This window comes from Microcebus murinus, chromosome 9 (genome assembly GCF_040939455.1).
Source record: "Microcebus murinus isolate Inina chromosome 9, M.murinus_Inina_mat1.0, whole genome shotgun sequence".
Classification (NCBI taxonomy): domain Eukaryota; kingdom Metazoa; phylum Chordata; class Mammalia; order Primates; family Cheirogaleidae; genus Microcebus; species Microcebus murinus.
Window position 1 is genome coordinate 71,711,915 of NC_134112.1, and position 244,922 is coordinate 71,956,836.

Sequence of the window (244,922 nt, forward strand, 5' to 3'; positions counted from 1 at the left end):
GGCCACACCTGTCTGTCTAAATGTACTCAGTCAATAAATGTTATGGATTATTGAGTACAGCCAGGCACAGCTAGGTTTGAGACAACATCAAATACCAGCCAAGCTGCCTCATGGAGCTCATATTTAATGAGGAGAGATAGACAACATGCAAGGAAACAAACACGACTACTGCAGATTGTAAGTGCCTCAAAAGAAATAAACGAGTGTGTTCAGTTTCTGGAATCAAACCAGTTAGATTGTTTCCTGGAGGAATCACTTGCTAACTGCAGCTGTGAGCCCTTGGGCATTTTACTTAGTTTCTCCCTCTGCATCAGTTACCTATGAAATGGAGATAATGATAGTGCCCACCAAGTAGAGTTGTTATGAAGATTAAATGAAGTAATGGGCTTGGAATAGGTCCTATATCAATATAAGAGGTAAATAAATCCTAGTTGTTACTATTTTAGATAGGGTAGTTAGACAAGGGCAGAGTCCTGAATGACAAACCATAAGAGTGGGAGAATAGAGCTTTCCTGGCAGAAGGAGAAATGGATAGTACCAAGGCCCTAAGGCAGTGAAAACCTGGGACCCAGGACCCAGACCAGGGTGGGACAAGTGAGGCCACTAAGAGGTATCCACTCTCAGTGTCCTACCAATGCAGTAAGTGCCTCCTTAAATTTTGCACTTGGGGCGCCTCACTTAACTTGTGTAGTCCTTGCCCTGCTCAGAGCAGAAAGGAGTTCTGAGGTTGGAGCTTCAAGAGGATAGGGATGTGTGATGAGACGGCCTTGTAGGCTTTAAGTAAGGAGTTTGGATTTTACTCCAAGAGCAATTGAATATCGAAATGTTTTTAAGCTACTGTAAGACGTGTTCTACTGGGTGTATTTATAAAGACATTCTAGGTCTTTTGTAGAGATTTTTGGTTTGAACAGTTAAGTAGTGGTTCTGTTTACTGAGCTGGGGAAGACCAAAGGATAAACTTGAAGATTTAATGAGCATCTCAGGATTAACATATTCAAAACCAATAGCCAAGTATAGCTGTCAAGTAGGAAGTTAGATGTTCAAGTATGGAGCTCAGAAGAGCCTGGTCTCGGAGATGTAAGTTTGGAAGTTATCCACATACAATTGCTTTATAAAACCTTAAGGTTTACTGAACAAAATATTTTATAAATAGATAAGATTATTCTAAAATTTATACAGAAAAGCAAAGGAACTACAACAGCTACAATAATTCTGAAAAAGAGGAATAAAGTAGGAGGAATTACTCTCCTTGATTTAAAGACTTATGTGTAGGCTTGATTTTAGGACTTTGTGATAGAGAGCAACAGAAAAGAATGGAGAACCTAGAAGTAACATCACACAAGTACAATATGACCAACTGATTTTTTTTTTTTTTTTGAGACAGGGTCTCTCTCTGTTGCTCGGGCTAGAGTGCAGTGGCATCATCATAGCTCACTGCAACTTCAAACTCCTGGGCTCAAGTGATCCTTCTGCCTCAGCCTCCATAGTAGCTGGAACTACAGGTGTATGCCACCATGCCTGGCTATTTTTCTATTTTTGGTAGAGATGGGGTCTCAGTCTTGCTCAGACTGGTCTTGAACTCCTGGCCTCAAGCAATCTCCCTGCCTCAGCCTCCCAGAGTGCTAGGATTATAGACATGAGCCACCACACCCAGCCCCAGCTGATTTTTGGCAAAGGTGCAAGATCGGTTCAATGGAGGAAGGGTAGTCTTTTTTAAAAAAATGAACCTTAACCTAACCCTCATACCTTTTACAAAATTAGTTCAAAATAGATCATAAATGTACATGAATGTTCAAACTAGTATTATTCATAATAGCTAAAAGTGGAAACAATCTAAATGTCCATTAACTGATGAATGGATAAACAAAGCTAGTACATACCATCTGTACTAGTTTCACTGAAACAAATTATCACAAACTGGGTGGCTTATGACAACAGAAGATTTTTTCTCTCACAGTTCTGGAGAATAGAAGTCTAAAATCAAGGTGTCAGCAAGGCCATGCTTCCTTTGGAGACCCTAGGGGAAGATCCTTTTTGTCTCTTTCTAGCTTCTCTTGGTTGCTGGCAGTCCTTGGTTTATAGATTCATCACTTTAATTTCTGTCTCTGTCTTTACCTAGCATTCTCTCCTGTGTGTCTGTGTCTCTGATTCTCTTTGTATCCAAATTTTCTTCTTATTATATGGATGCCAGTCATAGTGGGTTTAGGGCCCACCCTAATCCAGTATGACCTCATCTTAAATTGATTACATCTGCAAAGACCCTTTTTCAAATTAAGGTCACATTCACAGGTTCTGGGTGGACATGAACTTGTGCGGAAACTGTTCAACTCAGTATATCAAGTATATCTCTTAGCATAATGTTTTCAAGATGTATGTAGTAGCAGGTATCCATACTTCTTTCTTTTTTATGCTGAGTAATGTGTGATATTGATTTCAGGAAGTAGCATGACCCATTAGAAGGCTACTGTAATTGTGGACTAGAGAAGTGGCAGGAAAAATTCAAAATTTATTGTGAATTAGAATCAATAGTATTTGGTGATTAGATATGAAGGATGAGGGGGAGAGAGGAGTCAAACCTGATAAGACAAGGACCAGGAGGAAAAGGTTTTGGGGGATACATAAGTTTTGTTCTGTACAGTCTGAAAAGCCTAAGGAACATCTGTGTCCAGATAAGATCTGGTGTTTCGCAGACAGACCTAAGCTATTAATTCAGCTTTAGAAGTTATCTTCCTAAGAGATGATAAGGGACATATTAAAGTGATATTACCAAAGGAGAAGGGGTAAATGAGATTAGAGGGTCAGGAATATGAATCATTAGAAATTGACTAAATAGGCTTTAGGAAGCCACCAAAAGACAGGGATCAATTAAGGGATTTAAGAAATAGTGATCAAAGAAGCAGGATATTTGAAAGAAATCAATGATTCTGAAATCTTGCACTGAATTGTAATCCAAGATAATAATAATCATGCAATAATAATGATAATAAATTTATAGTGCTTCCTGTATGCCAATCACTACTCTAAGAGCTTTACTTGTATTAAGTCACTTAATAGTTACACAATCATGTTGGGGTAAATGCTATCTAGTTTTACAGAAAGGGAAAAATGGAGGCATAGAGAAGTTACCTGCCCAAGGTCACCTACCTGAAAGGGCAGGAAACAGTTGGCTCTGCAGTTCATGCCTTTAGTCAGTACTAACACTTCCGTGTGCCTTGACACTTCTCAAACACTTTACATCCATTAATGAGTATAACTCTCACTATAGCTTTTTAAGGTAAGTGTGATTATTATCTCCATTTTACAGATGAAGAAACTGAAATATGGGAAGGTTATGTAAACTGCCCAAGATCAGACAAGTGGGACAGTCCAAATTCACACCAGGCTCTCTGACTCTGGAGTGGTTCTCAGGTTTAATTAGGAACGTGTAATGCCTACAAACTCCCTCTCTCTATAGGGGGATACTTGTTTCTACCATTTGTTTCATTCCCACCCTATAAAGGGAAACACTCCTTTCCAAAGGAAATTTCATCTTCTGGAGGGGTAAACCATACTCAGAGCTATGATTCACTTACAAGTAAATCATAAGCTTTATTCCTGGCCAGATAAGAAATCAGTAATTTGGTTTTGTCTGAAGAGATTTAGGAATTCCCCAAGGGTGACTTCCTGGAGTGGGTCAGAAAGCCACCTACCCACTGGGTTAATGACTACAGTGTTCTGTTTGGTTCACTGATGACAGGAGACTGGTAAAACAAATAGAACTGTTTCACAGAAATAAATATTACTCAAATTTAGGCTCTTCCTAGTGCCTGGTATTTTTTTTTAACTTTCAAGCTTTGACTCAGACATGACTGATACTTAGGTAATACAGATTATTTTACCATTACAAATGGTGATGCTACATTTAGGGGGAACTTGTTTTAAAGTTAATGTTTTCCACATTTTTATAATTCTTGTTTATTTTCTATAGTAATATGTGCGGTATTACATTCAATAATTTGAAAAAATTCTGTTGAGATCCTGAATTCTTGATCCTGTCTGAGATCTAGTTGGGTTAACTATCTCTTTTTGAGATAATTTTATAGGCATAAAATTGGTAAAAAGATTTTTTTCGATTATTAGAATTCATCTGTAAGAGGTAGGCAAGGGGAAAGATAAGCAACTACTTTTTATTTTGTAGCACTAATTGATTCCACAAATACTTACTGTGCTGCTACTATATTTTCTAGGCATCTGGGATGAAGTGAGGAAGACAGGCAAGATCTTTGATCTCAAAATATTTATAGTTTAGCAAAAGAAACAAATGAATAAATATATAATTAAATATTAGGTAATGATAAATTCTATAAAGGAAAATTAACCAGGCAAAGAGGATAGAGAGCAATGGAGGCAAATGGGAATTTAAAATAGGAATTTCAGGGAAAGCCTCTTGGAGATTTTATTCTTAGTGTGATAAGTTTCAAGGATCTGATTTACCATTTTAAAAGGTGACTCTGGCTACGAGGAGAAAAGACCATATGTATGGGAGCAAGTATAGAATCAGAAACACCAGTTAAGAGTCTATTGTAATAGTCTAGATTCTCAACCTTGCTTGATCATATAACAGGATCTTCTGGAGATGATTCTAGCCAGCCCCAGTCTAAGCCAATTACTGAATATCAAAATCTCTGGGAGTAGGGTCCAGGAGTTGATATTTATGAAGGCTTTTCTGGTGATTTTTATTAAATAATACATAGAGTTGGAAAAGGTTGTAGAAGAAAGATATTGGAGGCTAGGTTTAGGGAGGTTATCTATGTCCAGTGGGAAGATATTATTTTTCTGAAATAATTTTCTTGATTGATTGATTTTATATGTATTTCTTGTTTAAATTAACTAGGAAACTTAGTTATTTGCCTCACTTGTAAAGGCAGCCTTCCTAGATTTTTATTTATTGCCCATGTAATTTTATTTTATTTATTTTTTCTTCCTAGATTTTGAATGTATACCGTCCTGCACTGAAAATAGGCATGATAGAAGAGAATGCCTTAAGTATGCTAACCTTTATTGCAACAAAACATTGTAGTTGTAGACAGCTGGGAAAGAGTAATAGCTCATATACACATGGACATTTTTGTGTTAAAAACATTGCAAAAAATATGTTTTAAAAATGGATCAAAAGGTAACTAGTGATGAAATTTCAGCACACCATCTCCAAAACTTTCTTGACTATAAATACTTTATAATTTGTAATACATTGATGAGCACCAATATCAGCAGATATAATGGGCTCTTGAATTAAAGTAGGTAGCAAATATTGGGCTTTTAGGTAGATTAATTGCTATAAGAAATGATCAAATTTATCATGTATTTAAAATACAATGAATTTTGAATATTAAAATTCTATGTTGAAATTATAAGATACATAAATTAGACAAATATATATCATAGATTCAAATTCAATTTGAATATCAAATTGATGACATACAACATGTCATTAACTGAAAATAATACTTATAGCTAAAATCTATTGAGCATTTTTACAATGGCTAAGATCTATTATAAGTATTTATATGTTATTTATATTAATATATATAATACATATTATATATTAAATCTATCAATTAGGAATGCTTTTAGCTGTAAGCAATAATATTCAATATCAGTAACTGGAAAACATGATTCATTTTTTTCTTGTTAAAGAAGTCTGGCAGCTATTATGTATATTAATATGTATAATACTTATTATATATATTAACTCTGTATCAGGAATGCTTTTAGCTGCAAGTGATAATATTAAATATCAGTAGCTTAAAAACATATGATTCATTTTTTTCTTGCTAAGGGAAGTCTGGCAGCTGGTATTGGTTTTATGGCACGATGATTTCTGGCAGCATCTACCCCATTCTCTTGGCCTTGTCTTCTAGTTGCAAGATGTCTCTTCCAGCTCCAGCAGCATGTTTGTTTTGAAGGCAAAAAAAAGAAGAAAGGATGGTCCCAGGTACATTTGTCTCTTTATGTTAGGGAAGCCAAAACTTTCCTAGAAACACCAACATATTTCTGCTTATATCACTTTACTGGCACTGTTATCTAGCACCTCTAGTGGCAAGGGGGATTGGGAAATCGAGTATAAAACTTTTTCAGCCTTTATAGTGGAACAGGAGAAGAGAAAAGAAGATTGAGAGTAGGTCTTGAATTAGGCAGCCAACAATGACTGCCACAAATCCATGTAATCCTAATGAAAACACTATCAAATTGGTACTTTTATTTGTCACCATTTTATAAGTGAGGAACTAAGACACAGAGAGGTTAAGAAATTTGGACAAGATCACACAACTAAATAATATAGAAACAGAAGTTAAATCAGGTGGTCATTTTCCAGAATCCACTCTCAGTCACTGTACTACAGCATGGAAATAAACCATAGACAGATTTAACATTGCACATTCTTGTGTGAATGATCTTCCATACAACTTCCTAACATTCTCTTGAATGACACATTGTTTATAATAGGCAATGTATTACCTAATGATAAAATCAAATAAATATGTGCTATTGCTCTTATGCTTCCAAGTTAACCAATAATAATAAGCAACATAGTTAAATCTGTAAAGGTACTCTTTCAAATAATTCTAAGTATCTTCATGCATATTTTCATACTTGTGATTTCTTCAAAAATCTTATGAGAAATAGAGATGTAGATGTGATCATTTGCATTTGCTAATTGGGAATACTAGATCCAGGTTGTATCATAGAGTTCTGGGACTTAAACCCAGATTTACATAGAGCCAGGCCATTCTTCATTAGATATCTGACAGTACAGATGTCTTTACTTATAATAAATTTTCATTAAATTTGCAGAATAATTGAAACCAATGTTACATTGCAAATTTGCTCACCTAGGCAAAGTTTTAAAACTTCAAAATTGAGCATTTTAATGTTCATAATTTCTTAACAGTGGTCTCTGAGATACTATATGAAAGCTAATTCTCTTGGCTACTTGAAATTTTGACACATTTTTACAGCTCTATTTGTAAAATGTATTACCTTTAGTAATTATAAATTCTATGCAAGAAATAAATTTTACATTTATTGTTATTACTTGAAAGAAATTAAAAACTTATTGATATTCATGTCAAATATTTTTTCTACTGGAGTTATTTGGTTTTTTCAATAAAATTAAATAGTTTTTGTATTAATTTTTTATTTTATAATAAGCAACATTGATTTTTTCATTACTACAATGTTTTTTAAATAAACAGAATTGAGATGATTCTTTTCCTTTAATTGACTTTTCTTGTTTGTAAACTACTATCTTAAAATAGTTTTCATTTTTCAGTGTCGTAAAGTTGTAAATGTCAACCCTAGAAAATGGATTTATGCAGTTATTGCTGCCATGGAATGCTCATAAAACAGTTTACATGAACCTGAAGAAAATAGTCCCTTACACATATCATTTTTATTTAGAAAAGTTTATGTTTATTTTTATATTTACAGTCATTTAAGCTAATTATAACATGTACATATTTGGCTTAAGGCCATGTTTGGAATTGCCACATTAAAATAGAGCAGTGGTCTTGATGGGATGTTTTTGACCTCCAAGAAAAATTTTAGAAACATGTCTCTCATGATTTGTTATTTGGAGAACAAACAAATCTTCAAAAAGGGACTGTTTGGATGGCATTTATTATAGTTTGGGAGAGAGGAGCAGCAGTCTCCTTGCTCTGACCTGGCTTTATCACTAACACTTTTCTTATGTTCTTATAGTAGTTATTAAATTGCAATAAGCTAAAGAATAGATTTTCTAAAGCTTCATAGGTATGTGCTGAGTATTATGAGCAAGGTAAACTGAAAGCAGCAACACAATTTGGAAAACATTTAAGGTGAAAATAGAATTATCATTAAGCACCTACAAAACATGAGGCCTTTTTTCATGCTATTTTATTAAGTCTGAAAACCACCCTGAGAATTATGTGTCAGCTTTATTTTACAGTTGAGAAAACTGAGGTTCAGGAATTTTAATTGCCATGCTCAGAATCACTAAGTTTGAGCTTGGATTTGAAACTCGGTCTCTTTTGTTCCATAGCTGTCCAACAAATATTGCCTGACACCAATTGCTTTGAGAAAGACAAAGAAGGAATATTATGTTGTAAATATATTTACTTTACTACGCTTTAAATATCACCAGTCAGAATATAGTCATTCCATCAAAGTCTCCATTTTTTTTAGAAAGCAAAGGTGAATTCTTATTTGCTGGTTGAAGGCACCTTTAAGAAACATAAAAGCCCTGTTAAATGTACTTGTTTTAATGAGAATGGCCTCAAGAGTTAGACTACTGGTTCCACTCAGCAGCATGGGGATACATACAATAAAGGAAGGCTTGTTTGTTTTCCAAATAACAAATCATGAGAGACATGTTTCTAAAATTTTTCTTGGAGGTCAAAAACATCCCATCAAGACCACTGCTCTATTTTAATGTGGCAATTCCAAACATGTCCTTAAGCCAAATATGTGCAGGTTATAATTGGACCAGGGGAAGGGGGTGATGATGGTAGTAGTGGTATCAGTAGTAGTAGTGGTAGGGAGAGTGGTGGTGGAAAGGCTGAGAAGAAAAATATCCTAGCTGTAGGAAAATCCTAAGAATGCCACAAAATTGAGTAGCACCAAGGAATGGGGAAGAGGGTGGTTAGTTTAATCCAGTAGGCAAAGTACAAAGAAAAGTAACTGCAGGTAGCAGATGATACTCAACAAGTGAATAGTGGGTGCTTCTAATCTGGCAGGTGTGGGGAGCAGGAGCCAGGCCACAAAGGAAAGGATCAGAAGCACCATGCAAAGTGTCCCTCCACATTTAATCCCCTTTCTACTTCTTGTTACCCTTGTGACATCATTTCATACCACACTCCACTTTCCTCATTCTTCTTGCTTTTCCTTAAACAGGCTAGATTCTCTCCTCTCTTAAGTCCTTTGCTGCAGCTATTGCATCTGTCTGAAATGCTTTCCCATGATATCCAACAGACTAATTCTTTCACTCCTTCCTGTCTCTGCTCAAATCTTACCCACTCAATAAGGCCTATCGTGCCCTCCCTATTTAATACTTAAATCAGCTCTCTCACCCTCTAGTATGCTTTACCCTATTCTATATTTTTTCTATTTCATAGCAGTTACCACATTCTAATATGCTATAGTATATTATTTGCTTATTTTGTTTATTCCTTACTAAAGTATAAGTTCCTATAGCAGGCATTTGTTTTTTATTCCCTGATATATTTTAAAACCCTAAAATAGTGTTCCAGGCAAGCCAACTGTGATGCCAATCACAAATGTTACTCTGAGCCTGTACCTTTAAACTAGTCTAGCATACATAACATCAATAAAAATGACAAAGAAATAGTCTTTAGGAACCTATTGATATTCTTGTTTATCTTATTCTCCCAGCCACCTTCTTTATTATTATAGGATCTGAATCTTGTTCAGCAACCTACCATCCCCTTCCTAAACACCACCACAAAGTGTCACCTGTCCTTATAAACAAGTTTGGTTAGCTACTACATGGGTTCAACCAATTTCTCTTTCTTCCTATACTAGTTCCCTTCTGCTGAGTGGTGTGACTTCTACTGATTCTTCCATATCTTCTGGGCAAGACTGCTGCTTTTGTGAGAGTAATGATACTCACCCCACCCCTTGGGCTTTTTCACTGCATACCACCACTGAGTTGCTGGAGACTTGCTGATTGTACAGACATTTGTAAAAATGTGTGAGAATGTCTTTATGGGATAATATGTTCCTAGAAGGGGACCCCAAAAATATTTCCTTACTTGTGGGGCTTTGCCAAGCACAATGTATTATTGAAAGAAACAATGCCAATTCTTTAAATCATTTCTGCCTTCTAGTCATTTAGCACTTTTTAAAGCATCTATTTACTAGGCACTTTTATCAGCACCAGCCCAAGTGCTATATATGCATTTTTAAAAATTCTTAAAACAACCTTGAGAGATGAGGGTATTCTTCCCATTTTATAGAAAAGGAACCCAAGGGAAGAGAGTTTCAATATTTGCCAGGTGTTACATAGCTCATAGCTGTGCGGTGGGATTCAAAACCAGAACAATTGAGACCTGTAGTAGAGTGAGATGTGTTACTAGATTCTCTCTACCCTGTTGGAGATTCATTCCTTCAGCCCATATGACTGTGGGCTGATAACTCAGAGAATTACTCTCCCCTGAGAGACTATGGTACCTCATATCCCTGCCAGTAGATCTTAACCAATGACTTAATGATAGGGTGTTACAAAGCACTGACCACTTGCCTCCAAGCAGGGCTAATTCTGTGGTATAATTTGTGCTCCAGATCTTTTCTGTGGGATCAAACTGAAATTAGTCTCTAATACATTCCTGCTTCTCCTGATCTATCCTACTTCATTCACATGTGTTCTTGTGAGAATAGAGCCCAATAAATCACTTGGACAAGAACACTCATGTCAGGCTTTCCTAGGGAACCTGACCTAAGACAGAACCCTGATCCTGTTTTTCAACCAATACAATATGCTGCCTTCTTTTTTTATTGGACCAATAGGGTTTACTTCTCTCTATCTCCTTAGTATAAGATTCCTCAATTGCTCCTGTAAATGGATAGTACAATAGAGTGACCACCCATGATAAATGCATCTTGTCATCTCTTTCAGTTGCTCTTACACTATGTTCTTTTTACCAGGAATATTTGAAATCTTAACATAGATAAATTTTTGTAATCAGTTATGTGAACTGCTAGCCCAAGGATAGCCAATGAAAATTTAAGAATATATTCCTATGGGTAGAAGTAAGTTTAATATTTCACATTTTTTTTCTGACAGTAAAAATTATATTACTAGAAACAAAATTTGAATACTTTCTGGTAACAGAAAACTAGATTTGACAGAAAAGCATATATTTTTCCTATTCCAGAGCATTAGGGGTTTTGCCTCTAGTTTTTTAGGTAGTCTTTAAGTACTGAAAGTAATATGCAGTTTTGTGAAGCAAATTGCATGTACATCCAGGATGTAAAAAGTATGTGTGTGTGTGTATATATATATATATTTTTTTTTTTTTACACACACACTGTAGTAATAAGAATATACTATTAAATGTCTGGCTAGGAATTGAAAATACTAAAGAAGATTAAGAAACAAAATGATTTGGCTAGGTAGTGTTCACAAAGGACTTTATTTTTCCAAGCACATATTAATATACTACCATTGGTTGACTAAAATGTACATCTTATCATTACAAATGACTTCTGTGTAATCGATCCACACAAAACACTCCAGGGGAGGTCCTTGTTGATTATAGATTGCTCATTTTTACTTCAGGGTCAGGGAAGCAGATAGAATGTGTAATGAATGGTATAATTGTTGAACTTTTAAATAATCTATTTGGGGACGAACAGTATGATTTACGTAATATGAAATCATGCCAACCAATCAGGTTTAGTTCAATGAAATGATAAATAGCTATCTGAAAAAAAAGAGGAACAAATACATGTAACTTATTAACATTAGGGAAAAAAGGGAGTGACTTTACAAAGTATCACTTCTCCCTGCTGTGCCCCACCATCCCCACACACATCCCCACACACATTCACACACACACCATACACACCCTAGAGACTGTATCTTAAAAAGATAAACTATAAGATTGGAAAGAAAGTTTGTTTTGTTTAGGAAGGGACTTAAAAACTAGTAATAAAGAGTTGGGACAGTTACTTACTTAAAAAGAAAAGATTGATGGTTAGTTCCCTCAGTAAGAAGTGCTGATGTTAACCTAAAATTTTTATAGATCAGGCACTTATATTAAATCTCTGAGTTCACAATCATATTAAATAAATGATTTTTGGATGGGAAAAAATTAACAAAGCGGTTTTTAGTCTGAGATGCTGGGAGAGTTGAACTTGGGTATGGCTAAGTATAACACAAGGTATATGGCTAGAAAGAATCCAAATTATAGTAGTAGGGATGTAATCTTATGAGTGTCACTATAGACCTTCCCCACAGCTTTCAGGAAGTTCAAAATGATTAAAAGAATTTAAAATTTTTTAAATTTATTTTTTATTGTGATAAAATAGACATAACATAAAATTTACTATTTTAAACATTTTAATGGTATTAAATACATTACAGTGGCACTAAATATATTCACAATATTGTGCAACCATCACCATCATCCATTTCCTGAAACTTTTTTTCATCACTAACAAAAACTCTGTATCCATTAAATAGTAACTCCCCACTCCTTTCTACCTCTATCCTCTGGTGACCTCTACTCTGCTTTCTATTGCTAGAATTTGCCTATTCTAGATACCTCCTATAAATGGGGTCATACAATATTTGTCCTTTCATGTGTGACTTATTTCGCTTAATGTAATGTTTTCAAGGTTTATACATGTTATAGCATGTATCAGAACTTCATTCCTTTTTATGGCTGAATAATATTCCATTGCATATACATTTTCTTTTAAAAAAAGAAAGTATATACTACCAGCCATGCACTATTTTATGGGAAATATGTAATTTAATCCTCACAACAATTAATAGAATAGATAATATTATCTCCAATTTATAGATGAAAACACTAGGGCCTAGAAAGTTTAAGTAATATGCTCTAGAAAGTGGCGCGATTTGAACAATGCAGATGCGATTTGAACAAAGTCTATCTCTATGATCTAATTGCATAAACAGTACAGTATATTGCCACCTTAGTAGTATATCTTCTCTTTAAATATTCCTGTAGTTTTGATAACTGAACTTCAAGAAATACTGAAGCTATATGAGAATGTGTAGAGAATGGCATTTTGAATAAACAAAGAATTGAAGGATTCTGATGTTGCCACATTATCAACTAACAAATAGAGAATTTTTCTTCTGAATAGATGAAGTTACAAAGGGTAAAGGATTGGAGTTAAATCCTGAAGGCTATGTTTAGGATAAATAGAATCTTATTTGAAAAATCTTAGAATATTAGAACTATAGATTTTTCCTTAAACTCTCAAAAGGGGAATTTAAGATGTAGAGAATTACCATGTTACTTAAAAAGTAGAGGTCATAGAGACTGAAAATACAGATAGTTGTAAATAAGAGTTTATACAAATTAATATATTCTATTGAGAGAAAAATAAGGATAGTATAGGAGTTTAACCCTAACTTCTGTAAGTTGATGGCATATACAGCAAATATACTGTCCCACATCACATGCTATGGCTGTGATGGCTGTGATTTAATGGCTTTAAATCTATTATAATTTCCATCTCCAACAAACTGTCCATCAATTTGTACTTCAACACTTCCAGTAATAGGGATAACACACAATCTTATTTCATCACAGGGCTATTCAGACATAAAATTTTATATTGAGACTAGATCTTCCTCCTTTTACTTTCTAGCCTAAGATGTTATTCCTTTCACAAAACTATGTAGAACAAATCTAATATTTTTATTCCTATGACAGCATTTCAAATATTTGAAGATGATGTTATGTATCTCCTATACACTTCCTACCCTGCTTAAGATGATTAGTGGCCAGGACTTGAGATGCCAAGATGCTTAGAGAAATAAGCTCAGATTTTTGCCCATAAGATATTTGTGGATTTTCAACAAGCTACAATACCACTTAACTATAAAAAAAAGATTAATAAATTGGATTTTATTAAAATTAAGAACTTCTTTTCATCAAATGATGTCATGAATAGAATGAAAAGTCAACCCACAGGGGGGGAAGAAGATATTTGTAATATTTTACATCCGATAAAGGACTTTTATCTATATGAAGAACTCCTAAAAATCAATGAGAGAGATAACACACAACATAATGGACAAATAAGCAGATGAGTTGAACAAGTACTTCACAAATGAACACATTCAATTGGCCAATAAACATATAAAACTGTACTCAAAATCATTAATCATCAGAAAATGCAATTGAAAACCATGAGATACTACTACTTACTACAATGGCTAAAATTAAAACAAAACAAAACAGAACTCCTGATAATGCCAAGTATTGTCTTGGATGTGGAACAATTAGAGCTCCCATATGCTCTTGGTGAAATATAAATTATGAATTGGTAATGATACTTCAGAAAACTATGGCAATATTTACTAAAGATGAACATATGCAAATCCTATGACCCAGATTTTCTATTTCTAGATATACCTAAAAAATGCAAAAACTGGTCCGGGCGCAGTGGCTCACGCCTGTAATCCTAGCACTCTGGGAGGCCGAGGCGGGCGGATTGCTCGAGGTCAGGAGTTCGAAACCAGCCTGAGCAAGAGCGAGACCCCGTCTCTACTATAAATAGAAAGAAATTAATTGGCCAACTAATATATATAGAAAAAATCAGCCGGGCATGGTGGCGAATGCCTGTAGTCCCAGCTACTCGGGAGGCTGAGGCAGGAGGATTGCTTGAGCCCCGGAGTTTGAGGTTGCTGTGAGCTAGGCTGACGCCACGGCACTCACTCTAGCCTGGGCAACAAAGCGAGACTCTGTCTCAAAAAAAAAAAAAATGCAAAAACTATGAACAATCCAAATATTCATTAATAGTAGAGTAGATAAGTTTATGAAGTTTGTATTAGGGTATTAAGTATGAAATGTCCTATTTCCTTAAGTACTAAGTTTGACAATTGATATCTCTGATATTTCACTTTGATACTTCTTTTTTTTATTGTGAAGATACATCCTCATTCTTTCAAATGCATGGTTTGTCTTGTGATTGTCTTTCAAGTTTTTTTAGGGCGATTTTTGTGAAACCATAGATAAGTCAAAAATTCATATTATTTTTGAATATGAATTTCATCATGAAACCAATCCAGCGCAGACAGCTCAAAACATCAATAGAGTGTTTGGGAAGGGTGTGGCTAATAAATACACAGTACATCGATGGTTTGAGAAGTTCCATTGTGGTGATTTTAATCTTGAAAATGAGCCATGTGGCTCAAGGTGAGACCAAGGTGGATAATGATGAGCTGAAAGCTGTAGTGGAAGAGAATCCATCTCAAACTAAGAGCAAATTAGCAGCAAGGTTTGATGTTATTATTTCAACAATATTGGACCATTTGAAACAAATGAGCAAGGTAAAGAAGCTGGATAGATAGGTTCCTCATGAATTACACAAGCATCACAAGAAAAATCATCTTGAAGCTTGCCTTTCTTTGCTGTCACAACATACAGGTGAACCATTTCTATACCATATTGTGATGTATGATGGAAAATGGATTCTTTTGACAATCACAGGCATTTGGCACAATGGTTGGATAAAGATGAAGTGCTGAAACACAGTCCAAAACTGAATTCATCAAAAAAGCTAATGGTGTCTGGTGGTCCAGCGCTCCATAAGCTACATAAACACTACAGCTTCATGGAACCTGGCCAATCCATTTCAGCAGCTGTCTACTGCAACCAAATGGATGAAATGATGAGGATGCTTACGATGAAGCGGCCGAGAGTGATCAAGAGAGACAGGCCAATCCTCTTGTAAGACCACGCATCGTGAAAAACAGCACTGCTCAAACTACAGAAGCTGGACTTGGAAGCTCTCTGTCATCCACCGCATTCACCAGACTGACTACATTGCACCAACTGACTACCACTTCTTCTTTGGACTACTTCTTGCAAGGAAAAATACTCAATTCTCAACAAATTGTGGAAAACGCCTTTGTCAATTTCATTGCCATTTGCTCTCCAGGCTTCTTTGCTGGAGAAGAAGCTACCATTGGTAAACAAGCTGTCATTAAGATGGCAAAACTGTGTAGATACTTTAGGTACATACTTTGATTAATTGTACTGCTTCTTGTGTGAGATATAATAAACTAAACCTTTGATTCAAAATTGGACATTTCATATTTAATGACCTATACAGACAATGGAGTACAGCAATGAAATGACTACTTTTACATATAACATGGATGAATCCCACAAAAACAAATTGAGATCAAGAAGCCAAACACTAAAGAGTACATACTATAATTCAACTTACCTAAAATTCAAAACCAGGCAAAACAGATTTCTAGTGATCAAAGTTGGAATAGTTTCTTTTGGGGGGAAGTAATGATGGAAATGTGACTGGAGGGAGGATTCTGTTTTGCTGGTATACTCTATTCCTTGATCTGGTGACAGTTACTTGAGTATATTCACTTTGTAAATCTTCATTGAGCTGTATACACATGAATTGTGCACTTTTCTGTATGTATATTAAATTCCCTTTTAACTTTAAAAAGAAACAAAATGGCGTAAGTGGGTCTAAAAATTCCAGTTATCTAAAATGTAGGGCTGACATATTGTGCAATAAATGAGTTTGTATTTTCATAATAAGTGCATGATGTAGATATTGAAATTATGCTGCCCTTAACATATTAGCTTTTCTGTTTAGACAGTGTGAAAATATGAAAAGAGTGTCATTTACTACTCTTCCTCCTCCAGTAAAAGAATTCTAGCTCATCCCTTTTGGAGAATGAGAGCTGGGCAATAAATGAACCAACCACTGATTCAAATTTGTATTATTTTAGAGTTTTATAACATGCAAAGTGCTCGAAGTAGATTTGGCACATGCAAAGCACTCAAGGAAGACAGCTACTGTAGACTTATTTTGACTTATTTTAGACTTAGTTTGCTAATAACCAGAACATTGCATTCCCTTTCACAAATAGTACCACTATGACTCTCATGCTTGTGCAAATTTTAACCTGTATAGTAATACCTGTTTTATTTCAGCAGGGTAGAATTTGTTCAATGTCCCCTTTGTTGAGATCTTTATAGATTGGGATTCACTCATCTTCATTCTCAACATTGGTGAAAATGTTGTTCAGGGAGCACTAAAAATAAAGCCCCGAACACCATCCTTATTAACTTCTATCTTGACTCATGGTGATCCAGTAATGAGACCCTTTTGGATATGGTCATTCAATCAATTATGAATACTGCTAACAGAACTTACATCTAGTATGTGCTTATTTTATTAATAAGGATGTAAAGATAGAAATGGCACAGAACAATGCTCATTATGACATTTTTTAAATGTTTGTATTCTTATTTTAACATGGTAATTTACCTGAACTATATTAAATAGTGAAATATTTCCAAATCCCAAACATTTTTTTACTCTAATCCTAACTCACAGGCAATATACTTAATGTATGAACGTTGCTTCCAATATGAGTGGTCAGATAATATCATGGCAAGTTAATCTGGTCTAATGAAGAATTTTATAACACTAAATATTTCTTGTTTAAAAATGTACTTTTATCAACTATGAAGTCTGAGGGCAAAAATAAAATAATAAAAATGTGCTTTTTCAATATATTGTGTTTGAGGCTTTTTTACTTTTCACTTTTCTCTTTTTGCCAGCAGAGGGCGGGTAAGGAAGAGAGAAGAAAATACTGTAAAAGCATCTCTTGCTGGCATTGATGCAAACTATTGAAACACTTCTGTGAAATATTTGCAAAGTGGATTATTTTGTTTTTCTCCTTTATTATTTTATTTAAAAAATAATTGATGTAAGTATAACTTTTAACTTCTTACATATATACTTAATCTACAATGAAATTAGTACTTTAAATTTTTAATTAAGTTTATGTTAATAAATCAATTATTATATTGAAAAATTTGAATATTTTTTATATTTTGAAGTGATATATCTAAAATTTTCTGTCTTATTTTGGTAACTGTTGATTAAATTGTCTCTTTTATGTTTTTCTATTATGGATAAATTTATGTGAATATTTCATATACATGAATATTTATATCTTAATATAGTCATTTGGTCATTTACTTCAATATGCAGAGATGTTAAGCATGGTTTTCAGTTTTATTAATCAAGTAATGTATCTTTTAAGCATAATTGAAGGAAACTCAAATAGAAAATGGGTTGTAATAGATTTTTGTTTCTATTTTGTAATAGTGTACCCCACAGGAATGCTTAAATACTGTTTGAGTAGATATATTAAGATGTTTTCTCTTGCATCTTTAAATTTGTTTAATCAATAATAAAACATCCTTTTAAAAACATTAGATAGTATGATAAACTATGTAATTCAGCAGCTCAGGACAACTCTCACATAACCTTTGTTAAATCAAAAGTCAAATGGCAATTTGGATTTTTGCCTTTTCAGCTTGAATATAGCCATTGTTCTGGAAACATGGGAGTGGAGAGAAATTGAATAGGTTCTCTCACTGGAAAGATAAATATCCATACTACATATTCCAGGTATTAGGAATTTCTTCTTTCCTCTGCTTATTGAGAACCTCATCTTTAAGAATCTTCTTAACTGACAAGCACAGTTATATGTAGTGCTTAGAACACTACCAGCACATAATAAGTGCTTTATAAATTATAGCTATTTTTACAAGGTCATATACTTATTTTAAGTTTGGTTCATTTATTGAGCTAGCCTGGAGGATCATATAAAGTTGAAAAAATTGATTCTTCAATAAAAATAAAAACTAGGAAATATAATAATCTCATTCTCAGAAGTACTAATTCTATTCTTCATTTATTCAATAGAAAAAATACCCCTTGAATCTTAAATTCAGCTGATTAAAAAAGAAACAAGAAAAAACTCTTGACTTGGATGACTGTTAACAATTGACTTTATTGAGCAATGGGATAAATAATGGTTGTTACTTAATTGTCTTAGACTAAATGTTTCCTGGTATTATAAATTTGTGCTGAATTTCCTGACTATGTGTAATTAATATGTGATAGGATAAGATCTGGTTCTTTTAAAGGAATCAAGCTGGATGAGGAAGAAAAGTTTTACTTTTTATTGAGTAATTCCCTTGGTCATAATAAAGAATGTTTCAAAATACTGAACAAAATAGAACTTCCTCTGAACACCCTCTGAAGACAAGCATATAGCTTAGGTTAGAGCATAGGTTGGGGGAGAACACAAGGAAGGGATCTTCAGGACTAAGCAAAAAGGAAATTTTTCCAATCAGGCAGAGTAATGAAGCTTCAGGCCTAGGGTTACTGTGACAGCCCCTTTACTGATTTTCCGTATGGTCTCTTCCTGCTCCACTAGGCCACTGTGTATATTTACTCCAGTTTTATCTTATTAAAGTGTTACATGAAAATGTGAGCTTCCTTACTCAAAAAGCCTGTACTGACTTCCTTTTGTCAATATTAGGTGTGGAACTCCTTACCCTGCCATTTGGGACTCTGAACAATGTGGCTCCAATCTGATTTTCCACGTTTACTTCCTCCACCTTTTCACAAATCACACAAACAGTGCTATTCCTAAAGTGTGCCCCTCTCTGCTCATATTTTCCTTACTCATCTCTGCCCATCAATGGCCTCTTGTCTTTCAAGATCCATGGTCAATGACCTTTCCTCTTAAAGACCTTCTCATTCTTAACTGGAAATGATCTTTGGAGTCATTAAGTCTCATGGCTATCTGCATCTTTAGAATGGCCCTCATCTTAGTCTATCATCTATTATATAGGTATTTGTATATATATACTTTTTTGTGTTGACTATAAACTCCTGAAGAGAGGGAACCATGTTGTGTCTTATCCCCAGTGATTAGCATGGTGACCTGTAGTTGGCAGAGTGATTCAGAGATGCCAGGGGTATTTGCATTTTTCCAGGCCTTCAGTATACACACACACACACACACACACACACACACACACACACACACACACACACATATATATTTAATTCAGGATATTATGGAGATACAAACATTTTACATGTAATGTGTTTGCCTAGCCCCACCCAGGGCTACAAGGGCATCCTTCCCCCATACAGTGTGCTCTACTTCCATTAGTTATGAGTTTACCCCTCTCTCCACCCCAAGCCTACAGTATATTGAAAAGTGAATAAATGCCAGGGCTACAAAAGTGTGATATATTTTAAATGTCACATTGAACATGTGATGAAAACACATACATGCCCACAGTAATCCCCAATATAATTGTGCTGTTCATAAGATAATCATAGATATTTAAAAAAATTTAACTCACAGTACCCTTCAGTTGGTGTAGTCTGGTAACCGGACACAAGTTTAGCATTATATGTTGACTGTCTTCTTTCTGTCTTTTCATTTTTTGTAGAACCATAAATAATCTGAGGCCTAGGCCAGAGCACCCTATAAATTCTACATGAGAGACCCTCAACATGTAGATACCTGACAAATATTCACTGAAGTGAGTTAAATTTAAATACACACCAAAAGATGCTGTATACAAATATCATATATTAATTCCTGTTTTTTATTTGATCATAATGTTATTCAGAAATAAGATTGAAAGTTAATATTAATAGCTAATTTAATGTCTAACTTTTAGTTATTTTGCATTTAGCAGGTCAGAGAACTAGATATTAGAGAAAAGAAAAATTACTCATTTTTACTATGTATATATTTCCGTGTACTTTGAGGAGCATGAAGAGTCTAATTGTGTCCTCTGTGACTCTCCTGAGTTAGTAACAAAGATGAAAGCTTCATGAAAATTGGCATAATTTATTTCTTGAAACTAGCTTAGGGATAAAGAATAATGAACAATTCCATCTCTTTAAAATATTTGGAAATCATTACCATAAGGGTTAAAACTGTTATCAATACTCAATTATTCTTTGCTGTTGGATAATATAGCTTAAATTTGCCTAGAGGTATCCCTATTCTGAGGAGCATAAATACCTGAGTTATGTATCTCTGTGATTCTTCTTCTATCATAGGTCATAGAAATCAGGCACACCTGGAAGCAAAGACTCATCATTAGAATTACTACTGTTTAATTTTTGAAATGTGTGTATTTAGATCTTCTTTGATATAATCTGATTTTCTTAGACTAATTAATAGAATGATATGTTTCAAGCCCAACTCTGCTAAATTAACATGAACTCAGCCTTTCCTGTAAAATTATTTTATAATGAAGAGGAGAAGAAATAATGAAGAGGACCTAGTTACTTGTTTTAATTCAGCAGTAAGAAAAAAATTTGGTTATTTAAACATTAACTGTCAACCTTTTCTCCTACCCCCATACACATAAGAGATATGATTTTCAGGGAACAGGGGTCGTTTAAGGAGCAAGGGTAGAGATGGATGGGAAATAAAGAGTGGTGAAGTCTGAGTTAATTAACTCAGACACAAAATGCAGGTGATTTGGAAATGTCCTCTGCAAGAATCACTTCTAAGAAACACAATTAAATATATAAAAACTTGAAAGATAAGGTTTTTTGTCAAGTTTATTGATTAATTCATTTTAAATCTATTTATTTATTTACACTTATTTAAAATTTATTACACATTAAAAACATTTAAAAATCCATAATAGTACTAAAGGTTTTTCTGTGACTGGAAGTAAATTGTAATATGAATAACCCTTGCCCACACTTCTCTCATATTCTCATTGCCTTATTTACAAACTTTTTGATTTATGAAAGTAAAAAGTATTTTGTTAACCTGTAATTTGTTTCTAAGTAAAGCACATAAAAACATTTTAAATAAAGTACAATATAACTTAAACTTAGAAAAACTAAGTATCAATATGCAAATGTTATCATGTAGGATTTTATGGAAAAAATGAGGACAGTTTTATAAAACCCAAGGACAAATGTCAAGGGGACAGTTTGAACATACAAAAATATGCCTGAAAAGATAGTTCTCATACTGCCCAGTACTTTCTAGTTGAATAGGCATATATATGGCCAACCAGCATCTGAAAGTACACATTTATTTATGGATAAATCATATTGATTATATAGTGAAACATGTAACATACTCCCAACCATATCAAAGGCTCCAACATAAACTTAAAACTTATCTTAAAAGACTATAAATTTTAACATTTCTGTGCAATGTTACAAAACCAAACCCAGTATGATTCCTTATTTATATATAACCACATGAAATTCTGTACTCAAGCTGAACAAAACTTTCATTCCCCTCCACACTCATACTTTAATCTTCTTCCACCCATATGTGCTGGACAATGGTTTGAGCTCTGGCCTGAACTTTTGAGTGAGAGGTGCACCATCAACTGGGCTTCTCTCGAGTGCGGCAAGGGTAAGAAGAGGATGTTGCTCCTTAATTCCCTCCTCCCTTACCCTTTGCTGTGTGAAATGGACCTCTTGGGACTCAAAGGAACCAGTCATACAGTCTCCTGTGCTAAATGCCAAAAATCTGTATGATGTTAGGAAGCCAGTTGAATTTTCCAGTTCAAATTGTTTTATAGGTGTTACACAGTAAAAAGCTTTTCCCCCCTCAGTGTAAGGTCTCTAGTTAAACATTTAAAGGAAATTAATTCTAAAATTTCTTATTCTTAATGATTTTTGTTTACTGAATGACATTTTGCTTTAACACAATAAAATGGAAAAGAATGGTCTTGAAATCAATTAAACCTAATCCAGAGCTACCTGTACTAGATGTAAGGCTATACATAAGTATGTTAAAGATTCTTTGGAATTTTATTTTCCCCAAGAGTAAAATGGTATAGTAATAATGATTATTTTGTAAGGATATTGAGAGAATTAAATGGGGCATAACAATCACATTACAGATTTAATACATTAGAGACTTAATACAAATTAATTTCCTGTGTTTAGTTTATCCTGAATGAGCAGTGGGTTTGCTTCAGATTGGAAACAAGACAGGAAAAAAGATGCATGTTTTGTGCTTCAGTGACTTAAAATATTAGTTGTTCTACAAAGAAAAATATTTTATTTTTAAAACATGTTTTATTAATACTAAATGTTTTTAATAGGGGTATAAAAACTATTATTGGACAATTTCACCTACTTCCAAAATGTTTTTGAGTGAAATATAACACCTCTTTGTGTTTCATATCAATCCTACCTAAATACTTAAAGCTGAAAGTTAGTGATGGTAAATATAGAAGAGAATGAGTGAAGAGATGGAAAGGGAATCACACAGAAGATAATTATATAAGTAAAATATTTTCAAGAGAAAATAGACAGTAGAGCTTTGAAGTTGAATCTCTTTTTTTTTTTTTTTTTGAGACAGAGTCTCGCTTTGTTATCCAGGCTAGAGTGAGTGCCGTGGCGTCAGCCTAGCTCACAGCAACCTCAAACTCCTGGGCTCAAGCAATCCTCCTGCCTCAGCCTCCCACGTAGCTGGGACTACAGGCATGTGCCACCATGCCCGGCTAATTTTTTTTTTTTATATATATATATCAGTTGGCCAATTAATTTCTATTTATAGTAGAGACGGGGTCTCTTGCTCAGGCTGGTTTTGAACTCCTGACCTTGAGCAATCCGCCCGCCTCGGCCTCCCAAGAGCTAGGATTACAGGCGTGAGCCACAGCGCCCGGCCTGAATCTCTTTTAATAGAATATTTTTCTAGAATCCAAATATCCAAATGCTTTTTACATAATACAGTGGGAATATAAATTTGTCACCACTCTGTGGCCAAACTCACTTTTTATTTTTAAGTCATAAAACTCTCATGGCGAGTAGTTAATATTACCTTGGAATTTTGGCATGGTTGATGAATTCCATCTTCTTAATAATGGCCACAGATCTTTGAATAATTGCAGACCAGTTTGATTGTCCTGAGTTGACAAGGAAATGTGAAGATTTTATGTTTCCTGTGAGCTTTCTTGGGATCAAGAAGTTTATTGTGGTTTTTGTTTGTTTGTTTGTTTTATTTCTAAGAAATATTCATTAACTATTGTTTTTTACATGATTTATTTCCCACTGGGGATAGAAAGTTTTTTTAAGGTCACAGAGTAACCCAATTTGAAGCCAGTTTTCTAGACTTACGCAGTTCCTGCTCTAAGCCCTAGATCCTATGGTCACCTTGCAAAAGAAATAATTAATTGATAAAAATAAATAGGAAGAGAATCTTAAAAATGCTAAAATGACAAAAAAAGATCTCACTGGGCTTGAGATATTATTATTAATTATTAATGATTGTTAAAGATTTATACTATTAAATATTAATAATTTGCTGTTCCACAGAAAATGATCCAAAGTTCAGTAAAAATATTTTCCTTTATTTTTTAAATAAAAATTTTATTTTAGAATAGTTGTAGGCTTACAGAAAAATTGTGATACTAAACAAAGGTCCTATACACCCCACACCCGGTTTCTTCTATTATTAATATATTACATTGTTATGCTACACTTGTCACAATTAATGAACCAATATCGATACATTAGTATTAACGAAAATTGTAGTTCCTCTTTTTAGAGAATGGTGATAGAAACCAAGACCTTGGGCACTATGGTGTGCTCATTGCTATTGAGGTGTCATTGCTTTTAGTCCCTCTCAGCTGACAGAATAAGGAATTGTGTGTATACTATCCTATGTATTCTGTATTTCTATATGTAACCATCTGTATCTTTATTAAGCTAAACATGAATTCATATGGTGTCTTCAATTCCAATCTATTACACCATGGATCATTCTAACCTCTTTTTGCTTATCTGTAATTTCTCATTTTAACATTGAAAAACCTGGCTTCCACCATCTACTATCTACTTACTTAAATTTTTATTTCCAGTATAAGTGTATGGTGGTTTCAGAATGATTACATGTACCCTTGTGGGATACAACATTTTCAACTATACTAGTGCTTATGTGGGTAGGATTTTTTAACCTTTATTTTTACAGATTCTACTCACTTCCAGAGTTACTTAAGCCAGAACATTTCACCCATACTTACCCAACCTTTCAGTGAGGTTGTTTCATATATCAGTAAAGTGAGGTTGTTTCATATATCAGTAACACATATTCTTGTGTTGCATTCTGAATTCCATCCTGGAGTCCCCCCTCTCTCCAATCTCCTAAATGATTTTTTTTAAAACTCAAATACATGAAGGTTCATTCTTTGTGTTGTAAAGTTCTATGGATTTTGACAAATGCATAGCGTCAGGTACCTAGCATTAAAGTATTGTACAGAATAGTTTCACTGCCCTAAAAATATTCTTTGTCCTTTACCTATTAAACCTTTCCCCTCCCCACCCCAAACTCCCAACAAGCACTGATCTGTTTCCCACCTCTGTGGAGTTGCTCCTTTTATAGAATGCATGATTGAAACATATTGTATGTAGACTTTTCACACTGGCTTCTTTCATGAATAATATGCATTTAAGATTCATCCTTTTTTTTGTGTGTGTGTGACTGGATAGTTCATTTCTTTTTATTGCCAACTAGTGTTCCCTCATATAAATGTGCCATGGTTTGTTTATCCATTCACTGATTAAAGTATATCTTGTTTACTTCTAGCTTTTGGCAATTATGAATAAAGCTACTGTAAACACTTTGCATGCAGATTATTGTATGGACATATGTTTTCAAATGAGTTGAGTAAATACCTAGGAACGTGATTGCTAGATTGAAAGTAAGACTATCTTTAGCTTTGTAAGAAATTGCCAAACTGTATTCCAAAGTGGCTGTAACATTTTGCATTCTAACCAGCAACCCAGCTATCAATTTGGTATTGTCAGTTTTTTTAATTTTAGCCATTTTAAAAGGTAAGTAATGCTATGTCATTGTTTTAATTTGCAATTCCCCTATGACAAATGATGATGAGTGTCTTTTCATATGCTTATTTGCCATCTGTATATATTCTTTGGTGTGGTGTCTGTTCAAATGTTTTGCTTATTTTTTAATTGAGCTGTTTGATGATTTATTGTTGAGTTTTATTTTCCCTTATTTTTGAAGGAAGTAAATAAACAGAAAATAAAACTGGTTGAGAACATATGAATTTAAAAAATCATAAAGAATTATAACATGCATTTCATTCTTTCAAGTAAAAAATCGTGGAAGAGTCAGTTCAGCATTTAGCAAATCTTTAATATGAGGATATGATATTTGAAACACAAACAGAATTTATGGAACACTTATCCTATGTATTTGATAAATTATTTACTTTTATATCAACTCATTTAATTCTGACTACAATCCAATGCAATAGAAGCTCTTGTTTTCCCCTATTTTACAAATGGGGAAGCCTCAGATCCCACTCAGTGGAAGAGTTCTGAACTCATAGACCATACTGTCTGATAGACAATATATTTTTAAATGAGTTGGTCTACAGTTTGTATACTTATACAGCTAAAGGAAAATATATTTTAAATTTAATTATGAGTGAATATAGAAACAGATTACAGAAAATATTCCATTTTTCTTGAATTATCCAAATTGTTAAAAGCCTCAAATTCATTTGGGTTTGTGTAAGAGCAGATTTAGGTGATGGAGTAGAGGTTTATAGTTTTTCTCTGATATTTAAATTTCTTTCACATGAATTTTTTTTCATCTTCACTTTCTTGAAAGCAAGCAGGATAGAATGTAGTAATCAAATAGGTTGTTTTTTCCCACGCCATTTTAGACCAGACAAATAATTTCTAAGAGTCATTTGCTTTGTTATTCGATAGGTAATTAACAAAAAGAATTCCTAAAGACAATTAGAATCATGATCACACTGGGTCTTGAAAAACAGCTGATGGCTGGCTCTGTGGCTGGCAATGAGCCTGCAGCATGGGACTGGGTGTTCCACCATGGCTTGACTTGGCTTTCCTCCAAGGAGCTGTCAGTCGCTAGGTTCCCACAGCGCCAAGCATGAGGCAGGTGCAGAAAGGTTCAAGGTTTCTGTTCCCCATTAGTGTTGGGGGCATGCAGGTCATCTGACATGAGGGGCATGAGGAGTTCCTGCTTTGCTTTGGGCAAGGAATCTGCGCTGATGGGGGCTGGAGAACCTGCTCTTATACCTCACATGCCTTAGCCTGGCCTCTGAGATGAGTAGGGAGTTTGCAGAGTCCTTTTAGAGAAACAGGAATGAGACACTTCCATTTTTGAGGCTCCTGGTATCTTTTTATGGGGATAAAAAAGCCAAAATAGAGTTCTAAAAATTTTATTTTATATTTTTACATTTAAAAAATTAATGCTCTTACATTTAAAAAATTAATGCTCTTAACATGTAAAGAATGAAATGCAGTGGAACTGTGGCACTTAACACAAGATACATAAAACTCATAGAATTTATAAAATATTAACTTCTAATGAACCAGTGGTGGAGGAATCTGGCTATGGGTTAAATGTTCAATTTACCTGACAGATGTATTTTTTTTATACTTTCAAAAGGGCATCTTTGTGCCTATATTTAATGGCTCCAGAGAAGATATTGTTTTTAGTCTTAAAATAGGAATGGGATAAGAATGCAGGCCTGGGGTGGATACAAAAGAAAGGAAGCTGACAAAGACTTAGGGAGTTACTGTAGATTAGAGAGTCAGAATAAGTAAAAGAGACATTGATGGCACAGTCATTGAAGCATAATTTTCTTCGCGCTCAGACAGCTCATGTTTTGCTTTGTCACAGTTTTAGTAAAATTTCAATCTAAGAAGCTTCTGAGAAGTTGTAGCAGAATTCTGTTTTGTTTGCTGTGTCCCCTGCCAGGCACAGAGCTGAAACACTATACGTTTTCTAAAAACATTTGTGGAACCAAGTCGAAAAATCACTTTACTTTCCAAGATGCATTTCTTTAAAAATTTCTTCAATAAAAAAATATTTTAAAAGTTTGGAAACTTATGGTATATGATGATTATGAAGGACTAATATCCTTCCAGGCTTTCTTTAATGCTTATGCAAATGTCTGTATGAAACCTGTATGTCTCTTTTTACCTTCTTTTTGGGGGTGCAAATAAGGTCACATCTCTTTTGAACTTTAAATATTGAAGTTATCAAAAAATCCCTAAACTTTTTCTTAAGAACTTTCTCCATCCCCAATTGCCCAAGAACCCCAGTGTTTTCTTGGTTCAAAAGGGTGATTTCTGTTTCCAAACACCAGAGAAAGAGAGAATATGGAGAATCTGACCAGTCTAACGTCATGTGCCCCACCTTGTTTTCTGTTACAGGAGTCCCTGTCACCACAGCATTGTGTCACTGATGAAAATAGGTCCTCCCACAGAGTCAGATGCATCCCAGTCCACTACTATCATTATCACCCTGTTGGAACAGATCCCTGTACGGTTCACAGCAGTTTGTGGAGGAAGATGAAGCTTATTCTCCCAGCCTTAGTCTCAGCCAATACTATCTTATACTTGGACATCCAAAGTTGTTACAGTAGCTTCCAAAGCCCACCCAGCACTTATGGATAGCTAAGTAAAGGCAAGCTCCCAGTTTCAGCTGCAAGAACCTATCTCCCAACATGTGGTAGGCATTGGCATTAAACCCTTTCTCTCATGGTGTGGTGTATTCCCCCTGGGGATCCTTGGTATCTGTAGTTGAATACTCCAGTTGGGATTATCTCAATGCATCAAATAGATTCTAACTACATTGAACCTCAAAAGAAACAGAAGTAGTCTTTGTCAGCTATAGAAAAGATCTTGTCCTTCTTTCCCCTCCTCTTGGACACCTACCTACTTTGCATTCCTCTAATGAAAAGTGTCCACTCAATGACCTCAGAAGAAATGAAGAAAAAAAAACACAAGAAAAATCTTTTGCGATAAGTCCTTGTTTTCACCTAAACAGAGAAGCAAGAGTACAAATTGTAAAAGGCACCTTCTCTTAGTTAAACAAACAAAACAGTCTACGTGGTCTAATTACAAGCAAAGCACAGTGTTTAAGTGCCCAGCTGTGGAAGCAGACCATTGGGTCTGCTCAAATTCTAGTGCTCTTTCTTGAATTTGGGCATAGTATTTATCCTCTGTACCTCAGTTTCATCATTTGTAAAATGGGGTGTTGATAATAAAATATCCCAACCTTATAGGGTTTTTTTCTGAGCCATATAATGCAATTTATACAGCAAACAAGTATACACAACACACAATTTTTTTTTCTTACAAAGACAGGATTATGCTAAACTTAATTTGCTTTTATTAAAAAAATTAAATCTATATTTTTAGATGAAACTTTGTAAAAATTCAAATTTGTTTAGATAAAAAACATGATACGAATTTATCAATTTGATTTTACTTCATTAGCATGATATGCTTTGTTCCAGAGAGGATTTAGGCAATTTTCATACATCTTTAAATATAATTTTTACACATGTAAATAAGAGTTCCAAAGTGTTTTGTCATCATTTCATCATTGTTGCCTCTCAACAGCCTTTGACATGAGGAGATTCCAGTCACTCTGTCAGACACAGGGATGCAGGCTGTGGAGACTGATAAGCCACAGTCACTGAACCAGGAATTGGTTATCCTTTTGACCACATGGATTAATCACCATAGTTTCACCAATCACATTGAACTTGAAGACCAATAAATGGCCAACACAGTACCCTAACACAACAAGATGTCATAGACTCTGTCTATACTGCGTAAGTTAAAGCAAATCAGAAAGGAGACCCTAAAACTGTGAACTCTCAGATTCTACTTTCCCAGGCCAAAAAGCCTTCCTTGAGTAAGTGATTTCATATCCTGTCCTTGTTTGTTTGTTTGTTTATCATAGATTGGTATAAAAAATAACCATAAATAAGTGTTTTTGAAAAAATTATATTGAAACTACTGTCCACAATGTTATTCAGTGACATAAATCTCTGAATGGCAAACTCTTCCATGAATGGGGTGCAGGGAGGGTGGTTTTTCTTTTCGTGAACTTGCATATTGACTTTTATCAGATATCAAACTATGAGAATAATACAATGTCCTGGGCTTTGATAGCCAAGACTTTCAGAATTACTTTCAGTGCCCACATGCAACAAAAATATTCTCTTTTCTTATTCTGTATTTCAAATGCCTTGCTTTACCTGTTTTATTTGCTGATTACTTGTTTGGAGGGAAATAGTTATAAATTAGTAAATAAACCACTGTTTTATTTACTGCGCTCCATTGCCTTTCTAAATGTAATTCTTCCATGTAGCATGTAAAGTACCACAGTACTCATCTGAGAAAAACATTACTACTTTTCCTCTTAGAATCCAAATTTATAAAGCAGTTGTTTTAATTTTATAGATAGCATCTGGCTTTCAGCATGATATTACCAATAAAAATTTAATCTGGTGTTGTGAATTCTCTTGTTTCTAAAAAAGCTGCAGTAGGAAAATGAGAAGAGAACCAGTATACATAATGAAACACTTCATGAACAGCAGCTTTAGCAAATCCTAGAAGATTTGTCATATATAGCTTTTATATTCATGACAAAGTTGTATTTTGAATATTGTTTCTAACTGTTTCAGTGCATAAGTAGCATTAATAAGATCCCATTTTGTACAGCTTGAGGAGCTTTAAAATTTCTTTTATCAGGAACTACCTCTAAGTTACAGAAGACCCATCAGGGTGCCAAATCCATCTGAACACAGTTGTTACAAATATACCACTGCTGATGAGCTAAAAATGAGAGCAACCAAAAAAGAGAGGTTTCAAATGTTATTTCAATAAAAAAGAGACTAAGGACATTTTCACCATATAAAAATAGAATTTTACCTCTAAATGAAAATTATATTACATTTGTAAGGGTACTTGATTTGCCCTCTTTCATCTAGTTCAAATATAAACAAATAATTTCAGAGGGAATGAGAGATTCCAGTGTTTCTGAGAATTCTGACAACCTTTAGGGAGTTCAGTTTTCTGTAGCATTCTTTATAACCAGAGATATTTAATGATATTTTTTCTTTTTTTTATTTCAGCATATTATGGGGGTACAAATGTTTAGGTTATATATGTTGCCTTGCCCCCCCCTTCACTGGAGTCAGAGCTTCAAGCGTGTCCATGATATTTTCTAACATTTATTAATATTTATATGGTTCTAAGCGTTTTATGTTTGTTACATATATCACATTTAATTAATTTTATCCAGTGGTTCTCAACTGGGGATAATTTTGCTCTCCCCCCAAGATATTTAGCAAACTCTGGAGACAGTCATGATTGTCATAACTTGGGATGTATGTGGTTCTTTCAGCACCCAGTGGGTAGAAACTAGAGTTCCTGCTAAACATCCTACAATACACAGGACAGCCCCTCACATCAAAGAATTATCCACCTCCAAATGTCAATAGTATCATGGTAGAGAGATCCTGACTTAATCTACTCAACAATCTTAGGAGGTGGTTATCTTTAACCTCATTTGCAGAAAAGGAAACTGAGACACAGAAAGGTTAAGTGACTTACCCAAGATTACACAGCTAAGTACATGGTGGTGCCAGGATTGAAAAACTAGCTCTTTATTGCTTTGAAGCCCAAGCTCTTTTTATTATACTCTGCTACCAAGTTCAGAGAACTTTGATGACCATCAGTAGATTCTGAATTTTGAAAGGTGGAGATACTGCCTTCTTCTGTACATCTGCCTTAGTGCCAAGCTCTTGCATACTGAAAGATTAATGGTATAATGAGCATCTTCAGATTTCCCCTTTAGGATGACATTTCAACTATTAGGTCAGTTACCCCAAGAGAAAATGGTCATTTGATTGTATATACTGTATTACTAAATAAGGGGTAAATTCAAAGGAAAATAGAAGACACAATTCCTGTCTCCAAGGAGGTTGTGGGGAAGAAGGGTTATGTATGTATATAAATAGAAGTTTGTGTGCATGTATGTTTATAAACAGAATTGTCAGACCAAACATAATGTTGGAAGCAGTAAAAGTAAACGACAATCTGGCTTAATCGTGTAGCAGGAAGCCTCTTTCCAGTCCTGAAATGTCTTTGTAAGATTGCAATATGTATTTGTATCCTAGGTTATCACTGTGGCACACTGTGGAAGAGCCATAGCTGTTTTGGCTCTTCTATAATAGCTTAGATAAATTTATAAGCAACCAATAAGTGACCAGAACTTGCCTTCTTTTTTTTTGGCTAAGCTTTTCTTCCCTAATGGGAGTGACTTTTTCTTTCCTCCTTCTACTTTTCCAGGTTTCAGTACACTCATGATTGCTTACCCACTTAACACTATTAAAGCCCACTCAGGGAAGAATCTGATGAACACACTTGAACTAAGTTGAACTGATGGATAAGTAAAGTATTGTGAAAGTTCACTCTCATGATACTTGGCCATCGCCTGGCAGGGTGAGTAATGTTTGACAGGACGGTTTTCTCTTATAATCTTTCATATATTGAGATCATTTGTAAGAAGCAGCTGGCACATTGCTGAACACATAGTAGGTACTAAATAAATATTGGCTTTCTCTTATCTTCCTCCTCTTCTTACTTCTTTTCAATGTACATGTAAAATGATGCCACACAAATGGCCACTCATTCTATACTTAAGTTGAGTTCTGTTTAAAATATTAGGAAATTCTGTAGGGGAACTATGTGTAGTCATTAAATGCTTGGGCTCAGACAATATTCTGTTTAAGTTCAAATCCCAGTTTCCTCTGTCATTATTACTTGTGCAACTTGTTTGGGAAAATTGCTAACCTTTTTGTACCTCAAGTTCTTCATCTATAATATATAGCTAAAGAAGGAGTTACTTATCCCACAAAGAAGTTTTAAAGATAAAAAAGGCAAATCTTGCTGTGTACTTGTCATTTTATCTTGCATATATGGTATGTGCTCAACAAATGTAAGCTCTTATAGTATTGTTATAAAATGATATGAGATGGCATTTGAGCACCTTGGAGAGAAGAGCCTCACTGTTTCTTACTACCACCTTCCACTCTTACCCTGGTCCATTGTCTCTTTCCTATTTCTGACATCTCAAAGCCACATTTAGGATTTCAGTCATGACTTTCAGCTATATTTGAATACTTTTCTGGTGTATAAGTCTGCATGCCCACATTAGGTGTGTATCTAGATGCAAATCCTAAATATCGTATCTCAGTTTGTTTAGACATTTTTTGCTAACAGTGTTAAAGTTCTGAATAATGGTAAAGTTTTATTTCTACCAAAAAAATTTGGGATATAATCTTTTTTAAAAAAATTGTTTTATTGAGGTAAAATATACGTATATAATTTACCATCTTTACCATTTAGGGCTGTAATCTTTATGACAAAAACCTAAGGTTTTCTTAAGCACATGTGTATGAACACTTAAAATAGAATATTATGGTTAAATGTCATTTATTAAAAATATATAACCCCAGTGAGTACTTTCTTTGTAAATTTCTGCTTTCCTATCTCTAGAATTTATGATTTCATAAAACTAATATGAGGAGTAAGACTGGGTTGGTATGTAAGTGACTGCATATATTGAGGGATGAGTTGATTAGAAGCAATATTACAATCGATAGGAGTGATGGTTTGGAATTAGTCTGGGTTTGAATCTTAGCTCTATCATTACAGGCATTTACTTAATTTCCCTTGTCTTTTTCTTCAACTGAAAAATGAGGATAATAACACTTATTTATATGGTGGTTGTAAGGTTTATATTAATGATGCCTGGCAAATAGTAGGAGCTCAAGTTACTATTTTATTTATTCTTTCCAGAGGAAGGAGATTGATTAACAAATATTTGTGATCTCCTGGAGTCATATCCCTTGGTCAGCTTCTATGATCTTTGGAATTTAATTCTTAATCCCTTTATTGTCACTGGCTTGTTGATAACAAAAAGGAACTGATTACCAATTTATTCATTCAAAATGTGTGTATTGTATTTGATGGGTCACACTGACAGTTATAAAGCAAACAACACAGAGGAGGTCCGGAAGTAGATGGAATGAGTTTAATCACACACCTGGAAAAAGTCAATGGCAAAGACAGAGTCTCAATTTTTGTCATACTGGAGAGAGGAAAATACAGGTGCAGGATTTGAAGCAACAGATTATGAGTTAGAAATGTGGAAATTCTTTCCTAATGTCTAAGTTTATGCAATTTGGTTTATCCCTTTGCTCTACTTTTCTCTACTATTCAAATTTAAGATAATAAAATTTAAATGTTTCTAAAACCTACTTTAAGATATCAGGAAGAAAGAGTGACATTGAAATGCAAAACAGAGCTGTAAACACCCTGCTGAACACATTCGTTAATTTAAATACATGTTTTTGTCTTTCTATCATTATGAAATGCACATTTTATGTGTACTGTACTTGAGTGACCACTAGTCAACAATAAGATAATTTACAGGTAAACACCCTTGCCTTAGATGTGGAGGAAATAAAATAATCAGGCCAAAATTTTTACTTTCGTTTGAATTTTTCAATTCAAACTCAATGTGCACTTGCTTTTACACAATAGAGTTCGGGAATTTAAGGCTTGCCCCTTTAAAAACCGTCAGACAGGCGCACAATCCTCACACCAAAAACTCGGAAGGAAGGCGCCCACGCCTGGGAAAGCCTAAATGCCCTCAGAGAGTTCAAGATGGCATTTCTCTGAGTCAGATCAAAATTAACACGCTACGTTCGCTTCAAAGACTGAATTCCTTTCAGTGGATTAGTCAAGATGTTTTGCTGACTGAGACTAAGAAATCTAAAGGAGGGCGGGGTAGTTTACACACTGTCCACTTGTCACTCTCGCTAAGACACACAGAAGCCTTCCTTAAAAACGCAAACCGGACTAAAAAACTTGGACAATCAACAAATCCTGGGCAGGTAATAATGGGCGAAGCAATTATCTTCTCTTACCCCCTCCATAAGGGGGATTCCCTCCCCCCCTTTATGGTGTTTCTTCATGTGTCTATGCCATACTTGGAGCTCACCTAAGCCTGAAACTAACGAAGATTGGTTCTTCCCTCTGACACGCAAACCAAGTGCTAAGGTGACAGGCAGACGCTACCGCGAAACTTTCCGGATCTCTAAGGCTGTTCTTTGATACATGAAAGACATATTTTCGTTCTCTTTTCAAAATGCACCTTGCAAACGTAACAGGAACCCGGCTGGCTAGGATCTCAGGGGTCAAAGGAGGCAGAGGAGGAAGGCTCTAGGAAGCTGGCGGCAGCGGTCGTGGGTCCGGCGGAACCTGGAGCGTAGGAGGGTCCAGGAGGCTCCCCGGGGGCTGGTTCTGCTCCTGTCCTTGGCTCCTTGTGTCCTCGAGCGTCGCAGACTGGACCTGGAGAGCGCTTGCGACTGCCGTCCACCTGCTGGCTGGGCTGGTGCTAGACGGTAAGGACGCGGACCTGCAAGGAGCGCGCGCGAGGGAGGGAAGCTGGGAGTGAGAATCCGGAGAGGGAGGCGCGGGGCGGCGAGGGAGGGAAGGAGGCGAGAAGGAAGGAGCGGTCCGGGTGCGGGCGGGGGTGCGGAGGGGTGGAGAAAGCCGCTGGAGCAAATTGGGGCCGGACCAGGCAGCGCTCGGCTTTTAACCTGGGCAGTGGAGGCGGGGGAAGGAGCCAAAGAAAGGGGAGGTGTGTGGGGTAGGGGGTGGGTGGGGGGAGTTGGAAGCAAATGACATCACAGCAGGTCAGAGAAAAAGGGGTGAGCGGCAAGCACGGGGAGGAGTAGGGCGTTTGTTATTAGAAGCTCCAGCCCAGTCTGCCCCAGCAGGGACCCCAGCGCGGAGTGACCATGCAGAGGTCGCCTCTGGAAAAGGCCAGCGTCCTCTCCAAACTTTTTTTCAGGTGAGAGGGTGTGCAGTCCAGCTTTGGAACGACACGTGCCCACGAATGAGGAGGGCGTGTGTATGGGCTGGGTTTGGGGGAAAGAGGAATAGTTTTGAAAAAGATGCTCTATCATTCATTGTTCGGAAAGAAAACATGGATTTTGTGGAATAAAATAGCATTAACAAGAAAAGAATGAAATGAAGGCGATTGTTTGGACAGAGAGCCAAGCCTACTTTTGCAACTGAAAAGTCAGATTCTCAAGACAAAAGTAGGCTACTGTGCAATTGTTTGCTTTGATTTTTCTAAGAAACTTATAAATTATACACTTGTTAATAATAAATACTTAAGTTTGGTTCTTTGGTTTCCCCACTTCATGCCTCAGAAACTTGGATGACTTCTTGGTACATACAGGTGCCATGCCTGCATATAGTTGGTGCTCAAAAAACATTTGTTGACTGAATTATGGGGAAAAAATTTGGTGGGGAAAGGTGGAAATATGAGCTTAAATAGAGTTTTTATTGTTATGATACTGAATAAATCTAATAAGTATTTGCCACAATTCCAATATTCTTCTTTTATGGATAAAAGCAAATTCGTTAAACTATTTATTTTAAAAAGCTAGTTCTACAAGCTATAAATTTTAAAAGCCGTTGCAATAGATACTGAAGTTATATCCGACTGACATTTAATAAATCGTACTCTTATCCTAATGTGATGAGCCATAGTAGCTTGCAAACTTCATCTAATGAGATTTTTAAAAATAGAGTCTAAGTTCAGAGTCTTAGGCAAAGTGTAATTAGATGTAGAGCTTAATATTTGAAGTGTTCTTTGGATGTTGCATCTACTTTGTTCCTGTTATTATACTTGTGTGAATGAATAATAGGTACAACTCTCTCATGGGACATTACTTGACTCATAATTCTCTAATGAATCAGCATGCTGAGGTGTCAGAAAAGTCAAATATATTATAAATATGCTCATATACATGTGTGCAGGGAAGCGATTCAGCTCTCACATCTCTCTAATGTCTAGTTCTCTGCATGTGCAGTAAGCCTGGAACTCAGGTGCTAAGGAGAGAACATTGGCCATTGAAGGAGAGCTCCTCCCTGTGGATGGGAGAGAAGGACTTTACTCTTTGGAATTACCTTTTGTGTTGTTTATTGATGTTTCCAGCACCTTTGGTTACTCTGTTTATAAAATTGGCTTATCTGTTGATCCATTTTCCTGCTTCTTATAAAATCAGGATGCTAATTGACATAAACTAGACTTTTTAGTAGAGTACTTTGAGGAACCTAAATGTAAATTTTCAGGAGAATGAATATCCCATGGCAACTTATAAGTACTAAGGAACTTTAAAATAGCTCATTGTTCATCTATTAAAATGGGCTTTTATAAATTTTCTTTTTACAGACCACCTGATAAATTTTAGTATAGTTTAAAAAATGATCTCAGATTGATTTGCAAAGAAAATGTATTATAATGACTACTAGGTTTGTTAAGAGCATACTCATTCCTGTTCTCCAAATTATTTCATAATACGTTGCTCTAAGAATAGGTGTGTTTTTAAAAGTTAAGTTCCTACTATTTATAGGAACTGACAATCACCTAAAGTACCCGTGATTATAAACTTCCTTCTGGGCTATAATTCTAAAAGTGTAAAAGACTTATTTTCTTCATGGGGCTAGGCAGTATTGCTTAATGGTTAAGGGTGATAGGCTTTGGATTCAGATTATTTTGATTCAAATCCCAGATCTACTGTTCAGTAGCTGTGTGACCTGAGGAAAGTCTCTTAACATCTCTGTGTTTGTGTGAGTTGACCTTTAAAGTTTAGGGACTAACAAGGCCTATGGCATAGGAGTTAATCTGTTGAAGAGTTACCTGTGAAGTGTTTAGCCCAGTAAATGTTAGTTGCTATTATTATTACTATATTTTTACATTCCTTATAGTACCATGTACCATGTTTATATAAGATGCTCATCTTTGTTGAGGATAATTGTCTTCAGTCTGTATATGCAGTCAGTGGTCCTTTATGAGAATTTAATACAGGAAAACATCTTGTTTAACATGGCCTTACCAGATATATAAGAAAAAGGTCATATGTTTATAGCATATGTTGTTCAATGTCTTAGAATTTAACTTTCCAAATATGATCCCTTTAGTTTTAGAGCCATAAAAGAGTAAAACTCTTATAGTATAGGTTATGGATTATACACATGTCTTTCATTGTCTAGGTTTTGTCATTAGAAAACCAAAAAAGTTTGGAAAAACATCTAAGTAATTTCTTATTTTCTTAATTTTGCAAGAGTTTCCATCAAGCACAAAATTTGAAAGACATATGAACTGTCATAATGCATATATATGTACAAAATAAATATAATCCATAAGAGAATTTCACCACCAAAAATTCAAATAGCTTATGAATTTCATGGTAAACAAGTATATTAAATTGAAGTTTTTATGAAAACAACATTTTTGAAATAGGAAGATGTTTTTAGACTAGAAGTGATATATTTGCATATAATTTATGATTCATATACAGGTGGGATTGATTTATAAATGTATACCAACAGAGATTGTACTTTTTGATTTTGGACAAATTTTCAAGTTTGCATTTTCTCACAACGTTTAAAGTATTAATAGTTATCCAATTTGTTCTTCTCCATCTTTTCTCTCATGCCCTGAGTTTCCCATATTTTGTTTAGTTGTAAGATTATGTGTATCAAACCATGTTATCAGATGATATAACTTGAATTTTGGTCATGGTATCTAGTTCATATCTGTGCTTGAGGAATTGTGAAAACCCCATAGAATCCACTTGTACTACACCATAGATCTCTTATAAGACTGGATATAGGAGCCTCCTGTAAACTCCATAGATAAGTGTCAAGTGAGACCAAAGATTAAAAAAATGTTAGAATCTAAGGTGGAAATTCAGCAAATAATTACATATTTTAAGTCTCAGGTTAATAGTGAGATAATTTAAGACACTTTTGTAATTATTAAACACAAAGTAATGAGAGATTTTTAAACAAATATACTGGAGTCCATCCATCAGAATAAGTGTGGTGGTTCAAAATAGCTACCAATGAAAACCACACTCCTAAACATTCTGCCTTTGATCATAATATTTTTCGAATCTCTTATTGTGGACTTACCTTTATAAATAGTATATAAATTTCTTCTCATAAGTATATATTATCTTCATTACTTTAGCTTGATTTTGATTAGAAATCATATTAAACAGACTGGTCACTTGGACTTGCTTCTAAGCAGCATTTGACTATATTTCAAAATCAAATCCATCCTGACAATATAAAGGTTTTTCATTATAATTTGCTTCATTAACAGCCAACTGCTAAGTTAAGGTATTATTCTTTAAAAAATGTGTTGCAAACTTTAAAGACAATTCTTAATGAAGAGAAATATAAGTGCTTTGAGCAATAAAACCATAATTACAGTAAGTATACAATGAAAGATCCTATAAAGATCTTTTGAAGTGGACCACACTTACTTGGTTATATAACCAAGCAGACCACACTTACTTGGATACATGCTTGCAATGAGGAAAACTAAAATTGTGGCTGAACCATAAATATTTTTGCAGTTTGTTGGGGGTGTTCATTAAAATGTTGTCAAGGGAGACCAGTTGGCTACTCAAACAAGGGTCTAGTCTGGTCCTGATCAATACACATGTACTATTTCAGATTTGTCCCTCAGACAAGGTTTAGGCTGTCCACATCAAAAGAAACAGATACATAGAACAAAGGCCAATATGGGTTGAACAATAATATTGTGATGTACAACTGCCAAAGTTTCCTGAATACCACAAGTCCATTTAATCAGACCATGGACAAATGCCATCCAGTGAGGACAGCCCAGGGTTTCCATACTCTCTTTTGGCTTTATCTCCTGTGGGAATTGGAGGAGCCCACCTCTGGGATAGGAGTCCCTCTGTTTTGAACAATGTTGCCTGAACATTGGCAAATGTTGACTTTCCACACCAGGCCCTCAATATTTCTTTCTATCCATCTTCCTTTTGCTGACCAGGTGTTGTTATTACATAGTTCAGGTTTTTCAACTTGGGATCTGTGTTAGTTTTGTGTCAATTTTGATTTTTTTAACTCTCAGAATTCTAAAGTACCTCTTCTATATGATATGTGACTAAAATTGTAATTATATATGTATATATATAATATCTGTATATGTATAATTATATAATTAAGTTTATTAGTTAATTTTGTAAGTTTTAAAAATTTCTTCTTGGTTTTGAACATATTCCAATAGTTTTTATATGCTAGTTCAAATTATTACCCACTTGACTCTCCAGGAATATTTTTATAAAATAGCTTATTATGTAGTATAGTTTTAATATTCAATTCCTCACTAAAGAGAAAAGTAGAATCTATTTTTGTTAGCTGCTTCATCAATATTTTATGTTTTATGTGACAATCAAAATGTCCCTCAGAGCCAACTGGTACACTAGGGAAATCATGGTTTTCCAGTTGTTCATTTATGTTTTATGGGAGGAAGTCTCACTTCTTCCCATAAAACAAATACTAATAATATTCAGTAGTCAATACATAAATGTTAAAAATTATTTAAAGGTCCTTGAATGAGCACCACTATAAAATGTATTGTTATTGTTAGTGTCATTTCACAAGAACCTGTAATTTCAGTGTGATAGAGCCACAATATAAGTATAGGATTACAAAACCATGAGGGAAGGGTGTTAACCATTTAGCATGCAGTTATATGTTGTTTGTCAAAACTTTAAAAACACCTCTGACTCAACAGCAATTTTGATTCTACTGATTCCTGATGCATCTGTGTAGGGCATTTCCCTGGAGGAAAATCCCTGTGATACAATGAGGTCAAGAGGGGAAAACAAAACTATGATAAAGGTCCAGTTGTTTGGGGACCCTGACAGAAAGATTAATTTATAAATATGGGCTGGGTGTGGTGGCTCACGCCTGTAAACCTAGCACTTTGGGAGGCTGAGGCAGGAGGATTGCTTGAGGCCAGGAGTTTGAGATGAGCCTGGGCAACATAATGAGATCCCATCTCTACAAAAAAATTATAAAAAGTAGCTGGGCATGGGAGCACATGCCTGTAGTTCCAGCTACTGAGGAGGCTGAGGCAGGAGCAGGAGGATTGATTCACTTAAGCGTAGGAGTTGGGGGCTGCAGTGAGCTATGATCATGCCACTGTACTTCAACCTAAGTGACAGAACAAGACCTTGTCTTAAAAAACAAACAAAAAAAAATCTAAAAATATGCCAAGTGCATTATCACAGAGCAAAACATTACTATTTCAGTTGCTTCTCTTCCGCTCCCAAGAATCAATTTACCATGTAGTTGTTTCAGTGTGCAATTAGCATTACAAAGTAGCTTTACTGTAGAGTTTTGTATCAGCAAAGAGCCTTTAGCAAAAAGACTGTAAAAATTCAATTTAGTATTAGGTTGCTTGCTGTAGAGATTACATTCCTACAGAGCTTTGAAAGATCTTTTTTTCACAGCTGTATTCAAGTTGTAAGGCTTGTCAAGTTTGCTATTTTCCGTGCAGCTCTCGTAACTTATTACTATCTTTTGATATCAATGACTATATCAACTTGTAAACTCCTGTATGTCAGGGCCTCCTCTAACTTGTTTGGGACAATATTTAGACCATTTCAAGACTCCTGCATGGAATGGTTTAATAAAGATCTTTTTGTGGTGATGACGATTCCATGGTGATCACCCCTAGAGACCTATGTTGGTAGACTGATGATACTCAACAGTCCTGCAATGATGGCATCATTCTGATTTTTAAAAAGGGTCAAAGCAAGGAGGCCTATGGGCAGAGATTTTTAATATTTAGAGCAATTATTGCATCAAATTTTCCTTATGTCCCTTGTGGTGTTTCCTTTGTGGAAGAGCTTGCTTGCTCATTCCTTGCTCATTGGGTAAGAAAATGATTTGAAGATTTCTGCTAGGTCCTTAGGATTGTTAGTCCTAAAGCTATTCTCTGATATAGTCAGAAAATTCACCCCTGGGTTGCTTCAAGGAGCTTGGTCAGAGCAGTACTTCCTTCGTGGATCATGATTCTGGGCAGCTTGGAGGATGTCTTCATTCATTTATTTACCACCTTCTGTATTCCACGTAAGGCGTTAAGAAGGTAAAGGTGGACAACAAATAAAATGCTGCTGCCTTCATGGAAAGAATTCTCTGAAACCCAGGTTCTCAAAGTATTAATAGAAGCACTCGAAGGGGCACTTAATCCAGTCTAAGGCTGGTCAAGGAAGGCTTGCTGGAGGAGGTATCTTTTGCATTCACACCTAAAGGAGTTAGAAATTATCTGGACAAAGAGAGTAGGGATGGGTAAAGAAAAACTTAAAACACAGAAGCAACAGATTGTGTGGAGGACTGGCAGGAAGAGTAGGTATGGCACTGTCAAAGAATTCAGAGATGTTCTCTGTGACTAGAACATACAATGCATGACAGTGATTTGTGGGAGATGGGTCTGGAAATGCTAGCAAGGGCCAGATCACAAGAGGCTTTGTAAGCTTAGTTTGGGGTATATCATACTAGATATGAAAAGTAGGGATGACATGACCATTTTAGAGACTTGCAGTTTTGTGAAAGAAATGAACTGAAGGAGTGGCAGTAGGGAAAGAGAGACAGAAATGGATTTGAAAGATATGTAGGAGGTAGAATCAACAGGTTTGGTAATTGATTAAAGGTGGAAGGTGAAGGAGCGAGAAGAATCAAGGTTACCATCTAGATCTGCTGATTTGGTTAACAGGGTGGATGGTGGTGCTGCTACTGAGTAAGGAAATTCAATTGCAGAGTAAAGCCTGGGGTAGGGATAGAGCTCTATGCAGACTCTCTGCTTCTCTTTAAAATGATAGAGGAAATTATGCATATGGCTCAAGGCCAGGTAATATGATTATTTGAGAATATATTAAAGTGATTTAGAGCTTAGTCTTAGGTAAGAGATATTAAGATGTCTAAGATGACAATACTTCACATTGTTCCAGTAAAGACCGGGGTGGCATCTATAGAACCATTTAAAATACCCACTTGTTATTGTGGTCAGTGTGACAGAGTATACTACAAATAAGCAGCTATATTCTAGGGATAGCATTGGTTAAATTCAACTTAGAAATTCTACTCAGAATCCTCCTATAAATCCATGTCTCCAATCTGCCAACTGATGTCTGAACCTCTCCCCTTCTGCCTAGCCCCAATAACTTCACTCCTTTAAACAATGGTTTTCACATGATGGGACACAACACATCTGAGAGATCATAGAAATTCAAGGAGGTCCAAAGATCTGCTCAGGGCTTCAGATATTGTCTTCAGCAATAGAATAAATAAAAGCAAACCTCCTATTGTGGAATTTTTGTATGGGTTTAAAAAAAGGTTCTCATTACTTTTGAAAAGGTTATGTATCATTGTTTTATGATAAAACTTCTAGGCTTCTTCAACACACAAAGCTCTCTTTCTTAGCACTGCCTACAGAGGTGCAACTACCTCCTACCTGACTTTACACTTATCCCCAGATGCCTAGAGAAGACTAAGAACAGCAAAAAGGGACCATAGAATGTCATCTTTTACCAACCATACAAATAGGTGAAAATTAAAGCATAATAGCAGAATCCTAGAGGTGTTGACAGCTGTGTTTAGAGGAGACTGAAAGGCCAGGCCTTGGAGTCCAGCATTGGTTATGGACACAACAAGAAAATGAAGCCTATGTTGGCCAGGATTAGCAACCACAGTTCTAGAGGAAGCAGAGTGAAGGAACTATATAGGAAGCTCTCTTTGCACATTCTATTTATTTTAAACATCTATATGAACTCTGAAAAATAAAACATCAAGAACAAGACAAAAGCCCATTCTACTAAGTGTATCACAAGAATGGAAAAACAAGCACCACATCTACTCATCATCAAATTGGTATTAACTCATCAACACTTAAGTGCACATATAGTAGTAACATTTATCGGGTGTCAGGCAGGTGGGGGTGGGGAGGAGATGGGTATATTCACACTTAATGGTTGTGGTGTGCACCGTGTGGGGGATGGACACTCCTGTAGCTCTGACTCTGGTGGGGCAAAGGCAATATATGTAACCTAAACATTTGTACCCCTGTGATATCCTGGAAAAAGAAAAAAGAACAACACAAAAGAACTACTTTTTCTTTTCTTTCTTTTTCTTTTGAGACAAAGTCTTGCCCTGCCACCCAGGCTAGAATGCAGTGGTGTCATCATGTCATCATAGCACACTGCAACCTCAAACTCCTGGGGTGAAGCTATCCTCCTGCCTCTGCCTCCCAGAGTGCTAGGATTACAGGTGTGAGCTGCTGCACCCAGTCAAAAGAATTGCTTTTTCAATCAAAATCCATTGCTATCCTTTTTTCCATAAAGGACCAGATAATAAAAATTTTCAACTTTATGGGCCACATGGTTTCTGCCATTGTCATGGGAAAGCAGCCATAGGCAATATGCAAACAAATGGGCATGGCTTTGATCTAATAAAACTTTATTTATGGCTACTAAAATTTGAATTTCATACAACTTTCACATGTTATAAAGTATTCTTCTTTGTTTAAATTCTACTGCAATAAGTTTCAAAATGATAGTTTTTAGGATTTCTTAGTTTAAAATAAAGATCTAGAAAAAAAATTTAAGGGTTATATATGCTTAACATCATTTTATTTTGTAATTGAATAATTTTAAAAGGAAATGAAAGATTTAGACATGCAAAATGTACTTTTCAGAAGAAGAAGAAAATGGTTTAACAGATAATTTTGCAGAATTATTTTTGACTTATAGTGATCTGTTGACCATTTCTTTTTTACCTCTTTTTTTGCATATGCATCTTTTGGTTTGTCCTTCAAGGTTGAGGCTCTATTTTATCTGTCTTTTGGTATCGAGCATCTGTCAGAGTCCCTGGCCAGGGACCTTAAAATATACTTGTTGAATTGAATAAAACTTGACTAATTCAGTTTATGGCCAGGCTTCTGGAATTTAATTTTTTTGTGGAAATGTAAAAATTTACTTATAAATATGGCTTTAAAAATACCTGTTAGGCTTTTATATGTCTTCTTTGGACAAATGTCTATTCAGGTCCTTTGCCTGTTTTTTAATTGGGTTATTTGAGTTTTTTGCTATTGAGTTCCTTATATATTTTAGATATTAAGCCCTTATCAGATATATGCCAGACACAGATAGGAAAATACTGCATGATCTCACATATACAGGGAATGAAAAAAAAGTCAAATATATCCAAATAGAGAGTAGAATGGTGGTTACCAGCAGTGGAGGGTTGGGACACAAGGGGAGATGTATGTCAAAGGGTACAAAGGTGCAGTTATGTAGGATGAATAAGTCTAGAGATCTAATGTACTGCATGAGAACTATATTAATAATATTGAATTATATAATGGAAGTTTGTCAAGAGAATAGAGTTTAGGTGTTCTAAACTCTATATTCCATTTGTGTGTATATGATATACATGCACAAAAGGTAACTATGTGAGGTAATGGATTTGTAATTAAATGAAGTAATCATTTCACTATTTATATATATATATCAAAACATCATGTTGTATACCTTAAAACACACAGGAAAAAATATGGAGTTTAAAAAAATTCCCATTTAGTATTATGAAGATAAAATGTCTAATTTTAAAATAAAAAAATTGTTTACCAAAGCCATGTGTCCTAAAGTATAACATAAACTAGGAATATTTGTTTCTTTTGCTTTTATGTGTAGTTCATGTGGCTTTCTAGGAAAATTACAGCTCAAGTTAGCATCCTATTATTTCTCTTCAGAAGATCAATAATAGCTAACTTTGTTGTAGATAAGCTTTCCCCCTGAAATAATTGTCTTCAAATCTCATGTGAGTTTGCAGTTTAATTTTAAACCAAATTATTATAATCATCATTACCAAAATTTCTTCCTAAATGTATGTACCACAATTTACTGGTTTTTTTTTAATGGTCCCTCAATTAATTCATTTTGGTCTTGGACCTCTGAATATATTTTTTCAATAAAATGATAAGGAAGCTGATCAAATACTTGTTAACAAAAGAACTTCTACCTTTCAGCTCAAAGCAGATTTTGCATTAAAAAATTCAAACTTTGCTTTTTTTCTGCCCCTTTTCACCTGATACCTAATAGGTTTACTCTCTTCTATCCATAAAAATCAATATATGGCTTGTATATATGCACTGTGAACAAAAGTGCACAAAACAAATAAATCCTCCATGCATTAATTTGCTTATAGAGCCAGCTTGGACCAACATCAGTAATATGGTTAGACATTAGGAATTTATATAAATTAGTTAATTTAGTGCATAAAATATATAACTACAATGAGATTCAAATTTATATTCTCTGTATTAACAGTTTCTAAAACTGATGAAATTAAAGTTCAGAGGTAATATCAGAGCTAAGTTTTTATGCAATGAGATTTTATTAGCCAGAAAGACAACCATTATAAAATGAACTCACTAATGTAAAAGTAATAACTTTGAAATACAAGTATGGTTTTATTCATTCACTCATTTTGTGCATACATACATACCTGCATGCATTTATTCAACATAAATATTGATACCATGATACTTATACATGCATGCTGCATATAAGAAATATATGGTTTAGAAAGGTTAAGAGTTTATACAAGGTCACCCAGCTACTATAATTACTGTGAACTCAGGATATGAACTTTTTTCTGGTCTAAATTCAGAGCTCTATTAACCAGGACACTGTATAACTCACAAACCTAGAATGAGATTGGTAAATTATATAATTTTACTTAATTTTGTGTATAGATTTTCTTCGTTTCCTTGTCTCTGAAATTTTTTTAGTTTTATTTATTTATTTATTTTTTGGCTGGGGGTTGGAGGGGATAAGTCACTTTGTTGAGCGGAACTGGGGACAGGGAACAAAAAAAGGACACAGAACCATGAGATCTGACGTCTTCGGCCCCGCCGGGACTTCCCAGCCTTTGCAGACGCAGAACTGAAATGTATTGGTTTTTAGTGCAAACATTATAGTATGATAAATAACACTATTTAAATAAATGATCAGATTTAGTTCTTCCTAGAAGGGCCAGAGGCATGCTCTCTTGTTGTTGCTTTGTATGGGTCTGTCTGACAAGCTACTTCATGGATATGGGAAGGTTTTGTTTCAGAATAATGAGGTCTTTAAAACTCACGACATATAGTTAAAGAGTGAAAGATGTGACCAGCCAAAACCATGCCAGTCGCCAAACATTTTTACACAGAAATAGCTAAGTTGCAAGAAACTTGACTCAGACTGTACTTCTTGTCCTGATTTGTTCCATCCGGGTACTCACCATCACCTTTCATTTTTTTTAATTTTCCAAATCCAGCTTCCTATCATTTCTCATTCCTTCAAACCTATTGAGCCAGCCTTTCTGTTGAATTTTTGCATCTGTTTTACTAATCTTACCAACTTTGCCCCATTGGCTGCGTTTCAGGTTCAATCGTTTAAATGTTCTCTCACCACCACCCAGCCCTTTTGGAATCCTGCTGTGATTACTGGTCCCTACTTCTTCATCATTCACACCATATGTTTCTCCATATTTACTCTTGTTTTATTTCTCAGGGCTGAAGAGGCAGAGCCACTCAGTTCAATTAGATGCTTGACACTTTGTATAGACAAATCTTGGATTTTCCTAGTGCAGTTCTTTTCAGGACTTTTTAAAAAACAATGCTTTTATAAATTTTCAAATGAAATATTCCATGGAACTACAGTATATACAAATAGAAATGACAATAAAAGACAATAACACTTATATAAATACAAAGATATAGTTAACCCGTGCTCCAAAATAAAGGCTAAAATGATTAAAATGATAACATTTACGGGCCCCTTTTTTGGTCCTACATGCTTGTATTTTTCACAATGTTATGTTTCTGAAATTGAGAGGCTTTTTATACTTGATGTCAAAAGACACTTGTTAGCCATCAGACCCAGGAGAAAATTCTAACATGGGAACTTATATATTCCTGTGACCTCAGTTGAATGGTTTGCATTGGTTGCACCCCACAGTTGATTTTAAACTTAAATTTAGTTTGTTGCTTGAAATTTCTGGAAGATTACTCTGTGATCTAGTTTTGAAAAAACAGGTAATATTTAGTATGAAGTTTGTTTGGCATACCAGGTGGTATAATTAAAGTAGAAGTTTCCCAAGCTCAGCACTTCACTATGCCTTGAAATTATACTGCCTGTCCTACAGGTGAAGGTATTATGAGTGCAGCTTGTCACTGTAACCCTATTCATAGCTATGAAAGGCTAAGAATGATTCAAAAGAATATTTTTGACCAGAATGTGAAGAAGTCTTAGACTATAATACTTTACGATACTGGAGAAGAAAGTGATAGGTGATTGCATGAATTAAGTATATAAGATTGTTAATTTCTAAAAATTGTGTATAGTTAATGCAGTGTTTCTTTTTGGAAAGGCTATTGTTAAATTGATGGTGAGTCTTATAATCAATGTTAGAGCAAGTAAGCATGATAAAGTATTATAAAACCATGATAATATCAAATGTGACTTGTTATCATTCCTGGATGTTGTACAACTCTCTCTTACACTATGACGAGACCTTGTGCAAATGGGTATGCCAAAGATATGATGAGCTGTTAACTGGGCTTGGCCCACGTGTGCTGTAGTGATATGCTCACTTATGCTTGGCTCACGTGTGCTGCAGTAACATGCTCACTTATGCTTGGCCCATGTGAGCTGTAGTGACATGCTCACTTATGCAGTGCAGAGATCACCAATAACAGATCATAATAGGTTTAAATATGTGCAAAGAGATGTCAGTGGAAGCTTTCCTACATAGTGGATGCTAAAAATGTTAGCCTGGCCACCCAGGATAATGTTTGGATGAATCTAGCATGTTAAAATTGGCATGCAACACATTTGAGAATGTGTGATTTTTTAATTCCTATTTTTAAAATAATAAAATATATTTAAAAATTGAAATTGACATTTGAAATTGAATTTAAATTCAATTTGAAATTGACATTTCAAATCAAAAGTTGGTGGATTCTATCTCCAGGAACACTAGGTGTTTGGGCTCAGAGTGTGAAAATATCTGACGTAGTTTTTTCCCCAATATTGGTTGTTCCTGACCTTCCGTTGAGTCTCATTTCACCCATTTGCACCCTTAGAAAATAATCTCACATTCTGCTTCATCTCTATCCTTATTGTCAACTCTCAGGCAGCAATATATGGTGGAGGAAGCATGTACTTTGGAATCAGACAGATTCCAATCAGACAGACTTGGCTAGAATCCTCACTCTGTGACTTATTAACAATGTGATCTTAGACAATTTACTTAATCCCTCTGAACCTCAGTTATTCTCATCAGTACAATGAGTTATCTTCATCTTAACATGGCACAGCAAGTAATATTCAACAGCATATGTAACATTCATTGAATGCTTTCTTTGTGTATTAGGGTTCTCCAGAGAAACAGAACCAATAGTAAATAAAGAAATAAAAATGTGTGAATATGTATGTATCTATATTTATTTATATATGATTTATTAGAAGGAATTGGCTCACATGAGTATGAAGGCGGAAAGTCTGAAATTTTCAGGGTGGGCTGTTAGGTTGGGGACCCAGGAGAGCGAGTATTCCAGTTTGAGTCTGAAGGCAGTCTGCTGGAGAATTTTCTCTTGCTTGGGAAGACTGATCTTTTTGTTCTATTCAGGCCTTCATTCAATAGGATGAAGCCCATCTTTATCAGGTAGGGCAATCTGCTTTACCCAAGGTTTCACTGATTTAAATGCTAATCTCATCCAAAAACACACTCCCAATTGACACCTAAAATTAAACAGCACCCTCTGTAAGCACTTACTATGCATTAAATAAGGGCAGATAATGCCAGACACAGAGTATCTCTTTAATACATGGTAAACACTATTATCAGCAACAGAAGCAGTATTATAGTTAAAACTTTATCTTTCTGTCTAGGTTCCAAGAAAGTACCTCTCTTCTCTAAATTTAACCTTCCCTCCTGTGAATTAGACTCACTGCCTTCTCTGAATTATGGAGATCACACTCCTACAAATGCCTGTGTTCAATTCCACGTCTGTAGCCTTTGCTTTGACATTTACTTTCACCCCTAACTTTTAAACTTGTAGTCATGTGTCAGCAATGGGGATGTGTTCTGAAAAATATGTCCTTAAGCAATTTTGTTGTTATGAACATATTGAAGTGTACATACATAAACCTAGATGTGGTATAGCCTACTACATGCCTAGGCTATATGGCATATCCTTTTGCTCCTAGGCTACATGCTCCTGTATAGCATGTTACTGTACTGAATATTGCAGGCAATTGTAACACAATGATAAATATTTGTGATCTGAACATATCTAAACATATAAAAGGTACAGGGAAAATATGGTATAATAATATCATGAGACCACCTGCATATATGTGGTCTGCCATTAACCAAAGCATCATTATGACTGTATCTTAAATAGACTATCACCTGTGTGCATTGTCCTAACATGGAATTTCTCTTTGCTTAGGGCTAGTATATATTAGTTTGCTAGGGCTTCCATAACAAACTACCACAAACTGGGTAGCTTAAACAACAGAAATTTATTGTCTTACAGTTTTGGAGACTAGAAGCCTGAGATCAAGGTGCTGGCAGGGTTGGGTTCTTCTGAGAGTTGTAAGGAAGAATCTGCTCCATGCCCTTCCCTTAGCTCCTGGTGGTTGGCTGGCAATCCTTGGCATTCTTTGACTTGCAGAGACATTACCCTGATCTCTGCCTTCATCTTCACATGACATTCTCCCTGTGAGTCTTTCTCTGTGCCCATATTTTCCCTTTTTATAAGGGTACCAGTCATATTGAGTAGGATACACTCTAATGACTTCACTTTAACCTAATTACTTCTGCAAAAATGTTAGCTCCAAATAAGGTCGCATTCTGAGGTACTGAAGATTAGGACTCAAACATATCTTTTTTGGGGTTGACACAATTCAATCTATAACAATCGATAGTCTTTAGGAGCAGAATGAGATATGGATATAATTTGAAACTGTAAAGTATAATACATTAGGGGGTTACAGTAACTTATGAAACGTTTTAATAGCTATGTATATGTCATCTATAATGGCCCATAAATAACATGGAGGCAATGCCGAGAATGTCAAATGACATGATACAGGAACTATCTTGGAGGGTCAAAATAAAAGGGACCTTTTGCTCTTGAAAGGACTGAAGAATGACTTTCCATTTAGGAAATTTTGGTACATCTCTGCTAAGAATAGGATAAAGGCCAAACATTAGTAAGAATGTTTTGGTAATAGAGAATGTTGCATATGAAAACATTTTATTGAGGAAAGTTAAATAATCAGGGCTGGAAGTTTTAAGATTATAGGCTTTAAATTAAGACTCAGAAAAAAGGAAGAAATGTTATTAAGAGTGGTCCCTGAACAAGTACAGACTCCTTCACATTTTCTTGCATTTACTATAGACTTAAAATGTTATGACCTTATTTTTTTTTTTTTTTGCTTTTAATATAATATATTTGACCAGGAGTAATGGCTAAGCAACACCTATTTGCAATTACTGTCCTCACATGGGCTATTAACATATATTATGCTTGTGTAATTAATTAATTAACACATGAATCTGTTGACTTTATATTCTTTTCCAAGCACTGAACAAGACAATGGAAATAGAAAGATAAATATTACACCTACATTGTCCTCAAGAAGTTAGTCTTATGAGGGAAATAAATTAGGAAACATATTGTTATGTGGTAACTCTAATTCAACAATTAAAAAATGAAATGTCAAGTATGTGCCATGCTTTATGGTAAGTGTAGGAGATAAAGCAATAAAAAAAAAAATCCATAAGGTGTTTCCCTTTAAAGACCTTACGGTCTAATGTGCTTGGGGATATAGAGGATTGGCAGACAAGTATATAGACAATTTTTGGTAAAGTCTCAGGTGGAGGAAGTACAGGATAGAATGGAGCACATGGGAGGGAAAATGAACCTAGATAGGCTCACACATACACAATTTTTATGAAACTATTTCAATGCATTTGGAGTTTCTGGGAAATAGAGGTCAATGCATTTTAAGGAAGTTATTAATTTTTCTTCATTGTGACCTGGCTAAACCAAATAATGCCATGCCTGGTGATGATAATAGTAGAATCCTTTTAAAAATTAAAAGCTACTTTATTATGAATGGTTTCATCCAGTGGGAGCTCCTGCAGAGTTCAAAAGGAAGAGAATCTGGCTTAAGGTTTCCTTTTAAGTTCATTTTCCTGAAGCATGGATGGAAGCAAGAAATCATAACATTTGAAGTAAAAAAATTTTTTTAATGCCTATAAAAATGATTTTCATTAAACTGTCATGATTTGTATTATTTTTGCTTTTAAGATGTGATTGTAAAGGTGAGCATTTTGAACTCTTAAATTGATTATTAGGATTGGAATGACTCAATCACCCCTTATTGTGTGCTTTGCTGTTGGAGAAAAACAGCAATTTAAGGTTTTTTGAAGATCTTTACTTACCTATATGTTGCTTATAGGGAAAAAAAAAGATGTAAACGTTAAGTGAAGGGGATTCAAAGCAAGGCTCTTGCAGTAGAGTCTTGTTTCCTTGGTTAACCTTGAACAAATTGCTGTCTCCATTCCTTGTTTGTCTTGCTCCTTTTTTAATGGGATTCCTGTGGGGATAGGTGAGGGTTAATGTTCTGCTGATCTCCTGCGGGCACCTCCTGGGATCTTTACTATTGGTGTCCCTCCTGGTGATAACAAGGCATCAAGAAAATGAAAATAGCATTAGCATTGCTCCTCAAACTCAGGAACAGGATGAAACTTAAGTCCTGCATCATATAGTGTATCTACATACACATTCTTTCTCCAAAAGAGGAAGAATAAATAAGATGATAAATTTACCTTTTAATTGGCAATACTTGGCAATTTGTTTTCTAGAAGATAAGTAGTGACATTGGAAGATAAAAAGGGTTAAAATTCCACCAATAACCAAATTCCATATTTAGTTTGAAGATTGGAAATCAGCTGTAGCTGGAAAGTCTCAATCCAATGCCATGATGCTCTTTGAATCCTTCTGAGAAAGAATCATGTGGAACAGTAGTATAACAGTGTAACAGCAGAGAGCATAAAGAAGTTAGGGTGATAAAGAGATTGGGACAAATGAGAAAAATTCCAGAACTGACTGATCATTCCTTTAGTTAGATGATTCCAAGCATAATCCTAGAGACCAATTTAATCACAACCAAATTTTAAAAATCGTCACCTTTGTCTTCCTGATGCAGCATCCGTTTCAGTGTTATCCTTGGAGTGTTAGTTCTTAATCACTTTCATCTTAAAATACTTCTGAGGTTGCTTCCAGCCTCCATTGTACCACTCCAGTTATTAAGCAAAGTAAACAAACAAATATAAATTCTCAAACAAAATATGTCAGGTGGAATTATACTATATATTTTTTTCTTTTCTAATTATGGGAAAAGTCAATTCAAGGCAGTAACTTGCAAGCAAGTGTCAGGAAGGATTTAATAAATAATGAGGGGTCATGAAATTATTTGGATGTTGAAGGTAATGAAAAAGTCTAGCATGTCCTTTGCCTGTAGCAGCTCATGCCAAAAGATCCCTGACCCCATAGCCCAGAGCTTCTCGGAGGATCTGTCCCTAAAAGAGGAGAGTCATCTCTACCTTGTAAAAAACACTTTAGCAGAGAACAGTTAAGTACCTTTGATTCCAGATTTTGAGTTAATTCCAGAATGACACCCATGGTTCAGATAGAACATGACTATTTCTCTGCCAAAGGACAGAGAAACCCATTACAGAGTGTTTACTTTGAGTCCCAGTGATGGTGTCTGAACAAGTGAGATGAACAAAGAGCCTTAATAAGGGATTTGGAGTTCTAGAAAAATGAAGGAAATGCCAAATAAATGGAATAATTATAAAACAAATATCAGCAAAGTTAAATCAATATGTCGTGTGGGAGATATCCTTATGTCACTCATATGAAGTATATTTTGTTCCTACATTAGACAGAAGAAAGATGGAACTCGTTTTCTTTCTTTTCCTCTCAACTATCAATGGGCGAGCTTGAAACTTACTTCTCTGCTTCTGTTCTCTAGAATGTGATTGTCTAATACCACAACCCGTGATGAGGTTCTGACAGCTATACAGTTTCTCTGTGTGAGCTTTTGTGAGCTTTTAAAAATGCCAGCCAGTAATCCAGTGGCATTTCTACCGTAAAATTTTAAGGCCAATCCATTTCCCTGCTTCCTTATTTTCTTGGTTTCAAATATATTTTTTATTGCCAATGGAAATAAAAATCAGAAATTAGAGAGCAATGGTATCACTTGTCTTTCTTGGTTAGTAAAGAGCTTCTACAAGTGACTCATACAGGATGCAAAAATTTTATAGGGTAATCATCCTGTCTTTCTAGCCAGTCGTTCCAGCTACAATCAGTTTTGTGGCCCTCGTTAGTGGCATTGTGCCCAGGTAGAATAAAAATCGAACCAAAATCATGGAAAGACACTCTGAAGCTGCTTCTCCAAAGTAGATAAGTCGATGGGCACTGAGTATAAATCACAATACTTTGTTTCTTATGTTATCTTTCAAAATAGATGTTTTTGGTGGGGTTTTTTTTTGTTATTGTTTTTTGTTTTTGTTTTTTGTAGCATTGCTTATTATTGCCTCTCAAATGCTGAGTCTCTGAAATCCAAGTCACAATCCAAGTGAATTTGGTATAGCCATTAGAAGAGGCCTTTCAATGCCAGTAGTACACATTATTTGGTTTCTTTACAGTACCATCACTATTACCACTTTTTTTCCTGATTTCATAGTAGTTCTAGAAGTTAAGTTTCTTGCTTCTGGGGGACAGGAAATAAACAATTCATACAACTCTTTTGCCTATCACCAATCTTAGATCTTCTCATGAGATATGCACATAGTTTTAAATTACTTGCAGCAGCCGCCCAGGCATTAACATCTTTGAAAGGACTTAGAATGTCAAAGTCACTATAATGAGACTTTTTATTTCACCAGTTCTAGGAGTGAAAAATCAAATGCTTAGTAAAACTTTCTGAAATCAACACTGACAGCTGATTTCTGTTATGATGTTGTTCTTAAAAATGGCTTTATTAAGATATAGTTCACATTCCAATTTATCCATTTAATGTATACAATTCAACGATTTTTTAGTATATTCATAGAGTTGGGTAACTATCACCATAATCAATTTTAGAACCCTTTCATCATTCCAAAAAGAAACTCCATATAGCAGTCATTCCTTGTTCCATCTTCCTCCCTCATCCTAGACGAACTACTAATCTACTTTCTGTCTTTACAGATTTGCTTATTCTGGAAATTTTATATAAATAGAGCAATGTGCTGTTTTCTGATTGGCTTCTTTGACTTAGCATAATGTTTTCAAGACGTATCTCTGTTGTAGCATGTATCAGTGCATCATTCTTTTGTTGAATAATATTCCATATATATTTTTAAAAAGAGATTGAGGAGATTAATTTCATGAAAATGCCTTTTGGTTTCATTTTGAGAGTGAAATTCTGCTCATTTTAAAATTCGGTGTCATATTTTAATAATTTCAAATCAAAACCACAATGAGGTATCACTTAACTCCAGTGAGAATGGCCTTTATCAAAATGTCTCCAAACAATAGATGCTGGTGTGGATGCGGAGAGAGGGGAACACTCCTACACTGCTGGTGGGACTGCAAACTAGTTCAACCTCTGTGGAAAGCAATATGGAGATACCTTAAAGTGATACAAGTGAATCTACCATTTGATCCAGCAATCCCATTGCTGGGCATCTACCCAAAAGATCCAATGACACTCTACAAAAAAGACACCTGCACTCGAATGTTTATAGCAGCACAATTCATAATTGCAAGGCTGTGGAAACAGCCCAAGTGCCCATCAATCGAAGAGTGGATTAATAAAATGTGGTATATGTATACCATGGAGTACTATTCAGCTCTAAGAAACAACGATGATATAGCACATCTTATATTTTCCTGGTTAGAGCTGGAACCCATACTACTAAGTGAAGTATCCCAAGAATGGAAAAACAAGCACCACATATACTCACCAGCAAACTGGTATTAACTGAGTAGCACCTAAGTGGACACATAGGTACTACAGTAATAGGGTATTGGGCAGGTGGGAGGGGGGAGTGGGGCGGGTATATACATACATAACGAGTGAGATGTGCACCATCTGGGGGATGGTCATGCTGGAGACTCAGACTTGTAGGGGAAGGGGGGAAAAGGGCATTTATTGAAACCTTAAAATCTGTACCTCCATAATATGCTGAAATAAAAAAAAATTTCAAACATATTGAAAATGTAAAGTTTATTAATAAGTGGAGCACTTTTCCCTTTTTACTAAATCTTCTATAGGTCTCTTTCTTTCCATCCAAGGTGCCTTAACCCTTATTCTAAGCCATTCAAACATCTGGAAGTTAGAAATCTATTGTGGTTGACTCTTTCCAGCTGAGCTGATTGTTAAATTTTCAGGAAATTTATGAGCTGGATGTTAAACATAGCCATTATTAAAAATTAAATTATTTACAGTTGTGATGAAATAAATTATAATGAAAAAAGGTAATAAGAACTCAAAAGTTATCACTTCTTATTTTACATTTTAATATTATTTATACTATAATATTAAGGTTATTTGTGTTTATTATATCTGAAAGATGGATATACTATAATATGCAATTGTGTATCTTTTCCCAACTCTGTGTTCAATGACTTCATATTTGGTAACTTGAAAATGGTCATGATGGCTGGGCACGGTGGCTTACTCCTGTAATCCTAGCACTCTGGGAGGCTGGGAGGTGGGAGGATCGCTCAAGGTCAGGAGTTCAAAACCAGCCTGAGCAAGAGCAAGACCCCATCTCTACTAAAAATAGAAAGAAATTAATTGGCCAACTAAAAATATATAGAAAAAATTAGCCAGGCATGGTGGCACATGCCTGTAGTCCCAGCTACTAGGGAGGCTGAGGCAGGAGGATTGCTTGAGCCCAGGAGTTTGAGGTTTCTGTGAGCTAGGCTGACGCCACGGCACTCTAGTCCAGGCAACAGAGTGAGACGGTCTCAAAAAAAAAAGAAAAGAAAAGAAAACCAGAAGATAGTCATGGTGAGAGTACTTACACCACAGAAATTGACAAACGTCATAAATCAGGTTTTGTTTTTGTTTTCTGGAGAGGGGATTATTAAATATTTGCCTGCACACCACACCAACACCTGCAGTCTGCTGTCTTTTGTTCTCCCTGCTTTCAGGCTCTCCTCCTAGCTATCTGTCTAGCAGAACCTACCATGCCTAATTAGCTTAAATAGGGAAATCTGAACATGGCAGAGGAAAGAATGAAGTCAGAATAATGTGGAAAAATGTAGGCTTTGCTATTTAGTAATTCAGATAAGTTTAGCATATTTGAGCTTCCATTTCTTAAATGGAAAGCTGCCCTATTCTTAAAACAGGACAATGGTAATTTTTTGTTTTACTTACTTAACAAGATGTTCAAATTAAAATCATACATACTCGTGTTTGTGAAAGCTCTTTGGAAAATACTAAATATACACAATTTTTTTTAGAGATAGGGATGTTGCTATGTTGCCCAGGCTGGACTCAAACTCCTGGGCTCAAGCAATCCTCCTGCCTTAGCCTCCTGAATAGCTGACACTACAGGTGTGTGCCACCACATCCGACCACTTTATTGGTTTACCTTTTCACTTGCTTTACCTTTTTACTTCTTGGGTTAAGTTTGCAAAGGCTCATAACCTAAATTATATCCTAAATTGCTGTCCCGGATTTCTCACCGTCAAACCGCCACCTATATTTCCAACTTTACCTTCTAGTCTTTATGACAGAGACTAGAATAGTGTGTGCCAGGTGGGTGTGCCATCACTTTCTCAGATGATGCCCACTGCAGACACTGCATGATCACATCACTTTTTTTCCTGCTGAGTTCAGACTGGACTCAACTATTTTCATTATTGTTCTCTGGGGAAAAGTGCCAAAGGATCAGACTGGCAGTGAAGACTAAACTAATTATCATCTTTTGTTAAAGAGGCTCCTGTTAAAATGCAAATATTGTAAGTTAATGGGAAAATGTGACATATTAAACCATAGTCACTCATTAATATCTTAGTAAGAAATGATTGAAGTTACTTAGCCTTAGATCTGGGCCCTAATTCAGTTACATCTTAATGAAGGCCAAGCCGTAGAGACATCAGGAAGATAGAACAGGGGCCTACTGAAGAAGCTGAAGACCAAGGAAGTAGAAAGAAGAATCTGGACCTTTAGGGTGGGAGCCCTGAGGAGGAGCCTGACTGCCATCTGCAAAGCTTTGCCCTGGAACAGTCAAAATGTTTGCCTTTGGCATAGCACTTCTTTTATTCAGAATGGCTCTGCTAGAATATTTTTCCAATTGTTAGTTTATCTTGCCTCTCAGATATTGCCAAAATACTCTTTTTTGAGTGTTGGTGGTTTGATTCATTACCAAAGAAAGTCTCAATGACACCAAATTTTAGAATTCTCTGTAGAAAAGAAAGATGCTAAGGGAAAAAGCATGGGTTTGGGAATCACTAAATCCGACTTCAATTCCTTTCTTCAATAAACACAAGAAATTTTACATGACAACGGCCTCATTCTCTCAAATTTCATTTAGAAATTTCAGTTTGTACGTGATTTATGTATTTATTTCACAATTCTTCTCCCGCTACCTCTTCCTCCTCCTTGTTTTTAGGTTTTCTTATTTTTATGAAGATTATTCTGCCTTATCCATGATAGTTAGAAATATTATATTTGAAAATAACTGGGGTATCCTGCCTAGTGATTTCCCATGCCAGCATCACTAATTTCCATTATAGATTATTGTTTATTGATGCCTAGAGGGCAGATGAGTGTAGCTGCTGTGGAGGGAGGAGACAAAACTTAAAGTTATGATCCCCACCATCAAGCAATGACTCAGACATGATAATTAAGTCAAATTCATATAAACTACTCACTAACCCTCTAGCCATATATTTGTTTCCTTCAACAAAGAGTTTATTGCTAAGTACTCTGTGCTATGAAAACAAAATTGTGTAAGGCTGTTGGTTAAGTGTCTGCATTCTTTTCATTCACAGTTCATTTTATATTTGAAGTGGTAGAGACTGGACTTTAGCAATTGGCTATAAATACCTAGTATATGGTTATTTTGGGGCAGTGTTTTTTAAAGAATAATTTACATATAGAATGTTTAGCAGTTTGTTTTTTTCTCCCGGGAAGGATCGTACCATCATTTTCAATCCTTCTGACAAAGCAACAATTGTATTAGTTCAGAAGTGTTGATGTTTTGTTGTGCCCTGTGAGCTATGAAGCCTGGTATTTATATAAGTTGACTTGTTTTATTCTCATATTTATGCATTACACCATTTTTCACATAACAGAAAATTTGAATGGATATCATTTTTCATGTCCGTATTGGAGACCAAATCAAGTGAATATTTATATCTGTTCTTCCTCTCTTTATTTTAGCTGGACTAGACCAATTTTGAGGAAAGGGTACAGACAGCGCCTGGAATTGTCAGACATTTACCAAATCCCTTCTGCTGATTCTGCTGACAATCTATCTGAAAAATTGGAAAGGTATGTTCATGCATGTTGTTTATTAGTTGAGGAGAGAAATTCATATTGTTAATTACTTAGAAAATAGAAAACTAACATGTTTGAAGGCTTAGCTCTTAAAATAGCATATTTAAAGTAGGATCATCTTGTTTTCTTGCTGACATCTTGATGAAGTAAAGAACTAAATCATAAAATCATGAAAGAAAAATAATTATTTTCCTGAGAAATGACTTTTTTTTCCCTGAAAAATACATATTTAAGTTCTGTCTTTAAAAGACATGAAGTTGATTCTGCGAAAACTAAAATAACATCATTATGAAGCAAATTATGTATATTTGCTTTTGGAATCTTAATATGTAAATACAAGTGCACTTCCAGGGAAACCTTAAGGTAATGGGCTCTCAAAGAAATGCAAAATTTCATATTTATGAGTACCTATTACATGCCAGGTAGACTTTCTCCCAGCCATTCTGGGAGGAAAGCATCATTACCTCCATCCTGCAGAAGAGCAAACTGAGGCTCTGAGAGATGATGTAATACTCCTAGCTAATGAGTGATGGGGCCATGATTCCAACCCAGGTCTATACTGCCTGCATCTCTGGGAACAGTATTCCCCACTGTAAAGAATTTCTCAGAGTCCCCTTTCCTAAGAGTATTCGTTAGAACCCTTTTGAATGCCAGTGACAGAAACCCAGTTAAGTAGTTTAAGTAAATAAAAAGAGGGAATTTATGGGCTTATGAAGCCTAAACTGGATGAATGCCTAGGTAGAAAACTGACCCTAGGGACTTATTGGGACCAGGGACTCAAATGCCACCTGCTGGCATTTGGCTTGTGCTGGTTTTATTCTATCAGACCAGCCTTCTCCATGCAGTGGGCCCTCAGTTAGAACTCTTGGCTCCTATCTCTATGAACCATGGAGGAAAGAGCCCTTTGTCTTTGGGCAAACCTGAAAAATCCGAGATTCTTGAGTCATGTGCTTGCCCCTTGAGCCACTCAGTCTAGAATCGGCTAGTTTGGGTCTTGTGCCAGCAGCACAGGGTCTGATACTAAATGAAAGGGAAAGGGAGTAGAGAAAAATAAAAAAATGAAAACAGAATATTAATTATTGCTCCAAAATGAAAAAAATTGAATAGACTTGCAGTTTGTTTACATTATGTTAATTAAATTCGTTTTCTTTTTTTGACATTTTCAAAGCAAAGTAAGATATTACTTCAAAGCAAAGTAAGATATCACTTCAAAGAATTTAGGCTAGTGAGACTAGCGGATTCATACTTCCAAGATTAAGGGCCAACTCCTATTATTGAGCACTTGGTATGTGTAAGGGCCATGAAGCAGAGATATTTTGGTTGGTCTTGTTTGTTTGTTTGTTTGTTTGTTTTTACTGGGTTTGATTTGTTTTGTTTATGATATATACCTAAGTGCCTAGAATAGGTCCTGGCATTTAGTATGTACTCAATAAATATTTGTTGAATGAATGAATGAATGAATATGAGATGGCTAGCATTACGTAGAAACCTATAGCATTGCTGTAGAGATGAAATATATAAACATAATTTATTGTAGGTATATCAGCAAGTTCAAAATAATCGATATTGAATATCTAAGTTTTAGTGGGATGCTAAGGGAAAGATTAATCAGAGCAAGGCTGGTTAATTGAAAAATGTGTACTATAGATATGATATTACTTATGACTAAATAGAGGACATATACCTGAATTTGCAGAATTACAAATTTCTAACATTTTTTTTCTCAGTTTTTGTTGTGTCCTCATTTTGATTCATTTTTAAATATATACCTATTTTGTTTGTATTTAACAATTCTGTACCAGCATAAGTCCATAAATTCTCTTCTTCACCTTGTTATTCACTTATTTTCTTATGAAATTAGCATTTGGAATTTATTGAGACATTTTGAAAGAGTGGCATACCATTTATATTACTCTGTACCTGTGTACCCTTGGGAAGTGACCCTGACCTCACATTTCATAACTGCCTTGTAACCAAGGACCTCAGTGGTTGCCACATGATTGAGGCATATTGGCCCATCTGGCTCAATTTTGAGCCTGTGGGGTTGAGTTCTCCACAAAACTGCAGGGTGCACGCCATACATCCATTTCATGATTAAAGGTAATATGTGGACTTTACATGTATAGAACTTTGTCCTTCCTGATTTGGGCCTGTTATGGTGCTATTAGAACCACACTACATACTCTTGTTCTCTCAGGCTATGAATTGTTCAAGTCTCACCTATTAAAAGAAAAATTCTCCAACTTTGCCTTCCCCTCTGGTCACTACCCCATTCTTTTTTTTCATAGTTAACATTTCTCTGCCCTCCTGGTCTCTTCTCTTCTTCACCTTTCATTTACATCTCAGTTCCCTGAAGTATAGTTTCCACTTCTACCATGTTCCTAAAACTACATTGACCAGGCTCACCAGAGGCCTCTTATTTATCAAATATGACACCTCGTATATTACTTCAGTGTTGACCACTGCTTCTTCACCATGGAGCCATTTCTTTGGTTTCCTTTCCCCTCCCTCTTCCTGGCTTTCCATCTGATCAATCTCTCCTTTGATAGAGAGGGTGAATCTACTCCCATATTTGGCTTCTTACCCTTTTGTGAGTCACCAAGTATTATGGATGGTAGACAAGCTCTGTGTGTGTGAGTGAAAGGTGGGGAAGAGTCCGGGGAGATAGATAGATGGGAAAGGGTGATTTAGCTTTATAGATGGGCTCTAGTTAGCAAGCTTCTGGGGGAAACCAAGGTCCATGCACAGAAACTACAAAGCTTGTATTCAAATCTCAGTTGTGTGTTCTTCCTTTGGATTAATTGAGGATGATGTTTAGTTATGGTAACTTGATAGCAATGGGAATAGCCATTGATGAAATGCAAAGCCTTTATTTAATTCTTTATCTAGTTCTTGCTTGGGGGTTATGAAATTTTTCATTTCTGCACAGTGTAAAAATTAAGATGAGGATAACATTTAGAGATATTTTATTTCCTTGTGAATAGAAAAAGGGCTTCTATTAAGAGATATCAGTGGCAAAAACTTAATTTAATCAGCCAATAGTCCTATATATTTAAAAGAAAAAAAAGTTTATTAGATTTCAGCCACTGTTCAGACTATTATCTATTCTTACCAGAAAATATACAATTTGATTCTCTTCTCATTTTTCCAAGACTGTTATGATAGTAAATGATTTCAGTAGTTGAAAATTAAGTTTGTTAATATTTATTTCATGCCTATGCTTTTAAAAACAATGTCTAACAGGTTTCTCTCATGTTAAATCACAGAAAAAGGCATCTGACATTTTAACTTGTTTTTGGTTTGACAGTTAAATATTGTAAAATCTGCCACAGTTGTGTACAGATAAAGATCAAGAAATGAGAGGAAAAATTAGGATATTTATGTTTACTTTTTCCACCTTGTTCTAAGCACAACACTGTGTATCCATGAGAGTCTGATTTTATGTGTCCACCCTTTTCATTGCTCCTAAGAAGCTCAACACTTTTTAAAAAACACATACAATGTGGCCTTTTCATGAAATCAACTCCTTGCAGGGTGATATATTGGGGGAGCATGGAATTCTGCCAAATATTTGGCTGGGCAGTTGGTGTTGGAGGGTCTCCATGAGACTTTGTCTCTGTAATCTCTTGGGTCAATCTCCTTGGATATACTTGAGTTCATCCAGCTATGTTAAGGGAATTAGGACAACTCAAATATTTGCACATGCAACTTATTGGTCCCACTTTTTATTCTTTTGCAGAGAATGGGATAGAGAGCTGGCTTCAAAGAAAAATCCCAAACTCATTAATGCCCTTCGGCGATGCTTTTTCTGGAGATTTATGTTCTATGGAATCTTATTATATTTAGGGGTAAGGATCTCACTTATAAATTCCTTATGTATAAAATAATTATATTCATTTTTGTCATTATAGAAGGACTAGGGTAATCTGGTGACCAGGTATAAAGATATAAAGTACTAATCTAACCCCAATCACTAAGAAACCCCTAAAACTCTAGTAAGGACAAGTATAAATCTTTGGGAACTAAGATGTCTTAGAATGAGGGTGGCAATTTACAATTTAAGATGAGTTTAGCAAAATAAATTGCTTATTTTTGAAAAATTATTTTCTCTTATGACTCCAAATCACATTATCTTACTAGCATTTGAAATTATTGGTACCTTTATTTTCCTATATTCAATAGGAGAATGTTAGGAGATAATGTTGGGAGAAGGTTAGGTCAAATTTAGCCAATTACATATATGAATGTTTGTAATATTTGGAAATCATACCTGCATGCTGAATTGTTACAAGGAAAAACAGCAAAATTTTAAAATTTGCCAGTGAGGTACTCTTGCAATATAATTTCAGTATTCTCCATCTTCATCAGTATGAAGAGAGGGCTTTATGGTATTTAAATGCCTTGGGTGTTCCCCAGCTGCTATCAAACGTGACTCTGATTTAATATTTTCTATATCATCAGAGCATGATTTGAATCTTTGGTTGAAACCTGTAAAAGGAGGTGACAAGTTGAAAATTTATTTTGTCTTCAAGTAAAGCTGTGCACAATATTTGCTTTGAGATGTTACTGACTTGTATTGTATTAACATTTGTCTTTGTGCCTCGAGGAATTAGCAGTGCCACAGTGTCTCCTGAAGAAACACCATCTGTGTTGCATAGCTTTAAGAATTTTAGTTCATACATGCCAAGAAAAATGCATTTAAAATTTTATCTTGACAAAGGTGACTATAATTAGGTCCAGAATGTTCCCAATGTTCTTGATAATCTCCAAGAAGAAATTTTTCTGGCTTTTGAAATAATCAATCCATATGTATATGGAATATATATATTCTATTTTTTTTTGAGACAGAGTTTTGCTTGGTTGCCCAGGATAGAGTGCCATGGCATCAGCCTAGCTCACAGCAACCTCAAACTCTGACTACAGATATGCACTACAACACCTGGCTAATTTTTTTTTTTTTCTATTTTTAGTTGCCTGGCTAATATCTTTGTATTTTTAGTAGAGACAGGGCCTCACTCTTGCTCAGGCTGGTCTCAAACTCCTGACTTCTGTATGTATGTATATATATATATATATATATATATATATATATACACACACACATTCTACAGAAACCTGTAGCAGTTTGGGGGTGAAAAATATTTTGTTAGTAAATATAAATAAGATAGCTAAAGAATCATGTGTTAAGGTATCTTTTACATGATTTTTCTCAATGTGAGCATCCCGAACTTTGGGAAACAATTTATTCATAGCTTCTGGCTCTATTTGACGTAATTTTTAGAAAATATTTTTCACCCATTGCTTTGAATCAGGGTATAGAAGAAGTACAGTTCATTCTGGTCATATAAGAATGTAAAATTCTCAATAAATAATTGTTGGATTGACATGAATAATATTTCAAACAATTGTTATCTCATGGCTACGATTTCAGTGAAACTCAAAATTTCTCCTGGTCGTCTTCTATGTCACATGCTGCTTCTATTAATTAACATAAGCACTACTGAGTAGAAACTAGAAGAGAGGTCTAATTATTAGGCCCCTTTCTTTTTTTTTTTGATTAGATAATAATTTATTTTTATTTTACTCTTTTATTTCAAAATATTAAGGCGGTACAAATGTTTTTGTTACATGGTTTGAGTCAGGGCTATAAATGTGCCCATTACCCAAATAGTGTTCATTGTACCTGTTAGGTTGATTTTTGCCCCTCCCTTCTTTTCCCTTACCCCTGCTTGACTTCCAGTGGCTTTTACTTCCCTCTGTGCACTTGTGTGCTCATCGGTTAGTTCCAGTTTATTACAGAGTACATATATAGTTTGTTTTCTCATTCTTGAGATACTTTGCTTAGGATAATGGTCTCGAATTCCTTTCAAACTGCTGCAAAAGGCATTAATTCATCCTTTTATGGCTGAGTAGTATTCCACAAATATATATATATATATATATATATATATATATATATATCACATTTTGTTAATCTACTCATGAATTGATGGGCACTTGGGTTGATTCCACATCTTTGCGATTGTGAATTATGCTGCAATAAACATTTCAGTGCAGGTGTCTTTTTGATAAAATGATTTCTTTTCCTTTGGGTAGATACCCAGTAGTGGATTGCTGGATGGAATGATAGGTCTACTTTTAGTTCTTTGAGAAATCTCCATTCTGTTTTCCATAGGGGTTGTACTAATTTGAAGTCCCACCAATAGTGTATAAGCATTTCTTTCTCTTTGCACCTTTGCCAGCATCTGTTGTTTTTGGACTTTTTAGTGAAAAGAATTCTAATAGGAGTAAGGTGATATCTCATTGTGGTTTTAATTTGCATTTCCCTAATGATTAATGATGTTGAGCATTTTTTTATGTTTGTTGGCCATTTGTCTGTCTTCTTTTGAAAAACTTATGTTCATGTCTTTTGCCCACTTTTTAATGGGGTTGTTTGTTTTTTTCTTGCTATTTTGTTTGAGTTTTATAGGTTCTGGATATTAGCCCTTTATCAGATGTGTAGATTGTGAATATTTCTTCCATTCTGTAATTATTAAGCCCTTTCTATGCTCTGCCTGTCTTGTAAAATAATTTATTCCTCTAGATTCTACCAACATAGAAGTTTAATGTGAGCAACAGCACCCACCTAAGTGTGAAAGTTTGTAGATATACGGACATATTTATAGGATTTATATTTTGTTCTAGTTTACACCAAAAAATAAACATGATATAGAACAGTTTAATATTTATCGAGTACCTAATCTCAATTCCAGTTCAGTATTATGCGCTTTATGTAGATCATTTAATTTTCCTGGTAACTCCATGGAGCAGAAGTTATTAGTGCTAGTAATAATACCACACATATGGTAAAGTTGAGTGATACTCAGTCTCTTTAGTTCCAAAGCCAATGAGCACCCTTCCAGCATAACAGATTATGATTGAATAATTATATTTATAATGATTATATTTAGGTATTAACAGAGTGGTGTCTCTAGTAACCAGCCTTGATTCTGCTGAGCTTCTTGGCATCTTCTCAGGAGACACAGGCTACAGAAGTTTGAAAGTTGAGGATTCTTCCAGGATTACTTTAGGGGCACATCTTAAGAAAGTTCACAGCAGGTTGCAGGACAGGGGAACCAACCAAAATCTTCTCACTTATACCTAGGGAAGGAACTGTGGGAAATCCACCCAAGAACCAGTTGTGCTAAGGGTCAAACCTATAGACATAATTAAGGGATAGGAGAATGGAGTAGGTATAAAGAAGGACTAAAGTGTTCCTCAGTTTGTCAAGATTAAAAATATCTCAGCAATAGAAGTCTTTTAAAGTCTTTCATGGTATATTAATTATCCACGGATGGGGTGAGGGTAGAAGTGCTTCTAAGCTAATCTGAGCCCTAGGCTACAGCTCTGGAACCAGGAACATGTTTGAAGGGCAAGATCTGTTGCTACCAGCTCAGCTCCAACCTGTAACCAACAGCATATTGGTGAGGAAAAGATCCTGACGGGGAAAACCAGCCGAAATGTGTATGGTGAGAAGGCACAGGGAAGAAAATTTATACTGAAAATGGCACAAGTGTGGTGAGGTTGTAGGTTTTTCACCCTTGTCACAGAGAAAGGGCTTTACTAAGGTTTGCAGTTTTAAGTATTGAAAATGTTGAAAACTGTGTCTCAAAGAATTTAGATAACCATAGTGGCCATTTAGCTGAATGTGGTTTTTCAGGTCATCGGATCTCTTGGCTTCATTCTTTTTGTCCCTTATAAAAAGAAAAGAGGGAGGGAAAACTTAACTATTATAGTATATAAACAATAAGACCTCTATCCTTTTAAATAACTATACCAATACCTTACTGTTTATTGTATTCTTTCTGGGCATTCCTTCTTTCCATTAAATAAGCAGGGATAAATGAGAAGTGATTCTTGAAATTGCTATAACTCTAAGAGATAGATGGATATACTTTCAGAATGTCTATACATTCTTAGTCCCTCTACGTCATGATAATTGTAGTGTAAAAAACATTTGGTTGGTTTTAGGCCTGATAGAAAAAAGTACCATAAAATTTGCTATTAACTGAGAAAGGTTAAGAGAAAGGAAATGCCATCAGAAAGGAGCTTATCTCTCTGCAATACCACTGTAATTTTAAATCATGTTAGCTATGGCTTCTCAGCATTAACTATGCACTTGGTTTTTTTTTTTTTTTCACCTGACTCAGCAGCCAGATACAACATTGTCTTTTAACATTTAAGATGCCCAGCATGGAAGAGAAACTGGCTGTTGAAAAACTGAGTGTGGGTCAATTAAGGCTAGTCTGAGGGAAGCTAAGTAGAGGGAGTTCTGTAAGCAGGTTACTGAGAGAATATGATTATCACAATACACTAATTATGGTAACAAATGCTTGTGGATTTGTTTCCACACTCAAAAATATTCTTTTTTTTTTTTTTTTTTTTTTTTGAGACAGAGTCTCGCTTTGTTGCCCAGGCTAGAGTGAGTGCCGTGGCATCAGCCTGGCTCACAGCAACCTCAATCTCCGGGGCTCAGCGATCCTACTGCCTCAGCCTCCCGAGTAGCTGGGACTACAGGCATGCGCCACCATGCCCGGCTAATTTTTTATATATATATCAGTTGGCCAATTAGTTTCTTTCTATTTATAGTAGAGACGGGGTCTCGCTCTTGCTCAGGCTGGTTTTGAACTCCTGACCTTGAGCAATCCGCCCGCCTCGGCCTCCCAGAGAGCTAGGATTACAGGCGTGAGCCACCGCGCCTGGCCACAAAAATATTCTTGATTCCTAGGCAGCTCTGAGCATATTTCTACAAATAAATTGAGATACCTGTTAGTGCACCTTGGGTCAGACTACCTTTATTCATTAAATCCCAAGAAGTTTGAATACATAAAAGAGAAGTCCTAGTTCTCATGTTGCCAGAGTGCTCAAGACCCAGAGTCTATAGTGCAAAGGAGGATCTTTGTCCCTTATGTTTGGATAAAATCATTAAGTAGCCATTCGAATACAAACCTACTGCTAAAAAAGAGAGGGAGTTTTGGGAATTCTGCATACAGATAGTCCATGCCTTAGGCACTTACACTTATGTGTATTCCTGCCACGTGATTGGCTACATAAGGACTGCCATCTCCAGAAAATCTTCTGGATGCTTGTCATGTAGGATTCCTTTCTCATCTTTCTCTCTCATCCCCACATTCCTGCCATATCTAACTGCTTCTCTAATCCCAGCAGTGACTTGCATGCTGCATTTCTCATCCTGCCCTATATCCTGAATATTTGTACTCCTTTCTAAAACTTCCATCTCTAGCACACAGCTACACTTCTTTGCCGTTGCTCACTGCATTTTACATCTTTCCCCAGTTCCTGGGGCAAGAACACTTAAAAGTTCATGGCATTTAGATTTCCTCTTTGAAATGTAAGGCATTTTTACTTTAATCTTTAGAGAAACTATTAGCCCTTCCCCCCAGATAATGTGATTTAATTGGTCTGGGATGGGACTTGGGACAATATTATTCTTTTATTTTTTATTTCTTTTAAAACAGAGTCTTGCTCTGTTGTATGAGCTAGAGTGTATGGCATCATCGTAGCTCACTGAAACTTGAAGTCCCTGGGCTCAAGTGATCTTCCCGCCTCAGCCTACCAAGTAGCTAGGACTACAGGTGTACCACCATGCCTGGCTAATTTTAAAAATATTTTTGTAGAAATAGGATCTCACTATGTTGCTCAGGCTGGTCTTGAACCCCTGACCTTAAGCTATCCTCCCACGTAAGGCTCCTAAAATGCTAGAATTACAGGCATGAGCCACTGTGCCCAATATTATGCTTGTAATGTTCCCCAGGTGATTCTAATTGTATAGCCAGGTTGAGAACCACTGGTAAAACAAGTGTCAGCATGATCACTGAAGTGACTTTTGTTAGACTTAAAGTGAGGGGATTGGAAAGTGGTATACATAGAACTTTTTAATTTGACATTTTTCTTAATGTTAATACAGGAAAATTTTAAAACAAAGAAAAAAATAATATTAACTCTTTTAATGACAGGCAGTGTTTCTCAAACTTTTGTATGCATATTAATTACACAGGGATCTAGTTAAGGTGAGATTCTGATTCAGGTTTAGGATAGGACCTGAGAGTCTGTTCTAAGAGCTCCCAGGTGGTGATGCTGTTTGCCCTAGGGCCATACTGAAAGTAGCAAGGCCTTGGAGTATCTTGGAAGCTGATAAATCTTAGAAAGAACTGTGGCTATGAGAAGAGAAATAGACTAATCAGGGCAAAGGAGCCCCTGAACAAAAGTGATAGGAATCCCACTGAGACTAAAATGTACCAAAAGACATGGGAGCGTCTCAAGTTAACTATTAGCTTTCTGCTCTTCCAGCACCCCTCCTAAGACTCTTCTGGAGAGGGGCAGATGATGGGGCATGGGGAGGGCAGAGCTATAGTTAAGAAAGACTCTTGTTTCTCTTTCGAGACCACAACAGGAGGAGATATTCCATCTTTTCCTGTAGAAGCATTGCTATACAGATTGGTTAGGTTTTTACAGGTACTGTTGGAACAGAAAGGTGCTCCAAGAACATTTCCCATTATACAGATATTTGAAGGCTATCCTAGGAATCCAACAACATGCTTAGTAGAATATTATCTCTAAGGCATTATATCTCCTATTCTTATGTGTGAAATTGATCTTTGGAACAAGATCAATTTGTAAGTTGGGAATTACCTGTGATCATGTTTTTACAATTTAAACTGGATATGAGGGCATGAGATATGAGTTCTGTCATTCCTTTTTAGGAACATTGTGCATCTTTCGTTCTTATAGCTAAGTAGTATCCTGCAGTGACTAATGAATGCAATGTGGTAAAATAAAGTAAAATATATATGATGCAGTCAAGTATTTTTTCCAAAGGTGAAGCATTTTTTTTCTTAACACTCCTGGGGATATGCACATGCCCTGATGCCACCAACCTGTTTTATGATCTTGGGCAAATCAAAGAGCTTGGTTGGACCTCAATTCCTGTAACTATGCAATTGAAGGAACTACAGTACAGTGTACCATCTCTATCATCCCTTCCATCTTTTCAATTATGTGTCTATGATATGGGGCCCAGAGAAATGTTAAATTACAATAATATTAACTTATAACTTGATTTGCTAGGTTGTGTTGAACTGATCATGATGTATGAATTGATGAGCAACTGAGAGAGAACCAGGTTATATTATAACATTTGCATTTTGATTTAGGGTTATGAATAAGGGAGGGGCCTTTGGAGTCAAACTGTCTAGTTCAAATCCTGGTGTTTCTAGTTACTAGCTGTATGACTTTGAGCAAGTAATTTAAACTCTCTTTGTCTCAGTTTCTTTATTATAAAATGGAGATAATGACAGTAAGTATTTCATAGAGTTGTGAAAATTAAATGAGTTAAGCACATAGAATCGTCTCTGGTACATAGCAAAGTGCTTCATATTAGTTAGCTTTTACTATATTTTAAAAATAGACACTCTACTTAAGTATACAAATACTCAAATTATTTGCATTAACTTCTTTCTCTATATATGCTATAAGCAAGTCTTGAAGCACCTATTTGATTTTTTTAGGGCACAGGAAAATATTTTGCTAATGCTTAACAATGATAGCTGGATTCTAGCATTATTGCAGATATTAAAATTAATATTTTAACACATCTTCCATTATTATTATTGCTGCTATCTCAGCAAATTCAGGAACTTTTTCTTACAAAACAGGAAGAATAGAGTTTAGATTTTTTGTGAAGATGTTACCAGTAATAACTAATAAAATCAGTAAGCACTAAAAGGAAAACACCAAAATTGAATTAGGCATTGAATCTAAAAACATGATTCAAAGGTAGATTTTTTTAAGACTCTGTTCTTAGTGTGGTGTATGTATATTTTTGCAATAACTCAAACAATTGTGGCAAAATGAAGGAAATATTTAAAAATACACTTCTTGAACAATTCTTCAGTGGGTTAAGCATTAATAGGTTTTTATTTTTTGTGCTAAATATGGGAAAATTCTTTTTTAGCCATTAGTATAAAGCCAAAAATTACCATCAGACTTTAGTGTATCAATATAAACAAAACTTTGACACTCATGTTTACCCTGTCAAAAGTAGAATTTTAAGCCTTTGCTTCAGTATATAAGCCAGTGCTCTTGTTCTGGGTATATGTATGTTTACTTGCTGCCAAATCTATGCATCTTTTTCTTTGTTTTCTGCTTTGGCATTACCCTTTTATAAAGGCCTACACCACCCAAATGTTATGCAAGCATATATCAATATCTATGTTATTTCATCTTTTACTTTCAAATGTTTAATCTATTTGGAATTTAATCTAATTTGTAAAGGATGAGTATCCAGTTTTTTCATTATTTATTGTATAACCTACCCTTCTCCACTGAATTAAAATGCCATATTTTATTATATATTAAATTATTACTTGTGCTTGGAACTCTTCCTAGATTTTCCAGATAAATCATCATATTTCTTTGTCATGCTGCATATTATTATAGCTTCATTATTTATTATCCAGTAATATAAACCCTCTCACACATTATTCTTATTCCTCAAATGTTTTTGATTAATGTCTCATTTTTTCCCAAATGAAATTTAGAATCATTTTATCCATCAGTTCAACAACTATTTGTTGAATGGACACTCTGTGCTAGGTAGTATGTATGGTGTTGAGATTATTGCAAAAATTAAGAGAGAAGGTCTCTGCTTTTACCAGGCTAAAAATTCACTTCCAAAAAATCCACTTAGAACTTCGATGAAGACTTCATTAATCTTATAAAATAACTTGGGGGAGAAGGTAATCTTTGCAATATTAAGTTTTTCATTCTAGAAAGTTTTAAGTCTCTCCATTTATTTTATTGAGAATAATTTATTTAAAAATATGTTCAAATAATATTTTTTTAAATGTATATTTTAAGGGTGGGCATAGTGGTTCATGACTGTAATTCTAGCACTTTGGGAGGAGGCCAAGGTGGGAGGATCACTTGAGCCCTGAAGTTCAAGACCAGCTTGCGTAGCATTGCGAGACCTTGTCTCTGCGAAAAATTAGCCACATGGTGGCATGCATGCCTGTAGTCCCAGATACTCGGGAGGCTGAGGTGGGAGGATCTCTTGAGCCCAGGAGTTTGAGGTTACAGTGAGCTGTGATAATGCCACTGCACTTTAGCCTGGTCAAAAGAATGAGACCCTGTCTCAAAAAAAAGTACATATGTATCTACATCTATATATCTTATTGGCATTACAATGTATCATTTATTATACTGTTACTATGAATAGGATACTTATTAATTTAATTATCATGTTTGGTATATAGAGGTCTATTTTCTAAGCATAGTTATTTTTTAAACCTCTACCTATTAAACTCTTTATTCACTTTGTTATATAGATATATATATATATAACTTTGTTATATAGACAACCATATTCTATCTTGATAAAGATATTTTTTGTTTTTTGTTTCCAATATTTGTACCTCAATCGTTTTTCTCTTTGAGTTGCATTAGCTAGAAGTTTCAGAAAAATGCTGAATGGTAGTAATAGCCAGTATTCTTTTTTTTTTTTTTTTTTTTTTTTTTTTTGAAACAGAGTCTCACTTTGTTGCCTAGGCCAGAGTGAGTGCCATGGCGTCAGCCTAGCTCACAGCAACCTCAAACTCCTGGGCTCAAGCGATCCTTCTGTCTCAGCCTCCCAAGTAGCTGGGACTACAGGCATGAGCCACCATGCCCGGCTAATTTTTTCTATATATATTAGTTGGCCAATTAGTTTGTATTTATAGTAGAGACTGGGTCTCGCTCTTGCTCAGGCTGGTTTCGAACTCCCGACCTCGAGCAATCCGCCCGCCTCGGCCTCCCAGAGAGCTAGGATTACAGGCGTGAGCCACCGCGCCCGGCCTATAGCCAGTATTCTTATTGTTTTTCCTGACTATAAAGGTAATGCTTCTGAAGTTTTGTTAATTATGGAACTGATTGTTGTTTGAGGAAGAAATCCTTTTTCAGGTTAACAAAGTATCTTTATATTTAAGTTAATTAAGAACGTTTATTAGAAACAGATACTATTTCTAATAAATGAAGTTTTATAAGATTCCTTTTTAGGTGTTTTTGTTTTTTTATTTTTTTTTATTTTTTTTTTAATTTTTTTCATAACAGACGATGTGCCAGACCTTTTTAGGTGTTTTTGACATAATAGGTTCTTATATAGTCTATTGGTATTTTATTAATTAATTTCTCAATATTAAACTGTCCTAGTATTTCTGGGTTAAAGACATATAAAGTACTGTATATTTAAAACAAGTAAAGATGGTAATGATTAGTGACTACACAGTAGAAAAAAATGTAGGCTTAGAAGTATTTTTAACCAATCATTTTACTTATCTTAGTAAAACTATGCTTTTGGCTTAGAACTCTAATTTTTTTTTTTTTTTTTTTTTTGAGACAGAGTCTCGCTTGTTGCCCAGGCTAGAGTGAGTGCCGTGGCGTCAGCCTAGCTCACAGCAACCTCAAACTCCTGGGCTCAAGCAATCCTGCTGCCTCAGCCTCCCGAGTAGCTGGGACTACAGGCATGCGCCACCATGCCCGGCTAATTTTATATATATAAGTTGGCCAATTAATTTCTTTCTATTTATAGTAGAGACGGGGTCTCGCTCTTGCTCAGGCTGGTTTCGAACTCCTGACCTCGAGCAATCCGCCCGCCTCAGCCTCCCAGAGTGCTAGGATTACAGGCGTGAGCCACCACGCCCGGCAGAACTCTAATTTTTAAAGTAAAATTATCCTGATATTATTTCATTTAACTTAATTGCAAGCTTGTGTCCAGTTTTCTATTTTCACCCAAAATTACCTTCATGGTCTGATTATCCAGAAAAAGCAAACTTCCTTATCTCTAGAAACATCTGACCTGCACACCCTGAGTGTGCAGGCAGAAAAAGGTGGTTAAAGGATTTAGACTCCTCTTCAGTAGCGTTGAACTCTGGTCTGGAAGATCCTGTGAAAAACTAGATATGTCTACTAAGAGGCATTTTTAGGCTTTCAAATTTTTCCTAGGAGGATGATGTAAATTAAGATCCAAGATTATTCCCATCAGGAATGCAATCTGTGTAGATTCCCTCTACCCAGATAGTTTTCTGAACTCATGCTGCTTAGCCCTGCAACCCTCTGAGTAGAAAACATTCATAGTTATGGAAGGATATGGGCCAGGAGAATTACCCAAGGGATTCTTGGCTTCTTCCATGGGATTCTGCAGATTCAGATCATATAATTGGAGATGTTAGCACTGGAAGGGACCATCAACATTAGCTTGCTCCAACTCTTAGCTTAACAGTGAGAAAAACTGTCTAGAAAAGGGAAATGGCTAAGGTGACACAGAGAATGTAGGTAACATGCTGGGATAAGACCTCGGGTTTTATGCCTTTCGATTCAGTATTAATTTCACTGTCATGATGGCTTACTCATTGGTATTAGGTTTCTGTTATCTAAGTGAACCATTAAGTGAATTCCATCTTGATTTGTGTCTGAAAAAATTAATAACCTATTTTATTAAATATACAAATTCAACATTTCTCCTCCTTACATGCAAGCCTCTATTTGTTTGTACTATTTCATGTGGTAGCAAATTAGGACATTTCTTGTGTCCCTGAAAATAGTCTGAGTGACAGAGTACAGGCAACTTTCATGTACCAAGAATATAGGACTATGTTTCTCCCAGGTGTTACAGGGTAATTTTTTGTAAAGGAACACACTTCATAGATTAAGCTAGGTATCAGTTATCATTGTTTTCTTTTCCAAATAAAAGAAATCAGGTGATATCTGTAAATGGTTCCATAGTAAATATTAGAGGACATGCTGCTTAAAATAGATTAGGGAAAACTATAGAAGGAGCAGGGGATTTTTAGTGCGATTTTGTCCTTGAATGGTAATGGCTCTATGTGGTGGTGAGGTTTATGTTGGTTTGCTGCTTGCAGATGTTCTTATTATTGGAATTTTCTCTACCAAAAATAAACTGCATTGCATTCTATGAACGTGTGCCCTTCCAGAATGACACTAACAGTGTCTTTGTGAAATAGCCACTGTTGTTCAAAGGATGAGTATGTCCTTTATTGGTTGAGGAGAGATGGCAGCTAACTCAATCATGATGATATGTAAAATTGGCATTCCAAGTCAGGAGTGGCGATGTGAGCCTACAGTCCCAGATCTTGGTGAGGCTGAGGCAGGAGGATGGCTTGAGCTTGGGAGTTTGAGGCTATAGTGTGCTGTGATTGTGCCTATGTACAGCCCCTGCAGTCCAGCCTGGGCAACATAGCAAGACCCCATCTCTTAGGAAAAAAAGGCATTCTGTTTGGATTAATACAAATTTCAATTATTTTGTTAAAAACTTCAACTGAATAACAATTAAACAAATAAATCCATTGTGATAGGGAAAACAGGTTATGGAAAATATAATGGAGATACAATGGCAGGGTGTTTAGTTCAAATTATTCAACAGAAAATAAGACATATGCAAGCCTGTACATTTCTAACTCTAAAAATTCTGTGCTATAGCTCAATTGCTAAGATACTCATCTTTTTTTCTCCAGAATGCTCTTTGCCCCTTTTGGCATTCTATAGATAGGAGTTATTCCTTAGATTTATTTATGTAAATTTTTGCAGCGCGGTATTTATCAGTGGCTCTTTTATTATATTGTTTGATATAGTCTCTATCAGGAGCTCTCTCTTTCACTCTCACCCTTTCTCTCTCTCTCCTATATACATATATATGTTAGGAGAGGAATAGGTTCTGAAAAAGGAGAAAGGTGTTTATGCTAATAATAATATAAACAACTGACTTCATTAGAAGCAGTCACAGGTCATATCCTTCTAGTCATTGTCTTACAAAGAACAAGAAATGATGCTTTATCTGGCATGCATGGTAAACAATGCCCCATGCTCTCTCGTTCATGGCCACATACGATACTTCCAACATGGGTAGCACATACAAATCTAATGCCCCTGACTACAACTCAAGAGAATATTTTATCCAAGTGTAAACTCACTAGTTATGAAAAAAATAAATCAAAGTAAATGTGATATTGATATTTGTCAATGAAAAATAATATAATATAGAAAAATGGGGGATAAAATATTAATCGAAAAATAATTTTAAGGATGAAATATTGCCACTGTAAACAGATCATGAAAAATTATATTTGTAGTGCAGATATATTTATGACATATTTATCATATAATTTTAAATCCAAGATTTATCTTAACTGTATGCTTTCCTAATTTAAGGAGTTATTTTGAAATAGTTATTTACTCCAGAGAAAGTTTGACATGTGCATATGGAACTTTATAAAAACGGACAGGGCAGCACCTGCACTGATTGCAATAGCCTAAGAGTAGAAACAATGCAACTGTCCCAATGCAGGGCAATGGGCAGATAACGGGATTTATTCACAGGATGGCATGTTAGACAACACTTAGAATAAATGAGTTGCCTATATAAGAATCAATAGAGATATATGTCAAAAACACAGTATTAAGGAAAAAAAGTTGCAAAAAGTACAGTATGATGCCATTTACATAAAATTTAAAACCTCAAAAACAATTCTATATATAGTCTAAAGATGCATACTGATGTAATAAGAGTACAAAGCATGGATAAAATGATACACTCTAAGAAGTAATTTATGCACTTACTTTTTTTAAAAATAAGCCCTCTTCAGTGGATATGGCAAACTATTAACACATTATACCTGAGTAGGAGGTTAGCAATTTTCTTTTCAGCATCTGCCTGTCTGCTATAATTCAAACTCACATTTAAAATATGGTTATATGAGATGAGAGAACTGTAATATTCTAGGTTCATGATTAGTTTGGAGACTTTTTAAAAGTTTGAATGTTTTCTTACACTCAGAGCCTTGGTCTACACAGTTAATTTGAAGTAAAGTATTATAAAACAAGCACAGCATGAGCTGCTGTACAACGCCAGCAGTCAACCAATGACAGCTGTATATAGGTTAGGAGTCTTTGTGGGGATGAAGTTAATGTAGAAAATGAGGTCATCTGTTGAGTATGAGGGGGATGGTGGTAGTGGACACCTGAGGTTTAGAAAAAGTAAAATCACTGTAGAAAATGGAAAAAAAAAGCAAAGTAAGGGTTGAGGCAGAGTGATGCTGAGCAGTACTGGGGGGTGGCGGTGGTGGCAGTCAGGCTTGGAAATACACATTTGAAATGAAACCATGCCTACTCTGACTCTAAAAGTTGTTATGAAACCAAATGGGAAATATTTTAGAAACTGTTAAGTGCTTTGTAGTTGTTACTAATTAACAAACCATTTCAGAAACTATACTTTTACTTTATGACAACTATTCACCTTTTAGTTAAAAATGCTTTATACATAAACTTGTCTCCAAATGCCTTTTGCTATAACCAAATACCAAATCTTACTTCAAAGTATCAAGATAGTAAAAATAGTGTCAGGAGTTTCATATATGGTATGGACCTCCATGTAAGCCCATTTTAAGTCCTCTAAAGATGAAACTTCTTGTGTTCAAATTGTGAAGGTATTTTATGAGAGGGAAGTGAAATTTAATTTTTCTGGTTTTTTTCCTTCTGCAGGAAGTCACCAAAGCAGTGCAGCCTCTCTTACTGGGAAGAATCATAGCTTCCTATGATCCAGATAACAAGGTGGAACGTTCCATAGCGATTTACCTAGGCATAGGCTTATGCCTTCTCTTCATCGTGAGGATGCTACTCCTACACCCAGCCATTTTTGGCCTTCATCACATTGGAATGCAGATGAGAATAGCTATGTTTAGTTTGATTTATAAGAAGGTAATACTTCCTTGCACGTGGTACATGTATCCTTTATGGTACATATTTTAAATGCCATGAATTAGGTAGTGTGCCCTGGTGCAAATAAAGAATAAATGCTGAAATTAATTTTGTATGCCTGTGAAATAAATGGTAGGAATAAATGTTTTTAATTGTCCTTGATAATTTAATTCACTTCAGCTGATAATTATTGAGCACCTTCTGTAAACAGCCTATATTATAGGTTTCATTTTTGTTTTTTTCACTAGTCATATCATTTTTTTGGAATCCATGATTCCCTGTTAAAATGACTCCCACCGTCTGCATGAAAGTCATTGATAAAATATTATTTTATGGTATCTTTATGTTCAATGATAACAGTATAATAGATAATTGTTAATGATAGATTACCCAAGCAATAAATGTTTTCACCTTAACTAGTTGTGACAAGTGGTAGTATCCACTGCCTTGTTTTGTCATTCTGTGAGTGAGTCCTACAAATTTAAAGTTTTTGGAACAGTCCATGCATTGAAACTATAAGAACCTATTCTGCTTTTCTGTATGTGTTGTTCAGACAAGAGCCCAATTTGCTAAAGCATGATATAGGTGAATTGAAATTAACATTTAGCTAACTTACAAACACAATTTAACATCCTTTCAATGGCATATGCTTTCACCAACCTGATGTGTGTGACTACTTGGATCTACCAAGTCATTACCAAAAGCTGTTTTTGATTGACTCATTTGGATACTGCTTTACCCTTCTTCTCTTTTTTTCTTCCCCCAATATAAAAAAATATTTACTTGGTTTATGAGAAGCATGGATCTGAAATTCACCTCTAGCAAATACTCCCTAACACTTCCATAATACACATACAAGGTCAATTGTGTTATAAAACCACAAAAACCATACTTTGTTGTTTGGAAAAGCCTTTTATGGAGGCAGAGGGGGGAAAAATGGAGTTCACAGTTTAATGAAATCACCTGAGCTGCAAGCTCAGTAGTTTATAATTACTGGGAAAACACGGATGACAAATCAACAAAAATTTAATTTTGATCCAGACATTTTACATAAGTGAAGAAATTATTAGGTATTATTTGGATTTTAGACTCTATACAGCTTGCATATCAAAGAAAGTTGAATTCAGTATAACAAATATTTATAAAAAGTGATAACTAATAGCTAAGAATGTGCATGACAAGCTTCTAGTGATTTAGGTATACTATCTCAGTGATTCTCCCCATGACTGTGTATGATAGGTACAATTAGCCTATCTGAAGGATAAGGAAATGAAGACCTAAAAAGTATAGAACACTGGGCAAAAACTGCTTCAAATTTTCTACAATAGGTAAATCACAATCTGCAAAGCGGAGAGTTTTCCACCTACTAGGGAAAATGAAATAAGTACTGAAATACAGTGAGGCAGAGAGTGTTACATGGGAAGAGAGAGGCATGGGCTAATAAGGAGGTGAGATCAAATAAGGAGCAGGTTAGTTTGTAAACGAGACTATATGTAACATTTGGCACAAATACAGCAATGTGTGTCTGGTTTGCATTAATGAAAAGTTAGATGCTATGGTATCTGTCTTTCTTTCTCAACATAGAATATCTGTTCTTACCTGGTTTGCTTTCTTTCTCCAGACTACATTGTCATCATCACCAAATAATGTGATTATCTCTCCATGTGGCTCAGGTTTGGTGCCTAAATTGAGCCTTTGTTGGCTCTTCCCAGATCTTCTCCTTTCCGATATCTAACCCGTTTCATCTTTGTGGCAGTGATATGTAGGACTCTTCCTATAACGTTCCAAATTTTGTTTTGCTTTGTTCCAAATCCTGCAACATTATACTTTAAATAATGAATTTAAATACAAACAAAATTGAGCTTTGCCTATGGATTTCAAGTGCAGAAATAACTAAATTGACAAATATTCACTGAGGGCCTGTTGTTTACATAGCTTTGTGTTAAACTCTGTACAGAACTCAGAGTCACCTGAGGCTGAGTCTGTTACTAAGTCATGTGTAATCCAGCTCAATGGATCTCCTCCCTTCATGTTGCTTGGATAATGTTTTGAAATAAACTGCTTTGATTCCTTCTCATCTCTGCTTATCTGTATACTGTTCATTATTCCAAGTTCTCAAGTTCTAACTCCTCGATACAATCTTTCTAGATTTTTCTAACCAGAGTGTGAACTTTCTCTTAACCACCCTATTATTTTCTACTTCTCTTAACTCATTTTTCGTAGCATGTTTAGGTATTTATGTACTAGGTTGCCTTAAAGCAAGAATTATGTTCAATTAAACCTTAATAATCCCTGAGGCATCAAATATAGTGATTTTCATCTACTAAATTCTCACCAAATATGTGAGGGATTCAGTTGAAACAAATATTAGATGGGTACTTTCCAATCAAAGCCTCTAATCAAGCAGCAAATCAATTCTTCAATTCTATGGCAAATTATGACTGTGATATTTCATCATTAATTTACCTTAATAATTTTAATTAAAATTAATTTGTAGATAAATAAGTAGATAAGTTAATTTTGCACATACTGTTATTTTTTTGTAAAGTTTAAGGGTTTTCTATTGTTAATATAATTTTTTGCAAAATAATTAATGATTCAGTTATTCATAATATACTTCTATTGACTTGAACAGTAATTTTATTCAAAAGAGTACTAAGGATGGATGAAAAACTAAGATGAAGGTTTAATCTCACATTTTACTGCCTTTGGCTCCATGTTTTAAAACAAAAGCAGAAGAAACCTCTCATATAATATAAATGGATATTTAAGTACAATATCATTTTCACTGTAGAGGAGAAAAAATAATTATTCCTGTCTAGATGCTGCAAAATAAAACAACTAGAGTCATACCAGTATAATATTTAATGTAAAGAGAAATATTTATAAATCTGAGAAAATACTAAGCTAGATGAACATAAAATAGTTCATCAAAAAGAAAAACGATTTACTACCTTTACTTCACGCATTCATGGTAACAAAATTCCTCAGCTGTATTATAATGTTATTTATAAATATATTTGTCTTTTGTCTGTTGACATCATCTAATGTCCCATTTTTCTTTTAGATTTTAAAGCTGTCAAGCCGTGTTCTAGATAAAATAAGTATTGGACAACTTGTAAGTCTCCTTTCCAACAACCTGAACAAATTTGATGAAGTATGTACCTACTGATTTAATCTCTGTTATTGTTCTAAATCTTACAACCTGCACGATGGAGTTTTCCTGGGTCAGATGATAGCAATAAGTGTTTACATCATACTTATCTCCACCTTCCCTATTCTGGAAACTGAGAAAGCTAAATTGTGTAGCCAAGTGTCATTCTGAGATCTGGTGGAACCACCTAACTCAAAGGCACCTTAGCTTACTGTTAATAGGATTTTTCAAAACTTAATCCTTATCAGACCTTGTTTCTTTTTAATACTTTATATTTTTTCTTTCTTTTTTTTTTTACTGACCACTCATTCATCAGTCACCTGTTAATACTTTAAATTAGTATTTAGTTTGGCTGAATTTGATACTCTGAGCAATTATTATTCAGTGGTATCTTATGTGACAGATAAACCCAAGGTCCTTGAGGAGAGATAATGTGTTTTATTTATCTTGGCATTTGCCATACTTAATGTAGCATCAAACCCACAGTAGGTACTAAATTAATTACTCTTGAAGTGAGCACATATTTATTATGAATATCTCTGTCAGATGATAGAGTTGTGCAGTTTTATAGATTGAGTCTCTGGGGAGAGTCCTTTATTCTCTCATGTTCTATACTATGGCTCTTGTATCTAAAAACAAACAAGTTATATAAAATAAATTCTAGAGATGATACTTAAGATATCCAATCTCAATTCCACTGAAAAAATATATTTACAAATGCAATGACTTCAATTTGCTCCTTAGGAAAACCTAGTCTATGTATAGAATGTTTACCCACATTGCTATGTGCTCCATGTAATGAATATCTAGATTTTAAATGCTCAGAACCATGAAGTGTTTGTGTTATAAGCTCCCTGTGTTTGCTTTCTTTCCCATATGATTGTTTGTTTCTGGGGATGGAGGTTAAAACGCCACTTGTTTTTTTGCTTGTATTTTCCAGGGACTTGCATTGGCTCATTTCGTGTGGATTGCCCCATTGCAAGTGATGCTTCTGATGGGGCTGCTCTGGGAGTTGCTGCAGGCCTCTGCCTTCTGTGGACTTGGGTTCCTGATAGTCCTTGCCCTTTTTCAATCTGGGTTAGGGAGAATGATGATGAAGTACAGGTAGAGTCTATTTTTGTAGCTTGAAATGGTTTAAATTCGGTTTTCAAAAAGCCCACTCTACTAAAACCAGAACTGCTTTATGCACTGAAATGTGATCTATAGGGTGTCACTAAAAAGAAATTATTTTAAATGGTGTAAATAATTCTTTGTATATTAATGGGATATTTTTTTGATTGTTGGACTATAGAATGCATTTGTAAATATGATAAAATTCAATTCACTTTTATAGATCATAAAAATGGTAAAACATTTGTGTGAATTAGAGGGAATGCATAAATTTTGTGTAGAGTTTATTGGCTTTTACTACTCTAATTTATAGATCATCACACCAGAGTCTCACTTTGTATCACAAAATGAATCAGCGATACTTGTCACTGCTTATGATAGTGGACTTCTCAAGTTTGTCAGCTAGACTATGACAAAAAGTATACAAATTTGGGGATCAGATAGCTCTTATTGAATCCCAGATCACACACTTACTAGTTATGGGACCTTAGTCAAGCTATTTCACTTCACTGAGTCTCTGGTTTTTCATGTTTAAAATGGAGATAACAACCTTTCATAGACTGTCACAAGGATTAGGGATAGTGTATGGAATGTATCCAATAGAGGATCTGGCACATAGGAAGCATTTACTAAATGGTAGCTATCATTTTTATTACCAACTATTTGATAATAAAATAAATACCCATCTGATAAAAGAAATGTCACTTTTCTTAATAGCTTGAGCAGTTCTTAGTAGATTATTTTGACTTATTTTTACTATTACTGATTGATTGATTTACAGAGATCAAAGAGCAGGAAAGATCAATGAAAGACTTGTGATCACCTCAGAAATGATTGAAAATATCCAATCTGTTAAGGCATACTGCTGGGAGGAAGCAATGGAAAAAATGATTGAAAACCTAAGACAGTAAGTTATTCAGTAATTTCAATATTATTAGCATTTTTATCTTAATATTTTAAAAAATGAGTCTGTCATAGTGAACTTCCAGCTCATATTTGAAGTTTTTGACAGTCAAAAATTTGTATTAAATTATTTTAATATTCATGCCTTATATAAAGTAATTTTCATGGACTATAATTTTATGTAGTTGATCTAGTGTGTTATTTTGTATTACAAGGATATTTATACTTTTTGAAAGACTCTCTTACATGTCTTCATAGCTGCTTAATATTAATATATTTATCTGATTAAAATAATGATCATGATGCTGGAGGCTGATTGATACCTCAGATGGAATTGCTACCATGTACAATTCTGAACCAAATAATTCATCCTCTGTTTACATTTTACTTAATTTATGTTATGGTGCATGAAAAATGGAAAAAAAACCTTTGTCTGGTTAAAATAGGTTTGTTCTTAACTTAGGAGTTATAGCACAGGGTAATATTCATAAACCATGTTCTTACAAACCCTCCACTTCAAGTGAAGTCAGTTCAAGTCATAAAAGCCACTTCCTGAGATAGGATCAGTACTTGGCACCTCTCTCTAGTGTTCTTTTGCCTCATATAACCTTTCACTGATTAGCGAAGATTATATCCAGTAAAAAAAATACAGCATAGATTGAGATATGATTACTGAGATAATTTTGGGCCAAATATAAACTAGAGCATTTTCTGTAGCCGTGAGACCATTTTTCTTTAGTAGAGTTCCATGTTCTACAAACTTCAATCAAAAAAGAGTCTAGGAGGCTCAGTGAAGTTTGATATACTGTTCAAGGGACAAATAATTTCAGCACATGAGAGTTTCACAAGGAGAAATATGCTAAAAAGAAGAGTGTCATTTTGGATGGTGTGAATATGAGTTATAAGGAATTCAGGCTGTTGAGTCCGGTCGACAATGGTAACTGAGCTGCAGGTGTGTGATTGGAACAACAAAAGAAATACTGAAATGCTAAGTCCTTTGCCATGTAAATAGAAGGAGTAAAAGAGTATTTATTTCCCAAACATTATTGGTCACCTGTTTTTGTTATGCCTTTCAAGACAAATCCAGGAAAGGAATTGCATTTTCCTTCCAGAAACATCCTTGAAGATCTTGGGGAATTGTTCAGTTGGTAGAAGTTTTTTTCTCATTAACAAGTGGATGCTGCATCCTCTTGTTCCCTGCATCATGCTTAGGCTTGTAAATACAGCCATGGCAAGGACAACCAGGAGGGTATCAGAAGATCCGGTTTTCTCAAGCCTTATGATAAACTCATGACCAGATTACTCTTGGTGCTGACTTTTCTTGACTTTGGTTTTTATTTTTCCCTCTTCCTCAAAAGATGAAATCCATCTTCCCTACTCTGTATTTCAGTTGAAGCAATTCTCATAGCAAATGTTTGGTTCTGACTGTATAAGCTGGCGTGAAATTGTTACCTGAAAAGGCTGGGAAGTGCTGACGTAGATATGGGAAACCAAGAATTGCTCCTACTCAAGAGAGCAAATATAATGTTCTGGAAGAGATTGGCAGGATGTGCTTCAAAAGAGTGATTATCTCAGCCTGGGCCACTGTTGTATGGGTCAAAGGCTGTGCAAAGCTCCCTGAAAATTTATACTTTTATTTCTCTTTGGTTATAAAGTCATTTTCACTTTTTTATAAGAAACTAGTAAAATATTTTATGACTCCTAAAGTGTTAGTGATTTTATTATGAAGAATATTACATTCTGGGTGATTATTACAAATGTTCTTACACCTATTATGCCTTTATTGTAGTACCTCTTATTTTTCTCAATGGTTTCAACAATAATTTGACAAATTTGTTAACATTTTATAAACAGGATTTTCTATCATTTTGTTAATACCAATCTAGTCAAATTTTTCTTTTTCTGTTAAGGAGAAAGGATACACATTGTAGATTATAGTGTTGTAAGTATTAGATCTTTTGCCATGCTCTCATTTAATCTTGACAACAACTCTGCAAGGGACTTGTTATGCTTCCCTTCTATAGATGTTGATTCTGTAATATAAAATCAGAGAGAAGAATGACTTGCTTAAAATGGCATAGCTATAACTGGCAAAGCCAGGATTCAAATCCAGGTGAGGTTCCAAAATCAATGCCAAATTACTGAAATAGGTAAACATTAGACCTGTTTAGACTGTGAATCACAATCTAGATTGGGCACATTGAACTCCAATATCTTCATTAGTATGCTCAGATTACATTTTTTTTTTCAGACTAGGAAGAACAAAATCCCCTCTGAGTTCTGCACTTGAGAATGAAAATTGCTTTTCTGAACTACAAAGCGAGTGGAACTAGAGCCCAAATGCCAGGTGCCCCCCTGCACTATGCCATGGCACAGCTGTTGCCCCTCCCATCAGAACCTCTATTTGTCTGTGTACTCATTGCCCTTTCCCTGTGTAAGAGCTGGATGGGGAGGATCACAAGTGACTCTAGTTTTTATGGATCCTGGAGTGGGACTTGTTTGAAAGCAGCATTGTCCTCTGCATTCCCTGTTTTCTTTTGCTGAAGTAGTTAAGCCTCACATATGTGTGAAAAAAGAATTCCCATTTGCAGTTCAGACTAGCAGATTGAAAGTATAGTATAATGTGATTGCAATAATTATACTGAAATGAGATAGACAGAGGATGTGGTATCTACTTGCAACAGGACCAGGTTGTTTTGTTTTTTTTAAAATGCAGATTCTGGAAACCTACTGACACTCATTCACTCAATCAGTATCTCTGAGAGGTGGGCCTGAGACTGCATTTTAATAAGTAGCTCAGATGATTTTTCCACATGCTAAGGTTTGAGAACCACTCCTTTGTGGTTTACTTGTTATTTTCAATGTTCCAAGCTAGAATTTGTAAAGTGTTAAGAATCCATTAGGTATTAACAGAATTGTCTTTTTCCTTTATAAATCTTGCAACATTGTTTTCATTTCCACACTTAATTACTTAAAACACCAACCGACCAACAAGTTGATAATGAATAAAGGTAAAAAATAATGTTATAATAATAATAACAATTGAAATCATTAATTATAATTTAAAAATAATATTTCCAAGTATTATGTGCAAAACACTGGTGCATTCATTACTATCCCCCTTCCAGATAAAGTAACTGAGGCCCAGAGAGGTTAAATGACATGCCCAAGGTCATGCAACTCATACAGATAGGTTGAGGTCGGGATCAGAACACAGGTAGAAACACTCTAGAGATCATGTTCAGATTTTACATTCCAAGATGCCTGATATTTGAAAAGTAAAATAACATGCAGAATATTATTATTATTTTTTTTATAGAACAGAACTAAAACTGACCCGGAAGGCAGCCTATGTGAGATACTTCAATAGCTCAGCCTTCTTCTTCTCAGGGTTCTTTGTGGTGTTTTTATCAGTGCTTCCTTATGCACTGATCAAAGGAATCATCCTTCGAAAAATATTCACAACCATCTCATTTTGCATTGTTCTGCGCATGGCGGTCACTCGGCAATTTCCCTGGGCTGTACAAACATGGTATGACTCTCTTGGAGCAATAAACAAAATACAGGTAATGTACCATAATTGTGCATCATATACTATGATTTTGAAACATTTTAGAATTTTTCTAGCAGGCAAACTGTCTAGAGATGAATTCTTAGTCTCGGGCTTATTTAATGCATAAGATTTCCACTCTTGATGTGTATATGTGGTCTAATGAGCCCTTGTAATGAATGCCTAGTGAAGTGAAATGAAAGCCTGTGAGCTTCTCTTAAGTCAAAGAAATTGAGGAAAATTGTTTCTGTACTTTGGAGGATTTCGTTCAAGTAATCAGTCAATAGATTGGTTCAAATGAACTGTGCAAATATGCAAAAAGATCTAAAAAGAAAATTCCTTCACTAGAAAGTTTTAAAACTTTCCAGGTAATACTAGGAATGTTCAGCTTAAACTTTCCTAGCATTTCCCTAGACACTATGATGGATGCAAATGGCATTTTATGCCAAATTACCTTAAAATCCCAGTGATGAGATTGATGTAGCTGGCAGCTTTGAGGTGAAGTTCTAAAGTCTTAAGGTGACGAGGCTCAATTTATGCAAAGCTAATTGAATGAACTTGTGTGTGGTTAATAAACATAAAAATGTTTTATTGTGCTTTTTTGATATTTAAATATTTAACCCAGAAAATAAGTCACTGTGACAGCAATAAAAATGAGGGGTAAAGAGCTAGAGAACAGAGAAGAAAAGGAAGAAGCAAGGCAAGATCAGGCTTTTTTCATTGCTTCATGTGGCCAAGACTTAATCCTTCCTTTTGCTCTCACCCTCCCTAGAAAAAGTGATTCGGAGTCTCTGAAGCACCCTTCTCTTAGATTCACTGTTTGATGCCTTAAAACTAGTTATATAACTTCATACCTTTACTTAACCAGCAGAAGTGATGCTGAATATGCCTCTTAGTAAGAGGGTGCTGTAAAGATGCAGACATTCTTTTTCTTTGTCCTAATGTTGAATTGAGGCACATTCATCACTAAGGTTAATGTGTACAGGAAGACTCAGTTGTATGTTACAATTTAATGTGTGAAACACAGCTTTATACAATATCACATGTTTAAAGAGTATATTTCAAATATAATGAATCCTAGTGCTTGACAAATTAATTTCAGAACAGTTATAAAATTATTTTATTAAGAAATAATTTCTATTTAATTAAAACCATATATAATATGTAGCACCATTAGAGTTGTAAAATGGATGTATTAAATAATAATACTTTAATAATATTCTGATTCTACAATATCTTTGCTATCTTTTTTAAAATAGGATTTCTTACAAAAGCAAGAATATAAGACCTTGGAATATAACTTAACAACTACAGAAGTAGTGATGGAGAATGTAACAGCATTCTGGGAGGAGGTCAGAGTTTTTTTGTTTTCTGTTTTTAATTGTTTGCTCTAAACACTTAGGCGTTTTCATCTTTGTGAATCTAGATTTTATCCTGATAGAAAATAAAGTTAGGATGATGATATAATTGGTAGAACTGAAAGGAGGACTTCTCCACATGTTTTGTAGATTAAGAAGTAGAGGCCCAGGAATATTAAATGCAGTATAAAAGCCTCTTTATTTCTAAATCATGTAATTTGTTTTACACAACAGATCAGGAAATAATACAGAGATCATAGGTTCTGGAGCTGGGTTTCAATTTTGGCTCTGTCATTTATTTTCTGTGTAATCTAAATCAAGTTACTCAACTTGGTGGGGCTTCTGGCTTTCCATCTGTGAACTGGAGAATATTAATGTTTACCTTACAAATTTGTTGTGAAGACTAACTGAGATCATTTATGTCAAGTGTATCAGAGTACCATACACATAGTGGTTCTGCAATAAACATAACCTTCTCTGATGTCAAGATCCAGTCCAATGTACTTTGTATACACCAGTCAACAAAAAGATATATGAGAGATATACCAATATGTTGTTTTCTACTATTTTTTGCCTATATCCTTTTACTATTAAAATTCTCTCATATTGCTCAATGTCAGAAAAAATATTATCAATGATTTTCAGCCTCTAAAGAAGCAATATTTGATTATTGAGAACACATGTATTCCCATTTCCTTATCTCTTGTATCAGTTGAGTAAAGGTAGGAGTTACAAATCCAATGTCCTATTTTTAAATTTTCTTAGTATCTTAAATTGGATTTATTTATATAAGTAACTTGACCACGAGGGCTTCCTTTTACTTCATTTTTAAAGATATAGGTAAGAAAATAATTCTTTTAGCTGCCTAGCAAAATTGTTTTGTGGAAAAATATGTGGATCAGATTCATTTCACTACTTCATTTTTAGGAATTTCAAATGTCCTTCCAGGCATGAAAGAAAAATATGTAGCTTGACATTTTTCACTACTACTCTTAGGTCATTGTTTTCCTACTCTGGTGCAAAAATCCTTCATTCCTTTCTTACTCCATCTGATAAAATAGGTAGCATGCTTGAGCCCTTACTATGTGCCAGGCACTAGGATAAGCACTCTTTGTGTTTTGTTTCACTTAGTCCTTTGGCCTAAATAAGATTAATATTTCCATCTTACTGATAAGAAAATGGAGGCTTCAAAAAGTTAAGGGACTTGGTTCAGTTAACACAACTGGCAAGAACTGAAGCTGATTTTTGGACCCAAATGTCACCCAGTCTAGAGCCTTTTCACTGCACTGTTGCCTTCCATCTGGCTGTGTCCTCCTCATCCAGTCTTTGTCATCTAAACTCGGGGCACTCCTTGATGGTATTTACTCATGATGGTGATGTTTTTGAACTCCTGTTTGACACTACAGTGTCCACATGAGCGATTCTTCCAATACTGTCCTTAGAACTTATATTTTCCAGTGACTTCTTCAGAAGCTTTCTCTTTTATTCATAACTTAAGCTTTGATAGCACCCAGACTTACTCCACTTTGGAAATGTCACACTCTGAAATCTCATTCTCAGCCCAGAATTTCCTAATTCTCCAGCTCTCTAAGTCTCTTAATTCTACCTTTTGTGCCTTTCGATTTCATCAAGATTTCTAGTTTCATTAATTTTTCCTTTTGGACCCCTCCTGGTTTAATCTTCTAAGGCCAATAATTTCAACTTCTCTCAGCTACACTCTAAATTCCCTTTTCCTTTTGCTATTTTTTTTTTCCTACAAAGCTTTTGCTTTATCTGCTTTGGAGAAGGAAGTGCTATTTGGAAAAATCATACACTGTAATAAATTGTAAGTTATATACATTTATTGTTGCAACCTCAACTAGGTCTGTAATCTTTCTCGGGAAATCTTTTTATTTGTCTTTAGTTAATTTTTGTTACTACTTCCTTGTAAACTATTCCAGATTTTTACCACTTTCCTGTAACTCACAACCTCTCCCAGGATCTGCTCACCTTCGGTAAATGGGCTTGCCTTCCACAATACATCAAGAAAATAGAGGCCATCATCATGTATGAATGCTTCCAACTTTTCTCTTCACCCCTGGAATTATCTTTTCCTCCTTTCTTCCTAAGAGAAGATATATGCTTCTTCCTGCCGTTGTCCGAACTATTCTGGCTTGCTTCATCTTCTCAGAACATGGGGCAAGCAATTATTCTCTCTCTAGAAGCTTCAACATCTTTTCTCCACTGAATCCTTCTGACACTTAAATATTGTGGAGTTAAAAAATGCTTTCCCTGACTTTTGCCCACCCAGCCTCATCCCCTAAACCTTATCAATCTTCCCTTCATTGTTAAGCCTGTTCTCACTTCCTCACCTTTTGTGGACTTTGTAATCTGAATTCTGCTTTAATCAATCTATTAAAACTGTTCTTTTTTCCCTGGAATTTATCAATTAATTTAGTCTTAGTGAACTTCCCAGATTATTCTGGCCTCAGGCCACCACTTCCAAGTCTGCCCCACCTGCCACTTCAGTGCCAGGCCTCCTTCTGGCATTTCATGCTCTCTGGGGCTGACCTCTCCAGGCTTAGCTGATGTCAATGTGCTGAAGACTCGCAAATGCAAATCGATAGCCCCAGTTTCTTTCCTGAACTTCATCCACGTGTTTCCAAACTTCCTGCATGTTCCTCAAGCACTACACATTCATCACTCCCCAAGCTTCTTAAACCTGCTTGTTCCAGTATATTCTCCATTTCCTTTGATGGCATCACCCAGGAGGGAAGTCCCTGAATAGTTATATATGACTCCTCTCTGGTTTCAAACCTGTGAGTAGGTAAAATTCTCTTTATGTATAAGGAAGCTGAGGTGTACACAGTTTAATTAACTAGAATGAGGTTACACAACTAGCTAGGGCTGGGCTAAAATATCAGCTAGGTTTCTGTAACTCCAAGTCCCTTTCCCACTCACCATTTTGTCACTTATCAAAAAAAAAAAAACAACCCAAAAAACTATTGCTTTACGGTATAAAAATGCTTTCACATATATTACCTCATTTAGTATCCTTAACAACTCAGGAAACTGAAGCTGAGAATGTTGTAACCTGTCAACCATCACCCAGCTAGTTGGGAAGATGAGACAAAGACTGGGACAAAGTATATCATTACTGTTCTCCTGCCAACTGCAGGGAGCCCATAAACATAGGAAATAGCCTTTCTAGGGATCAAATAATTATAAGTAAGATCGATAATGAGATTCTATTTCACCTATAAAACTACAAAAAAAAAAAAAAAAGCCCAAACCAAACCCCAAAAAACAGCAGTGTTGATAAGGGTTGCTGAAAACTAGCACTCATACATTTCTGGAGGAAACATGGAACACCTTTTCAAAAGACTTGGAATTTTACATACCTTTTGCTCAGGAAATTCTACTTGAGGGAATTTATGCCCCCCTCAAAAAAAGGATGTGCCCAAGATTTACAGCAAAGTATGTGCATTCACAGAATTATTGACTAAATATTTTTAAAAAGGAAACCATCTAACAGAGAACTGTTTAAAGTTTATCCATAGCCTATGATACTGTCCCGCAATTGAAAATTATAATAAGAAGAGTGTTTAATGATATGTGAAGATTCTTATGGTTTACTATATGTCAGACAAAACAGGTCACAAACCTTGTTATTTATATATTTATATATGTAAAAGAGTGAAGGGGTATAAATTGAAATGTCAAACGTGGTTACTTCTCAGTTTTATGACTACAAGTGATTTCTGTTTTCCTTTTTCTGCTTTCCTGTGTTTTTCAAATTTTGTAAAATTTGTGTCTTCTTTAATCAAAATGAAAATTTTTAGTAACAACCTTCTGTTGGTCCAAGCGCTCATTGGATAGAAGTCCCACTTCTAAGCATGGCACTGAAATTTTTGATTTAATAGCTTTTGTCATCTTGCTGTGTATATCTGACCCAGCCACTTACCAGTCCTGAGATATATTTTGTTTTTTTAAGCCTAATCATTGTGCATGTAGATCCATCTTTCTGAAACACCTATAACCATGGCTTGGTCTTGTGAAATACCACTTACTTCCCTTATAGCCTAGCATGTATGTCACTTACTTGGTCATGGTTGAATCAGCTGCTCTCTTGAATGTACTCCCATAGGACTTGATGTGATTTTTAGTTGTAGCACCAAGAACATTGCAATATTAATACTATTCATGTGTCATTCTCCTATGTGGGATTTTTAAAGTAGTCTATAATACAGAGGGGGTGCGTAATAAATATCCGTTAGATAAATAAATGAATAGGGGAATAACAAGTGCCTTTGTCTCACTTTTTACGATTTTTCATTGCCCACCCCTTACAAACTCCACTTTTAGTTGTCTGATGTCTGATTTTATCTGCTATGTGATAAGAACTCAAAGCAGTGGTCTTCAAGATTAATTGTTTATGTATGCCCAAAAAGAATTGTGAAAGCTTATACACCCCTGACACATTTTTAACTTAACTCATAAATTTTTCAATATAAGGTTTTTAGTGGTGGCTAAGGATGCAATTTTCTGTTTATTTTATGTTGTCTAAGTATGTTAAACAGATTTTTGTCAAAACCTTAAAGCTGCAGTTTTAGTGCATTCAATTTATGGAAAAGAAATGAATTTGTGAAGTCAGTTGTCATTGTGAAGACAATCAGCTAAATGCAAATGGCTTTATGTCAAAAAATGTATAAAAATGCAGATAATAATCTATATAATTAATTTTTTAATTATTAAGAATTAAATGATTAATCAGTTAATTAATTGACCAATGGAAATACTCAACGCACTTCTGAAAATTGATTCAAACATGTACTTACCAGCAAATTGGTTTCACTGACCAACACCTAAGTGGACATATAGGAATAACATTTATCGGGTCTTGGGCAGGTGGGAGCGGGGAGCAGGGGATGGGTATATACATACATAATGAGTGCAGTGGACACCATCTGGGGATGGACAGGCTTGAAGCTCTGACTTGGGGGGGGAGAGGGGCAAGGGCAATATATGTCACCTTAACAATTGTACCCCCATAATATGCTGAAATTAAAAAAAGATAGTTATAAGATGCATAAATTGCTTTAAGTTTGAAATCTGGATGAAATAAGATCCTGCCTCCTTCAGTATTTCTGTGTTTTCTTTTATGGGAGGATTTTTCAGGAGAAAATCATTCCCTCATCTTACCCTTGTTTTGAGTCCCAGAGAAATTTTTATACTCCAGAAAGTACAACAGTTAGACTAGTATAGTACTCACTGATATGATAGGCTGTCTCTTCTGTGTAAAATAAGAAAAACTGTGAGAGTGGGTCAGGAGAAATAACAACATGCAAATTCTTGGGCAGGTTAATTTTGAGAAAGAGTGTATTTAGGTGTTGAGAATGTGGAAATAGAGCCCTTCATAGGTGCACCAGCTTCCCCCTGATCAATCTTCAGGGCTGTTTACATTGATTTTAAGACCACTACATAAAGCTTCCCATGGGGGCAATAGAGAGGCAAGTAATTTTCAAAAGGTATTTATTTATTTACTTCTCCCCAGCTACCCTTGTATAAATGAATTCATTTGAGTCATCTGGCAAACTCTTCACATTTATATTCAACAGTAATTACTCAAAGAAATGCTGTGAGCTTCTCAGAGGAAGGTGCTACCAGCGTGATAGAGTAGAAGTCAGATTTGGGTTGCAATTCTGCTTTGTGACCTACTTGTTATGTGATGTTAATCATTTAATCTCTCTGAGTCATAGTCTATAGTTTTGAAGGAGGAGAATTATAAAATTTACCTCATATATTATGCTTAAGATTAAATAATAATGTTTATGTACCCAGCCCATAAGCAAGGTGTGTGTGTGTGTATTCAGTCTTTACCTAAATAAATTTTTAATTAAATTTGATAATGGGAAAGATCTGAGAAAGGGTAATTATGTTTTCATTGAATATTATAATTTTAAAATTGTTTTGGATCATGGGTTCTAGAAACCATGTGTTATAATTATATAATATAAAGTCATAATGTATACAGCATAATGGATCATGTGCCATGTGCTTTTCAAACTAATCATATGTAGAACAGGTGTATCTATTGAAAATATCTGATCTATCTTTTATTTTTGATTTTTTTAACAGGGATTTGGGGAATTATTTGAGAAAGCAAAACAAAACAGTGACAACAGAAAAATTTCCAATGGTGATAACAGCCTCTTCTTCAGTAATTTAGCACTTCTTGGTACTCCTGTCCTGAAAGATATAAGTTTCAAGATAGAAAGAGGACAGTTGTTGGCAGTTGCTGGATCTACTGGAGCAGGCAAGGTAGTCCCTTTAATTGCTCACTGTTAAGAACTTAATGTGGCATACATTTCTCCTTTATTTCTAATTTGTCTGCAGTGTAAGAAGGTATTTTGGTGAAATTCTTATACAGGTATTAGGAGAATGCTTCAGTATAGTGTCCCATATAATACAAATTGTTCTCCTGATAATTTTCTCTAGTTTTTTATTTCCTTGTATTTCCAGTGACTTTTTCCTTCTACAACTGTATTTTGCATACCATTTAACACAGTGTCTTGCACATGGTGGCAATTCAATAATTTTATTGAAATAAGCCATCTATTTTAACCAATATTTAGCATGGGCATTTTTTCAGAGCTAGTCCAGGAAAATCATGGATTACATTTTATCCTCATAGCCAATGAGCAAAAGGTCCTCAGTTTCTTGACATTAGAATTTTGGAGAAGGGACTTAGACTGGCTTATAATATATTATGAGGTAAAATTATTGAGTGGGATGGTTTTTTGAGGAAATACATAAGAATGTTAATTTATTCAGTGCTAAACCTCCCCTCCACACCTCAACCTAAGAACAACTTATAATAAATGTGAGATATTTGGAGATACATCTGACAAAAACTAGTAGGTTAGAAAGAAAAACAGCTAAAGGATCAAACTTTATTGTCAGGAGAAGAGAAGACTTTATAGTGATATTCAAGAATATGAATTATGCAGATAGTGATCAACACTTGTTCTCTTTTAACTATTGAGGAAATTCATTTAAAGGACAGGAAGGAATCAAATTAGAGATAAGAAAGTGCTTTCTAGTACTGGAATGGGCTAAAGGACAACAGATACGTGCTTTGGAAGTCTATAAAAGTAGGTCCTTCTTCCCATTTGACTGTCATTTTAGGTGTAGTACTTTCTAGAAATACAGGAAAAAGTTTAGGGGCCTCTTGAAGTTTTCAAAATGCTTTCTAGAACTATACCCAAGGATGTAAGAAAAAGAAAAAAAGAATCAAAGAGAGAAGGAAGAAAGGAAGAAATGAAGGAAGGAAGGAAAGAAAGAAAAGAAGGAAGAGGGAAGCAATACTTCTAGAGGTAAAAATGTAAATAGAAAATAGAAATGATGAAAGACTTGTGAAAGGCAACTGTTTATTAATATCTGAGATGGAGAGAACCACATTTTAAAGAATTTAGTCTGAGACCTGGGAAACAAAATGCCACAGAAAATATCTAGTCAATAAATTTCGTGCCCACAATGCAAGTAATACAATTTGCTCATTTCTCTCTTCAATTGTTTTCCTGCAGGTGAAACAGGCTTTTATATAAGGTAGCTAGAGTTGTGCATTTATTCTTTACAAAAACATTTTCCTTTTAAGAGTATCATTATTTTTCTTCTATTTCATGTATGCTATTACTAGCAATTTTCACCGTTAAAGGAAAATTATACTATAGGAGAAGATGATACTAAAGAAGTTACAGCTGATCTAAACATGGATCTTTGCTTATGAGAAGATAGTAATTGTGTTTCATAGAATTTTAAAAATTAATTCCATTTATGTATTTAAGATCAGTTCTATGAAAGATGTGCAAAAATAGCATTGGAATTACAAAATACAAGACTTACTGGCAATTAAATTTCAGGCAGTTTTATTAAAAATTGATGAGCAGATAATTACTGGCAGGTGTTGCAATTGCATCTTATGGGAAGCAGCTAAGAAGACAGAGTCAGGTGAAGGCAGTGGTCAGTTAGGAATATTTAAACACTTTAGAAGTAGAGTTTGCCATCTTAATCTAGGAGGCTGCATTTTTGTAGTATTATAGGAATGGAATATTAAGAGATCTAGCTAAAATATATGATTGAAGAATTGAAAATATTAACACTTTTAAATTAAATCTCACCCCACTCAATTTGTATCAAAAGCCTTAAAGATAATTTAATAATTCTTCCAACTTGTATGACTTACCCTAATATGTTTACAGAGATTTTATGTAAAGATCTTCATTATGACATTGCTTCAATAGCCAAAAGTTGGGGGAGAAGACCTCATAAATATTTAATAATAGGAGATTGATTAGATAAATCTTGGTGTAGCTATAAAAGGGATGTTAAAGAACGATGTTTAAAGATATGTATGGTATATTAAGTGATGAAAGACAACAGGTTATAAAATGGTATGCACATTAGGATTCCTATTTTATAAAAGCATATATATGTGTATGTATATATATGTGTAGAAAGATAAATGTATCAAATTGTTATCTTTGAGATTTTGAGTGTATTTTACATCTCTGGATTTTCCAAAGTTTTGACAATTAATATATATTATTTTACTGATAATAATGCCATGTTTAATTTTATCACTCTCCCTTGTTATAATTGAGTAGACTGTAAAGGTACTATGTCTTCTTCATTTTTATATCTCGAAGACTATCATAGTGACTTTATGCAAATTTAACTGAACATTTTTAGGAAAATGCTTTGAGTTTTTTGGTTCTAATCTATGCTAACTATCTCTCACACTTATGAAACTTCCTTTGATTATTTTAATGAAGCAATATTGGTGTAAGAGTCCACACCACTGGGTGGCCTTGACTGAAAGCAAGCTATGGCATCTCACCAGGTGTGGGGATTTTGAGTCCTTCTGTTGTCTCCATCACAAATGAAGCAGTTCTGTGGAGTTGTTTACAATACCTGATACCATCTTGTCTCTCATCTATCCTTGTCTCACTCTGGTACTGAGTGTTAGCTTGGTTTTATAATAAACAGGCATCAGATGTATGGAGTAAGCTATTAGCTCATAAATTTTCTTACTTTGTATACAGAATAAAAATGTCTGCAGAGTTTTATCAACATTTTGGAATTTGGGGAGAAATGAAATTAAATAAAAACATCATTGAATTTTTTTATATCTATTGATAGATATATAAATTTTGTAACCTTGATAATCAAATCAGATCTATTTCATGTTCGGGTTTATAAAGCCGTACTACATGAAAGTGTCACTTTTAGCTCTATTTTATACAAAAAGATTTTACATAAAAATAAGGTAATTCAGACTTTTTCCCTCCATATAAAAAGAATTATAAAATTTACTGAAACAGATATCACAAACATATCTGACCTTTCTTTCTTCCTAATATATTTTAGGTGCCTATATATGTATATATTTAGAAATAGTATCTTCTTTTTTTAATTTCAGCAAATTATAGGGGTGCAAATAAAAATAGTCCAAGATGATTTCAATTAAAAAATTTAAAAATAAAATATATAAAAAGTAGAAAATTCTCCCTCTCCTTTCTGTCTCTCATCTGCCCATTTTCCATTCTCTACTGTTCCCTCCCCAAACACACGTAGCCAATCTTGGTAATTTTTAAAAGATCTTTCCAGAGATATTTTTATACATATACAATCAATATATATTTTTTATTGTTATCCACCTCTCTTCTTTAAAAAGTAGCATACAATAAACAGAGTTTTGTTCCTTGCTTTTCTCACTTAAGTATATATCTTCAAGAACTTTCCATATTCAAAGCATAGAGAGCTTCCATATACATATGTACTGCTATGATGATCTGAATGTTTGTGTCCACCACCAATTCATATGTTGAAATTGTAACCTCCAAGGTGATGGTATTGTGTATGTTGGGGGGTGGCCTTTGGGAAGTGCTTAGGACTGCTATAAAAGGGACCCCAGAGAGCTTTCCTGCCCTCTTTTTGCCTTGTGAGGATATACGATGAGAAGTTGCCAGTTTGTAGTTCAGAAGAGGGCCCTCACCAGAACCTGACCTTGCTGGTACACTGATATTAGACTTGTTTATAGGCCACCTGGTTTATGGTATTTTGTTATAGCAGCCTGAACAAAGACACACACACACACACACACACACACTTAAATAGCTACATAGTATTCTATTATATGGATGGATATTCTATAATATGATGAGTGACTATTGATTGCCATTGGGTTGTTTTTAATATTTTTCTAACACAAAGAAAGACATTATAAATAACCTGTGTACATATTCTTTAGCACATCTGCAGGTATATCAGTAAGATAACTCCCAGGCTCAAGCAATCCTCTACCTCGGCCATTAAGTATATTGTTCTGTACTATTAAGTATATTCACATAGGTATGCAACCACCACCTTTTTTGATTTTAATTTACTGATTTTGTAGACATGTTTCATCTGAGTTCTATACTATTATTTGATGTTTCGTTTTATGTTTTTATTTCTTTTTTTTACAAAGTCACTGTATTGGCTCTTCGCCATATGTGAATATGTGTGCATTATGATTTATAAGACAGTCTATATTTTCATCCTAGTGGTTATATTTATAACTTTATGTTAAATTTTTCATTCTCTGTATCTTTAGTTCACTTACATGAGCTCTGATAAAACAGTGTTTTTTCTTCCTCTGCTATCTCCTTTTCTTCTACTCAATGTGAGTCAGTAGCATTATCTTTCTTAATGTTTATCTTTGTATTGTTACATATGCTTATGCTTCTGTCACTTGGTTTATCAGTTTTAAATATCCTTTGAATTCCAACTTTTCTTGATAAGGCAATAGGCAAATTTCCTCTATACTCCATATCTACACTTGTTTCCTTTGTTTTGTTTATTTGGTTTTTACTTCTTTTTTTTTGAGACACAGTCTGGCTCAGTAGCCCCAGCTATAGCTAGCTCACTGCAGCCTCAAACTCCTGGGCTCAGCCTCAGCCTCCCGAGTGGCCAGGACTACAGGTATGCACCACCACGCCCGACTATTTTTTTCTATTTTTTGTAGAAACAGAGTCTCACTTTTGCTCAGGCTGGTCTCAGAGCACCAGATTCTCAAGCAATCCTCCTGCCTCAGCCTCCTGGAGTGTTAGGATTATAGGCGTGAGCCACTGTGCCAGGCCTAACTTTTCTTATCATCAGGGCATATAACATTTGAATTTCGTCCTTCAACTCTAATTCTCCCATTAGTTTTAACTATAGTTCACAGTTACATAAATCTTTGCTCACTGATATTCCTTATGGAGTTTCATCTTGTGGATGATTTTACATATCAAGAAAGACTCATGGCAACAATATTACCTGAATATACCTCTTTTTTATATCTCCTCCCTCCTTTATAAGATGAAGATAGTAATGAATCTACCTTGTAGAATTATTGTGAAGATTAAATAAATCAATATAATTAAAGTCTGTACAACAGCATTCAGCATGGGGTAAGCACTCAATAAATGTTAGCTGTTACTAATCTTTCCCTGTATCTTCTCCAAACCTGTCCCAGTAACTTGAATCAGGTGCTTCTTCTCTGTGAGCCTCTATCATAGCACTTGCCACACTATATTGTAATTGTCTCTTTTATTCCCCTTGTATCTTTTGTGCATAGCAGAGTACCTGGAACTTAAAAAATTTGGAATCAAATGAGTTAATAGAATCTTTTAAAATCAGAATAGATACCTCTGCTTAGGATGATAATTGGGGGCACATGAATCCTGAAAGTGATTTGATCAAATGACTTAAAAATGTTTTTCTTTCCAGACTTCACTTCTAATGATGATTATGGGAGAACTAGAGCCTTCAGAGGGCAAAATTAAGCACAGTGGAAGAATTTCATTCTGCTCTCAGTTTTCCTGGATCATGCCTGGCACCATTAAAGAAAATATCATCTTTGGCGTTTCCTATGATGAATATAGATACAGGAGTGTCATCAAAGCATGCCAACTAGAAGAGGTAAGCAATTACATGCAAAATTTCTTATTATGCATATGAAACCTTCAAACTACCCAAGTTGTACATTTAGCTCTTTATTTAGTTGGTCAGCCTACATATATTCAAGTTTCCTCTATGGATCAGTTACTGTGGCTAGATCAGTTAATAAAACACATGACCTCTTTTTTAAGAAGCTTGCAAACACATAAAATAGATGCAATTTATTTTTTTAAATCATGGGCTTATTTTATCACAATAAAAACTCTTCATGAAGTGGTGAAAATTTTATTCACCCATTAGTGAGACAAATGTCCTCAATGGACATTTATGTGGCATGCATTTTTAAAAATATATGCCAAAAACTACATAAGAGGATTTTAATCATTAATAGCACAGCCTAATGGAATGACCATTGAGCTGCCAGTAAAGAATCAGAGAGATAAAATTGTGATATATCTTATCCTTGGCTTTGAGCATATGACCATATCACCTCTAGTGACAGCAATTCTATGATACAGAGACAAATTGAAGATTATTCTGTTGACTCATTCCATAACAATATTGAGGAATTAGCTGATTATCTTGAAATTATATAAAGTACTCCAAGTGAAGCCAGTATGTGGATCTTGTGCTGTTCAATACGTAAATTATATGATAGTGGGTTTAATAATTATTGATGTAAATGTTAGGGCAAAGAATGTATCACTATGAGGTTTATTGGCAGTATTGTCTGAATAGTACTGTCAAAATCAGTATCTTTGATAGTTGGAACTGGTCACTAATGGATTCCTTTATGTCACCTTTTATGAAAAAATTGCAATGGAAATAAAATGAAGCTTAAAATACAGTATACAAAAAAAATGGAAAAGGGCTAATGAAAGTTCTTACAAAAAAGGGCTGCATGCTATACAATGGCTTTCCATGTGTATACTGACTCATATAGCAGTTTTGTAAAGCCCCATTCTCTTATTTTCTGTACACTCTGAGATCATAATGAAAAGAAAAGATATCCTGTAAAAGTTTTGAATTTACCTTAAGAACACATTCTAAATTCCTCAAAAGCTCTTCTTCCAGGAATAGTATTTCACAACCTGGAGGTTGGAACAATCTGGATGTGTGACCCCAAAAAGCCTGAATGTCTCTAGAGAATACAGATTTTTGTCTAGGAGGAGATTGAGATGTAGGAGTGGTAGCATCTTGCAAGATAAATCACGGGCTTTATTTATTTATGAGTGGAAAGGTTTTGGACGATTTTTTATAGACTTTATTTTTTTGGCCAGGATATACCTTTTCCCATATAAATTTTTATAAATGGTAGTTTGATTTCCCCAAGTTAAGCCTATAAAAGCATATTTAACCCAAATATAGCTTAGGTATATTACTAGTAATAAATTTAGGGCTGTGGGTCCATCATTCATGGAATGGGTATTTACTAACTTTTGAACACTGTGCTAAGTCCTGGGGTTACCAAGTCAAATAAGCCATAATTCATTTCTGAAGGGTTCATAGTATAGTACCCTGTGTCAATAATGAAGGATTTTATGGTATGCAAATTATATCTTAGTAAAGCTATTAAAAATAATGAAAGAAGGAGGAGGAGAAAAAGAACACCATATTCTTCCTTTTTTTCTGATTGCTTGGTCAGCCTTGCAATTATTTTTAAAGTGTATAATTCAGTGTTGTTTAGATTATTCACAGGACTATACTACAATCACCACATTTTTAGCTTCTTAAAAAGGAAACTCTGTACCCATTAGCATTCAATTCACATTCCATTGTACCTAATGCTTCCCACTGTCAGCCATAAGCAATCACTAAATCCACTTTCTGTCTCCATAAATTTGGCTATTATGGACATTTCACATAAATGGTATTTTGATATAATACAATACAATAGGTATTTTGAGCCTAAATCTTTACAGTAGAAAACAATAAGGAGTTGTCATTTAGCAAATACTTATTAAGACTTGCTATATTTTATAAAGTGTACTACCAGGAGCTGGGTATGAAAATAAGAATAGGACATGATAGGAGGTATACTTTGGGGATTCATGTACTAGTGGGAGAGAGAAACACATCAATAACAAATCTAGTTGTTGCTCTAAAAGAAGATTAAAGAGGAATTTTTGTAGCAGTAAAAGGCGGAAGGATAGACTCCATCTGGGTCTGCCTATGGTAAGGAGTAACCTCCTTATCCAAAGAGGCACCAGACTTCTGAGGGACTGATTCAATGTGGTATTCCAAGGGTGACAAGATTGAAACTTATGGTTTTGGAGGAATTTTTAAATTAAGAACATTAGAGCTGTTAAAACAGTAGAGAGAAGCTTAGGTTGATTTGAATAAGTGGGAGATTGATGAGTAAATGGTCACTGGATTATTGATAAGATTAAATGAGGCGTATATATAAGGTGCCTATTACAGCATCTGGTACAAAGTAGCCATTCAGTAAATATTAGCTTGTTTCCACTTCCCTTTGAGGTAGAGAATACTATTAGAGAGCATGACATTGGAGAAATGCCTCTCTGAGAGTCAGTTCTTATTAGTGAGTGACTACTGTGGAGAAAACACAGAGGTTGATATAATCAAGGAGGAGAACCATGAAGCCAAAGAATTATGAAAAGTCATCAATATAAATTTTGATAGTGACAAAAGTGACTATAAAAAAATTATAAAGATGATCATTATAAATATGGTGGTTGATCTGTGTGAGACAACCAACAAAAGTTGGGCTAGTCCATGGAAGAAAACAGCGTGAGATCCTAAGGTTGAGAGGGGACCCCACTTTGTGTCCCTTTCAGACCTAAAGACTTGTGTGATTCCTGATACCAGAAATTGTTCACTGTGGTGAGAGTATGGTGGGTACAAAGTGAAAGCTTTATCATCTTTTCTATCAAATAACTTGTAGGCTGGTTGGGGGAAAACATACATAAAGAGACTATTTCAATATGATATGGCAAGTGTGGGCTAGAAGTACTCTTAGGGAACTATAGAAACCCAGCTGATCTGGGCAGTTCAGGGAAGCTATCTCTAAAAGCAGACACCTTGAAGGATAAGTTAAAGATAGAAAATGTATTCTGGACAGAGGGAATTGTATGAACAGAAACATAGGGCATGAACCACTTGGTTGGTACAGGGAATCACCAGTGTCTTGATAGAACCAGAGTGTAATTCCCAGACAGTTAGTGGGGAGGAATGAAGGTGGAGAACTATGTCATGGAGGCCTTGATTATTAGTCTTAGTCTTAGGAATTTGGTCTTGGAGAGCTTTAATCAGGAGAATGATATAATTGGCTTTAAAGTTTACATATGTCACTTTGGCTGTGATAGTGAGGAGCAGAGTTAAGGTGATTAGAAGCTTTTTGGAATAGCAGAAATTGAAATCTGACAGAGCTTGCTTACTAAAGAAAGTTATTTAACCTTGTTATATACCAAGTTTTATCCTCTAAAATATGGGAATAATGTTACCTATTTTGTAGAGTTTTGTGGATTCTTCTGGCTCATAGAAAGTACTTAATAAATAAAATGCTATTATTATTGATAGTACTATTTGATATTCTGATTAGAAGAATGGAAACTAATAGGAAGCTATTTCATTACTAAAATATGGTCATGACAGTCAAAAGGAGACAAAAGCAGAGGAATTGTGAAGACAGAAAATGTAATGTTCATGTACTATTTGCATCCATAGGAAAGGGCATCAAGGAATATGGCCCTTCAGGAAAAAGGTGAAGTACTTTTTTCCAAGAAATTAGAAGAGGAGAGAAATTGGTTTAAGGTTAAGGATTTCCTGCATGACAGAAGTTGGAAAGGGGAACAGGTAGAAATGTTATGGGCTTAGGAAGGAAGGACATGGAGGTGAACTGCATAGAACTGAGATATCTGATCACAGATTTTACTAACGAAGTATTAATAGATAATGCCACTAGGTGGGATTTAATAAATAATTGTTATTAATGATAACAACCTCCATCTAGTTTTTTGAATGTACGATTTACTCTTCTTCCTGTTTGCCTAAAGTGTCAAATGAAACATTCAGCTTTTTATTTCAAAGAATCCCTGAATCCCTGTTTCTTTCTGTCCTGCTGACTTTTGCAACTGATGTAGATCTTCCTAGTCTTCATAGATAGATAAAATCACCCCAGCATTTCCTAAATTCCTTGTGCTTTAAACTGGCAATCGTGGTGAGTACAATGAGTAAACTGGTATAGAATTAGTATATATCTTCATTATGCTGAATGTTTCATATATGTTGCTCTTATCTATCCAACTACATGGTAAATTCCTTGAGAACAGCAACTCCAGAACTGTATGCTCTGCCTGGCACATTGATAGAGTAGTAAATTCTTGTTGGATGACTATTTCAGAAATGTTTTGAAGTAGGCATGTCACTTGTAAGGATTTTGCTCAGCAAATATTCTTCTGCCTCACAGTCTCAGAGTTTAAGAAGATAATTACATGGTAGCACATGATTGCTGGAAGTAACAAAGGATAGTGACTGAAAGTGCTAATCTCTCTAGACATTCAAAATCAAAAGTTTCTCCTAATCTCAGTGACTTAAGAGTTTCTTTTCTTTCTTTTTTTTAAAGATATTCACAGAAACCGTGAAGGGTTTCCGTTTTTATGTCTTTGCTCTTGTTATTAAATAAGTGTTCTCACCATTGAGAAAGGCCCATGAGAACTCAACACAGTATAATGCCTATGTGTGAAATGAATGTTTGTTTGTTTTAAGTGTGGAGGAGTTTTGATCATAGATACCTACATGAAATATGTACAGAATCCTTGATGGTTAAGCAGCTGGTGCCAGCATAAGAATACCTCAGTGTATTCTCTATGTGGCCCCTAACACCAACTGCAAACATTCATGATTCAGTATGTTTTCATTTTGACTGCCAATGTTGATCTGTTTCTTAATGTGTTACATCTAGAATTGGGCCGGGAGATGAGAATGGAATATTCTCTTCCTCATTTTTGTGTTTTTGTTCAGCTCTAATATCTGCAAAGCACTTGCGTATGTAATCATGCTTGGTATCATCAGAGTAGGAAGATAGGTGTAACTTTGGCTGGATAGGAAAAAGCATGCACAACATATTTCACATAGTTTTCTGATTCCAGTTTGCTTTTGGAAATTATTCACTCTGTGGGATAGCTTAAAGACGTTATCACAGGGAAGAGCATGGAGATAGTTCTGTGTTGATAGAATAATTTGTAATGTGCAGCCATGAGTTAGCAAGTCAGGTGCAGAATCTTCACCTGCAGTTCTCCTCTTCCAGGAACATCTCCATGTCCCTCTTTGTATACCCTACTTTGAATCTACAGTAGGAGGAATTCCTAGGCGAAAGGATAGTTATTTTAAAAATACCATTATGCATCCCTGTGCCCACTAACTTATCCTTGCATTTTTTCTCCCATGTACTGTAGAGTCCTCCTAAATATTTGTAGCTATTGTAACTGGCATTAGAGATGTTGCTAGCTTAAAAAGAGGAATCAATATAATTGAGCCCTAGTTAACTTACTCATCCTTTATGAAATTATAATCATATTTTGTTATTAAAACAGGGACAGACTATACTGTTGTCTTGCCTTTTTTATTTCCAGAACACCACTTCCTCTGCACTTCACCAATACTCATAGTCTACCATACAGCCCCATGGCTGATAGGAAGAGAATTCTAGTCAGGCCAGTGTTTGCGTAATGAGTAATTTGACTGTCTTTATTCAGTGACTCACTTTCTTGTAAAAAGTACCTGGGTTTGGTGAAGTAAATGTGGGCTTTTATAATAGTGCAGAGTGTGGGGTAGGAATGGGGAGAGTGAGAAGGAAGTGTGGGGTTTAGGATATGTAATTGGTTTCGGCAAAGTTGTTGCCACAATTTGGGAAGTGTAAATTGTCCTCATTATGTATCTGCCATTACATATACATTGTAATAAAAATATTTACTGTTGGCCGGGCGCTGTGGCTCACGCCTGTAATCCTAGCTCTTGGGAGGCCGAGGCGGGCGGATTGCTCAAGGTCAGGAGTTCAAAACCAGCCTGAGCAAGAGCGAGACCCCGTCTCTACTATAAATAGAAAGAAATTAATTGGCCAACTGATATATATATAAAAAATTAGCTGGGCATGGTGGCGCATGCCTGTAGTCCCAGCTACTCGGGAGGCTGAGGCAGGAGGATCACTCGAGCCCAGGAGTTTGAGGTTGCTGTGAGCTAGGCTGACGCCACGGCACTCACTCTAGCCTGGACAACAAAGCGAGACTCTGTCTCAAAAAAAAAAAAAAAAAAAAATTTACTGTTTAAGTAGAAGGAAGTAAGATCTGCATGTGTTTTCTATTTCATTACTGTTTGTCAGTTTTCATATTTAAGTCACTAGAAGAAAAAATAGGGAGGAAGTTGGCAAGAATTTACTAATAGAAAAAAAAACTTGGGAGGGAAATTGGCAAGAAGTAAGAAAAAACTTGGGAGGAAAATAAGCAAAGAAATGAGTTAACAACTGTTCTGGAGACTAAGTTCCATCATACAGATACCATATGACTAATTAAGTTTGAATTTGACCTCCTGATCTCTAGGTCTGATCAAAACTAATCTGGAAGAATTTGAAGCTTAATCTTTGGATGTTCAATCCACCACTGAATTCATGAATGTTTGGTTGGGAGAACTAAAAATAAAAAGGTGCCATAAGAACTAACATTTATATTCAGTAGTAGCAAAGATATAATGGGCATCTAAAAGAGATATATGGAACATATTGAACTATGTCCCCTAAACCAGAAAATCACACTAAATAACTGTACCTTCAACTATTTGCAATTTCTACTGATGGTAATTAAATTTGAAAGCACGGACACTTATTTACTGTAGTATGAAGCAAGAACTTTTTTTTCCCTTAAATAAAACTATTGAACCAGAACCAAATAGGAATGCCATAGCATTTTGTGAACTAAATTTCTATTTTATTTCATTTGAGCCCTGGAACTTAAAAATAAATACTAGCTAGCATCTGCGGACAGAGAATACCTGAATTGGTCATTGAATCTTCACTTTCTACTTAATTAGCGTCAATTTTGTCCAGAGTTTGCAGTCAAAGGGAAAATGTGCTGAATTCCAAAAGTGTAAGCTAGGTCTTAGGAGATAAGATCACAATCTGGAACTAATTATTATCATGACAAATGAGTGTTTTTATGTCGCTAAAACCAAAAAAGCCCTAAGCCTGCCCCCCCTCCCCCACCCTGTAAAATTTGGGTAAGTCAATGGGATAGTAGTATATGAATGTAATAATAACTGTCTGGGACCAAGCTATTCCATGAATAATAAAATTAAGACATTTTAGCCAGGCCTTCATATTTAAAATACAAAATAAAAAAATCATTAAGTTTTCCAAAGGTAAAAGCCAAATTATATCATATGTATACCTAATGTTTCAACCCTCTTGAAGAATTAGGATTCTGGACTCTGTGCTCTTACAGTTTTCCTTATTGAAGAGATGTCTAATTTGTGATCAAGAAAAGATCTTAAGCTTATTTTTAATAGAACCTTAGACACAGAAGAGACCTCAGAAATCTCTAACTAAATGTTAACATCTGTACATGGTTCTGGGCATCTCACCAGATTTCTGACTATAGACATAGGGAAATGTTTGTGAAGACCTTCAAAGGAAGGAAACCCTAGTATTTCTAAAAATTGAGTGTAAGTATTCTCCAAATAAAACTTTCCTTGAAATGACAGATTGTATTACCATTATTGTCTTTCACAATCAAGTCTATAATACCTACTTTTCATTTATAAGGTTTAGTTACCCTTGATTCAGATTTGACAAATTAAAAGAATTGATTTCAATAAATATTTGTTGAGCTCCTACTATGAACACAGCACTATGTTAGGCACTTAATACACTTGCTGCCTGCAAGTATATCAAGAGTCTCTGCCTGTAATGAGTTTATGACTTACAGCCATTTTAGGGGAGAAGATATATGCATTTATTAATTTAGTAAATATTAATGAGTATAGACATTGAACTAGGAACTGCTTCAAACTCTTGAAATATGTTGATGACCAACACATAATCCCAGTCCTCAAAGGGCTTTCATTACAGTGAAGGAGTTGAACAAGTAAAAACCAGTGCAGTTTTATAAGTTCTATGACATTGATTAATAGATTGTTCTTACATAAGTATAGACAAGTAGCACTTACTTGGGTTTTAGAAGGTCAGGGAAGGTTTCCCTAGAGGAATTGACATTTAAGCTGAGAGATGATGGATAAATAGGAGTCATCTGAGTGAAGAACACAGAGAACATTCCAGAAAGAGAACAGAATGTACAGGCATGGAGCCAAGAGAGGATATCGTGTCAGGAAGATATAGTCAGTTCTATGTGGCTGGGGTGTAGAATGAAATGAGCCTGGACCCAAGACAGCACTTGGTACTTTTGGGGAACTATAGGTAGAACAGTAAGGTTGAGGCCTGGAAAGGAAGAGGTATATAGTGAATGGGGAGAGGACGGTTACATCAAGAAGAACCTTATATGATACATTAAGGAAATTGAACTTTACTTTGAGGGCCATAGGACTCACTGAAGAGTTTTAAATTCTGATGTGGTTAGATTTGCATTTTGCAAAGATGTCTCTGACTGCAACATGCTGTATGGATTATTGGAAGAATGGCAAGGCTGGTGGCAGAGAGATTGTTTAGGAGGCTATTGCTATGACTTATATGATGATGCCCTGCTGGGTAGGAGGTAGTAGGGAAAGAGAGGTAAATCAGTTCCTGGGATAAGTAGAATATTGAATGGGTGGACTTAGTTTAGTATTCAGTGTAGGAAATGAGGAAAAGAGAGAAGTCAAAGATAATGCCAAGTTTTAAAAAAATTTAATTAATTTATTTTTAAAGAAAAATTTCCAGCTTTATTGAAGTATAATTAACAAATAAAAATTGCATATATATGCTATTTAGAATGTGATGTTTTGATATATGTATATATTGCAGAATGATTACCATAATCAAGCTAATTAACAGCCATCACTCCGTAGTTATCATTTTGTGTATATGTGGTGAGAACATTAAGATCTATTTTCTTAGCCATTTTCAAGTGTAGAATACATTATTATTTTTTTTCTTTTTTTTTAAATTTATTTTTTCCAGCAAATTATTGGGGTACAAATGTTAAGGTTACGTATATTTCTGTGGCCCCCCTACCCCCTCGAGTCAGAGCTTTAAGCGTGTCCATCCCCCAGTTGGTGCGCATCTGACTCATTATGTATGTATATACCCACTCCTTCCCCAACCCTTCTGCCTGACACCCGATAGATGTTATTCCTATATGTCCGCTTATGTGTTAATCAGTTAATACCAATTTGTTGGTGAGTACATGTGGTGCTTGTTTTTCCATTCTTGGGATACTTCACTTAGTAGAATGGGTTCCAGCTCTAGCCAGGAAAATACAAGAGGTGCTATATCACCGTTGTTTCTTGTAGCTGAGTAGAACTCCATGGTATACATATACCACATTTTATTAATCCATTCATGTATTGATGGGCACTTTGGTTGTTTCCACATCTTTGCACTTGTGAATTGTGCTGCTATAAACATTCGAGTGCAGGTGTCTTTTTCATAGAGTGACTTTTGTTCTTTTGGGTAGATGCCCAGTAATGGGATTGCTGGATCATTATTATTAACTCACCATGCTGTACAATAGATCTCCAGAACTTATTCATACTGTCTGAGACTTTGTACCCTTTGACCAACATCTCCCCATTCTGCTTCCCTCTCCATGCCATGTTTCTTTCTTAGGCAGTTGGGTGGATAGTTGGTACCACTTGCAGAGGCAGGTTGGTAGGGTGAAAACAATATGCTGGATTTTGGAAGGGAACTTTTGAGGGGAACTGTCTGGGTCTAGAGCTTGAGAGAGATGTTTGGGCTGGAGTTGGACATGCGGGAGTCCTCAGCCTGGGGACTGAAGTCACAGGAGTGGATGATCTCACTGAAGGAGAGTGTAGTGCAAAAAGATTGAACTTAGGACAGATATGCAGGAATATCAGTACTTGGGAGGTATGCAGAAAAAAGGGTGGCTGTGAAGTACACCAAGGTGGAGACTCAGGGCCAAGAGGGAACAAATCCAGGAGAGTGTGATGTCATAGAGGGGAAGAAAAGAGTATGGTTCAAGTGATAGAAAATGCTCAATAATGGCATCTGCTTTGGAGAGGTCAAGTAAGATTTATAAGTGCCCACTGGATCAATTTCCTTAATTTTACAAAAACATGTACAAATGAATAGGAAAGAGATATCTAATAGTAAAAAGTGGGCAAAATATATGAGCAAACAATTAATTAAAAATATTCAAAGCCATTTAACATATGAAAAAGTGCTCAATCTGATTCATAGTTAAAGAAAAATAAATTAAAACCACAATGAGCATGCCTAGATAATAATAGAAGGGAACCTGAGGAGGAGAAGCAATTGAAGACTCAGTACAGAAGAGAAAAGGGATGTCTTATAGCACAAGGAGACAGAAACCATAGAGCATGTTTGGACGATGAGGCTCAGACAGGTGAAATGCACCCTCTTCTGATGAAATGCACCCTCTTCTGATGAGGAGGAATAAAGAGACCTTGTAGTTGCAAATGTGAATTAGAGTGTGATAGGAACTTGAGGGAGTTCATATTCAGTCATTCATTCAAAATTGTTTATTGAGCTTCTACATGTCAAGCATCATTCTGGAAACCAAGCAAATGGTGATAAACCAGACAGTTCCTACCTTCAGCTTTCATTCTACTTAGAGAAGACAGATTATAAATAGGTAAGAAAAAAAGTCAATAATACTTTTTTCAGTGTTCAGTACAGTAAAAACAATAAAAAGAGGGTGATGTATAGCGTACCAGAAAGACTGCTTTCCTGGACCTCTTTATTCTCTCCTCTCCTGGTGCCCTAACTGCGCCTTCATCTGTGCTACCATTTCTCTTTATGTTTCCCATGTAGTACTCATCACATTTTTATTATAGAGTCGTCTCCCTAATGAAGAGGATGGTGTCTGTCTTCCTATTTCCCAGAAAAAAAAACAAGAAACAAAACCAAAAAAGAGGCAGAAAGACAGAAGGTCCTCCCTTTTACTTTTGTGTTTCCCGTAACTGGTGAAATCCAGTTCTCATACTGCACTTCAGTTGCAGAGGAATTTGGGAAGCCTGATGTTGAGTGTTCTAGCCTTGGGAGCACAGTAAAGTACCCTGAGAAGAAAGTAATGAGGTCTACAGTGTTCTGCACAGTTGCTTTTCTCTCTTGGGGAAGTGTCATAACCAAAACAATATTTTAGAAAGATTCATGTAGTGTCAATATGCAAGCTGGAGGGGAATAATGAAGATGTTCTGGTCAGAAGTGTTATTCCCACTTTAAAGAAAAATGGGGGAAAATTTAAGACTTGTTTAAGATCACATCTCATAATTGGTGGGACCAGCAATAGCATTCAAATCTTATGCATTTATCTTTTTGCTGTGCCCTGTTAGTATTGCATATTAGAAAAGAAACTCTTATCTCATACTCTAATGACTTGTCCTTCGAACATCGCTGACTTTGTTAGAACTTTATGCTAGTTAATTTCACTATGGTTATATTGGTATTATTAAACCATGAAGCCTATAAATTTACCATTTGTAAAGGAGATTATGATAACAAAGATCAGTGAACTAATGATATTGAGAATTCTATGACATAGTTTTGAAAGATATTTGCAGGATATTTATTTTTCATGTAAATTATGCTTTCAAGCTACCATAATCCTAAATAGTTGTATCTTGGGAATACTGCCATTCTAAAACACTTGAAATTTAAATAAGTCAGGAAATTTCTTTCCAGATCTTGTCTCAAATTATCTTCTCCTTTTTCCTCTACCCTTGAGGCAAAATCTCTTCTTCATGCCTCATAACCTCAAATTTAAACTATGAAAGTCCAGGTAGATGGGCAGTCAGTGCAGAGTAGGAAGTCTGTTCAGAGGAAGTTGCATAGCTCATGTTCCAAAGTCAGCTCTTGAGAGAATAAGGATCATAGTAGGAACTTCAGAGGTAGAGCGTGGCTAACTATGAAGCCCATTTCCTAAGGTACTAAATGACAGAGCAGGAGATTTAGTTGCAAGGGACCTGGAAAACATGTTAGGAAATGAAGAGCAGGAACAAGTTCAAGATGACACAGTAATGTACCAGTGAAATGAGGTATTGAGAAGAGTTCTTTTTCAGGGATTGGATCTTTCCCAGCATTTTGGGAGATAGTTAGGAATTATCTATCTAGAGGAGATAGTTACGGAATTAGCAGCTCCTAAATGCCAATTTCTTAGACCAATTGAATCAAAATCATCTAGAGAGCTTTCAGAAACTAGATTTTTTAAGGGTCATTTGAGAGATTTTTAAATGTGGAGTCCAGAAATCTATAGTTGACTGAGTCTAAGGTAGGGCCAGAATAAGATAAATAAGATTCTTCATTTGTTTCAAGTATCTTTTCTAACTTTATTTCCATGGGGACACTTACTAAAAACACCTTAAATCACTGCATTGTACAGCTGTTCTTTTAAAATGCTTGAGTCATGAGTTTTCCATTACAAATATAGACCTATACACATACAGAAATAAAACCTAAAGAGCCAGAGAGTTATCAACAGAGTTACATATATACTCATAAGTTCATATACATATATAAAACTGAATATTTAACAAAAATTTAATATTAGTGACAAAAAAACTATAACATCTATTATAGTAGTGCTTTTTATACTCTTGTTGGTTGAGTCCAGTAAAAGTTACATTGCAATTTGAGTTTTCTGCTACAAATTTGATCAGTATCTATCAGTGAAGGAAAATCTTTTTCATTTTTTAAGTTGACTAAAAGTTCTTCTCATGCTTTCTAAGCAGGGATTGACCTTTAACCAATATTTCTATTAATATATACTGCTATTTGTAATCATGTTTGGCTTAGGTCAACAAATAATGTTTTCAAATAAACAAAATCTCAGTTTCAATGTATGGATTCATTAGTGTCTAGTTTCTGCTATGGAAGTTTTACCTCTGTTGATATATATCACATGGAGCTACACAGCACTCTCAGATACATGCTCACATGTACAATAGCTATGTGCAAAAATGTTTAATTCATCCGTTCTCTCTCTCTCCAGCACTTTCTTAGCTTTCTTACATTCTCTCACATTCCCTACTCTTCCCTTCCTCTTTTCTCCCTACCCATTCCCTCTCCCCCCCACTGATTTTCTCCCCATTCCTTCTTGCCCATTTTATTTGTGCATAAAGCACAATCCGAGTGCATGGTAATTATTAAATATTAATAACAGTGGCATTAACCACCCAATGATTCACTGTTAAAGACATGCTTTATTGAATGGCATTACCTCTGAAGCTCATGTTTCATTAACCCAAGCTTCTCACCCTCCTCCCTTACCACAAGCATCTATATTGTCAAGGTTGTTCTAAAGAGTGATAAGCCAACCATAAAACAAGGTTTATGGTATTTTCCTATCTAGAAAGTCACAGGAAGCTCAAATGTACTCAGTAAATATTGCAAAATTACACAGAGCCATTAAATATGACACTCCACCCTTTCTTCAAAAAGTTTTTTCTCTCCCTCTAACACCCTATATCATTAACCTGTTGTATGTGCTAGTCAGAATTAATGAGCTTATATTAGCAATTCCTCCTCAATTCCTCTGTTTGGTCCAGTTGAATAATGTTAGGGTACTGAAGTTTAGTTACTTTAAAAAAATTGTAAACATTTATGTGAAAAGGGCACACATCACATTGGGTATGTTATACACTGCTTAATGATAAAACAAGCTAATCTTTATTGCACACTTATTATAATTTTACTTTGACCCTCTCCAGTACTCTTTATCTAAGTATTTTTCAAGTGCTTTACAACCTCAAACAGGCCCAATGTGTTGTATGCACAGAATCCTTTGAAGTTGACAATTGCCTTTCTGACCAGCATGTTGTAAAGGAAGTCAGGCAGAAGAACAAGTATCTGGATGCGCAGCTCAGACACTAGTAGGCATAATAATCACAGGTTAAACTGCCAATAGATAGATTCCTGGACCCTGTCCGAAGTCTTCTGAGTTAGAGAGGAGGTCCAGCATTGTTTTAACAAGCTCCCCAGGTGATTCTGTTAATTGTTCCAAGGAACACATGTGAAGAGCTAATGCTACATCGGTATTTGAATTTATCTGTAGATAAACCATGCTGAGAAAATCATTAAAAATTGAAATTGAAATAGCAATGGAGAATGGTTTGAAAGAAAAGTTTTCCAGGCTCTTTTTCAGAGCACTAATTGAACCCAATATTAAAAAGTTTATATTTTATTTAAGACTAAGGTTGTTTTTTAAAAAAGAAGTCTATAGTTAATTTTTATGTAAGAGGTCAAATCATACCCAGTGTCTTAATTCCAATTAATGATTGTCCCCAACAATTTTGTGGCTAACTCCATGAGACTTTAAGGGAAGTTGCAGTGCAAGCAAAGAGAAATGGAATTTGTCTCTGTGTATAAGGCTTCTCTAAGCAGTACATGCTCTCATGCTGCTTTTTAAAAACTCACGATAGCACCAAGTAGCATAACTCTTTTTTTGGATTAAACTTTCACAGAGGGAAAATCTGTGAAGGCTGAAAACCAACACCCTTAAGATAAATATATTGCCAGATTTGAGTGCCCTTAGTAATCAGCAAAGATAAATGTTTAACAGTGCATATATAACAAAGTGTTTTATGTTAAATCAAATAGAAAGCCAAACACTGATAAAGAAATCTACAAATGAACAATAAACTATGTAATCAGAACAGGTACTCACATTAATAGCAGGATATTGGTATTACTAATGTATTTGGTTTTAAAATAATGGGCTTAATCACGATTCTCCTCAACTTACCTCCACTATTTTGTTTCATTTCAGTCTCAGCAACTTCATATTAATTATGGTCACTGAGATATTTATTAAATTAAAGTTATCTGAATGTGCATATTTCCCTTCATAAATGATTGCAGTCCAGAAAAGGAGGCAAAATATACTGGCTCAGAACATCAAGATTTTCAGATGTGGGAATCTTTGATTTTCATACTTTTTAAAGATAATCTCTATCACTAGTGTCCATTCTAGACAGGAAACTTTCATGTAACAACATCCCTATTTCCTTAACTGCATTGGTAGGTGCTTAGAAAAATTCTAAATGGGACTTTTCACACCATCGTTCTCACCATCATTCTTCCACAAAACCTCAAGCTTCAGGCAATCACTACTATGAATGTGACATGTACTTTTCCAATCCATTTAGATGAATTTATACCCATGTGTACATATGGTTATAGATGAACAATGTTTAGTTGTTTTGTGTGTGTGGCTTTAAAATTTATATAAATGGTATAATTTGTGCATATCATTCTTCAACTTGCTTTCTTCATTTTGAGATCTAGCTATGCTGGGCTGATATGTAGAAATCTACTTCATTTCTTTGTTAGCCACTGTGTTGTACTATTAATTTGTCACATTTCATTTATTCTATCTGCTACTGATGAACATTTAGATTGTTCCAGGATTTTACGCAATACTGCAATGAAAATCTTTGAATATTTCTCCTTTGTATATAGGCAAGAGTTTTTCTGGTATATATATCTAACAGTTGAATTGCAAAGCCAGAGGATATATATGCACATTTAAAATTTTACTAGATTCAGCCAAATTACACTTTACAGTAGTTGTAGCCATCCCAATTTACAGTCCCACCAGCCATTTATGAGAGTTCCCACTTCCTCATGTATTTGAATGCTCTTGTTATCAGCAGACACTTTCATTTTTGCCATTGTGATTTGTAAATCAGAATCTCTGTTATTCTATCTCTATTGTTCTGATTTGCAGTCCCCAATTACTTGTGTGATGATACATATTTTCATGTTCGTTAACCATTCTGATTTTGTATCCTTTGCCAATTTTTAAAATTTTGCTTTTGGTAAGTTATTGTGGTGGCCATGAGATATGCCATACAGATCATTGCTATCGGGAATGGTCTGAATGAGGGACTCAGTTGCTACATTTTAAAATCCTTCACTGAGTTTGTCTTTAGACTTCTCTGAGTTTGTCTTTGGACTTCTCTTTCCACAGGAATGGATGGGTATAGCAGGGACACTAAAGCAGATCTGTATTTGGGAGACATGAGATTTCTTTATTGGCTGATTTTTGGCTCTCAAATGATTTTGCCAAACCTTCCTTAGACTGCACAGTGGTCTAACATCTTCCATCCAACCTTTTATCCTTCTCTCTTTCACTTGGGGGTTGGATTTGCATTGAAGTCTCATAGCCTTCCCTGCCTCCCTCCCTATTTCCTTTCATACAGGTACTTCTCTGAATAAAATCCTTGCACATTTAATACCATTTTGGCATCTGAAACTTGGAGAACATGAACTAACATAGTTATAGATACTGCATTACCATCCTTTAGTGTGGTGTCTTTTGTTGTAGAGAGACTTTTAATTTTCATGTAATTAATTTTATCCCCATTTTCCTTTAGACCTTGTACTTTTGTGTCTTTAAGACATCCTTCCTAATACAAAGCATAAATATATTCTATATTCTCAATAGTTTGAAAGTTTCATTTTTTAAGACTACAAGTAATTAGAATTAATTTTTATATATGATGAGAGTTAGGAATATAATTTGTTTTTCATATGGAAAGCCATTAGTTTCAAGATAATTTTTTGAGTAGTCTCTCTTTTTTCTACAAATTGTCATTCTAACACCATTATTCTAGGTTCCAACCTATGCATGGATTTGTTTATGGAATATAGTTGGCCCTTTGTATCCAAGAGTTTCATATCCATGGATTCAACTAACCATGGATTGAAAATATTTAAGGAAAAAAAGCATCTGTACTGAACATATACATACTATGTTTTTGGTCATTATTTTCTAAATAATATAGTTAACAACTATTTACATAGCTTTTACATTGTATTAGGTATTACAGCAATCTAGACTTGAGCATCCATGGATATTGGTATCTGCAAGGAGTCCTGGAATGAGTCCCCAACAGATACTGAGGCACAACTATATTTATTCTATTATCTGATTATTTTTATATCTGTACCTAGTTTTAAAATGATAATAGCTTTATTATTTAGCTTTATTTATTACTTAGGGTTAGAGAGTTTCCTCTGGTGAGGCATCATAGTATCTCAGCTGGCCATAAAGACAAGTGAGGGCCAGGATCAGGAAGGTTGGACAGAGGAAGACACATCGATCTCCTATGCATGAAGCAAAAGCTTAGCTCAAAAGCAAGTTCCTTCATTAAGTTGTCCTCTATATCCCCACTAGAATGTAGGCTCTTGAAATCAGAGGCTATCTCTTAACCATCTCTATATTATCTAAAATACTTCACTCACTGCTTGGAACATATACAATAATTTAAGCTGGTCCTGGCTCCCAAAGCATAGAATAAATCAAATTCTCCCCTTGCCTTTGAGAACCTCACAGTCTTTGAGGGTAGAGATATGTGAACAGACAAGAAGAACATGGATGGCACATAGGAACAGAAAGGCATGAGTGTTAGGGAAGCCACAGGAGACTTTTCCAGAGGAAATTAAATTTTTATTGATCTTGAAGAAATTTGCCAGATGAAGAAGTAGAGGATAGGCATTTTAGATAGAGGGAACAGGAGATACAAAAACATAGGATGATGAAAGGCATGGTAAATTAGGAGAACTATAAAACTCAGTTTGGCTAGAGGGTAAGGTGTGGGTAAAGAGGAGTGCTGGGATGTGAGCCTGATGAAGTAAGTTGAGACACGTCTTGTATGCCAAAGTTTGGACTTTATTCTGCAGTTTACCATGGCTCCAATATTTTTTGTTTTATGATGTTTTATTTTAAGCAGGGTGTGACATGATCAGCATGAACAAATGAACAACTTATATTTTTTAAAGTGGATCATAGAGTTTACTGTCTTTAAAGTTTTTCTTCAACTAAGCTATGCTTTATCCACTAAGAAAAAAATGGCCTTCCTATATTTTAGGGTCATGGGACATGATAAGCATTATCAATGAGTCAAGTGTTATTATGTTATGTAACACAATTGAAGACAATAAATCATGGAGTACTACTCAGCCATAAAAAGGGGAACTAATACCTCTTGTATTAACCTGGATAGAGCTGAAGCCCATTCTTCTAAATGAAGTATCACAAGAATGGAAAAACAAACACCACATGTATTCAGCATTAAATTGTTACTAATTGATCAACACTTATGTGCACATATGGAATTAACATTCATCAGGGATCAGACAGGTGGGAGGGGGAAGGAGAGGATGGGTAAATTCATACCTAATAGGTGTGGTGCATACTGTGCACACTTGTAACTTTGACTTGGATGGTACAAAAGGCAATTTATGTGACCAAAGTGTTTGTACTCCCATAATATTCTGAAATTTCAAAAAAGTGGTAACCTAGTTTAACTAGTTACCACCTTGTTCAGAAAGAAAATAATCATCCCCTTTTACTTATGCAAGATACTCTGTTTATATTAGCACTGTAATAGTGGATAATGAGGACCAAGCTCTATGAATACATGCATATGTATGTATGTATAGCATCCACATGTATATATACATATATACATGTGCATATATATGTCGATTCATATATATGCACACATATATGTTCAAATGTGTATACAAGTGTATACAGCCATATAGTTAACCTTTCAACAATACAGGTTTGAACTGTGAGGGTCCGCTTATATGTGGGTTTTCTTCCACCTCTGCCATCCCTGAGACAGCAAGAACAACCCCTCCCCTTCTCCTTCTCAGTCTACTCAGGGTGAAGATGAAGATAAAGAAAGACCTTTATGATGACTCACAAAGACCTTTATGATGATATACTTCCACTTAATGAATAGTAAATGTATTTTCTCGTCCTTATGATTTTCTTAATAACATTTCCTTTTCTCCATGTTCCTTTTTTATAAGAATATAATATAATATATTATGTATATAATACATATACAAAATATGTACTAATTGACTATGTTATCAGTACAGTTTCCAGTCAATGGTTAAGTTATTAGTGTTTAAGTTTCGGGAAGTCAAAAGTTATATGTAGATTTTTGACTGCACAGGGGTTGGCCCTTAACCCCCGTGTTTGTTGATTGGTCTTTTGGATAGCAGCTATGGTAAACTCTGTCTAGATATATTGTATCTGTAAATGAAAGTAACATTTTATAGATCATTAAATATTATTGAGGAAGGCATTGCTAAGGGTAAATTCTTGTCTAATGCTTGAAACATCTTCAATTTCCTATCAGTTTAGATCTCTTTTAAGTAACTCTGAAATTTCTCTTCTTAAGCTGAACTCGACACAATCAGATAACCAAATTAAGTTCCACTAATGAAGATAGCTAAGATTCTGTTAAAAATTTCAAGCTATATGTATCAACCCTTCTAATGTCATTCTTCCTTCTCCCATGCAAACATTTTTTTTTGTTTTACATTTTCTTAGCTTCTTAAGATGCTATAGTTCATCAAAGTTGCTATTGAAAATGTCTCATTAAGCATGTTAGCTATATGATTAGATGGCTGGATATTATATAAACATACATGAGTTTTCAGAAACTCCCGCCATATTGCAAATGCCAATTGCTATCACATAGACCCCAGATAAAGAAGAATTGACAACTGAAACCTGACCACTATTATGCAACTTCTGTTTTCCTGAAATGTACCTCAACCTTTAAAAATTCTTGCTTGTAAGCCATTGGGGAATTTGAGTGTTAAGTATTAGCTGCCTGTTCTCCTTCTTGCTTGGTGCCATGCAATAAATGCCCTTTTGTTCTCCTGGTGGGAAAAAAAAAGATAAAAATACAAAAATAGTTAGCTTTTATCTATACTAGCAAGAACCATTTAGAAATTAAAATGGAAAAGTAATAACTATTCAATTCGCAATAGTAGTAAAACAAAATAATTAGGGATAAATCTAATAAGAAATTTATAAGACACATGTGATGGAAATCATAAACTCTTATTGAATAAAAATAACTTTTATTAATTAAAAAATAATTCAGGGCTGAATTCAGATCTGAATTAATGGAAAGATTATGATTTTGATAAAATTTAGCACCTTAAAAATGTGAATTCTATCCAGATATGTGTACATTTAATAAAATTACAAATATATCTCAATGAGGTTGTTTTGGGAATTTCATTAAACTTAAATTTCATATAGGGAGGAAATATACAAAATAGTTAAGAGTGTATGCTTTGTAGACAGATTGCCTTGGTTGAAATCCTGGCTCCATCATCCATCTATTAGCTGTGTATCTGTGGAATGACATTCATCTTTTCTTAAACATGTGCTAAAAGTATTACCCAATAGGTAGTAAGCACTCAGTATACATTAGCTATTATTATTGATATTATATGGAAGACTATATGGAAGACTAAATGACCAAAGAGAGCCAAGAAATTTATGACTAAGTCAATTATGCTTTGTCAGATATTAAGTCATACTTAGAGCTATTAAAAAACCAAAGCACCAAAAATCCCAACAGGGTATTAGTATAAGAATGGAAAGGATCAGAGGAGCCAAACAGAGATTCTGAAGATAGATCTTAGTAAATATGAGAATGTGATAGATGATAGATGATATATAAATTCAGTAGAGAAATTATTCATTTAACAAATCATGTGTGCTATCCAGTTGTAAGAAAATGAGTTTAGATTCATATCTCATACCACATATAAATATGTGGTGTTTATATTTTGAATATATTTTTAATTAAACTTATTAAATATATGTTTTAATTGAAAAGAGAAATATTTGAAAAGAAAATTTAGGATACTATATGTATAACCCGAAGATTAGCTGGTGCTTTTCAACAAATATGGGAATTTGTTAGTTGGAGTACTATTTGGGAAAAAAAGCCCAAACATAGGAATTCTAATTTCAGATAGGTATAATGATTTCATGAAAAATGAATATTTTTATATGATGGATGATCTATGGATAGTGAAAAGAGAAAAGGAAAAATATTTTTAACATATGCAGCAGAAAATGTTAATATCTATTACATACAAAGAAAAATGAATTGGTAAGAAAAAGACAAAATCCAATAAAAGTCATTTCACAGGAGAACAGATTCTCATGGCCAGTAAATATTTAAACTTTCATCAATATTAAGGAAAATGCAAATTAAAATGGCAAATTAGCAAAAATTAAAGTGTGATCACATCTATTGATGGTGGTAATTGTGAGGAAAAGAGTACTCTCAAACCTTGGTGGTGGAAATATAACACTTTTCAGTTGTTTTGTAAAGGAATCTGTTGGTATCTTTTAAAAATATAGAAAACATATACCTTTGACCTAGCCATCCCATTTATGAGAATATATCCCTTAAAAATAAAATCAGAAAAGCATAGAAATTTATGTGCAATGATATTATTGCTAGGTTTTTTTCTTTTTTCTTTTGAGGAAGGGATAGCAAATACTCAGGAAGATTATATAGCATATCATAGAAGAATATGTGAAATATAAAATCTTACACTTCCTGTCTAATCTAGTCCAGACTACAAATAAAAGTGAGCAACTAAATTCAAGCACAGAATTGCCTGAAGGTAGTTTGTATCAATCTTACTTTCCTGTTATAATACTCTGACGTTGACTCATCAATAAATTTACTGTGGTGTTGAATACTAAAATATTTATGTCTTTAGGTATTTTTTATTCAGTGGCATGTCAGTCAATTAGCAGAAAGTGTGGGGATTAAAATATTCTTGTTTGTTGTTACTGTTAAAATATTCTAGTAGAAATTTCAAATCAACTATTATGTAGTCATCCTAAAAGCAAGATAAAATTTCAGAAAAAAGAAGGTAAAGAGCTTGCATCTTTTCCCTTGATTCTTTTGTAATAAGGTAATAAGATGAGTAAAAATATCATAGCACAATTTAGCACTGTTATATAAAATTAATGGGCCATCTTCACAGTGGCAGTGCTTGGAAGGTGAGAAAAGAAGTCAAGATCCTGTTTGGGAACATCAAGTATCTTTACCTCACTCTTAGGAATCTTGAGTTTTAGTTTGAAAGCACATGGCCGCATACATAGCAATTTCAACAACAGCAAGGTCATGCAAACCTGGAAGTTGGGCTTCTGGTTCTAAGTCCAGTACTTTTTCCATATTTTATCCCTTATACAGTCCTTATAATAATATGCTAATAGAGGCTATGTGATTATGTCATAAGAATCTGCTTTTCCTCTAATGGTAGAATGGAGTATAATATTGAATTGGGTTGACATTCTACTCAAGGCCAAAGAGAAATGAATGACATATACAGATCATTGTTAAATGTCTCATTATAAAATTCCAAGAGTCACCAGTGTTTGCATGTCTATTATGGACTAATCCCTTTATATTAAGTTACTTCAAATTTTTACAACTGTTAAAAGAAGATACTATTATCACCATTTTACACATGGTGAAGTAAGGCCTACAAGAGACTTGCCCAAAGCTATTTGTCCAGTAGTAGAGACAGGGCTAGAAAACAGGTCATTTTTACTATTCGGTCAATGTTGCTACTCATGTTTTCCATTTTGTTTAAAGTTTTATTTTGGAACAAAAAATATTCCACTTGGATTGTCACATTTTATTTGATTGTTTTGTATTTAGTGAATTGCTTTATAAATACAATTTCCTTAGTTTTCATAGTTAGCACCCTTTATGAAATGCAAACTATTATTTGACCCAGGTTTTGGTTAGAGGAATTGAGTCACAGAGCTGTTAAGTAACTGAGATTTCACAATAAGCCTGACAGACCAGGGTTTAAATTCTGGATCTCATGTTATCCAATTCAATATTCGAGTTTTGTTACTTATTGAGCAACCACTACGAGCACAGTTTACATAACATCTGATAGCTCTCAAATTGAGCTTCACAAATATATTTCAAATTTCAACTCATCAGTGACTCAGGATCAAGGACACTTAGATGCAGTTTTTTTGTGGCATTTCCCAGGGTGTACACAACCTGGAAGCTCTTCCAAGTGTGAGGAAAGGTTTCACACTGACAGATCCCAGTGTCTCTAAACTGGGCCACTGGGACACTCCTGGGACACTGCTGGGATTCAGGCCATGGTTTACTGACTGTGAGAATGCTGAAAAGACCAGGCACTAGGGCATGGTATGCTATCATAGGCACTCAAGATGAATATTGCCCTGGAAATAAGGAATCAGAGTAGCTTGTGGTTATAATTAACCAGAGTTACATGGTACCAAGAAACCATCTAGCAATTCCTTCCCCGAATCCCTCATTTTCTTAAGCATTTTTCTTTTTCCTCAACTAGCTTCCACTTAGGATTTGAAGATGGACAGAACCAAAGGGTCCTACTCTAATGCTGTTTCTGGTCTTCTTTGGAGGAATTTGATGCTGTTCTGTTAGATCTGAACATGCAAAGGCTGAGCTCACTTGATGATCTTATGATTCTCTAATATTTTGTTTCACTGTATTCATATGGGAAAGAAGGAAGAGAATGTTTTCCTTCTCTCTCCCCTTATTTCCTTGATTTTTTAAAAATATAAATATTATAGACTTCTAAGAGAGAAATGTGGCTGAAACAACCTGTTATTTATTGTCTTGAGAAAATTGATGTAACTTGTAGTCTTTGGACATTTATATTTAGTAGGAATATTTATTTAAGTGCATACTGTAGTTCCTTATCTTGCTCTTGACTTTTCTTGTCTCTTTTACTTTCCCATCCAAGTACTAACCAGGACCAATCCTGCTTAGCTTCTGAGATCAGATGAGATCGAGTGTGTTCAGGATGATATGGCTGTAGATGTTGTTTCTTTTAGTCTGCCAATATTTTCATGCTTTTTTTTCTTTTTTACAGGTATCTACTTCTCCTGACAATTATTCCTTTTCCATTTTTTTCTCTCTTCTGTATACCTTTCTTCATTTCTTTTCTTATATGTACCTCTTTCTTTGTAACTTAATATTTGATTGAATTCCCTTCTCCCTATCTCTCTTCCTTCATTCTATAAACCTTTTTATTAAATGCTTGCCTTGGACTAGGACTCTACACCCTGTACATCAATAATCCATGCCCTAAAGTTAGCTGTGTCATAATCATAATATCTAGATAACTACTGATATTTTTAAATTTAAAAAAATTTTAAAATTTTAACTGATTTAAATACAATGTTCAATTCAAATTTGAAAAAAAAAGGAAAACTAGTACTTTCAGCAACCTCTAGCTTTCTAATAATATATTAGAAAATTTTTCTCTTTTACAAAAGCCTGTACCTCAGTCTATTCATATAAGGCAAATCATTCTTTCTCTTTTTTTCTCCAAAAGATTTAGTTTTTAAAAGGGAAATGGAATTGAAAGAAAGAAAATATGGGGCAGGAGAGAAAAAATAAACTTGTGAGTTGTGTTGCTAATTACTAGGAGACAGGTACAGAGGATGGATATAAAAACACTGCAGTAAAGGCTTGAAAATGAAAGTACTCCTGGGAATCAAGGACTATTTCTCATAAATTCTAATGTTCTTTTGCAATGCCTAGAATGGTTGTGGCCACAGAGATATTCATTAGCTGGGAAAAAAGATGACAGGAGAGGCAGAGTGGATGGGACTGTTAGCAACCTCTGAGTGGAGGTTTTTCCAGGTTTTTGGTGATTGTTGGGAGAAAAGAATTTCAGGATGTACCATGTAAGCCAAGCAAGTGACAGCTTTTTTCATTGAAAGTAATGGCCGGGCATGGTGGCTCGCGCCTGTAATCCTAGTACTCTGGGAGGCCCAGGTGGGAGGATTGCTTGAGGTCAGGAGTTTGAGACCACCCTGAGCAAGAGTGAGATCCCCATCTCTACTAAAATTAGAAAAATTAGCTGGGCATGGTGGTGCACACCTGCAGTCCTAGCTACTCAGGAGGCTGAGGCAGGAGGATTGTTTGAGCCCAGGAGTTTGAAGTTGCCATGAGCTAGGCTAATGCCATGGCAGTCTAGCCAGGGTGATGGGTGACAAAAGAGAAAACAAGAAAGCAAAAGTACGCACTTGAAAAAGAGAGCAGCCAGGCTCAAAAAGGACAGCTTTTTGAAATCTTACTAATTAAGAGGAGGAATTTGCAAAGCTAAAGTATTGGCTTTTACAAAGAATTTGGTTAGTAATTTCTAGAATTGGGTTCCCTCCCATTTTTATACTTTATATGGTTGTCTCAGAACTGTCATGGTGATTTCAACAGTGGAGAAATTTTAAAACCACAATGTAAATGATGTTGTAATTAGCCAAAGTTCACGTAAGGTGATAGAGATAGCTGACCAGCTGGTTGAAGCCAGTTTTTGTCTGCAGTTATCAGCCCCTCTAGTTAGCTTCTGCCTGAGGATTATTTACTTTAACACCTGCATCCAATCTTCAAGCCCCTGCATCCAGTCTCAGCCCTGTCTCCTAGTCTCCTACTCTAACAAGAAAAGGATGCAGGTATGAGGATGGATGAGGAAGAAAGCCGTGCTGGTTAGGAGGAGGGGCAAGAGAAGTATGGAAAAGAGCTGCCTTGTACCCAGGCAGTCCAATGAAGATGCTTAAATATTTCAGGGGTGTGAATAGTGTTCTTTTATTTATTTATTGGCTAAGATATTATGTGATGTTATTAGGATATTATGGGGGCACAAACAGTTACATGAAATGCATTTGCCTTGCTCAAGCCAGGGCTGCAAGCATGTCCTTCCCTCATATAGTGAATAGTGTTCTTTTAGTTTCTCTTATTACCATGTTCGGAAATTTCATTTTGGGAAATTTCCTTTTAAAAGGGAGAATTTAATTGGAGGGAAGTACATTTTAGTATGTCGATAGCATTTGGGTTTGTGAAATGGGCCTATGGATGACCTGTACACATTTATATACCCATAAATATATTTTACTTTTTGATATGTTATAATTCTTACTTAATGATCATGGATGACATTTTAAAAACTAAAGAAAAATTTACATCTGAAATTTTAGCAATGTTGCTTTGACTAACTAAGTAAATTACATTTGAAATAATTGAGATGCAATGTTCAAAATTTTACCTGTGGTTAAAGCAATAGTGTGATACATTATTACATTTGAAGGAAGATGTACCTTTTGAATTCAGATTCAACATAATAAAAGTTCCTCTCTAATTTTCTATTTTTGACAATAGGATATCGCCAAGTTTGCAGAGAAAGACAATATAGTTCTTGGAGAAGGTGGAATCACACTGAGTGGAGGTCAACGAGCAAGAATTTCTTTAGCAAGGTGAATAATGGATTATTGGTCCAGTGAGCATTTGCTGTAAATATCATTCATGTAAAAAATTATAGGTATTTCTCTATTGCTTTATACTGTGTTTCTGGAATTGAAAAATTCCTGGGGTTTTATTGCTAGTGAGTTAAAAAATCACCTTTAAGAACTATATAGATAACAATATAGTATTCAGACTTGATGATGGCTTTTTCAAAGTTCCTGCCACCATTTTGGTGTGTGTATACTTGTTTGCTTTATGATGTGGTTTACTACAAAATGGGAAACTTGGGGGTTCTGCATAGTACAAGGAAAGAGAATATGTAAATTTCTACTCATTACATCATATATCTCCTCTTCCCTCAATGTACACACCTGCTTTAGGCTTCTGTTTATTAGATAAACATACCTTCCAACTTTTTCAGAAAAATAATTTTTGTAACAAAAATACGAATGCAAATGTGGTCATGTGGCTGAAATCTTTAAAGTAGAATAAATAGGACAAAAGCATCTAACATTGGGGGGGTGGGTAGGAGGTGACTGGGTAGAGGCATTCTTGGCCCAAACATTTAGAAGCTGTCAAATAGAAGTGCATATGGTTAAGTTACATAAAAAAAGAGAATTCTATGGTTAAACTTTAACTTTCAGTTTTAAAAATTATTGGTGACGTGGGGTGTCAAATGTCCCTCAAATTTTATTTGAACAAAATTCTTCTCACTTTGTTGCCAAAGTTGTTAATAAGGGATAATATTCTCCTACTAACATTTCTCCTGCTTCCAAAAGCTAAAACAGAAAAACATGAGCTGAGCACCTGCAACTGCCTGTTCTGGGTGTGTGTGTGTGTAATGTCAATCCCCACACAACGCTGCAAAGTAAGAATTGTTCCCCCTCACTTTACAGAAGAGATCATAAGCTAATTAAGGCTGTTAAATGTTAACTTGCCAAAAGCTACACAAGGAAATGGTAGAGTTAAAATTTGAACCAGGTCCTTTTTACTCTTTATACTAAACCATGCCTTGATCTTGCGGATCACTCTGTGAAGTAATAATTCAATAGATGTGGATAATTTGCAGATAAGGTAATGACTTCTAAATAAATGGAAGTTGGTTATTTTATCTGTGAGCCAAAGTAAGACTTATCTTAAGTATTCCATTTCATATTTCGATAAGACATAGCGTATGGCTTGTAGACATCAGGTGTAGAATTGAGCTTGTATTTACCAGTTTAAGATTTGGTTTTAGCTGAAGGTACCTACTGAAAATAATTGTCTATTCTTATTCTCATCAGATTGTGTAGTGTGTTGTCCAGTTTGGGATGATGAATATATTATTCCTAATTTCATAAGAAACTAGTCTTAGATGTTAGGAAGGGAGATAAGTAAGAACTAAGTATTGGGGAAGAAAGATCTTGAGGGTATATTTTGATGGGGTTCTGTATTTAGCTCTTGCATGTTGTCTTCAAAAATAATTCATACCATAAGCGATCTTTTAGACTTGACTTTGACTTTTTGCCATTCTTTTTTTTAAATTACTTCTCTTAATTATGGGTTAATTGATTATAAGTTTTTTCCCTACAAAAGTACTAAGAATTACATACATAAACACAGAATTCTATTTAGTTGGGATTGGAGTAGGGTTGCTAACAATCATACCTGAAACATTTAAATGTCGTGAAGAAATTATCTCATATCCGTTAATATGGAAACTATAGCTTCATCATATTACTGTTACAAGATCAACTTAATATAGATTTTATTTGCTTATAAAATTTTATTTTTTAACTAAAAAAGTAAAATAATATGGCTATAAATTTTATTGTGAATTATTAATACTTCCCTTGTTTGTAACTTTTATGAATATAGTACAGAGACAAACTATAAGAAGCAAAATGGAATATCAATTGTAGAGTAGTGGCATTTGTTGTTAACATTTAAAAATACTTTCACATAAATGCTGCAATTTATTAGCTGTCTCTGACATTTCACAGTTTGAAATAGTCTATTTCCTTCTTGTTTCCTCACCAAATGCAAGATCTTTGAGGGCAGAGACTGTGTAATTTTTGCTATTGTGTTGCCAGCACATAGCATGGTGCTTGGCTCTAAATAGAGACTATTGTTAAAACATTTTCTTTTTTTTTAATGTAATATTTTAAAGTATATGATATGGTGCATTTCAATTTGCAATTTTTGCTAGCTTATGCCACTTACAATTAGCAAAAGCACTTCAGCAGTTCTTGAAGTACTGTGGAACTCACAGAAATCATCCACAACTTATGTCTTTATTTCCCATTTAAAATCATCTACACTATAAAAGACACATGTATATAAGAAGTTTCTAATGGTACTACTTCTGCACTATGTTACGAATAGGGTTATGGATACAGTATGGATGTGGTGGCCATACTATAATGCGTGTAGTGGGTTGTTTAAAAAACAATAGTGAGGAAATCTAATTTAATTTCCATTTTCCTTTTAGAGCAGTATATAAAGATGCTGATTTGTACCTCTTAGACTCTCCCTTTGGATACTTAGATGTTTTAACAGAAAAAGAGATATTTGAAAGGTATGTTCTTTGAATAACTTATAATGCATATGCTAAAAGACAAGATAGAAAGACTATACCTTCACAGACTGCACATTACCTCTTGAGAAGTATTTCCACTATTTTAGTGACTCAGTATAGCAGAATATAATGCAGTATTTATTCAAATTGGACCTGCCTTTCAAGGCCAAGATTTAAGATCTCTTCCATTGAAACCTTTTCTGGCTACCTCATGCTAGACCAATTTCTTCCATTGCTATCCTGTTAAAACAATCACTATCTATGTAGTTTTACAGCCTGGTTGCCTTACGACATGTATTATTTTCATTGGTTATACTTAAATTTTTGAAACTTTTTTTGTGTTAGTATTTTATTCTATCTCCTCCTTAGATAATAAACTTCTTAAGGAACTAAACATGCTAACCGTTTTCATGGTTTAATGTAGGTGAATGCTGAGACGACCCATCTCCCTCAGTAACTCTGTGGAATCCTCCTCAGTCATACACAGCTCAGGAGTCACATTTTCTTGGAGCTTCCATTAGGGCTCAATGCCTGTGAAGTTCCTAAGAGAAAAAGTTAATTATTATGATTTGATGTCAAAGTTTCAAAATTATGTCTTGGACTATAAAGTAGTTCACTAGAAGAATAGTCATTATACTCCCCTGGAAATTAAGATTTCAAAAACAAGAATATAAACATATATATATATGTATAAAATGGCTACATTGTTCCTAGAAACACCTTTCCTAGAATTTAGTTACATCTAATACCCAAGATGCTATTTTTATAAACCTGTGACTGTGATAAGTAACTTCTTAGCAATATAAACTTTGCTGTGCTTACATGGTTGTGTTTAGTATGTTACAGCTGGGGTCCCCAACCCTTGGGCAGAGGACCAGTACTGGTCCGAGGCCTATTAGGAGCTGGGTCGCACAGCAGGAGGTGACTGTGGGGAAGGGAGCGAAGCTTCATCTGTATTTACAGTCACTTGTCATTGCTCAAATCACTGCAGAAGCTCTGCCTCCTGTCAGATCAGCAGCGGCATTAGATTCTCATAGCAGCTCCAACCCTACCGTAAATTGCGCATATGAGGGATCTAGGTTGCACATCCCTTATCAGAATCTAATGCCTGATAATCTGAGGTGAAGCTGAGGCAGTGATGCTAGCTCTGGGGAGTGGCTGCAAATACAGATTATCATTAGCAGAGAGATTTGACTGCACAATAAATTTAATTGCTTGAATTACCCCAAAACCATTCCCCTATCCCTTGTGGAAAAATTGTCTTCCATGAAACTGGTCCCTGGTGCCAAAAAGGTTGGAGACCACTGTGAGTATAATCTAGAATAGTGCCTCTTTCTATACAATATATGTTTTAATGCCTAAAAAAACCTAATCTCCCTTACATGGTTCTAGTCATGATTTACTTCTAGACTAGAGGAAAATTTTATTAAAGGAGGGTCAAATTTATTATCCAGTTCTCAGTTGTAGTCTTTTTGTTTTCTGTTTTAACAAATCAGATTAATCTTAATATAAGCTTTTGAAAACTAAATTGGTAGTCAACCTAAAGTGTAAAAGGAAATTAATGGAAAATTTAAGAACAAGAAAACTCTGACATTTAAAAACATGTGGAAACATAGACCTCTAGAGACCTTAAATATCATCTAACAGTTCCCTAATTATCTAGATGAATAAACCAGGACCCAGAGGGTAAACAATTTGCTCAAAGTCAAAAATCTACTTAACATCAGAAATTTAATTTCATTCTAGGTCTGTTAACATTCAGCTTTACAACATAGCATGCTATTTCATGCTGTAATAATTCACGAGATACCAAATTAATTACTATATTTACTTGTAGAATCATTTTAAGTATAATAATAAAATTATATAATAGAGATTTTATACAATAAAATATTAATACAGTGTTAAAATATTAATACATGTTAATGTAGCACATAATAAAGTATTAATAAAATTAATATTTTATTTATATCTTTTTATATTCTTAAAGCTGTGTCTGTAAACTGATGGCTAACAAAACTCGGATTTTGGTCACTTCTAAAATGGAACATTTAAAGAAAGCTGACAAAATATTAATTTTACATGAAGGTAGCAGCTATTTTTATGGGACATTTTCTGAACTACAAAATCTACGACCAGACTTTAGCTCAAAGCTCATGGGATATGATTCTTTTGACCAGTTTAGTGCAGAAAGAAGAAATTCAATCCTAACTGAGACCTTACGCCGTTTCTCATTGGAAGGAGATGCTGCTGTCTCTTGGAATGAAACAAAAAAACAATCCTTTAAACAGACTGGAGAGATTGGAGAAAAAAGGAAAAATTCTATTCTCAATTCAATCAACTCTTTAAGAAAATTTTCCGTTGTACAAAAGACTCCATTACAAATGAGTGGTATTGAGGAGGATCCAGACGAGCCTTCAGAGAGAAGGCTGTCCTTAGTTCCAGATTCTGAGCAGGGGGAGGCAATCCTGCCACGAAGCAATGTGATCAACACTGGCCCCACGTTTCAGGGACGAAGGAGGCAGTCTGTTCTGAACCTGATGACACATTCAGTTAACCAAGGTCAAAACATTCACCGAATAAACGCAGCATCCACACGAAAAATGTCCATTGCCCCTCCGGCAAATCTGACTGAAATGGATATCTATTCAAGACGGTTATCTCAAGAAAGTAGCTTGGAAATAAGTGAAGAAATTAATGAAGAAGATTTAAAGGTATGTATAAATTATTTGGTTTTTTTTTCCTTCCACAGAGTATAATTGAATAGAATGCAATATGTAATATGTAACAAACTTATACAAACTATGGTATTGGATGGGGTTTAAGATTTAGAAAGTAAAAAAATCCATAAATTATGCAAGCAGCTTCAGAATGTAAAATAATCAACTATTTGCTTTTGCAATGAACATATCTCTTCCCATAAAATGTATTGTAAGCCAAAGCAAGGGCTTAGTATTGGGTCTTTTCATAGGCCAGTGATAATCATTTCTATAAATTAGAAAGCATCTGGTTTTTACTACCATGAGCCCTCTGTGGGATGAGGTAGAGTATAAATAAATATATAGACAAATAGTAGCCTCAGTTATTTAGAGACCAAGAAATATTTCTGTATGGAAGTAGCCATTAAATATATAAGGTATATAAGCATCTGGTCTCTTAATTGGACTAACTCAGATACTTGTTTATACATCAGTCTTTCCTGAATTTAGTTAGTTTGGGCTTTTTTATCTTTCAAATTTGCTTTATGCATTAGGTTTCTGAAAAAGTTACTTTTAAAGAAGATATGTGAAGCTCAACATATACTAGTCCCAATTTTCAGACAGAAAGTCTGTTATCTTACATTTTAAGAATAAAATGCTTTAAAATTTTTTTTAAATAGGAAGCAATATAAAAAGAAGAGAGTTTTTGTTGTTTTTTACTAGAAAACTTACACACCTTGGATGAAGTGAACCATAGGCAGAGTTGTAGTGAATTGATATGTTTAAGAGCATAAATCATTTAAGAGTGGTGTGAACTTTGGCAAGTCACAAGTCATTTAACTTCTCTAGGCCAAAGTTTCCTCCTTTGTGAAATGATGGAATAGAATAGGTGATCCTCAAAACCATAATTTCAGTATTTTTATAACTTTAAAAAGGTTTCCTAAAGGATAATTCATCTACATGGCTTACTATCAATCTAAATGAATATCTCAAAACTGAACCTATAAATTTAGTTTTAAAAATGATCCCCTTGACTAATAATAGTTACTATTTATTGATTGCCTCTAGTGCAAGTAAGCATATATTTAGTCACCTCAACTACCCTGGAAGGTATGCATCATTATTTCAAATTTACAGATAAGGAAACTGAAGTTCAGAGAAGTTCCGCAACATGCCCAAATCCAAGCAGCTCCTAACATGTCAGTGGTGGAGCCTGATTCAAATCTAGATCTATCTGACTCCAAAAATTTGTACTCCTTACTATTGACCAATAGTCTGATTCCATAGGACCCTGTCCTTTGATTCTAGTACTTCCTGTATGAATTTTGTTGACTTTGTGAGAAACAAAACTATATTTTCCCTTTGGACTATCTGGAACCTATTTCAAATTTTTGAAATGTATCTGCCAAAAGACAAAGACTCCCAGGGGAATACACCCAGGATTAGAAATATTTAATTTAAGTCATAGCTGGAAAGAGAGAGAATCCTAGGCTAATGAGGAATGTACAAGCATAAATTGGCTTTCAATCTATTGGAAGACCTTTATTTATAGCTAGCAAAATACCAAACTGTACTTGTCCATGGACTTCTGAAGAAACAGGTTAAGTGAAGGAGAGTTCTTGGAAGCTTCATTTTGATGATACCATTCATTTGATGAAAGGTGTGAGACAGTTAAGGATTTAAATGATAATATTGGCCAGTGTGGTGGTCCCAGCTACTCTACTCAGGACACTGAAGTGGGAGGATGCCTTGAGCCCAGGAGTTTGAATCCAGCCTGGGAAACATGGGGAGACCCCATCTCTGAAAAAAAAACAAAAAACAAAACACAAAACACAAAAACAAAACCACCAAACACAAATAAATGGTAAAATTATCTAACAATAAACACATTTATATAATGGCTTTTAGAATTTTGAAAAATTACGGTGTTTCTCATTTTTCAAAAAGCTATATTGTCCCAGTGGACATTATTCTGGCCATGGAGTGATATGATATGTGACATTTATAATGATTTGTATTTTTTAAAGTTCATTGAGCTCCAAGTAATTATTAATACATTCGTTTATGTCAACGCATTCAAAATAAAATGTCATTGTAGCATGAAACTGTATTGTCTCATGTAATAACCATGATTCTTTTTGACAGGAGTGCTTTTTTGATGATGCAGAGAACATACCAGCAGTGACTACCTGGAACACTTACCTTCGATACATTACTGTCCACAAAAGCTTAATTTTTGTACTAATTTGGTGTTTAGTTATTTTTCTGGCTGAGGTAAGAATATTCTGTTATAAAATATCTCTTTGAGTTAATGTTAAAATCAAAATAGTTTGGAAGGATGTATACACATTAGTATACATATGTATGCATATCATTTTACAGTGTATAATAATAGAGTTCATATAGTTTTAGCATCTAAAAATCAATAATTGAAATCACTGTTATTTTATTACTTCATACATAGCACATAAAATATACTTTTATTTTTATTTCTAGTTATTTAAAGGGAGCAACTTTTAAAAAATATGAAGAGTATTTTGATAAATTTTAATAATTTTAAGAGATTAAAAAACTTAGAGTAGAAGACCTTTATTTAGATTGAAATCAAACACTGAAAATAATTCTGTACTTAATTTAAATTCATTTGACTATAGATATTTAATTATTAAATATATAAGTTATGACTATTTAAATATTTCCTTATAAAATGAGATAAATGTATATCAGTGGCTTAGGAATCATTTTAGATAAACCTTTCAGAAATTCAAGTCACCTATTTGCTTATAGAAATTTTGTTGTCTTCAATGTCACCACTGTGGTTTCTCTGCCACACTTCTGCTGTCCTTTACATCACCAAGTTAAAGAAAAGGGTGGCTGCAAATAGCACAGTGGGCTACAAGTTCAGTTCCTGATCAGCACAGGTGGTTCCTGAAGCTGGGCAGTGGGTGAGGCTTTCCTCTGGATCAGGAGCAGCCACATCCATGCCTACAGGGCCTGGCAGGGAGCATCGCTGGGTGCAGTGGCCAGCAGGCTGAATGGAGAGCATTTGCTCTCTAGTTGTCTAAAGGTGGCACCTGTCACTCAGCACCAGCCAGGGCCTTGGTATGAAGGAATTGGGATCATTCTGGCCAAATCTTTGTATTTATCAAGATAAGATAGAGATCCAGATTTTTCTGTAAATTTTTCTCATTTTAAAATATAGGTAATTAAGTAAAAATAAATGAACAAAAACTATGTGGGCACAACAAAACACATCTGTGGGTTGGATTCAGCCTGTGAATGATTACTGCATGTATTTATTCCAGAGGACACCCCAGTTATGTCCTAATATAAAACCAAATCTAACCTGAAGGCCCATGCTGCCTTCAGGGAAGAAATGACCCAGGCGAAGAACTGCCTGTCCTACGGAAGTATAAAGTGAAACCCAATAACTATACATTTTTCCTATTGTAAACTATTTCTAACCTCAATTAAGAAGGCTTTATAGGCCGGGTGCAGTGGCTCACGCCTGTAATCCTAGCACTCTGGGAGGCTGAGGCGGATGGATTGCTCGAGGTCAGGAGTTTGAAACCAGCCTGAGCAAGAGCGAGACCCCATCTCTACTATAAATAGAAAGAAATTAATTGGCCAACTAATATATATAGAAAAAATTGCCGGGCATGGTGGCGCATGCCTGTAGTCCCAGCTACTTGGAAGGCTGAGGCAGTAGGATTGCTTCCCAGGAGTTTGAGGTTGCTGTGAGCTAGGCTGACGCCACAGCACTCACTCTAGCCTGGGCAACAAAGTGAGACTCTGTCTCAAAAAAAAAAAAAAAAGGCTTTATAAAGTACCATCATTCTTCTGTGATCAAGAAATATAGTGTTAAATATCTAAAGGTATGTACCAAAAAGTTGTACATACTACTTCAATAAACTATTGTATTGGTTTCCATTTGATCTTTGAGTTTTAGTAGTATCTATTATTTGCCCTGATGCTATAAATTAACAAACCAAATGGAAGCCTGGTGCAAGATGCAGTATGTAGCATAGTGTCAACTCTGGAATCAGACTTCACTGGATGTGAGCTCTAACTCCGTGTTAATACTATTAAACTTAGCAAGTTTGTTAACCTCTCTACGTACTGGCTTCATGGGCATTTTGTGGTTAAAGAGCCATTGTGATTACAAAGCACTTAATGTAGGGCTTGGTGCATGGTGAGCAATGCTAATTGCTGTTATTAATATCTTTAATATCATGTCATTATTACAAAGCTTAAGATAGTTTGAGGTGAACGAGTCCATAACAGTGATATAGTGGAAAATTCAATGATTCCTTTTACTCTTTAACGAAAATGTGAGGTTGGGTAATTTGACACCCTTACATGAGTAATAAATATTGAATCGAAATGCATTTCAATTTTACCTCATTAATCTCTGCCAGTCTTGCCAAATAACCAACATTATTGTACATGAAGCCCAGCCTGTGCCTCATTTAATCTCACCCAGCCCTTTACAATTGTTAATAATTTGAATCTCATTGAAAGATTACATTACTTGATTGTCTTCAACTTATGTAAGAAAAAAGGGTCCTATCTGATTGTGGTAGTGATTTCTGTTAATTTATAGGATCTTTGTCTCATGCAGCTCCATAGAGTTGAACTTTTCTACCTTTCAAAAGGGTATATAATAAATAATTAACTGTTGAGCTGCTATACATGTGTACAATATTATTGACTCACTTAAGAGGAAGACAATAGTTCTTTAGGGCAAGAAACTAAATTACAGCAGAGGATGTAAATGCTGTATATTTACCCATTATTAGTTGAACTCTCACACACATTCCCCCAAAAATCATCTTTTTAAAGGATAAAATAGTTGATAATGCCATTTTCTGGGCAAGAAATAATAAAATAAATGATGAGCCTTTTGGGCCAATATCCTGTAGGCCTTGCCAATTAATTGACTCTTAAAATTATGAATAACAAAACTTGGTAATAGTAGAAAATAGTAATTTTTTAAATTATGTGCACAAATATGCAACTAAACAATTCATTCACTAGTGTTCACAATTCTATTGCTTTCTTTGAATCCAAATTTATTTAGTTTTTCTTTTAGACTAAGCTCCTCTTTTAATACCAGTGTGCCCATTTTTCATTACCATTAAAATATCTCATTGCTACTTCATATCATGGTACAGGTGTTAATCCAGGATGATGGTTTAGTTCTTTTAAGCCCTGTTTAGAACCTCATACTCATGATCAGAGAACCTAAAGAAAGATTAAGATTCATATATTTCTTGTGAAAATGATTTATTTATTTTTAGTTTTCATAAGGGTTGTATTTCAATTTAGATTTATATTTTTTATAGAGTAGGTTCAATATGCTTCCCTTTTGCAATATGAAATACTTAGTCATTTTAAAATTTCTTTAAAGTTGGTAAAAACTGAGTAAATTAGCTTATCTATTCACTTCATTAGCATTTACCATTAATATATCATTTTGAAAAGGGAGTCAGTCTACCTTTGTATTTTTGTACCATTTCTCATCACCCCATAGGGCATTATCTTCTGTAAGTTCTTGGATATTAGCACCAAGAAAATAAGAATAACGTTTCTGTGTTAGTTTCTAGTACTCCTGCTTGTCAGTGCACCATTGGTTAGATAGAGAAGAAATGCAAATAATAAAATTAGGAGGCAGTTTCCTGGTTCCTTTTAAAATAACCAGAGAGTATTATTGTTGATGGAGTATCCAAAGATCCTGTTTAATGCTTTCATTCTATGATTTTTAAGAATGTTTCAGAGAACTGTTGTATCCTATTTCTTTATGACTTCCATTCTGTTTGCTCATGAGGAATCCCTGAGTGGCTTTATATTATTAGTACACTGGAGATGTATATTCCGTAATACCACTACTGCTATTGACTGATAGTAATCCTTTTAGGACAGGTTTACTTAGCATGCAGAGGTCTATGTTTTAGGGCATGATTTGACTTGTGAAGCATTGAAATCTGTGTATTAAGTATGCTGTCTTCTATGTGCTATGGAATAGTGTTTAAAACCCCCAGAAAATGGAAAATAAAGATCTTTTAGTTTTCTCCCTTAATCATCTAGAACTGTTACTCTCCAATAAATTACATAAATTTTGTAACCTCAAAACATTCTGGAAACAAAATGCTGGAACTTGCTTACTCAATTGTTCCTATATGTTTCAAATATTTTTAGTGAAGTCATTACATCAAGTCCTTGAAAATGTTTTTGTTTTAGTCAACAAACCATGTGGATTGAGCCAGGAAATAACTTTATGTTTAAATGACTAGACCAGTTCTTTAGAAAACTGCTTTGGTTCCATTAGTGAATAGAAAAATAGAAAATAGAAAATATTCCACAGAAAAATATTTATTCCTGAGAATTACATTCAAAGAATGTCGACAATGTGAGCATTATTGACATTTGTTTAATTGGAGCAAAGGGGAAATATAATAACAAATAATGATAACCAAATAATCAGAGTGACTCAGAACATATACTCTTATCTAGGATCTTGAGTAATTTGATTAGTCTTAAGAAATAGTAAGACATTTATACTGTAAAGAAGACTTTTGAAATAGCTAGATTACTGCTTACTTTGTCATTTTGAATTTACTTGAATTTCTTTGAATTTCAAGAAAACAAGGATAAATTTTCTCTTCATTGATAACGTGTGTAGGGACTATGTGTATAATGAAGAAAAATAGTAAAGTGAGAATAATGCCATTAAATTTTTTATCATTATACTTCTATCTGATATATGAATTTAAAACTTAAACAGCTCTTTAAAGTATAGCACTTCCTAATGTAATTTCTTTATGAATCTTAATGCTCCCTGTAAGTTTTTATATAGTACTCTTAAATATGTAAGGTAAATTCAAGTATGGAATAAGACTTGTAGATATCTTATTCCAAGTATATTTGTTTCTCCTCTATGTACTTTTATTCTGTGTTCATTTCCAAAATCATTTTACTTGCAATTGCTTGTTTTTTCTATTTCATTTTCTGGTAAAGTCATAAATGGGCTAATTATATAATTTCAGAGTCATTTCTAATATTATAATCATGAGGGCATCAATTCAAGATTAAATTTCTCCTAAGGAGGATGGAATGCCAAATTGAAATAGAACAGAGCACAGAAGATTTAAATATTAAAAGGACTATAAAAATCACAGTTAAATTTTTTTCATTTAGTTATGGTATAGAATATTTCTCCCTTAGCCAAATATTTCCACCTTGAGAAAGCTCAAAGTCCTAAGTAATTCTGGTACCAGTGATGTCTGTTTTAACATAAATGTACCTTATATTTATTCGTAAACTGTGAGTTTTTATACTGTCGAAACTTTTAATTCATTTTAAAAATATTAATCTTACCTTTTTCAATAATTAATTGTCCTCAGAAGTGTTAGTCGCTCATAATCATTGAACAACAAATGAAATTATTTATAGCAACTAAATAGACTTGTTGTCTGCCAGAATGCTGAAATTAGTCCTTTTATAAAAGACACAGTTTATTATTTAATACATTTAGCTATAATCTCAGCTCTCCTGAGGCCCAGTGAATACTTCCTGTTGAACTAAGGAGAGAAATGGCAAAGTATTTACTTCAGTGAAATTTGAATTCCACTTACTTAATATGTTCTCACCACCAATAATGGTGCTTAGTACAATTATTATAGCTGCTAGACCTAGGAAAGCAAAGAGAAGGAAATAAAAATGTATGCACTTTGATGTTGGTCATGGTGAATTTAGAGGTGGATGTGGGAGAAATAGGTAAAGATGTTAGAGAAAAACCAACTGTGTGTTGTCCCATTCCAGGTGGCTGTTTCTTTGGTCCTGCTGTGGCTACTTGGAAAGTGAGTATTCTATGTTCTATTATGGATTATGTTTTCTTTCCACTGATTATTATTAAATATCATATCCACTGTGTTACATTTTACCATAGTGTTACAGTAGTGGAAAAACAAGTTATTTTGTTTAGGTAATGTGCATATGTAATTCCTGCATCTCTTTGTCAATTTCTAAACGATTTAGTTGCATTCAGTTTCCATGAAATACAATAAAAACATTTGAAACAACATTATATATTTAGTATTTTCTGTGTTTTAATCTAATAGAGGTCAATTTTATCTATTTCAATGGTGAGAAAATGAATACTTAATTTACTTTCTTGCAGTAGTAAGCTTTTGAGATTAAGGGCACAAACTCTGTTAATGTAATATATTGTGTTTCTTTTGACTCAAATTTAATTTCATTTACATATATTGGAAATTCAGTAGCCAAGTTGGGTTGCCAAATAACAATTTCCTTTTTGTTTTACAGCGCTCCTGCTTACAACAAAGGGAATAGTACTATAAGTGCAAATAGCAGCTATGCAGTGATTATCACCAGCACCAGCGCCTATTATGTGTTTTACATTTACGTGGGAGTAGCCGACACTTTGCTTGCTCTGGGCTTCTTCAGGGGTCTACCACTCGTGCATACTCTCATCACAGTGTCAAAAATTTTACACCACAAAATGTTACATTCTGTTCTTCAAGCACCTATGTCAACCCTCAACGCATTAAAAGCAGGTACTTGACTAGGTATACAAAATGAAACTGCTGATACACCATCAATAGGGCCTGTGGTTTAAAAGGTTTTCTAGCAGAGGTGCTGGCTTTTGCACAGAGGCATCTGCCTTCTTTTGAGCCTTCTTATGACTGGCATGTACCTCCCTCAGATATTATAGCTTATTATTATTATTGTTGCTCCTGATATTTCTATATTACCTAATTAGAGTAGCTCCATTTGTAAGAATATGATGTTGGTGGGACTGAAGCAGCGCAAACAGGCCCTTGTGGCTTATTTGTACTTCCCTTTTCAGATATTTGGTCTAGCCTTCTTGTAGGCATCTTGTTGCCAATGTGTAATATTGTTCAAAAGAGAAGGAGATCTGAAGTGATCAAGGAAAATATAAAATTCATCTAAAGCCGTTTTATGGGGTAGAATAATTTAGTTTAATGTTAACTGTTCAAAGTTACATTGGGGGGATCCCAAATGTATTTTAAAACTAATTTTGATGCCATTTTATTTGAAGTCACAGAAAGTAACAATAGTGGAGTTGCTAAAATATTTTTAAAGTAAGACTAATGAGGTACTTTGAAATTAATCAATTCCATTGATTCTATGTTGGAGAAATTAACCTTTGACTCTGAGGTTATGAGGTTAATAAGGATTCCCCCAAGGTTTTTTGGTTTTTTTTTACAGCAATCCATTGAGCGCTTACTCTGTGAGGGAGAGGTATATAAAGATGAATAAGGCAGAGTTTTTGCCCTTGAGGAGAGGAAGTGAACAGAGAAATGTTTGATTATAAAGCAAAGAATAAGTTCCAAGATTGAGATTTTTAGAGTAATTTGTATCTTAAAAGTATCTCAAAATAAGAAATACCCATCATTTTTTCTGGGTAATAAATTTATTCTGATGCCCTTATGTGTTGCTAAAGTCTTGCCTCATTTAAGTATACTCATCGCTATTCTCTGTTTTACAGTTTTATTTTTATTTGTTTTTACTTTTAAAAATATTTTGTAGAGATGGGGGTCTCACTGTGTTGTTCAGGCTTGTCTGTAACTTCTGGCCTCAAGTGATCCTCCCACCTCGGTCTGCCTAGTGCTGGGATTACAGGTGTGAGCCACTGCACCTGGCCTACCCTCTGTATTAAATAAGAATTTTACATATAAGGTGATGTCCAATTAACCTGATTCAATGATTTCAGTTTTTATGGAAATCTGAGACCCAGAAAAGGCAGGGGATTTGTCTGAGTTTCTGGCGGAGTCAGAAATGGGCCATGAGATACAGTGGAAAGAATTTGAGCGTTGCTTGAAAACTGGTTTGGCTTCATAAGAGCAGTGATCTCGGGCAAGTGACTCTTCTGAGCTTTGGCCTCCTCACTTGTAAAGTAGGGAAAAGCAAAATTATCTCAGAGGACCTTTGTGGGAATGAAGCAAGGCAATTTACTGGCTTGTTACATAGCCAGCATGAAGTAAATATTAGTCCCCCACTGTCATTCCAATCTGTGGGGTGTTGCTACCACAGGGGGTGCACTTGCCATTCCACCCGTGTACTTTTCTGAGCTCCTCATTTCCTTAAACCCTGGTCATGGTTGGTTCTGAACCAAACCTTCTTTCTTTCATGTTTAAATGATCACTGTTCATTTCATTTTTTTACTTTGTTTTACATGCCAAATGTTCATCCACTTTGTAGGATGATTCTTAGACATCTCTATGTTTTTGTATTCTTCCTTATTTATGTTCCTGTGAACTCAAATAGTGAGATAATCTTATCACATCTGTATGTTCTTTCCCCCCCCACCATCATTTCTATATGCAAGGATTATGCTTTCTTTTCGAAACTGTTACCAATTCATAGTTCATTTATTCTCACTGTTTCCTAGATAGTCTCTGCTATATTTGGCAGCAGCTGATGCTTCCTTGCCTTCTATGTGCACTTGTAACCTGTCCCAGGTGTGCCATTCTGCAATTGTACATTGACCTTGATTTTTTCTATTTGTCTGAGTTTACTATGTCACTTTAAAATGATCTTCAAGTGACACAGACACATAATAGGTGCTCAGCAAAGTATATTGGATGGATAAAAGTGTAAACGTGTATTTTGACAGAACACTACCATTGGAAATAAGCACCACAATGATTTTTTCCCACCAAAGCAAACTCTCATTTTCTAAACACTATTTATAAATACCATATGCTAATTTTTTTGATTTAGGAAAACACATAAAAATATGTTTAATTAACTATGCTAAAGAACATTTTATCAATAAATGATTTCCTACATATTAGGCTTTTTGCTTGGGGCTATAGGTGAAACAAAGCAAACGTGGCATGATCTCATTAACCTCTAGCAATTTACAATACAGAAAAAGAGATAGGACATGTGGATAAGTGACTACAATATAAGACATGCATGTAGTCATTATAACACAGAGGTACAAACAAGATGTATTAAATGTGTCCAGAGGAGGAAGAGATTAATTCCAGCTGGAGCAAACACTGATGCTTCCTTGCATGAGGGGGATTTGAGTTGGGAAAGGAAGGACACATAGATTTTGACAGCATAGATGAGGGAAAAGGGTTTTCAGTAAATGGGAACCACATGGGGAAGGCAGGGAGGTAGGAAAGTGCAGAATGTGTTTAAAAAATAGAGGGGATGGCTGAAATAGGATATTTGAGTTGAGGGAGCTTGTACTAGCTAGGTGGTTTAAGGCCACATTATGGAAGGCATTAAATATTAAACTAGGAATTTTGGACTTTATCCTGAAGTTAGTAGGGGGTGAATGATAAGATTCAATATCACTTTGTACAGAATTATGTTACATTTTATCTAATTGTATGTTTAACTCCTCTCTAGACAATGAATTCCTATGGGCAAGGAGCATGGCTTATTCACCCCTGCTATCTCAGTGCCTAGCATTGTGCCTGGCACATAGTAGACATTCTGTATATAACTTTTTCATTGAAGCAACAAACTATCAGACTTATAAATGTGAGTCTGGAATTTAGAGGATAGGCTTTAGATTGTAAGTGAAGAAGATAGAAAGAGAATATGGTAAAGGAAGTCTACGTAGTGGGCAGGCAGGCATTCTGCAGAGGTAGTAGTAGGATGAGTATTCATTCTTGACACAATTTATAATAAGGGCTCTATTGTGGATATTAGTTTTTTGTTTGAATCTTATGGGAATCTGTATTTTATAAAAGTTTAAAGGTAGGAGACAATAAATTAAACATATAGTTACTCAATCTTTAGACAGAACTAAAATATTCTAAATCCTTATTTATCTGATTGTATGCTAATTCTTATTTGAATTCTGAATGCTTCTTTGATCCAAATTTAGTATTGAATATATTGATAAGACTTTTTAAAATTACTAGGTCTTGAGAAATGTATCTTCTTTTATATTATAGGTGGGATTCTTAATAGATTCTCCAAAGATATAGCAATCTTGGATGATCTTCTGCCTCTTACCATATTTGACTTCATCCAGGTTTGTAAAAATAACTATTATTAAGTATCTTTGCATTTTTATATATTTTTAAATAATTACAAAAAGAAGGAGATGAGGTTTTTTTTCATTTTTCCTTTGATTGAGAGTTCAGGTCCTGTCTATTATATAAATTTTGTCAATATCCAAAGTTTTCAAAATAGGCATAGATTTAGTAAATTTAGTAATAAGTCAGAAACTGTTTATATCCCCCAAACCTGAGGCAATCCCACATTTAAATATAATAACAAGTATCTACTTGGGAGTTATTTGAGAGGCACTAAACACCATCTTCCCCCAACTCACTGGCCAAAAACTGATATCGGCATCACTATTTGATGGAAACCTACTTACCTCCAAAAGGTCCACATTAAAATGAAGATGGATTCCCTGGGCGGGTTACACTTGAAACCAGCCTCACCCATGAAGACTCTGGCACAGATTAGTTAGCCAGTTCCCCCACAGTAAGGCCCATAATGAAGGGACACAAGTAAAGACATCTTTTTGCATAGGTGAGAGGGGAAAGAAAAATTCAGGGTTATATGAGAGCTACCCCTGAGTGATGGATGTGAATAAGCCTGTAGGGCAGCCTGGCTGTGAGGTGACTCTCTGCAGTAGGGTGACTGACTGGTGGTGACAGACAGTGGGGAAGGAAAATGGTGGGGGAGCGGAGGGTGGGGATGAAAGTGACCTTCAGGATAGGCATTAGGATTCCATGAATGACAGGACTTAAGGAGTGTTATGAGTTGCTAACCTTGACTGTTGGACTACGTTTAAGCACAGCTTCCTGAGCTTCCTGTCTGGTTCAGGTTGACCTCCAGAGAGCAAATGCCACAGTCTTAATGATCTTTTTGGAGAAACAGTTGAAATGAGTCATTCTCCCCTCATGTTCTTTCCCTACTCCTGCAAGATAATAATAATGTATTTCATAGACCTTACAAAGCAAAATGAGGACTACCACATGTGTGTATACACAACTAACATTGGCAGGTGCAGAAAAACCAGACTGTCAGTTTGTCCCTTCTGAAATGATTGACACAATCAAATATATTTATTGTTCCAAGTGAACTTTAGCATTTTGGGTTTTCTTCAGTTGTTCTGTTTAAAGATATAATTTAGCAACAGCTGCTGGAATTTTTTAATTCATGGTTTGAGTTCATGCATTCAAAGGAGCATTTCCTATGTTGTTATTTAAATGCTAGACATTTGTTTCTCATTCTAGGAGTGTAAATGACCAATCCCAAAGATAATATTAAATTAGGTAAAAAAAAAAAAAAAAAACTGGACCATGGACATCCTGACCTGCCATAAATGGTGCCCCTTGATAATTATTTTTCTACTTTTGTGGTCTGCTGAGTATCTTCTGAAGTTTGAGGCTTACTTCAGAAATTCTCTGGAAGAGTTAATTTTTAAATATGTATTTTATAAATTAAAATTTTTTGACATGTGCTGGTTGTCAAATCTTTTATGCCAATTTGAATCATTTCTGCTCAACTTTTAATGCTTTTAAGGTTCATTTGCAGTTGCTTCATGAGTGATTTGGCAGAGCTCTTTTATCTATTTTATTTGTGATATAAGAGGGTCTCACATTAAGGAAGCATAATATATGACAATCCAAACACGGTAAAAAAAATCTGATTAGTTTTGACTCTGCTAAGTAATTCATCATAGAGGTCCTTGAAATTGTGAGCTCCTCTGGTTATATATTTAATTATGTTTAGACAAATAAAATTACATTTATTCACAATGTTTCAGGAATCTATTGACCAAAATGAAGCATACCTATAAATTTTCTGTTTTTTTAAAAAAAACTTAATTTCTCTTTATTTTATAACTTTATTAATGCTCTGACAAATTTACTTTCTGGATTGGAACCTCATATACTGAAAATGGAAGATCTGGGTTCTGTTATGCATATCCCACTATTTTCCCTTGAGCAGACATTTAATCCCAAAGGGTGTCAGGTTTGTCACTTGTAGTAAGGGGAAGATAAACCTGATAATGGTCCCTTTCAGTTCTAAAGTTATATGGTTCAGATTGGCACACTAGAATTGGACCGGCCATACACGACAAATTTGTACTTGAAGGCAAACAGAGAAAAACTATATCCTAGCATCTTTCTTATCTTTATGGCTGGGTGAATGATTTTTTTCTTATGAAACAGAAGTGTACATATTCTAAAATACGAAAACCTCAAGGCCTTTTTTTATTTCTTCTTTCTTATCCCAGTAAATAGTTACATACTGAATCTTCCTACTTTGATCTCTACAATGTGTCTTTTATACCTTCCCCCCTCCACTGCCCCTATTCATCCTATTAATCTCATTAATCTCTTGCTTAAACCTTTGTAAGAGATTGCAATTTATAAATTAAATTCCAACTCTGGTGCTCACTACATGGCTTTAAATAGGCTTTTTTTTTTAAACCTATTTCAAAGTGACCCTTCATTATTATCAGTTGTTCCTGTTTGACAGGTAGCTCTGTGTGACCTTCGGTGTCAGGAATGCTTCTGAACTGCTTTGTGGGGTAAAAATCTGCTTCCCACTTCCTAGAAGCATGAGTGTGTGGTACTTTGCAAGTTTTCATATTTTGTTGATTTTTTTTTTCTGAGGAAATTTAGGATTTGGGTAAGGGTGAATAGGAATTAGAAATCTATGTTCATATTTCATCTTGTCTTGAAGTTCCTCTAGTTAGTTAGTTAGTTAGTTGTCCTTTTAGCAATATACCTGATCTGAAATGACTTCTGTCTAATCCTTTGTGAATTAAAAAGTAGGATAGAATTTAAGGTTTCTTCATATACAAATATTTGAAAGTGTGCCTTTAATTTTGCACATAGTGCTAAATTATTAGGCTGTGACCTCAGTCACTAAAGAAGGCCTCTTGTGAAGCAAAGGGAGTTATCTTTCCCAAGGCTGAGGCTTATTTTTCACTTATTTTTCGGGTTGGACTATACTCCAGGTGATGGTAGATGTTGGAAATCTGACTACCTTGTGAATGATCTATCACTTTCAAATGTATCCATCTTCTTTATTCTTCTCTAACCCTTTGTTGTATCTTGGTCAGGTGACTACCCAATCCAACTTATTTTATCAGAGTATAGTTACAGTTTCATTACTAAGATTCTCTACCATATGAGCAATCATTTAAAAAGAAACAATGTTTTTAATAGAAAATGAGTTAAAGACTAGAGTGTGTTTTATACCTACATGGTCAACTTTCCCACCTAACTTTTAATGAAAACAGCACTAAATTGGAATTATATGGTAAAATAGTACAAGTTAAAATCAATGCAGTGCCATTTACAATGGTCAAAGCAAATAAAAGGCCCTGATCCTAATGGAGTAGATGAATGTTTCTAAATTACCAGTGCCATGGCAGTTGTCTTTCGGGCATACTAGTATTTCATGTGATAGCCCATTTAAATTAAATTATATTCCCTAGTTAATCACACATGGAACTTATTTTTTCTTTCTTTTTTTCCCCCAAGAGATCATATTTCTAAGAAATAATAATAATTGACCTAGGTTAAAAAAACACATAGTTGCCATCAATGAAGCATCTTGTCATGTAGTAACTAAAGCACTTGGGGCTTTCTCGTTATACTGGTGGCACTTGTAGGACAAGAATGGAATAGGGAAGACTTTTCTTAGATTATTAAGCCATCATGTACCTAGTCTAATATCTGGCACAGTACAGATTCATCCCAATGCTTGTTGAATGAGGGACTGGTATTCCAGAATTTGATGATTGGAGACATAGAGGCATTTTGTCTTAGAAAAGTGTTCCTGAGGTAGGATCATCTGAAGTTTTAGATGGAAATAATAAGCCAAAGATTTACACACACCTGAGCTACATGCCCATCCCCACCTCCATCTACGAAAATATTATGTGTTCCACCTCATCAATTGAAAATGTGTATGTCACCCATGGAAACTGGTAAAGAAATGGCTCACTGTGTAATATATGGATGTTATAAAATGTTTATATTTTTACCCTTTCTGCTGATGGTTACTTTATTTATACTTTATTCAAATGAGCTAATATGAAGTAAATGTTAGCAGATTTCTTAACTTTTTAAAATGTATGTACTGGTGTCATGTAAAAATATAAAATTTAAGCCTTTCACTTGGTCCTGAAGAACACCAATCTGAGCTTATTTCTGAGACTGCCGACAGGGGTCTACATGTGGTGGATGATGTGAAGAGATATCTGTAGGATGAGCTTTGATTGAAGTACAAATTCATTCTGAGAATATATGAGATAAAAAAAATTTCTCTCATTTCAAATTAAATTGTCTATCCCCATAAATCATTTTTTGAGCCTGTAGGAAATCTCCAGTATTTCAAAGAACAAGAACAGAAGAGTTAGAGAGGGAATTAAAATTAAGTATAATTTCTTTCAATCTTAAGCATGAGAAAACTAGGCTCAGAGGGATTATTAGATAGCTTGCCTAATGATGAAGCCAATATTTAACCCAGATCTTTCTGACTCAGAAGAATCCACGATGAATGCCTGATTTTCAAAAATTGTCTAAACATAATAAATCCTAAAATTCACATTTACACTAAAATTATTTTAAAATAGCTTATTTTTAAATTCATATTCTTTTAAAAATTATTTATTATACAATAGTTTAAAGTGTCTGGGAAATGAGAATATCTTGAGATCAAAGAACACCATGTTTGCAAAAGTTCAAAAATGTTATTACAGATGACCTAAACAATTTTCCGAGTTTTTTCTATGAAAAATGTACCTTGGAATGACTGCCTTCTCAATAGGAAGGCAACTGTTCCTTACTAACAACAGAACAGAGCGGGAAGAGCTTATTTAGAAACAAATCAATGACACACTTTGTCTATTTTGCAGTGGGAAAGCATTTGCTCACCAACGTGTTTTCTTTGATCCTACAGTTGTTATTAATTGTGATTGGAGCTGTAGCAGTTGTCTCAGTTTTACAGCCCTACATCTTCCTTGCAACAGTGCCAGTGATAGTGACTTTTATTATATTGAGGGCATACTTCCTCCATACCTCACAGCAACTCAAACAACTGGAATCTGAAGGTATGGTATTGCATGTGCAATAGCCGCCTTGGAATAAAAGCCACAAGAGCTATTTAGGATTCTCTATTGTTAATCTAGTTTTCCAAATATTCTTTCACCCTGCTTTTAAACCCTCACATCATATACCAATAATTTTTTAAAATGTATATGTATATAAAAGGAAAACTACATTGTAAAGTACACATGGATTGTTTTTCTTAATTAATGACCAGATGACTTCATTTTGGTTTTAAAATATGTGTATAGAGTCTTACCTGGGTTGGTGTATAGGACATTCATTCATAATTTACTTATATCAATCAAATTAAAAAATGATAGTGCTGCTATTACTAAATGTTTCTCTGGCTTCCAAAATGATACTAGACAAAATGATTCCCTTTGGCTTGTTGTCTTCAGACACCCAAACTCTATGTGAGCTGTTTGGGAAGTATATTTTCCAGCAATAGCCTTGGTATGGACATGTTTTCAGAGGATATGTTTCTAGTCCATTTCTACTTTAGAAGTTATTAGCTAAATTAAGTCACATAAACTTTCTTAATTGAGACACTTGAAAAACTTGTCTTAAAAGAAAATTTTTTTTCAGCATCGATTAATTTAAGATTAGCCAGAAAAAAGATTCTCAGTTGTAGCAAAGAAATATAAGCAAATAATGGTAGTGATTTTATAAGTTCCCATCCATGATAGTCAAGTAAAAAAGGAGGGTAACTTATTTTAAATATATATATACATATATATCATATCACGTCTATTCAAAGTATGGTACCAGAGTGAAAAAACCTTTTTAACCAATGACATTTGTGGTCAAAAAAACCTTTTGACCAATGATTATGTTAGTCTTTTTCAGGTACATCTTAGTATGAAAATATATTCTGTGTTTGTGTGATTTGCATTGTTTTCTATGGGATTATTTCACAGGCAGGAGTCCAATTTTTACTCATCTTGTTACAAGTTTAAAAGGACTATGGACACTTCGTGCCTTTGGACGGCAGCCTTACTTTGAAACTCTTTTCCACAAAGCTCTAAATTTACATACTGCCAACTGGTTCTTGTACCTATCAACACTGCGCTGGTTCCAAATGAGAATAGAAATGGTTTTTGTCATCTTCTTCATTGTTGTTACCTTCATTTCCATTTTAACAACAGGTACTATGCTCATTAACTATTTAGCTAAGCATTTAAGTCAAAACATTGTTAATGGATGTGAGCGTTTATTGCTGTTAGTTTTCCTTTCAGATATGCTTTTGCTATATCCCACAGGTTTTGGTAAGATGTGGCTCCATTGTTGTTTTGTTCGAAGAAATTCTTGATTTCCTTCTGAATTTTTTCCTTGACCCAATAGTTATTCAACAGTAGATTGTTTAGTTTCCATGACTTAGTGATATGGTGTGTATTTCTGTTAGAATTAAACTCTAATTTGGGGGCTCTGGATAAATCTTACCTATTTAAAGTAAAATATTTAATACTAAAAGCAGATATGTTCTGTGTATGGTATGCCTTCTGTTAGAAGAATTATAGAAAAAAAAATTTCAATTAATATTAAGATGAATTATTTCTCCTAAGTTTAGAACTTTATGATAATTTTATAATGCCTTATATGTATAAGAACTCTCAATTGAGACTTGATAACCTAAATTTATAATAATTTAAGTTAAAAATATTCCTCTGAGAATATTTTTATGGTGGGGTAAAATAGAAAAAAATTGTTATGGCCATAATACTGAATATTTATAATTTTTAATTAATGGCCCTCTCTACTCCTAAAAAACCATTTACTCTAATTAAACACTTAGATATTGTTCTTCTCAGGTGAACTAATCTTTTTCTTTCCAACATAATAGGCAGTCTTTCCTCTTTCCAAATGGCAGACCCATTAGTTTTCTGACTATCCCATGAAGCTTTAAGCCCACTTTCTTCCCAAACAACATCTGATTAGCAGAGAAAGTCCTCTTTGCAAAAGCATGAAGCACATCTAAATATCTTGCAGATACTATTCAAACACACCCTTTCCCTGGTCCCCCTGGTCATGACTTCTTTGTAGATGAGCTCATCTGGAAACAAGACTATTTCTTTCCATTGCCCATTCTAGTGTCTGTTACTCTTATTACTTGCAGCATAGTAGTAGAAGAGACAAACATGGTATCTACCCAATACCAACAACCACTCAAATACCTGTGACATTTTTAAAAAGGGCAAGTCTTTCCTAATACTCAATCACTTTTTGATTTAAAACATTGATTGAATGCTTACTGTATGCTTGGCATTATTGCTACTTAGTAGATGCTGTGGTGAACTGAGATTTGAAAAAAATGGCTAAAATAAGCATAAAATTGAAATGTAAATTTAATGCTCTATGTGCCATAGGAGAGGTATGAATAAAGTAGTTGACAGAAGAGAGAAATAACAGTAGGTTTGTTTATATCTTTTTTGTACCTATAGGTGAAGGAGAAGGACAAGTTGGTATTATTCTAACTTTAGCCATGAATATCATGGGCACATTGCAGTGGGCTGTAAACTCCAGCATAGATGTGGATAGTTTGGTAAGTCATTATCATTTTTTAAATGTTTATGAAAAAATTCAGACAAACCAAAAAGCATAGGTAATAACATAAGGAATAACTATTAATATATATCCAATACTGAGCTTAAAAAAGTAAAACCTTATAGGGAAATTGAGGGCCACTATGTATCTCTCATTAAACTCTTATCTCTTCTTTCTTCCATATGGATAGCCACTATGAAGATCTAATGCTGCAGTGTACATTCTTGCATCTGTTTCCTTGTTCAGGATTTTTCTAGGATAGATACTTAGAAATGGTGTTGCTGGGTCATAGAATTCACCTCGGCTTACCTTTACTAGATGGTGCCAAATTGCTCTCAAATCTGTTGTACCAATGTGTACTCCCATCGAAAAGAGTATGAGAGTTCTTACAGCTGTGTAACTCCAGCAACACTTGGCATTGTCAGGCTTTTAAATTTTGGCAATCTGATGGATGTGAAGTGGTTATTTAAAATGTAGGGCAGCTTACTACATATTTATTGGCCATTTGGATTTTTTTCTTATGTTAATTTCCTGTTCATGCCACTTGCTCATTTTTCAATGAGACTCTTTTTTTTCCCCATAATTGATTTGCAGGATTTTATGAATTCTGGATCAATAGTAAGTTCTGTACATTCAAACATAATTTCTCAGTCAGTGGCTTGGCTTATACAGTCTTTTGATGAAGAGAAACTTTTAGGTTTAATAAAGTTAAATTTATTAATCTTTTTCTTTATATTTTGTGCATTTGGTATCTTAAGAAATCCTTCCCTATCTTGGGTCTTCAAATTTAGCAGCATAATACTTTTCATTATATTCTTTTCTTATTTTTTAAATTTCCAGTCTTTAGTGATAGCTCCTTTCTTATTCCTAAGGTGTTTGTCATTGCCTTCTCTCTTTTTGTTTAATCAATGTTACCACCATTTGTATACTTTATTAATGTGTACAAGAACCATATTTTAGTTATATTGTTTCTCTTGTCATGGGTCCCTAGAATGCAGATCCTGTAGTCATGTTTATGTGCTAACACTGCAGCAAGGGCACAAATCCTATTGCTGCAAGAGTGAAAGATAAAAGAAAGTGATGCAGATTTTCTCATTTTCATTAAAAAAAATCAGAAGCATAATTTTCAATCAGACTTTTAGGTTGGTCTGAAGAGCTTTGTAATTGACTTCTTATATTCTTTTTAGAGTACTGTGTTTAAAATCATTCATTCATCACTGCATTTGTGGAGAGCCTAGCAACCTAATTTAAGAATGACTATACAACACTATTATTATTACACTTTTTGCTTAGGTTATTTTCCTCATTCTCTGACAGATCACGTGTTCTCAAACCACACATGTTCATAAATAACATATGAAATATGCTATAAAATAACATAAAATAAAATATGTATAAAATATACATATTTTATAATGTATATTTAAAATATACATTATAAAATATGTATAATCAATTCCTGTCAGAACAAATTACTATTAAAATGTCTCTGGGAAAATAAAACCTTTTCATGCCCACTCTTGCCCATGTGTCTTAATATTTTTTAAGGCATTTTAATAATCCATTGAATTGCAGTTCAACCTGACCATAATTTATGGCAAATTCGGTTTCTTTCCTTTGACATTATTAGTATTTTAGTTTGACCAACTGTGTTTAGATTTTTCCATCTTCTCCTCACCTAGTCTATTCCAGTATACTTTTGGAGTTGAGTTTCATAAATGTCTATAAAAATGTTTCTGTTGAAAGTAGCAGGAAAATATTAAATAAATATTATGCTTGTATTTATTTAATTGTTTGCTCAACTTTCTACAACTTTGACTTTACATTTAAAATCCTTAGGTACTTTACCCATTTCTTTACCTAAAAATATCTCTTTACCTTGGATTTGGATATGTACAATTTCTTTCCCTTTGCTGTATTATTTTTCTTGGTTTATATAATAGCCTCTGCACATTGGTGTTAAAATCTTTGTTTGGTGCATTTCTATTCTGCATGTTTAATCTCCATAAAAATTTCTGTATTTTATTTTCATTTATCTGGTTTTTTACGTGCACATCCTGGGCTTTGTGACCTGTGCTTTGACATTGTGTCTTTCATCTCATGGAGTAAAATGATCTTTGCAAGGACCTATTATGTTATAATACAGTCTATGAAAAGTATCAATATTTGTACTTGATCACATTTTAAAAAGTCATATTCTTTTGTTTAAATATCAAAGTGAATATGTGAGTTTTCATTTCCCTGCCAACTAGCACCAGTGGCCTTTCCTGGGTATTTGTGGACATTTATCTAGTTATTAATTCTCATCATTCTGCTGTCACCCATGCAGTTGCTAAAGTTATGCAATAACCTGTTTATTTTCACTTTGGCATATGTTGAGAGTAGGAGGGGAGATAGATATAGCTATGCCCTCAAGTTTTATGTTTATATGATGTTAACTCTGACGGTCCTTGTGACCTCTGAAGTAAAGACTCGATGTACTATCATTTTACTTTACTGAGTTGTTAGCTGAATTTAGAACTGAGTTTATAATGGTGTAAAGAGGGTATTTTATTTGACACACACTTTTAGTTTTACAGTACAGGGCTCCTCAGAAAAAAGATCTTTAGACTTGGAAAGACTATTTTATTTACTTGTCTTGCCTAGTTTAGACAAGGACACAGAGGCAAAGGTCTAAAGAACTCTGAAATTATAGAAGTGGCAGGGTGGCTATTCCTCTTTACCTTCCGCCTCTTGCTTACAACTGTGTGCCTAGCTTTCTTTAGCTTTCAACTAATAAAGGTAACATTTGGATGATAAAACTTAAATGCTACCTTGAGTTACTTTGTATTTCTGATCACACATCTCAAATATCAGCACTCAAAACTGTCCAACAAGCCTTTTATAATACTTTCCTAATAAAATCTGTATTTTATTCCCTAAAATAGCTCTTTCTCACTTTCTCATTTCTTCTTAGATACTCCAATAATCCCACCCCCTGCACTTTGAGCCAGTGACCTTGCTATATATTTCATTAAAAAAAAATTGATGCGACTAGAAAGAATCCCATCATTTCTCTCTACTAGTTGCACCAATCTACTTCACCTCTCCTCATATGCTCCTCCTTCCCCTATGTGTCCTTGCTACCATATTTAGGCCAGTAATATGCAGTTACCTTCCTCTTTGTGGGAACTTTCTCAGTAGCATGAGAATAACCTCTTGATCATCCCCAGCTACCACCTCGTTTCTTTGACCTATTTACAGCAAAACTTTCTGAGAGAGTATCACTTTTCCTCCTCCCATTCTTTCCATAGCCTACTTCATTTCATTTCCATCACCCCCCTAAGACTCATGACCAACATCTTGCCAAAGCCAGTGTCCTTGTCTTCTTCAACTACTTAGCAGTTTTATGTGATAGACAAATCCTTCTTCTTGTGATACTTTCCATCTTGTGATCCTACACTACTCCCATCTCATTTTTCTGCTACCTCTCTGGATCATTTTTAGTCCTCTTTTTTGCCACCTCCTCTCTTGCAGATCTCTAAACACCAGCTATATTACAGCCCTCTTCTATCAACACTCTTGAGCAGCTGTTATCTAACCCCAGGCTTTAGGAACCATGTCGTGATGAATCATAAATTCATATCTCTAGTTTCGATGTCCTGCTATCTAAATACATAGCCAACTACCATCTTGACAGTTGCTATGTTTATGAAACACAGTGATAGAATGTCCTGCAGTAGACTTGACATTTTAGGGCATAAGTTCCTATTCAGTATTGCCTCAAAATACTCCTGGGATCTCAAGAGACCATTAAAATAGGACAAACCTATTCTACATACTGATATGCCTGGCCTTCTGTAGCACTTTGGGAAAAAAGTCATCTGAACATTGTCACCTTACAAATAATATAGTTAACAGGTTATGAATCACCCCAGAGACTTAAAAAATAGTAAAATTATCAGAGTCTAATTTAATAATTCCCATTGGAAAACACTATGTTAGGGGGGTTCCAAGTATTTTAATTGATATCTCAATGTTTTAAAAACTGTTATTTCTAATTCACTCTTTATTTTAACATAAATTGTGTCTCTCTATTCCTTTCAATTATATTTCTCATGCCATTCTATACACGGGGTGAAAAGAGAGGTGTTAATTTCTTTTAACTCCATACTTCAAGTACCACATGCATTTATCGTTGTTATTGCTAAAGGTATTATCTGATATTTTTTGCCTCCTTAATTAACAAAGCTATGTATTCGTTTATTTTGTTTGGAGTCACAAGATGCCTTCCATTTTTAGTACCATGAAGCTCCCGTTTCTCCTATTCTCAGCTACTTAAGCATTATGTAACTTAAATGGGCAATGGACACCTAGGTATCTGCCTCTATGAACAAGAGTAATTAAATAAACAAGCTAGAAAGGATGACAAAATGATGCTTCAAACTATATCAAGCCATCTGGGGACAGATAAACTGCTCCCATTCACATTGTTTTGTATATTTGAATGAGGCAGTTGACAATTCATGTCTTCAGGACTATCTACCACATAGTGAGCATAACTAAAAGATGCATGTGAATACTATCCTGCTTCTTTAAAGCTCCAAGTGAAGCAGCAGATACACCATCCCTGTTTCCATTAGATGTCTACCCTGTTGAACCGTGTGCTCCTAATAACATAAAAGGAAGGAAGCCACCAGGGTGAGTGGGGAAGGCAATGAACCTGCAGGGCTCACATTTAGATCCCTGTTAATGAGGCTCCAGAAAGTTCTTGCAAGATTGATGCAATCTGAGAAGAGTTTTCTGTCAATAGAAACTCCCTCTGTTTTTCCTTTGTCCTTTTATTGCCTGTGTTTATTTTGGGTTCCAGTAAAGATCAAATGACTGATTGTACAGTGACCAACAAGAAACCTCATAGGAAGAGAAAAGAGGAATCTGGCTTTTTTTCATTGCTCCTGATGCCTCATTTTCTTGAATTGGATGTAGGTTCTGCTGTAAGAATCTGAGGGTAGGAGTCATTTCTTCAATTTCTTTTTTGCCTCCTTTTAAAGGTCTCTTGATCATGTCTTTATTTTTCTGTTCTCATAAATCTTTGTGGTATATTTTCCTTTCATGACTTCTGTCTCAAAACTTCTTTCCATCCAACCCTTCTCTTTCCATCCTGCAGAGCGACTATGGTGAGAAGAGTTCTGCATTCCACACTGACCTTGTGACCAGGAAGTTGTGTGGCCTTTGGCAAATAGTAACCTCCTCGAAGACCTTATTTTTCTCATTTGTAAAATGAAACTGTTCAGTTAGAAATTCTCTAAGGTTCCTGCCAACTCTGACATTCTCTTTCTTTTGGGTCATTTTTGTGTGCAAGATTGCAACTCTCAATTAGCATGTATGCAGGCATCATTCCAGGTCCCTATAGGAATCACATACCTGCCACCATCCATTGATTAAGTTATTTATTGCTGCAGTTATCAGAGTTGATCAAAGAACTCTGAACCAGTGTATTACTAGAACCAACAAAGAAAATGCCATCATGATGTTCTGGAGCCTTGAATTTGTAGAATAGGCATAATGAGACCCCTAAGGGATTGCTGAAGTATAAAAAATGTTTGAAAAGTTTAGAAAATGTACTGGGTTTTATGTGTCGCCTTAACTTCCTAGGTTTAGAATTTCTCATTTATACAATGAAGATGTGAATTAGATCACAAGTTGTCAAGCTGGTAGCACATGAGGAACCTTTATGAAAATACAAATTATTCAGGGTCCACTAAGACCAATGAAGTCAGTTCTCTTAGTGGGGGCAGGGAGACTGAGCATGATATCCATGTTTTTAACAGTGCTCCAAGGGGTTCTTATGTGTATCAAGGCTTGTAAATCACTGAATTAGATGCTCTCTGAGATTCATTTTAGCTCTGATTTTCTGAGTCATGGCAGAGGGCTCAGCCAACTTTTTCTATAAAGGGTGAAATAGTAAATATTTTCAACTTTGTGGGCTATGTGGTTTCTATGGCAATTCAGCTCAGCCTGCATAGGGCAAAGCAGCCGTAGCCAATATGTAAACAAATGGACATGGCTGGATATGGCCTGTAGGCCATAGTTTTGCTGACCTCTGGTCTATGTGATAGAATGTACTTTTGAATTGATGGACAGCTAGCAAATCATTTTTATCTTGTATCAATCAACAGTACATATATAAATCACAAATAACTACAAGACATATAAAGGTTGATGCTTAATGACAAAGTACTTTAGTAAAGCTATAATATTTCAAAATTAATATGCTTTGACCTGGTGCAGTGGCTTATGCCTGTATTCTAGTGTTTTAGGAGGCTGAGGTGGAAGGGTCACTTGAGGCTAAAAGTTCCAGACCAACTCAGGCAACATAGTGAGACTCTGTCTCTAAAAATAAATAAATAAATAAAAAATAAATAAATAAATAAATAAATAAATAAATAAATAAATAATCTGGTTATAATACCTGTAATACCCAGCTACTAGGGAGGCTGAAGCAGGAGGATGACGTGAGCCCAGGAGTTTGAGGCTGCTATGAACTATGCTGATACCATGGCAGTCTACTCAGGGCAACAGAGCAAGACTCTGTCTAGAAATAAATAAATAAATAAAATAACTCATTTTTGCTGTTAATAATTTATAGCAACATGATACTTGACTGACCTTTTCATGTACTCCAGGAAGATAAGTAATAGAAGAAGAAACATAGACCAGAGTTTCAAGAATATATTTTGGCCAGAGAGTCTCTTTTCTTAATAGCCATTAGCTCTTAAATTTATGTGCATGTACTAAAGATTATGCTAATGGATTTAATTTGGCCTTGGGTCTCTGGTCTCTGTTAATATTGAAAAGCATGTAGTTTCAGCCTACTGGGAAGGATCTATGATTTAAAACATGTTAATATCCTCTTTTATATACTTCACAGTTTGAATATTTCTCCTGTAAAATGTGATGTTTTTCACAATTGTGCCAGTTTTTCAGATGATTTTCTTCACATTTATTTCTTGCAATCCTCCTATAACAACCAGTTATGAAGTCTCTTTACAGTGTTGCCAGCCAGATCTCAGGTGTATGAAGATTATTTTTTATTCTCATGGCTTTTGGGGGTACTATGGCATGTAGTTTGGGTGTTAATGTATAACTTTGATGCATTGGTTTCTAAACAACCAAAAGGACGAAAGGAAATAGAGCAAATATTTTTGTGAGGGAGAGGAGTCTGGCTTCCTGACTTGTGCTAGAAGAGATCTTTAAGCCTTCTCTTTCCTATTTGTCAACAAAAAATGAAAAGGAAAATCAGAAATTATTTTCTTCTTGGCTTAAATGCATCCTTTATAAAGTAAGGTTGAGATGAGGCTGTGGAGCTGTCTTTGTTAAGACTGTCATACTCCCAAAGACACTGTTCTTCTGTTGCTTAGATTAGTCACTTTAGATATTCCTATAAAAATGAGGAGATTCAGTTTTAAGGATTGACTCTTGAGGTGCTCAGAGAATTTGGGCAGCATAATAAAATGATAAAACCAGAATTTAAAGCAGAAGATTTTCAAGCAAAAAAAAAAAAAATCCACCTTGTTTTGGCCAAACTGTCATTTTACAAAAGTCTCCATAAATTATTTCAAGTTTTCTTTCTGCCAAATGAAGAATAGGTTCATTGTGTCAGTACCTGGGTCTCATTTTGGCTTCATCTTTTATTTCTCAAAAGCTATATGAAAGGTGCTCCTACCAAAGCTGGTGGTGACCACAGTGAGACTTCACTGCTGGTGGAGCAGACCTGCTGCTCTAGACAGAGCTGCCCCCTCCTTCCTCCTCAGGCCACTCTTTTCTGTTCAGGAACCAGCAGCCTGAGGTTAATGAGTTTGCCAATCCACAGTCACTCTGACAATTGCCAAATCTGAATTTCCATCCAGTACAATCTATTCGACTGGACAATGGCATAGTAGTTTTTAGGTATCACGTGGAAATGTTTAGTAGGCACTCTAAAAGAATGAAAGGATTAAATGAGGTTAAATGGCTCAATGAAAGCAAACAGATGAGACTAAAAATAGTTTGGTAGGTCCTAACTTCTGTCTAATCCAAATAGCAGCCTATATTTTGAGAGGTAAAATTGCAGCCTGAATCACTTCCTAATGTTATTCTTACTGCATAGACACTGCTTTCTGCATGGGAGATAGAATAATGAATTCATTCATTATTAACAAAGATTTATTTATTTATTAAGTGATTGCATATTGCTAAGCCCTAGATGGGGAGGAATGTTTGCACAGTCTATTGTTTGAATACAAGGAATGCTTTGAACAAAGTTACTGTAATAGGCAGAATGGGTTTAACAGAAAGGCCATGAGACATGAGCTTCAGGTCCTCTCACTTACATGAACCCTTTTGCAGGCCTTATATTTAATTTTATATGCATAATTTTGATTCTTAAGAAGAATCCCCTAAATTATTTAAGCTTCAGGCTGCACAAAATCTGGATCCATCCCTGGTAGCAGCTATGAATCTTTGTCTATAAAAACAAGAATGCAAGAAATATGACTTTACTTTTGCTATAGTTGAACTTATTTTCAATTTGAACACACATTCCACTTGGTGAAAGAAAACAGTATCAGTGAATTCAGGGATCTTGCTGGGTTCTGAGTAGAGTTTACAAAATGCCAAGATATTGGGGATGAGGGAGTATCTGGCTCTATGTTGTCCCTTGTCCATGCTTGCTGGTTTTGAGGCACCAATGCTCCTCTCTGACCTAATGGTGTATGGTCCAGGTAAATGGAGTCTTTGTCCTTCTTGTCTTCATTGTGAGCTCTCCTTTGATGAGCTTTCTCTCTGCTTCTTCCATGTCCCCGATGAGTCAAAATACTTAAATTATTTGGCTTCCCCTCAGCACTACTCTGGAAAAACAGGGCAAGCTGAAGATATATCAATCTATGCCTAGACATCTATGCCTAGATATCCAAAGCAACCATGTCTGCTCTACTGCTCCCTTATCCTGCCAGGAACTGGAAGCTTCTCTGCAGCATGCCTCTTTCCTGAGATTCACCTTGAAATTGAGGCACAGCCCTCCTGTGTTCTAAAATCACTCAATTCTACTTGAGGATAGAACCAGGATTTGGTTGCAAGACAGAGCTCCTTCCTAGAAGAACTGATGTCTAAGCCTTTTTTTTTTAACCCCCATTCGTGTGCTACCTTTGTTGAGTCAGATTGTGGAGTAAGGAGAGTGGCTGCTTCTCATCTGTCATGAGTTCATCTGTAGCTACTGTTTTTACAAAAACGCTATGCTTTGAGTCCTTCAGGCTTTGGTTTTGAAGCATAAAAGCCAATATTCATGTGGCTTGAAATTTTCAAACTATCAATAGCAGAGTTGAGTTTTAAAAGCCCATTTCTGAAACTTGAAAGACCAGAATTGATTTTTCTCTGCTCTGATTCTGTTGTGGCTTCTCCTTCCAGAGGAAGTGGAGGTAGAATCTCTAAGCTGGAAAGTCTGTGAGGTACAAGGAATTGGTTAGTAATTCATAATATTATCTGGCCACATCATCTATTCAGTAATGGCATTTTAGTGGCTACAAAACTGGCCATGATGCAAATGTCTGCACTTGCCACTTTTTCTTCCTGTTAGAAAATGTTCTCACCCATTGAATTGAATGAATGTCTGCTCATATACTGTGGATGAATGCCCATTGTTAAGATGAAATATCGTGTTCTTGGTCAGGGATATTTGACCACACTGTGGATAACAACAATAGTGTGTCCTGGGGTCACTTTAAGCAGTTAGATCATATGAAAGAGTATGAGTTGGGAAGTTTCATTTTCTAAATTTGGTAGGCACATTCCATTGGTTAAATTTAACCTTGCAAGTCCTGAATTCACCTTCAGTGGTGAGCATCACTAAAAGAGAATGTAATTTGCAGAGGTCAAACGCAAGTGCTCAGACAAAAAAAAAAAAAATTGTATACTGCATTCATTCCAGTGCTGCCAAAGTAGTAGTTTTGAAAGTCTTTATTTTCAAATAACACTACATACAATTTTGAGTAGTTTAGATAGCACTATTTAAATGTTTTATTGAGTCCTTGGGAGTATTAAAATGTGAAGGATTTTTGTTATGTAGTGTCTTTCCTGTCTTTTGCTTGACAAAAGATGAGTTTAGACTTCTTCACAGAATTGACATGTGAAAATGTCAACTTTGTAAATGTCCATTTTGTAAAGTTAAGCTACATTTGTATATTTCCTTCAATGATTTCAAGAGAGAGAAGATATTCTCAGGCAGGATAAATACAATAAGATAACTTTAAATGCATTTGAGCTATGTCTCTTGTAGCTTCATCTCAATGATAGTTACAATTCTAATTTGTCTTCCAGATCTTATTTAGATTAGCAGCTCTCTACGAAAATGAAAGACAGTGAAAATTCATGAATATGCTTTAATTCAAAATTCATCGAGAATAACTGAAAAAGGATTTAAGCACCCCTGAAAGTCACTCATAATTCAGAATTTAAAATATTACATGTGGGAACAATAGTAACCGTATGCCTTTTGCTTCCTCTGGAGCTATTTTTGATGGTTGTGGGCTTTGGACCCCTTTCACTTCCATTAGTAGTGGGTTTGACTTCCAAAGATTCTTTCCTTGAATCTTGAATAAGTATGAAGATAATTTGAAGATGTTTTCAAGATGAAGGAAACTGAAGCACAGAATCACTAGAAAGAAGAAAGAACTTCTCAAAGGCAGCAGGCTTGATCAATGGCATGTGAAAACAGGCAATACAATTAGAATTGCTAAGATGGAACTCTTAATGTTCAATTCAGGAGCAATATCTAAACTCCTCTGCTTTTCTATCAATCATTTCATACTAAAGATAAAGAATTTTTCTCATTTCACCTGTTGTTTTCACTCCTTTATTCATTTATTAATTATTCAAATATATATTGGATAACTATTACATTAAATATATGCCAGGCTATTTAAAAAATCATATTCTGATTCCAAAATTCTAAATTCAAAAAATCATATTCCAAATAAATCATAATTGTTCAGAGAAATATGTTCTTTTTAAATAATTTAAACACCTTTAAAAATATTTGATCCCTTTTATGTCTGTGCACATTAAAGATACAACTTATTAAATGTTACGTGAATAGATTTATAAAGCAGATACATATTTAATTTTAAATATAACTCTTACATATCGTCACATTTTGTTTAGCACTAGAAATTGATTTTAAGTAATTTAGATAAAAAGTGTAATTATTTAACTATAAATATATGCCAATGACTTAAATTTGTTTGAAGATTGTGTGGTGAAGTTATTGAAAATTAACTAAGCATTATGAGTCCCCTCACCACATGGCTGACATATAGAATTATAGTTAGTTATTAATGTAGTTTGAGAGAAAAGCAAGAATCTTTAGTAGTGGTTTTGAGGTGTGGTACATTTTATTATAATACACCAGTTGTACAGCATTGTGCAGTGCAGCTCATAGTAGAAATAAATTTTTCCTTTGACATCATCTATTCTCTTGAGAATTGTTTGGCTATTTATGTGTAGCTTGCATAACTGAGAATTAAGTGATCACCAAAATAAATAGGCCCATACAGAGCCCATTTATATAAATCCTGGTTAATTCTCTTTGGTTAAGCTTTTAATTATAGCCAATTATTTCCTGTTAGTTCATGGAAAACTTGACAAATAACCGAGTGACGAGTAGCAAGCATTACATCTTAACAAGTTGTTTTTTTTGAAAATATCCAACTAATTATGAAATTGTCAGTAGTTCTTAAACAAAAATAAAATATTGTTATTTTTATTTCAGATGCGATCTGTGAGCCGAGTCTTTAAGTTTATCGACATGCCAACAGAAGAAGGTAAATCTACCAGGTCAATCAAACCATCCAAGGATTGCCATCTCTCAAAAGTTATGGTTTTTGAGAATCCACACGTGAAGAAAGATGACATCTGGCCCTCAGGAGGCCAAATGACTGTCAAAGATCTCACAGCAAGATATCTAGATGGTGGGAATGCCATATTAGAGAACATTTCCTTCTCAATAAGTCCTGGCCAGAGGGTGAGATTTAAACACTGCTTGCATTGTTAGACCTGTGTTCAGTAAGTGAATACCTCTATCCTAAGGCAATGTGTCAGTAGAATTCAGTTGTAACACTACTCTTATAGACTAGCACTGATGTTAAACATACATGTTTCAAGTTATTATATGCAGTCATTATTTTTCATATGAAATTGAGTCCTGAATCTGCAAATAAGTCCATTTTATATGTGATCGTACTTGCAGAATATCTAATTAATTGTTAGGTTGCTAACTAAAATAGCTGTTTACCAAAATTATAACATGTTTTAGATTTTCCATCTTGAAAATATCTTACAATAAGAGAAATATATTATTGCTAACGCAATCTAATGTTTGAAATTTTATCTAATTTACATTCTATGAAACAAGTGGTACTTTTTTTCTTAGTGTTTTTCTGTTTATTTTATGTTTTAGAGTTTTCAACAGGACTGTTTGATTTTTTTCCAAATTATTTACTATATTTATTAAGCATAAATAATTGTGCAGTATTTTGAAATGTTTCTTATGGATGCCAGCACTGAGCTAAACACATAGAAGGAACTTAATATATACTGATTATTGGAATTGATTGTTGGAGAAGGGGATTATCATTCTCTGTATACTTTATGCTCTATAAACATAGTTTTATATTGTCTTTAATCTCTTACTCCGGACTGCTCTATAAATCTAGACAGAAATATTGTATATTTTTGATTGATTTTCTTTTTTAATTTAAATATAATAAAAGGGAGAAAGTTCTTATAAAACTGAATTTAAAAACATCATCTCTTTGCATTTAATTGCAAATAGAGTTTAAAAAAAACCATATTGAGATAAGGCCTGTAAAGATGTAAGACTACCATCACTAACACCAATGTAGGAACAGACTGTTTTGCTAGTGAGTTTCAGATTATTCAATAAACATTTGCAAAGTTCTATGAAATAAAGAAAAGTATAGGTTGAGCAAAAAGTCCCTGTGTACCATGCTAAATGGCTTCAAATGGAACGTTTGAAAATTTGATTTTTTTTTTGTCTTATAGTTAGGGTGAATGAATTCTCATACCACTAAAATTAACCCTCTATATTTCTGTTCATCAAGAATAGGATTTGTTTTATTTTTTCTTTTTCTCGAGGGAAAATGGTTTTTTCTTTTTGAGATAGAGTCTCACTCTGTTGCCTGGGCTAGAGTCCTGTGGCGTCAGCTTAGCTCACAGCAACCTCAAACTCCTGGGCTCAAGCAATCCTTCTGCCTCAGCCTTCCAAGTAGCTGGGACTACAGGCATGCGCCACCATGCCTGGCTAATATATATATATGTATATATATATATATATATATATATTAATTGGCCAATTAATTTCTTTCTATTTTTAGTGGAAACGAGGTCTTGCTCTTTCTCAGGCTGGTTTTGAACTCCTGACCTTGAGCAATCCTCCCACCTCGGCCTCACGGAAGATAGTTTTAAATGGAATAAATAGAAAAGCTTTCCATTTTATTTTATTTTATACTTTTTTTTTTTTTTTTGCATCAGGTAAAGTGCTGACATCGAAACAAAGTTTGAGGGAGGCACACATCTCACGCATGTGCATGAGCTCCCAGTCATCACACTTATAAACTACAAAATGATCAGATTTTAAATTTCAGATTGAATGTTCCTCTAGTATTAAAATGGGGATGTTTTTGTATATTTGGATTGTATTATAGTCCTGATGAAACCTCTGACATTTTTGACATTTTTTGCTTCATTATTGAACTTGGAGAGATGTGACTTATGCATTGTAAAAATATGTAAAATTAATGACATGCCTTCACTCCTCCCATTCATTGGAAAAAGCATAGTTAATTACTCTGCTTTGCTTTACACATCAATGAATACCATAGGAAGCTAAGAATGTCTTTTTGGGGATCAACAAGATGGATGCCAAAAGTGCTACCATTGATATAACAATACCAACAAGTAGGTTGATAAAAAACAGAGTGGTAAGCCTTAGTAAATTGACTTTCTCTTGTCCGATATCCTCCTGTCCTTTTGCTTTACTGATGCTCATTTGCCCACTAAATTAAATTCAATCAAGCCATAAGGAGAGTGACAGAATTTTCAGAGTCCTCATTACTGTGTGAAGATGTGAGAGTAGTAATCAGAGATGTAGCAAAATGTGAAAGAAGTAATACGCTCAGGCATTTCTTTTTCTCTGAACCTATATATACAAAACAGACCATGTGTGTTCAGTAACTGTCCACTGCAAGGCACTCTCTAGGTACTGTAGGGGAGTTGAAAATTACATAAGGCTATGGATCATGCCATCTGCCGAAAGACAACAAATTTAGTTTAAACATCTCAATTGGCTCTGTGATTCTAGAATTGGGCAACATTTCATTCCATAAAATAAAATAAGTATTCCAGTTAGTGGAGCAGAGGAGGTTGGCTTTATAGACAGAAAAAGGACTAAAGAAAGCAGAAACACAGAACAGAAAGTGGATTGGTCATTTCAAAGTTACTTTCCTTATAAGGTGGAACAAGGAGATTGAACAATAGGAAAATAACTGATTGGTTAGCATCAGGTTACTTCAGGTTAAGGATTAAAATACAGAGAACTTTATTTATCATGCCCATTGAAGATTGAAACTGGCCTTTTTGGGAAATCAGGTTGTTATCTCTTTCTCCAGATTTCTCAGAAGGCCAGATAACAAGTCAGTTTCTGTTTGGTGAGTGTGGGAAACTCCATTTTGATTTTTAGTCATGTCTGCTGGAGCCTAGTACAGGAGTTTAATCCAAAACAATGGCTTCCTATATTTTTTGTTTAACACATTGGAAGTTGGACTCTAATGTTTATTGAGAGCTTATCATGTCCTAAGCACTGTTTAAAGACCTTTATTTGCTATCACATTTGATCTCATTATAACCCCAAAGGTAGGTATTATTACCCTTCTTTTGCACAGTGGAGGAAAGTAAGGTTCAATTAGGTGAGTGAGGAAGCAGGAATCTTAAACCCAGATCTGTCTAATATCAAAGTCCTTTTTCACCAGATGCCATTGCTTCTCTTTAGAAGATGGAGGAGCAGAAGGTCTGGAGAGAGAGAGAGAGAGAGAGAGAGAGAGAGAGAGAGAGAGAGAGAGAGAGAGAGAGAGAGAGAAAGTGTCTGTTCCAGGAGATGATCATCTAAAAGGGAAATGTAAGATCCAGTGAGACCAGAAACAGACTTATTGTGAAGATAACAAAGCTTAAGTTTAGAAAGGCCTTCATTTGCCTGAGCCACCTTCCAAAGCCCTTCTTGTACCTAATTTTGTATTTTTAATTTTATAATCTTTATTCTTGAAAAGAGCCCTCCCTCCAAATTTATAAGCTTCAGTACCTCAGAAACCTTGATATGCGTTTGAATAAGAGATACAGGTAAAATGCTGTGGGAATTCAGAGGAGGAAGCAGTTAGCATATCAGTTGACAGAGAGTTGGGCTATTCAGGGAAGGTTTTATACAGGAAGTAGCATTTAGAATGAGACTTTGAGACTTGAACTGTGTATTTGAACAAGTAAAGGTTGGTGAGGAAGAGTGCTTCAGGCAGAGGGCATAGAATGAAGCATGGGGCATGTACAGAAAAACAGTGACTGGATTAGTCAGGTTGGGGGATGCCGAAAGGAAATAATTGGACACAAGATTGGAGAATGATGATAGATATTGTGGATCTTGAAAGCCAAAGCAATAAAGTTGAAAACTCAGATAGTTCTAGTATATTTTATACAAAGTAGTTGTGATATCGGTAATAAATGTAATAAATATGTATTTGGTCTTCATCCTGGCTCCTGGCTCCCAAAACTCTGGGAATTTCCTAAATGATAAGAGATATAGAAATATCTTTTGTTATAATATTTGTTTTTGTCCCCAGTTCCTGAAATAGCATCCTTTGTTATTCTTAACAATCCCCTTTCAACCACACCCCAATTTATATTGATGAGGTGGCTTTTGGAAAGTCCCTACAGATGGGGTGAGGAGGGACAGGTTCCCTGGGAGTTGGGTTGGAATTTTCAGCTTCACCCCTTGACCTGCTGGGAGGCCACCTGCAGTGGCCAATGATTTAATCAATCATACCTGTGTAATGAAGCCTTTCTGTAAACCCTAACTGAACGCATTGAGGTGCTGGGAAGGTGGTAGGCTGGAGAGAGCATAGAAGGTCAGCATCCCTTCCCACATACCTTTCTCTATATATCTCTCTCATCTGGCTGTTCCTGAGTTATATCCATTTATAACAAACTGGTAACCTATAAGCAAACTGTTTTCCTGAGATTTGCCTGCCATTCAGGCAAATTATCAAACCTAAGGAGGGATTCCTGGGACAGTCAGAAGTACAGGTGAACACCTGGCCTTGCCATTGGTATTTGAAGTGTGGTGCTCATGCACACCCATCCAAGCATGAAAGCCACTATTTAAGAAAGCCATTAAGTGTAGAGGAGTAGAAGACCAGCTGCAAAGGATTAGAGAATGGGTAGGTACTGAAATGAAAATCTATGTAGAACACCAGTATTGGTGGTAGAAAGTAGGAAGCAAGAACACTGGTCTGAAGGGATGATCATATCAAATGCAATATGGAAGCATTTGCCTCTGCACTGAGGAGGAGTATATATTCTCCAAGATAGTAGGAAAGGAGATAAATGGAATTAAAGAGAACCTTTGAGCAAATAGTTGGAAAACTGAAGGTGTTCGAGACTGTGCTGCCTCAATCTTTTAAGTCAATGCAAGCCACAGTTACAGAGTTTGGGTAGTGTCAGTCCTCTGATTTTTTCTTCTCTTTCAATATTGTGTTGGATATTCTGGGTCTTTTATGTATTTTTATAAACTTAAGAATTAGCTTGCCAGTATCCACAAAATTAACTTGCTGGGATTTTGATTATGATTACCTTGAATCTATAGATCAAGTTGGGAAGAACTGATATCTTGACAATATTGATTCTTCCTATCCATGAACATGAAATGTTTCTCAATTTATTTGGTTATTTTATTTTTTAATCAGAATTTGATATTTTTCTCATGTAGATCTTTTATATATTTTGTTATATTTTGTACATAAGTATTTTATTTTAGGGTGCTAATGTGAATGGTATGATTTTCATTTCAAATTCTACTTTTTTATTGCTGTTATATAGGAAAGCCATTAATTTTTGTATATTAACCTTGTATCTTGCTACCTTGCTATAATCAATTAATAAGAAATTTTTTTTGTCAGTTCTTTCTGATTTTCTACAGAGATGATCATGTCATCTGTGAACATAGAGTTTTATTTCTTTCTTTCTAATTTGTGTACCTTTTATCTCCTTTTCTTGTCTTATTGCATTAGCTGAGACTTCTAGTATGATGTTGAGATTAGTAGTAAGAAGGGATGTATAACTTTGCCTTATTATTGATCTTAGTGGGAAAACTCCAAGTTTCTTAACATTAAGTATTATGTTAGCTGTAGGGTTTTTGTAGATGCCTTTTAAGTTGAGAAAATCTCCCTCTATTCCTAATTTGCTAAGAGTTTTATCAGGAATGGGTATTAGATTTTGTCAAATGCTTTTCTATATCTATTGATATGACCATTTGTTTTTTTTTTCTTTAGCATATTGATGTATAGATTACATTAATTAATTGTATGTTAAATCAACCTTGCATACCTGGGATAAATCCCACTTGGTTATGGTGTATAATTATTTTTATACATTGTTGGATTCAATTTGCTAATATTTTGTTGAGGATTTTTGCATCTATATTCATGAGAAATACAGGTCTATAGTTTTCCTGTGACATCTTTGTCTGCTTGTGGTATTAAGATAATGTTGGCTTCACAGAATGAATTAGGAAATATTTCTTCTGCTTTTATATTCTGGAAAAGATTGCAGATAACTGGTAAAGTCTCTACTGTAAACATTTTTGTTTACAGTAGAAATCTGTGGAATTCATCAGTGAACCTATCTGGGCCCAGTGCTTTTGGAAGATCATTAATTATTGATTTAATTTTTTAAATAGGTATAGGTCCATTCAGATTATCTATGTTTTCTTGTGTGAGTTTTGGTAGATTGTGTCTTTCAAAGAATTGATCCATTTTATCTAGTTTATCAAATTTGCGGGCACAGAGTTATTCATAGTATTTCTTTATTATCCTTTTAATGTCCATGGAATCTGTAGTAATGTCTTCCTTTTCATTATTGATATTAGAAATTCATACTACCTCTTTTTTTCCCCTTTGTTAAGCTAAAGACATCTATTTTATTCATATTTTTCAATGAATCAACTTTTAGTTTTGTTGATTTTTCCTATTGATTTCCTATTTTCAGTTTCTGAAGAAAGGTTTCTCTTTTTCTTCTTACTTTTAATATAATTTGCTCTTCTAGCTTTCTAAAGTAGAAGCTTATATGATTGATTTTATATCCTTTTTCTTTTCTAATATGTGTACTCAATGATACAAATTTCCCTATAAGCACTGCTTTTGCAAATTTTCATAAATTGTATTTTCATGTTCATTTAGTTCAAAATATTTTAAAATGTCTCTATCTCTTTTTTGATCCATGTGTTATTTAAAAATGTGTTGTTTAATTGTCAAATATTTTTGGATTTTCTAACTATCTTTCTGTAATTGATTTCTAGTTTAATTCCACTGTGGTCTGAGAACATACGTTCTATGATTTCTATTTTTTAAAATTTGTTAAGGTATGTTTTATGGCCCAGAATGTGGTCTGTCTTGCTGAATGTTCCATGTGAGCTTGAGAAGAATGTGTATTCTGCTGTTGTTGAATGTAGTCCATAGATGTCAAGTCTATCCACTTGATTGATGGTACTGTTGAATTCAACTATGTCTTTACTGATTTTCTGCCTGCTGGATCTGTCCATTTTTTTTTATAGAGGGGCATTGAAGCCTTTAAATATAATAGTGGATTTTTCTGTTTTTCCTTATAGTTCTATCAGTTTTTGCTTCACATCTTTTGATACTTTGTTGCTAGGCACATACATATCAAAAATTGGTATGTGTTTTAGAGAAATAACTTCTTTATCTTTGCATAATGCCCCTATTTATTTCTGATAATTTTCCTTGCTCTCAAGTCTGCTCTCTCTGAAAGTAATATAACTACTTCAGTTTTCTTTTAATCAGTGTTAATATGGTTTAACTTTTTTAATCAATTAACTTTCAATCTATAATATATGTGACTTCAAATTTAAAGTAAGCTTCTTATAGACAACATGTAGTTCAGTCTTGATTTTTAATCTACTCTGACAGTCTTTGTTAATTGGTGTATTTAGTCTTTTGGTATTTTAAGTATTAATGCTATAGTTAGATAAATATACGCCATATTTTTTACTATTTTCTGTTTGTTGCCCTTGTTCTTGTTTTTATCTTCTACTCTTTTTCTTTCCACTGTGGTTTTAATTGAGCATTTTATATGATTCCAGTTCTCTCTGTTCTTAGTATAGCAATTATACATTTTTTAAACCTTTTTTAGTGGTTGCCCTATATATTTTACAACTAATCGAAGTCCATTTTCAAACAATACAATACCATTTCATGAATAGTGCAAATACCTTGTAATAACAAAATATTCCCTGTTCCTCCCTCCTATCCCTTGTATTGTTGCTATCTCTTCATTCACTTATATACGTGTATACTTAAATATACACATATATCTATGATTGCATACATAGTTATAATTATTACTTTGAACAAACTGTTATCTCTGAGATGGTATCAATTAAGAATAAGAAAAATAAAAGTATTAATTTTCCCTCATTTATTCATTCTCCAATAGTCTGCCTTTCTTTGTGTAGATTCAAGTTTCTGACCTATATTATTTTCCTTTTCTCAGAGAAACTTCTTTTAACATTGCTTGTGATAGGCAGATCTACTGACAACAAATTCCATTAAGTTTTGTTTGCCTGATGAAGACTTTATTTCTCCTTCACTTTTGAAGAATAATTTCACAGGGTACAGAATTAGTGGGTTTGGTGGGGTTTTGGTGGATTTTTTCTCTCAAAACTTTTAAGTATTTTCATTCCACTTTCTTCTTGCTCGCATGGTTTCTGAGAAGTTAGATGTAATTCTCTTCTTTTCTATAGGTAAAGTATTTTTCCTTCTTGCTTTTTTCAAGATTTTTTTTCTTTTTCTTTGATTTTCTTCAGTTTGAATATAATATGCCTATGTGTAGTTTTTCGGCATTATTCTGTTTGGTTTTCTCTGAGCTTCTTGAATATATGTTATAGTATCTGACACTAACTCGGGGAAATTCTTAGTTATTATTGTTTCAAATATTTCTTCTCCTTTTTTTTCTTTTCCTTCTTGTATTCCCGTTACACCTATGGTATACTTTTTGTGGTTATTTCACAATTATTGGATATTCTATTCTTTTTTCAGTCTTTTTTCTTTGCTTTTTGATGTTGGAAGTTTCTATTGACATATCCTCAGACTCAGAGATTCTTTACTCAGTCATGTTCAGTCTACTAATGAGGCCATCAAAGGCATTCTTCATTTTTGTTACAATTGTTTTTGATCTCTAGATTTTCTTTTGATTCTTAGAATTTCCATTTCTCTGCTTATGTTATTCATCTGTTCTTGCATATTATCTATTTTTTCCATTAAAGCTCTTAACACATTAATCATAGTTGTTTTAAATTCTTGATCTATTAATTGCAACATCCCTGTCATATCTAAATCTGGTTCTGTGTCTTTGAAGTGTGTTTTTTGCCTTTTAGTATGCCTTGTAATTTTTTGTCAAAAGGTGAACATGATGTGCTAGATAAAAGGAACTGTAGTAAACAGGCCTGTAGTAATCTAGTGGTAAGGTGTGTTAGGGACATGGGAGAAGCACTCTATAGTCCTTAGATTAGACCTTTGTCTTCTTGTGAGCCCGAGCCTTTGAGCTGTGAACTTCACAAGTGCTTCTCAGCTTTTTCACAGCCTTAGATAGGACAGAATGGCTAGAGTGGGTTGGGGTCCAGTTATTTCCCTTCCCCTAGGTCTGTTAGGCTCTGGGAAAACCCCTAATAGGCTAGGGATGGTAAAATGATTTCTCTGGAGGTCAGGCCTGCATAGAGGAGCACAATACTCTGGCATATTTCAAAATGTTTACTTTTCCCCTCTACCCCCTAGAAACATGAGGGGATTTTTCTCTGATCTTCAATGTGAGAACCTGGTAGGGCTTCTGGAGGCAAAATTCATAATAGTATGGAGGTCCTCCCATGCCTGGGCCCCTTGGAATTTTATTACTGTCAGACTTGTCTACACTGAGTCTCCAGCAATTTGTCAGTTACATTTTAGGTTTTCTTACCCTGGTAGTAGATAGTAGTTTTCTTACCCTGATAGTAGAAACCCTCAGAGGTTTCTGCTTGTTGGTTTGTGGTTAGGGTAGGATGGCCACTTCCAATCTTTGTACAAGCCAGACTGGAACCTGGAAGTCCTGTTTTTAATTTTTTTATTCCTTTATGTAGCACAGTAGGTAAAGTCTTAATAGATTTTAAGTGAATGAATGAATGAGTAAATGAATGGCTTATACCTATTTGTAAGTCATAAGCTTCTTTAGACTAGGAATTGATTCTTAAAATGTCATTATGAGTAAGTCTCGTAAGAATGTCATTTCTGGGTCAAGTGCTGTGGCTCGCGCCTCTAATTCTAAGACTTTAGGAAGCCAAGGCAGGAGGATTGCTTGAGTTCAGGAGTTTGAGTCCAGCCTGAGCAAGAGCAACACCTACAAAAAATAGAAAAATTAGCTAGGCATGGTGGTGTTCGACTATAATTCCAGCTACTCAAGAGGTAGTGGCAGGCTATGACTCAATCACCAGAGCCCTGGAGTTTGAGGTTGCAGTGAGCTATGATGATACCACTTCACTCTAGCTGGGGTGACAGAACAGCCTGTCTCAAAAAAAATTTCATTTCTACCGCCTTATCTTTAGAGCATATTAACAGCATCTTGTAAATTATTAAAATAATAGGATGCTCCAAACATACTTCTTATATGCTTAAGAAGTAGACTCAAATTTAGTATACTATCTTGGATATCCAAAACACTGCAAACTCAGCTGTGGGCTAATTACTCTTCTTGATGGGGGAAGGCGGTTGAAAATTAAGGGCTTAAGTGGGTATCTCATTTCATTTTTAATGGATTTTTGTGTTCTTGTCTATTTGGTGAATAGGTGAAAAAAATCAATATTTTGTGCAGAAAAATTATGCAATCTTCATATTAAAACACTTTGTCCATAACAATTACTTTAGGAAAAAGATGGTATTACTTTATTTGCTCTTAATTGAGGCCTTTAATTCATAGAATCTATACTTTAAAAGTTTTTATTTTCAAAGTGTGAGAAATGTAGCAACTATTTCACAACTGGTACTTTAAAAATCTATTTTTATTTTTAATCTCAAATAGTTTTCTTTCTTTTCTTTTCATTTTCTTTCTTCTTTTCTTTCTTTCATTCTCTTTTTGAGACAGTGTCTCATTCTGTCCCCCAGGCTGGAGTGCAGTGACAGGATCCTATCTTATTGCAGCCTTAAACACCCGGGCTGGGACTACAGGCATACACCACTAACTTCAAATAGTTTTTTCTTAAAAGCTTTTGACTTTTTGTCTAAATTTTAATAGCCAGATCGCTTTCCTCCAACTAGAATATTTTTTTTTCTTTTCTTTTTTCCTCTCAAAAATGTAGGCTTGGATCTTAATTTAGAGTAAGGTTCTTCATTATAAACCTGGACTTACCAAAATTCCTCAGAGGATATAGTGTATATAGTACTGGGCAGTTCTCTGATTAAAATGATATTTAATAGTACTTTTAACATTTTTTGTGGGAATTTATCTGCTTTCTCAATTTTTAGTCCTTTCAAAATACTATGCCAGAAATAATTTATAAGAATATCAAGCATTCAAATCATATCAACACAATCACCTAAGTGACTATTTGATTTATTAAACATATACCCCATTTTTTGACTTGATAAAAATAGGTGTTAAGCAATTGAATCATTCAGTAACTTATATTGGGTTTATGGATAGCATATTCTCAAGACTTTTATTAACAGAGATATATGAACATATAAAACATTCAATTGTAATCACTTGTGGATCTAAATTTCACTTGACTTGGCATCTTGATTTCTGGAAACCACAGGAAATGAAAAATAATTACAAGAGGTTTTCATTTATTACACTATTAAAATGGTGAGTAAGACACCCTGAAAGAAATGTACTGAGACTGTTCTATTCATGGAATAATACAATGCAATTACAGCTAGCCCCAAACTTAACACTGTTTAACTCTCCACATAATATTTTGATTTATCTTGATCCAAACTTCTCAGGGAGGAGGTACATTGAAGTTACCAGAAAATACTGACTTAGAATTAGAGTATGTCTTTAAAAACTTGTTTGCAGGAAGTACTCTAGCCTTACTCAACAGATCACTGAGAAGCCTGGAAAAACAAACCCCGGAAAAGAATTATTATGTGCCAATTATATAAACATAGGTAAAAACCAGTGTGATTCCTAGCTGTTGAAAAACACGTCATACATAATACATTACCAGCAGTTTAATGATATAAGGAAACCAGAGCAATGGCTCAAAAACTTTAAAGCTAAACAAAAGATTTACAAATTGCCTCTTGATCCAGTCTTATCCCAACATAAAAACTGAGTTCCCTAAAGATTTCAGTATTTGTTTCTGAAGGAAAGGGAATATGGTCATTTATCTAATCATCATTAGAACCCTGACTAATGATATAGGGATTTAGATCTCAAGGCACTTTTCACCAAAGCTTCTTGAAATGATTAACCTTAGAGCAAACCACTTCCACCTATGGAACTTGCTTTTCTTCTCTTCCCGCATACCTCACCCTCACTAAACATATTCAGATGGCTCATACAAAGCTTTGCTGTTGTGTTTGAAAAGTCATGGCATACAGTGAATGTGCTTGTGCAACAAGGGCATATGAAGTTTCAAAAGATTTTAAAGTTAGGAGTTGATCTGGTAATTGACCAAAATTGACTGAATCCATTTATTAATATTAATTAGATCAGCTAAATACATTTCTTCTTTTATCTGATCATCCATATATCTGTCCTTCCATCTGACTATCCCTCAGTCAATTCAAATATTTATTGAGCACTTTGTATAAACCAAGCACTATGCTGATAATTCAATAGAAAACAAGATAGATGTTCAACAAGATGCTCTTGTTGAACTTATATTCTTAGGGTGAAGACAAGAAATAATCAAGAAAAAATAAATAAAATAATAACTGTGATTATTACTATGAAGAAACTCAGCAGGGTGTTATGCATAACATTTGGTTGATCTGGTTTTCTCAGTTGTCTCAGAGAACAAACTTGTGAAAGTCCCATTGTAGGGCTCTTATGATGGATAGGAAGACAATTGTGTCATTATTGTTTACCATCTTATCCCAAAGGCCTACTTCATCACCAGCTTCCTAATAAGTTGTCTGTAAGCTATTATTATTATTTTTTGTTATCCTAAATGTGTAAACTTTTAAATTTTTTTATTGATATGTCATAGTTGTATATATTTTTGGAATGTGAAAACTTTACAAGTATTCCCTTTAAAATCATGAACCTGATATCCATGTCCCCTATCTAATTTCTATTCAACAATGTGGTAGAGGTCCTAGCCAGTGCAATAAGATAATAATAAATTCTAGGCATTAGTATTGAAAAGGAAGAAATGAAATTGTCATTATACTCAGATGATATGATTATTAATTCTTTTTTGAGACACAGTCTTGCCATGTTACCTAGGCTGACCTTGAACTCCTGGGCTCAAGCAATTCTCCCACCTCAGCTTCCCAAGTAGCTGGAACTATAGGCATGAATAAATTATTATTATTATTGTTATTATTAAGGGTTGTTATATACTCTAAAACATTTACTGTGGTTCATGCACTGGTTCTAGTTTACAAACTGTTACTGGTCTGTGATAAGTATAGAAATTGACAGTAAGTAAGCATTTAGAAATTCATTTTTATTATATATTTTTTAAAGTATTGATTTGTAGTGAAATGGAAATTAAAAAATAAAGCCCTGTTCAAAACACCTTCAAGTGCTGGCTTCTGAGCTGACATCTTAACACAGAGCTGGGGCTCTCTGTGGGCCACCTATTGTACTACATGGCGTTCTCACTTCCATGCTATGCTCTTACCATTTTTAGGTAACAAGAATAGTTTTTTTTTTCTTTTCCTTAATATCCTTTTTGCCTAATATCCTATATTGCCAATCAGGATGGATGTAAGAATTTGATTTGACAACTGTCCAAAGTGCTAGTCCACCAAGGCGTGGTAAACCTTGGTTGAACCTGCCTTCTCTGGGAAGATACTGGTGCCTGAACATATTCTTATTTATTGTCAGGCCTGAACTTGATATAATTAACTTGTTAGGGATGGTAATATTAAACATTACTAATATACTAAATATTAGACCCATTTCAGATTAATTAATTTTCAAGTCATATCCACTTTGGGGACTAGATCAAGCTGCAGGTCTCTGCTTCTGGCTTGAACCCCTCTTTACAGGTGATGTGGAGGAAGATATTCTATCTTTGCTTGTCTTTAATGCAAAATGGGGATTTTTAATTTTTAGTAAAGGTCAGTGATAAATGAATCCAGCATCAGGGGTCCAATTCCTTATTGCCAGTTTCTCTGTTCTGTTCCAGCATTGCTCTTCACCATGTGTCAATGTTGGTCAGGATTGGGAGTGTGCAGAAAGGTTTGAATGAGTAAGTGCAAATCCTCTGATGACAGGAGAAAATATTCCAATGGTTTTTATTGAAATCCAATGCTGAATTACATTTAAGGCATGGTATCTGAATGTCACAGGAATAATCCCATCACTTTTACCTTACAGGTGGGCCTCTTGGGAAGAACTGGATCAGGGAAGAGTACCTTGTTATCGGCTTTTTTGAGACTACTGAACACTGAAGGAGAAATCCAGATTGATGGTGTGTCTTGGGATTCAATAACTTTGCAACAGTGGAGGAAAGCCTTTGGAGTGATACCTCAAGTAAGCAAAAAGACTTAGCCAGAGAAAAGCAACTATATTGCATTTTTACCTTTGACACTTGTGCTCAAGAAATTCACATTACTCTGCAAAATATATTTGTGATGCATTGCCATCTTTTTTCTTCAATGCACTCTTTTCATAAACATAAAAAATTTTCTGAAAATTTGGGATTTTATGTGACTGATATTTATTGAAATGTTCACAGTTTTGATAGCATTTCCCAAAAGACAGTCTGCAGCAGGAGCCTGGGGCTTTTGTTTTTACCAGCTTCCCCCCACCCCACTTCAGTGGTCTGAGCTCCAATTTAGCAGTCACAGCAGGTTGAGAAATGCTTTGCAAGACCATGAAAGATTCTCCTGAAATAACAAACACTTGGAAGCATGAGCTAGTGGAATTGAAAATAGAAAGTGTAATGATTGTTTTTTGTACTTGGGATAGGATGAACCATGTCAGATTAATCTGTAGCTTTTTTTATAAATGTCACTCTTTGATTTGGGTCACAAAGGATCTTTAGCCTCACTGGCTTGGTGTCATTCTGTGTTATTGTGCAAGGGCACTTCTTGTATATAAGAGAAATAGCAATGGTTCCAGTTTAAAATGATCTAAATGGAAACCAAGAAATGTCTTTACTGTGACCAAATCTGAAAGGCATTTGTTGTATTTCTGCTAGTATTTGCTCTCATCTCTTTGGGTATATTCACTGTTTTAATGATCATTTTCCTCCCTTTGTACTAATGGGCACTGAATCCATTCCACTGCCATGGTTCTTTCTAACACTTCTCTACTTTTAGTACAAAATTAAAATGCCAGGAACATCTCCAGGTAAATTGACTACAAATCTAGACCAAGAAAAAAGCTTGTATTTCTTGATAGATTACATTTGTGGAACATTGCTCCTTTCAACTAATGAGGCACTAAATATTCTAACTGCTAGACTGATGTTTTTAATTAATTTGTGTAAACTTTTGCTATGCTGCCAGAAGCTTAATCCTGGTTGGAGTTTTGAAAACAGTATTGTTTCTTTGGAAAGAAAAAAGGCATTGTCTGATGGTCTACAGATAAAGAAACACTGGAAATACAAGTATCCCAAGGTGATAGCACTAGGCACAACAAAAATGTTGAAAACCATAAAATAGAATCAGAGAACTTGTCAAGAAGTGTTGTGATTCAGTTTAACTATAGTCTTTTGGTCGCATTTTTAATTAAAAACAGTGAAACTTTTAGGTTTTATTCTTCTTGCTTACATAAATCTGCCCTTACAATAAGCTAAGCTTTGAAAATTAATTTCAGTTTCACTGGAAATCCTTTAGGTTATCTGCCATGCGGTGGAGAGGTTTTTGTTTTATTGCATGCTTTACTTAGGAATCTAAATATGCAAGACCTGAAAGAAGACTGAGTGGGCCAGAGTTACGAAATTTCTTTGCCTTGCTTGTCTGTCAAACCGAATATTCCAAATTTGCTGTTTTTCATTTTCCCTCTTCTGTAGCTTCAAGCTTTATGTAAGCTAAACAAGAAATACTTCCAAAATTCCTTCAGAAATGCTTGATGATGCTGATACAGAAGCTTCTCATGTATATGTTTATGATCCTGGTTTATGAGGCTGTCTTTTAGTATTACAAGGTCATCTGTAGACAGAATGTACTATTTCTTCCACTGTGACGATTTTTTTTGTTTTGTCTTGTTTTTTGAGCCTGAGTCTCACTCTGTCATCCAGGCTAGAGTGCAGTGGCATCATCATAGCTCACTGTAACGTCAAACTCCTGGGCTCAAGCCATCCTCCTGCCTCAGTCTCCTGAGTATCTGGGATTGCAGGCATGAGACACAGCGCTCAGCTAATTTTTTCTGTTTTTAGTAGAGATAGGGTCTCGCTCTTGCTCAGACTGGTCTTGAACTCCTGAGCTCAAACAATGCTTCCACCTCAGCCTCCCAGAGTGCTAACATTATAGGCATGAGCCATCATACCTGGCCCTCTGTGACAGTTATTGAACATTATGTGAATGCCATAGAAAATACATGAGGGTAAACTCCTCATATATTTTTGATGTCCAAACTAAGAGATGCTTTTGTTTTTCTAACTTTTCTTTGAAAGTTCAAAGTAAGTAATTTTTTTTCCTTTCCTGGAGTTTGATCTTTAAAAAAAAAAGGAAGAAAAATCCAAGAAGAGCTATTTTTTGTTTGCTTTTCCATTTTTTTTCTTCCTTCTATCTTTCAGACCTTGTAAGGGCATAGTTCTGATGATCTCTGACATCGAAACATTAGAGATCTCTGGATCAATTAGTCACTTGTTTTCAGACACATGAAACAGGAACTTTGAACAAGAAACTTCCTTTCTTTCTCATCGTGATCCTGAGACACCAGCTGTGGAATCACAAGATGCCATTGGTTTTGGCAAGTCCTTGCAATTTCTTTGTTTTTTTAATGTTCTTCCCTCTTGTAAGCTAGAAAGCAATCTTGGAGACTGCGCCAGCTTGGAAGACAGACTATTGTGTACATTTCCAGGTAGAGCCTCCCTTAATATGTTCTACTGTACCTGTGATCTATGAGGTCATGAAAAGGAGACAATGAAGCTTTTAGTCAGATTCCCATTGGTTTAGGTAATTCGAACACCAAGACTTAAAATGATTCATTAGCCTTTAATCTTATTATGTACTTAATTCACAAAAAACAGAAAAATAATTTTTAAAGCTTCAGTTACAAGTTTGAAAGACTGCAAGCTATTCTGAGGAAATAACTAGGCCTATTCTTGCAATGAGACTTTATGATCTGAAAATAATATATGTTCACATGACTCCCACCACAGAGTTGGGGCATCTTTGGCTCTGGAGGATATGAGATGGGGCCAAAACATGTATCTGTAGATCTGAATGATGAAGTCAGGGGCGTAGCAGTTCTAATTCAGTTTTATAATTAATAATTTAATAATTAGTTATTAACCCCCATCTGTATGCTTAAAATAATATTACAGCTTCATAGTTATGCAAAAGGTATAGCTAGCACTTGTCCTTGAATTGCCACCAAGAGGTCCCAATTCAACCTCTGAGCTTCTAATGAGAAGTTCAGAATTACATGCATTGTCATAAGTCAAAGATCAAAGGAAGAAAGAATATAACCAGCATGATAAATTAAATTTAGGTAGTTAAATATAGTCATGGGTGTAGGCATGGGCTAGTCAGGAAGTGCTGTGGGTAATGGTGAGGCAAAGGCCAGCCTCAAGCCCTCATGTCCCCTCTCCACCACATCAGTGTGTCCTTCCTTTTTTCCTACTCCCACTGCTGGGCCTTTCTCCTATTTTTTTCCTTGTGTCCCTCCATTATATGTTGCACACAAGTTAAACTTTTTAGAGCAACATTTAGGTTTTTCACGCCAGCGCCAACATTCTACTCCCACGTTCCAGTCTCACATAGGATCTAGAACTTTGTTCATAATCTCTCCTAGCATTTTTGAACTGTCTTATATTAGAAGTTCTCATTCAGTTATCTGTGGATTTGTTTCTTTCCACTTAGTGTCATAAACACTTTGCAGACATTCAGTTAAGGAAGCAAGATTTAAACACAAGATCATCGACAACTGAAACAGACTAGTAAAAAGAATATATTAGAAATGCTAAATGAAACATAGATTATTTTTCTTTCTATCTCTTACAGAGTGGATAACACAATAGCTTCCATGATAAGAATTCAATATACATTGTTTTGTGTGAGTCACTAAATGCTTGGTCTCTTTTATAAGGGATTGTAGTTCTACCAGTATCTGGACTTTAATCTGTATAATCTCAGGCAAGCTATTTAATTTCTCTGTGATTCACTTTCCTTGTCCATAAAGTGAGTATAATGGTAGTAATTACTTCACTGCATTTTTGTGAGGACTGAATGAATTAATACAGGTAAAGTACTTAGACTCCTTCCTGGCCCATAGTAAGTACAATATATTGTATTGTGGTGGTGCTTATTGTTTATAGTTCCTTGAGGACAAGGAATCATGTCTCTTTCACCTTTGTATTGAATTGAAGGTATATATTATAGGAATGAACAAATAAGTATGGATAGTTTTACAAAGAGGGTGATAATTAAGGTCAGCCATAAAGGGTCATAAAACTTGTAGATTTTAGAAAGTTTGGGGGCATCAGGGTATGGAGAGGGTATTCCAGACTGCCCGACAGGAAGATTATGTGCAAGTACAAAGATGGGAACTGAAAACATTGGGATGCAAAGGATCAGGAGAGGCCACATGTTAGGGAGTCTTAGGAGAAAGAGGGAAAGATGTGTCAGGTACCAGCATGGTCCTGTGAAGCATGGGTTGACTCTTTTTAAGTGAGGAAGAGGCTGATGAAAGGGTGGTAGAGGATCTTTCTGCTGCTGGAGGCATGTGGAGGATAGGCTTGGGGAAGCAGCAGGGGAAGCAGGGACGTAGGCTATGAAACTCTCCAGCTGTGATATGACAATAGTCTAGACTAAAATGAGGATGGTGTGGGTGCGGTGCTGAATTCAAGGGTGAAGAGAAATTTAACCGGTGTGGAAAAAAGTATAACACAATTTTATTACTTCTGAGCCTAAAAATTTAAATTTTTTGATTATTTGGTCAGATTAGGAAAACATTTTTTTATGCTACCTCTGAAAATGTGTCTACTAAAAGTTGTAGTATAAAAAAGTTGTGAAGCATTAAATAATTTTACAGGAAATAGCTTGTATATATCTTACATGTAATCATTTACATACAAATATATGATATGTACATTGATATTATAAAATTATTTCATATTTGTTATAAATCTTAAATAATTTTGACTGAGGAATATTTTATTCATCTTGTCCTAGCTAATAGCCATTCTTAAAAAACAAAGCAGGCAAGGTACTGTGGCTCACAGCTATAATCCCACACTTTGGGAGGCTGAGACAAGAGGATTGCTTGAGGCCAGGAGTTGAAAACCAGCCTGGACAACATAGTGAGACCACGCCTATACAAAAATAAGAAAAATTGGCCAGGCACAGTGGCATGCATCTGTAGTCCCAGCTATTTGGGAGGCTGAGGCAGGAGGATCGCTTGAGCCCAGGAGTTTGAAGCTGCAGTAAGCTATGATCACTCCACTGTACTCTAGCCTGGGTGACAAAGGAAGACCCTGTCTCAAAAAACAAAAAACAAACAAACAAAAAACTCCAAAGCAACACTTATTTATTTTTTCCTAGCAACACTTACTTCTAAACATTCTCTAATGTAACCTTAGGATCTTGATTTGTTCACACTGGATAGATTTTTATTATATAGATTCAATTTATAAGAAAATGTTGCTGACATTGTCAAAAAGGAATATAAAACCACTGTGATACTTATAAGCATTTAGACCACATTTTAATAGACCTATACATGATATATGTGTGTGTGTGTGTATGTGTATAAACATATTCCTTCTGAGCCACAACAAAACACCACTGTATACTTAAAGGTAAAGAGTTATTCCTCCCATTTCTGTAATTTATATTACATTTAGTCACCACAGAAGCCAAATTGCTTTTTTGTTTTTCATTTTACATCCAGTGCTAAAGCATAATGCCTGTTGCAGTAATGCGTGACCAGCTCTAAGGACTCCATGTAGGCTCAGCTGTTTCCACCGAGTTGAGTTGAGGAGTCAGCTTTAGCAAAGACATTAGTCATGTGGTGAATAATGGTGCTCTTATTCTTCCTTGAGTTTCAAGAATTGTCCTTTATACCATACATGACATTAAATAAATATTAAATATTTACACTCTCTAACGTTCCTACTAGTGAACAGTTTCTTAAAAGAAAGATAGGGCATCATTGTTGTGATTGATAGTTTAAGGTATATTTTTTGCTACACAATCAGTCTGAATGCACCACATTGGCCAAGCCATGTAACCTCCCAGGGTCTTGGCTGTTTCACTTGTAAACCAGGGAAAAGGACTTACGTGACCTCCAAGGACCTTTCAGCTTAGAGATGAGTTTGTGGAAAGTTCAAATAGTTTATAAACAGAACTAGACACCCACTGGCACCCTTGGAAGCAAGAGAGTGCCAGATACTATTTGTAATGCAGGACTGGAATGTCTGATTAATTGTATGAAATTGAATTCTAACCAAACCAGTTTGTTCAGTTAATTTCTCTTTTAAATTAGAAGAGTATTTACTTCATTACCTTATGCTACACAATAAATTATAAACAAAAGATCTACAGAATTTCTGAATGGTACCAAATCCGCCACACCTGAAACTTTTGGACATTTGATTTCAACAAACAAATTTCTTCATAATTTTTAAAATATATCTATTTTAACTAAAATTATATATGATATATTAACATGCATTTGATAGGTATTTGATATAAACTATTAGACTACAGTATTATGAGTAAAGTTTAGGCAAACCATTATAAAGAAGGTCCCAAGTTTTAGTGGGTTGTTAGTATAATTCCTTTAAATACTGTGATACTTATAAGCATTTGGGCCACGTTTTAATAGAACTATACATGGTGGGTGTGTGTGTATGTATGTGTGTGTGTGTGTGTGTGTGTGTGTGTGTATATATATATATATTATATATGTATATATTTTTATGTTTCCCTTTTGGGCCAAAGAATCCTCAGTAGGTTGTAGTAGCTCTTCTTTCAGAAGGAAGAAAAATAACATGTGTTGAACTATAACTTTAATATTTTTATATTTTTTACTTTTTATTTTCACATTGGTTTATTCATTCAGGCAACATTTATTGAACATACATTATAGACAAAGCTTTTGCTAATGACAAGGTATAGAGCAAAGTTATGGTCTAGTAGGATAGATGGACATCAAAAACAAAGTGCTCACAGATGCATATATAATCTTAATATTCAAGCCGGGCGCGGTGGCTCACGCCTGTAATCCTAGCACTCTGGGAGGCTGAGGCGGGCGGATTGCTCAAGGTCAGGAGTTCGAAACCAGCCTGAGCAAGAGCAAGACCCCGTCTCTACTATAAATAGAAAGAAATTAATTGGCCAACTAATATATATATATAAAATTAGCTGGGCATGGTGGCGCATGCCTGTAGTCCCAGCTACTTGGGAGGCTGAGGCAGAAGGATTGCTTGAGCCCAGGAGTTTGAGGTTGCTGTGAGCTAGGCTGACACCACGGCACTCACTCTAGCCTGGGCAACAAGTGAGACTCTGTCTCAAAAAAAAAAAAATATTCACTATAAGCTATGAAAGTACAGAATAGGAGTTATAAGACCATATATTGGGAGGCCTTATTTGGTATTAAGGATCAGGAAAGATACTCATGACAAAGTGACATTTAATCTGAACCTGAAAGATGTAGAGGATGAGATTCCCAGGCAGAGAGAATCCAATGTGTGGAGAAGCTGAAGAAGTAAAAGAAAGCCAGTGTGGTTGCAGTAAGAAAGGGAAGGGAGTGGAAAAGGACACTAAGGGAGCCAGAGTGTAGAAGGGCAAAGTCATGTAAGGTCTTGGAGGCCATCTTGGAAATGTTACATTTTGCCCGGAGTGGAAATCCTTTGAAGGTTTTGTAGAAGGTTAATGAAATGATCCAATTTATGCCTGTGGTGAATTGCTCTGATTGCTAAATGAGAATGGAAGGGAACAGAAGCAAGAATGAAAGAAATCAAGTAGGAGGCTCTTGCAATGGTCCAGAGGGGATAATTTATAGGACAGATGATTAATTTTATTTGGGAAGATCAGGGAGAAAGATAAGTCATGGACAATTCCCAAGTATCTAGACTGAAAAGGTATCATATACTGAGATGAGGAAGCCTGGAGGTACAGGAAATTTGAGGAGAAGGGTAGCATGTCCCTATTTAATAGACACAGGGAACCAAAGAGTCTGGGTTCCTGTTCCTAGACACACCTTCCAGGGCAAAAGTGCATTACTGTGACATTTTTGCAAACCGCATTGCCTTTTATATCTCTGTGTCTGCTTTGATGCTATAACATCTTTGACCTCCCCCAACAGTCCTCCAGGATAACAGCATTATTACATTTGTCCAAAATAAACATTTCTATTTGTGTGCTTCCTTTGCATATGTAAGTCTCCTTGGAAGTTACAAAGAGGCTTAGTCCATATGAACCCCTTTGACTTGGGTCCTGCATGGGAGAAAGGTGAGCCTGTGGCCAGAGGGATGGATAACAGAGTTTGATAAAGAATATGCTGCTGTGTGCTGACAGGCTTTTTATGCATTCGCCGGGTCGATCCTCCCCAGCCTTTGATCCTTCCTGAGCTCCACATAGGGAGAAAGAATCTGGTCCACAGAGGACTGAGATATTTTGCTGTGGTAATGAGGAGCACAGGTTTAGAGACAAATACTCCTGGGTTTGAATACTTCTGGGTTCCTAATGTCTACTAGCTAAGTGACCTTAGGCAAGTCACTTAACTACTTCTCTCTCAGTCTAAGGCAATTTGTGAAAACTATGGCTTCAAGAAATTTAGTTTTTAATTCCCCTTAGTGGATGTTATTAACCAAAGCAAAAGGGAAAAAAGCAAAGAAAAAATTATTCTAAATATTAACATCAAAAATCTTTTTTCAGTTCACCCATATGCACAAAGAGAGAATTAAGTATATTATTATTATTACATTAGCATTTTACCATGAAATAGCAGTTTTCTTTCAAAACATGTTTTAATCAAATAGGCAGACCTAACTAGACAGTGATGGGGCCAATAGAGTGTCTCAGGGTAATTGCTGTTGCAGAGAATTAGACTGTCATTTTGTCACCTCACCAGGATCAGTCTCATCTGCCTTTCTTCTGTAACGTGTTCAATTAAACAAATATTTTATTTCTGCTCTTTCATTGATTTCTAAGTTGTGGCTCTCTTATGTGCCTGTCTGGTCAGATAAGTAGAGTCGTGCCTTGGTTTACAGATGAGATAAATGTGTGTGTGAAAAAGTATAACTTAAGACAATTTCAAAATCCCTTAAGAAGCTAGATATAGCAAAGAAACCCAAGGAAAACATATTAACAAAACAAACATTTGTTCTAACAAGTTAATTATAACTCATAAACTTAACCTTTTAACTTTTAAATTTTATATTTGCCAATAATAAGGAATATTACTAGAAATAAAAAGATGTAATTTTGTACAACTTACCATGATCTCAATTTCTTTATTCTAAAGATACTGGGATTAGAAAAATGTTTACAAGGGGTTTCAAACATTGCTATAATATTTTGTTTCTTAAAAACATACAAAGCAAACATGATAAAATATTAAAATTTAAGAAAACTATATGGTAAGTATATGGGTGTTTGTTATAGTATTTTAAAATATTTTTCTACTAGAAATATTTTACAGCACAATAATGGAAAAATAAAAAGGTGTTTAGATTATTCACATTTTCTTCTTTTCTTTATTGCTATAGAAAGTGTTCATCTTTTCTGGAACATTTAGAAAAAACTTGGATCCCTATGAACAGTGGAGTGATCAAGAAATATGGAAAGTTGCAGATGAGGTAAGGATGCTAACTGAAATAATTTTGAAAGAGGTAGCTCACACATACTTGATTGTCATAACAGACCATTTTACACACTTTGTGTATGTGCATATATGTGTGTGTGCACAACGTTAAAATGGAGAATCTTAATATACCTGGAGCACCTACTACTATTAATTTGACCTATTTCTCTCCTCAGTCGAAAGGCTCTACTATCAGGCTCTGTCTTGTTCCGTTCAGACTGCTATGACAAAATATAGATTGGGTGGCTTATAAACAACAGCAATTTATTTCTTACAGTTCTGGAAGCTGGGAAGTCCAAGATCAAGGTGCCAGCAGATTTGGTCCTGGTTCATAGATGGCAGTTTCTTGCTGTGTTCTCAAATAGTGAAGAGCAAGACCTTTTGGGGATCACTTTTATAATAGCACTAATCCCATTTGTGAGGGCTTTGTCCTCACGACCTAATTACCTCTCAAAGATCCCATCTCCTAATACTGTCACCTTGAGTGTTAGGATTTCAACATATAAATTTTAGGAGACACAAACATTTAGACCGTAACATTTCACTCCTGGCCCCCTAAATTCATGTCCTTTTTACATGCAAAATACATTTATCCTATCCCAATAGCCCCCAAAGTCTTAACTTATTCCAGCATCAAATTAAAAGTCCAAAGTCTCATCTAAATATCCAAATCAGATAGGGTCTTTAAATCAGATACTTAAAATATGATTCATCTTTAGGCAAATTGCTCTCTGGCTGTGAACCTATAAAATCAAACATATTATGTGCTTCCAAACTAAAATGGTGAGATGGGCACAAGAGAAACAGTCCCATTGCAAAAGAGAAATAGAAAATAAGAATTGAGTGACAGATCCCTAGCAAGTCCAAAACCTTAAGGCTTGAGAATAATCTTCTTTTCTCTGTCCTCCATGCCCACTGGGTTGGGGGTCCTGCCTTCCAGACACACTGGGATGGAGGTCCTCCCCCCATGGATTTGGGCATTTCACCCCTGCAGTATCTCTGTGCTCCAGCCCCACATCTGTGGCTCCCCCAGGCTGGAATTACATGCCCAGTAGTTCTGCTTGTCTGGGATTACAGGGACAGCCCCACCTCCACTGTTACACTGGGCATTGCCCTAGTGAGGGCTTTCTGTGGTGCCCCACCCCTCTGGTGGTTCTCTGCCTGGGCCCTGTTACTCTATGAGAAATCCTTTGAAATTTATGGGGGAACAGCTCTGTCCCCACAGCTTTTCTGGGTGTAGTGCACATACACTGGGGACCACCAGAGCTGCACCTGGGGTGGCAGAGATGCATGGTAATACAATATTACCTGAGCCCCTCCTTTGAAATCTTTCTGTCCCCCAGCCCCTTGCACTCTGGGTCTGTGAGGGGAGAGGCAGCCCAGAAGATCTTCAAAATAGCTTTGGGGTCATTATTCCATTGTCTTGGACTATAGGTTCTGACTTCTATTTATATGGCCTGCTGATTTTTCCATTGTCTTGATGAATAGCTTGTAGCTTCTGTTGAGATGGCAAGTCCATATAATCTCCTTATGAAATTTGGCTGTACCCTTTGTGTTATATCCTGATCAGGCCTTCTCATTTTTTATAATATGGAGAGACTGAGAATTTTTCAAATCTTTAAGTTCTGCTTTTATTTTGGATTAACAATTCCATCTTTAAGTCATTTCATATTTTACTATAAGCAGTCAAGAGGAACGAAGTTTCCCCTTTGATATTTTTGCTTAAATGTTTCCTCAGCCAAATATCCAATTTCACTGCACACAAGTTCTACCTTCCACAAAACACTAGAACATGTTTTGTGGAACATTCAATCAAATTCTTTGTCACTTTATAATAAGGATGGTCTTTCCTCAATTGTCCAATAACATGTTCCTCATTTCCATCCGAGAACTCATCAGAATGGCTTTTACCATCCATATTTCTAGCAATATTCTGCTCATGACCACTTAGGTATTCTCTGAGAAGATTGTAGCTTTCTTTCCAGCTCTCCTCCTCTCCTTCTGAGCCCTCATCAGAATATAACACTTAACAGTCTGTTCATGGCAATGCAGGCTTTTTCTAGCATGTACCTCAAAACTATTATAGTCTCTACCTATTACCCAGTTCCAAAGCTGCATCCACATTTCTGAGTATTGTTACAGCGGCACCCAACTCCCAGTACCAATTCTAAGTACCAGTCTAAGTACCAGTCTTAGTCTGTTCAGGCTGCTACAACAAAATACCATAGACTGGGTAGCTTATAAACAACATAAATTTATTTCTCACAGTTATGGAGGCTGGGAAATTCAAGAGCAAGACGCTGGCAAATTTTATGCCTGGTGAAGGCCTGCTTCCTCATAATCGGCTGTTTTCTTTGTGTTCTTACATGGTAGAAGGGGCAAGTTATTTCTCTGGATTCTCTTTTATAAGGACACTAATCCAAATCATGGGATTGGAATGGGGCCCTCATGACCTGACTCACCTCCCAAAGGCCCCACCTCCTAATACCATCACCCTGGCAGTTAGTATTTCAACATATGAATTTGGAGTTGGGGGGACACAAGCATTCAATCTACAGCAGATTCCATATAGCTTTACTTCCCTAACTGATATCAATGAGACATGAATTAGGAGAGACCCAGGCAATTCTAGTATACTGGAGTTATCCCTGATATAAGGGATCACCTCTGAATGGCCTCTCCTCTACTCCATACCTGTATTCTGAAGCTTTCCCATATCAAGGGGGACGTTTTGGTTTGCTCTGGCATGCATAGGTTTAGTACATAAGGATGATGCTCATTCTGGAGCACCCACAAAATTATTATAATCATTTTTGGAAGTTACCAGGAGTCATCTGCTGGTGGAGGATGTGGCTGTAAGTCTGCTGCCAGGCAAAATGCCACATGACCTAGATGAGGCAGACGCCATCCTTTGAAGCCATTAGGACACCATATAGGAAATGTAGGGATTAAAGTGGAATCAAAATTCCTAAATGATACTCTATGTATCCAACCAGTTGTTCATTATAATTGAAGGCATTATTCAGAGGAATTTGGTGGGAGGAGAGCTGGAGTGAAATTCTTGCTCCACTTAATAGAACACTCTTGCTGTAAACTCACAATTTTTGAAATAGAGGTATTATATGAAAGAAGAATGGAATATAAATTGTTCTATGTCATTAAACTTGAGGTTTAAGTCGAAAGCTCTAGATGGTGGCAGAATAGAATCATGGGAATGTTGAGACTCAAAGGTCTCCTTAGGGAACAACTTTATTCCCTTTATTCCACTATTTCCTGCACTTTTGGTCCTTATAGCACAATTTCTGTTTTTCCCAAATGTTATTCTCTCTCTGCTTCCCTTTAGAGTGGACCTTTCCAGGAGCTTTGAAATGCCTATGAGTGTTAAACACTTACCTGCTGAGTGCTCAACCTTAACATGCCCCTAATAAAATGTACTTAGATTAACCGTTTTCATTATCAAAGTTTCCTTATTACCCAACAAACACAGGGGTTTTAAAGAAAACATTAACTAAATTGCAAGTGACACATTTTAAGATCTTTGATGTGACTTCAGAGAATGAACTATAGGAACACAATGCAACGGGAGATAAACTTGGGAAGGAAGACATTAGCCTTTATAAAATCTGCAAGTCTTGCCAAGTCACAATAAAGTTTACGGGAAAGCAGGATCATAAAAATAATCTAAAATTTTAGAACATGTGGTTATGATTTTAAATACCAATATAATGCAAAAAATTTATTTAGATTTTTATTTGTCCAGTTCATATTTAGGTTTATCTTTTTTTTTTTTGAAGTTCTGAATATGTTTTATTATTTTTTTTTTATTTTGTGTACCTGGGCATGACTATGTAGAACTACCCTGTGCTTCTACTGAGCCTTCTCCTAGAAGCCAAGTGTTTGCTGGCATTCTTCTGGTGTTTCCCAACTGTCTGGACAGAAACTGCTTGGATACAGATATGTACTTACTGTCAGCCTGTGAGACGGCTGGTAACTCCCTCTCTTCGTGCTGCAGCTCTGTATATGGTCCATTGCTTTTTTTTTTTTAATTATTTTTTTTATTTTGGCATATTATGGGGGTACAGATTTTGAGGTTTCAATAAATGCCCATTTCCCCCCCTCCCCCCAAAAGTCTGAGTCTCCATCATGACCATCCCCCTGATGGTGCACATCTCACTCACTATGTATGTATACACCCGCCCCCCTCCCCCCTCCCACCTGCCCAATACCCTATTCCTGTAGTACCTATGTGTCCACTTAGGTGCTACTCAGTTAATACCAGTTTGCTGGAGAATATATCTGGTGCTTGTTTTTCCATTCTTGGGATACTTCACTTAGTAGTATGGGTTCCAGCTCTAACCAGGAAAATATAAGATGTGCTATATCACCATTGTTTCTTAGAGCTGAATAGTACTCCATGGTGTACATATACCACATTTTATTAATCCATTCTTGGATTGATGGGCACTTGGGCTGTTTCCACAGCCTTGCAATTATGAATTGTGCTGCTATAAACATTCGAGTGCAGGTGTCTTTTGTAGAGTGTCACTGGATCTTTTGGGTAGATGCCCAGCAATGGGATTGCTGGATCAAATGGTAGATTCACTTGTATCGCTTTAAGGTATCTCCATATTGCTTTCCACAGAGGTTGAACTAGTTTGCAGTCCCACCAGCAGTGTAGGAGTGTTCCTCTCTCTCCGCAACCACGCCAGCATTTATTGTTTGGAGATTTTTTGATAAAGGCCATTCTCACTGGGGTTAAGTGATATCTCATTGTGGTTTTGATTTGCATTTCCCTGATGATTAGAGATGTTGAGCATTTCTTCATATGTTTGTTGGCCATTCTTCTGTCTTCTTTAGAAAAATTTCTGTTCAAGTCCTTTGCGCACTTTTTAATGGGGTTATTTGATTTTTTCTTCCTAATTTTCGTGAGTTCTAAGTATATTCTAGTTATCAGTCCCTTATCGGATGCATAGGATGCAAAAATTTTCTCCCATTCTGTAGGTTGTCTGTTTACTTTCATGACTATTTCTTTGGCTGTGCAGAAGCTTTGTAGTTTGATCATGTCCCATTTATTTATTTTTGTTGCTGCTGTGATTGCCTTTGGGGACTTCTTCATAAACTCTTTGCCCAGGCCGATGTCTAGGAGAGTGTTTCCAACTTTTTCCTCTAGAGTTCTAATAGTTTCATATCTTAGGTTTAAGTCTGTTATCCAGCGTGAGTTGGTTTTTGTGAGAGGTGAAAGGTGTGGGTCCTGTTTTAGCCTTCTACAGGTGGCTATCCAGTTTTCCCAGCACCATTTATTGAAGAGGGATTCTTTTCCCCAGCGTATGTTTTTGTCTGCTTTGTCAAAGATGAGATGGCTATATGAGGATGGTTTTATATCAGGATTCTCACATCTGTTCCACTGGTCAATATTCCTGTTTTTGTGCCAATACCATATTGTTTTAATTACTACAGCTTTGTAGTATAGTTTGATATCTGGCATATTAATGCCTCCCATTTTGTTTTTGTTGCCTAGAATTGCTCTTGATATTCGGGGTCTTCTTTGGTTCCATACGAAGCGTAAAATTATTTGGTTTATCTTTTTATTGATCCCCTTTTTAATAATTTGCTGTTCACAAGAAAAGGTGATGATGCTTTCCTAACTTTAATGCTGTGAGTTCTTTAAGTAGTAGTGCTAAGTGTTTGTTGAAGAGGCCTGAAAATAGCACACATGCAAGCAAGCAACAGCATAGAGAAGCAGTAAAGGCATTTGGGTTTAAAAGTTACAAGGTCTAGTCTTTAGTACAATATGGTTGATCACATAATTTATCCAATCAGGACATTTTCAGGTGTGTCACACTCTAAACTGAACAGGACACTAGGATGAAAGGTATAAACCAGGACTGTCCAGGGCCAACCAGGATGTATGGCATCTCACTTAGTCTTCTCTGTGACCTTGGTGTGACTGATATGTCTAGAGGGAAATGAACTGAGTAATGACAGCCAAACACCTGAATCTTATCCCAATGGTACCTCCTGCATAATTCCCCATTCTCCCAGATGGAGAATATGCACAATGACAAAGCCAGCCAAGAAACACTTTATTCCTAACTTGGACTTGGTGCCAAACTCCAACGAGGAAACTTATCTTTGCTGATCTGGACATTTTACGAAACCATGTAGAGTCATGCTTAGTTACCAGTTTGAAGACTTAGAACCAAAGCTGGCCCAAACAGCCACCTTTCCCTTTATGCCTAGGTCCACACCTTCATCTTGGCACTCTGTGCCTTATCATGGATGAATTCCATGGATGAATGTAAAACAAGTCCAAGGGAGGGAAAGAGACTTTCTAAGACCTAGAACTTAAATAGTTTAATTTCCCCATCCCAAAACAACTCATGCCCTGGTAGATTCTCTCCAGGACCAGTGCCAGACTGATTTTACCAACTCCGTAGACCAAAGAGAATATGAAAAGAGACTGGATTTCAAGGAAAAAAAAAATAGATCTGTAGCATCATGGTCCAATAAATTGTTGGGATTGTTATAGCTTTGTAGGTTTATATGTAAAATGGGCCCAGCCAAGTGCCTGGCAAATATAGGTAATAAGTAAAAGTTATTTATCATCATGTTTCTGTCTGGTCTTCACCTGGCCAACCTTTAAATGTTGTTGTTTGACAGAGCCCTAATTCTTGTCTTGCTTTACTTAGTCTTCCTAGGGAATTAAATGTATCCTCTTGGCTTTCACTATCTGCCCATTCCCAGACCTCTCTACCTGATATCTCAGTATATGAAAAGCACCATATGTCAATAAGTGAGTTTCTTACCTGCCCCACCCACACACCCGTCCTGTGTTCCTAATTCCCACCAATGGCATTGACACTCTCAGTTTCCCAAAGCCAACGCCTGAGACTCGTCCTTGACCCTCAATTTCCTCCACCAGTCCCCACATATCAAACCCCTGCAAATGTCTAGAATATATTCACTTTTCTTCATTCCCACCTGACAGCACTAGTAAACTCTTACATGACTTTTTGAAATAAGTTCCTGGCTGGTTTCCCTCATTGGCTCCTTATAGTTCATTCTGTTCTTTGCAGCTCTGGTGATCGTTCTAAACCCCACATGTGTTCATTTGTTTCTTCCCCTCCTGTGGCTCCTTATTGCCTGCTTGACAAAGTCCACACTGTTTAAGGTGGCTTACAGGATCCTTCATGATTTGGTCCTTCTCTACCTGTCTAAACTTACTCCCTATCCTCCCCCACTACCCATGTTTCAGCTACACTGAATTTCTTTGGTTTCTCTAAAGCACTTTGTTGTCCAGAGGCTTTCTGGCATGCTGTTCTCTGTACCTGGGAGACTCTCCGTTCACTGCCTGCTCCTACTCATCATTCAGGCCTCTCCTTACCTATTGCTGCTTCTCAGAAACCTGCCCTGATGCTCCAGGGTTAAGGGAGGAGCCTTACTTGGTGTACGCTTTAACTCCAGCCCTTTCATAACATGGCTCACACTGGCTAGAGATTTACCTCTTAATTTGTTCACGTCCCTCACTGGATTGGAATTTCCTTGAGGTCAGGGATCATGTCCTATTCACTGTAGGATTTCTGGTGCCTAGAATAGGTGTTGGGCACATAGATGATGTTCAATAAATGTTGATTGAGTAAATAAAGGATTCTTTCATTTCATATGTAATATATCATGAAAACAGCCTTGTGATTGACACACAACAGGTACCCATTTTGGTAACGAGGATACTGAACCTTAAGAAGTCCGCAGGCCTTGGCTGGGATTACCGGAGGATGCAGGAACAGAGCTGCATCCCTGACTTCCAGTTCACAGGCTACTGAAGCCCAGTGAGCAGTCTGAGCGTTGTCCATAATTTAAGTACCATGTCTGTTGGTTTTAGAATGAAGGCTTTTTTGGGTAACTGTTTGCTTTTTAGACTACTTACAGAATAGTTTCCGTCCGTACACATTCATAGTCAGGTAAGTCATTTTGGAGAGCAAGCTAAATAGCAGAAATAATGGCCTTTTAAGTTGAAATTTGCCCTGAAAAACCTGCAGAGTAGCTAAAGGAGTATTAAAAGGAGTTGACAGTGTCTATTTTTATAACTGCCACTAGTGGACTATTCAGGCAAACCACTATTCACTTTTCTGATTTTTTTCATGTTTACTTGTCACAAAAGCAAACTCTTGCTCCATAATAACATTCCAGAGTACAGCAATTGCAAAAGTCAACATTTTGAATAAAATGCCTGATCTTTTACAGACTGCTAGGTATTTTTTTAGTTTGATATGTTACAAAACAAAATTTATTCTTTCTTCACAGCAATTTGGGAAGTACCTACAATTTATTAGCTCAACAGCATGATGCTGGCAATTCTTTTGTCCTAATGTTCTTTATATCCACACACTGTTGATGTGTTTGTCTATTTTTAATGCTAATGTCCATATATTTTTACTTTTAAACTACTGCAAAATGGGTTATGATGATAGTATTAATATTATATTGTGAATATATATATATGTGTGTATATATATATATTTTTAAAGGATTCAGCTGCTAGTGATCACTAAAATAGGTGATCTCTATACAGATCCATTTCTGTCTTTTTTCCTCCCAAAGTGCTTACCTCTTTGAACAGTAACTTCTCACTTATTATTTTTCTCATCTGGACTATAATTTCCTTCAAGGCAGAGTGTCATTCAACTTTGAATCCCTGGGTCTCTCATAATACCTAGAATTTTAAAAAACTCTCATTAAGAGTCTATTGAAGGAACATATGACTAAGCAGTCATCTATATTTAAATGATCAGTAGACAAATTTAAGCCACTCTTATCAGCATATACAGTTAGTAACAATAACTTCATATCTTTTCCAAAACAATTGCTAGTCTATCTTGCTTTCTGTTGTCTCTCCAAAGCCTATTACAATGTCTGGCAGAAGATAGGTACTTGATAACTTTGTTAAATGTTCACTGACTTAAAAATTTAAAGTTATATTAACTTATATTGACCTTTCTCTAGTCAATATGATTCTAAAAGGTATTTTTTACTGTGCTTCATAGTGAATAAAACAAGGAGATAGGAATGTTGCAAAATACCTTCCCAATACCTAATCATCTCTCTGTCATTCATTTTTGAAATTCTGTTCTCTAAATATTGACAGTGTTTAATTATTTACTACTAATAAAGCATTTCATCTGAGGAAAAATATACTTTGCTCAGTTCTTTACCACAGGAAAGTGCAAAGTATAATACAGTGAAGTAGCTTTCATAATATGGCCTTAAAAATTAGTGTATGATTGGTATGACTCTAGAAGAATACCACATTGTTACCAAAATCTCAGTCCTGTTACTGTGGGCATGATTTAACTTCATAGCCTTGTACTGCTCCATACTAGCTTACTTCCCAAGGCAACTGGGGAAGGGAAAATCTTACAAACTTTATTGTGATGCTAGGGCAGTGTTTCAGTGACTGAGCCTGTGTCCTTAGGGTTTTTCCAGGCTCCAACAATACTAACTGTTACCATGTATTAGGCGCTTATCACATGCCATGCTCTGTGGCAGCCTCTTTTTACGAATTATCTCAGTAATCTCCTAACAACCCTTTGAGATCAATACTATTGTTTTCTCCATTTTTTACATGTGAGATAAATGAGACTTGAAATAACACACCTGACATCATGAGCATATGAGCAGAAGTGTGCAGATTCAAAGGCAGTTCTGTTTGACTTCAGAGCTCCAGTCTTAGCCAATTTTTTTTGATGGTTAATTTTGCTTAAAAAGAAATCTTCAAGTGCTGCTTATAAACAGTAAAGGAGTGACATCCCTATTAGTGTTGGGGAACTTCTAATTTTATCATTTGCTTTGGGGGGGATTTTATAGAGTCTTGAAGATTCACAGATGAAGTGATATGTTTTAGATCACACTCTGTAATGGTGGAGCTAAAACCAGCACTCACTCATTCATCCTTAGGTTTTGATTCCTTTATCATTCATCAAAACTCTGCTTTGTCCTTTATCATTCATCAAAACTGAGCTCTAGAATGCTGCATTCTAGAGCTCAGTACATATTTGATGAAAAAATGAATTAATGTGTTGAGGCTGATAACTTTAGTACTGGGGACACAGAGCTGAAGAGCATGTCTGTACCCCCAAGAAGGTTAACAGGGAAACTTGCACAAATACTGCTATCACTAGGTGCCCTAAGGGATGATCAAGGATATTCAGAAGGATACTTCAGGCTGAGCAATGTCAGCTTGAGAACATCAAGGTGTTTAGGAAACTATAAGCTGATTTGGTACTGCTGGAAATAAGAGTAGTGGAGGCTCCATTCTGGATGCCTTATAAACCAGGTGAGAGAGCTTAGATTTTATTCCATCAGGAGGAGAACTACCATAGGATTTAAAACAGAGAAATGATATGGTCACACCTACATTTTAGGAAGATCCCTAGGGGGTGGACTGACAATTTGACCAATTGAGATTTGTAGGATAATGCCTAAGAGTTGATGATACCTGGACTAGGGTATCTGTAATTTTTATCAGTGTTTACAGTCAGTTTTTATGAATTCAGGAGATGAATAGTGATTTGCCATATGTAATTTTAAAAACCTTCCCAGTTGATTCTTTTATACTATCTCTCATCCTCTGTTATGACACAGCAGAGAATAGGAGGTGGTGTAAAGAATGCTGCATACCCCCATCCTCTGTGTTGCATTCTGTCTTCTACTGTCTACACAGGATGCTATAATGAAGGGAGTAACAGCATCCTATACACATTATCTTTTCCAGCATGCATTCAATTGTGTTGTAATTATTTATGTCCATCTTCATAAACTCTGAGCCTTGCAGGAGCCTCGAGCCATTTATCATTTCCTGAATGCCTACTGGGATGCCTGGTACATAATAGGCATTCATTGAAAATTTCCTGAATGTATGAAGTACAGAGATGAAACAAGTCATAGACTGATCCTTTAGAGCTGCGAAGATTATAAATAGACTTTTGCTCAATCCAATTCAAATAGTGGGAGTTGGAGGAGGGGTGGTGTGAAAAATTTATAACTCCTTTGTTTATTTTTAGAATGCCAACCTCTCAAGTATTTTTTAACCGTCTGGCATCTGAACTACTCCCTCTAACGACAGTATTTTCCCTCTTTCTTTTCTACAGGTTGGACTCAGATCTGTGATAGAACAGTTTCCTGGGAAGCTTGATTTTGTCCTTGTGGATGGAGGCTATGTCCTAAGCCATGGCCACAAGCAGTTGATGTGCTTGGCCAGATCTGTTCTTAGTAAGGCAAAGATCTTGCTGCTTGATGAACCCAGTGCTCATTTGGATCCAATGTGAGTTACAGAAATCCTGTCATTTAATAGCATAGTGGGAGCAGAATTATTGAGACCTACTTCATAATGACACATATTCCTGTTAGGCTGGCGTGTCTGCAAGTGGGAGATTCAATATGAAATAATTGCCCAGTAAAATGTTACTACTTGGCTGGGCACGGTGGCTCACGCCTGTAATCCTAGCTCTTGGGAGGCCGAGGCGGGCGGATTGCTCAAGGTCAGGAGTTCAAAACCAGCCTGAGCAAGAGCGAGACCCCGTCTCTACTATAAATAGAAAGAAATTAATTGGCCAACTGATATATATATATATAAAAATTTAGCCGGGCATGGTGGCGCATGCCTGTAGTCCCAGCTACTCGGGAGGCTGAGGCAGAAGGATCGCTCGAGCCCAGGAGTTTGAGGTTGCTGTGAGCTAGGCTGACGCCACGGCACTCACTCTAGCCTGGACAACAAAGCGAGACTCTGTCTCAAAAAAAAAAAAAAGTCACTACTTGACATGAGCTCCAATGCTTATTTACTTGAATAAGAGCCCTGTGTTCTCTTATAGTTTGGAATGTCACACAAATTCTTCCTCCATGTCAACACATGGTGAAATATTTAGACACATGGGCATAACCTGATTCTTATGATGTTTCTTTATATTCCATTTATACCATAAACACATTTATAACACAAAATAAAGAACTGCTGGTGATTCTGCATAATGAAAAGTATACTTATTTATGAAATTTTCTTCAAAATATTTGTCCTGTTTATTTATGAAGAACTGACTCCATGGTTGGAAAGTTGATTGGGGCTAACTATATAGCCATATTATAAGTATTTAAAGAAAGAAGTAATGTTAAAGAACTAAATTAATAGAACAATTTATCATATTATCAAGGGTAACGTCAGATTATTCATGTTTTGTGATGTTATGTATGTTTTTTTCTTTCTTCTTAGAACATACCAAATAATTAGAAGAACTCTAAAACAAGCATTTGCTGATTGCACAGTAATCCTCTGTGAACACAGAATAGAAGCAATGTTGGAATGTCAGCGATTTTTGGTGAGTCTTTGTAAATTTACTTTTAGATCTCATTTCCCTTGATAACAATCTCATATATTCCTTCAAATAGCAGCAGTATATAAATTCTTCCTTAAAACATGTGTTATACAGCCATCTAGCTTTACTATAGCTTTAAAATAGCTGCACAAGTTTTTCACTTTTATCTGAGCCTACTAGGTGAGGTTAAAATTCAGTAAGTCTAAATTGGTATCATATCACTAAGATCCATTAACAAATAGAATATTTATACTTTTTGAGCCCTTTATTTGGAGACAAATACTATTTTTTAAAAAGTCCTTCTGATTCTTTCAATAGCTTAGTCTCCCTTGGAAGGCATTCAGGCCAGGCCAGGTTGTCTTATACTCTGATTTATGGTTTTAATGTGGTAGTTAAGAAGTTCCATTTTTCTAGTCATTATTTGAAGCTCAGGTTAGTGCCTCTCTCAACCACCTTCTAATTGGGATTTCAAAACTGTCACACATTCTTTCAAGTAATGTTTACGAATTCCCTATGCTTTAGTCACAAGGAAGTTCTGAGGATGATGCATTACGTTGTTTCTGTTAAGGCTTTTGAGCCTCCCAGAGGTAAATGCTTTCCTTACTGAAGGACTGTAATTACCATTATTATTACTAAGCATGAAGTGACAAATTAGGGGGCAGACTCCCAACCTCTCAGGAGGTTGGGTAAAGCCCTCTGTCCTCTGGCCTTGGGTTTGTGCAACCTCAGCATGTACAAGAGCCATATTAAACTCAGGCACATCCTGACCAGCTTGGAATTAACTAAGCTTCAGATCCACTGTTGAAGAGGTTCAACTCTTCCGGTGCTGTGGACTTACACTCATTTTTAAGGTGAATAGATAAGGAGTCTAACATGAATTATTCTTGTTTTCAAAGTACCCTCGGTTCCTCTAAAGTTCCCTAAAGAAGCATGTTGCCCAGTACTATACTAATTAAAAAAAAAATTCTTCCAGCCACTAAGTCGAAAATTACAGCTAATTTCACAGATGGTAGAACCTCCTTAAAGGAAGAAGACACAGCAGTTAAATAGGATAGACCAGATTGTTCAAAACGCAAGGCTCTGGACACTGTGCATTCTTTTGGCTTTTATTTTCCTTCGAGCCTTATGCCAGTTTCTGTCCCTGCTCTGGTGTGACCTGCTTTCTGTTCCAGATCTCACTAACAGCCACTTCCCTAGGTCATAGAGGAGAACAACGTGCGGCAGTATGATTCCATCCAGAAACTGCTGAGCGAGAAGAGCCTCTTCCGGCAGGCCATCAGCCCCTCAGACAGGATGAAGCTCTTCCCCCGCAGGAACTCAAGCAAGCACAAGTCTCGACCCCCCATCACTGCTCTGAAAGAGGAGACAGAAGAAGAGGTGCAGGATACCAGGCTGTAGAGAGCAGTGCAAATGTTTGCATGGGACATTCACTCATGAAGTCAGAGAAGGAAACAGTTGCCTCTGCCTCAGAAAACAAGGATGAATAATGTTTAAAAAAAAAAAAAAAAAGGAAACATTTTGGTAAGAAGAATTGAGGACATTGAGGACGTTCATATGGGTCTGGATAAAGGGCTTCCTGGCAATGGCTGAATTAATGTGAAAGGTACTACAAGTCCTTGAAGATTTACCACTTCTGTTTTGCAAATCAGATTTTCCTAAAAACCTTTGCCCTTTGGTAGTAGTTGGAAAGGCAGCTATAAATGTCAATCAGCTTAGTTCAGTTTATTTGTTTAGTGAAACGTGTTAGTTTGTAGTATGGGAGAAGAACTGAAATCATACCACTTACAGTTATGATTAAATAATGATAACTGGGCACTTTAGTATAAACATTTATACAAATTTATATCCCTTTTTCTCTCCTCTCCCAAAGATATTTAGAAACACAACTATATTGTCTGCTAAGCATTCTGTCTCATTTCCAAGCAAGTATTAGAATACTGCAGGAATCACAAGACAGCCATCAAAATATACACCATTCAACATCTAGTGATCAGTGAGGAAAGAGAACTTCCAGATCCTAGAAATCAGAGTTGGTACCATCCAGCTCTACCAAAAATCTGAATAATTCAGATACTCAGAATACACCCCTTACCTGGGAAAAAGGCTGTTACAGTCTCATGTAGAGGACAGGAGAGCTTCCTTGATGTGGAAGGTGACATGCCTTTCCCCAGCCTCCGGAAAGTAACAAGCTCATAAAACCCTTAATTGCAGAATGGCTGGAAAAGTGTGTTAGTGCAAACTGGCGCAGGAAAATCCTTCTTGCCACAGAAACTCCAGGTAGAGGGTGTGTAGGTAGACAGGCCCTGGGTGCTGTGAGTAGATGCACATGAAATCCAAGCATCTAGCATAGGGTTATGGTTGTCTGTTTTCAGGCTAGCTGTAAGTGCTCATACTGTCTACGTTGAGTGGGGAGAGAATGGGAGACACCCTGAGGAAGAGTCAATCACGAATTAGTTTTATATGCTTCTGTTTTATAATTTTGTGATGCAAAACATTTTCTCTAGGAAATATTTATTTTAATAATGTTTCAAACTCATATATAAAAATTCTGTATTTTAAGAATGATTATACTATGAATTATATTTGTATAAAAGAATTTTTATATTTGAAATGTTGACTTTTTATGGTACTAGCTATTTTTATGATATATTATGTTAAAACTGGGGGGAAAAGTGAGGGTGATATTGACTAGGGGCCATGAATCACCTTTATGCTGTGGAGAGAAGCATGGGGGCTGATGTGGATGTTGCACACACCTGTATGACTCTCGACCAACGCATAAGTCCCTCTTACATGTGTTCTGAAGGAAATGGTACCACCAGCCTGAAGGCTCCCCTCAAGGCCACACTGCCTTCCCAACTCCAAACTAACCCTTAAACAGACTGCATTATATTTATTACTGCAAGAAAATATCACATGTCAATAAAATCTGTATATTTGTTTGAAACAGCTGTTTCAAAGATGTGTTAATTAATCACGTCTCTTCAATCTCTTACTTCAGCTTCATGGAACAGAAAACAATGAGTCTTTCTTTTAGATGTCACCTCTTTGAGAATCCTACTTGAATTAGGACACAAATTAGAACACAATTATCTTTTTAAACTGTGGTAAAATATATATAACATAAAATTTACTATTTTAAGTACAGGTCAGTGGTATTACATTCACGTCGTTGTGCAACCATCATCACCATCCACTGACAGAACATTTTCATCTTGCAAAACGAGAACCCTTTACGCAGTAGACGGTAACTGCCCATGTCCTCCTTCCCCTAACCATTTAGCAGCCACCATTCAACTTTCCCTATGATTTTAACTACTCTAAGTACCTCTTAGCAGTGGAGTAATACAGATTTTGTCTTTTTGTGATTGGTTTATTTCGCTTGGCATAATGCCTTCCAGGCTCATCTATGTTGTAGCCTGCACCAGCAGGCTTTTCTTCCTTTCTACGGCTGAGTAATGTTCGTTATCCTTGACCGATATGTTCCAAGACCGACCCAGTGGATGCCTGAAACCTCGGTTAGTACTGAATCCTGTATATACTCTGCTATGCCTTTTCCATACACACATATCAACAATAACGTTTAATTTATAAATTAGGCACAATAAGAGATTAACAACAGTAACTAATAATAAAATAGATCAATTTTATATAATATACTATAATAAAAGGTGTACGAATGTGGTCTCTTTCTCTCTAAAAATAACTTGTTATATTGTACCACAGGTAACTGAAACTGCAGAAAGCTAAACTGCAGCTAAGGGAGGATGACTATGACTATATCTATCTATCTATCTCTCTCTCTCTCTATATATATATATATAGAGAGAGAGAGAGAGAGAGAGAGATAAGCAAAATGTGGTGTATATATGTATACACCACATTTTGCTTACCCATTCATCTGTCAATGGGCACAGGTTGTTTCCACCTTTGGAATAGGGTGAATAATGTTTCCATGAACATGGGTGTACAGATATCTCTTCATGTCTCTGCTTTCATGACTGAGGCCACTTTTAAAGTTATTTTTTGTTTTAAAATGGAGGCTTATAGAACACAAAATATATAGATAGATAGATAGATACATAGAGATATATATTCTGCAAGTGTCCATGTATTTCTTTGAAAACTTATTCAAATAGTGGTAGCTATTTGATAGTTCTTGATAAGTTAAAAAAAAAAAACCTCATCAAAAAAATATTAATACTATTTGTACACTAAACCCTGGATGGCTTTTCTTTGTCCAAATTTCTGTTTATAATTGATGAGGCTTCTTTGGTCCTCTTATATTCCTTGTGGAGCTTCCTCATGAAAGATGCAGGTGCGGGCGGACAGTAGATCCCTACTGAATTTCAGGCCCTCCCGCCCTGTGTTCTCTTGTTTGAAAGGTTTGTTTTCACACATGACCCCAAGAGGGCAATCTCAAAGTATAGTCTAATTCTTTTTTAAAAAAATTTCTCTTCACCAGCTGCATTTAGCCCAAAAAAAAAAAAAAAAAAAAAAAATTTCTCAACTTTATTTTTTAGGGAAGTTTTATGTTTACAGCAAAATCGAGCAAAATGTACAGTCTTCCCCTATATCCCCCGCCTCTATACATGCATAGTCTCCTCCACTGTCAACATCCTACACCAGCGTGGTACATTTGTTATAGCCAATGAACCTAAATTGACACATCATTACCACCCAAAGACAATAGTTTACATTAGGGTCCATTCTTGGTGGTGTACCTTTTATGGGTTTTGACAAATGTATACCAACATGCATCCACCATTATAGAATCATACAAAGTAGTTTCATGGCCTTAAAAATACTCTGTGCTCTGCCTATTCATCCCTCCTCTTCCCCTAACTTTTGACAACTACAGATCTTTTTATTGTTTCCATAGTTTTGCTTTTTCCAAAATGTCATTTAGTTGAGATCATGGAGTGTATGGCCTTTTCAGATTGGCTTCTTTCACTTAGTAATATGCATTTAAAGTTCCTCCATGTCTTTTCATGGCTTGGTAGCTCATTTATTTTTAGTGCTGAATAATATTCTATTGTCTGGATGTACCACAGTTCATCCATTCACCCACTGAAGGACATCTTGGTTGCTTTAACATTTTGGCAGTTTTGAATAAAGCTGCTAAAACATCTGTGTGTATGTTTTTTGTGTGAATATAAATTTCAACTTCTTTGGGTATATACCAAGGAGTGTGGTTGTGGTATCATATGTAAAAGTATGTTTAGTTTTGTAAGAAACTGCAAACCATCTTTCAACGTGGCTATGCCATTTTTCATACCTACCATAACAAATGAAAGTTCCTGTTGCTCCTTACCTTTGCCAATATTGGGTGTTGTCAGTGTTTTTGAATTTGGCCATTCTATTAGGTGTGTAGTGGTGTCTTATTGTTTTTTTAATTTTCATTTCCCTGATAACATATGATGGGGGTATCTTTTCATACACTTATTTTCCAACTGTATATCTTCTGTGCTGAGGTATCTATTAAGGCCTTTGGTCCAGTTTTTAGCTTATTTCTTGTTGTTGAGTTTTAAGAATTATTTTCATGGATTTTTTTCTTATGATTAGTGTTAGCATGTTATAACTGTATTTATCCCTTTAATAATCTATATGGGGCTTTAAATTTAAGTGGGTTTCTTGTAGATATCATATAGTTGGGTCTTGTTTTTTGATTGACTCTTAAAATTACTGTCTTTTAATTGGTCTATTTAAACCATTGACATGTAAAGTGATTATTGTTACAGTTGGATTTATATCTACCATATTTGTTACTGTTTTATGTTTGTTGCCCTTGTTCTTTGCTCCCATTTGTATTTTCCACTGTTTTCTGCTTTTTAAAGTTTTATTGCTCATTTTATGTGTCCATTTTTTTCCTTTCTTAGCATAGTAATTCTACTTCTTTTTTTTACTTTTTTTAGTGGTTGCCCTAGAGTTTGCAATAAACATTTACAAGTAATCCACTTCCCTTTAAATAACACTATTCCACTTCACAGATAGTACAAGTACCTTAAAATAACAAAATATTTCTAATTCCTCCCTCCTGTCCTTTTTAGCATTGTTGTTATTCATTTCTTTTATATAAAAGCTTACATATACACTAACACTTGACTTTTCCTCATATCATATTTTCTTCCCTCTTCTTTTTCATTTTTTAAAATGAAAACTATTTTAGCCACAGACTTATTATTTTTATCTATTTGTTTTCTATATTCAGGTCATGAGTTTGGGGCTTTACCTGTCACAGTCTGTGCCTACTCCTAACACACACTTTCTTAGCCCTTTCACTTTGTTTATCCTCATTATGGAAAAAAAAAGCGCAAAAGCTTAAATGAATACACTTCCTTCCAGTAACCAAGGGCTTTCCAGAATTGGGAAATTGCTACCTATTAGAGTGAAATGCTAATAAAACCTCCAAAGTAAATATTTTAGTAGTTCGCTAAAGAAAGAACTACAAATACTGTGTGGAAGACAATTTAGAATGAGGTTCAAAGAGCTCAATATAGAAACCTGTTTGACCTGTTAGAACAGGTGTGGAAAATCACTATTCTTTATTAAAAGATATAGTGAAAAAAACTATAAATGCAAGATAAATACATTGAGGCATGAGAACTCCCAATCAAGGATTTGGGAGGTATAAGCTGCTCCCAGAGTGTAGATCCTGAGACACCCAAGTCACTGTCAGTTGACAGGGAACAGATAGTCAATATCAGTGTACTTTCTAAGAGAAAGGAGATTTGTTGGCAAAATTTGGGGGTTTATAAAAGTTGAATTTTTGTAGTGGGAGTATTCATTTGCTTTTTAATAACTCAGTTTCTCTAGTTGTAAAATGGGATAGTGCATTGTGAAGTATGGTTAAAGATTTTTAAGTGAATATGCTAATTCTGGCCTTTAATTTCATGTAGCAAAATAAATTAAGAAAGCAATAATTCTAAATAGTTACTTGGATCAAAAGGTTTGGTACAGTTCTAATAAATCTTTCACCCATCAAAGTACAAAATCTGTATAAAAAGTACAGCTCGACCATCAAGAACTGCCACCTTGTGGAGATTTGGTTCTATTGTTAGGAGAGCTGATTTCCCAAAAGCACACATACCAAGCACAGAAATGAGTACAAAGCCTTGCACACCAGCTTAAATGAATCTCTAAGACATTGAATCTTTAAGCCATTGTGAATACTGGAAATTAAGCCTGCATAGTTTTGGGGTATAGATCACTGTTTAACTTTGTTCTTTCCCATCTGCCTTTGCCACTGACAGAATAGTAGAAGTAATCTTTAACTGTCACTAATGACAGATGTGCTAAGAAATGGAACCAAAACTAAATTGTATCATGGTTGATAAATATTGGCACAAGTGCATTAAAAGAAGAAATGTAAAAATCTACCTTGTAATTAATCCCTATGAAATTAATGTCATAGTTTACCAAAAATTAGAATATAAAGAAATAATCTTTCTCTACTTTATTAAAAGAAAGGATCAATACATTTGGCCACAATTGATTGTGTGACCATCATTTTTGTCAAAGTTCTATAAGCTTATTAAAAACAAGACTATTTTTTTAAGACTATTTTTAAAACAACCATTTCTCTGCTCCTTTGCCTCTTCCTTGGCAGCAGTTACCAGAGGTTTATTAATATTCTATTAATAAAAGAAAAGTTGTTGTGTAAGCAAATTTGTGATGGTTGGCAATCCTCTTGTGAGGAAAAAAATTTTATTTTTATTTTCTCTTATCTCCCAGTTGGGTCCTTGAAGATCCAAAGCAGGAGACAGAGTGTCCTTGTGCAACACAGCTTCCTTCCTTCTTGGGAGCCCACCCTAGGTGTTTGCACTTGAACCAAGCAATATTGCCAGGCTCTTGAGCCACTGAAGTAAAATTAAACATTTCAAGGGAGCCTGAGACAAACATTATATTATTTTACATTTTATGGTCAATTCAAACTTTTATTTTTGAAAATTTCAAATAGGTACTGAACTTCAATGGTTACCAACTCCTGGCCAATCTTACTTCATCTATGCTTCCTCATACTTCCCCCCTATATTATTTTGAGCAAATCCAAACAGCATACAACTTTAGTTGTATGTATCACTAAAAGACAAGGCTTTCTCTCTCATTCTTTTTTAAAAAATATATCCATATTCCCATTAGCACACTAAAATAAATTGTCCTTAATATCCTCAAATATTAACTCAGTATATAAATGTCACTGTCTTAATTTTTTCTGTGCATTTAAATTTTTTCTTTTTTTAATTTCAAAATATTACAGGGATATAAATGTTCTTGGTTACATGGATCGCTTTGGTAATGCTTGAGTTAGGGTTAAGAGTGTGCCCATCATCCAGATAGTGTTAATTGTACCCATTAGGTAGTTTTTCTGCCATCCCCTCCTTTCCCCTCCTCCTTGCTTGATTTCCACTGAGTTTTACTTCCCCCTCTGCACATATGTGCTCATTGGTTAGTTGCAATTTAATAGCGAGTACATATGGTGTTTGTTTTTCCATTCTTTAGATACTTCGCTTAGGATAATGGTCTCCAATTCCTTTCAAACTGCTGCAGAAGGTATTAATTCATCCTTCTTATGGCTGAGAAGTATTCCCTGGTATACATATACCACATTTTGTGAATCCATACATGAATTAATGGGCAATTTGTTTGGTCACACATCTTTGCAATTGTGATTTTGCTGCAATAAACATTCGAGTACAGGTGTCTTTTTGATAAAATGACTTCTTTTCCTTTGGATAGATATCCAGTAGTGGGATTTCTAGATCATATGGTAGATCTACTTTTAGTTCTTTGATGAATCTCCATATTGTTTTCCATAGAGGTTGTACTAATTTGCAGTCCCACTAACAATGCATAAGCATTCCTTTCTTTCTGAATCCATGCCAGCATTTATTGTGTTTGGACTTTTAATAAAAGCCATTCTAACTGGAGTAAGGTGATATTTCATGATGGCTTTAATTCGCATTTCCCTGATGATTGGAGATGTTGATCCTTTTTTCATATGCTTATTGGCCATTTGTCTATCTTCTTTTGAAAAACTTCTGTTCATGTCTTGTGTCCACTTTTTAATGGGATTGCTTGATGATTTTTTTCTTGTTGATTTGCTTGAGTTCTTTGTAGATTCTGGTTATTAGTCCTTTATCAGATGTATAGCTTGCAAATATTTCCTCCCATTCTGTAGGTTGTCCATTTGCTCTGTTGATTATTTCCTCAGCTTTGCAGAAGCTTTTTAATTTAATAAAGTTTCATTTATTTATTTTTGTTGTTGCTGTGATTGCCATTGGAGTCTTCATAAATTCTTTGCCTAGGCTGATATCAAGATGAGTTTTTCCAACATTTTCTTATACTGTTATGGTTTCATGTCTTGCATTTAAGTCTTTTACCCATCTTGAATTAATTTTTGTCAGTAGTGAGAGATATGGATCTTGTTTCATTCTTCTGCTTGTGGCTATCCAACTTATTGAAAAGGGATTCTTTTCCCCAATATATATTGTTATCTGTTTTGTCAATGATCAGTTGGCTGTATGTGGATGGTTTTATGTCTGGGTTCTCTCTTCTGTTGCATTGGTCTATGTCTATTTTTGTGCCAATGACATGCTGTTTTGGTTACTATAGCTTTGTGTTATAGCTTGAAGTCTGGCAATGTGATGTTTCCAGATTTGATCTTTTTGCTTAAGATTGCTTTCACTATTCAGGCTCTTTTCTGGTTCCAAACAAAGTGTAGAATTATTTTTTCTAGATCTGTGAAATATAATGTTGGTATTTTGATGGGGATTGCATTGAATCTATAAATCACTTGGGTAGTATGGACATTTTAACAATGCTGATTCTACCGATCCATGAGCTTGATATGTTTTTCCACTTGTTTGTGTCATCTGAGATTTCTTTCCTCTGTGTTTCATAGTTCTCTTTGTAGAAATCTTTGATCTCCTTGGTAAAGTATATTCCTAGATATTTTATTTTCCTTGTTGCTATTGTGAAAGGTATTGAGTCTTTGATTTAACTCTCAGCTTGACTGCTATTGGTATATAGGAATGTTACTGATTTGTGTACATTGATTTTGTAACCTGAGGCTTTGCTGAATTTATTTATGAATTCCAGGAGTATCTTGGTGGAGTCTTTGGGGCTTTCTAGGTATAAGATCATATTGTCGACAAAAAGGGATAGTTTGACCTCATCTTTCCTGATTTGGATATACTTTATTTCTTTCTCTTATCTGATTGCTCTGGCTAGGACTTCCAGAACTATGTTAACCACTTCAGTGCGAGCATCAACTATAGTCGATAATCACAGATAAACATGCACAGCTGAGTGTCGACTTTAGCCGACAGCCATAATATGAAGGGGCACAGCCGAGCATCGACTTTAGCATTAATAACAAAACTTGACTTTTCTAATTTTTCATTTATCAAAATAAAAGTGTGAACATTTAAAAATAACATAATAAAAACATATATGTATATGTTACCTATTCTGATTTACATTACAAGTAAAGCTGCCTGTAAAGTAAAACAAGCTTTCAGTGTGTTAAAGCTTTCCTCATCACACAAGAGCAAAACGGATCCGTCGTCAATGCACAGCACAAACTATCGTGAGGACTATGAGTGCCGGCTGTGGGCAAGGTTTTGTGGCTGGTGAGCACCGTACTGAAGTGGTTAAATAGAAGTGGTGACAGTGGGTACCCTTGTCTTATTCCCCTTCTTATTTTTTTTTCAAATATAAGCGGTCCTCCAGTTGCACAGTAGTGTGGCACTGTAAAAGTCACTGTGCAAAATAATTTAAATAATTAATGGGAACAATTACTGTTGTTTCATGACCTTTAAAAATATTACACATTAAAAACTCTCAGTGTTGGCTATAAATATGTAGGGAAATGAAAAATGTAAAAATAATATTTAGTAATTAAATTAATAAATATAATTATTTTTAAAGTACTTATCAAGGGTACTTTGATAAAGTGTTTCTTTTAAAGTATTTATTGTGAGTAGTTTGAGCAATACTTGCTTTCTTCTGGTGATATAACTTACAATATGAAGAAAGCATCTTGTCTATGCTTGATGAGTTGTCATACTCCTTTCTAAGTTAGAACCAGCTTCCAATATTTTATCTTTTGTGTCTTCAATGTTGTGAAATATTTCCAAGAGATTGTTTAATGTAATGATTTTTACTGATGTCACTTCCTCTGGGACATTTTTATCTTTTATGTTACAACCACTTTCCTCATTTATGTTAAGTTCACTTTCACTCAATTCACTGGACTATGTAGAGTCTCTCCAATGGCACAGCATCTCTCCTGTGGTCAGCTCCTTCTTCTATACCTTCGTTGATGTTCAATTAAATTTCACTTCTAGCATTATTACTTTTTATTTCTTTGCTGCATTTTTATCTTTGTGGCCATTTCCCTCTTTTGATTACTCATTTTGTAAAACATCATGTGGGTTTATCACTGAGAGACAAGGAGGCAACATGTAACTGCACACTGCCCCACACATTTTGCTGTTTATAAATGTACTAAATAACAGATGCTCAGACCAATCACCAACAGACTTTGAAAGCAGTAACTTGATTGGTCACTGATCACGGCGCACATCCGTTGTATAGTCATTTGTGGACTGAAGAGCTAGAAGCAATGTTTGTATGTTATACAATTATTCACAGTTAATATACTGTGGTAACAAATTTGAACCATGTTGCTGAGAGACTGGTATTATGTAATTAAACATTGGTAAAATCTCTGAGCCACTACTCCAGAGCCCAGTGTAAGAACAGTTTCCTATCCCTCTTGGGGTGACGCCACTGCTTAAAAGCAAGGTGCAGGGCTGGGGTGGTAGACTCTGGTCTTCTAAGATTGCCTCTCTTGGCACGAAACCTCAACTCTATGAACAAGCTGGAGCGAGGGCAATTGAGGCCCCAGTATTCTTGTCCTGCCATGTCTGGGATGAGCCTCTGGCCTACAGTGGGTTATGGTTTGAATGTTTGCTCCCTCCAAATTTCATGTTGAAATGTAATTGCCTTTTTAACAGTATTAAGAGGTGGGACCTTTAAGAGGTAAATAGGCCATGAGGGTTCTGCCCCCATGAACGGATTAATGCAATTATGGTGGGAATAAGTTTGTTATAAGGCATGAGTTTAGCCTCTCCTTCTCCCTCCCCCTCTCCTTCCCCCTTCTCTTCTCCTTCTCCCTGCCCCTTACTGCCCCTCTCCCTCCTTCTCTCTCCTTCCCTCCCTTCTTTTGCCATGGGATGACACAGCGAGAATGCCTTCACCAGATGCTGGCACCCTAGTTTTGGACTTCCCAGCCTCCAGAACTGTGAGCCAATAAATTTCTGTTCATTGTAAATTGCCCTGGCTGTGGTATTCTGTTATAGCAGCACACAATGGACTGAGGCAAACGGAGACTGCATGGAGGAAGCAGGAAGCCCCTGACCTCTCAGTTGCAGTCATCTGAAATTTAGCCTCTGCAACACAGAGCTGGGCTTGGAGGGATAAGAAATGCTACTGGCCTGCACCTCCTAGGGAGATTCTGTAGTCCTACACTGGGAACTCAGGAGAGAGGAAATGACATCTTCTTGGTCACACAAGGCTGGGATAGAGCTTCTTTCACACCACTGTGGGGGTGGGAAGAGGAAGCTCCTTGTGGCTAAAGTGCCATGGACTTTTGTTCTTATTGAGATTAGTGTATTTTCTTTTCTTTTCTTTTTTTTTTTTTGAGACAGAGTCTCACTTTGTTGTCCAGGCTAGAGTGAGTGCCGTGGCGTCAGCCTAGCTCACAGCAACCTCAAACTCCTGGGCTTGAGTGATCCTTCTGCCTCAGCCTCCCGAGTAGCTGGGACTACAGGCATGCGCCACCATGCCCGGCTAATTTTTTTATATATATATCAGTTGGCCAATTAATTTCTTTCTATTTATAGTAGAGACGGGGTCTCGCTCTTGCTCAGGCTGGTTTTGAACTCCTGACCTTGAGCAATCCGCCCGCCTCGGCCTCCCAAGAGCTAGGATTACAGGCGTGAGCCACAGCGCCCGGCCTAGTGTATTTTCTTGAGTTAACATTTCTTCATTTGCTGTATGCCCTCAGGACCATTTCCAGAGTCTTTCAATGGTTGCTTGATAATTTTTACCAGAAATAGATACTTTGCTGGAGAGCTGGTCTACAGAACTCCTTATCTTGCTGTTCTGGAAGTTGTCCTTCAGCTTAGTAGTAATTCCTGTGGTTTTCAGTTTTTCTGATCTTTCACCTCCAGCATGAGTCTTTGAAACAACTCTTTTTAAAAATTTACTTAGGAACTTATACACATAAATTGATTTTGTTCCTTACATAATCAATCCCTGTAAAGGAGGTTCTAAGAATTATGAGGCTTAGAGAGGTTAAGGGTCTTCTCAGAAATCACCTCACCCCTGGATTTCAAACCATTAGGAAGTTTATTTATTGGAAAGTTTAGACTCAGTTTTAATCAGTGAGAGGTCATTTTATAGTTCAGCACATAGGGAGTCAGAGAACCACTTCGTAGTTATGTTTTCCTCTCTAGGAAGTCTACCAGCCATGTTCTACCATCCCATGGAGTCTTAAACTACAGAAAATCGCAGAAAAACAGAATGCTCACAGGATAAAGCTCATGTTTTCTAGCACTACCAAGATTCAGGTTTATGTCTCGGTCATTGATTTTTAATTAATGCCAATGTCAACGTGATTCTGTCTCATGTATCCCAAAGTCCATATAGGTATATTAACAAAGGGCTTGGATTGACTAAAATCAGCAGTTTCTCAGTCTATTTAGTGGGCTATTATAATTCACGGCAGGTCTTCTCAGAGCATTTAATATACAAAGGTGCATTTCAACTCTCTAAGAGTGCAATATCATATGCAATGTTGCCCAGTTTATTTGGCCATGCAACTTCATTTCCTTGTGTCATTTACACCCTGTGTTTTGAAGAGGGTTGGCCTAAAATATTTATTCTGAAAGGTCATGGGAAATCCTTGCCATTGGCTGTGGAGGGGAGGAAAAATTGCTTACTTCCCATTTAGGTTATTTAGCTGGTCTACAAGTTAAATCGACATGCCAGATTAACAGGAGAAAAACAATTTTAATTATGTACATATACATGAGAGTCCCACAAAAATATAATACTCAAGGAAGCAGCTGATTGAGACTTATTTATTATCCTGAAAGGAATAAGGGTTTGGGGCTTGAGGAGGTTGGGGTAAGAAAAGAAAATGTGTGCTCAATAAAGGTTGCCTTGTTATGCATAATAGATAAGTCTCTCCGGTGATAAAAAGTTGTCTCTTTGTAGTAGCTCTCTTCCTGGTAGATACCTTTAGCAATGAAAATTTCCTTTATAGATATAAATTTCCTTTATAAAAGAGGAAATTTATACTTTATTTTCTGCAGTTGAGAAAGGAGGTAAAAAGCTTTTTCTGTGTTGGCAGGTTCTCAATTTCATTCAGCTCAAAATGATCAATATGCCAGAGTGGAATATTTTGGAGTGACATGTTCTGAACCCCTTCAGCTGTAATGCATTTGCATATCAATAGTGTTTCCATCTGTGATCTTTTAGGGTCTTCTTATGGAAGATAATAACTATTTTTGTCTCTTAAAGGGAGAGCCCTAGATAAGTACATGAGTCCATGAGGGCAAATCCAACTTCTGTTGAGGCCTAATCTGCATTCTATCCAGAGGACTCTGGAATGGCCCCACAGGCTGCCTGGTCATCTTTGGAAGAAATTCAGAAAAAATACTTTGGGACTGTTGTTGTCAACCATGTTATTACAAGCATAAGCTGTTGTGTTCTCCAGTGCCAAGCACAGTGCCTTGCCCATAATAGGAGTTTAATAACTACTTATTCACTGACTAAATCTATGCATAATTCAGAGTCGAGCTTCTCCAAAAGGGAAAATTAGCTCTGCCCTCACTGGTGAGGGAGCACTTATTCTGAGGAAAGGGAGAATGAAAGAGCCTCTGTGGCCTGACCCTCAGGAGTGGGTGTCCGGGGGTACAGCCAGGATTTACCAAGAGCTCCTAACCCCAATACCTGGGGGGATTCTGAAAGTTCCCCCAGAGACAGTGATCAGCTTGAAAAAACTAAAACAATGCAATAGTTCTCAGAGTGTGGTCCTCCCCCTGCACCACCCCCCTCATCAGGCATCACCTGTTAGCTTGTTAGAACTAGAAATTCATGTTCCCCTCCCTCAACCTACTGAATCAGAATCTCTGGGGCTTTGCCCATGAAACTGTTAAACAAACTCTCCAGGTGCTTCTTATTGACACTAGAGTTTAAGAACCCACTGAACTAAACTATCCTTCTGAGGTGGAAGCAATACTCACCAGAGCAATAGTTCTAACACCTGGATGGGCATTAGGAAAACCTGGAGATGTTGAGCAAACACTGATACAAGGCCCCATCCCAAGCCAATTAAAGAAGAATCTTGGGAGGGGGGCTGGATTACTGACAGCTTGAAAGGCTCCCTGCGTGATTCCAACGTGCAGCCGGTGGAGAACCACTGTCATTGTGGTTGGGCTTTTTAGGTGAGCCGAAAGAACAGCGATGTTCCAGAAATCAGCGGAGCCCAGCAGTTGGTTGACCAGGGAGACTGCAGCTTGTCGACTGGAGACAAGAATGGTACGGTGGTGCCAGCACTGAGGGTACTTCAGAGGTGCTCCTTATAAAGGGGTTTTGACATCAAGTGAGAATTCTTAACCAGACTCAACAAATTGTTGATTGCTGTCTGTGCATCTTAGGTGCTAGGGACCACAGCAAATAAAAAAGGCCAAGTTCTTAGTCTCATGGGGCTTACATTGTAGGGGATGGGGATAGAAAATAAATAAATGATTAAAATATGTAATATAGCAGATGGTAATTAAGGAGAAAAAGCAGAGAATGAGATTATTTACACAGCATAGTGAGAAAGGTCCTTATTAGTACTGTGACAATTGAGCAGAGACATGGAGGAGGTGAGTCCTGTGGGTATTGTGAAGAGTATCTGAAGCAAAGGGAAGAGCAAATACAAAGGCAGAATTGTGCTTCAGATGTTGGAGGAACAATAAGGAGATGCTGTGTCCAAATTAGATGGTGAAATAGAATCACAGGGGTGAGGGTGTGTCAGATGATATGGGCCTCCATAAAAACCCTGGCTTTTACCCAAAATGAAAAGGAAAAACTTGAGTGCAGAGTGATGTAATTGGAGTTGGATCCCAGCAGGGTCACTCTGATGCTGTGCTGAGATCAGACTGAAGGGTGTGGAATACGGGAGGAGGGAGACCAACTAGGACTCTATTGCAGTTGTTCCAGTGAGAGACCACAGAAGCTTGAACCAAAGTGGCAACAGCAGCGTATTTGAGAATTAGTCAGATTCTGCATTTATCTTGAGAATAGAAGTGACACAACTTGCCAATGAATTGGATGTAGGGTAGGAAAGAAGAGGACTCAAGGATGATGCTCAAGTTTTTGGTCTGAGAAGTTATAAGGATATAATTATTTACTGAGATTGAGAAGAAGGAAGGAAAATCTGGGGTGGGGGACAGGATTTAGGACATGTCTTAGACATGTTAAGTTTGAGACATCCAGGTGGCATGACAAACAGGCAGTTGAATCTACAAGTCTGAAACGCGGGAAAGACATTGAGTGGAGACAGAAATCTAAAAGTTATCAAAATATAGACGTGTGTAACACCATGAGAGTGAATGAGATTCTTGTTACTTGTACCATCAATATCACCTGGAAGCTTGATAGAAATGCAGACTATCAGACCCTACCACAGAACTATTGAATCAGTATCAGGATTTTATTATCCTCAGGTGATATGTAGGTACCCTAAAGCTTGAGCATTCCTAGATTAGATGACTTAGGGTCTGAATTAACATAGAAGAGAAAAACTGAGGGCCTGAGACAATCTAATTTTGGAGGCCTTGGAAAAGAGATGGAGATGGAGATGGAGATGATACAGGGAAGGAGAATTCAGGGAGAGGAGTGTCAAATCCAAGTTAATGTGTTTCAAAGAGGAAGTGATCTTAGTCAAATGCCATAGGTCGTTTGAGATGAGGAATGAGAACTGACCACTGGATTTAGTAATATGAGTGCCTTTGGTTACTTCTATATGAGCATTTTAATGGGATTCAAAGTATTGGGCAGAAAATTTAGAGACAGTATAGACTTTCATGAGTTTTGTCTAGAAGAAAAGAGAAATGAGTAGTAAGTGGAAGGAAATGTGAGGTCAAATAAAGGGCTTTTTTGTTTGTTTTTAAGGTGGGGGAAATATCCTAGTGGTATAGGGGATATGGAGATCATCAATTAAGGGGTGAGGGAGTTGGTGGAGCTGGAGGGAACTGAGAGTTGTTCCAGAATACCCTGAGTAGGTAAGATGGAAGGAATTTAGGACACAAGAGGAGGGATTCCTTTAGTAAGGAGAATGGACAGTTATTTATGGGAACTGGAGAAAAGATAGGTTGGCGGATGTTAGGATGGAAAATTGTGAGTTTTCTTTTGACTGATTCAATTTTTATCAATGAACAAGGAAGAATATCATCAGTTAATAATGAAGATGCATGGTGGCTCAGCCGGTGTATATGGGAGCAGTGGTGGTGTCCTGAATGCTTTTTAGACCTGATCTTTATGGACCTCCATAACATTTCTATTTCCTGTAACCTAGGTGGCTTTGTTTGTGACTTCTCTTGACTATTCAACAACACTGCACTAAAGGACAGCTAGAAAATTCCAGGACTTTGTCCAAGTTCTAACTGAGATGCAGTTTCCACCCTCATAGCCTTTTATTGAGCAACCTTTGTTGACACTTGTTTTCCAAGTTACCAGATTACTCATTTCAGAGTTCGATTACCCATAAACTACCTACTTCCATTCCTACAATTAAGAGGTAAACAAGAGGATTTTGCAATAAAGGCAATCAGTGTCTAGGATAAGGGCTGTCATATGGGTTTTGTCTTTGCTGTGGAGCTACAGAGAAGTGGTAGGGAGGAGAGGCCAGCTTCTTCACAGGCTGTTGGGCAACCCCAGTGGGATATCTCAACTCACATCTGGCAATTGAGTTAATTGGGCTCTTCAAGGTCACAAGAAGAAGTCCTATACACATCACCTTTGGGGATGAAGGTTTACTGTTAGAATATTGCTAGAATGGGGGGGATGGGAAGTTTCCTTATAAGCTGCAAAATTCCTTCTGGTTCCAGGATTTCAGAGTTGAGATAATGTACAACAGACCTCTTGCCTACAATCAAAGAGCAGACAGGCAATTTGTCTTCTTTTTGTTCCCCTCACACAAAGGAGAATGGACAATTGAATCAGCTCTCGGCTTCTATGTTGCTTTCCAACTGGCAATGGTCAGTAAGTCACCTCTGTGATGGTCAACTTCTCTAGCATTAGGAATTTTTCATCTGAGGCTCTGGAGATTCATGAACCTCCCTGGAATTATATGGCAGAGTGAGGGTCTGTCCATATGTGCATTTTCTTGCAAGAAGATATCCCATTTCTAAAGAGGCCTCAAACTTTGTTTCAATTAGCTGTAGCTAATATAACAGATTTGTTTTACTCATAGCCATGACAATGTAGGCAGGAATGAGTCCCTTTGACTCACTACCCTCAAAAAGGATCCACATGCTGGCAGCAACTGTAGATTTCAGAGATTCCTCCTGTAGCTGGTCACATATCAGAATGCTATGTGAAGTAATTCACTCTCCCACACCGATTCCTGATACCTCCTTCAGGTCCTTCCGGAAGTCACAAAAATGCCTCTGTCTTCCTCTGGCTGTACAAGTGCTCATGCACCATCCCCCTGACTCGGTGACAGAATGTAGGAAGTTTTTCCTTGTATGGTTCTATGACCAAAGAAATTTCTTTCATGCTGTTTAAATAGGGCCTTTACAATGGGTTTCATGCTGATGCACTTGGTTTTATTTTTTTCTTAGTGATCGAGGTTGACCAAGTGAAAGGTATTCCAGGATTTTCATGTCTTAGAAAGCATACAGTTTAGATATCAGTCTCCCATACTTTAGTAGTGACAGCTCAATATAAATGACTGAGGCAAAAATCTCAATCAATGGAGATTTATTAAGCCAAAGTGGGGGACATGCCTGGGAAGAACACAAAATCTGTGGCTGTTTTTCCAAAGAGGAATTTGGAAGTTTCAATATTTAAGGGAAATAGGGCATACAGAAGGAAAAAAGCCAGGGGGCATAGGTAGTGAGACAACATGGTTGTCTTTTATGAGACCCAGGAAAATCTACATTTTACATAAGATGAGGTAAATGTTGGAGAAAAGGGAGTGAAGGAAGTATCAATTACATGGAAGTCCCTGGGTAGGTGGAAGAATGTTTGATCCTGTCTTGTCTCTGTTCTACACCTGGGAAGATAAACTTGCAGTTTGTTATTGGTGTGGCCTCCAGCAGAGTTTAGTTTTAGGAGCTAGACTCAGCCTGCAAACCTAAAGTTACAATTTGCATGTCTTTCCTCAGCAGGAATTTCCTTAATCATCTGTGGGGACAATCCTTCACAGGGGCCAAAGGCCTTTACCTTCCCTTTCACATAAGGAGTAGGGGGGGATGGTCCTGAAATTTTTACTTTCTTTTGTAGTAGTAAAGATTCTGCAATTGCATACCCAAACTTCAAGAATTCTAAGTAATCCCTAAGGCTTTTCTGGGTTAAGCATCTCTGCAGAGATAAGTTTTTAATGATCTCTAGCCAAGTTTTCAGTATTTCCAGCATTGATTCAGTCCTGATCAACAGCAACAACAAAATAAATGAACAAGTCTGAGCAGAAAGTCTGAATCCTGCTCTCCAATCACAAAAATGAACTTGTGTTGCTTTTTAAAGTGGGCTATTCTAAGTCCAATCCATTTACCTTTCAATACACATCAATAATCTTCATAGCTGGGGCTACCTGGGCTTTAGAGCACAGAGTTAAAGCAAATGGAAAGGAGATTTGGGTGCTGTTTGGCTTTGGAGCAATGCAATATGTGGTTCAAATTCAACCTGATGTCATTAACTCTGCAGCTGAATTCACCAGCACCCACCAAAGCTAACAGGCAGGAAACAAAGTTTATTTCACCAAAGTTTTCAATTCACTGACATTAGAAGCCTTCAGAGACATTAACATGGCTATATCACAAGGGTTGTACAATTTCTAAAGACAAATATTTTGAGAACAGGGATGATAACTATTCAATTCTATTGGCACCCAGAATCATTTCTAATTCTTTAGAACCTTTCTCAAGCTAAGATCAATGTAATTTGTAATATTACCCTTGGTTTTCATCCTTGGAGAAAACTGAACTTTCCTTTTTAAAAAGGGAATACAATTAATTTAGGGCTTTTACTTTCTGCATTTGTTTTAGAAAAATTTTGGTATATTTATCAATAACAAGTCTTTGATTACAATATTCTTTGAGGTAAAAAAATAATATTCAGTAACATGTTCTGTACAAACCTTAAAGCTTACATATAAACATGAAATAGATTCCAGGAAAGATACATAAAGGATGATTGCATTTTACTTCACTCTTTGGAGTTGGAACAGGCTGGAGCAATGTTTAAATTGAAATGAGACAATATGTCTGTGAAGGAGGGCAGGTCAATGCAGCCAACACATCATATTTATCTTCTCAGCCTTTTTTCTCCCCCAAGCTTTTGTCTATACTTTTGACCTTGTCTTTGATATTGTTGTTCACTTGGTTTTCAAAGGGGCTTGGTTCTTTTCCTTTTATTTGAAGACATGTCCTATTTGTTGAAATGACTTCTATTAAATTATCTTGTCAGCTCCCACTAAAGATCCTTTTCATGGCTCTTGCTGTCTGGATTATAAGAACCCATGGCAAACACATGAGGCCCTGAAGGAATGTGCATTGAATCCTCTTGAAATGTCATTGCCCTGAATCCTGAGAGAGCTCTGCTTCTGGAAAGCAACAGGAAGGAGGAGGGTTGTCCTGCACGGGTCTCTTAGAATGGATGAGCTGTTCTTTAGAGCAGCCACGCACAGTAGCTCAGGGGCTCACTCACATCAAGCTGGTAGAATATTATTAATACATATGAAATAAGCAACTTTCCTGTAGGTATTTCTTGGATGCTATTTACCCTTATGATCTCCAGCCAGTGCCTCTCAGAGTCTAGGAAGTTGTCTCCTTTCTTCTTCAGGTCAAATGGGTCATTGTTTTTAAGCTTTTTTGACATGAAGGCAAAAATGGTAAAACAGCCATGCCAACTGCATCCTATTTCTATGGCCAATTTTATTTCCTCTGATAAACCGTCATGGCCAGGGTGACTTTGCATCACTGTGGATTGAATGTGACCCCCAAAGTTTGTGTTTGGGAAACTTAATCCACAATGCAACAGTGTTGAGAGGTGAGACCGGTAAGAGCTGGTTAGGTCTTTAGGGCTCTGTCCTCACGAATAGATCAATGCCATTAGCAAGAGAATGGGTTCCGCATCTGTCTGTATCTGTCTCTCAGTGTGTCTGCATGTGTGTGTGACACACACACACACTTGCCCTTTGCCTCCCACCATGGGATCATGCAGTAAGAAGGCCTTCACCAGATTGGGGCCCCTTGACTTTTCAGCCTCCAGAACAGTAAGAAATCTCTATTCTTTACCCAATTTCAGGTATTTTGTTATAGCAGCACAAATGGACTAATACCCTGAGTAACTAGATACGGGCTCTCTAAGTGGGCTATCTTGAAGTGCAGCCCCAGGTTGATGGTGGCACCTATTTAGGATGGCTTTGGAGAAGAGCTGGGAGAGAGAATGAATCTATTATGCTTCTAAAACTGAAAAGGTCACTTTATTTAAAATAATATGACAAGCTGACAATTTATATAAAAAAGTCATATACAATTAGAGGAAAAAATATAAAGAAATGCTGTATCCTAGGTTTGATTTAATACACCTTCATTTTTAGAATGAACTGTTATTGAGTTCTGCTAATGTGCCTTGTTCCAAGTGTAGGAATGAGAAGGTAAAAGAGTTAACATCAGGCTCCAAATCCTGGGGCTTGTTGTATAGTGTTCTGCACACTGGAAGAATCCTCCTCACTTCCAATCCAATGTGGAAGTTGCTCGTCCCACCAAAAAGAGCTAAGAAGAAAGTCACTTCCCAGAAAAATCTGGGAAAATATATAAGGTTGAACTGCATGAAAGAACTGATATTTCCAAAGTGAGACTCTGTCTCAAAAAAAAAAAAAATAAAAAAAATTAAAAAAAAAAGTAAAAAGAAGTTTTAAAAAAAAAAAAAAAAGAACTGATATTTGACCACTTTTGCCTAATAAAAGCATCAATTTCACTTTTATCAGCACAATAGAATCACTGACTCCTTCTATAAGGGGGACTGCGGCCTTTTCTACTCTGCTTGAATAGAGATTCCCAGTAGGGAAGAAACTTGCTCTGCCCAAAGAATAGACAAGGAATTCTCTTAGACATCAAAATTGTTTTTCCATAGGGTAGATTTAGTTATTCTCAATTCTTGTTTCATAATGTCTTGGAGAACTCCTTCAGGTATTGTCCGTGATATATATCTATAACCTCAATCAATTATTTCAGTTATGACTTTGGTGCCCAATAAATGCAGGTCAAGTAAGCACCATCCCTTACAGAATTCTGTTTAGTGAGTGTTATGCCTATTCAGGTGTGTTACATGTTACACTTATAATTTTACTTTCTTAAAGGCTGTCTCTGAATACATTCATATGACTCAATTATTAATACTTATATATTCTTTGCTTCCTGTCAGTACACGTTGCTGTTATCTCTATTATGTTCACCTCTCTGCTATTAAACCGAGCACTTATTACCTGGCATGGGGAGGTAACTTCTAATTTCTTCAGGCAAAGGTCCAACAAGCCAGAGCAGTTCATGGTCAGATCCTTACCCTGCACAACCCTGTCATTTATAGAATCTCCAACATTTTAAATGGAGAGACTTCTAGATTACTGTCCACCTCTTTGTAGCATCTTTTTTGACATTGACACCATTATTTCTTTTCATTAACAGCATTTTTTTAAAGAAGTAGTATATTAATTTCCTAGACCTGCTATAACAAGTACCATTGTCTGGATGAATTGAAACAACAAAGTTATTTTCTTGTTGCTTGGGAAGTCCCAGAGGTTTGAAATCAAGGTGTCAGTAGAGCTATTCTCTCTCTGAAGGTTGTAGGGGAGAACCCTTTCTTCTTCCTAGCTTCTGGTGGTTGCTGGCAATTCTTGATACTCTCTGGCTTGTACATGTATCACTCCAGTTTCTGCCTCCATGTCTCTGTGCGTCTGAATTTCCCTCTTTGTATCCAAAGAGATAGGCGGGGCAGCGGCAGGTGAGCCCCTGTGGGCCCTACTTAGTACTCTGGGTATTCAAGGGTACTACTTAGTACTCTGTGCTGCTTCCGGGTACTCGAAGGAGCAGAGGCTCCGCAGCTGCTAACAAGGAGCAGGAACCACATCAGTGCCGCCGAGCCCATGTCTGTGGCGTGTTGGCTCCTGCTGCTTTGTGTGACACGACATTCCCTAGTGTGAGGAGGGAATGACTACTTTGGGGGACATTCAGTTAGAGGATTTCCCTCTGCAAAGTGTTACAACTCACAATTTTAAAATGTCTATAACCTTTCACACAGCAAAACCATTTCTAGGAATCTAGCCTATAGAGACAAAATTACAGATACCTAAATAGAAAGATTTTACTGTGGTATTGATTACAAAAGCAAAAACAATGACCAAAAAATGGAAACAGTCTGAATAAATTCCACCAACAGGGAAACAGATGAATAAGTTATGGCACGTATATAAGTGGATTTATATTTGGTTATTAAAAAGAATGTATTGGCTCTGTATTTATTGTTGGCTTAGAAAAATGTCCATGATATGTTATTTTGGGTGGTAGACTGGACTACAGAAATAATATGTAAATATAAAATGTAATCATATGTAAAATATAAACGATTTTTAAAAATGCACTGTGGATCCAACAGATCAGAATCCAAAAGAAAATAAAAAAAATAAATAAAAAAAAAATGCACTGTGGGATGATGGAAATGTTTTGAATCTTGATTTTGGTGGTAGTTTCACAGGTGTACACAAGTGTCAAAACTCATGGAATAATACTTTAAGTGAATTTATGTACCATGAATACAGTTCATGGTACATAAATTGTTTCTCAAAGTTGAAAAAATGTTTCATGCAAAAAAAAAACCTGTTTTCTATCATTTATATATTTGTCTGTATTCAAGTAGGTTAATATAAGGAAGAGAAAAAAATATAGAAAGATACAGTGGTTACACAGGGACAGGTTTGGAGAGGATGATGCCTTAATTTTATAACCCTGTAGTGTCCTCAGGCTCAAAGCCCAATCAACCAAAATGTTTTAAATGTGGATATACGCCTTTGTTGTCTACCAAGCAGAGCTAGGTAAATATTTGGGCTGGCTGAGAAAGGAAAGTACTTCCCATGTCACTTCTGCACTTTTTGTGCACGTGGGTGTGGGAGTGGATGAGAGTGGAGAGGGCGTTCTACAGATGGGGCAGTCGGCTAAAATTAAACCTAAGCCACTGGTTGGATCATCAAGTAAAGGATCATTATCCTTTTGCAGTCTCTGTTGGACACAGTGCAAGAACAAGATTGTTGAGGTCAGTAATACCTAAATTTTATTTCCAGCCTTGTACCTTCCTGGTAGAGCAAGTTCTGTGTGGCTTTGGAAAATTAATATACATGGTTTTCATTTTCCTCACATGCAAACAATAACTCTCCTAGGGTTGTAGTGAAGATTAAATCAGATGAAATGTTCACAGGACCTTTTACATTGTAGAATGTCAATACTTGATGTTAGCCACTGTGGGAGAAAAGGTCGGAAAATTCTTCTGAGGATTGGTGAGTTTGTGTGCTTATGTGCATGGCAGGCCTAGACATTGTTTTCTGAAAAGTACTAATTCTAGACTATCTACAAGCCCACCATACAATATTGTAGTGATTTGGAAATTTTTTTTTTTTTCTTTTTTGAGACAGGCTCTCACTGTGCCACCTGGGCTACAGTGCAGTGGTGCAATCATAGCTCACTGCAACCTTGAACTCCTGGGTTCAAGCGATCCTCCTGCCTTGGCCTCCCAGGTAGCTGGGACTACCGGCACATGCCACTACATCTCTTTAATTTATTGTTATTTTTTATAGAGATGGAGTCTCACTATGTTGCCCAGGTTGGGCTCAAGTGATCCTCCTACCTCGGCCTCAAAAAGTGCTGGGATTACAGGCGTGAGCCACTGCACCTTTTAAAAATTGATTTTTAAAATTTGGCAAAGTTTTAATAATTGTTTCTATAAGGATTTCAGCATGTTTCCCAAAATCCCAGTGGAATTGCTACCACGTTTTGTCAGAATGTAGTTTTCTGGTGCCAATTTTAAGGCAGCCAGAACTCCCTCCCTTCCCCAGGATTTCCTCATAGCCGGTGACTTGCTACGTGCGGTGTAATGCTATGGCAAAATGACACTCACAATTAGGAGGATGACTCACCCCAAATTGCCTCTCAGAGTTGATGATAATGTGGTTGATTATCATCCAGGGAGACAACATTGCTTTCTTTCAGGTGACAGCAAAGGATATCAAGTTGTCCTTTCATCTGTTTATACACATGCTACACTGTCAGATGGTGACTGAGATTAAGCCCTGTGCTTGGAGAGAGGAGACGGAACTCTGAAGCATGTCCCTGTGTCCTGTTGTTGCAGGGCAGCCTCCACTGCAAGACCCGGCCTCCCTTCAATTTACAGTAGTCCCCTGTTATCTGACGTGTCACTTTCCAGGTTTCAGTTACCTGTGATCAACTGTGGTCCAAAAATTGGCGAGTAAAGTACAATAAGATATTTTCAGAGGGACAGATGCCACATTCACATAACTTTTATTGAAGTATATTTCTATAATTGTTAGCTATGGTTAATCTCTTATTCTGCCTAATGTACAAGTTAAACTTTTCATAGGCATGTGTGTATAGGAAAAAATGTATATATGTATGTATAGAGTTCAGTACTATCCATGGTTTCAGGCAGCTACTGGGGAGTCTCAGAACGTGTCCCCTTAGGATGAGGAGGGACTGCCGTACTCCTCAGCAAAGCATGAGGTGCGTTGTGCTAATAAACCACAATCCTGGGTCCTAATTTCCCTTTACAACAGACTTGATAGTGGATTAGATAAAACAGCAATTTTTTGCTGATTACAAACACAACTGGGTAAATTAAAATTATATTGTTCACATACTCCAGAAGCTTTTGGGGACCTCTCCCCCATTTTCCAGGTATAACTAACACTACTACATTTTATAATTTTTTCACATTTGCAAATTTTGCATATTTGTATGATGCCTTATTGCACTGAAGTGTTCCCCTCTACTGGACTGTGATAACATTATTGGATTATAACCTTGGGTGGTAACACGGTTGGTACACAGTAGTGTTAGTGCAAGGTCTTAGTTTCTTAGACTCATTGGCAAGTGAGAAAACTATCAATCACAAACAAGGTCCTGGTTTAGAAGGGGAGGGAGTTAGCCCTGCTATGTTATCTAATCCTCTTTTCCCAATAAACAAGCTGATCCTGAATGTTTACTCTTTACTTGGATCCTTGTGTTGGTTTAGAAGGGGTTGAGATTCCAGCTGTTCCTAACATGTAGAATTATTTGAATTATGTTTTTACCCCTCAGTAATCTATAATGAGTTCCTCATCCACCTTTCCAGTAACTTGGGATAAAAATTACTAGAAGTTACAAGAAGTGTATCATTGTATAATCAGGACCTCCATCTTATAAAGTAAACATGATTCGCTACTGTTTCTGAGAAATGCACCTATTGTACAGTATGGAGGTTGTTCAATGCTATTGCAAAGTTCTTGAAATGAAACTCAATGTAGTCCATCTGCCTAGCTTCATCATCTTCACTGTTAATGCTACACAGTGAATAAAACACCTTTAAGACCCTTCACACTTGACTGATTCACTCCAGGCTTCACGGTATCATACAAAGGGTATCAGTAAGCAGATGTGAATGACATTAAAGTCATGGATAAGGCCGGGCGCGGTGGCTCACGCCTGTAATCCTAGCACTCTGGGAGGCCGAGGCGGGCGGATTGCTCAAGGTCAGGAGTTCAAAACCAGCCTGAGCGAGACCCCGTCTCTACCATAAAAATAGAAAGAAATTAATTGGCCAACTAATATATAATATAAAATCAGCCGGGCATGGTGGCTCGTGCCTGTAGTCCCAGCTACTCGGGAGGCTGAGGCAGGAGGATTGCTTGAGCCCAGGAGTCTGAGGTTGCTGTGAGCGAGGCTGACGCCACGGCACTCACTCTAGCCTGGGCAAGAAAGCGAGACTCTGTCTCAAAAAAAAAAAAAAAAAAAAAAAAAATAAAGTCATGGAACCCTTCACCAACCCAGTAAGCCCCTCAGGGAGACTTTTCTGATGTAGTTTACTCACATAGCCAATGCCCAGCTGTTTCATAATTAGTAATTTTAGATTCTTTCTGGAAGTTATTTGTTTTCCATTTACAGGTTAACTTGGGGGGTAGGGATTTCAGCTCCAATTTTTGCCCAAGCTGCTACCATTGGTCTATCAGGTTACCTTTGCTTCAGAGGAAAAAGACATCATCTTTTAGGCAACTTTGTCAAGGTCAACAGAACACAGTGGATTTATTTTAATAATCCTTTTGTATTAACAGTATTTACTTTTAAGATTATGAAGATATATTAGTCCTTCCAGGCAGCAGGCTAGGTTGGTTGCGACTTGAAAAAAAAAAGTCTGGTGTGTGAGGGTTGGATAGTAGGCAGGAAACTTCATGTCATAAAGAGAAGGAAGATATAAAAATGGGTAGTACTTTACAGTAAAGGAAAGGGTGCTGAGGGAGGTTTATTTTCCTCTCTGATGTGGTAGAAACTTCTGTGTAGGGACATTTTCCAACTCCGAACTTTTCCATTCTCCATAGGGTCTAGCTCTAAACTTTTTTCCTTGCAATGTACTTTTTGAGAGTTGGGAAGATGAGCTGCCACTCCTTTGAGCTAAAGGTTCTCACTTTTGTGGCTTACAATTTTCTGGCTGTCTGGGTATGCACACTGAGGCCATTCAGAGCTCCATTTCAACAAAGCAATTGAATCTTTGATCCAATAATTCTCTAGAACTAGAATTTGGCAGTCCTTCCCCAGATATTTTCCAAACAGTATTTACAGCCATCCCTTTTCATTAGGTAAGTGCCAGGTGAATAAGCATGACTAAACACTTTCCACGGTGCCTTGGCAAGGAAACATCTAAGACGGGTAACTGATTGACCCATGGTTGTAGGAAGCTCACATAACAATATTCAATTACCTCTCAAGTTTGCTTGTGATTGCTAAATCACTTGTGACATTGGGCTGATGTCCGACCTTTAGGTTGCCTTATTCTCACCTACATAGCAAGATAAAAGGGTCACTTGATTGATGTCTCAAAATGGCCAGCGTATGGACCACTGAAGCATGCTGGCTGCCTCATGTCCAAGCTCAGCTATGAACTTCCTCATAACACAAGCCTTGATAGCTGTATCTTCCTCCCCTAATTTTGTCTTATAGAACCTTGTAGTTTGAATAAATGGCTAGTTCTCAGGCACGGAGTTGGGAATCTGCCAAAGGAATTTAGCATGAAGTTAAAGTTCATAGACGGTCACTTGTACTGACCCTTTCCAAGACTTCAAACATTCTTGTCAGAGGCTGCAGGATAGTACAGTAGCCGTAGCCACATGCTATGGATATAGGACATTTCCCCAGATGCCTGGATGGTCCTAGACCAGTCCTACTTCCATGCCCTCACAACTTGGCCCTGGTAGACGTCATCTAGAATCAAACCCTACCTTTTGCCCCAAGTAGAAAAATCTTAAATGAGTCAGATTTTGCTCTCTGACCCACACTCCTGTGACAGCCTACACCGCCATCTTGCCCACTCTGTCTGCAGGTAGAAGCACCGCCTTAGCAAGAAATTCACAGATAGGGCATTACTAATGAAGCTAAAACAATATTATCAATAATTGAAATAAATTCTTAACTCTGCTATGGTCAACTAGGGGTGGGGAACCTGCAACCTCAAGGCAAAATTTTGCCTTCTAGGTCCTTAAGTGCAGCCTTTTTACAGATTTTACAGAACATATTATTTTATTAAGAGGTAAGGAGAGAAAGATGAAGCTTTTCTTGCCGCCTTTGGTGCTTAAAAAAAAGAACAATCTTGAAATCAGAAAGCCGCAGGTTCCCCACCCCTGCAAGGCTCTAGAACATTTTACAATCACATTGCCATATGAAGAGGAAAACTATCCGTACCCTATAAAAAAGACAGTACACTCCTTAGATTACAATTTTTTATTAGTGGGTTTTGTTTTGGTAACAGCTTTGAGATATAATTCACATGGGTAGAATGTCATACAATTTTTCCCATGTAAAGTATACAATTCAATGTTTTTTAGTATATTCAGAGCTGTGTAACCTTCATCACGATCAATTTTACAATATTTTATCACTTCAAAAAGAAACCCCATGCCCTTCAGCTATCACCCCCAAGTCCTAAGCAACACCTAATTTACTTTCTTTCTCTACATGTTTGTAAGTTTTTTAAAAAAAGATTTATTGTTAAATGGGAAAACTTTTGAAAAGTTAATATACTCTTAGTATAGTTTTACATATCACAGTATATAATAATATAGTTTTCTTAATATCTATTCTGTAGCTTGAATTTTCCCCTTTTCCAATTTCTTGGTGTGAAGAAACAGACACTATGTTATGTTCTCTGTACTCCATTAGGTCTAGTGCACATAACTAAATACATCATTTCCTCCAAAATTAAGGCAAGACAAAGTAAAAATTTTCTAATATCTTGTGTCAAAACAAACCATTGAAAAGGAAAATAAATTTCATTTGCACTATGATTAGAGAATGCCTTTGGTGGATTTGGGATTGGCTTTCTTTCCTTTTTTACAAAATTAAATCAAATTTGGCATTCTGTAGTAGAAAGTTACATTACTCAAGACTTCAAATCACAAGAGGTAGAAGTCTGATTCTCACTGGAATTCCTTAGGTGCTGCCAAATCTAGCTGCTCCAACCTATCATATTTACTTTTCTTTAGGCTGACACCATTCTAAGACTTGCCCCTTGAGGTGACAAGATGGCTGCCTGTAGGACTAGGCTTATAATCCATCCTCTCAGTCATGCTGATAGTAGGGAGAATGCCTCTATTTGGAGCTGGAACATAGTACTAGAGTTGACTGTCTTTGGGTCTGATTGGCCTGGACTGAGTCACATGCCAACTCTTAGAGCCAGGGAGGAAGTCAGCTCTACCTAGACCACTGGACTAAAAAGGAAAGGGATTCTTTCCCAAGAAAAATCAAGGTGTGTTAACAGAAGTGGTTAAAATAATGGATTTAGGGCTGGCAAAAACAAAGGATCATGATTAAAGAGTGCTGCAGCATGAGTCATAAAATCTGGACTTTAATATTGTTACTAAGTAGTTTTATTAAGCAAATTACTTAATCTCTGTAGGTCTTGGTTCCCAAGTCTGTAAAATGATAGACTTGCACTAGAAATCCTCAAAGGTCTCTGCTAGTCTAAAATTCTAATTCCGTGATGAATTAGCTAGATATTTTGGTATTACATAGGCATGACTAAACCTGTTTCTCTTTGATAAAATCAATACAATGATTGTCATGGAATAGCACTGTATTCTACAGCAAAAGTAGTTCTATCTGGAAGCATGAGGTTGTGTGTTTTCTTTGATCGTGAGTGTTAGCTAGGTGAGAGCAAGGTTTCTAACTCATTTTTGGACTATCTAGATTGTTCACAGAAGTTTAAACTCTTATTGAAAAAAAAATCTTTTTTTAGAAAAAGCCATGCAGAATATCAAGTTATTTCCAGTGCTTTCTTTATGTTTACATTAACCCTTGTAGTGTAACTTGGAGAACCAATAAATTCTTATAAATAGCAAGGATCAATTAGAAAAAAAAAATGAGATAGGATAATGGACCCTTTAGTTGTGCTTTAAAAAAATAAGAAGAGTTATCATCTCATCTCATATTAGGAACTACAGAATTGAGCTGGGAAATTAGTGAGCCCAGTAGAAAAGTTCTTCAAATATTTGGTTAGGGCCATGACTAGTAGTCAACATAGGCAACTGGGCTAGCTCATGCTGTGACCTAGAGGAGATGGGAAAGACGACAGTGAAAGGGGCAGAGTGGGGAAGAGAGTTCTTTGTATTTGGGTATGGCATATGAGTTTCCTCAGAGACTCTTCCTTTGAGTGTGTTTTTTTTTTTTTTTTTTTTAAATAAGTTGTCAATAAATAGACAAAGACCTGAGTGCCCCACAGATTTTTAAGACTTAATTCAAAATCAAGAATTATGATTTTCTGGCTCATGCCTATAATCCTAGCACTCTAGGAGGCCAAGGCAGGCAGATCGCTCAAGGTCAGGAGTTCAAAACCAGCCTGAGCAAGAGCAAGACACTGTATCTACTAAAAAGATAGAAAGAAATTAATTGGCCAACTAAAAATATAGAGAAAAAAATTAGCCAGGCATGGTTGTACATGCCTGTAGTCCCAGCTACTTGGGAGGCTGAGGCAGGAGGATTGCCTGAGCCCGGGATTTTGAGGTTGCTATGAGCTAGGCTGATGCCATGGCACTCTAGCCCGGGCAACAGAGTGAGACTCTGTCAAAAAAAAAATATATATATATATATGTGTGTGTGTGTGTGTGTGTGTGTGTGTATGTGTGTGTGTGTGTGTATGTGATTTTTGAAGTATACAAAGAAGTCCACCAAAACTAGCATACTTCATCTGTGCTTTTTGGCAACATGTATTTTGGCTTTGGTGTAGATGAGTTACTCATCTGGGGTTTTAAAACAACACCTCTTAAATTTAAGGCAGGCTCTTTTTCAGCTTGCACATGAATGGCAGATACTGTGGGAAAGTGGACATTTTTCCCAATCCAAGGCAGGTACCATTCACATGGAATTCTATATGAATGATGTCCCCTGAAGCATAATTCTGTTGATGTCTCTTTAAAGAAACTCTACTGGTTAGATGCTACAATAGGTTGGCTATTCCCAATGGCATATGTGGCTTGATTTGAAATTAGAAGACAGACATTCAAATTACTAATCTCAGGTCTGCCCCAAAGTGCTATGTGAATCTATGAATCTGGGATTCATTTATGAAAAGTCTGAAGAGGGAGGTAATTAAGTAGATATGTCAAGAAAAGCATGAGAAAAAGTGAAGTGGTGATCTATCTTGGCAGGGCAAATGCTCTCATCAATGGGGAAGTTGATAGATGTGAGTTTAACAGGGTGTAGGTAGGTTTATTCTGAAACAACCAAACAAATAAATACAAACCACAAGACTGACATGACTGCCCAGTTGTGAACATTGTATTAATATAAAGGATTAGTTGGTACAGTCCTGCTCTTTCATGTACATTGGGTAAATATAAGGTTTAAAGGTAATGATAGCTAATAGGTAAGTAATTACAGGATTAAGTGAGGTATAAATTAATATTTAGCACCTCAAAAGATGGAAAGGAAAATGGTGTTGTGGCTACCCCACAGGAGGAAGTTGGAACTCCCCACCCAAAATTTAGTTCACATGCTAATGATGACACACACACACACACACCTCAAGAGGGTATGAAAACGTATGTTACTCATATAATGGGGTTTTGGTTACTATGACCTTGTTTAATTTGAAGTCACATAATGTGATACCTCCAGATTTGTTCTTTTTGCTTAAGAGTGCTTTGGCTGTTTGGGCTCTTTATTGCTTCCAAATGAAATTTAGGATTATTTTTTCTAGATCTGTGAAATATGCTGGTATTTGGATGGGAATTGAATTGAATCTATGAATCACTTTGGGCAGTATGGACATTTTAATGATGTTGATTCTACCAATCTATGAGTAGGGTATGTTTTTCCATTTGTGTCATCTGTGATTTCTTTTATCAGTGTTTTGTAGTTCTCCTTGTAGAGGTCTTTACTCTTTTTTGCTAAGTATATTTGTAAGTATTTTATTTTCTTTGTAGCTATTGTAAATGGTATTGAGTCCTTGATTTGACTTTTGGTTTGACTGTTAGTATATAGAAATGCTACTGATTTGTGTACATTGATTTTGTAACCTGAGACTTTGCTGAATTTGTCATTTTCAGAAGTCTTTTGGTGAAGTCTTTTGGGTTTTCTAGATACAAAATCACGTCATACAAACAGGGATAGTTTGAACTCCTCTTTCCTGATTTGGATACCCTTTATTTCTTTCTCTTGTCTGATTGCTCTGACTAGCACTTCCAGCACTGTGTTGAATAGAAGTGGTGACAGTGGGCACCCTTGTCTTGTTCCAGTTCTTAGGAGGAATGCTTTGCACTTATCCCCATTCAGTATGATGTTGACTGTGGGCTTGTCATATATAGCTTTTATAATTTTGAGTTATATTTCTTCTATGCCTAGTTTGTTGAGGGTTTTTATCATGAAAGGGCACTGGATGTTATTGTTTTTTCTACATCAATTGAGATGATCATGTCATCTTTATTTTTGTTTATGTGGTAAATCATGTTTATTGATTTGTGTATGTTAAACCATCCTTGCATCATTGAGATGAAACCCATGTGATCATGGTGGATTATCTTTTTGACGTGCTGTTGAATTCGGTTTGCTAGTATTTTGTTGAGAATTTTTGCACCTATGTTTATAGGGGATATTGGTCTATAGTTTTCCTTTTTTGTGTGTCCTTTCCTGGCTTTGGTATCAGGGTGATACTGGCTTTATAGAATGAATTAGGAAGGAATCTCTCCTCCTTGATGTTATGGAATAGCTTCTATAAGATAGGTATCAGTTTTTCTCTGTAGGTTTGGTAGAATTCTGCTGTGAATCCATCTGGGCTGGGGCTTTTTGTTGTTGGGAGACTTTTTTTATTACTGCTTCAATATCACTGCTCATTATTAATCTGTTCAGGATTTCTATTTATTCCTGATTGAGTCTTGAGTGCTGTGTTTCCAAAAATTTATCCGTTTCCTCTACGTTTTGTAGTTTGTTTCTATAGAGGTTTTTGTAGTTTTCATGGATGATATTTTGCCTTTCTGTAATATCACTTTTAATGTCTCCTTTTTCATTTCTGACTAAGGTTATTTGTGGTTAATCTGGCTAGTTGTCTGTCAATTTTGTTTATCTTTTGAAAGAATCAACTTTTTGTTTCATTGATATATATATACTTATACATATATATATACACACACACACACACACAAACAGGGATAGTTGGATTAGGGTTAGGGTATATACAAACAGGGATAGTTTGGGTTAGGGTATATATATATATATATATATATATATATATATATATATATATATATAGTTGTTGTTTCCATTTGATTCTGCTTTAAGCTTTGTTATTTATTTTCTTTTGCTGGCTTTGGGTTTGCTTTGTTCTTTTTTTGGTTCCTTGAGATGTGACATGAGGTGGCTAATTTATGATCTTTCTGTCTTTTTGATGTTGGTATTTGAAGCTATGAACTTTCCCCTTAGGGTTGCTTTTATTGTGGCCCATTAATTTTTAAACTTTTGTCCCCTTTGTCATTCAGTTCAAGGAATCTTTTGATTTCCTTCTTAATTTTATCATTGACCCAAGGATCATTCAGCAGCAGGTTATTTAATTTCCATGACTCTGTATATATTTGAGTGTTTCTCTTGAAATTGATTTCTAGTTTTGTTCTACTGTGGTCTAAGAGTATACACGGTATGATTTCAATTATTTTGAATTTGCTGAGACTTGCTTTCTGGCCTAAAACATGATCAATCTTGGAAAACGTCCCATGTGCTGATGAGAAAAAAGTGTATATTCAGTAGATTCTGGGTGGAATGTTCTGTAAATATCTGTTAGATCCACTTGTTCTAGAGTCCTGTTTAAGTCTAGTTTTCTCTATTTTCTGCTTTGATGATCTGTTCAGTCAGTGGAGTGATGAAGTTTCCAACTATTAAGATACTACTGCTTATTTCTTAGATCTAGAAGAATTTAGTTTATGAAACTGGGAGCTCTTGTGTTAGGTGCATATATATTTAGGATTGTTATGTCTTCTTGTTGAATCGTTCCCTTTACTATTATATATTGACCATCTTTGCCTTTTTTTTTTAACCATTGTTGATTTAAAGTCTTTTTATTTGACATGAATGGCTACACCTGCTTGCTTTTGGTTTCCATTTGCATGCAATGTTTTTTTTCCATCCCATTACCTAAGTCTGTGTGAATCCTTGTGGTTTAGATGTGTTTTTTTGGAGATGACAAATATTTGGGTTATATTTTTCATCAATTCAGCCTGTCTTTTAAGAGGGCCAGACTGTTCACATTGAGTGTTAGTATTGATATGTGAGATGCTCTTCTGTTCACCACGTTGGATAACACTTTGTTTTATTTGCCCTCTTGTGCTATTGTTTTATGAGAGCTGTGAGCTATAACTTTTGGCTGTTTTTACACTGGTTGGTATCTATTGTGCTGTTGCATGTATAATGCACTTTTAAGCATTTCATGTAGGGCAGGTCTAGTAGTAACAAAGTCCCTTAGTGTTTGCTTGTCTGGGAAAGACTTTATTTCTCCTTCATTTATGAAACTTCTTATAGCAGGATGCAAAATTCTTGCCTGGAGTTATTCCTTTTAAGGAACCTAAAAATAGGACCCTGTTCTTTTCTGGCCTGTAAGGTTTCTCATAAGAAGTCTGCTCTTTGTCTGATGGGTTTTCCTTTGTAAGTTACTTGATGTTTTCACTGCACAGCTCATAGGAGATCCTCCTTAATGTTGACTTTAGTCAGACCAATGACTATATGCCTTGGTGATTCCCTTTTTGCAATGAATCTCTGATATGCCCCCTGAGCTTCTTGTATCTGGATGTCTAAATCTCTAGCAAAAGCAGGGCAGTTTCCTTGATTATTCCCTCAAATAGCTTTTCCAGGCCTTGTGCTTTTTCTTCTTCATCCTCAAGGGTGCCTATGATTCTTATATTTTGCCATTTTACATATGCTTTATTTCTTGTAGACTTTGTTCATTTCTCTTTCTTATTTGTTCTTTGTTTTTTACTGACTGGGTTAATTTGAAAGAGTTGTCTTCAAACTCTGAAATTCTTTCTTCTGCTTGGTCTAATCTATTCTTAAAACTTAACACTGTGTTTTGTATTTCACTGAATAAATTTTTCATTTCCAGAAGTTATATTTGTTTTTGTTTTTTTTAAAATATATCTATCTCTTTAATAAATTTTTAATTCATTCCCTGAATTGGTCTTCTGGTTTCTTTGAGTGGTTTTTGTTTTTCTCTTGGATTTCATTGAGCTTCCTTACAATCTATAATTAATTTTTTTTTTTTTTTTTGAGACAGTCTTGCTCTGTCACTCTGGGTAGAGTGCAGTGGCATCATCATAGCTCACTGCAGCCTCAAACTTCTGGGCTCAAGCAATCCTCCTGCCTCAGCCTCCAAGAGTGCTAGGATTACAGGCATGAGGCACCACGTCCAATAGCCCATATTTAAAATTTTTTGTTATTTCAGGTTTTTTATTTTGGTTAGGATCCATTGAAAGAGAGCTGGTATACTCATTTGCAGATGTCCTTCCACTCTGATTTTTCATACTGCCAGAGTTCCTGTGCTAATTCCTTATCTGGAGCTGCTATCATGTCTGGTTTTTGGATGTTGTTTTGTTTAGATGAGGCTTTTTTTCCTCCCTCACTCTTAATGATGTATCTATAGCATATGTTGGGTAAAGACCTTTGCTTGTGGGTGCTCTGATGGAGGTCTAGATTCTGGATGGAAACCTTGGTTATAGATATCCTTAGTGTAGTTGTTTTCTCACTTGTTAGTTATTTGTAGGCTTTAGTGTTGGTGAGCTATGTATGTGGGCAGATTCCATGTCTCTTGTTGACAAGGGAAAATGGAGGTCTTTGAAATCCTTTTCTTTTTTCCCAGCCCTGTGATCTTATTGACAGTGCGAATTATATTGGGATGCCCAGTTTAATCTCTGAGAGGGTAGGTGGTGCTTGTGGGTAAGAGCCAGCCATGCCTTGTGTGATTGAATCAGTACATGCTGTAACGGGCTGTATAAATTGTCCTCCCTGACTGTAGGTGGCACCTGCAGGAAAGAACCAGCTACAGTGGTATTTTCTTGGGGCCTGTTACTGGCTCTAGTTGATCAGAAGAAACACTCAGATGCCCCCCAGGCATCCTCAAACTATGGCCCACGGGCCACATGGCGGCCGCCTAGCACATTTATCCGGCCCTCCAGGTGTTTTGGCCGCTGCTGCCTGCTTAGAAGCGGACTCGTCCCGGGCCCACAGTGTACACTATCCAACGGTCTGAAGGACAGTGAACTGACCACCTGTTTAAAAATTTTGAGGACCCCTGCCCCAGGCAGTGGGTAGGGACCTGGAGCTTCCAAGGGACTCCTTATTTTCCACCACAGCTGAAGTGGGTAGAGAAGTGAGGCTGGACAGGGCTGTGTCAGGCAAGCCTGCATTCAGGTTCTACAAAGGCTAAGAGCTATCTCAGCAGGTGTTGAGAGTCCATTCCCAGGCCACTGGGAAAAGCCACCTGGAAGGGCCGGAGTGGTCCCACCAAGCCAGAAAGTCTGCTTATGGGGGAGGGACCATATAGGATTCACAGATTGGCTGTCAGAAGTATATTTTGCTCTTCTCCTCCTTCCTTGCTCCACAGATCTCCTTCCAGTGTCTGGCCACAAGCAGCAGTCCAAACTAGCTGAGCTCACAGGCAATGGTACCATGGGCTGGGAACTTCCCTTCCCAGGATCTTGCCCCAGACTGAAAGCGCAGCTTTCCTTTGTGGGAAAGGGGTGCTTCGTGATTGTACAGTGCAGGAACCACACATTGTGCTTTCCTCTCGGTTCTGTCCACATGGGCTCCCTTCCTTCCTGAGATTAGTTCTCCAATCTTCCCTCCGTGCCCTGGGGCAGCACGATTGAGTCCTGGGAAGTGCAGGGTCTGGCCTGTCCTCATGTCTCCCAACTGTAATCCCTGGTCATGCTGGGGAGAAGCTTGCTCATCTCAAGTCGCCAATGGAGTGCCGAAGCAGGTTTGATATCCCTCCACTTTGGAATGTGCCCTGTTCTGCTGGAGCAGCCAGATGATAAGCAGCACCAGGAAGGGCTGGAGAGCAGGGAGCTCACAGTCCGAGATCCCCTTGGTCTACTGCAGGTCCTTAAGTAGAAAGGTGTGAGCCCCACTCTCTGTGGAAGCCTTGATGTGGTGGGCATGCCAACAGAGGGGAAGCAGTCGCTCTTGAAAACCCCTGCTCAGTCATAACTTGTGGCACCCAAGCCACTTGGCAGCAGTGAGCAGGGGGTGGGAGGGAGAGGAAAAGAGTCTGAATGGAGGAGAGCTGGCACTCTGGTCCCCTTTGTTCCTCTCCCTTGAAGGCAGCCTGCCCAGAATGTCCAAGCTCTAGGGGTCACACAGACCCCCCATGACCCTTCAGCCCCCCCTGTAGCCACTGCAGTCTGAGCAGGAGTCGGGCAATGTTTGTGTGGGGACCAGTGACATGAAAACCAAAGGAGGGCTGAAGCTCCCTGGGGAGGTCAAGGGCACGTACTAGGTGGAGAAAGCAGTATGGCGCCCACTTTCTCAGCTCTTGTCTGTGTCTAGGGGGAGTGACCCTGAGGGGGCTGGCAGCCTAGTTCTTTGTTTACAAGAAGCTGCCAGTTCAATGGTAGCAACAGCTTTTGGGCTTGTGAGGGTAGAGAAAGCTATGCAGCAGCTCAGGAGTCTACTGACTACCAGAGTTGCGAGGGCAGGAGAAATAAAACCCTCACCTACCCTTTCCACAGGACTCCAAATTTCTTGGCAGTTTATCTCTGCTGAAATCTCACTCCTCATTCTGCTCTGAAACTTCTTCCCATAGAATTTCTGTTAGGTTCTGACACTTTTTCCTCAGAATTATACCTGAGGTATGATTTTTTTTTTTTTTCCATCTAAAGCTTTTCCTTCTTTCTGAGATGGTCTGGTAATTTATTTCTCTAGTCAGCCATCTTGCCTCTCTTTGCAGATATAGAATTCTTAGGTTGACAGTGTTTTTCTTTCCACACTTTAGAAATATCACTTTTTTTTAATGCAATATATTTTCTGTCAAGTCTGTGGTGGTTTTTATCTGGGTCTGTAATACGCCTTTTTTTCCCTCTGGCTACTTTTAAGATTTTATCACTTAGTACTTCCTAGTTCAGGCAGTTATCCTAATTAAAAATCCATGCCCTAGGAATGTTCAGCTAGCATTCCAAAGAAAAATGCAGAGGCGGCTCCACAAGTACTTCTCTTTCTTTATCAGTGATTGACATTAGAGATTTTGTTACCTAGTGTGATGTCAGAAATGAGTTTTCATTGGCTGGGCATGGTGCTTCATGCCTGTAATCCCAGCTCTTTGGGAGGCTGAGGCAGGAGGATTGCTTGAGGCCAGGAGTTCAAGACCAGCCTAGACAACATAGTGAGACCCTATCTCCCCCTAGAAATATATATATATAAAATAAATGAGTTTTCATGGATGAAATTAGTGACTTGACAGTCAGCTTAATGGAAGTTAGAAATGTGATTTTGTTAGTTAAATGTTCAAGTTCTGTAGCCTGGCTATAATATTTTGAAGATAGTCTTGATGGAGAATAGAGTGTAAGCGTCAACAAAACCCAAGTAACTTCTGTAAGGGAAAAGGGGCTAGGTGGGCATGAAAAAAAAGAAGGTAAGAAAGGAAAATCAAAGAGTTGGGGAACCCCAAAGCCCAAAACATTAGGGGGTGATTAGGAATCATGGTTCAAAAGAGAAGCTTAATACATGGATGCTGGCCATTGGCCAGAGAGAAATGTCATGCAAGAGGCTGTATTTGGGTGTTCAGGAACCCTGATGAACACAGTGTTTGCTAGCTGCCCACACTTTTCACAGTGCCAGTGCTATTTATTTTTTTTTTTTTTTGCACTTCTATTATCAACTTCATAAAATGTGACTCCAGTAGTTCTAGAAGCCTACATGGAAGACATATTGGTGGTGGTGGTGATAATGGAGGAGGAGGATGAGGGTGAGGGTTCTCACAACTTTACTTGAGAGGAACTTGAACTGAGCTGGTGTTCCTGGTTAGCCTGGGATATTACCATTATATCATCATCATATTTTTTATAGTTTTTGTCAATTTATGTATTATAGTATTCGTATATAGTAATAACTGGGTATTGGTGGTAAAAAGAAATGAGTAAGGCATGAATGGACTTTGTCTTCAAATAGCTGATAGAGTACCACCTGTTTGGTTGATATTTGGTACATTATTTTTTCCCCACAAAGTTCCCATTCTGAGCTAGGGATTAGCTGGATGAAATATCTCTTTACCAAAACTGTAATCTTCAGCCTGTGCTTCTTTCTTTCTCTTGTTCACTTTTCTAACTTTTGGCCCATGTTTCCCCCTTGGCTTTGTTTCTCCCACTTTCTGTTCCAGGAGGTTGTTGGTTCACTGCCCTTCTCCCAACCGGATGCACCTGGGGCATCACCTGATGTTAAGGGCCCTGTTTCCTTGATCATATCTGAGTTCTTCCCTCTAACTAAATGTAGAGATTCTGATTCCATTTCCTCAGCATTGGTGTAGGGAAAAAAAGTCTGGACTATTTGGGGTACCTGATGAATTATAGAAGCAAATATTTCTGGAGTTAGAAGTTACCTAAGTTTCAGATAGAAAATCCAGGGCCAGGAAAGTTAAGTGTCAGACAGTCAATGACACAGATCATTCAAGGGCGGAACAGGGGTTTTATTACTTCAATTCCCGTGCTCTAGTTACCACGCCACAGATACAATATGTCATATTTTAATAAGACAAATCAGAAATAAGAGAAGGATAGGGTGGCAGGAATGTCTCTTCCCCTTGCTCAAATTACACCACACAGGTGCTACATATTACACTAGTTCTGATTTTATTACTCATAGGGTCAATCTTGAAAATTCCAGGGTAAGGTAAATTGTCAGAAAAGTCTGAATAGCAAACTGGTTTGACAAAACCAGGTGCATCCCAACAGGATGATTTTAATTAAAATTTTGATTTTAATTTTAATTATTCTGATTTTAATTAAAAAAATATATTTTGGTGGAAATATATTTGGATTTAAACAATCCTTGAAGGATTTGTTAGGAAGAAAATAGATCATTGATTGTTTAGACCCCTTGGCACAGAGGCCTAGAAATCAAACGATTTTGGTCAGTTTGTTTTTTCTTCCTAAAGAGAATGAAAGGCCCCAAATTAATGGTTGGTCACCAGGGAGAGACTTAATTCAGCTCAAACAGCAATTTGAATATCTGTGTGCTGTTTCCAGTTCAGAGGACCAAGTAGATATGCCAGAAAATTCTGGATTAAAAGAGAAATCATGGCTGGGTACGGTGGCTCACGCCTGTAATCCTAGCACTCTGGGAGGCCGAGGCGGGTGGATTGCTCAAGGTCAGGAGTTCAAAACCAGCCTGAGCAAGAGTAAGACCCCGTCTCTACTAAAAATAGGAAAAAATTAATTGGCCAACTAAAAATATATAGAAAAAATTAGATAGGCATGGTGGCACATGCCTATATTCCCAGCTACTTACTTGGAAAGCTGAGGCAGTAGGATTGCTTGAGCCCAGCAGTTTCAGGTTGCTGTGAGTTAGGCTGACTCCAGGGCACTCTAGCCTGGGAAACAGAGTGAGACTCTGTCTCAAAAAAAAATAAAAGAGAAATCATATGTTTAAAGGGCTTGTTGATGTCTTTAAAAAAATTTTTTTTTTTCTGCTTGGATTTTCATTAGGATTGCTTTGAATCTGCAGATTTTGGGATTTTCAAGAATATAATATGTTCTTATTAACTATAGTCACCATGCTTTACAATGTGTGTCTTAAATTTATTCCTCCTGTTTAACTAAAATTTTGTATCATTTGATCAGCATCTTCCCAATCTACTGTTCATTCTACTGTCAACTTCAAGTTCATCTTTTTTAGATTCTACCATATAAGTGAGATCATGTGGTATTTGTCTTTCTCTGCCTGGCTTACTTGCCATAATGTCTTCCAGGTTCATCGATGTGGTCGTAAATGACAGGATTTCCTTCATTTTAAGACTGAATAGTATCTTGTTTATATATATGTGTGTGTGTATATACATATATATATGTGTGTATACACACACATATATTTTCTTCATTCATCTGTTGATGGACACTTAAGTTGATTCCACACCTTAGATATTCTGAAGATGCTGCAGTGAGGACAGGGGTACAGGTATCTCTTCAGTAGTATCATGATTTCATTTCCTTTGGGTATATATGAGGTAGTAAGATTGCTGATCACATGGTAGTTCTATTTTTAATTTTTAAAAGAAATCTCCATACTGTTCTGCATCATGGCTGTACTCATTCACATTGCTGCCAGCAGTGTGCAAGGATTCCCTTTTCTCCACATTTCCCCCCACACTTACCTTCTGCTTTTTTGATAATAGCCATTCTAACGGGTGTGAGATAATATCTCATTGTGGTTTTAATTCACATTTCCCTGATGAGTACTGATGTTGAGTGTCTTTTCAAGTATGTTTTGGCCTTTTGTATGTCGTCTTTTTAAGAAATGTCTATTCAGGTCTTTAGCCCATTTTTAAATGTTGTGGTTCTCTTGCTATTGAGTTGAGTTCCTTATGTATTTTGATACTAACTCCTTATCAAATGTGTGTGGATTACAAAGATTTTCTTTTATTCTATAAGTTATTTCTTCACTCTGTTGTTTCCTTTGCTGTGTAGAAGCTTTTAAGTTTAATGTAATCGCATTTTTCTAGTTTTCCATAAGAACAGTTGCCAGTGCTGTTTCCCATGGCCCCTACCTACCTCGACCCCTTTCATCCTTCTGGCATCAGAGGGGATGTGTTAGGTCCTTGTAGAGCCGCCTTTGAATCATCAGGCCCTAAAGTAATCCTTCCTTCATAATCTTCCCCCAGTGCTCTCTAGCACGTCACCCTACTGACTTCCCTTAAAGAACATACACGATGGGAAATTATCTTGCTTTATTTGCTTCATTTATTCATGGTCTCAGCATAATAAGGTGTAAGTTCCCAGGTAGGAGGTGCCTGGCATGTCCCAGTGCTTTATTCTCAGCTCTTAGCACAATATTACCTTAATGAATAAATAAGGTTTGAAGCCACTCTGGACAGACGTGAGCATTTGAATTAGCTCAGGAGAAATACGTTCTTGATTTCCTTAAATATAACCTGAATAACTTTTATGGCATGTTTAGCTGATACTCTTTTTTTTTTTTTTTTTTTTGAGACAGAGTCTCACTTTGTTGTCCAGGCTAGAGTGAGTGCCGTGGCGTCAGCCTAGCTCACAGCAACCTCCAACTCCTGGGCTCAAGCGATCCTTCTGCCTCAGCCTCCCGAGTAGCTAGGACTACAGGCATGCGCCACCATGCCCGGCTAATTTTTTATATATATATCAGTTGGCCAATTAATTTCTTTCTATTTATAGTAGAGACGGGGTCTCGCTCTTGCTCAGGCTGGTTTTGAACTCCTGACCTTGAGCAATCCGCCCGCCTCGGCCTCCCAAGAGCTAGGATTACAGGCGTGAGCCACAGCGCCCGGCCTGATACTCTTTTTTAAGGTATCAGAATGTACAGGAACCACTGTCAGGATTTCTGATTTTCCATTGTTTTTATTCTTGGAAAGTAGAAAAATATTTTAATTTTTTCCATGAGGACATTGAAGCCGGGAGATGGTAGGTGCCATCTTAGATAACTTTGTGGCCAGAGCCTAAGCTCATGACTTCTGATGTTTGGGTGTTGTCTTCACTAATAAAGACAGGCTAGAATATGGTATGGAACTCTGCATATTTCTTCTCAGTTTATTTTCCATAATTTGTTCTCTAAACACTCAACAGGCATCTTTGTCCACCATGAAGCATGTTTATTCATGGCCAAAATCAGACTAATAGAGGGTGTCTACTCACCAAGTTATTCCTTTGACACATGTAGTATGTTCTCTGAGAAAAATTATCTTGCAAAGAAATGAGACAGAATTTAGAAAGCAGCATATAACTTCAGAAAGTAAGGCTTCTACAATAGTGGCATAGTTGTTTGGAACAGATGTCTAAATAAAGCCATGCCTAGGGCAACTAACTCAAATTTAATTTTCATTAAGGATTAACTGCATGGAAAAAAATATTATAGTTGTGAAAAATTGACCTTGTCTATCAAAATTGGCTTCTTTTACTAACTGGCTTTTATAATGTCTGTTTATTCTTTTATATAAGCAACTGCAAAATGTATTCATCTATTTTGGAGAAATCCATATTTCAGCTAAAACAATTAGAAATTGCTAATGTGTTTCATGGTTATTAATTTTCACTTAGACATGTCTATCATTGTTTCATACACACATGGTTTAAAATTTGAGGCTCATAATGTAGCTGCCAGTATTTGTGAATTATTATAATTTGAAAAGATGTTGGAATGCTGCAAATTTTTTTTAAAAATTTCTCTGATTTTTATTCTTTTTTCTACTAACTTTGGGCTTAGTTATTTTTCTAGTTCCTCAAGGTGTGACATGTAGGTTATTTGGGACCTTTTTTTTTTTTTAACATAGGCATTCATTGCTATAAACTTTCTCCTCTTAGAACTGCTTTTGCTGCATCCCATAGGTTTTGGTATGCTGTGTTTTCATCTTTGAAGATATTTTTTAAGTTGTCTTTTAATTTCTTCATCGACCCATTGGTTACTCAGGAGCATGTTGTTTAATTTACATGCATTTATGAATTTTCTGAAATTTCTCGTTATTGATTTCTAGTTTCAAACCATTGTGGTCAGAAAAGATATTTGATGTGATTTCAATCCTCTTGATGACCTATCCTGGAAAATGTTCCGTGTGTGCTTGAGGATGCATATCCCTGCTGCTGGATGAAATGTTCTATGTATGTGTGTTAAGTCCATTTGGTCTAAAGTGTAGTTTAAGTCCAATATTTCCTTACCGATTTTGCCTGGATGATCTGCCCTTTGTTGAAAGTAGGATATTGAAGTCCCCTACCATTATTGTCTCTCTCTCTCCCCCCTCAGATCTATTAATAATTTGCTTTATATAGAATGCCACAAAAAGTTCTGAGATGTTGATTCACTACTTATTTTAGGAATGAATGAGGCAAGTAGGAAAGATTTACTGTGTTATCTCATTTAATGTGCATAAGTAGCCTGTACGGTCGTTGTAATCCTTTATCTTACTGAGGAAACTGAGTCAAATAGATTAAGGTGCCTCACGCCCCACAGTAAATAAATGGCAGTGCTTAATTTGGCCCCAAGGCTGTTTACCACTGAAGACTATATTAACTTCAATGCAGCCTAACTGCCCCCATTAGGTTCCATTATATAGTACTGACTTTCAAAGATTTTGACCATGACCCAGAGTTACACTTTACATCACATGTACACACATTCCTACGTGCATATAATGGAAACAAAAGCTGTGCAAACAGTTCTTTTATTGACTGGAACAACTCTGACATCTTCTAGTCTGTTTTTAAAAAATGCTAGTTCTGTCTTACCAAATTGATATAATGACCCATTAGTAGGTCTCTACCTGTGTTACAAATGCCTTCTTTAGATATCTTGCAGTCTGCCATCCAATTATCAAAAGCCCACACATTGAATGTTACTGACAAAGCTTCACGGATCATTTACTACAGGTCACTTTAATGTATTCCAAATTTGGTTTTGTTTTCTCACCTTTGGTCCTTGTGCACTTTAATGGGATTTTATCTTCAGAGAAGCTGCTAATATAAAAGTGTCTTATCACTAACAAATCAAATTGGATATAATCTAAGCCAGGTGTACATGGCAGGAGAAAAACACCTTACAGCCATCTGAATCTGGGTATGTTGGTCTTTCAATTTTGAGAGCATTCTGTTTTATTCCTAAGATTAGTGTCTTTTTGCGAAAACACTTGAGAGTATCAACTACTACCAGGATACCCAGAATTTGAGTCTGGCTCAAGAGTTACTATGTTCTTTTTCCCACGGTCCCTCTCTCCTACCCACAGGCTCTGTCCCCTGCTCTAGCCCTCCCATGTATACGTCCCTACATGTGAGGTTGGAGCTGTACATCTCTAGGAT

General features: G+C 35.8%; 1 protein-coding gene and 1 non-coding gene across 2 annotated transcripts; one reads left to right on the plus strand and one right to left on the minus strand.

The window, feature by feature from the left end:
- The first annotated feature begins 35,192 nt into the window (after nt 1-35,192).
- Nucleotides 35,193-201,776, plus strand: CFTR (CF transmembrane conductance regulator). The gene is made up of 27 exons (XM_012761103.2): nt 35,193-35,314; nt 58,869-58,979; nt 62,725-62,833; nt 77,574-77,789; nt 80,857-80,946; nt 81,884-82,047; nt 82,835-82,960; nt 86,276-86,522; nt 87,766-87,858; nt 93,982-94,164; nt 99,658-99,849; nt 125,992-126,086; nt 128,546-128,632; nt 130,623-131,346; nt 133,477-133,605; nt 139,153-139,190; nt 139,657-139,907; nt 143,295-143,374; nt 148,282-148,432; nt 149,348-149,575; nt 150,869-150,969; nt 162,754-163,005; nt 176,859-177,014; nt 186,370-186,459; nt 197,612-197,784; nt 198,727-198,832; nt 200,027-201,776. The coding sequence occupies exons 1-27, from the start codon at nt 35,262-35,264 to the stop codon at nt 200,225-200,227; spliced, it is 4,446 nt and encodes a 1,481-aa protein (XP_012616557.1). The 5' UTR covers nt 35,193-35,261; the 3' UTR covers nt 200,228-201,776.
- LOC142873230 (small nucleolar RNA U13) lies at nt 164,529-164,630 on the minus strand. Its single transcript, XR_012921270.1, has one exon. It is a non-coding gene; the product is annotated as a small nucleolar RNA U13 (small nucleolar RNA).
- Nucleotides 201,777-244,922: the final 43,146 nt, after the last annotated feature.

Excerpts from the sequence above, each read along its gene's own strand:
- CFTR (XM_012761103.2), top strand. The coding sequence starts at position 35,262 with ATGCAGAGGTCGCCTCTGGAAAAGGCCAGCGTCCTCTCCAAACTTTTT. Across the intron at positions 35,315-58,868 it reads CTCTCCAAACTTTTTTTCAG|CTGGACTAGACCAATTTTGA; the intron begins GTGAGAGGGTGT and ends TCTTTATTTTAG. Across the intron at positions 82,048-82,834 it reads AGAATGATGATGAAGTACAG|AGATCAAAGAGCAGGAAAGA; the intron begins GTAGAGTCTATT and ends ATTGATTTACAG.